We start from the raw sequence: 287,028 nt of genomic DNA, 5'->3' as shown, positions 1-287,028 counted from the left end.
GGTGGATTAATTGCCCATCAAGATAAATCAGTTATATGAATGCATGGTATCTGATCTTTCAGATATGTACAAATAAACAGACACCACGCATTCAGATTAAAACAGAAACACACCACACTATAATCTTGATCTTAATTTTTGTCTAATTGTAACATCACATAGGCTTCACCCCTCCACCACCATCCCAATATAGATCAGAGCTCCTGGGATGAATGGATAGTTATGTCTTACAATTTTCCTAGACCATGTGTAGACTGGATGTAAAACAAGAGAAATCGAGAGAGGTCTGTGAGGATTGGTCCAGTGACTGTGTAACCTTGTTAGCAGTTGCATCTGTTGACATAGCTGGTGGCTGAAGGGATTTGTCTGGTGACAGTGGAAGCAGGTTGGCCACTGGATGATGTGACATAAGCATCAGGTGACAATAATGGAATCAAATTGCAACATCATTCACCTGGAGCAGATAGGCTGGCTTGAAACATAGAACAGAAAGCTTGGTATGTTTGACATTAACCAATATCATCACTATGTGAGCAACACGTTTCAGTACCAGGTGCAAATCATATAATGCCTTTGCAAAGAGGACCAGTTGTAGTCCATATGTTGCATGACATCAGAGCACGTACAGAGTGAATGAAAATGGGGGATGAAAATGGGGGGGGGGGGGGTGGAGGATCTGCATGTTGGATTGTTGGGAAGGATGGAAACAGGAAATACATTTCTTGGTTTGTCATATTAAGAAGGGAGGATCTCAAATTAGGTAGCCCAACTGTTGTTGCAATGGACCCAAAGAAAGCCTGATGGTCTCAGCATACACAAATTTTGCCACTGATGTTCCAATATCAGGTTTGTATGCTGCACATAACCAAGCAACATGAGAGGTAAGGCCAACAACCAAAAAGAACCATGACATATCAGGGCTGACTTATAAGCTGATTACCAATATTTCACCATACCATTACTGAACAAATGGTAGCTGGTGGTACAATGATGAGCAAAACCACATAAATCCACCAATTCATGAAATAAGGTGGACTCAAACTGGTGATCCTGGTCCATTGTAACATCCATTGAAGATCAGAACTGTAAGTCCCATATGGTGAGAAAGGTTTGTGGAGCTGTTTCTGCCGAAATGTCCATTATGGATTCTGCTTCCATCCAGCAGTGCAGAGGGCTGGGAGATCTAACCAGATTGATATGGACACGACAATAAAAGTTCTGTCATGGGTGCTTCATTTTGTTTACAACCCCAGCAATTTTCTGGTAAAGAACCAAAATACCACTTACTTGTTGTTGTAGGTCTACTCCTATCACTTTTCTTGAATACCTCAAGATGTGACAGGGTATTTCCCTCTTGATCTATAGCTGGACAGCACAGCAGTGAGGGGTACTCATAAGGTCATGGTGTGGAGAATATTGTGCATGTAGAAGTTTTCCATATCCAAAAAATGGCATAACTCTTGGAAGTTCTCCAGCAGAGGCACAGGCTGAATCAAATTACATTTATTTTGTAAAGGCCAAATGACAGAGGAGATAACCACAATGTCTCACACAGTCCACCTCTTTCTGCCTAAGCATATATTTGTCTTTGTTGATTTGCAGCCTGCAATGTTAAAGTCCATCAAAAATAATCTGTAGATGTTAGTCATGTTCCACGCAACATTTGGGAAAACCAAAAGCACTTCATCAACAAAATTCTGCCATGTTTGGCTGTGTATTAAGACCAAATGGCAATCTGACATACATGAAGAGGCTTAAAGGCAGTGTATTTGACGGTGCCACAGGAATCTGATGATACTCTTTTTGGAAGTCGATAATGCTGAAAAGCTGAGCATCTGCTAAAACAGCTGTAAAATCCTGAAGAGGTGGAATAGGATAACAGTCAGGAGTCATATGTGCATTCAAAGCAAAACAGTTCCCACAAGGACACCAGAAACCATCTTTCTTTAAAAATGGAGGGCTGAAGCCCAGAGACTCTCTGAAGATTGAATAATCCCTCCAGCCAAAGAATCTTCAAATTCTTTCTTTGCTTTCAGGCACCAACCTGTGGGCTTTGGAAGCAAACAGTGGTCTCAGAGTAGTAGGAATGTGATAGATAGTGTTGTATAGCATCCTGTGGAGGGCTGCAGGCAGCTGTTTCATATTGGCCAAGGTCGCCTGGGGAGTGATGTCATCTTGTAACATAAGTAATTTAGTCTTAGCTGTCCTGAGAATTAATTCAAGCATGTATCACAGGATTGTATGTAAAAATGCATGTTTTCTCTTCTTTCAAGGTCGCTAGTTTCCCATGTAATCCACTAACAGTGTACACTATGATAAGAAGTTCTTCTAATAACAAGGCCTCTGTGTTGACAGGTGAGTACGCAGGCTTCCCCTTGGACACTGTTGCACCTTAAATTCCATATTGTTCAGTTTGCGAGCAATTCATAAACAGCTAGTGTGTCTGTAAATTGTCTCACTGCTCATATGGAGTTGCCTGAAAGTAGGTATCTTTGAGTTATTCGCAGGAGGCAATGGAAAGTTGGTCTTCGAGTTTTGCCAGTAGAATGCTAATATTTGATCCCAACTCAGTTAAATAATTTTGTGCAGGTGTCCTGGACATAGAAGTGGTGTCATATAATAAAACTGTTAACAGTGGAATATCAGCTAGACATGCCTGTTAGGATCACAATTCCAATACTAAGGAGAAATTCGGCTTCTTGCAACTCAGTGTTCACAGCTGACATCAGCCCACATGAAATGGAAATTCTTGTAGTGGTGGGGTATAGGCACTTTGTATAAGGGGTTAGTCATGCCTACACTCAACTGCTATCCTTGTTTGGGCAGTTGCAAGGAAGGGTGTATTTTCTAGCCAGGCATCCGAAGTGCAAAGTGGGCTACTGAAACTTGCAGGAGCTTGTCAAAATTGCCACTGGAGAGCACTGAAGTCATGCTTTAGTGAGCAAACCAGTTCTGCTAGTGGAACCTGTACCCCTCTAGTAGAGTCCCCTGTAACTACACTTGAAATGACATTTCCAGTTTGTCAGGCCCCACCTGCATTATCATGTAACAACATATCATGTATTTGGCCAGCACTGACTAACTGTGGATTCAGATTTGACATGTTACTTGAAACCATAGTCCTTTTGACCACAAAAGGCATCTAATTAATGCACACATCTTATATAGTTGCCTCAGACACTTCAGATTGAGACACTAGTGACCAGACATGATGCTAGAATACAGAAGGCAATTTGTCGCCAGTAACTTCACTTCTCAAGAAACTGTTGGTTTGCGAACTCAGAAAAAAACATCGTCCTATTTATTGTATTTTTATACTTGAATTGCACACCTGTGGTGTGTTACCCATCATATCAGACAATAAGAACCAGGTTTGAGAGTTTAACACTCCATGAGCACAAACTGAAAGTTGTCATCAGTGACACCAGAAGCAGTAAAGAAAAGTTCTAGGAGACAGAACTTAGATCCAATTGCTGTCGCATTTATGGCAGAGCAACACATTTTTTTCACAGCATAGAAGATGTGATGCACCTTATTGTCAAGCTGAAAGTCACATAAAGTGCCTAGCAATTGCCTGAAATTTATCACCACTGGCAGAATGGTAGTTATTTCCTCTGAGGTACACAACAACTGTCCTGATGAGGTGGTGTCCACAGTGGCCACTTGAGTATCCTCACTTTTCACGTGTCTGTCATCTGCCATGGCACTTGTTAGGACCATCACTTCTGGGAATGATGATCCACAATTAAGTGTAAACAGTATTAGTGACACAAAGTTCATTAATTTACCAAAAGAGTATGTCTAACACATAATGTGATATACACATTGAGGCATAAAACAAGATTACAGCAACAGAAATAACAGAATAAACCATTGAATTCATCAATAAGGAAAACCAAGATATTCCACAGTTTTGTCTTGGTCTTAATGTTCAACTAATAGCTTTGCCATAGATTTACTAAGTTTGGAGAAAGTTCAGTATATCCATTCAATGTCACCACAGTCTAAGAATTCCTGTATTGAGTATAGTAGGAGGTCAAACATATTAACATAATAAATTGAACATCATTGGAAAGCTGTCTCTTGTTTTCAACAGTCGAAAACCTGGTAAACTGGTTAGAGCAGGAATTCCTCCCTTGCTGCTTGGCTGAACATTTTCATACTTATGAATGAAAAACTTCACTAAGTATTTAAAGTTCTTTCCTTTTCATCCCTGAACAAAAGAAATGCTTTTGGGAGGTTAGGGAGAACAGCAGCAGAAATATTGCTACATTATTGTGAATACAGAGCCACTAGAATTTTAAATTGAACATAAGACTTCGATACCTCTCCTCAGTGCAGCACTCCTTGAAGAATGGGCTGCCGTTCCCCAAGAAACCTTCCAGCACCTGACTGAATGTATGCCTCCTAGAGTGGAAGCTGTCATCAAGGATAAGGGTGGGCCAACACCATATTGAATTTCAGCATTACTGATAGAGGGCGTAACAAACTTGTAAGTCAATTTCAGCCAGGTGTCTGGATACTTTTGATCACATAGTGTATATTCTTATATTCACAACATAAGAATTATCTTACATTTAACGTGAAACTTGAGTAGATGTTCTGACAAGAATGTCCTTTATATTTGGTGTATAACTTGTTACATTCAGTCGAATATAGGAGTCCATGTAATCATCAGTCAACTTTGTTCTGTGCTGATTATTAATATAATTAATATTTGAAAACGATTCCCAAAGGAAAGCAGAAGCAAACAAGGCCTTTATACTAAGTGATATAGGGATTTTCTCCTGGGGAATTAGAAGCCAGCACTTTTCGGGTTCTACATCACTCCTAAGATACGAATCATTTTTAAATACATTATTTCAGTTCAACTGCTGCCATATCTACGTAAAAAAAAAAAAAAAAAAAAAAAAAAAAAATCAGAGGAGGATGATATATTCAGTAGTTCAACATTAGCAAAAGGGAAAGACACAAACTGAAATCTTTTTGAAATCTGAAAACCAGTCACTGAAATCATCCCTAACATTGGATATCACTGCTGCATGACATTCATTATCATAAGTATCTAACTTTCTCTTATTTTGGTCTTCTGAGTTGGGAAGTGTCTTAACCCATTTCTTTAAAGGCATCACTCCCAGAAGCACAACTTACTACTAAAAGAATTTACTTCAGCTGTCATATCAGCAATCTTGAAATTTCAAATTTATTTCATTAAGTTTTTCTGTTAGCTCAGTTAAAAAAGTAACATTCATAACCCAGAGAATATCTTCAGTACAGGCTAACCGACTATTCACTTCAAGTTCTTGAAAACAGTTTGACAGCCAGAAGAGATTGTGATATTGAAATACTTTTCCCTCCCTAAACAACACACTTCAGTGTGCAGAAGTAAATTTCCATATTGCAGTTCCAGTTATCAACCATTCTTTGAAAAGTCTTACTTGAAGAGAGTAGCACCTCATTCTGTTCACTATATTCACAACAGTTTTCATTGTTTCCTTTAAATTTCAAAAAAGACTGCTGGTGTAAAATACAGTGAGATGTTACAAACTGTGGAAAACTTTCATCATTTTGACACTGAGCAAGAAAACCATTTTAGACCCTCTTAAGGCTGGAGCTCAACTTGTGATAATGCTTCCAAGATCATGGATCGGTATTTTCTCAGACCTTGACAAAGAGGAAACAGAAAATACAAATAAAACATGAACTAAGGAAAATACTAGGATATGTTTCTCAGATCTGTAAAAGAAAAAAAAAGAAAAAAAGAGCCCCACATACAGACTGCTGGTGTAAAATACAGCGACATGTTACAAACTGTGGAAAACTTTCATCATTTTGGCACTGAGCAAGAAAACCATTTGAGACCCTCTTAAGGCTGGAGCTCAACTTGTGATAATGCTTCCAAGATCATGGATCGGTATTTTCTCAGACCTTGACAAAGAGGAAACAGAAAATACAAATAAAACATGAACTAAGGAAAATACTAGGATATGTTTCTCAGAGCTGTAAAAGAAAAAAAAAACAAGAAAAAAAGAGCCCCTCAGTGATCCATTCTTGGGCCAATCCTCTTTCTCCTGCATATAAATGTTATAGACACAAACAATGAGTCACAAACAAATACTTTTTTATTCAGATGGCAGAAGCAGCCTTGTTGTTGTTGTTGTTGCGGTCTTCAGTCCTGAGACAGGTTTGATGCAGCTCTCCATGCTACCCTATCCTGTGCAAGTTTCTTCATCTCCAACTACCTACTGCACCCTACATCCTTCTGAATCTGCTTAGTGTATTCACCTCTTGGTCTCCCTCTACGATTTTTACCCTCCACGCTGCCCTCCAATGCTAAACTTGTGATCCCTTGATGCCTCAGAACATGTCCTACCAACCAGTCACTCCTTCTCGTCAAGTTGAGCCACAAACTCCTCTTCTCCCCAATTCTATTCAATACCTCCTCATTAGTTATGTGATATACCCATCTAATCTTCAGCATTCTTCTGTAGCACCAGATTTCAAAAGCTTCTATTCTCTTCTTGTCCAAACTATTTATCGACCATGTTTCACTTCCATACATGGCTACACTCCATACAAATGCTTTCAGAAATGACTTCCTGACACTTAAATCTATACTCAATGTTAACAAATTTCTCTTCTTCAGAAATGCATCACTTGATGTAAATCAACTACATTCCATTATCCTCGTTTTGCTTTTGTTGATGTTCATCTTGTATCCTCCTTTCAAGACACTGTCCATTCCGTTCAACTGCTCTTCCAAGTCCTTTGCTGTCTCTGACAGAATTACAATGTCATCAGCAAACCTCAACGTTTTTATTTCTTCTCCGTGGACTTTAATACCTACTCTGAATTTTTCTTTTGTTTCCTTTACTGCTTGTTCAATATACAGATTGAATAACATTGGGGAGAGGCTACAACCCTGTCTCACTCCCTTCCCAACCACTGTTTCCCTTTCATGTGCCTCGACTCTTATAACTGCCATCTGGTTTCTGTACAAATTGTAAATAGCTTTTCACTCCCTGTATTTCACCCCTGCCACCTTTAGAATTTGAAAGAGAGTATTCCAGTCAACATTCTCAAAAGCTTTCTCTAAGTCTACAAATGCTAGAAACGTAGGTTTGCCTTTCCTTAATCTTTCTTCTAAGATAAGTCTTAAGGTCAGTATTGCCTATGTGTTCAATTATTTCTACAGAATCCAAACTGATCTTCCCCGAGGTTGCCTTCTACCAGTTTTCCCATTCGTCTGTAAAGAATTTGTGTTAGTATTTTGCCGCTGTGACTTATTACACTGATAGTTCTGTAATTTTCTCATCTCTCAACACCTGCTTTCTTTGGGATTGGAATTATTAAATTCTTCTTGAAGTCTGAGGGTATTTCGCCTGTCTCATACATCTTGCTCACTAGATGGTAGAGTTTTGTCAGGTCTGGCTCTCCCAAGCCATCAGTAGTTCTAATGGAATGTTGTCTACTCCGGGGGGGGGGGGGGGGGGGGGGGGGGTGCTCTGTCAAACTCTTCACGCAGCATCATATCTCCCATTTCATCTTCATCTACATTCTCTTCCATTTCCATAATATTGTCCTCAAGTACATCATCCTTGTATAGACCCTCTGTATACTCCTTCCACCTTTCTGCTTTCCCTTCTTTGCTTAGAACTGGGTTTCCATCTGAGCTCTTGATATTCATACAAGTGGTTCTCCTTTCTCCAAAGGTCTCTTTAATTTTCCTGTAGGCAGTATCTGTCTCTACCCCTAGTGAGACAAGCCTCCACATCCTTACATTTGTCCTCTAGCCATCCCTGCTGAGCCATTTTGGACTTCCTGTTGTTCTCATTTTTGAGACGTTTGTATTCCTTTTTGCCTGCTTCACTTACTGCATTTTTGTATTTTCTCCTTTCATCAATTAAATTCAATATTTCTTCTGTTACCCAAGGTTTTCTACTAGCCCTTGTCTTTTTACCTACTTGCTCCTCTGCTGCCTTCACTATTTCATCCCTCAGAGCTACCCATTCTTCTTCTACTGTATTTCTTTCCCCCTTTGCTGTCAATTGTTCCCTTATGCTCTCCCTGAAACTCTGTACAACCTGTGGTTTAGTCAGTTTATCCAGGTCCCATCTCCTTAAATTCCCACCTTTTTGCAGTTTCTTCAGTTTTAATCTATAGTTCATAACCAATAGATTGTGGTCAGAGTCCACATCTGCCCCTGGAAATGTCTTACAATTTAAAACCTGGTTCCTAAATCTCTGTCTTACCATTATATAATCTAGCTGATACCTTTTAGTATCTCCAGGATTCTTCCATGTATATAACCTTCTTTTATGATTCTTGAACCAAATCTTAGCTATGATTAAGTTATGCTCTGTGCAAAATTCTACCAGGCAGCTTCTTCTTTCATTTCTTACCCCCCATCCATATTCATTTCCTTCTCTCCCTTTTCTTACCCTCGAATTCCAGTCACCCATAACTATTAAATTTTCGTCCCCCTTCACTACCTGAATAATTTCTTTTATCTCATCATACATTTCATCTATTTCTTCATCACCTGTAGAGCTAGTTGGCATATAAACTTGTACTACTGTACTACTGTAAACTGAAGTGATATCAGGTGTTCCCCAGGGAAGCGTCCTGGGACCTCTACTGTTCCTGATCTATATAAATGACCTGGGTGACAATCTGAGCAGTTCTCTTAGACTGTTCGCAGATGATGCTGTAATTTACCGTCTAGTAAGGTCATCCAAAGACCAGTATCAGCTGCAAAGCGATTTAGAAAAGATTGCTGTATGGTGTGTCAGGTGGCAGTTGACGCTAAATAACGAAAAGTGTGAGATGATCCACATGAGTTCCAAAAGAAATCCGTTGGAATTCGATTACTCGATAAATAGTACAATTCTCAAGGCTGTCAATTCAACTAAGTAGCTGGGTGTTAAAATTACGAACAACTTCAGTTGGAAGGACCACATAGATAATATTGTCGGGAAGGTGAGCCAAAGGTTGCGTTTCATTTTCAGGACACTTAGAAGATGCAACAAGTCCACTAAAAAGACAGCTTACGCTACACTCGTTCGTCCTCTGTTAGAATATTGCTGCGTGGTGTGGGATCCTTACCAGGTGGGATTGACGGAGGATATCGAAAGGGTGCAAAAAAGGGCAGCTCGTTTTGTATTATCGCGTTATAGGGGAGAGAGTGTGGCAGATATGATACACGAGTTGGGATGGAAGTCATTACAGCATAGACGTTTTTTGTCGCGGCGAGACCTTTTTACGAAATTTCAGTCACCAACTTTCTCTTCCGAATGCGAAAATATTTTGTTGAGCCCAACCTACATAGGTAGGAATGATCATCAAAATAAAATAAGAGAAATCAGAGCTCGAACAGAAAGGTTTAGGTGTTCGTTTTTCCCACTCGCTGTTCGGGAGTGGAATAGTTGAGAGATAGTATGATTGTGGTTCGATGAACCCTCTGCCAAGCACTTAAATGTGAATTGCAGAGTAGTCATGTAGATGAGTAGGCGTGGGCTTTGTGTCTATCTTGGTCACAATAATCCAATCGCTATGCTGTTTGTAGTAGCTTACCCTCCTATTTTTTATTCATTATTCAAACTACTCCTGCATTACTCCTATTTGATTTTGTATTTATAACCCTGTATTCACCTGACCATTATATTATTATTATAGGCAATACCCAAAGGCAGCTACAAGTAGGAGTAAATAAAACTACAGAACAGCTAAATAAATGGTTTGAGGATAATAAACTACTGATAAACACAAAACAACAACATTCCTAAAATTCTGTTTAGAAGGTTATGAATACACCACCAATGTGACAATAGACTCCAACAAAGTTACATCTTCTCTGGAAACAAAGCTTTTAAAAAATCTTCAAATGGCATACACATATAAACAAAACAAATGGAACACTAAATAAAATATAATATAGGCTACAATTACTCTATGTTAAAGCAATTTTTAACACTGTCTGAATTGCCTACTGCATTCAGTTCCATTGCATCCTACAGTATGGAATTATGTTCTGTGGTAATATGCCATTTACTTCAGTCAGTTTCCTAACCCACAAAAAAAACTGTAAGAGCAATGCATCATGCTCAACAAACAAATTTTTCCTTACTCACAAAAGAACTGTAAGGCAATTCAACATGCTCAACTAACAGATTCTTGCAAACATCTCTTTCAAAAGTTGTCAATCCTCCCACTTCCCTATATATACATAATAAAAATATTTAAGTATGTTACAAGGAATTTAAAAGACATAAATGAAAATTTTAATATTTGTGAGCATGACACAAGATAAAAGGAAAAGCTTCATATCCGATCAGTAAGGACATCAGCCTACAAAACTTTCACAATAAAAAGTGGCATACAAACTTACAACAGTCTTCCACATAAGGTAAAAGTCATATCATAATTTACATTCTTTTTTAAAACCCTAAGGGCATTCTTATTAGATGACTGCTTCTATTCAGTAACAGAATTTTCAGCACTTTTGAGATAAAAGAGACATTAAACAAGGCAGTGCAGCCATTGCAAGTAGTGCAAGCTCTTTTGTAGATAAAGCTAAAATTTAAGTGTCTACTGAAAAAAAACTGTATTTTTACTGTTTTGTGTTGTTTTACTGTTTTGTTTTGTGTTTTTGTGTGTTCCACAACTCGGAAATTTTTTTGGATTAATAAATAAATAAAAACAAAGCACCACCCTTCCAGAAGAAGAAATGACAGCCATACACAGCCTCAAAACAGATCCTCACCTAATCATGCTACCTGCAGACATAGGTTCCACCACTGTTGTTATGAATCACAGTGACTATCTAGCAGGAGGCCTCTGCCAATTGTCTGACTCCCCTATCTATAAACTGTACCAGAGTGATCCCATCCCAGGAGCCTGACAAAACTTTAAATCCTTTGCATAAAGTGGAGGGCCCATCCCAGCACCTCTCCACTTAATCCATTTCCATCCTCGCCCTTATGACGCTCTGCATATCCACCTTCTACACACTCCGCACAACCCAACATCCCTCAACTCCCCACTGTAGCTGGTTATAGTACTCCCACGGCCAGAATTTTAGCCCTCATTCATCAACACCTCCAATCAACTGCCCAAAATCTAGCCTGCCACATCAAAGATCTAACTACTTCCTTCACCAACTCTCAACCATACCCCACTACTTTACCTCCTGCGTCTCTACTCATCACAGTTGATGTCACTTCCCTGTACACCAGTGGTAGTCAACCTTTCACCTACCACCCATTTCTGTATCTCTGTCAGTAGTAAAATTCTCAGACCACCCACCAGTTCCAAAATAATGGTAATTTACAAAGTAGGGAAGTAACTTAACTTTAAAAAAATTTATAAAACAGAGTTACAGCACATGAAAGTATATAATAATAACTACTTACCAAATACAAGAGTGGTGCATAAGATCACAGCAGTTTTGTTTTGCAGGTTGGTATTCTGGTTGCTATGGGTGTATTTATTGATTGTCATTTTTTTATTTGTACTTCACTGTTGCTATTTGAGTTTACATATCATCATTTTGTCATTTGGAGATAGTGAGTGGAGCTGTGGACGCTAAAAAATGAAGTGCCAAGTGGTAAAATCGGAACATTTCCGACATATTGTTCTATTTCAGTTTAATACAGGGGAGACAGCAGTGGGGGCAGCCAGAAACATTTGTGCCATATATGGGGATAATGTCAATGGACAGAGTATGACAAGAAAATGGTTTTCTCATTTTAAGAAGGTTCATTTTGACATTAGTGGCTCTCCAGATTCAGGAAGACCTTAGGAGTCTGATGAAGATCGTGTAAATGCATTAATCCACATCAGTGTACACAAGATTTGACTAATGTGATGAACTGTGATCATTCCACCACTGTGCAACATTTACATGCAATGGGGAAAGTTCAAAAATTGGGTGTATGGGTCCCATATGCTCTAAGCTAAAATCATAAACATCAGCAGGTGGCCCTATGGGCATCTCCACTTGCTCGTCATCAGTTGGCTCATGAAACACGTCAACCATTCCTATCCAGTATCATTTGAGGATGAGAAATGGTACCGTTATGCTAACGTAAGAAAAATAAAGGAATAGCAGAGCTGAAGTAAAGCAGCAACTCCCCACACAAAGACCTGAATGCACCCTTAAAAGATCATGTTATGCATCTGGTGGAACAGCAATGGTGTGGTGTACTATGAATTACTTCCTCAATGTGTAACAATCACTGCCAACAACTGAGATGTCTTGCAGACACAATCCAACAAAAACGGCCAGGAAGATTGTGGTTCGTGATGCTACTCCACGATAATGCCCATCCGCATTCTGCTAGATTAACAGTAAAAACTATACAGAAGTTAGGTTGGGGAGTCATTCTGCACCCATCTCATTCACCTGATCTTGTGGACTCAGATTTTCACCTTTTCTGATCTCTTTCAAACAAAGGACTTCCTTTCTGTATGAAGGCGAGCTCCAAACATAGCTCAACAAGTTCTATGCCCCAAAACCAAGTGATTTCTAGTCATGGGATCAAAAAGTTGTTCCAATTTTGACAGACAGTCATGTATAGTAAAGGATAATATATTATTGGTTATGTTTATTTGTTGTGTTTACTGAACTTACGGGAAAATGCTATGAACTTATGTGCCAACTTAATACTTTTATGTCAAAATTTTACAGAAACCTAAAGAAGAAGTTTTTACAATCATACTTCCCACCATAAAAGCTATAATGCCCACTAGTGGGTAACAGGAACCAGGTAAACTACCACTGCTATACACTGACACCCCATGTGCCCATGCTCTTGCTGCTACTGAGCTCTACCTCTCTCGCTCAACATCTTTCAGACTCCAGAGCCACTACCTGATTGCCCATACACCTTGCTAACTTTATCCTAACACACTACTACTTCTCCATAGAAGGGAAGGCATAAAAAGAAATATATGGCATTGCCGCAGACATCCACATGGCACCCTCCTATGCCAACCTGTTTATGGACCACTTAGAGAAAACCTTCCTAGCCTCCCAAATTCCCAAACTCCTGGTCTGATTCAGGTCCACAATGAAATATTCATGATCTGGGCTCAGGGCCAAGACATCCTAACCTCATTCCTTCACAACCACAACACCTTCTCTCCTGCCTGCTTCACCTGGTCTTCATCTACATCTTCGTCTATATTCTGCAAACGAACATGAAGTGCACAGCAGAAGGTACACACCATTGTACTAGTTATAAGGTTTTCTTCTCAGTTCACACACGGAGCATGAGAAGAATGATTGCTTGAATGAATTTATAGGCATGCTGTAATTATTCTAATCTTATCCTCACATCCCTTTGTGAGCAATACATAGAGATTCTACTACATTCCCAGAGTTGTTATTTAAATCTGGTTCTCAAAACTTTGCTAGCAGACTTTCTTGGAACAGTTTATGTCTATCTTCAAGAGTCTTCCAGTTCAATTTCTTCAGTATCTCTGTGACACTTTCCCATGGATCAACCATGATGACCATTTGTGCAGCCCTTCTCTGTATACACTCGATATCCCCTGTTAGTCCTGCCTAGTACAGGTTCCATACACTTGAGCAGTATTCAGATTCAGTTTCACAAGAGACTTGTAAGCAATCTCCATCATAGACTGACGGCACTTCCCCAGTATTCTACCAATAAACAGAAGTCCACCATCTGTTTGCCTCGCAACTGAGCCTATGCGATCATTCCGTTTCACATCCCAACAAAGTGTTACACCCAGGTATTTGTATGGGTTGGCCAATTCCAACAGTGATCAGCAGGTTTGATTTAGAGTTATTTGTTCACTCCCTTGTAGTACATTTCACCACGCCACTGTGAATACTGTTCTCAAACATGAGATGAGATGGCTGACATTCGTAAGCAGCTGTAAATCACTCTGACTACCATCAAACAATTGGCAGCTGTTGTGAATCAATGTGCTGGAAGAGCTCCCAAGAGTCATGTACCTGTGATACCTGTACCAGAGGTACCTCAAGTTCTATCCTCTCCCTAGGACGCTGTCTCCTCTGCAGAAAGTACAGTATCTGCCATTACCTGTCCCCTTGACTGTGAGTGGTGTGTCAGTGGTAGATCTAGGCATGCTGCACAGGGTGGATGGCGACCATGGAGAACTCAGGCTGTTGTACTAATCCCTATACCCAAAAAGTTAGAGATGCTGTCTTTCATTGAAACTGAAACTAAACCAGTGGGACTCACTTCACCTGTTTTGGGGAAACATGTTTTGTTGAGTGTTAGGTGGAGACAAACACCAAAGTGTTGGGGGTCTATTAATCATAGGCTTTTCGAACATACGACAAATGATGGTAAGCCTCAGGGAAACAGCATTAAGGGCTACGACAGGACACCAGGTGCACTCACTGTGTATATCTGGGGGACCAACTCAATATGTTGAAGAGGCTATTCCAGCAGCCATTGAGGAAACAGGGTGTAACCATCTGCAGATTGTGGCACATGTTGGAACACATGATGCCTGTCGTCTGCTCTCTGTGGTCATTCTTGGATCATTCCAGCGACTGGAAGACATGGTTCAGAAGATCAACCTGGAATGTGGAGTTTCAAAGAAGCTCACAATTTACATCATTGTCCCCAGAACTGATTGCAGCCCTTTGGATCTGAGTTGAATGGAAGGACTGAACAATGGACTTTGAAGATTTGGTGACAAGCTAGGCTGCAACTTCCAGGACTTGCATCATAGGGTTGAGAACTCTAGGGTCCCTCTAAATAGGTCAGGTGTGCACTACTCATCAAAGGATAGCTGACTGTGTGGTGTGCACACAAGGGTTTCTTAGGTTAGGTGACTTTCCATCCAATCCAGATAACAATAGCTGTAGTAAACCCAGAAGTTTAGTATAAGATCAAAAGAAATGCCTCCCATTGGTGAGAGTATTAAAATCCTAATGGTAAACTGCCAAAGCATTCACAACAAAGTGTCAGAGTTTGAAGTGCTCATGAAAAGTAGTGAAGCTCACATAATACTAGGTACAGGAGGAGGCTGGTTGAAACCTAAAAATGATAGCTGATGGCTTTTTTCACCCAGAGTTCATTATGCCAGACAAAACTGCAAAGAAGATCGCTCTTGTGTGTGAGGATGTACTTATTTTCTCCAGTTCACAGCTGATATTCTGTTTTCTATTTTTGGACAGGCGACTGCCTTCTCCCCAACTATAAACACTTGAACCTCTTTACTAAAATCCATAGTCAGTGCGTCAATATCCCCTATTATCAAGCCAAGGCTAACAATAGGTTTGGCAATATTTGTGACCTGCCACCCAGATTTTTGTTTTTTCTGCAGCTGTTGACGTATCCCCTTCCCAAAAGTAGTTTCCAACCTGCCTCTTGCATTTTTACTAATGTTTGCTGTGCTTTACTTTCTCCTTCACCTGAATGGGACTCCTTCCCTTCAGTAGGTAACAGGCTACATATGTTCTTTAACTCTAAGGTAACAAGGCAATCCAAACTATACCCTTTTCTTCCTCTTATTGTTATCTTTTCACACATATCACTTCCTTCCCACCCCCTCAAGGGCTGTAATTTAATTAAAGCATATTCAGACCCTGCCTAAAGGGCACAAACGTTCACCTCTTGCTCTGTGACCGCCCAGCCCTTCAAATGCACAAAAAATATCCATGGGAGAACCTCAGTAGTAATACTTTCTCTGTCCCACTGCATTCGCCCCTGTGAAACTACAAGATGACATTTGCTTCCACTCTTCCTAACGCACGATACTAGTAAATAGTTTCTGCCCAGATTTCAAGGAAAAGAAGGCTGGCATTCTATGAATTCATTCCAAAAATGTTTCAGACAAAGGTAACATGAACGCAAGCGTCTGGAAAATCGTTTCAAACTACAGGGCTCTGTACTTCTCACACATTTTTAAGTTAGTGGTTTGAAACAATATCCCATAGAGATTACTAAGACAGAACACCTGCGCACAAAGCATTAACCATTTCTTCATAGTTCCAAGGCAATGAGATGGATTTCTAGTTCATTTTAACATTTTTGGTGTGAGTTCCTGGAAAGTCAGATAGATTCGCCTCAAAACCGGTCAACAACTAATTACCGGTCTCTTGCTTTAGGAAGAATGGTAACAATTTCCTTCCTCATTATACCAGAACGCAAGCATTCTGAGACAGTTAAATGATGTGACAGTACTAAAATAAAATCGCAGACATTATACATTTCACGCTATTGAGGGACCCTAATCTGATATAACTTAAGAACAGAGCCATCTATTTAATATATCTGTGTATTTTAACATTGTCCAAAATTTTATGTAAATACTAAATTTTACGATCATAAAGTTTGATTAATCAAAAAATATTCAAACATTTGAGGCTATGCTCATCTCAGTTGGCGCATTTTCGGCTAGTTTTCGTGAATTCAATACAACAATAAAATACGAGTTCGCTATTTTTACATGACTTATGTTTTAAATGTCACTTTTTCGCATTGTATCAGAAGTGAATGTGTTACAATAACACAAGTTAAATATGGACGATACACTAACCGCACGGATAAATGCAACACACCGGTACCTGGTTTGTGTATGATATATAATCTCTTTGTATGGCGTTTCTCCACCGATCGAGACAGTAGCAGCTGTAGTCACTACTGTCACTATCCAGTAACACAGCATCAGCGGATAAAAATTTCGGATTGAAGATGCAATCTGTAAGGTAAGCTGCGTATATATTGCAACTCTGCTTAAGGTCCTAATAGTATTATTTCAGGTTTAGATGGTAGTGAAAGGGGATACATTTTCTATTAACGTTAGTAGCAGTTAACATTTGTTAAAAATTTTACTCATCAAGAGTACAGTTACAATTTTTAGTGATACAATGAAAGGCCATCTTCATATCGCATTGCAATGTAGGGTATGTCCTCCAGCTGTACGGAGAGGCTCCATGTGCTGCAACATTTGACGTGAAACAGACTGTAGTCAATTACCGAAGTTAGTCATCCAGCGACAAAAAACTGTGATTGTTGCTGCCATGGCACCTCTCCGAAATGACAGTTATCTCGTATTTTAGTAAACAAGCCCATGCCAGACATTTACATTGAATCCTAATTGTTCATTAGAGCAGGCGCTTTCCAAGCTTCTACACATGGTTGTACAATATGTACACCATTACATATTAGCATACTGAAGACCTGCTTTCATAACAGATAAACCTCTCCAATAATCACACTAGAAGCAGGAAAGTCGGATATGAGGCAGGATCTTACCGAGGTAATGGCGAGATGCGTCCCCTCCAAGGGCACAGTTACATAGGGAGCGCAAAACCTGATCAGTCAAAAAATGCGGTTTAAAAATTAACCTGGAGATGTTTGTGAGTCCTTCTACTCCTTGTGTTGCATCTTATTTCGTCCTCTCGAGCCCCACATGGGCGGTGGGAGTAGGGGGGGGGGGGGGGGGGGAGAGAGAAGATGATCTGTCAGTGGTCCAGGCAACCCGCTCTTCAGGCAGTTGGCAATAAAAATTAAATAAGATGAAAATGAAAAAGAAACAAAACCGAAAGATTTTTTTTCTGCCATTCATTAAGTATACATTACCAACAAATAAAAATGATGACAAAACACATTTATTTAAACGTAAGGTTGCAAAGATAAGGTTATTATAGTATAACTGGTTTCTTACAGCAAAAATATTAGTTTAAGAAAAGAAATCACTTCCTCTACCACATCAAATAAGTATTAGTACAAATTAACGAAAATGAAATTAAAGTTTCTCGACTTCACGTAACTCAGTTCTAGTCGTCGTCGGCTGATACCCGTATCCGAGTTTTCATTTCTCTCCTGAGATTTCCTTTGTCACGGTTCAGGCGTGGAAGTGTCGTCCATTGGCTTAGCAATCCAATCCTAGCGCGGAACAGGCGGCCACAGACATTACAGCTGACGGAAGGTGGAGGACGTGGCTGAGCCTGCAGGAGTTTACGTCTCCGGCGTTTGTCATTCTCCATTCTTCGACGTTCCAACTCAAAGTTTTGAAGAGCATCTGAGGTAACTGAGCGCCAGCGACTTCGATCTTCTGCTATTGTGGACCAGTTACTCGGATCGATGTTCAAGTTTTTCAGATTTTTCTTGTACTGATCCTTATAACGTTTGAGAGGGGCATCTCGTGGCCTTTTACCTGTGCTCACTTCGCTTTACAGCATTTGGAGTGGAAGTCTGTCATTTTTCATCCGCTGGACATGTCCGACCCATCTGAGTTGATGCTCAATGATAATAGCTTTCATACTATACATTTTTGGTTTCTCAAAAACAGCCGTGTTGGATATGAAGTCATCCCGTTTCACAGCAATATAACGTCCAGCTTTCGCAACCATATAGCAGGGTGGAAATGACTACATCTTTGTACACCATCAGTTTGGTGTACAGTGTTAGGTCCTTATTCAGGAACACACGCTTTGTAAGACGTCCAAATGCTACATGGGCAGCACGTAGTCTATTCTCCACATCTTTTCCAGATGAGCAGTTAGATGACAATATGCTCCCTAGGTAGAGGAAATGGTCCACTTGTTCCAAGGGTGTATCATAAATGGATATGCTGAAATCAGGAACGGAGGAGCCAGGAGTTGGCTGCGCCATCACCTTTGTCTTTGGAATATTGATGGAGAGACCAAATCGTTTGTACACCCTGCTCAAGGACTCAACTGACAGCTGCAACTCTGCAGGTGAATGAGCTGCAGATGCATTGTCATCAGCGTACTGCAGCTCTGTCACACGAGTGGTACTGGTGAACCTTTTTGAATGGAGTCTGGACTGGTTGAATAATCCTCCATCGAACCTGTACTTTAGTTCTATTCCTGCAATGTTTACGGATGTCTCGTAAAGCATAGCTGACAGATACAATGCAAATAATGTTGGTGCAAGAACACATCCTTGTTTAAGCCCACTTGTTATTGGGAATTCACCAGTTGTTTCATTCTGGCAGAGGACCTGTCCAGTCATATCATCGTGGAGAGCTCCAATCAAGTCAACAAAATGTTCAGGACAGCCAAAGAATTTTAAGACCATCCACATGGCTTCTCTGGGAACTATATCAAAGGCCTTGTAGAAAACAAGTAGTAAAGGCTTTTGCTGTTCTCTGCACTTCTCCTGTAGTTGTCGTGCACAGAAAATCATGTCAATTGTCCCTCTTGAAGGTCGAAACCCGTATTGACACTCAGGTAGTATAGTCTCTGAAAGTGTCTGGAGGCGATTTAAAAGGATTCTTGTAAAACTGTTGCCAGTGACAGAGAGTGGAGATATTCCCCAGAAGTTACCACAGATGCTTCTGTCGCCCTTCTTGAAGATGGTGACAATTGTGGAGTTCTTCAAGTCAGCTGGTACCTTGCGGGTTTCCCACATTAATAGAATGAGCGAGAAGAGTCTAGTTTTTAGAGGCTAGCCGCCACCCTCAATTAGCTCCATCGGGATGCTGTCAGGTCCAGGAGCCTTCCCAGGTTTCACACTCTTGAGTGCCTTGCAAAATTCTTGAAAAGTTGGAGGATCAGCCATCCAGGGTTGTGGAGGGTGCGTGGGACATTTTTGAGAAAATCTCCAGCGGCAGTAGAAGGGCGGTTTAACAGTGAGCTGAAGTGCTCTTTCCAACGATTTAAGATGTCCTGACTTTCAGTAAGAATGGCGGGGTTGTCAGTAGCTTTCAGTGTTCCTGATGAGGAGCGGATAGGTCCATACAGCTCTTTAATACCAACGTAAAAGCCACGCAGGTTCCTTGCGTGGGAAAGATTTTGGAGTTCTGTGGCTTTCTGTTGCCACCATTTGTTCTTGATTGCTCGTATTTCACTTTGACATTTCTACTTGAGTTCTTGAAAGTGTACTTTCTTTTCTGCACAGGACGGATCTTGAGCAAGGGATAGATAAGCATCTCGCTTTGCATTGATGATGGCTTGGATTTGTCCATGGTTGTCATCAAACCAGTCACTTTTTTTTCCGTGCACTAAAACCAACAACATTCTCAGCAGTTTCTTTGATGATGTTCTTTAATGTGATCCATTCTTGTTCGACATCATCTGTCGTTGCTGGAGCTTTGTGAAGTTGTTCAGACAGTATGTCTTGGAAGTGTGAGCGAACGTTTTTGTTGTTCAACTTGCTTATGTTGAATATTCTGCGTGGTGGGTTTGAAAAGTGGGATAGTGGCTTGCAATACTTTGGTACTCTCAAACGGCTGACTAAAAGTCTATGGTCAGTGCAGCACTCATCGATGTTTAGTTCTGCTTTTGTGATGAGAAAGTCTTTCTTGTCACGCTGTCGAGTAATAACGTAGTCTATAAGATGCCAATGTTTGGAGCATGGGTGCATCCATGTGGTCTTACAGCGGTTAGGCAAGCGGATTTGCCTATTGGAGATGAAAAGCTCGTGCTCTGCACATAAACCAAGAAGTAGAAACCCATTTGCATTCCAATTTCCGACCCCTTCTTTACCCATGACGTCTCTCCAAAAACGGTTGTCCCTTCCCATTCTGGCATTGAAATCACCAAATAAAATTAATTTACCTTTAATGGATATCTTAGAGTACTGTTCAGTTGGTGGTAGAACTGATTCTTTGTGTTTTCATCACTGTCTAAAGTAGGGGCACATGCGGAGACGAAGGTGATGAAACTGTCTGGACCAATGGGTATTCTAAGAGTCATCAGTCTTTCATTAATTGAGACAGGTGTAAGTCGAAGATCTTTCACTATTTTCGTTTTTACGGCAAATCCTGCACCGTGGATGCGTGGGTCTCCTGCATCCTTTCCCTTCCAGAAGATGGTGTACTGTACTCACGCCTTATAAAATTCACATCAGTCTTTCCATTGTGTGCCAGCCTAGTCCGCTGTAACTAGCTCTGACGTCATAAATATTGAGAATGTTGAGAAGGGCAAACAGCATAAATACAAAACATTTATTCTATTATTCCACCCGCCGCCCCACAGTACCCTGAAAGTACCTCACTAATGTGTCCTTCACCTGAGAGTCTTGTCTCACTCAAGGCACTAGCTGGGCTAGTTCTTGGGTGATAAGAGCGGTTCTTCTCTCTGGCCTGTAATTGTTCACGTCTAGGAGAGTCCTGACATTCCATGTCCCTATTGTCATAATCATTTCAGTCTCCTTTTGTTTACGTCCGCAGTATAAGGACGTGCTGGGTACGGATTCCCAGCCCGGTTCAAGTGTGACTTCCGATGTTTAGCCCACATTTTCTAGGGCCTTCCCCATTCAGGGTGGGTAGCGGTCATCCTAAATAGGCCTGCCCAGTCGCAGATGCAGGACCGGATTCCCGAGTAGTCACACGAGTTCTCAGGAAGGCGACCATCACACACCTACCGCCAATGTGCTGGTCCATACTAGTAGCTTCCAGCCTCGCTTGGAGCCTGCTACCATCGTCCTTATCCCATCGCCATTGGTCTTTAGAGAAAATGACAGGAGAAATTGCCATTTGCGTGAATTTGTTTAAGGTGGATTACAGCTTGTGAGGAAGTGACCCACACACTATGATTCTGGAACAATTCATCACGGCACATGTGTTTGTGAGATGTGACTTCAGGTACTAGGACTGCAACGAACTGCCGCGAGCTCAATGATGGCTGAGCGGCGCCTTTACAGCCAGTTCGTCTGGCATGACCTCTTCCGCCTCCACGATCGTTGAGAACCTGAGATATAAGATTCTTCTTTTGCTCGCTTCGCCGTTGGGTCGAAGGGTAGATAATAGATACTAGAGAGGAAAGTAAAAGACACCCTTGGGCCTTGGAAACCTAATACCGTTGGGATCAAAGAAACCAAGAGTTGGCCAAGGGAGGCCGGATAGGAAAGCAAACAAGAGAAGCCTGAAGTGGAAGTAATGCCAGGCTTAGCTAAGGGCCCGCGTGGTTGCCACCCACATAATCCCAAGACGAGAGCCCCCTGCGGATTCAGTTCTAGTAGCCTGTATATATACCGTTAGCACTGATGACAGCTTGCAAACGTCGTGACATGGAGTGAAGCAAATTGCGAATAATAACTGGTGAGATCATCGACCAGTTCTCCAACACCACTGTCTGAAACTCACTAACTTTTGTATCCAAGTGTGCCCAAAGATGCACTATCGGCTTAAGATTAGGGCTCTATGGTGGAGTGAAAACTGTTCTTGGGGCGTTATGTAATAATCACTCCTGAGTTCTCAAAGCCGTATGTTTAGGGTCGTTGTCTTGTTGAAAGTAAATGACGCCATAAGACCTAGTTCCTTTGCAATGCTACGTAAATGGTCTCGCAACATCGATTTATTTACGATGATACATGATATCTTCAATAACCGCTAAGTCACCAACATCAGAAGCTGCAATGCATCCCCAAACCATTATGTTTCTGACCACAAGTTTTACTGTAGGTAGAACATGTTGTGGTTGAAACTCTGTATTTGGTTTGAATCTCTCCTTTCCTTTCTGTCAGATCCAAACCTGTTAAACTTGGATTCGGCAGAAAATTGCACAGTATCTGCCAAAATTCAATCGATTTATTGACATAATCTTCGCCGAATTGCAAGCGTTTTCTTTGGTTAACTTCCGAAATAAATGGCTTCCTTCTGGGATATCTGCCATGAACATCGGCTGTGTTCAACACATTCCTAAAAGTTTGAGCACAGACTTGTTTGTTTGCCGTTGACTGGACGCCATTAAGCGACTCTTTTAAAGGGCTGTCCTTCGACACACTATAAATGTAAGAACTCTTGGACATCAGATCAGGATGTGCTTTTATGGTCTGTTGTACCAGTCTGATGAAACTTCTCGGTGATTGCCCTCGCTGTTGTGTAGTTAACAGAATGTTCTTTACCAATCTCATAACTTTTACCCTGAGAGTGTTGTAAAACCGCCTTGTTGTGGAGCGTCACGCAATACTCCTTCCCCTTCGGGCTCATCATTGGAAGTGAATTCCCCGTAAGACGACGGTAACAGTGGCACCGATATCGGTACATTCCGCCGACGACCGACATCGCCCGAAAACAGCCGGCCTTTTCAAATCAGTACGCGACTACAAGCGCGGTCACAATGTAGCTGGTACAGATTTCGGCCGACAGTCAGTGAAATTCAAATCACTTTGCTCTGTTCGAACATATTGGCCGACACGACACGAAACATAGACTATGGAAAACTGAAAAGTTTAGTCAAAGGAGTAGTTTCTGGCATCCTGAGGATGGAAAATATCATAATCGGGATACAGCTCGGAATCTAAGGGCTGAAATCGCAGTTCATTGAAAACTAGAAGTAGGCAAAATCCCCATCTGAAATTTTCGGTATACATTATAACCTCGAAAAATAAATTGTTCAAGTGACAAGGACAATATACCTTATGGTTAAAGTTTCTGCAGGGAATCTTTTTGGGTTGTCGTAAGTGGACGTTTGATATCCACAAATTATTGTTACTGCTTACTGGCATGTCTCTGTTACATGAAGTGGTTTGCAAACGTGTTGTATGTATGTGTTTCCACTTTACAGTGCTTTAGGCGTTCAGAGTATCTTACTCTAACCTTTGTGTTTATCAGAAAATGTGTTTGAAATCTTTTGGGACTTAATTGCTAAGGTCATCAGTCCCTAAGCTTACACACTACTTAAGCTAAATTATCCTAAGGCCAACACACACATCCATGCCCTAGGGAGGACTCGAACCTCCGCCGGGACCAGCCGCACAGTCCATAACTGCAGCCCCTTAAATCGCGTTTTTTTTAAATTGTTCGTTGTGTCTGGTCTGGGCGGACGTCACAAGACATCCGTTCCAGTTGATCGTTGATTCTTTGAATCAGATTTTTTAAAATTTTTATTACAGAGAGCACGCAGCCCTCTGACCGAACACGCTGACCTACCATGCCGGCTTCCGCTCGGCTAATCCCGCGCGGATGTGTTTATCTTTCACACGTATACTGAATGACAGTCATTGAAGGTTTAACTGACATATATCTGTACAACTTCAAACAAATTCGGCGAAACAGATTTCTAGTGCTTGTCTAGAGGTATGGTTTTAGCTCTATTAAGAAATCCGATACTCGCATTAAAGATGCAGTTCTGGCTCATGTAAAACTAGAAGTAACACTTTGATATTTGACATCTGGCGATTTCATTTTTCCAATGATTAGGTCTATCCGCGTTCTGAAAAGCACAGTTTCAAAGCTTTTGTGTGATGCGTTGGATGTTATTTACCAAGCCGAAATACTAATTTAAAAGCTAGTATTTTTACTCTTGCACCCCTAATGCTATGAAATTTTAATTTATTCTATATCGAATTTTGGACTTATGCTTCGTGCAACTGCCCTAAAACACATTGTAATATAGTTGATTTTCTTAATTAAAAGTTACACTGAATGTGAACTAATAGCCTACTGCCACCAGAAATCTTATTATGTCCTTTCTCAGATCTACTGGTCAATTGTTCAAAAGGCAGTGAAGTTTCCTGTACTAGAATCTGATTATCTGGATGTATCTACTGCCAGTATTGCGTTAATACACACCATTTTTAGAATAAAGTGAGCTGTTGTGGAACCGCAAAACTACTTTTCATTAATTAAATAATACCTGCGTACTCGCACACAAATTTTATTCATTCGCCAGAGAAACTCGTTTAGGCAAGCTTGTTCAAATACAGAGGTATGTAAACAGGCAGAATATGGCGCTGCGGTCGGTAACGCCTATAGAAGACAAGTGTCTGGCGCATTTGTTAGATCGGTTACTGCTGCTACAATTACAGGTTATTAAGTTTTACGTGCGTCTGAACGTGGTGTTGTAGTTAGCGCACGAGCGATGGGACACCGCATCTTCGAGTTAGCGATGAAGTGGGGATTTTGCGATACGACCATTTCACGAGTGACCGTGAATATCAGAAAGCAGGTAAAACAACAAATCTCCGACATCGATGCGGCCGGAAAAAAATCCTGCAAGAACGGGACCAGCAACGACTGAAGAGAATCGTTCAATGCGACAGAGGTGCAACCCTTCCGCAAATTGCTGCCGATTTTAACGCTGGGCCATCAACAAGTGTCAGCGTACGAACAATTCAACGAAACGCCATCGATTTGGGCTTTCGGAGCCGAAGGCCCACTCGTGTACCCTTGATGACTGCACTACACAAAGCTTTACGCCTCGCCTGGGCTCGTCAACACCGAGATTGGACTTCCGATGACTGGAAACATGTTGCCTGGTCCGACGAGTCTCGTTTCCAATTGTATCGAGCGCTTGGACATGTACGGATATGGAGTCAACCTCATGAATCAATGGACTCTGCATGTCAGCAGGGGACTGTCCAAGCTGGTGGAGGCTCTGTAACTGAGTTGTGCGTGTGCAGTTGGAGTTATATGGGACCCCCGATACGTCTAGATACGACTCTGACAGGTGACACGAACATAAGCATCCTGTCTGATCATCTGCATCCATTCATGTCCATTGTGTATTCAGAAAGACTTGGGCAATTCCAGCGGGACAGTGCAACACCCCACACATCCAGAATTACTACGGAGTGGCTCTAGCAACACTCTTCTGAGTTTAACCACTTCCGCTGGTCTCCAAACTCTCTTGACATGAACATTATTGAGCATATGTGGGTGGCCTTGCAACATGCTGTTCAGAAGACATCTCTACCCCCTCGCACTCTTACGGATTTATGGACAGTCCTGAAGGATTCTTGTGTCAGTTCCCTCTAGCACTACTTCAGACATTAGTCGAGTCCATGCCACGTCGTGTTGCGGCACTTCTGTGTGCTCAAGGGGTTTCTACACGATGTTACGTAGGTGTACCGGTTCCTTTGACTCTTCAGCGTATAACAGAAACATCTACTTTCACCACGTAAATGAACTATTATATCGTATCCTCATTGGAAAAACGTTTATACGTGGAAGTCACCATTGTAGCGTAATAAACCATAATCTGAACAACGTGTTTTGGAGAGATCCTTAGTGCGGTGTATCACTGAAACTACACATTTTTGTAATACATGGGTATTTCGTAAAATTGTCTGCTAATCCCAATAACTGAAGACTGAGTGTACAGCACTCGAAACGTTCTTTTTGAGACAGATATAACTCATTCGGCACCTTTTTAATAGCAAACGCTGCATTGCAACAATCGTCTCCGAGCACCGTGGTATCCATTTCACCCATGTAAGTTGAAATCTAACCTACGTCATATATGGACTAGATTGTAATCTAACCTAACCTGCTCGCCAAAACTGACGAATGAAATCGGACGTACCGTGACCAAGCTGGCGTTCGATGTTATCGGGCGACCTCTGGCAACTACAGGACTACGCTTTTACGTCTTCTCACCAGGACATGAGAAGAACGAAAGGTCGCTATTACTAAAACGAATAAACGAAAATTGTAAATCTTCTTCTGTCCGTCAGTGTTAAATACTTTTCAAATTAATCTTTGGTATGAGAGTCGAATAATTACCTATACATTTATTAATAAGAAAAAATTATTAAGTTCCTTTATAGATTCTTATATAGATGCTTATAGATTCTTTATTACACATCATACTAAAAGCAAACTACTAAGCAATATGATATCGTTATACTTTATTTTTTTAGAAATTTATACTAGGTGTGATTCATTTACTATCTTCGCAGTTCGTAGTAATAGACGGCAAATCATCGAGTAAAACTGAAGTGATATCAGGTGTTCCCCAGGGAAGCGTCCTGGGACCTCTACTGTTCCTGATCTATATAAATGACCTGGGTGACAATCTGAGCAGTTCTCTTAGACTGTTCGCAGATGATGCTGTAATTTACCGTCTAGTAAGGTCATCCGAAGACCAGTATCAGCTGCAAAGCGATTTAGAAAAGATTGCTGTATGGTGCGTCAGGTGGCAGTTGACGCTAAATAACGAAAAGTGTGAGATGATCCACATGAGTTCCAAAAGAAATCCGTTGGAATTCGATTACTCGATAAATAGTACAATTCTCAAGGCTGTCAATTCAACTAAGTACCTGGGTGGTAAAATTACGAACAACTTCAGTTGGAAGGACCACATAGATAATATTGTCGGGAAGGCGAGCCAAAGGTTGCGTTTCATTGGCAGGACACTTAGCAGATGCAACAAGTCCACTAAAGAGACAGCTTACACTACACTCGTTCGTCCTCTGTTAGAATATTGCTGCGCGGTGTGAGATCCTTACCAGGTGGGATTGACGGAGGACATCGAAAGGGTGCAAAAAAGGGCAGCTCGTTTTGTATTATCGCGTTATAGGGGAGAGAGTGTGGCAGATATGATACACGAGATGGGATGGAAGTCATTACAGCATAGACGTTTTTCGTCGCGGCGAGACCTTTTTACGAAATTTCAGTCACCAACTTTCTCTTCCGAATGCGAAAATATTTTGTTGAGCCCATAGGTAGGAATGATCATCAAAATAAAATAAGAGAAATCAGAGCTCGAACAGAAAGGTTTAGGTGTTCGTTTTTCCCGCTCGCTGTTAGGGAGTGGAATAGTAGAGAGATAGTATGATTGTGGTTCGATGAACCCTCTGCCAAGCACTTAAATGTGAATTGCAGAGTAGTCATGTAGATGTAGATGTAGATACATTTAATTTGTTACGTGCAATAATTTACACAAATGTGGTACAATTAAACAATATTCTTAATTACAAAAATAACTAAAGTTACCACAGTAGAGTGTTTGTTACCCCTCCAGACAAATATACTAGCACTATGGCCTAGGTGTAAATGAAGAGGAAACAAATTTCCTGTAAAGGTTATTACCAAATGATACTTTAAAAGCAATGTCATGAGATAACATGCGCAAAGTAGCGTATTTCTTATACTACATCTTGTAATGAAAACAGTTTGTTAAAAAATAATCAGATTCCGTGACACTGTTGTAAAATAAACAGGATCTGTGAGTGCGGTCCTTAACACCGATTATACATAGAAATATAAAACGACGTCATATTACAGTAATAGCTCTACTTTGCTGTTACATTGGTTTTACTCCCTACATTTTATCCCATAATAAGCGATCATGACAAATTTTTAGACTTGTTTCCAATTATTGTAAAAAAATATTTCATACGAAAATACATCTTATTTTAAAAAGAAAACGCATTTGTTTATTTGACGTTTTGAATTTTGAACTGAAACGCTCACAGTGGCCACATGGCGTCACAAGTCAGCGAGTAGACCATCTGTCAGGCGCTGTGGATTTTTAATGCATTTTGTACGTTCCCCACGTATGGTGCACGGAAAGGATGTTTAAATATCTCTATGCATGCTGTAATTAATCTAATGTTGTCCCCACGATCCGTAAGGGAACGACGTGTAGGGGTTTTTTGGTAGTGCCACGATTTAAAGCCGCTTCTTGAAACTTTGTAACTGGGCTATCTCGTGATAGTTTACGTATATCTACAATCATCTGCTAGTTCAGCTCTTCCAACATCTCTGTGACACTTTCCCGGGGTTCAAGCAACCTGTGACCATCCTCTGTAGACTGTCGGGTCGAGGATATAAGCTTCCCGTGGTCAGGAAGGAACACAGTCCTTGCCGGCCGGAGTGGCCGTGCGGTTCTAGGCGCTACAATCTGGAACCGAGCGACCGCTACGGTTCAAGTCCTGCTCGGGCATGGATGTGTGTGATGTCCTTATGTTAGTTAGGTTTAATTAGTTCTAAGTTCTAGGCGACTGATGAACTCAGAAGTTAAGTCGCATAGTGCTCAGAGCCATTTTGAACACAGTCCTCCCGTTCAATGCAGTTACTAACAGACACACTTCTAGTCGAAGCTGTAAAACCTTTTTCCGTCGTAAGTAATATGCATAAATGACCCTGAAAATGCTGCTATTGCTTAAATATGAATTAGTTATTTTAGCACCAGTTCGTTTACCATTACTCAGGGTCTACCACAAGGAGGCGAACTCTTTCTGGTTTTACTTTATAGGAAACTAATTTCACATATTACATACCTGTGATTTTTCCATCTTTGATTCTGCACCTCTTGCTTCACGAATTTTAGATCCTGATAAGACCTTAGCTTCTTTTCTTTTTTTTGAGAACTTGACTGCAATTTTGAAGTCGAGTTGAATTTACTTCAGTACTTCAAGAAATCAAGAGTGCAGGAGTAGAACTCATTATTGTGCTTGATGTGGAAACTTTCGCAAGTATTGGCGGTTGCTGTCTACTGCAACTTAGATCAGCCCACTTAGATGGAGGAAAGAGCGTATGTTTGCCTATATAAACATGTACCGTGTAGTCGCAAAAAGTTTATACTTTTTCACACACGGGCATCACTGAAGCTAAGTCTTGATCCAATCAATCACCAAACATATTAGCATTGGCAAAGCAGATATACACGATGGACATTAAGAAAACCGTCAATCTGTAGAGACGGATCGCTTACTTGAAATGGAGGAAAAAAGGTCCTATGAACATGTGTCCAGATATGAACCGTTGCTATAGTAGATGGCGATGTGTTGTGTGTTGCAGGTGATAGGAATAGTAGCGGTTGTCATGCTGGATACGCATAATTGTACTTCGGCTTATACCACGTTGGCGGGCCACTTGCCTGGCACTAGGGTTCGTCACAGTATCCTGTAGAACCCGGTCCTCCAAATCTGCGCCGTGCGGGGTAGCCGTGCGCTCCAGGGCGCCTTGCACGGTTCGCGCGGCTCCGCTTGTCGGAGGTTCGAGTCCTCCTTCGGGCATGGGTGTGTGTGTTGTCCTTAGCGTAAGTTAGTTTAAGTTAGATTAAGTAGTGGGTAAGCGTAGGGTCTGATGACCTCAACTGTTTGGTACCATAGAACTTACCACAAATTTCCAAATCTGGTGTACCCTCAGTCCGCCGCCTCCCTACACGTTTTTCTCTCTGAAAGAGCGCATGATCAAACAAACGCCCAAAAAGAACTCGTAATGTTGTTTGATATGGTTGGTATCTGTGAGGGTACTTGTTTCGATGTAGTCGTCCTGCCTCTCGACTATTTCCATCTGCTTGGCCGTACACAAACACGATTTCGGCTTGTTCCCAGCTTATAGTATGCTGCATCAATCAAAATGCCTGCAACTCACAAGGAACTCACGGTACGTGGTCAAAGCAACTGTCAATCGTCAGCGCCATCTGCTGTGGCAACGATGCATTTCCGGGCACGTGTTCATAGAATCTTTCTTTCTCCATTTCCAGTCAGTAATCAGTCCCTGCAGTTTGTCGGTTTTATTAATGTGCACCCTGTATAAGGCAGAAACTTCCCGACTTCAAGTTAAGGAATAGTAGTTATGTGGAACTTGGGAAGGCAGGGGAACCAGATCTGTCATTGACTATATGATAACAGATCAGGAATTCAGGAACTCTGTGAGGGACACACGTGTATTCAGGGGATTCTTTGATGATAATGATCATTATTTAATCTGCAGTGAAATTGGGATTGTGAGGCCGAAAGTGCAGGAGGTCAGGTCTATATGTAGGAGGATAAGAGTGGAGAAACTTCAGGATAAGGAAATCAGGCACAAGTACATAACAGCGATCTCAGAAAGGTACCAGTTAGTTGAATGTAGTCAATTACAGTCATTGGAAAAGGAATGGACAAGGTACAGGGACACAGTACTAGAAGTGGCTAAAGAATGTCTTGGAACAGTAGTGTGTAAAAGTAGGATGAAGCAAACAGTCTGGTGGAATGACACAGTCAAGGCAGCCTGTAAAAGGAAAAAGAAGGCGTATCAAAATTGGCTACATACTAGAACTCAGGTAGACAGAGAAAGTAATGTTGAAGAAAAAAACAAAGCCAAACAGATAATTGCAGCACCCAAGAAGAAATCTTGGGAAGACTTTGGAAACAGGTTGGAGACTATGGATCAAGGTGCTGGAAAACCATTCTGGAGTGTAATTATCAGTCTTCGAAAGGGAGGTAAGAAGGAAACGACAAGTATTTTGGACAGGTCAGGAAAACTGCTGGTGAATCCTGTGGATGCCTTGGGCAGCTGGAGGGAATATTTTGAAGAGTTGCTCAATGTAGGTGAAAATACCATCAGCAATGTTTCAGATTTCGAGGTAGAATGGAATAGGAATGATGATAGAAATAGGATCACATTTGAGGAAGTGGAGAAAATGGTCAATAGATTGCAGTGCAATAAAGCAACTAGGGTGGATGAAATTAAGGCGGAACTCATCAAATATAGTGGAACGTCAGGTCTTAAATGGCTACACAGGATAACTAAAATGGCCTGGGAGCCGGGACAGGTTCCATCAGACTGGACAGAAGCAGTAATCACACCAATCTTTACACATGGAAACAGAGAAGATTGTAACAACTACAGAAGTATCTCTTTAATCAGCGTTGTGGGTAAAATGTTCTCGGGTATTGTTGAAAGGAAAGTGCGAGTATTAGTTGAGGACCAATTGGATGAAAATCAGTGTGGGTTTAGGCCTCTTAGAGGTTGTCAGGAGCAGGTCTTTAGCTCAAAATGGTTCAAATGGCTCTGAGCACTATGGGACTTAACATCTGTGGTCATCAGTCCCCTAGAACTTAAAACTACTTAAACCTAACTAATCTCTAACGACATCACACATCCATGCCCGAGGCAGGATTCGAGCCTGCGACTGTAGCGGTCACGCGGTTCCAGACTGAAGCGCCTAGAACCGCAAGGCCACACCGGCCGGCGATCTTTAGCTTACGGCAAATAATGGAGAAGTGTTATGAGTGGAACAGGGAATTGTATCTATGGTTTATAGATCCAGAAAAGGCATATGATCGGGTTCCTAGGAGGAAGTTATTGTCTGTTCTAAGAGATTATGGAATAGGAGGCAAACTTTTGCAAGCAATTAAAGGTCTTTACATGGATAGTCAGGCAGCAGTTAGAGTTGACGGTAAATTGAGTTCATGGTTCAGAGTAGTTTCAGGGGTAAGACAAGGCTGCAATCTGTCTCCACTTTTGCTCATATTATTTATGGATCATATGTTGAAAACAATAGATTGGCTGGGTGAGATCAAGATATGTGAACACAAAATAAGCAGTCTTGCATATGCGGACGACTTAGTTGTGATGGCAGTTTCGATTGAAAGCTTGCAAAGTAATATTTCAGTGCCAGATCAGAAATGTAAGGTTTATGGTATGAAGATTAGCATCCCCAAAACGAAAGTAATGTCAGTGGGAAAGAAATATAAGCGGATTGAGTGCCAAATAGGAGGAACAAAGTTAGAACAGGTGGACGGTTTCAAGTACTTAGGATGCATATTCTCACAGGATGGCAACATAGTGAAAGAAATGGAAGCGAGGTGTAGCAAAGCTAATGCAGTGAGCGCTCAGCTACGATCTACTCTCTTCTGCAAGAAGGAAGTCAGTACCAAGACTAAGTTATCTGTGCACCGTTCAATCTTTCGACCAACTTTGTTGTATGGGAACGAAAGCTGGGTGGATTCAGGTTACCTTATCAACAACGTTGAGGTTACGGATATGAAAGTAGCTAGGATGATTGCAGGTACTAGTAGATGGGAACATTAACATCAGAAAAGGCACCAATGTTAGCACTGAATAGGGGATCACGGAGGAATTTTATAAGGGGGCTATGCTCCAGACTGAACGCTGAAAGGCATAATCAGTCTTAAATGATGATGATGATGATGATGTCGTAATGTGGAACTTCCAACGTATGTATGCTTTTTCACGAGCTCTGTGTTACATGAAATTTGCAACCTTATTCCAAACATCACTTCCAGCTTTCGTTACGCTTCCTTAAAAGTCTGAAAACTTCATTGACGGAGATAATTTTAGACATAGATTATCACATTTATCAACAACTGTTGAAAAGACATGGTGATAACGTGAAGTTTTCGTATCGTTCAAGAAAGAAAAGTCTATTGGAGTATAATGTCTATTAACTAGAACATAGACTGTAAATAGCTGACAAAAAACTGTGCAATACTTGAAAGTTCTGTCAACATATAAATATTGTGTTACACTGTCTAAGTTGGTTGGTTGGTTGATTTCGGAGAGGGGGACAAATAGCGAGGTCATCGGTCCCATCGGATTAGGGAAGGAAATCGGCCGTGCCTTTTTAAAAGTAACCATCCCAGCATTTCCCTGAAGCGATTTAGGGAAATCAAAGAACACCTAAATCAGGAGAACCAGACGCAGGGTTGAACCGTCAACCTCCCGAATTTGAGTCCAGTGTGCTAGCCACTGCGCCATCTCGCTTGGCACTGACTTAAGTGTTTTCTAATTTTCAGCGTCGCAAAGTGTTATGTCGTTCTTGAGCTCCATTATGTGACAACCAATGAGCCCCGTCTGTAGTTTTCACAATGAGTTCAGAAAAACATGAACCTCCTGAATACTTTTAGAAAATTTCGGTAGAGTTTTCCACCTAGCTTTGTAAATGTGTCCATAATTAAAGTTCCAGTTTCAAAGCGCTTTAGATAGAGAAACGCTCCTCCAGAATGACGCCCTCAGGGGCTCAGTATTTGTTTGCTGAGTACGAGCTTAGTGACGCCGAGGTTCCTGAGCTGGGGCAGGTTGGCACCGCCAGTCCCCTGCCACCGTAAGCTCTGGGCATATTCCAGCGACCAACGTGCGGCGCAGCGGTGGAACGTTGTGTGTCACAGAGAATGGGAATCTTGGCTTGAACACCAAGATCACGAGGATGGAATAAACCTCTAAAAAAAAAACCCTCAAGCTCAAGGTGTGCTGCACGCTGATGAGATGCAAGGCTGTTGAGGTGGAGCAGTAGTTAGCAGGCAACCTCTGGAGAATTTGCCACACCTCAGTTATAAGGCTTCCTCAGGCACGTGGGGATCTGTCTGAGTGGACCATTATTTTCCTAACTGCTCGTGGGACCGAGATGGAACCCTCGAAATCTTCTTCGCTAATATGCTGCCGATATGGTTGCACTACCGGTCGGAGGATGACATTCACGTATTGTACAGCCGTTACGGCGCCTTCCGTGACTACCAGCTACGTACGTCGGCCCCACATAATACCACGCCAAAACATCTGGGAACCTCCTCCACCTTGCTGCACTCGCTGGACAGTGTGCCTAAGGCGTTCAGCCCGACCTGGTTGCCTCCATACACGTCTCCGACGATTGCCTCGTTGAAGGCATATGCGACACTCAGCGGTGAAGAGAACGTGACGCCAATCCTGAGCGGTCCATTCGGCATGTTGCTGGGCCTATCTGTACCGCTTTGCATGGTGTCGTGGTTGCAAAGATGGACCTTGCCATGGACCTCGGGAGAGAAGTTGCGTATCATGGAGCCTATTGCGCACAGTTTCAGTCATAACGCGATGTCCTGTGGCTGCACGAAAAGCATTATTCAACATGGTGGCGTTGCTGTCAGGGTTCCTCCGAGCCATAATCCTTAGGTAGCCGTCATCCACTGCAGTAGTAGCCCTTGGACCTGAGCGAGGCATGTCATCGACAGTTCCTGTTTCTCTGTATCTCCTCCACGTCCGAACAACATCGCTTTCGTTTACTCCGAGAGGCCTGGACGGCTCCCTATTTGGGAGCCCTTCCTGGCACAGAGTAACAATGCGGATGCGATCGAACAGCAGTATTGACCGTCTAGGCGTGGCTGAACTACAGACAAGACGTGCCGTGTACCCCCTTCCTGGTGGAATGACTGGAACTGATCGGCAATCGGACCCCCTGCGTCTAATAGACGCTGCTCATGCATGGCTGTTTACATCTTTGGGCGGGTTTAGTGACATCTCTGAACAGTCCAAGGGACTGTGTCTGTGATATAGTATCCACAGTCAACGTCTGTCGTCAGGAGTTCAGGGAACCGAGGTGATGCAAAACGTTTTTTGATGTGTGTGTTTACATATGCTGTACCTGAAAACTATGTGGTCACTGTGGGCAACAATCTTTAATTCCCTTTTTTGTCTTAGTTCTGTAAAAATAGTTTCTGCACCCTGTAATATATCTATATACTCTCAGCTGGACCATTGGTAAGGTGTTTTCAAAAAATCAAGTAAACTGATGAAGTACTCGAAGATGAGCCCTGAGGACTCGATATCTATCGTGTATTGAAATAAAAATCAAAGTTAGTGCCTGAAAACGAGTTGTTTTCATTTTTACGAAATTACACTGCCTGACAAAAAACTGAAGCACCCAGAAGAGTAGGAGGAACTGAATGGGACTTCACAGGTCGGGAGAGTATGTAATACCACACTGATTACAAAATCGAGTCAAATTTACAAAGACTTCGGCAGTATGAGCCCAGTTACCAGTATGACGTTGCACCCTCTCTGGCCTGGAAGCATGCTCTGATTCGTCTGGGAGGAGTGTCATAAATCTGTTGTATCCTCCCTTGAAGCAAGTTTATCCACAACTGTTGTGACTGGTCCTTGGTATCCTCGGTGCTGGTACCTGGACAGAGTTGAAGTCCAAGCTGCTCCCAAGCATGTTCTATTGGGGCAGATAGCCAGCTGATCACAGGGATACCTCAGCATCACTCAGACTGTTGACAGAGATACATGTCGTGTGTGGACAAACAATGTGCTGTTGGAAAATGGCACCAAGATACTAGCCGACCGGGGTGGCCGAGCGGTTCTAGGCGCTACAGTCTGGAACCGCGCGACCGCTACGGTTGCAGGTTCGAATCCTGCCTCGGGCATGGGTGTGTGTGATGCCCTTAGGTTAGTTAGGACATCACACACATCCATGCCCGAGGCAGGATTCGAACCTGCGACCCGAGCTGAAGTCATAACTGATGTTTACCCGCACCATGACACCAGGAGTAACGCCACTGTGCCTCTCCAAAACATTGGAAAAATGAAACGTCTCCCAAGGTCTCTGCTATTCTCACCAGCAATGGTCATCCAGGTTAGTACAGAACTGTGAACATCGCCGAATGCAATGCGATACCGATCACCAGTAGTCATGCTTCATAGTCACAGCTCCAATCAAAATGCATACGTTTGTGATGTGGTGATAATGGCATGGTAATTCCATTGTCTGTCTACTGCTAGTCCAAGACTAATGATGCAGATCCGATAGAATATAGCAGGGAGTCCATTACTTGTTTTCAGATGGCAGGGGAGATGTGAAGGGTCTATGATGTGCTTGTGGGACAGTATGTAAATTCCGCTTGTGGTGGTGATACCAGAACCTTAATGTTCCAACATCAGGCCAGTGTCACATCTGAGTGGCCCCACAGACCTGAATTTTGCACAATTTGAACACTGTTTGTCAGTTGAGACCCATATCAAGACAGAGGAAATACAGATGATCCAAAGAAGAGCAGCACTTTTAGTTACAGTTTCATTTAGTAAGCACACAAGAGAATCATAAAGATGTTCAGCCAACTGCAGTGGCAGAACCTCCAAGAGAGGCATTCTGCACCACATTATGGTCTGCTGTTAAAGTTCAAAGCCTTATGTTCCTAGAGGGGTCAGCCAATATAATGCTTCCTCATGCATATACCTCGGAAAAAGGCTTTGAACATACACCACTGGCCATTAAAATTGCTACACCACGAAGATGACGTGCTACAGACGCGAAATTAAACCGACAGAAAGAAGATGCTGTGATGTGCAAATGATTAGCTTTTCAGAGCATTCACACAGGGTTGGCGCCGGTGGCGACACATACAACGCGCTGACATGAGGAAAGTTTCCAACCAATTTCTCATACACAAACAGTAGTAGACCGGTGTTGCCTGGTGAAACGTTGTTGTTATGCCTCCTGTAAGGAGGAGAAATGCGTACCATCACGTTTCCGACTTTGATAAAGGTCGAATTCTAGCATATAGTGATTGCGGTTTACCATATCGCGACATTGCTGCTCGCGTTGGTCGAGATCCAATGACTGTTAGCAGAATATGAAATCGGTGGGTTCAGGAGGGTAATACGGAACGCCGTGCTGGATCCCAACGGCCTCGTATCACTAGCAGTCGGGATGACAGGCATCTTATCCGCTGTAACGGATCGTGGAGCCACGTCTTGATCCCTGAGCCAACAGATGGGGACGTTTGCAAGACAACAACCATCTGCACGAACAGTTCGACGACGTTTGCAGCAGCTTGGACTATCAGCTCGGAGACCATGGCTGCGGTTACCCTTGACGCTGCATCACAGACAGGAGCGCCTGCGATGGTGTACTCAACGACGAACCTGGGTGCACGAATGGCAAAACGTCATTGTTTCGGATGAATCCAGGTTCTGTTTACAGCATCATGATGGTCACATCCGTGTTTGGCGACATCGCGGTGAACGCACACTGGAAGCGTGTATTCGTCATCGCCATATTGGCGTATCACCCGGCGTTATGGTATGGGGTGCTATTGGTTACACGTCTCGGTCACCTCTTGTTCGCATTGACGGCACTTTGAAAAGAAGACGTTACATTTAAGATGTGTTACGAGCCGTGGCTGTACCCTTCATTCGATCCCTGTGAAACCCTACATTTCAGCAGGATAATGCACGACCGCATGCTACAGGTCCTGTACGGGCCTTTCTGGATATAGAAAATGTTCGACTGCTGCCGTGGCCACCACATTCTCCAGATCTCTCACCAACTGAAAACGTCTGGTCAATGGTGGCCGAGCAACTGGCTCGTCACAATACGCCAGTCACTACTGTTGTTGAACTGTGCTATCGTGTTGAAGTTGGATGGGCAGCTGTACCTGTACACGCCATCCAAGCTCTGTTTGACTCAATGCCCAGGCGTATCAGGGCCATTATTACGGTGACAGGTGGTTGTTCTGGGTACTGATTTCTCAGGATGTATGCACGCAAATTGCGTGAAAAATGTAATAACATGTCTGTTCTAGTATAATATATTTGTCCAATTAATACCCGTTTATCACCTGCATTTCTTCTTAGTGTAGCAATTTTAATGGTCAGTAGTGTAAAATTAGAGATACTCAACCCACACAAAGGTTTATGAGCAATCATTATCTCTGTGAACCATTCGTGAATGAAACAGGAAAGGAAGGAATTTACACTGGTACACAAAATACCCTCTGCCACACACAAAGTGACTTGCGGAGTACAGATGTGTATGCACATGAATAATGGACCACCTGCCCAAATGGAGAGCCACAATGAGGCCCCTTTCAAATTTTGTCAGATCGTGGGTATGCTACATCTCCGTGTCCCTGACAGGACATATACGGTACCAGACGTGGTAACAATAATAAACGCGAACAACACTATGCACTCACATCAGGTCTCCTCACTTTCATACCCACCGATGATGTGTACAAATCTGCATTAACATTCGACCTGCATTAACATGTGATCTGGGTGATTCGCTCTTTCTGATAGGCAGTGTAATAGGCTGCCGATATGGTGACAACACTGACGACAGTGGACAAAATTATGTAAATTTTTCACTGGAGCCCTCCGTGACTCTCTGCCTGAACCTGCACCTGTGCGAATGTAACGCACAAAGAGCCTGCTAAGACGTCAGGTGGTGTTTGGCAGTGGGATAGTGCGGAAGGCGAGCGCCGCGCCAGAGCAGGAGGACTCAGCGGGTGGCCAGCAGTCGACGGAGAGGAGCGAGCTGCAGCTGCGGCTGATGCGGCAGGCACCGCCCCTCGACTACTCGTATGCCCGCCTGCGAGAACTGGACCACCTCGAGGACATGGGGCTGGAACCCAGGACCGACCGCGTGCGCCGTGCGCCGCAGCGCTCCAAAAAGTCCGGGTAAGGGAGGTGCTCGTCACTCTGGCTCCTCTCTAGTTCATCCCTTCGTTAAACGTAGTTGCTGTAGTCTTCACCCCGAAAGTTGTTTGATTCAACTCTCCACACTACTCCATTATGAGCAACACTTTTCATCTGGCAAGGGGAGTGTGTGACAACTAACGCCCAGAAGCATACGAAAATGTGCTTAGAACATAAATCCCTAATTCCAAAAAAAGTTGTGTGAGCGATCTGCATGCACAACTACACACCACGAGATACATTTGAATGATCGTTTGCTAATGCAAAGAAACAAAAACCGATATAGTAGGACAAAATATACACCTACAGGGAGTGGACAAAAATATGGGAGCAACAAAAATACATGGTCGTGCGGTAGTGTTCTCGCTTCCCACGCCCGGGTTCCCGGGTTCGATTCCCGGCGGGGTCAGGGATTTTCTCTGCCTCGTGATGGCTGGGTGTTGTGTGATGTCCTTAGGTTAGTTAGGTTTAAGTAGTTCTAAGTTCTAGGGGACTGATGACCATAGATGTTAAGTCCCATAGTGCACAGAGCCATTTGAACCATTTGAACATACAGGGTTGAAGACATGGAGAAAGAAAGGTATCATCACAATTTGAATTTAGAGTAATATAACTTCCGTACCTTTATTGGTCGTTGTTGCACGCTCGTGGTCCACTGATGAGTCTCGCCATCCGCTGTTTGTTAAATCAATTTGAGGTCCAGGGTGTGTATTCTGCTGCGTAAGAACTGACTCATATTTAAACTTCCAACTTTTATTTTATAATTGCTGATCGTCACGATATTCAATAATTTTCAATGTAACAGCTTTTCCAATACACCATTTCGTTCCCTCTAGCCTTGACCTTCTCAAAGCAAGCGTATTACAAGACGTCTCAACACCAACTGCCCATTGTCTCTACACCCGCCTACAACCGGCTCCTGTTCACAGAGCTTACAAACTGTGCAGTACTGCCAACCTTGGTTGTATATCGATATTTTAAACATCGCACGTATACATATACAGGGTGTTACAAAAAAGTACGGCCAAACTTTCAGGAAACATTCCTCACACACAAATAAAGAAAAGATGTTACGTGGACATGTGGACGGAAACGCTTAATTTTCATGTTAGAGCTCATTTTAGTTTCGTCAGAATGTACTGAACTTCCTCGATTCACCGCCAGTTGGCCCAATTGAAGGAAGGTAATGTTGACTTCGGTGCTTGGGTTGACATGCGACTCATTGCTCTACAGTACAAGCATCAAGCACATCAGCACGTAGCATCAACAGGTTAGTGTTCATCACGAAAGTGGTTTTGCAGTCATTGCAATGTTTACAAATGCGGAGTTGGCAGATGCCCATTTAATGTATGGATTAGCACGGGGCAATAGCCGTGGCGCGGTACGTTTGTATCGAGACAGATTTCCAGAACGAAGGTGTCCCGACAGGTAGACGTTCGAAGCAATTGATCGGCGTCTTAAGGAGCAAGGAACATTCCAGTCTATGACTCGCGACTGGGGAAGACCTAGAACGACGAGGACACATGCAATGGACGAGGCAATTCTTCGTGCAGTTGACGATAACCTAATGTTAGCGTCAGAGAAGTTGCTGCTGCACAAGGTAACGTTGACCATGTCACTGTATGGAGAGTGCTACGGGAGAACCAGTTGTTTCCGTACCAAGAACAGCGTGTGCAGGCACTATCAGCAGCTGATTGGCCTCCACAAGTACACTTCTGCGAATGGTTCATCCAACAATGTGTCAATCTTCATTTCAGTGGAAATGTTCTCTTTACGGATGAGGCTTCATTCCAGCGTGATCAAATTGTAAATTTTCACAATCAACATGTGTGGGCTGACGTGAATCCGCACGCAATTGTGCAATCACGTCATCAACACATATTTTCTGTGAACTTTTGGGCAAGCATTGTTGGTGATGTCTTGATATGGCCCCATGTTCTTCCATCTACGCTTAATGGAGCACGTTATCATGATTTCATACGGGATACTCTACCTGTCCTGCTAGAACATGTGCCTTTACAAGTATGACACGACATGTGGTTCATGCACGATGGTGCTCCTGCACATTTCAGTCGAAGTGTTCGTACGCTTCTCAGCAACACATTCGGTGACCGATGGATTGGTAGAGGCGGACCAATTCCAAGGCCTCCACGCTCTCCTGACCTCAACTCTCTTGACTTTCATTTATGGGGGCATTTGAAAGCTCTTGTCTACGCAATCCCGGTACCAAATTAAAGACTCTTCGTGCTCGTATTGTGGACGGCTGTGATACAATACGCCATTCTCCAGGGCTACATCAGCGCATCAGGGATTCCATGCGACGGAGGGTGGATGTATGCATCCTCGCTAACGGAGGACATTTTGAACATTTCCTGTAACAAAGTGTTTGAAGTCACGCTGGTACGTTCTGTTGCTGTGTGTTTCCATTCCATGATTAATGTGATTTGAAGAGAAGTAATAAAATGACCTCTAACATGGAAAGTAAGCGTTTCCGGACACATGTCCACATAACTTATTTTCTTTCTTTGTGTGTGAGGAATGTTTCCTGAAAGTTTGGCCGTACCTTTTTGTAACACCCCGTATAAAAAACATAGTATGAAAAATAAAAAGTGTTTGTAATATAGTTCTGTGACAATATACCTCATGATTGTCCTCATATTAACAGTTTTGTAACAAAATAATAATACTTCAGTTTGTGTTTACGTAGTAACGTTCACATGCTCCTTCAAGTTGATTGACGGTACCGCACACCTCGCCAGCCGGTGGCAAGCAAAAGATTATTTGACGCAAGTGCACTTTAAATAAATATATTTTACCCTACTTGTTGCTCAAGAACTGCTGTACTATTGACAACTTGTGGCATCCACGACCAGCTGTAAGCAGAGGTGCAACATGGACATGCATCTATGCCGACTGCTCAATGTAATGTTCAACACCAATGTAATCTTCAGCACCAATTTCCAAGCAACTTTACGACGATGTCGTGTTCCCAGCGCCACCGACCGCTGTATGACCTAAAAACTGCGTCATTAGTTTCATACATTGCCTGAGTGGGCGGAGTAGGTTCTGGCCGCCATGGTGGGCGCAGCAGCTGGACCTAGGTGCAATGGCGCCATCCATGAAGCAGCTACACCATTGTGAGGTTGGGTGTGGAAGGACAACAAGAAGAGCAGCAAAGCTTGATCCCGCACGTGTTGTATCCATCTGCTGTTTAAAGGTGTGAAAGAAGTATTCCTCTTCGCCGTTGGTCTGTGAATGAAAAAATACGCTGGTGATATGACGGATCCCCCTGGCTATACAGATGCGTCGAATTCTTCAGACACAGACTGCGGTCTGTTGTCAGTCACAAGCAACTCTGGTAAACCCTCATCACAAGCAACTTTGCTAAACCCTCAAGGTAAGGTAAAATATGGATTGCAAGGCTTGAAGGGTGCAACATGTCATCGTAGAGGGCGTGGGAACCACAGTAAGAAACTTGCTATATGTGTCATGACAATCAGCCAACGAGTGTTCCAATAGGGTCTTGCAAAATCCAAATGCATGCACTGCCAAGTCGCTTTACGCATCGGCCGGTCTTAAAGATCTTTTGATGGGGAGGGGGGGGGGGGGGGGGAGGGGGGAAGGGAAGGTGCCTGGTGCTCCGTACAAGCGTGGCACTGTACCATCATCTACTACTCTATTTGTGAGACCATACCAAACTATGTGCAATGTCAGCGAGTTAATTGTTTGGTGCAGACCACACCCTAATGACCCTGATGAAGCAAACTAAAAACATTTCTCGGGAGAACCTTTGGAATCGCCACACGAGATTGTTGAGAGTCAGTGCGGGACAGTAGGACACCTTGTAGCACAGACAAGTCATGCTGACGTGCAGAGTATTGGCGAAGCATCGGGCTGACAATTATCTTCACAGTGCGAGGGCAACCAGTGCAGGCGTCATGCAACAGAATCTACAAGTCCAGGTCTGCTGCCGTTGCCTGGACAATCTTCCGGTGATCTAATGGATACTGATCCAGTACGTTGATGTCTTCTGCTTCAGTTTGGTAACGAGATGCTTCTGACGCATCAAATTCTACATCCAGTCCCAAGGGAAGACACAAAAGCGTGTCTGCACTGGTACACTTTGATGACTGTACATTATCTAGTGTTGGTAGTGCAATAAGAAGAGAGCCCATACTGCAATTTCTGCAGTGCGATTCGGAATGAACTGGCTGAGTTGAAAAGGCACTGCTGAGGCTTGTGGTTGGTGACCAAGCAGAATTTTCTTACATAGAAATAATTATGAAATTCAGTGATTCTATACATGATGGAAAGAGCATCCTTCTGTGTTTCCAAATAGTTGCTCTAAGCTTCATTAAGCAGTCTGGGGGAGAATACTATTGGTCTGTCAGCAGAACCAAATTCTGCGCGAGAGTACAGAACCAATATCATACGAAGAGGTATGTACGGCCATAACTACAGGTTTGGTAGGATCAAAATGAACTAGGCAGTAATCACTGCTCAAAGTGTGTCTGAGTCGTCGAAAACAGTGTTACATTCCTGGTACTACGAAAAGATACATTCTTGTAGAGAAGCCTGTGCAATAGTGCCTCAATCTGAACTGTTTACGGAATGAAGCGGATGTAAAACATATGATTCCCTAGCACTGACCGCAATTCAGTAACATTCCTTGGAAGTTGAGGTCACGAATGGCCTGCAAGTGTGACTGCGTTGGATGAACACCCTGAGAATTAATTTCTTGCCCCAAGTACTCAATCTCAGTATGGAAGAAAACACTTCTCTCTGTTGCATTTAAGGTTTGGCTCTGATAACACTTGGAATAGGGAGGGCAAATTACTAAAGTGCTCGTCTGCTACGTGACCTGATACCACTATATCATATAAATAATTTAAACATGAAGACACAGAGGCAGTTAATGGTTCTAAATAGAGCAGGAAAATTGCTGGTGCGGATGCCCTACCGGAAGGCAAACGAAGAAATTTAAAGAGACCCATGTGCATATTAACGACAAACACTTGCTGTGACTGTTCGTCTAAAGGGATCTGAAGGTAGGCGTCGCGAAAATTAATCTTAGGGAAGTAACGGCCAGCTCCCAAACGGTCAATAAGTCCATGAGATCGAGGAAAGGAAGTGAATCAGTCACTGCTGGTGTATTAACTGTTGCTTTGAAGTCTGCACAAATACCCAGTTTTCCTGAAGGCTCCTTGACTAACGGAGATGCACTCTGACTGGTTGTGATGGCTGCAATAACGCCACTGTTTTGCCACTAAGAAAGTTCCTAAACAATCCGTTCACGGAGTAGGTGTAGTACGGTACAAGCCTTGAAGAAATGAGGCTGTGCATTATCTTTTATGGCCACATGCGCAACAAATTAGAAGTTTTGTCTGAACCATCAGCAAACAAGTCTTTTAATTCAGCACACAACTGAACAACACTGTACTTCGAATCCAAGGGAGTAACTAAGGGAGTAACAGGCAACACATTGTCTACCACACGTAGCGCAAACGAATCAAACAAATCAAGGCCAATTATACATGCACTATTATGTGAACGCACAACCTGTAATGTCGTAGTTTTTGCATACTCTAGTAAACGACGGAAAGTCTGTAAGAGCCTAGCACTGGAATGTCTTGTCCGTTATATGCTGTAATCGCAGTGTGTAATTTCTGCAGCTACGGCTTGCCAAGAAGATCATAAGTATTGCGCTTGAGCAAAGAAACTGAGGAACCCGTAGCTAATTGCAAGTGAATAGTTTGGGCAGCTGCCACAAGTTCCACAAAGAGTTTGTTAGAGCGGTGTTGCACCGAAGAAGAGACTACTGATTTCTTGAAACGCGAACTGCCACACTTCTGTTGCACACTAGGAGCTCTGTTTGGTTCAGAATACACAACATGTACAGCAAAGTTAGATTTCTTTGAGCGTATATTAGGACAGGAAGCCTTCTTTTCCTGTAAGCATACTGCTTGGACTGTAAAGCGGCTTTACAGTACGATTCCGGACAGGACCAATGGGAAGAAAAGTGATCCTTCAAGTTATTGAAATGAGCCGTGAGGTTAGAACAGCTCTCATGAAGCCACAAAAGTTACAGCTTGGGTTTCGTTCGGTAGTAGTGATGCGGTGAGTCCAGTGCCAAGACATTGGTCATTTGGTAGAACATTGTGATAAATAGGTAGTAATTTATGGACATAATGGGGAAGAAGGCCATATCAGAAAAGACTGTAACAAAATCAAACAAGCGGTAGTGTGTGTTCCATATAAATATAGGGGTAAAAAGTACACAGGGAACAGAGACGAATGTCACACGTATCAAGCCCGCCTAACAAGGCAGATTTTAAGAACGGATTATGAGAGTGCGTATCATAACGCTAGAAAGCAATGAGGATTCTAATGACACCATCGAAAGCTGTCTACGTAAGAAACATAAATCACCATCGAGGGAAAGAAGGGACACCAAAAGAGCGAGGAATTTGTGGCAAAAATTGAGCTATAAGTACCATAGAAAAGAACAATCGACACAAAGCATTCCACACAGAGAACCATGCACCTACGAAAAAGCAGGAAGGAAGTTCTTGGCGAAAATTCTGAACTGTGTGGTGTAGCAGAGAAGAAATATCAGAGGCGGATATAGAAGTGATATATCATACAGACGATCAGGATTTGGTGGCACAAACCAGGCAGTTGTGCGTAGAACGCGACAGCACAAATCCTGAACTGCCTGCAGAAGAAAAAACGAAGATTCGCGAATACTGGACGTGAATACACAACAAACGAGATTCAGAGCCAGTTCGCAACAGGAAACAAACACCTACTACAAGGAATTAAACAATAAAATACAGATCGAAACAGATTCGCGACAGATTTATGAAAGCTCAGAAAACGTTGTGCTAGAGTGGAAGAGCCGAGAACGCTTTCTGGAGCGTTGAGACTCTAGTAAGGAATAAGCATCCAAACGTGGTTCAAATGGCTCTGAGCACTATGCGACTTAACTTCTGAGGTTATCAGTTGCCTAGAACTTAGAACTAATTAAACCTAATTAACCTAAGGACAGCACACACATCCATGCCCGAGGCAGGATTCGAACCTGCGACCGTAGCGGTCGCTCGGTTCCGGGCTGCAGCGCCTAGAACCGCACGGCCACTCCGGCCGGTGAATAAGCATCCAGAAGGGGAGTACATTACTTTTCCTGTACCACATTTAGTAGATAGAGTCCATCTTAAAGGGAACAATCTGCGGACGGAAATGGAAATATCGGAGAAGTTATTGAAGAAGGTTTCTGCCAGAAGAAATGAATCAATTTCCTTAGATACGCTGTGCAAGCACTTTGTGATGACACTCTGTCTTATAGCATGGGATTACAGGAGAGAAGGACATGATTGTCGAACATATACCCATCATAACTAATCACGCTTTAGAAGACAAATGTATTGTGGCGCTTCATGAACTTGAGGTCTGGAGTCGAAGTGTTAAATTGCCATTAGCACCTCCTGTTGGAAGGAGCCTAATAAGAAACCCTAAAACAAAATTAAATGATATAACGACTGGGAGAAGCGAAATAACTTCGCACACCATGTAGAGGAAGCAGGCAGGAAAGGTACCAACGTAATTAATAAAATTATAGCCATTGATAATAGGAAATTTCGGCTGCCCTTGAAAACAGTCAGAGTATACCACCCATCTGTATTAGCATGAGTCGTAGGATATGGTGCGTGCGTTTTTGAGCAGGCCGGGGTGGCCGAGCGGTTCTAGGCGCTACAGTCTGGAACCGCGCGACCGCTACGGACGCAGGTTCGAATCCTGCCTCGGGCATGGATGTGTGTGATGTCCTTAGGTTAGTTAGGTTTAAGTAGTCCTAAGTTGAAGGGGACTGATGACCTCAGAAGTTAAGTCCCATAGTGCTCAGAGCCATATGAAGCGGTTTTTTTTGGGTTTTTTTTATTTTTGCGTTTGGGCTCATAGACTGCAGCTAGTGAAGCCAGCCTCATTAGTGAGAAAAGTTCAACAAGAAGTGCTACTAAGACTAACGGGTGCCTTCTGCACTGCCCCGAATGATGCATTGTTAGTAATTCCAGGAATGTCCCCACTGGACTTGGAAATTAGGAAAAGGAGAGTCTCTTACTGGTTAAAGAAAGGCAATCAAATGGAAGTACTAATGGTGCTTGGAACTGACGGCAATTCGAAAAAGATAATAAAAGACCGCATATTACAACTGTGGCAGTATGAATGGGACACTCCATGCACAGGCAGGAGAACATACGAGTTTCTCCCCAACATCAGGGAGGAATTAAATTTCTTAACCCGTAGAGTGGATTGATACATTATTGACTGGCCATGGGCCGTATGCTACGTATCTACACAAAATCAAAAAATACGTGAATGATAGCTTCGCCTGCGGCAGTGTGGGTACCCCAGTACATACGCTGGGGTAATAGAGGTCAGGTATTAATGGCGCTGGAGCCCAAAGCAGCACTAAAGAGCGAGTCGACCTAATGCATCTTGAACGATACTGCAGCCGCAGTATTCAGGAAGGCCAAGGAAGACTATAAGTCAGCTTGCTGCCATCCAGGCTAGACAACATACTATGTAGCTGGAGAGAAGATAACTGAGGTAGGCGACCATCGAATCTACATTGCGATGGTGTAACATCTCAAGGAGAGATAGACTTCAAGACGTAGCGGTGATGGGTGGAGTTGCTCGCTACAATGGAAACGCTGCTGACGTGCTGCCCGACGCCCTGGAACCCAGAAAACAATGGCGCTTGCCCGGGATAGTACGAGGGCGAATCCAGTAGCGGAAACAACCACCTACAAATTAAATGCACCAACATTAATGAAAAAGGCGAGAACAGATTCTGTAATGCTTAGTAGTTGGGTAACTGGTTAAGGGTTTTATTCCAATTTAATATTAGTAGAAGTAGTTACAATACTAAAAAAATGGAGTATCGAAAATAAATAGTTAATGCATAAAGTAGAAGTAGCTGTAGTATTAAAAAAATTAACTATCAGAAATAAATAATCAATACATAAATTTATTGCTATCCAAAGAAATATATTTTGTGTGGGCTATTTTAGATATTCAGACAATAGGCTGTAATTATGGTTCAAATGGCTCTAAGCACTATGGGACTTAACATCTGTGGCCATCAGTCCCCTAGAACTTAGAACTACTTGAACCTAACTAACCTAAGGACATCACACACATCCATGCCCGAGGCAGGATTCGAACCTGCGACCGTAGCAGTCGCGCGGCTCCGGACTGAGCGCCTAGAACCGCTAGACCACCGCGGCAGGCATGTAATTATGAAGAATAAGTGAATAAATAAATGTGCTGAACCAGAGAGGGCCACTGTGCGCTCGTTTTAGAAGCAGCCAGTTTAAGCGACAGTGCAATGCTATTGCTAGACGCAACAGCACAAATGTTCACTGATTGAAAACCATTTACGGTACTGTCACAATAATCTTGATACTCAATAATTTGCAAAACTTTCTACAAGGAAGGATCGGGATACTTGAGAATCTGTTCCTTATTCTACACACATCAAAAACATGTTTTGTATCACCCCGGTTCCCAGAACTCTTGAAGATAGACGTTGACTGTGGATATTGTATCACAGACACAGTCCCTTGAACTGTTGAGAGATGTCACTAAACCCGCCCAAAGATGTAAATAGCCATGCGTGAGCAGCGTCTATTAGACGGAGAGGGTCCGATAGCCGATCAGTTTCAGTCATTCCACCAGGAAGGAGGTACACGGCTCGTGTTGTCTGTAGTTCAACCACGCCTAGACGGTCAATACCGCAGTTCGATCGCGTCCGCATTGTTAATTTGTGCCAGGAAGGGCTCTCAACTAGGGAAGTGTCCAGGCGTCTCGGGGTGAACGAAAGCGATGTTGTTCGGACATGCGGGAGATACAGAGAGTCAAGAACTGTCGATGACATGCCTCGCTCAGGCCGCCCAAGGGTTACTACTGCAGTGGATGACCGCTATCTATGGATTATGGCTCGGAGAAACCCTGACAGCAATGCCACCATGTTGAATAATGCTTTTCGTGCAGTCACATTATGTCGGGATACGACTCACACTGTGCGCAATATGCTGCATGATGCGCAACTTCACTCCCAACGTCCATGGCGAGGTCCATCTTTGCGACCGCAACCCCGTGCAGCGCGGTACATATGGGCCCAACAACATGAATGGACCGCTCAGGATTGGTATCACGTTCTCTTCACCGATGAGTGTCGTATATGCCTTCAACCAGTCAATCGTCAGAGACATGTTTGGAGGCAACCCGGTCAGGCTGAACGCCTTAGAGACATTGTCCACCGAGTACAGCAAGGTGGAGGTTCACAGCTTTTTTGTAGGGGGGAGGGGGGGAGCATTATGTGTGGCCGACGTACGAAGGTGGTAGCTGGTTGTCATGGAATGTGCCGAATTGGCTGTACGGTACGTGAATGCCATTCTGCAACTGATAGTGCATCCGTATCAGCAGAATAGTGGCGAGGAATTCGCCTTCATGGACGACAATTTGGACCCCTATCGTGCACATCTTGTGAACGACTTCCTTCAGGATAACGACATCGCTCAACTAGAGTGGCCAGCATGTTCTCCAGACACGAACCGTATCTAGCTTAGCTGGAATGGATTAAAAAGGGCTGTTTATGGACGACGAGACCTATCAACCACTCTGAGGGATCTATGCCGAACTACCATTGAGGTGTGAAATAATCTGGACCAACAATGCCTTGATGAACTTGTGGATAGTATGCCACGGCGAATACAGGCATGCATCAGTACAAGAAGACATGCTACTGGGTTTAGAGTTACCGGTGTGTACAGCAGTCTGGACCACCACCTCTGAAGGTTTCGCTGCATGGAGGTACAACTGCAATGCGTGGTTTTCATGAGCAATAAAAAGGGCGAAAATGATGTTTGTGTTGATCTATGTTCCAATTTTCTGTACAGGTTTCGGAACTGTCGGAACCGAGGTGATACAATTATTTTTTTTATGTGTGTATAACGACGGAGGCAGAAGAATGACAAAAATGATTTTTTGTGGAACATTTTCATGCAAAATACTGTCTGCGTGACGAACAGGATGAAACAAACACCATATCGTTTCGCAAATTTCTAAAAGTAAATCGTGGTTTTTATCGTCAGTAAGAGCAACGGCCATTTCACGGCTGCTTCTCTATCTGTTTGTCAGGAAATACAGTTTGTGCTGTGGCTGAGTGACAAACTGTTCAGGTCAGTATGTTATGTTGTGCAGGTTCTATGTGACGTGGTGGCTGAGGATGAATAACAACGCCCTGTTGAGGTCAGTACGCTATTTGTTTGCATATTGTATGTGACGTGGTCATTGTGGCCGAGCAACGACCTGTTCAGGTCAGAATAATACATTGTGCTGGTTTTGTATGACAGTCACTGTGGTTGAGCAAAAGTCTGCCGTAATCCATATGCAATGTTGTGTGGCTTCTATGTGAAGTGGTCACTGTGAGTGAGCAACTCCCTGCTGAAGTCAGTATGCTACATTGTGCAACGTTGTTTATGCATATGGTAAGTGTGGCTGAGCAGTAATCTGCTGAAGTCAGTATGCTTAGTTATGCAGATTGTATGTGACTTGGTTGGTGCAGTTGAGCAACAACATGCTGAGGTGAATATGGAACGCCTTACGGGATGTACGTGACGTCGTAATTGTGGCGGAGCAATAAGCTGCTGAGGTCAGTATGCTGCGTTATACATGTAGTATATGACGTGGTCGCTGTGGTTGTGTAACAACCTGACTAGATCAATTTTCGACGTTCTGCAGGTTGTATGTGACATGGTTGCTGCGGCTCAGCAGTAAACTTCTGAGGTCAGCATGTCTCGTTATGCATGTAGTGCATAAGGTGCTTTCTGTAGGTGAACAACTACTTGTTCAGGTCAGTATGCAACACTGAGCGGGTTGAATGTGATTTGGTCGCTGTGGTTGAATAACAACCTGCTGAGATCGATATGCAACGTCGTGCAGGTAGTATGTGGCGACGTTACAATCCTTGAGCAACAAACTGCTGAGATTCGTACCTACGTCTACATCATACTCCGCAAACCATCTAATAGTGTATGACGGAGGGTATTTCTGGTACCACTAACCATCTCCATTCCCTGTTACACTCAAGAATGGCACGTGGGATGAATGATTGCCGGTAAGCCTCTGTATTGGCTCTAATTTCTCAATTTTTCTCATCGTGGTCATTACGCGGGACGAATGTGGGAGGAAGTAATATGTTGTTCGACTCTTCCCGGAAAGTGCTCTCTCGAAATTTCAATAGTAAATCTTTCTGTGATGCACAACGCCTCTCTTGTAGCGTCTGCAAATGTAGTTTGTTCAGCACCTTCGAAGCGCTCTCGTGGTGGCCAAACGATTTCGTGACGAAAACGTCATAATTCTTGAACATAAAACATGTTCCATAATTCTAAAACAGTCTGACGTCAACTGTATAGGTCTAGAATTGTCTACATCTGTCCTACAGCCCTTCTTAGAAACGGGAATGACCTGCGCTTTCTTCCAGTCGTTAGTACAATTCGTTGCTTAATCGATCTACGATAAATTACTGCTAGAAGGGGAGCAAGTTCTTTCGCATAATCTTTGTATAATCCTCATCTGGTCCTGACGCCTTCCCACTACTAGGTGATTGTAGTTGTTTTTCTGCATTTTCACGTTCGTGCGGCGATTGAAAGGAGGGTCCCTGTTACGCGATCTTCGGCAGTGAAACAATTTTGGAAGACCGAATTCAGTATTTTCGCCTTCCCTCTGTTATCTTCCATTTCGGTGCTAGTATGGTCACTGAGCGAATGACTAGATGATTTTGTCCAACTTACTGATTTTACGTACGACGAAAACCTCATAGGGTTTTTACTCAGATCAACTGAAAAAGTTTTACTTTCAAAGTCATTGAACGCTTCTCTCATTGCTCTCCTTACGCTCAATTTCGTTTCGTTCAGCCTTTTTTTGTCAAGTAGGTTTTTTTAGTTCTCTTGAATCTGAGATGGCGTTCTCTTTGTTTACGTAGTAGTTTTCTAATACGGCTATTAAACCGTGGTGTATCTTTCCCATCCCTTAAGATCTTAGCCGGGACGTATAATGCACGATGCCTTTGAATTTTTACCATTTGCTCTCCACATCTTCGTCCTCGCCACCGGATATTTGACGCTGAGTGTTCAGATTCTCTGTAATTTGGTATCCTGTCACTCTTGCTAAGAAAAAATACCTTCTACATTTCTTAAAATTCTTTGCAAGACCCGTTGTCACAGATGCTGTCAAAACCTTATGATCACCCACATTAACTAATCCGGTAAGTTCACGTCTTTTTGTTGCCACGAGGTCTAAGCCATTACCCTCACGAGCTGGTTCTCTTACTATTGCCTCAAAGTAATTTTCGGACAAGACATCCAGAACAATTTCACACGAATCCCTCGTAAGTTGAAGTCACGCTCTATCACAATTGCTGACGATATTCTGCAAGTTCTGTCTGAAGCGCTCCGCAACTAGAGTTCCTGACCCACACGGTCTATAAAAGCGTCCGATTACCATCTGACCGATCTTTGGTACTTAACTTCACTCAGATTAATTCACAATCGAAATCGGTAGCGTATTATGCATGTTGTATATGATGTGGTTGCTGTGGTTTGCAACAGCCTTGTGTGAACATTTTTCAACATTGAGTGGGATGTATGAGGCATGATCGCTGTGGCTGAGCAACAAACTGCTGAGGTCTGTATGCTGCGTTACGCGTATTGTACACTGAAGAGCCAAAGAAACTGGTACACCTGTCTAATATCGTGTAGGACCTCCGCGAGCACGCAGAAGTTCAAAATGGTTCAAATGGCTCTGAGCACTATGGGACTTAACTGCTGTGGTCATCAGTCCTCTAGAACTTAGAACTACTTAAACCTAACTAACCTAAGGACATCACACACATCCATGCCCGAGGCACGATTCGAAACTGCGACCGTAGCGGTCGCGCGGTTCCAGATTGTAGCGCCTAGAACCGCTCGGCCACTTCGGCCGGCCACGCAGAAGTGCCGCAACACGACGTGGTATGGACTCGACTAATGAATGAAGTAGTGCTGGAGGGAACTAATACCATGATTCACGCAGGGCTGCCCATAAATCCGTAAGAGTAGGAGCGGGTGGAGTCACTTGTGAACAGCACGTTGGAAGACAGCCCAGATATGCTCAATAACGTTCATGTCTCGGGCGTCTGGTTGCTAGCAGATGTGTTTAAACTCAGAAGAATGTTCCTGGAGCCACTCTAGCAACTCTGACGTGTAGGGTGTCGCATTGTCCTGCTGGAATTGCGCAAGTCCGTCGGAATGCACAATGGACATGAAGCGATGAAGGTGATCCGACAGGATGTTTACATACGTGTCACCTGTCAGAGTCGTCTCAGGGATCCCATATCACTTTAACTGCATAGGCCCCACACCATACAGAGCCTCTGCCAGCTTGAAGAGTCCCCTGGTGAAATGCAGGATCTGTGAATTTATGAGGTTGTCTCCATACCCGTACACGTCCAACCGCTCAATACAATTTGAAATGAGGCTCGACCGACCAGGCAACATGTTTCCAGTCATCAACAGTCCGAAGTTGGTACTGACGGGCCCAGGCGAGGCGTAAAGCTTTGTGTCGTGCAGTCTTCAAGAGTACACGAGTGGGCCTTCGGCTCCGAAAGCCCATATCGGTGATGTCTCGTCGAATGGTTCGTACGCTGGCACTTGTTGATGGCTCAGCATTGAAATCTGCAGCAGTTTGCGAAGGATTGCACTTCTGTCACGTTGAACGCTTCTCTTCAGTCGTTGTTGGTCCCGTTCTTGCAGCATCTTTTTCCGGCCGCAGCGATGTCGGAGATTTGACTTTTACTGGATTCCTGATATTCACGGTACACTCGTGAAATGGTCATAAGGGAAAATCCCAACTTCATCACTATCTCGGAGGTGCTGTGCCCCATCGTTCGTGCGCCAACACTACGTCCAGACTGACTTAAATCTTTATAACCTGCCACTGCAGCAGCTGTAACCGATCTAACAATTGCGCCAGACACTTGTTGTCTTATGTAGGGATTGCCGACGCAGCGCTGTTTACATATCTCTGTATTTGACTACCCATGCCTATTCCAGTTTCTTTAGCGCTTCAGTGTATAAAACAAGGTGGCTGTGGCTGAGCAACGAATTGATGAGGTCTGTGTGCTGCATTATGCATGTTGTTTATGACACTGTCGCTGTGGTTGGGCAACATTCTCCTGAGGTCTGCACGCTACGCTGTGCAGACTGTACATAACGCGTTCGCTGTGGCTGAGCAACAACCTGCTGAAGTCGGTGCGCGGCCTGCAAGCGCTGACGCGGCGTCTGCTGTGGCAGCCGGAAGCGCTCGCCTGGCTCAACCTGTCGCATAACTTCCTGGTGGAGCTGGGCACCGAGCTGGCCGACTTCCACAACCTGACCATCCTCTACTTGCACTGCAACCGCGTCCACACTCTCAGCGGGATCGCTGTGCTGCGACACCTGCCGCTCATCGCCCACCTCACTCTGCACGGCAACCCGCTCGCCCAAGTTCCCTTCTACAGGTATCCAAAAGAGCTAGACACAATGACACGTCTAATTAAATCATGGAATTCTTTTAGATAAGCTAAATCACTATGGTTTGAGTGGGGCTTTGCACAAATGGTATAATTCATACTTAACTGGAAGAATGCAGAAAGTTGAAATAAGTGATTCATGTAACGTTAAAACAACAGCTGATTCCTCAAACTGGGGGCCTATCAAGTACGGGGTCCCACAGGGTTCGGCCTTAGGTCCTTTACTGTTCTTAATATACATTAATGACTTACCATTCTACATTGATGTAGATGCAAAGTTAGTTCTTTTTGCTGGTGATACAAGTATAGTAATAACATCCAAAAACCAAGAACTAAGTGATGTAATTGTAAATGATGTTTTTCACAAAATTATTAAGTGGTTCTCAGCAAACGAACACTCTTTAAATTTTGATAAAACACAGTGTATACAGTTCCGTACAGTAAATGGCACAAACAAGTAATAAATATAGACTTTGACCAGAAGTCTGGAGCTAAGGTAGAATTTTCAAAATTCTTATGTGTGTCCATTGATGAGAGGTTAAACCGGAAGCAACACATTGATGGTCTGCTGAAATGTCTGAGTTCAGCTACGTATGCTATTAGGGTTATTGCAAATTTTGGTGATAAGAATCTCAGTAAATTAGCTTACTATGCCTACTTTCATTGACTGCTTTCGTATGGCATTATATTCTGGGGTAATTCATCGTTGAGTAGAAAAGAATTCATTGTTCAAAAACGTGTAATCAGAATAGTTGCTGGAGCCCACCCACGGTCATCCTGCAGACATCTATTTAAGGATCTAAGGGATCCTCACAGTATGTACATTCACTTATGAAATTTGTTGTTAATAATCCAACCCAGTTCAAAAGTAATAGCAGTGTGCATAGCTATAACACCAGGAGAAAGGATGAACTTCTCTATGCAGGGTTAAATCTGACTTTGGCACAGAAAGAGGTAAATTATGCTGCCACAAAAGTCTTTGGTCACCTATCAAACAGCATCAAAACCCTGACAGATTGCCAACTAACATTTAAAAATAAATTAAAAGAATTTCTAGATGACAACTCCTTCTACTCATTGGCTGAATTTTTAGATATAAAATAAGGAAAAAACACTTAAACATTAGTGTCATGCAATATTTTGTGTAATGTAATATCTTGTACAGACATCTTTTATTAACCTGACGCGTTCCACATCATTACGAAGTGTCGTATACATTTTTATTGTATGAAGGTAGTATATGTTCCCGAAAGAATAGATACCATTGATGACTGTGCAGCTTCTATAGAATGAAATGATAATTAAATGGACACCCTAGCTGCAAACAGACTTTGATATACATCACTGGGGACATGTTGAAAATGTGTGCCACGACCGGGACTCGAAATCGGGATCTCCTGCTTAATCAACAGACGCTCTATCCAGCTGAACTGCCGGCCGCGGTGGTCTCGCGGTTCTAGGCGCGCAGTCCGGAACCGTGCGACTGCTACGGTCGCATGTTCGAATCCTGCCTCGGGCATGGATGTGTGTGATGTCCTTAGGTTAGTTAGGTTTAAGTAGTTCTAAGTTCTAGGGGACTGATGACCACAGCTGTTGAGTCCCATAGTGCTCAGAGCCATTTGAACCAACTGAACCACAGAGGGCACAGAGAATAGTGTGCCTGCAGTTAGTTATCCCTTCCACGTTCCCAGTGAGACCCACATTCCCAACATGTCCACACCACTACTTTCGTAGTGCGCCTAATAGAAGTCCCATCACACTCATTACTCGTGGCAGATTATGTATAGCTAAAATATGGCTACCCGGCCATTGACCTTCTTGTGCGGACGCACGCGCTATGCCCCAACTCGTACAGTTCTTGGTAGATTAATCTGCCACGAGTAATGAGTGTGATGGGCAAACATCTATTAGGCGCCTTACGAATGTAGTGGTGTGGATATATTGGGAATGTGGGTCTCATGGGGAGCGTGGAAGGGATAATTCCCTGTAGTCGCATTATCCTCTGTGCCCTCGGTCGCTCAGATGGATAGTGTGTCTCTCTCCTCTGTGCCCTCGGTCGCTCAGATGGATAGTGTGTCTCTCATGTAAGCTGAAGATGGCGGGTTCGAGTCCTGGTCGGGGCACACATTTTCAACATGTCCCTAAATAATGTATATCAATGCCTGTTTGCAGCTAGGGTGTCGATTTAATTATCATGACATTTTTATTGCATCCGCCTATACGAAGGGTGTTTTCGTAAGTGCAACAGGGCATAGAAAAAGCTCCACTAAACAATTTGAAGTAGGGGACCTGGAATCGGAGAAGCCAGCTTCAGGAGATAAATAAACAAACTTGTCAACCGCTTTGTTTAACATTACAGACAACTGACATGCGTACATTCTTTATTTCCTGCGAGGAAACAAGGGGGATGAGCCTGATTTCAAGGAAATCATAATACAGGTTTTGTTTACTTTACTTGTCCATAAGGTGGCTCTGTTGTATCGTGTTTACATTTCCCCATGACAGAGCGTGCTATGAATCAACAACAGACCCAATCATAACCCAGTGGTGCCCCGTGCGGTCTTAGGCGCCTTGCCACGGTTCGCGCCGCTCCCCCCGTCGGAGGTTCGAGTCCTCTCTCGGGCATGGGTGTGTGTGTACTGTCCTTAGCTAAGTTAGTTTAAGTTAGATTAAGTAGTATGTAAGCCTAGCGACCGATGACCTCAGCAGTTTGGTCCCATAGGAACTTACCACAGAAAAAAGAAAACAGTTCACAGTGGTATTCAGAGACGTACAGTGCAATACGATGTAGCAGTACCGGTACAGTATATCCTGGTCGCTGGATTGGAAGAGGAAGTCTGCTTCCATGGCCTGCGAGTTCACCTCACGTGAATCTTCTTGATTATTTCCTATGGGGATATCTAAAGTCAGTTGTGTATGAGACCCCAGTGGATACGGAGATCGAATTAGTTGCCATAATTGTAGCTGCCTGTGATGGGATTCTAAACACATCAGGGATATTTGTCGGGGTGAGTCAGCATCTTGTTCGCCAATGTCATCCTTGCGTTGAGGTTGATGGCCGGCAGTATCAGCACATTTTGGAAGATACAGTACAGATGGTACGTTCATTGTATAAATGATGGTACAGTATTTGCAGTTAACTGTAACTAATGTAAATAAAAAATTACACTGTAATGTGTTTCATTCCTATTACTTCCGTAATTTGGCTTCCCGTACACCAGGTATCCTACCTCATATTTTTCAGTGGAGCATCATGTATGTCGTGTTAAATTTTTGCACACTCTTACGAAAACATCCTGCACTTATGATTTTACAGTTAAATAAATACTTGAAAAATAGCATTTTATTGAGAAATGCAGAGGCTTATCTCACTAGGAATAAGATAGATATTGCCTACAGGAAAATTAAAGAGACCTTTGCAGAAAAGAGAACCACTTGCATGAATATCAAGAGCTCCGATGGAAACCCAGTTCTAAGCAAAGAAGGGAAAGCAGTTTATGGAGGGTCTATACAATGGCGATGTACTTGAGGACAATATTATGGAAATCGAAGAGGATGTAGATGAAGATGAAATGGGAGATACGATATTGCGTGAAGTGTTTGACAGAGCACTGAAAGATCTGAGTCGAAACAAGGCCCCGGGAGTAGAGAACATTCCATTAGAACTACTGACGGCCTTGGGAGAGCCAGTCCTGACAAAACTCTACCATCTGGTGAGCAAGATCTATGAGACAGGCGAAATACTCTCAGACTTCAAGAAGAATACAATAATTCCAATCCCAAAGAAAGCAGGTGTTGACAGATGTGAAAATCACCGAACTATCACTTTAATAAGTCACAGCTGCTAAATACTAACGCGAATTCTTTACAGAGGAATGGAAAAAATGGTGGAAGCCGACCTCGGGGAAGATCAGTTTGCATTCCGTAGAAATTGGAACACATGAGGCAATACTGACCCTACGTCTTTCTTAGAAGAAAGATTAAGGAAAGGCAAAACTACGTTTCTAGCATTTGTAGACTTAGAGAAAGCTTTTGACAATTTTGACTGGAATACTCTCTTTCAAATTCTAAAGGTGACAGGGGTAAAATACAGGGAGCGAAAGGCTATTTACAATTTGTACAGAAACCAGATGGCAGTTATAAGAGTCGAGGGACATGAAAGGGAAGCAGTGGTTGGGAAGAGAGTGAGACAGGGTAGTAGTCTCTCCCCGATGTTATTCAATCTGTATATTGAGCAAGCACTAAAGGAAACAAAAGAAAAATTCGGAGTAGGTATTAAAATCCATGGAGAAGAAATTAAAACTTTAAGGTTCGCCGATGACATTGTAAATCTGTCAGAGACAGCAAAGGACTTCGAAGAGCAGTTGAACGGAATGGACAGTGTCTTGATAGGAGGATATAAGATGAGCCTCAACAAAGCAAAACAAGAATAATGGAATTTATTCGAATTAAATCAAGTGATGCTGAGGGAATTAAATTAGGAAATGAGGCACTTAAAGTAGTAAAGGAGTTTTGCTATTTGGGGAGCAAAGTAATTGATGATGGGTGAAGTAGAGAGTATATAAAATGTAGACTGGCAATGACAAGGAAATCGTTACTGAAGAAGAGAAATTTGTTAACATCGAGTATAGATTTAAGTGTCAGAAAGCCATTTCTGAAAGTATTTGTATGGAGTGTAGCAATGTATGGAAGTGAAACATGGACGATAAATAGTTTGGACAAGAAGAGAATAGAAGCTTTCCAAATGTGGTGCTACAGAAGAATGCTCAAGATTAGATGGGCAGATTACATAACTAATGACGAGGTATTGAATAGAATTGGGGAGAAGAGGAGTTTGTGGCACAACTTGACTAGAAGAAGGGATCGGTTGGTAGGACATTTTCTGAGGCATCAAGAGACCAAGAGATGAATACACTAAGCAGATTCAAAAGAATGTAGGCGGCAGCATGTACTGGGAGACGAAGAAGCTTGCACAGGATAAAGTAGCATGGAGAGCTGCATCAAACCACTCTCAAGACTGAAGACCACAACAACAACTTTGAGAAATTAGGAGGATTTAAGTTATGATTATTTTATTAGGAAGAGAGATAGAAATGATAAGATCCCACCAGCACCGCCAATCGAAATGCGAGGATTTCAGTGGTACACTCGAAGCCATTCGCCTGTGCGTGGCATACTTATTTGTAATGCTATCCATTGTCTGACTGCAGGGAAGCATCTCCAAATGAATGTGTAGTTGCTGCCTTGCTATTCTGCTTCTGTGATATTCTATTATAATTGCTATTCTATTCTAATTTAATCTAAGTCCTTGTATCTGTGTGTGTGGTTAGCGTGTTTCATTTACAAACAGGGTGACAATTATTGAACTAAATGAAAATAAACGTAAAATAGTTACAAAATACGGCGTGCACACACGTTATTCAACATGTAAACGTCGCTACAGGCATTCGGATTCAGATTATGACATGTTCGACATGCCTGCCATCATTGGCGATGGTGTGGCGGAGGCGAATAGCGAAATTTTGCGTGGCCCGCTGAAGTGTCGGGACATCGATGCTGTCGATGTCCTCTTGAATGGCTGTTTTCAGCTCAGCAGTGGTTTTTGGGTTACTGATGTGCGCCTTGTTCTTAATATAGCCCACCAAAGAGGAGTCGCATGTGTTCAGATTCGGGGAATATGACGGCCAATAGAGGCCCACACCAGTGAAATCGTCTTGCAAAACCTTCACGTACCGTTCGGTAGTCACCGTGCCATCAAGAAATATCGCACCGATTATTCCGTGACTTTACATTGCACATCGCACAGTCACCCGTTGAGGGTGAAGCGACTTCTCGATCGCGAAATACGGATTCTCAGTCCCCCAAATGCGCCAGTTTTCTTATTGAAGAACCCACCCAAATGAAAGTAGGCAACAACAACAAGGAGCGTGCGCATGCATATACTAATTCCCATCATGCCCCTCGGCCAACCGTGCAGTTTGAACGTCCTAACGCAAACCGTTCAGAAGTTATGACGATTTTATTTCGTATAGTTCAATAATTGTCACCCTGTAGAATCTAGTGCTTTAGTGGTACTGCTTCTACACTGAAGTTACTAGAGGTGTCTATTTAGGGTACATGCAGACGTTGTTGTAGCTATAGTCTTTTCATCTTAAACATTACACTCCGTATTCTTCCACGTTTGCTATTACGTCATTGGATTTTATGTCCTGTGGAGTTTCAGCTGTGTATAGATAGTTACAATAATTAAAATATCTCGCCCTTGTGCTTCCACGGAGCCATATACCCAGTGTGTTAGTAGTTGGTGGCTGAAAAACAGGATTTTCGCTGCTTGGAAAAAGCGCAAGCGCAGTCTCTCTTCTTCTGATGTATCGAAGTGGTATTTGACTGTTTCCTCTATAGATCGCATTGATTGGACCTTTCACGTTCTTCTTGAGTTCAGCATTGAGAGTTAGGTAGCCTCGTGTATATTGTACTGTTATTGGTGGAATCTTCGCCGGTGACTTCTCTGTCGGTTGAATTTGTGTGGTGCGATGACGGAAGCAAAAAAAAAAAAAAAAAAAAAAAAAAAAAAAAAAAAAAAAAAAAAAAAAAAAAAAAAAAAAAAGGTTGAAATGGCTCTGAGCACCATGGGACTTAACATCTTAGGTCATCAGTCCCCTAGAACTTAGAACTACTTAAACCTAAGGACATCACACACATCCATGCCCGAGTTAGGATTCGAACCTGCGATCGTAGCAGTCCCGCGGTTCCGGACTGCAGCGCCTAGAACCGCACGGTCACCGCGGCCGGCTGACAGAAGTCGTTCTCACCACATCTGGCGGCGACGTCACACCCATTTGTTCGCTCTCAGGTTGCAGAGGGGAGAATTTGTTGTCAGCCGGGACAGGAATCTGTCTTTTCGATGCGCCAGCTGCCGCCTGTGAGATTTTCCGCTTCCTACTTGCGCGCTTTCAGTCCAGTAGTTGGAAACTATCGGTGGCACCTTCATTGTTTCGGCATTGTCCGCCTCCATCTGAATGACCAGAGTCGGATGCATAGTCCTGCAGTGGTGCACCTTCCTCTTCAGACGAACTGTCGCTCCCTTTTTGAACTGAAGTTGACTTTCTGTTGTCTCTGGCACGCTGATTCCTCTGACATCTGTCCTGCTCGCTGGTGGGTCGTTTTTCGGTGTTGTAATGGTGGTAGGAAGTGGAGAGTAAGTTGACAACAATCCTTCCCACGCTATCCTGCCTTGTTTCTGATCTATATCGTTGTCGTGGAGGGCGCGGGCTTACCAGCTGCAGGGCGGGCCCACTATTGTCCCCCACCCTTGTGATGGCTGATCATGCCATGTAAAGGAAGGCTGGGTCGTCATAATCGATTGCCTGTCTGCCATAGCCAAGGTATTGTAAACAGAGCGGTAGACCCCGCCGAACTGCAACCGTCCAGTTTCTCCGCCTCTGCCGCACGCTCACTGCGGTCGGCTTCCTCTGTTTCGGCGCTCTCGACTGCTCACGCCTCCGGTGGTCTGCAGGGGTCGCGTGCTGTCGTTGGTGCCCCAGCTGCGCTCGCTGGACGGCAGCTGCGTGCTGCCCGGGGAGCGCGAGATGCCGCTGCCGGTGTTCGCGCCGCCCTTCCTGGTGGCCGAGCAGCCGCCCACGCCGCCCGCGCGCGAGGTGGAGCTCCAGGAGGCGGACACCTCCAGCTGGCTAGACCTGCTGTGCGCCGAGATTCAGCTGCGGCGCCAGCAGCGCGCCGACCGCATCCGCGCAATGCTCGAGGCCGAGCAGGCGTCCGACGAGTTCGGCTTCTAGAGCCGGCGGCCGCTGCCGCTACCCGTAGAGCCAGCCCGGTCTTCGCGTCCCTCACCATGACTGTTACCTGTAGCGTCCTTTCCTGGCCAGTGTTATTCACCAGAACGAGATGTAAGAGTCGCATGTACTGTGAGGTGGCGGTTGTGACCTTAAAATATTTGAATGGGTGTTAACTGAGGCAAATAAATGTCGTGACTTGGCAAGAATGTTAATATATCACGTCGTTGTATTTCTCGGCGAGTTTAAATAATATAAAGCTTATCCTAGAAGAAAGATTAAGGAAAGGCAAACTACGTTTCTAGCAATTGTAGACGTAGAGAAAGCTTTTGACAACGTTGACTGGAATACTCTCTTTCAAATTCTGACGGTGGCAGGGGTAAAATACAGGGAGCGAAATGCTATTTACAATTTGTACAGAAACCAGGTGGCAGTTATAAGAGTCGAGGGCATTGAATAGGAAGGAGTAGTTGGGAAGGGAGTGAGACAGGGTTGCAGCCTCTCCCCGATGTTATTCAATCTGTATATTGAGCAAGCAGTCAAGGAAACAAAAGAAAAATTCGGAGTAGGTATTAAAATCCATGGAGAAGAGATAAAAACTTCGAGGTTCGCCGATGACATTGTAATTCTGTCAGAGACGGAATGGACAGAGTCTTGAAGGGAGGATATAAGATGAACAGCAACAAATACAAAACGAGGGTAATGGAATGTAGTCGAATTAAGTCGGGTGGTGCTGAGGGAATTAGATTAGGAAATGAGGCACTTAAAATGGTAAAGGAGGTTTGCCATTTGGGGAGCAAAATAACTGATGATGGTCGAAGTAGAGAGCATATAAAATGTAGATTGACAACGGCAAGGAAAGCGTTTCTGAAGAAGAGAAATTTGTTAACATCGAGTATTGATTTAAGTGTCAGGAAGTCGTTTCTGAAAGCATTTGTATGGAGTGTAGCCATGTATGGATATGAAACATGGACGATAAATCTTTAGAACAAGAAGAGAATAGAAGCTTTCGGAATGTGGTGCTACAGAAGAATGCTGAAGATTAGATGGGTAGATCACATAACTAATGAGGAAGTATTGAATAGGGTTGGGGAGAAGAGAAGTATGTGGCATAACTTGACTAGAGGAAGGGATCGGTTGGTAGGACACGTTCTGAGGCATCAAGGGATCACCAATTTGGTACTGGAAGGCAGCGTGGAGGGTAAAAACCGTAGAGGGAGACCAAGAGATGAATACACTAAGCAGATTCAGAAGGATGTAGGTTGCAGTAGACACTGGGAGATGAAGAAGCTTGCAGAGGATAGAGTAGCATGGAGAGCTGCATCAAACCAGTCTCAGGACTAAAGACCACAACAACAACAACAACAACAACAGGACCCTTTAAGCAAACAGAGTAATTCAATGCGTTTTAACTCGCTCAGTTCCTCGCGGCAGCGGAGCGATGGAGTTGTAGCGTTCAGATTCCAATGACACCTGATGCCGCGACGGCTCGTTTTGCAGAGGTGGGCCAGCGGTGTATTCTTCCATTCAATACCGTACCCGTGACTCACTGCGGCGGTGGCGGCGCTGTCATCTCCTTGTGAATTCGCTCGTTGCGTTATTAACAAGCGGCTACCGCGTGGCGCGGAGTGCTCCATCCCGGAATCGAATTAGCGACCCTCAGGTACTGCGTCTTCTGGCGGAGTTCATCAACTTCTAGGTTCACATGTGATCCATTTGGCGAGGCCGCACTCCCTTCGTCCTGACCACCCACCTAGGTAAGTACCACATGGACTTCTTTCTGGTAACATCTGGGATGGTATGTTCTGTGTTGACCTATTGGGGCGGTACCGACATCTTCTTCTGTCGAGCAGCGTGGCGGCTAAATCGTTGTAGCGAAGTATTACCAGGGGTCCGTCTGTCCAGGTGACGTTTCGTTGTGTCTTCTTTCTCCCCTCGATGGACATCTTCAAAGGACTATCTCAAGCCGGTTTTTCGGAGGTATTTATTCTGTGGTTTTGCCAACGTCGCGAAGTTTCTATGGCGGCGACTGACTCTTCGGTCGTTGAGCTATGCTTCTCACCTTCGGCAGAAACATGACCAATGTCAAACACGCGCCGGCTTTCCTTATTCGACTGTCGTTAACGTGCCAATGTCTGTAAAATTTTCACTTAACCTATAAAAAGTCTTTACGTATTTTTCTGCTTTGAACAGACATAAATAACATATAATTTTATACGTAATTATTATACACTCTACAAAATGGCGCGACCTTTCGATGAGTTTCACTCCGATCATCAGGCGAAGTTGATTTCTATAATACAGCCAACCGATTGCAACAAAATTTAACTCGACATGGTTTCGACACCTACTGTGGAAGTCTTCATCAGAAAACCCAAAACAGTTGCCCAAAGAGATTTTTGAGATGACTATGTTCACATGTAATGACAGATCAACAGGTTTACGAGCAGAATGCTCTCTTCATATAAAACGACTTATTAAAATTATACTTAAACCATATAAAAGTTACAGGTATTGAAACGACATAACAATGGCACTTACCAGTAAAAATTATAGTTACGTGACGTAGCACACTGTACGCCGCTAAGGGCTGTAAGGCACTGGTAGACTGGAAGTGGGATTAGACTAAAAGGATCACAAGCCGAAGTTGCCACAACGGGAGCACAAAACAAGTCACACTATCTGCCAGCAGTCCAAGAAATCTGCTGCTTACACGAACAAAAATATTTCACATATTCTATACATTACAATGTAATAAATAAAAAAGCGGGAGGAAGACTAAGACGATATTGTAGAGTCTTCTTGGAAGAAAAAAAGGATTCAGCATTTGCCACTTCTAAGCAATTTTTATTACGTAACTGCAACTGTTCGTTCAGAATAGCTGTATATATTTGCACCTTTCTCTCCTCAGAAATGTTCTGTAAATCTAACAGCTGTCTGTCCTTTGTAATAGGCCGGACATGTATCATAGCTAATTTTATAGACACCTGAGTTCCGTAAGAGAGAATGTACTGGTTTCAGATTATGAATAACGCTATTTTCCAAATTATTATTACGACAAGGCAAAGTGTCTTCCTTGTCTTTACACACTATCTGATCAAAGCAATCCAGACATCCCTGTATAATGAGGTATTGACCAGTAGATGTCACGAGAGGCAGACCCGCCACTATAAAAAGAAGCCAGGGGTGCTGAGAACCAGTAGCAGCAGAAAGGCGCTTCTAAAGCTGTCCAAGTCGACGGTTGGTGATGTAACTGTGAAGTGGAAACGTGAAAAAACAACCACAGCTAAAACAAAAACCAGCCAGACCTCATGTATTGATAGATACTGAATGTCGAGCGTCGAGGATGGCGGGTTGTGGAGAATTGTATGAAATCAACCGAGAATTTCAAGAGGCTACCACCTGTCCAGTGAATCGAAGCCCTAACAACCTTCAAACAGATAACGTCGGAGAGTTTCGGAATAGATACCTCAAGACTGTGATGGAGCGGTATGGAATACATCACTACTCGACGCTCACCCACCTGAAGCTGAGTATCGTGCAACGTCTGAGCAGAACAGTGAAAACCCATATGTGGATGCGATTCAATCTTCGTGTCTCGCACAAATGGATCGATATTCTCCCGCAAATAATTCCACAGTATAATCGAATCAAACACTGCACAACAAAAATGAGACCATCAATGTTCGTGATAATAGACTTATAAATACAGTATACAACCGTATTAAAATGTTAGATCTGCGCAAACAGAAATTTAACGTAGATGATTTAGTACGTATTTCAAAAGACAAGACAGCATTTGAGAAGTCACACATGCCAAACTTACAACCCTTCCACTACCGTGATAATTTTGTATGGTTTTACCTAAATAACAAAACCCCTGTCTCTATGTTGCCACGTACAACCCTCTTACTACAACTCAGTTTAGTTTCCAAATAAAGTACACTATGGAAGGATAGTCCCGTTAATAGTACAAGCTAATCAATAGAGTTATTCTTTCTACAGGATTTGACTGTGTGTTGTGTCTAATGCTCAAGTAAATCAGATTATGCAACTCTTTTCCTAAGAACTTACCCAGCGGATAGAAAAAAAACGCAGTATGAATTGTATTATATTGAAGCTAGGACAACTCAGTTCCAAGTTCATTTAGTGGTTTAAAACATGTACTAACGGTCGCAAGCCTATCCAGGCAATGAAACAGTGAAGTATTTGAAAAGCAGAAGTATGAGTTTGCCTACTTTCTTGCTACCGTTTAAGTTTCTTCTTCAAATAAATATTACTCCACATAAACAATGTTGGACTACACTCTTATACATTACGTTTTTAAAAGAGAAAAAGCCCAGTAGGTAACTTCAAGGAAGCTAAAAAACAACTGGCCAGAGGGCCCTTTAGAAAAGCACTTTCCATACTCAACAAACTTAAATACTAGAATACGAGTACTTAGATATTAAAGAACCAACTTTTTATAATGAAAATTTCACGTCAGTAAAACCTCTTTATTGCTGTAATTCACTTTCAAAAGCTATTACTCTTTGAACTAACTCTGTATATTCATTTAGTAGATTTTAGTAATTTTGCTTCATTCTGACTGAATTTTATGTAAACAAACTTTTGCTATAACACTTTAGACTAGATAAGAAAACTTTCTCATTATTTACACAAAAACAATTTTAATGGTGCCTCTTTATATTAACTTGGCACTTCATAAGTCTGTAAAACAGGATACTCGGATTAATCAAACACCAGGAATGAACCCTATATAGACCTATGATTATGATGCATTAACAGGCTGAACAAGTTTCTTTAACGTTCAAGACTGGTAATATACTAATAAAACACAATTTAAATTAATGGTTCACGCTGTACAAAAGTAAAATAACAAACAAAAATATCTTATCTAGTGGCTGTAGGCTTGAGTGTGGCGGACAATTACGATGGCTACAGTACCCACAGTACGGCCTTCAAGTACCTTGCTGTTTGGGCTCAGTTTCTCTTCTTGGCGTCGTTCAATTTTACGTTCAGTAACCGAACAACTCGCAGCTATGCTGTAAGACGTTTGCAGTCCTCATCCGAGGCAATTTTGTGCAAATTTGTAGGCAAAGATTCTCCTGTTCCACAAGGGTGTTGCCTCAATCACTGCTGCCTACAGACTGTGTAACTTACTTCCTCTGCCTGCTCTAGATAGCGCGCCAATTCTACCTTGCCACCTTTTCCACTCCCCAGAGCCAGTTTCGTTTCAAACAAAAGCATACTAGCTTTTACGTAACACCTATTTCTTACATTGCTCATAAGCGTGATCTTTTCTTACAGTTGTCAAATTTACATCAACATGAACAATTTATACACACTAATATTTTAAATACAAAATGTCATCAGAAAATTCTTTAACGTAATAAACAACTTTACATAGTATATTACAGACATTACTCAAATACAATGCAAAGGACTACATCTTCCAGTATAGGACATTTTACTTTACATGCACAGATAATATGGTACCAATATGCGAAAATATTAAAGCAAAAAATTGAAAAAAAATTAGATGAACCATATACAAGTAGTGTTATAATCGGTCCCATCCGATTAGGGAAGGATGAGAAAGGAAGTCGACCGTGCCCTCTCAAAGGAACCATCCTGAAATTTGCCAGAAGCGATGTAGGGAAATCACGGAAAACCTCATTCAAGATGGCTGGACGCGGGTTTGAAGTTTCATCCTCCCAAATGCGAGTCCAGTGTGCTAACCACTGCGCCGCCTCGAAAGCTCAGTGGGTGAGAAGGGAATCAGACAGAGTTGTAGCCTATCCTTGATGTTATATCATTTGCATATTGAGCAATCTGCAAAGAAAACCAAAGAAATATTTGGAGCAGGAATTAAATTTCAGGGAGAAGAAATAGAAACTTTGAGCTTTGTTGATGACATTGTAATTCCGTCAAAGACAGCAAAGGGCTTGGAAGAGCAGTTAAATGGGATGGCCAGGGTCTTGAAAGGAGGATATAAGATGAACATCAACAAAAGCAAAACAAAGATAATGGAATGTAGTCTAATTAAATAAGTTGATACTGAGGGTATTAATTAGGAAATGAGACACTTAAAGTTGCAGATGAGTTTTGTTATTTGGGGAACAAAATAACTGATGATCGCTGAAGTAAAGAGGACAATGGCAAAGAAAGAAATTTACGTGTTAGGAAGTCTTTACTAAAGGCATTTGTCTCGAGTTTAGCCATGTATGGAAGTAAAACATAAGCAGTAAACAGTTTAGACAAGAAGGGAATAGAAGCTTTTGAAATGTGGGCGAATACTGAAGGTATCACGTAACTAAAGAGGAGGTACTGAATAGAAATGGGGAGAAAAGAAATATGTGGTACAGCCTGACTAGATGAAGTTATTGGTTGACAGGACACATTCTGAGACATCTAGGGATGACCGGTTAATACAGGAAGGAAATGTGGGATTAAAAATCGTAAAGGGGGACCAAGAAATGAATACAGCAAACAGATTCAGAAGGATGTCAGTTGCAGTAGTTATTCAGAATTGAAGAGGCTTGCACTGGACAGACTAGCTTGGAGAGCTGCATCAAGCCTGTCTTCAGACTGATGACCGCAATAACAACATTAGTTTATGATATCTTAGATTAAGAATGAACAAAAGTGGACACTTAGGGTCTTCAAAATCCCTAGCTAGTATAGTTGATTCAGTGTTGTTAGCAAATGGCTGAAAGTGGCAAAACGTACCAACAATGAAGGTTACATATTTTTTTTGTATTTCAAACAGCATTGTTGATGTGAGGAAAAAAATGATGTCATACATTATTAGGTAACCTCAGTATTTTTATTGAAATCTTACAATTTTTCATTATAACCTAAGTAAATAAGAAATCATGAAGATTGTAGAAGGTGAAGGAAAAACTATTGTTGTTGGAACAGGTTGACAAGATTCTCCTATAGATGTGCGGTAATGCTGATGTCGACAATGAGATATATTTTTCACCTGAATGATGATGAATACTTGCCCTGAGATAGAGAAGAGGATGATAGCAGTGACATAAGGGAATAGAAAAAGGAAGATAATGAAGATGACGTCATTCATAATAATTGTGGTGCAATATTAAATGATTACAACACTAAGAAATATCATTCCACTGGAAAAATTGAATAACTGGGTGCAAAGAGCGCTCAGTGCCGGATTTCATCCTACAATATAATCTGAGATAAACGTGGTCCTAAAGCAACACCCTCTATTTCAAAAAGAGAAGCCCTAAAGCTCCAATTTTCCCCAGGCATTATATCTGTAGTAGTATGGGAAGCTAACAGAGGATAGGTGAGCGTACAACAAGTGGAATGGAGATTTCCCTAACAGTGTACCGAAGGTATAGAAGGAAATAGATGGGGAAGAATTAGAGGCCTGCAATAGTTACAGATCAGGGCAGGAGGACTTGGGTGAACAGTGGAATGAGGAAAATGCTAGGCTTATTTTCAGGGCAACAGTGCACCTAAAAATATTTCGAGTTACCACACATTTCTTCAGATCTGACAGTAGAGAAATTAGGCCAGATCGTAGGATTCATGATAAATTAACTGAACTTATAAACACTTCAAGGCTTCCTTCAATACACAATTCAGGCTTTGGCATGACTGTTGATGAACAGCTTATTACCTTTAAGAGAGAAACGTGCATTTCGACAATTCATGAAGCGCAAGCCTGCTAAATATACTAAAAAATTATGGTGGGCTTGCAATTGTAGAAATTCTTTTCCATTCAGTGAACATATTTACTTAGGAAAGTAACACCGCCAACAGAGAGAAGTAAATCAAAGTTCCACAGTCATAAAGTACCTAACAACAAAATGGGTCTGAGGCGGCGCGTTTACTTTCGTCCATTACCTGCACCTACTCGAGAACTCGTTGCAGCGCATCGCCGGTAGGAAATCCGAGCAAAAACCTGTAGTACTGCAACTCTCACCAGGCTGCATACAACGTAACTATTCTAAGAATCGGGAAAATGTATTAATTTTAAATGAAAGGTGGCAATACTGACAAAACTCGGGTATATTCTGAATCCTGAGATGTACACGTTCACTGCCAGGCCCGTGCTAATCTCAACAGTCATGCACAAACCCTTTCATTCACGTTAGCAAGTCCATGTTTACGTATTTCCCGAAATCTGAACAGCTACCAAGCACGGATTGTTCTTGAATGAAAATGCTCGCCATACTATTAAGTTTCCGGTGTCTAATGCACTCAAGTTTTTAGTCACCGATCTGTTCAATATGCCACGCGGAATTACATACGCAAAATTACTTAAAAAATCCGTACTTTCTAAAAAACACACAGGACTAAATATGCCTTCTCTTTAAAACGCTTTTGAAACATGTAGCACAACTAAAACGGGCAAATTATAACTTCCTTCGGAATTCATACTACACACGACCGTACCATTGAACGGCTGGGCTCCGATTCTTAGAATGCTGTAAGCATTCTGTAAGCATTTTCTATCTCCAAGAGAAAAGACGCGCGAAGAACGTTCTGATTGGTCAGTTTTCTTTAAGGCCAATAGAAAAACATTATTCTCCCGCGTTAGTCCCCGCTTTTCATGACTAACCAATCAACAAATAACACACTTTCGAACTGTACTTTTCCCGAAATAAATATTTTACATTCTGATATTTTGTTTATACTTTACGTTATTAACTATTTTCACTTGCACTCGAACTAGCTTTCATTTTACCACAAACTTACTTAACGTATTATGATACATAATTCCCCGCCGTCTGCATTCACGCTGTCTTAAAACTTCCATCACTAGTTCGTACCGCGTTCATCAGTAGAACAATGATCTACTCATTTGCTTTAGACCACATTCACGCACCATTCACACTACTAAAAGCAAAACTGTACAAACATAAATAAACAAAAAAAGCCCTCTAGAAATAAACAGGACAGTTCACAAAAACATTCTCTTGACCTGTTTCTTGAATGTCTCAGAGCACTACTGGACTCTGGTGTTCAAAATTCTTAACTACATTATAGTTCTTTCTCTTTAGTCCTATCCACTACTGTTTCCTAGCAGATGAAAATTAGAACTACGTACTCGACTGAACCCGCTTCAGACCATCTGTCACTGTGCACGCATGAGTCATTCTCCCGATACCCAGGCTCTAGAAGGGAGCTATTACAGCGCCATCTATCACAAAGCGAAAAAAGTGGTCCAACTAAAACATTCATATTTCTTTACGTACTACAGGAATAGGTAATAAAAAATGGGGTTCCTATGTGAAAAAAACGCAATTTATATCCGTTTGACCTATGGCAGCGCGATCTAGCGGGCCAACCATAGCGCCATCTGGTTTCCCCCTTCAAGCTAGACGAGTTTCGTTCTTTGTGGTTTCTGCGTTGGATGCTTATTTCGTGAGATATTTGGCCCGGTCACTATCAATGGACCACCCTGTATGATGCTGCATTTTCTTCCATACAAAATAGAAAACACAAATTTTAACTTGGTGTATATTATCTACTAATAATAAAACCAGTTGTGGATCATAACATTGTGATGTTACAACAGAGAAATTGCTACAAAACCAAACAATAAATAAAGTTATATAAATCCTTCCAACTTGATGGTCGTGGTGCAGCAAGTGTGATAGACTTTCGGGAGGAAAATACAAACTGAGTTGCAAAAACTGCATAAGCTTTATTGACGCATTTCACCTTTCTGAGGCATCTTCAGAATTCGTATAGCAACTGGGTCACCATGACTGCAATGCATTATATATTTTAGGAACATCACATAACACACAACAAGCATCTGTAACTGCTGTCGGGATTAGCACAATTTGGACTAACCGGCCTTGGCGTATCATGAACAGAACAGTCTGATGGTTTCAACTGAACAAAATTCTTTGTCGCGTTAACAGCATCTGCTGAACAGATTGGACAAGCGGTTGTTGTCAAGTACGAATCCGAACGTTTAACTCACAGGTGGGACGTTCTGAAGGAAGAAACCAGTCATAAAACCAGTCGTTGACCCTGTATCCTTGAGTGATAAAAGCAATCATAGAAAACAAAAACATAAAATATACAGAATCATACAAAAATTCACATACCCAACAATAAAAAATACACGAGAAATTAAAAACATATGATGAAACACTGCGTCCCTGGTAGTTTGCGCGGAAGCAGTTTGCCAGTTGTGACTCGTTTGTTATCACAGACTATACACATAACACTGCACCAGTAAATAGAATTACATGGCCGGCTGGCGCGAACTTTGTGGTAGGTACTGTATCATCACCATAACGGAAGCGGAGCGCCGACGCAGAATCGGGGCGGGAAATGCAGCTTTTGGCCAGAAGGATTGTGCGCTCTTGTCGTCGGTCGACGGTGCTTGGTTGTTCTTTCTGTAGTAGGGATTGTGGCGCCGTTACTGAAGGCTGCTGTAGTATCAGTGCTGCGGTGGCACTTCTTTGAACACGTATGCAGGTTTGACACAGTTAACGACAACAGTCGTAGGCTTGCCATGAACAACAACGTCTAAAGTCTGTGTTTGTCATCGTAGGACACGGTACGGACCAGTGTACAGCAGGCGCAACGGTGTTAACACTGTTAGAAGCATCACAAGCGTGCAGCTTTCCATTTTGCAGGGCATGTAAGTGGTTGACGATCCATGTCTGGAGGCAGTGCTGGGGTCAATGCATGCGACGTGTCTCTTAATTGTTAAAGGAATTACGATTGATTTTGAGTTGGTAACTGAACTGAGCTGGCCTCAAGAAATTTCCTGGGAAGACGCAGGGGTTCACCATAAACTAATTCCACAAGCTGAATATTTTTTCCAAGTACCATTATGACTACCAGGGCCTGCCATTTATGCTGAAGAGCCAAAGAAACTGGTACATCTGCCTAATATCGTGTAGAGCTCCCGCGGGCACTCAGACGTTCCGCAACACGACTTGCATTGGACTCGACTAATGTCTGAAGTAGTGCTGGAGGGAACCGACACCATGAATCCTGCAGGGCTATCCATAAATCCTTAAGAGTACTATGGGGTGGAGACCTTTTCTGAACAACACGTTGCAAGGCATTCCAGGTATGCTCAATAATGTTCATGTCTGGGGAGTTTGGAGGCCAGCGGAAGTGTTTAAACTCAGAAGAGTGTTCCTGGAACCACTCTGTAGCAGTTCTGGACGTGTGGGGTGTCGCATTGTCGTGCTGGAATTACCCCAGTCTGTCAGAATGCACAATGGACGTGAGCGGATGCAGGTGATCAGACAGGATGCTTACGTACTTGTCACCTGCCTGAGTCGTGTCTAGATGTAAGCAGGTGTCCCATATCACTCCAACTGCACATGGTCCACACCATTACAGAGCCTCCACCAGCTTGATCTGTTCCCTGCTGACATGCAGGGTCCATGGTTTCATGAGGTTGTCTCCATATCCGTACACGTCCATCCGCTCGATTCAATTTGAAACGAGATTCATCCGACCATCCAGTCATCAACAGTTCAATGTCGGTGTTCAAATGGTTCAAATGGCTCTGAGCACTATGGGACTTAACATCTCAGTTCATCAGTCCCCTAGACCTAGAACTACTTAAACCTAACTAACCTAAGGACATCACACACATCCATACCCGAGGCAGGATTCGAACCTGCGACCGTAGCGGTCGCGCAGTTCCAGACTGAACATTGGGTGACTTGTGCGTCGGGGATGGGGATGAAATGATGATGAGGACAACACTCAGTCCGTGAGCGGAGAACATCTCCTGCCCTAGCCGGGAATAGAACCCGGCGGGGGGTGGACGCCATGGCACATGAGTGCAGGCTTCGCGGAACGGTTCCATTTCTTGGCAGGCCGTTACTAGCAGGGTGATAGCTAGTAGTTTCATGACATACATACCCACAGAGTCTAGCTACCTGGTCGAGCAGATCAGATTCAAATTCCTGCCTCGATTGGTAGTTATGTGGAGCTCGCAGTCAAACCTAGCTGGCCAAGTTGACTTGAAGTCACATGCTAAGGTTTCTGCAGTGATGTTATCCACGGGTGTTGCCTCCAGGTAGCATATAAATAGCTCTATCATTGTAAGGAGCTGGCGTTTTACAGAGGAAGTGGTCCCACAACATCAATGTGTGCTTGAGTAAAGCGAGAGGTTGCATCTAGAAAATTACACACTGGCACATGCAAATTATGGGAAACTACACTAGTAGCCATTAAAATTGCTACACCACGAAGATGACGTGCTACAGACGCGAAATTTAACCGATAGGAAGAAGATGCTGTGATATGCAAATGACTAGCTTTTCAGAGCATTCACACAACGCTGGCGCCGCTGGCGACACCTACAACGTGCTGACATGGGGAAAGTTTCCAACCGATTTCTCATACACAAACAGCAGTTGACCGGCGTTGCCTGGTGAAACGTTGTTATGATGCCTCGTGTAAGGAGGAGAAATACGTATCATCACGTTTCCGACTTTGATAAAGATTTGATTGTAGCCTATCGCGATTGCGGTTTATCGTATCGCGACATTGCTGCTCGCGTTCGTCGAAATCCAATGACTGTTAGAAGAATATGGAATCGGTGGGTTCAGGAGGGTAATACGGAACGCCGTACTGGATCCCAACGACCTCGTATCACTAGCAGTCGAGATGACAGGCATCTTATCCGCATGGCTGTAAGGGATTGTGCAGCCACGTCTCGATCCCTGAGTCAACAGATGGGGACGTTTGCAAGACAACAACCATCTGCACGAACAGTTCGACGACGTCTGCAGCAGCATGCACTATCAGCTCGGAGATCAGGGCTGCGGTACCCTAGACGCTGCATCACGGACAGGATCGCCTGCGATGGTGTACTCAACGACGAACCTGGGTGCACGAATGGCAAAACGTCATTTTTTCGGATGAATCCAGGTTCTGTTTACAGCATCATGATGGTCGCATCCGTGTTTGGCGACATCGCGGTGAACACACATTGGAAGCGTGTATTCGTCATTGCCATACTGGCATATCACCCGGCATGATGGTATGGGGTGCCATTGGTTACACGTCTCGGTCACCTCTTGTTCGCATTGATGGCAATTTGAACAGTGGACGTTACATTTCAGATGTGTTACGACCCGTGGCTCTACCCTCCTTTCGATCCCTGCGAAACCCTACATATCAGCAGGATAATGCACGACCGCATGTTGCAGGTCCTGTACGGGCCTTTCTGGATACAGAAAATGTTTGACTGCTGCCCTGGCCAGCACATTCTCCAGATCTCTCACCAATTGAAAACGTCTGGTCAATGGTGCCCGAGCAACTGGCTCGTCACAATACGCCAGTCACTACTCTTGATGAACTGTGATATCGTGTTGATGCTGCATGGGCAGCTGTACCTGTACACGCCATCCAAGCCCAGGCGTATCAAGGCCGTTATTAGGGCCAGAGGTGGTCGTTCTGGGTACTGATTTCTCAGGATCTATACACTCAAATTGCGTGAAAATGTAATCACATGTCAGTTCATATGTGTTCAATGAATAACCGTTTATCATCTGCATTTCTTCTTGGTGTAGCAATTTTAATGGCCAGTAGTGTACAATGCTGGAATTAAAGGCATGCCCACGTCCACACTCTTCATACCTGGGCAAACTAAATATTGTGGCATGAAGCAAAAGGATGGACGGGCTCCAGGGTGACTTAGATTATGGACATTGTCAAAGGCTTGTCGCTGGAAAGGTGATGGGAGAAAAGGTCGAAGTCTTCCTCAGGAACTTCACAATATAGGCTGGCATCTTCTCGATGAGTTGCAATGCTGACGTGACATTGTCGACAAATATTTAGAGCTTTTGGTTGTCCTGTTAAGTATGTGCAAACTCCGAAAAGTCAAAAGGGCCCACTACATTGCTGACATGCGGGAGATGTCAGCCACTACGTTATAAAATCCATAAATGTGCCTTAAGTCCACACTAAACTGGTTTATAAATTCTATATGATTTTATTGACAGGAAAAACAGATCATACTATCACTTTTGCATGTGAAGATCAGTGGTTTGTGATCCATGTAGATTGTGAACGTCCTCGATTCTATTTGTGGATGGAAATATTTGACTGCCTCGTCTATGGCTAGGAGTTCGTGGTGATATGCACTCACTTGCACTGAGACGACGACAGTCTGCAGCAGAAATAAGTGAGAAGATGCCACGAATTTTCTGACCATTGTTGGAGTATCGCACCAACAGCATTTTGACTTGTGTCCAGGACTAATGCTAAAGGTGCGTCCAGCTGAGGGTGCGCAAGCAGTGATGCGTTTCCTATGCTGTTTGATGCGGCTTCGAAAGAAGATCACATAGTTTTATTCCACTATTCTAGAGCGCAGCCTCGAACCTTGCGGTCGGAAACTGTTCCATTCAAAGGCTCCTGCAGTTCCGCTGCGCGGGGTATGTGTCGGCAGTAAAACTTCAGCATGACAAAAACCTGGCGTTAACTCCTTGAGTGACATCGGCCGTGGTATTTTTATGATCGCTTCGACCTTTTCCATCAGTGGAAGGGAACCTGTAGATGAAATTAGGTGGGCTAGGAACATTACCTTACGCTGTCCAAACACACACTTGACCACATTCAACACCACGCTGAGTTGTTCTAGATGCTTAAATACTCCTTGTAGATGTTGGTGATATTTCTCCCTGGTGGCAAAAAAACACAAGCGTGCCGTCCAGGTAAATGAAATTTCGTGTGGCTACGGCCTCCCATCGGGTAGACCAGTCGCCTGGTGCAAGTTTTCTTAGATGACGCCACTTCGGTGACTTGCGCGTCGATGGGGATGATAAGATGATAACGACACAACACCCAGTCCCTGAGCCCCTTTGCATGGCATTCCGTCGCGCTGACCATTCAGCTACCGACAGTCGTCCAGGTAAGCGAAGCAAACTAGTGGTCCTTACAAGATGTAGTCGATAAATCTCTGTCAGGTTTTTGCCATGTTCCGTAACCCAAACATCATAAATTTGCTGTCAAAGAGTCCATGGGGTGACCATCCCTGTCTTTGAATGTCCTCTTCTGCCAAAGGTAGGCCTATCTGCAGATACGCTTTGGAGCAGTCCAATGCGCTGAATACCGTCGCACCATCTGGCATGTCACTGCAATCGCGTAGCAATGGTACGAGATAGTGATCAGGCACTGTTCTTGGATTGAGCAAGTGATAGACACGACAGGGGCGTCAGGTTCCTCCATTCTTCGGGACAAGGTGCAGCGTGGACGACCACGAGCTACACGATGACCTAATTATGCCTTATTTAATCGTCACCAGGAATTCCACATTAGCAATAGCCAAATAATCATGTGCCAATCTCTTGGGTCTACAACACATTGGTGGGCCATCTGTGGTTTCCATATGGCGTACTGTGTCGAGTGCCACAGGTGTACGTGCGCCAGGTGGTATGGTCAAGGTCTGATATTGCCCCAGCAATGCAGCATGCTCCTCACGATACACCTGTATTAGTTTGGCACTATGCGCTAACGTGATGTGGTGAGAGCCTGTTGCCCTCAGTCCAGTAATGCTGTCGACCAGTTTATCATATAAAATATCTGGAAAAGACGTTAACGTACCAGAAGACCAGCTCTTATTATCAGCCTCATAACATTGGTAATGGTTAAGTCCCATATAAAGGGATGACGTAGCCCCAACATAACTCTGTCCTCTGCATTACACGCATAAAGATGGATGAGATGTTTGTGGCACATAAACAGAATGTAGTCGGTGGTCTGCAGTGCTGGCCTGAAGTTCTTGGCAGGATGCTTAAGTCTGAACTGACGTCTACTAAACACTTCTGACAGGATCTCCTGTCACTAACTAACAGACACCATGACTTTGTTGCGCCTACTCCCAGCTGCCACTGGCACTTGGGTACGAACACCGTGTTGTACATGCAATCAAGCATCAAAAGAAACTGATGTAGCCATGCGTATTCAAATATAGAGATATGTAAACAGGCAGGGATATGGCGCTGCGGTCGGCAACTCCTATATAAGGCAACAAGTGCCTGGTGCAGTTGGTGTATCGGTTACTGCTGCTACAATGGCAGGTTATCAAGATTTAAGCGAGTTTGGACGTGGCGTTATAATCGGTGCACGAGCGATGGGACACAGCATCGCCAAGGTAGCGATGAAGTGGGGATTTTCCCGCATCACCATTTCACGAGTGTATCGTGAATATCAGGAATCCGGTAAAGCATCAAATCTCCGACATCGCTGCGGCCGGAAGAAGATCCTGCAAGAACGAGAGCAACGACAACTGAACAGAATCGTTCAAATGACACAAGAGCAACCATTCCGCAGATTGCTGCAGATTTCAATGCTGAGCCATCAACAAGTGACAGCGTGCGAACCGTTCATCGAAACATCATCGGTATGGGCTTTCAGAGCTGAAGCCCCAATCGTGTACGCTTGATGACTGCACAACACAAAGCTTTGCGCCTCGCCTGGGCATGTCAACTCCACCATTCGACTGTTGATGACTGAAAACATGTTACATTGCCAGACAAGTCTCGTTTCAAATTGAATCAAGCGATGGACTTGTACAGGTATGGAGGAAACGTCATGAACCCATGGACCCTGCATGTCAGTAGGGGACTGTTCAAGCTGATGGAGGCTCTGTAATGGTATGACCCATGTGCAGCTGGAGCAATATGGGACCCCTGACATGTCTAGATACAACTCTGGCAGGTGACACATACGTAAGCATCACCCGCATCCATTCATGTCCATTGTGCATTCCAACGGACTTGGGCAATTCCAGCAGGACAATGCGATACCACACACGTCCAGAATAGCTGCAGAGTGGCGTCAGAAACACTCTTCTGAGTTTAAACACTTCTTCTGAACTCCAACTTCCCCTGACATGAGTAGTGGGACAAAGTTCATGTCACCCCAAAGTACCATTATCCAAGATAGCGCCGATTACGTCATCCAAGTTGGCGGCCTGTAGACTTGGCAACAGTGCATGATGTCATCCAAGATGATGGTCGTGAAGTCAGCTGAAGATGCAAGTACCACTACCCAAGATTGTGGATTTGGCGGGAAGTTTGAATTTTGGTGTGAAGGCAGGTCAACTGGGCTACCTCCACTAACCTAACTCCCTCCCCACGCCCAAAAAATGGCGGTACGTTCAAATTCCATCACGACAATGCAATGCACCATGGCTACCTCTACTAACCTAAGAAAATGGTGGGAAAATAAGTCACTTGGGCCACTTCCACTAACCTTGAGTCATCCAACCGCCACCTCTTCCTAGGAATTGGTGGGAAAAGGACTCAGCCTGTGCTGGACATAAGTCTTTATTTTCCGTCTTTATATAAACAGTTAGAGGCAGTACCACCATCAAGTGTGTTTGCCATAGGGTCTGGAGTCCAACTGACCTAGTACACAGTATTGCCACCAGAGGGCACTGTCATCAGTTCCATGAAGTAATCCAAGATGGCGGTCTGGGGGTAAAATGGCGTGAAAATGAGTCAGCCTGTGCTGGGCTGCTGGAGAGAGGAAGGAGTGTACTTTATTTATTTTTGAGCAATTTATTTAGGGACAGATTTCAGACAGTTTATTTATTACACTGATAGAAGACACACGCTTTGACATGCTTGAAGTCATGCCACACAGCCTACAGACCTGCAAACTACTCGTAAATTACCGAAATAACGCATGTTAAACGTTCTGCTGACATGCAAACAACTCCTAATTTACCGAAATAATAGTCGAGTCCATGCCATGTCACGTTGTGCCACTTCTGCATGCTCGCGGGGGGTCCTAAAAGATATTAGGCAGGTGTGCCAGTTTCTTTGGCTCTTCTGTGTGTATGCGCATGTTAGCAGAGTCTACAATGGTACAAGTAGTAGGATGATCTGTGTTCGATGATGCAGCACTGGTTGATGATCGGGTTCTGGAACTCCAGCGATTACATCCTCCACCTTCCGAGCTCCACCCTGAGATATTAGCTCGCCAATCTGTGTGCATAGCACGTCTACTTCAGCCACCATTGGGTCGAATTTCATGTGCATGGCCGTCAGTGCCACTTCCGTTCTACTGCGTGGCACTGTCACTGCACTAACCAGTGCAGATATGATGGCCTCTTGAATCTGATCCACGAACTCTGCCAGCGCGTCCAACGACATTTCAATCTGCAATGCCATGATCGCTTTGACTTGCGGTGGTAGTTAGCTGTTTGACAGAGTGCGTAGTAGGTTGTCGGGGACGGTAACTGTGTCTTGTTTGCTCCACAAATGACGCAGATATTGAGGTAGCTGACAATCACTGATATCTTGTTACTACTGTACGTGTCTTATTCGTTCTTCGTGTGACGCAGCAACTATCTGGATCAATTCTGATTTAAGCTTTTCATATGAACTTTCGTGTGGTGGTGCAGTGGTCATGTCTTGTAGCTCTGTAACGTAGCAATGGTTAAGCTGGCTAATGACAAAGGCAGATTTTGTTGAATCTGCCATGATTCTTGCATAGCTAAAACTGGCTTCTAATTGAGCAAACCATAGGATCGGATCAGGTTTTATGACGAGATCAGAGGTAAAGAGACTGCTAGTCTAGACACAGTTGCTGCGCCTGTATCTTTCACACAATCTTCTTCTTCAGCCCAGGTCATGTAGGAAGCACCACTTGTTGGGATTAGCGGGATTTGGGCTAACCAGCCTTCTCTTAGTGTGTTCAAAACTGAGTCTTAAGGTTTCAATGGGACAAAATTCTTTATTGTGGTAACAGTGTCCACTGAATGGATTGGGACAACTCACAGTTGAAACTTTCTGTGCATGTGTATATCTAAGGAAGAAGGGCATTTGAAAGGTACTACTATCCTTTACACTAAATACTTTGAGGCCATTAGAGATGTTGGCTAGACCTATAATTTCTATAGATATATTTGAATTTTCATTCTGTTCACTATGCTTTTGTATCTCTCAATAACCATGTTTACATTGGGCTCCCAAAACCAGATTTCGTAAACAGATTTCCTGATAGTGGGTGGTCAGGTAAACCAGTGAGCACAAATATTATCTGGAAGTAGTACTGTGTATTATGAAGTCATGAGACTTGAGTTCTTTGCCCACAAAATTGGCTTTGCTCTCCAAATTGGTGAACTTACATCTATTTCTCTCTCTTAACCAACTATCATAATACAGCCAATTACCAAATAGACTAATAAATTTGACTTTGCCGATGTCATAGGCATAGTGTATCACCTTTTGTGGTAAATATGTATTTTTGACATGCCTAATAGCTCTATCAAATAGTTATTTTAAGATAAAATTTCCATACAAAATAAAGTGCTACTCTGTTCACATGGTCCTTCACATTAGCTGAAAAACTGTTAAGTTAAATTTCCTGTAATCTTTATAAGACATCAAATTTCAAGTTAGAATATCTTCACTCGAAATAAAATGTATTACATGCTCATAAAAAATTTAACATTCTGCAAATTCTAATCGTCTGTTCTAGTTGTTTTTGTGGAAATGGATAGATATTCTGAAAGTAAACAATATTCAATTCAACATTCATTTTTATTTATTATTTTTTCTAAACTTTTGAAAACAAAATGGTTTTTGTCAGCTTGTGTTCCACAGAACAGTTTTTTCCCTGGACTTTGTTAGTTATGGATTCTGCATTAGCTCTTAATCGAAGTCAAAAATATATTGATGCAATCTCTTTAATGAGTTTTGTTTTGTGCATATCATCCAAGTTGAATGTGGAATTTATTGCATGCATTTTAAAACATTTTTTTTTTTCTTTACTGCAAAGGTGGAGACACGCTGAATTCAGGAAATGAGCATAAATCTTGCCAAAATCTGCCACATTTGCAACACAACGAAATTTCTTCTCACAGTGAACTACAATTTTGTAAACAGCTTCACTAGCAAATTTAAGTTCTCCCCTATTAACCTGCTGAGCAAGTGCAGTTGGTTTACATAAACGCTTTCTGCAATATGTGTGGTCATTTTCTTGGACATTCTCAAAAATTAGTAAGCTGGCACACAACATTTTAAATTTTTCGGCATTTTTAACAACAAATCCTGCTAAGTTAAACAAAATATTATTAACATAGATAATGAGATTAGTATCATTCAGAGCACTGCAATTATTTAAACACTGTCGCACAGAAGCGGCATTTAAATCAATTATCCCAGTCTGAACATGGTGGTACCTAAAGTGGGCATGGGATAAAACATAATTTGATTCAAAATCAAGAACATTTGTCTTGCGTTCAGATGATAAAGCTTTGAAAGCTGACTGGACAGTTCCAGTTCGTGTTTCAATTGCTATTCCACCCTCCCTTAGCTCTTGGTCTTGAGACACTTTATATGTTAAAAAATATTGAAATAGGTCTGTCTCTCCGAAACGAAATTCTGTAGCTAACATTTCTATGTTTTTAATTGACAGCGAGAAACACAGAGAAAATGTTTTGTGAGGATGCTGTAGAATGGGGACACCTTCAGTGGAGATGGGTTTTAAAAAAATATGTCACCTCTTCAGAATAGTTTTGACAGAAACTGATGTTTAATAGCTTCATTGATTGTTTATATCGTTTACCATAAACATTTCTACAGCTCAATATGTCAAAACGTTTGTATACTTTTCTAATGAAAGCGACAGTTGCAGCTGATCCTTGAAAATCTCTATGCTGATTTTATTCGAGGAATTCAATAGCATCTGCTGCACTATATCACCATCTGCGATTTGTAAAATTTTTTTATCAGCCAAAGTATTTCGTGCAAACTTTAGCATGTGCAAAGGTCAAAATGGCATAAACATTGCGTTCAGCCGACAGGTGCTCAAAATATGAGATAATATTCTCAAGCTCATAGTCACAGTCTAAGTTTGTCAGAACTTGCAGGTTCACAAGTTCGCCATCACAAGTAATAGATCGTACAACAACAACCATTTCTGGAGGCATATATGGAGTAATTCGGCTAAAAGCTCAGCTTGAATGCTATTCACACTAAAAATGCAACTCGGCATTTAAACTTTTTTCTGTATGAAACTTTTTTCTGGAGGACTAATGCCTCTCTTGCTAGTTCATTTGAATCTACTGGCCTATTACCGCCAAATCTGACACGACCATTATTCACTTTTCTATAACTATCCCATAAAAATTGCTTTTCAGTCATCATTCTGTAAAAATTAATGCACATTCTTTGAAACAGGGTTCTTTCTCTACATTTTCTTTCAAGTAACGAAAACTTCACTTATGACTCCGTGCTCACTGTTGACAGAAGTGCTGCAAGAGCTGATGCATTTTGAATGGGGCAAACAAAATAATGATCTGACATATCTGTAAGCTTTAGGGCAAATAAAAATGTGATGTGAGAGTAAACTGTTTTGTGATATGAGAGTACCTCCTGGCCTGTTTGTCGCACACAGAGTTTTTCAACTGGTTAACAATGAAATTTAGTGGAAAACAAGTGAAATTATATTTCAAATAATTCTCCACATCACTTTTAAGGTGCCCTTTTTTTTATTAATTTCATCATTCAGCTGGTTCATCATTGAGATCTTTTTGTTTCTTCGGTTTACAGTCATTTGTAACCTTCTTACCTTCTTCCTCAAATTTTAGTTTGTTGGCTAATTTTAGATTTGTCTGTGTTTCTTTGTTTTCACAATGCATTTAAGGAGACCTTACGAAATATATATCTGTCAGATTTACATCCTGCAAGAAAAAAGATCATTGTAATTTTGCATACACAATTATAATAGCTTTTAAGCACACTAAGAAACAGTACTTTAATGACAAATGTTGTTAACTATTATCTTGATGTTACAATTATAAATTAAATGCTTTTAATATATTTAACTTACTTGAGTACTAACAGGATCTTTTCAAACCAATTGTCTCTTGCAACCAAGTCATAGACAGACAGGATGTCGTCATGTTTTAACCGTCTTACTAATGCTCCTGATCTCGTTTGGAAGCAATTTTCTTCGAAGTTTCGGCTGCATATTGTATTGTAGGCAGTGGGCGACCAGTGCTCCCTGAAAATTGCTTGTACCCATAATGTTAGAATTTCAGCCAAGAAAATCGAAATCTGCACAAACAAGATGCAAATATGGAATTGAATATGAAATGTATCATCTACAGTATTGCAATTTATACATTAAATACAACGTGGTAGAAACACTAGTTCTTACTAAGAACATAATTTGCCTGTGAAACTGAACTCCACTGTCTTTCATTTGGAGTTCTCTAGAGCCATAAGCTACTCAATACTGCACCATCATACATTTGTAAAGGTAATCTATCGTTCACAACTTATTTAAAAACGACGCAAAGCAAGAAACAACAACACGACCTATTCTGCTTGGCCATGATAACTTGACGACTGCGCTAGTGCTGCCATAAGCGGAAAATCGGCACCACTTGAAAGATTTTCATTTATCTATGAGTGCTGCCAAAGTCACGCTACCCCTATGCGCGAAGTATTACGAAAGTCTTGTGTACACTAACAAATATCTTCTGTAAACACATGCTGGGGTGTTTACTGTAAAACAGAATCTTATTCAAGTCACTGGGGCAAGTGTACTTCAGGAAGTTTCTGCAAGTATTTGTTGCTGAAGTGCTGTTATCCTTAAAATCAAAGCCGTTTTCGCTATTGCTGCATTATTATTAATGAATAAAAATCGTGGTGAAACATAAAAATTAAAAAAATAGAAAAAAGGATTAGAGGAGCACATATTTAAGTTACCAAGAGACATTATTCAATTAAAATCGGAGCATTTCACTTAGATTGATTACTTTGAGGACGCCATATGCAAATTTCGAACATCTATTTTCTACTGTATAATTAAATATTCGAGACAGGAAACAAAAATGCGGCGCCGTATCTCACCAAGAGACTGTCTCCAATCTCACCAAGATTTTTTCAAGCAGTGCTAACTACTTTTGTCATAAATGTAATGCATTTATGTTTCTGGTAACATTAAAGAATCAGCTAAATTTTAAAGATGTGTATACTGCCATTCTGCTTTCCCTTCTGGTGAAGCAAATTGATTGGTAAACTCATTTCACATTTCATTGACTAGTGGTGCCAGTTATATGTGTTTAAGTGTTACATTTGTTTCAGCCCATCTGTCTTTGTGCCACTCTCATTTTCAACACTGACATTTTCGCATCGGTACTGAATACACACAACTTCTGTAAGTTTGAGAAAAACTTTCACAAAATGGCAAATCCGGCAAGTACTTTCAGCAAGATGCTAGGAATTGGAGTGTGCACTGACTTGAAACTTCCTCAAAAATTAAAAATGTATGCCAAACCAAGGCTCGAACGTGGGAACCTAGTGTGGCACACAGTTTTAGTTTATTAGGAAGTTTCATGCAAGAAATTGATTTCACTAACTTGCGAATTTCTCGAAGTTGAAGAAACTACCGGATGTCAAGGGAGGGGGCGGGGGCCTTGCAGATATGGGGGTTTCTATATTCCGCCCAGTTCTGTGATTGTGTGGATAATGCGCAATACCATAGCAGGAAGTTCCACAGAATGGCTAATAAACATTATTTCAGAATTACGATGTTAGATTGGTTGCGAGACAGGCAAATAAACTGCAACGACTCAATAAGGAAGACTGAACTGTTGTCTAAAAAGGAAAACAGACCAGCGTGAAAGTGTGTACTTCGTGGATGAAATCGCAGAGAGCAGATGCCATAAAATTTTCCGTTAACCACCCTACAACTGCGATCTGAATCCGACAGAATTGGCATGGGGCAAAATAAAACACATTTTCAGGGAAGACAATGCCACTGGTGACATGTCCAAGGAAAGATTGCAGAATATTGTTAATGCTGCTTTCCTTTCAGTTAGGCCTATTGCACAGGACTCGCAAGGTTACTGCAGGTAAGAGCACCAGCTGGAGCAAGAATGTTGGACACGAGATGGAATATTGGAAATGGCCATCGATTAAGATATCATCAATACCACACCCTCAAGCTATGATGACGATGATCTTGAATCAAACGCAAATGACAGTGATCTTTAGTGAAGCTACGGTGGCTAGCAGATTCCAAAAATCAGTTTTTGACATCCGATTCGTAGTCATTCATCTACTCTCATTTTCGGTTATTGCGATAAATAAATAATACATACGTTGTAGATAAAACTGTCAAGCAAGAATATGTCAACAAATTAGGTGACTTCCGATCAGACGGAAGTGTCACTTAAACAGGCAGTATTTACGCCACTGCTGCTTCTGATTTCTGATTTCGTGTTAAGCACAAACCGTGGACGGTGGTGCCAGCACTGCTCCAAGCACCGACGCCGCCTTCCCCCTCCCCCCCCCCTTTCCCCCACCACCGCACCACCACCACCACCACCACTATATAAATTCTGAAGTATCGATATTTTATAAGATAGTGTTGAAGATTGCTGAAGCTAAGAAGACATTACATAATATAATTTTTGGGAGAAAAATCAAATACTCTTTATTTGAATACGCCCAATTTTTTGTAGGACTGATGTCTCACACGAGCCAGTGTTATGAGCTTTGTAGAAACATGGAAAACAATAATTTTCACTGCGTCGACCAAACTGTACAAATGCTGCATTTTTACAGTTGTCGCAGTACCACTGCTATGTGAACCCAGAGCCAAGTAAGGACTTCGCCGCGAGAAATAACAAGATATTTAAGCCGCCAAATGTACTGGAACTAATGCACGAAGCTTTGTGATACGTCACTGCCGAACGGTGGCGAAATGTTGAACAGCTCGTCATAAAAGAGGAGGAGGAAATATAGACTTTTTGGTGGCTTGGGATTCTGTTGCTCATCGGCTCGTTATCAGCGTAGCAGCATTCAAATGTATTCCTCGGAGTCCGATATGAAAAGAGTTCAGAGATTATCAACGACTTACTGTAATACCTCCAGTGTCTTCAATATTTAACTACATAGGAAAACACCAGTACTCTCTTACGCCAAGCATTACTCATGCAGAAAAACTACCCTTGTTAAAGTCAGGAATGTTCATCACTGTTGTTTTCAATTACAGTACTATGTTAGCTTAGATGGAGGGTATGTTATGTTTTCCATCAGGTCACATAAAAGGCGTATCGCCTGAGTTTTGCCATCTATAATTTCCTTGTGTTAAAAATTAAATGACATTCAAAGCTATAATTGTTCTCTGATTGTCTCCTTTTACGTCTTTGCTGCAACCGTTCACATCACAGCAATTTAGTTGGATCACTTGCCTGGCCAGTGCTATCCAAGTTAAACGCGCTGGTAAAGATGTTGCCCTGTACCATCGCTGGCTCGACGTACGCCTAACACACAAGATAAAACGTATCCTCATTATCGTATTTGAGAGTAATGAGACAGCTTGGCTTCCACTCCACGTGAAACGAAATCCAATGACGTCCAGCAAACACGGAAGAATACATAGCGTAATATTTACACGAGGTTTATTCTCATGACGACTGGAGTACAGCAAATCCGCTTCAGACCTCAATTCAAAGGTGCGTTGACTAAGGTGCGACAGCGTCTTGCGGCAGAGATAGGAATCGTCGCGACGAAAGGGGATGCCTTCTTGCGCATGCGCAGTTTGAGTTTGGGCTGCGACGAGCGGCTGGTATGGACGCCTCACAGCACTGCACCAGTGAGCCGTGCGACTGGTATGTTCTACCTAGTTTTGTCGCATGATGTCTACGCAAATAAAACTACTATTAGACACTTACAGAACGTAATAATGTAAGCTAGTCTCTCAGCATCAGTGTCTTTACATTTAAAGCATCATAAGTACAAGGGCCCTTTGTTCCAGCACCATCACAGTTGGAAAACTGCTATTTGGTCAAAAATTCCTTTGCTTGTTCCAAAAGCATTTTTGTTCAAGGAACTGGGAATAAATAGTAGAAAGTTTGTAAACTTATGCGGACAGAACTTCTTCCACAGTTCCGGTGATGTATTCCGTGGATATTTGGAAGGAAAGATTCTCCTGTTGCTAAAAACCTAAAAAAAGACAATTAAGCTAGTATGCTTTTATTTTTAATGAGTCTGTATTCTGTATTTCATGGCATTTAAGTCATATTTTCGAGAACACATTGAGAAATGTAAGGGACTCGTGTTATAAAAATGGAAGACACGGTATGCTTGGAACAGGATCGAATGTCTCACTGAACCCAAAGAAACAGGTTCTGTATAATCACTAGGTTTTCCTGGGTACAGTTCAATAAGGAGGACAATAATACGTTTCTTAATTTTAAGCATACCACATTCCTCTGCTAGTAGTTTCCACTTAATTGTCTTCGGGAAAAGTAAATTATAGCTGTTAAAATGCTTGCAGGAAATTTAAGAACGGGCCTAAATTTGGTTGAATTCGCACGTTCCTCTTAAGTTACAGTATTTAAGTCAGTGTTTTACAAGATGTTATTAGACATCTTAAGTACGGGTTTTCAGTTAAATTACATTGCTTCAGCTCTATTAATGGAATATTTTACTGTTATGTAAACAGGGCTAAAATCGTGTTTTTCTAACTAAAACGTTTCCTTTCTCAAAACCTGCTACACCTACAGCTTTGTTACAGCATAGGAACCATACAAATACTAACTACTCATTTCGTTGCATCTCAAACAAAATTTCTCCCTGATAAATTCGGTGGCAGAATCATTCGGTTTCATTCTGCGATAACTACCAATTGGCAACAGATCCATTTGGGCTGCTGATCCATTACAAACAAGACATGCAGAAAACAAATGCATGTTCAGTATTTGTCTAAGTGTTACTAACTGGTAGTTATCGTCAAACGAAACTGACCAATTTGGCCACTAAATTCAGTAAGAAAGAATAATCTTATTATTTTATCCATTTTGGTTGGAGAGCACCGCAGCCGTATTCGTAAATTACACTATAGGAAATACTGCAACCAGCCACAAGTTTTCTTGAAATGATTTTACTATACATTTACCAGTTTCGGCCCTGAGCCCATCGTCAGATGCTAGCGTCGACTTCTTTGACATTTCTGTTACTCTGAAAAGCCCTCCTTTACAGTGTTTAAAGATGGCTGCAGAGTGAGATCACAGGTATTTTCTTCGTCCGCTAAAAGAACTTTTAAGCAGAAATAGCGTCAAATTTAAATTTTCTTTGTTTTGTATACTTGCTGTAATGTCCGTTCTTGTCACACAGCTGAATATTAGCGTCCCAGCAGAGCTTTTTCTTGAAAAAAGTTGTTCTTTAGCTGAAGTCCCCATAATCGTGACATAACCCGAAATTTTGAGTGACATAAACACAAAAAATTCTATTCAAGTTTTCTTGGTAGTGCAAAATTCGTTTAAAAAGAAAGCTACTAGTTCCATCAGTGTCTATTGTCCCACTAAAAGTATGATTAAACGTTTCTAAATCGTATTTAACTTAGACATTTCGTATTGTTTACTAGTTAGATAGATGCGATCTAGGCCTAAATTTTCCGAGCTATAAACGTTTAAAAACCTGACCAAACACACCTGATAACGTAAATTGTCTAAAAGCAAAGTAATTACAAAGTCATTCTTCTGCCATTGTATCTTTAAATCAGTGCAAAATTAACAACCACCGCTCATTAGACCTTTGTGTCGTTTTTGTTTACACACTGGCAAACTCGCGTCCTTGACAAATTCAAAACATTGTTTAAACTTAATTATTCTTTCGAAACTGACCCTGAGTGAGAAATGTGGGAGCTGTTATAGGGTAGTGAGTAGTGGGATTTGTTGCCAATCTTGTAGTAAATATTTTCACTGAGGGGGGGGGGGGGGGGATGCTGTGAGGAGAACGTTGGGACAACAGCAGAGGCTCACTCCTGGAACTGCAGAGTATGCAGCAGGAATATTTTGATTGGGGAACAGGGAAGGAAAATCCGTGTCCTTCCGGCACAGTTGGATGAAGCAAGGAAGGAACTCATAAGGGTCAAGGGAGATAGGGGGGAGGAGGGTGGTTGGGAATTGGCAGCTGGTAGGAGGATAGGAAGAAAGAGAACGCAATCTGACAGGTTTATTATCAACGCCCAAAACAGGTATCTACCACTGCCAGAGTTAAGCGGAGAAGAGCCTCAGGCGCAACAAGGAGCAGGAAATGTGCAGTACACTCCTATTGAGGCCAAGAAGCCTAGGAATGTACAAAGTCTTAGGAAAAAGAAAGTGCTGCTGCTAGGTAGTAGCCATGGCCGAGGGCCTGTAGGCCCTCAGTTACAGGAAAGTTTAGGGGCAACGTACCAGGCCACTAGTTTCTTCAAGCCAAATGCAGGGCTAAGTCATGTGATAGAGGACCTAAGGTCTTCGTGTAAGGACTTTACAAAAGAGGACCATGTAGTGATAGTGGGTGGGGAGGGAAACAGTTTGGACAGGGATGGGGCTTATGACATAGATGGACAAGATAGCTTCCCTGACTCATGGCGCCAACGTACACTTTGTTGAGCTGTTCCGTCGTCATGATCGACCACATATTGATGGAGATGTGAGGTGAATCAATGTGGGGTTAGGGATGGCTCTGAGGACAGCCCACTTTGCTCATGTTTCTCTGGGGTTTCACTAGGCATGGCCTACACTTAAACAGGGCTGGGAAGATTGGTACTGCTGATTCATGAAAGTATAGGAGGTGGATCTAAGGCCACACATGGTCAAATATCTGTTGTCATAGGCAGGAAAAGTAGGTCTTTCTTATGATAAATCCAGAAAACAGGTTTGCCTGCCTGAAGAGTATCTCCAGCAGTTAAAAAAATACTGAAATAAACACTCACAAAACTGATTTTAACACTTCAAATATCACATACACCAGATGTCACAAAGCAAAACCAACCACTGGAAAGAGTAACATGGGGAATTTCACAGACTTAACAGTCCTCCATCAAAACATGCAAGCAATAAAAAATAAAATACAACTATTACAAGTTGAGCTCTAATATTTGAGCTGCACAATACTTTGTATTACTGAGCACTGTTGAAGAGACACAGAAATCCATCACATGGTTTTATCATTGTATGAAAAGGCATACTGTTACTGCAGAACTACTTCAAGGGGCGAAGGATCACGCATTTATATCAGAAAAGGAACAAAGTTCAAATCAAGACATGACCTCAGTACAGAAAGTGAAGACAAACACTTTGAAATATCAGCTGTTGAATTAACAGGGCTTGATATCACCAAGAAATTCATCATTTTGTGTGTGTATGGATCTCCCAGTGATAGTGTGGATACTTTTTTCAATAAATTAACAGAAGTTCTAGAAAAACTCTCAAGTATAAAGGTCAACATAATTCTGTGTGTGGACATTAACAGCAACACTAATACCAAAAATGAATCCAGCAGCACCTTCATAAACATCCTTCAAAGTTTTGGCATGTCCCTATTGGTAAATAGTGAAACAAGGGTTACAACAACGACTGCACCAGTAATTGAACATGTGGCCACAAATATGGACATGGAAAAATGTGATGCAGCTGTAAAAGATCTCGGACTGTCAGACCATCTCCGTCAAATAACAACAGTAAAATCAGGTATCAAATCATTCCCTAAGCTACAAGCCTACAAATGACATCTATCAGAAATCAAAATAAAAGATATTTCAAAAGAGCTAGAAAAACAACGCTAGGATGAAGTGTATAAGGAAACTAATGTGATTATGACATTTTCTAAATTCTCCACATTGTTTAAATTGAACTTTGAAAAGGCATTTTCAAAAGTATGCATGTCAGTTCCATGAAAAAGATTCCCAGTGATCCAAATTCTTAAATTTCTAACATAGATACAGAAAGATCTGTAGGAAGGTGCTGGTTGCTACAAAAAAGTTATTTAATGGCATAACAATATATAATGCAGAGAATAAGAGCAAAGCAGTCTGGGATGTTATAAAAATGGAAATGGGGAGCGGCAAACAAATGCAGAATAACAAACTCTAATGGAGGGGGATAAGGTAATAAATGAGCCACAACACTTAGCAAACTATGTAAACGAGCATTTTTCAAGTATTACAGAGAAGTTGCACCAATAATTCCCCAAAAACAATGTGACACCACTAAATAATGTATCATTAAATACAATGATGTTACTTCCAAGCACAGAGAATGAAGTCAATCAAACTGTTCAAAACATAAAATAAAAAGTCACTAGGCTTAGATGAAGTATCAATGTGTGTACTGAAACAATGCATAGGGATTATAGAAAGCCCCTTAACAAATATAATAAAGGAATCCTTCATATCAGGGACATTTCCAGAGCAGTTAAAACAGACAAAAGTCGTACCTTTGCTTAAGAAAGGTAATGCAGAAGACATAGAAAATTACTGGCCCACTTCCATGCTGTCAGCATTCTCAAAAATAATACAAGCAATTATGAAAGACAGATTAATGAATCACCTGAATAAATACAATCTTTTAAGCGAAGCACAGTTTGGTTTCTGAAGTGACAATAATACGGAGTCAGATATAGTAGAATTCACAAAAGTTGTACTTGATGCTCTTGATAAAGATGAGAGTGTCACAGAGATATTTTTTAATCTTTCTAAGACGTTTGATACAGTCGACCACAAGATTCTATTAAATAAATTAGAAGCATTAGGAATAAGAGGATTAGATTAGATTAATACTTGTTCCATAGATCATGAATATGACACTTCGTAATGATGTGGAATGTGTCAGATTAATAAAAGATGTCTGTACAAGATATTACATTACACAAAATATTGAATGAGACTAATGGTTAAGTTAGTATTTTTTAATTTATTTTTTTTCCTTTCCCTCCCTAAATTTATATCTAAAAATTCAGCCAATGAGTAGAAGGAGTTGTCACATAGAAATTCCTTTAATTTATTTTTAAATGTTGGTTGACTATCGGTCAGGCTTTTCATGCTGTTTGGTAGGTGACCAAAGACTTTTGTGGCAGCATAATTTACCCCTTTCTGTGCCAAAGTCATATTTAACCCTTCAAAGTGAAGATCATCCTTTCTCCTAGTTTTATAGCTATGCATACTGCTATGACTTTTGAAATGGGTGGGATTATTAACAACAAATTTCATAAGTGAATATATATACTGTGAGGTTACTGTGAGGATCCCTAGCTCCTTAAATAGATATTTGCAGGATGACCGTGGGTGGGCTCCAGCAATTATTCTGATTACACGTTTTTGGGCAATGAATATTTTTCTACTCAACGACGAATTACCCCAGAATATGATGCGATACGAAAGCAGTGAATAAAAGTAGGCATAGTAAGCTAATTTACTGAGATTCTTATCACTAAATTTGCAATAACCCTAATAGCATACGTAGCTGAACTCAGACATTTCAGCAGACCATCAATGTGTTGCTTCCGGTTTAACCTCTCATCAATGGACACACCTAAGAATTGAAAATTCTACCTTAGCTCCAAACTTCTGGTCAAAGTCTATATTTATTACTGGTTTGTGCCATTTACTGTACGGAACTGTATATACTGTGTTTTATCAAAATTTAAAGAGTGTTCGTTTGCTGAGAACCACTTAATAATTTTGTGAAAAACATCATTTACAATTACATCACTTAGTTCTTGGTTTTTGGATGTTATTACTATACTTGTATAGCCAGCAAAAAGAACTAACTTTGCATCTTCATCAATGTAGAATGGTAAGTCATTAATGTATATTAAGAACAGTAAAGGACCTAAGACCGAACCCTGTGGGACCCCGTACTTGATAGCCCCCCCCCCAGTTTGAGGAATCAGCTGTTGTTTTAACATTACATGAACCACTTATTTCAACTTTCTGCATTCTTCCAGTTAAGTATGAATTAAACCATTTGTGCACTGCCCCCCTCAAACCATAATGATTTAGCTTATCTAAAAAGAATTCCATGATTTACACAATCAAAGGCCTTTGAGAGATCATAAAAAATACCAATGGGTGATGTCCAGTTATTCAGAGTATAAAGCCTTTCTGAAAACCAAACTGACATTTTGTTAGTACTTAATTTTTACAAATATGGGAGCCTACTCAAAAATTTTTGATAGAGCTGTCAGAAGAGAGATTGGGGGATAGTTGTTGACATCTGACGTATCCCCCTTTTTATGCAATGGTTTTACAATGGCATATTTCAGTCTATCAGGGAAAACACCCTACTCCAAAGAGCTATTACATATCTGACTGAGAATCCTACTTATCTGTGGGGAACAAGCTTTAAGTATCTTGCTGGAAATGCCACCAATTCCGTAAGAGCTTTTACTTTTCAGTGAGTTTATTATTTTAATGATTTCAGAGGGAGAGGTTGGTGGAAAAACAGTTGTTTCAAACTGCACAGGTATGGCCTCTTCTATTAGAAGCCTTGCCTCTTCTAGTGAAGATCTAGATCCTATTTTCTCCACAACATTTAAAAATGGTGATTGAAAATATTTTCAATTTCTGATTGTTTGTTATTACACTTGTCATTCAGTTTTATGGCACTAAAGTCTTCCTGTGCTCTTGGTTGCCCTGTTTCCCTTTCTATAATATTCCAAATTGCTTTAATTTTATTATCAGAGTTACTGATCTCAGACATGATACACATGCTTCCGGACTTTTTAATAACTTTTCTTAGTACCGCACAATAGTTTTTATAATATTGAACAATTTCAGGGTCAGTACTCCCTCTTGCTGTTAGATACAGTTCTCTTTTACGGTTGCAAGATATTCTTATTCCTTTCTTCAGAAAACAATTTTCAAATACCCTTAAAAATGTATCGTGAAATAAGTTATATTTCAAGTTTGCATCGGGTTCCATATACACTTCATCGCAGTCTAGCTGCTTTAGGCTTTCCCTAAAGTTTGCAATATTTATATTGTTAATTGAACGCACTGCTTTGAAATTCTGATTTGATATACTGCATGGAGCTGTGTCATGTACTGTAACTAGCTGTGCACCATGATCTGAAAGACCATTCTGAACAGGATGAACATTTATGTCCTTAAACTTATCTTGGTCTATAAAAAAGTTATCTATCACTGTCCTGCTGTTCTTTGTTATCTGAGTAGGAAAATCAATGACGGAGCTCAAATTGAAAGAACTGAATAATACTACAGGGTCATTCTTCCTATTACACTCTTTCAGGGAATCAACATTGAAATCCCCACAAATGATAATTATCTTCCCCCTGTCTGGCAGATAGCAAAACAAAGCATCCAAGTTTTCTGGAAATAGCTGGAAATTCCCGGAGGGGGACCTATACACTGTTACAATTATGGAAGTGCCATCATTTAGTTTCAGTTCAGTGGCACATGCTTCCATATGTTGCTCTACACAAAATTTTTCAGTTTCTAAATGTTTTACACTGTGGAAGCTTTTGACATATATGGCAACTCGTCCTCTCATCATATTATCTTTACTTACATGTGCAGCCAATTTGTACCCATTGATGCTAACCTTTTGCATATCAGTGACAATGTGATTCTCAGATAGGCATAGTACATCTATTACATTCTCAGTTTCTATATCTTCTAAACAAAGCAGAAGCTCATGAATTTTATTCTTCAATCTCCCAATATTTTAATGAAACATAATAACAGTATTTTTCACTTTACTTTTGTGAGTATCTTGTACTTTTTTAACATCTTTAGTACTTGCCTGGCTGAGTTTCCCACTGGACACTCATCTTACACTAAAAAAGAGTTTCCACCATGAGATGTAGTTCCTCCCCCCTTTAAATTTCCTGCTATCAGCCCAGCCAGTTTACCCTTCCCTTTCCTGTTGAGGTGTAGGCCATGTCTAGTATAGTCCCACCTACAGAGTGAATCAACAGGAACCACACCAATGTGTGACCCTGCACCAGATCCAAGTAGCCGTTCCAACTCCAAATTAACTATCCTGACAGAAGAGGTCAAATGAGGTCGGTCGTGGCGCTCCAGAACCGACACAAACCCAACACTGGTATGATTCGATGCCGATGCAATCTTTGCCAGGTCACACTTTATGCTGTACCCCGGATCTCTGTCAATACTGTTGCCCGGCACACCCACAATAACCACGGTATCTTCCTTAGTAAAGCCTCTACATAGTGAACCTAAATCCTCTGCAACCTGCCCCAGTCCAGCACTAGTTTTGAAAAAACTTGTGACCTGGTATTCTGACCCTAATTCATCCTGCAGAAGTTGGTCCACACCCCTAGCATGCGAACTACCTAGCAACAAGACTTTCTTTCTCTTTGCGGACTTCCCTACCTTCTTATTAATTTGCTGCTGAAAGCTTGTTGAGCCCTATCTACATCTACTTCTGTGAGAGGCTCATCAGTTTCTGACTGAGGCAACAGGTCAAACCTATTTTGTACATTAATAACAAAGCTGTCAGAATTTCGTCTCCTGTTCCTTATGCCTGTTGCCACTTCCCACCCCTGTTTAACCTTCTCCCCCATCAACCTGCCCAGTTTCGCCTAGCCTCATTTGGGGGACTGATGACCTTCGCTGTTTAGTCCCCCTTAAACATCCCAACAACCACCACCACCACCTAGCCTCATCTAACTCAGCCTGAAGGGCAGCAATTTAACCCCCCTGTTCCACAATCTTTCTATCTCTACTGCATAGCCTACAGAACCACTGATGAGTCTCTCTCATTTTCCCAATTCCCACGCCACTACAATCGCCCCAATGAAAAAAGTTACTACATCCATCACACCAGACCCCAGAGCTAACAATTCTATGGCACGTCAGGCACTTTACACTCATGGTACAAATCGATTTTAGTGACAGAAAGACAATTAAGTTACCGGAAAACAATGAAAATACGTGTACGAAAAATTGGGCCTACTCGCGACCATGTTAACAATGGTTCAGAAGTTTATTACTTAAGAGATGACGATACTCTACCGATATAAAGGGACAGCAAACGTATTTAGCACACTTAACTATCAGTAAATGCTCTTAAAATTGCGGTATGAAGTTTAATCTGAAAGCTCAAAAGTTCGGCCTGGCCGCGATATGCAAACAAAACGAACTTTACGTGATTACTGTGAAACTTTTAATGGTACGCTTGAAGACCACTATAATTAAAGTAATAAATTAGTTTAGAGTGTTAGAAACAGTTTATTACTACTTAAATTACTTATCTTGTACGGGAGCTGTGACTCAAACGCTCGTATAGCAGGCGCAGGGCTACCAATGACTGGTTTCGATCATACCTAACTATAGGGTAAAAAGAGTAGAGATAACACATACTTCAAATAGATTTAACATTTAGTAAAACATTTATCAGAATCAAAATAAATAAATATAGGGGTTCCACAAGGTAGCATATTAGGACGAATACTGATCCTGATATACACCAATGACTGTCCCAGTAGTGTTACTTACAGTGAAAAAAATCTCTTCACTGATGACAGCAATATTATAGTCACTGAGAAAACAAGAGAACTCCTTTCTGAGAAAGCAAATGAAACTCTCAGGGAAGTTTATGATTGGTCAATGAACAATAAAGTGATACTGAACATAAAGAAAACTAATGCCATGAATTTCAGTTTGAAGAGAAAAAATTACAATATGACCGATGGATTGGTAGAGGCGGACCAATTCCATGGCCTCCACACTCTCCTGACCTGAACCCTCTTGACTTTCATTCATGGGGGCATTTGAAATTCTTGTTTACGGAACCCCGATACCAAATGGCTTGGTGTTAAAAGGGCCAATGTCCAAAATAATGTTTTACAGTTATTTCATCAACGTTTTTCAGTTATTGGCTGTATGACACTGTCCATAAGGTCATTGTTTTGGTGTGAAAAAGGCCAATGTCCAGCTCCTTTCTTAACAGAGATACAGATTCATTTAGGGCATAAGTCCAAACGGAATGTCAGAATAGCTTTAATGGGAAGAAAGGCCAATATACACTTAAGCCCATTTGAAATATATTTCTGTATAAATAAAAGAACCAAAGTGCACATTGGCTCCTTTAACCCATATGTGTTTGTGATAGCGGCCCCCCGTCAAGCAACGTGTATTGGAATTGTTGTATAATTGTATGTATTCAAATCGCTTGTCGAGATTGTTTTGTAGTGTTTGTTTAAACGCCACCCTTTTTACAAAGGTTACAAGATGGCAACAAGAGGGAAAAAGCTGCTACAAATGGGTTTGAGAGAAACTCCAAGCCAAGGTAATGAAAACTCATATTATTCCTTTTACTTTATTACACTTGACTCTTAAGCTTTACTTTTGTTTGCTTTGCGCTATAATAATCAGTATAAAATGAGCAATTTTTAGTACATTTGTGTTTTAAACAAATTATTGGCATACATGTTCTCTTCAGGTCTGTCTCGGGAGCCCCAGCAACAGGCACTGTTTCGTGCACTGACGAAGAATTTTCACAACTTAGTAATGAGATTGATGTCACCAGCTCACCACCTGATTGTGGCGATCTAAATTACTTTTCCTGTGATGAGTATTTTCCCTCAGAAGGTAATTCAAGTGATACAGGCAGTGATGCAAATGGACAGAATGAAGCGAATGAACTGAATGTCATGAACACTCCAAATGAAATGAATGCTTTGAGTGAATTGAATAATGACAAGAACGAACAGGACAATTTATTTCAGGAACAAAATGCTTCGACAACGAAAAAACGTGGAAGAAAGAAGGATGAAGGAAATATTACCAGAAAAAGAATGAGGAACCCAAATTCTTGGGCAAGAGAAATAAGGAAGAAAAGAAGAAATGCAGGGTTAGAATATAAAAATGGTACAGGAAAAACGGTTAAGGCCAAAGGTCTTAAGGCAGCCTGTACATGTAGGCTGAAGTGTTTCGAAAAATTCAGTGAAATTGAAAGACAAACTATATTTGGAGACTATTACTCATAAATTAAGGAAGCAAAAAACCAACTCATAGCAGGATTGGTTTGTGAAAAAGATAAAGCTCGCCAAAGATTACGAGATGGTAGGGAATTGGAGAGTAGGCGAATATTCACCCGCCTCTATTCACTCCCTAAATCTGGTGAGCATATTGCATGCTGTCAAAAAATGTTTCTAAATACACTTGACGTCACCTTAAGTTGACGTTGTAACGGAGAGAAAAAGGAAATCGACCTCAGGTATGTGTGCTGAAGATCTGTGGGGGAAAGCATGGGAACCAGCCAAAAGTGTCTCAAGAGGCACGGAAGATTATTCTCGATAATATATAGATGTTTCCTGCCATTGAATCTCATTACTCTCGTTCACTTACCGTAATAAAGTACCTTTCACCTAATCTGTCAATTTGTAAAATGTACAAATTATATGTGGACTTTTGTACAGAGAAAATCATCATACCTCAGAGTAGGACTTTCTACTGACCAAGAAGAAGAGCGAATAAATGCTAAAAATTTCAAAAATGAGCACCTTGACTTTGCCAAAGCTGAGTATAAACGAAGGGATACAGACAAGGAGTTGTCTTTTAAGGATAAAAAGCTAGCTGTCGTTTCCTTCGATTTGCAAAAGTGCCTTGCAAACGCCGGTTTTAGTGAACAGAGTATCTTGTTACAAGAGGCAGCTATGGACCTATAATCTCACACTACATGAGACAAGGTGTAATCAAGCTAATCCAAAACGAAAAATGTGTTTCATTTGGGATGAAACCATTGCCAAATGTGGTAGCTAAGAAATAGCTTCGTGTCTGATGAAGTACCTGAACAATGTATTAGACAAAGCAGTATCAGAAGTAAGATTCTACAGCGACTGTTGTCCAGGTCAAACAAGAAACATCTTTGTTAGTGCAATGTTCCTTTATGTCGTGCAAAAACGTCACGAAGAAGGGCATCCACTTGTAATCCACACAAATTCTTAGAGCCAGGTCATACTCATGTGTAAGCTGACACAATTCATGCCCTTATTGAGAGAGCAAAGAAAAAAATCTCTAGACCCCATTGAAATTCTAAGGGATTGGGTGACCTTCGCCAGGTACATACAGTGTGATCCAAATCTTACTGTAGTCGAAATGGAGCAAAGGGAGTTCTTTGATTTCGAGTCCCTCATGAAAAAATCTTCATCCACAGGACTGAAAATACCGAAGAGGAAACTGTGTATTGGAACAACCACTTCCTCTGTAAAAAGAAAAATTAAATGACCTGAAATCTTTGATGCTATTGACAAACAGCAGTGGCAGGATGTACTAAGCCACTTTCGTCAATAATTTGGCATGCACCTCCGATGGGGATGATGACACTGATTGCGAGTTCGAAGACGAGAAAAATTAGTGTGTGTTTTAACTGACCTAGTATCATTCTTTTTCTCATAAAGTTCTAATTTCTACTTTGTTTATAACTTCTAATGTATGTGTACAAACAAGTTGTAATCAATGACACTATTACTTAAAACTAGTAACAACTAAACCGTTTTTACATGTTGTATCTACATTGTTTCTTGAACAGTTTGAAAGTATCATCTGCATGTTGTACATGAAATATTACTACAAAATTTAAAAAAATTGAGACATACAGCATTCTAATTTTGTTCATTCCTCTTACATAATGCTCTAATACTTTCTAAATATTGTTATTAGCGCGCATTTGTGAGTTTTGTGACAAATAAATGTGGTATTTCAGTAATAATAATTTGTAACAACGTAAAAAGCAGTCATATATTAATAACATAAAGGCCAATGTCCTATATTAAAACATGAAGAAAATACTTAAAAAGGCCAATGTCCTTGATAAAATTAGAAATAGGTATTTTTTTTTAAAATAAGTATATATGGGCCAAAATGTACATAAAATAATAAAATGAAAGAAAAAAATGTCAGTACTCCAATTTGTTGCAGTTTAATTCCATTGAGAAATACGCAGCAAAACTTCAATCAGCCGTAGCTGAAAATGGAAATTTTGGACATTGGCCTTTTTAGCACCAAGCCAGAGATATATGGCTCACAATTTTAGATGAACAGTTGGTAACAGGTAGGTTTCTTAAATTAAAATACAGAACGTAGGTACGTTTGAAAATTTTAGTTTGGTTGTTCCAATGTGATACATGTACCTTTGTGAACTTATCATTTCTGAGAAAGCATGCTGTTACAGCGTGATTACCTGTAAATACCACATTCATGCAATAAACGCTCAAAATGATGTCTGTCAACCTCAAAGCATTTGGCAATATGTGACGACATTCCTCTCAACAGCGAGTACTTCGCCTTCTGTAATGTTAGCACATGTATTGACAATGTGCTGACGCATGTTGTCAGGTGTTGTAAGTGAATCATGATAGCAAATATCCGTCAACTTTCCACACAGAAAGAAATCTGGGGACGTCACATCCGGTGAACGTGTGGTCCATGGTTGGTGCTTCGACGACCAATCCACCTGTCATGAAATATGCTATTCAGTACCACTTCAACCGCATGCGACCTATGTGCCAGACATCCATCATGTTGGAAGTCCATCGCCATTCTGCCATGCAGTGGAGTATCTTGTAGTAACATTGATAGAACATTACGTATGAAATCAGCATACATTGCACTATTTAGATTGCCATCGATAAAATGGGAGCCAATTATCCTTTCTCCCATAATGCCGCACCATACATTAACCTGCCAAGGTCGCTGATGTTCCACTTGTTGCAGCTATGGTGGATTTTCATTTGCCCAATAGTGCATATTGTGCTGGTTTACTTTACCGCTGTTGGTGAATGACGCTTTGTCGCTAAATAGAACATGTGCAAAAAATCTGTCATCGTCCCATAATTTCTCTTGTGCCCAGTGACAGAACTGTAAACGACGTTCAAAGTCGTCGCCATGCAATTCCTGGTGCTTATAAATATGGCACTGGTGCAGTCGATGATGATGTAGCATTCTCAACACCGACGTCTTTGAGATTCCCGATTCTCGCTCAATTTGTCTGCTACTAAAAGCAGCTAAAACACCTACTTAGGCATCATCATTTGATGCAGGGCGTGGTTGACGTTTCACATGTGGCTGAACACTTCCTGTTTCCTTATATAACATAACTATCTGGCGAACAGTCCGGACACTTGGATGATGTCGTCCAGGATACCGAGCAGCATACATAGCACACGCCCGTTGGGCAATTTGATCACAACAGCAATCATCAACACGATATCGACCTTTTCCACAATTGATAAACGGTCCATTTTAACACGGGTAATGTATCACGATGCAAATACCGACCGCACTGGCGGAATGTTACGTGATACCACGTTTGTGACTATTATAGCGCCATCTATCATCTATCACAAAGCGAAAAAAGTGGTCCAACTAAAACATTCATATTTCTTTACGTACTACACGAATATGTAATAAAAATGGGGGTTCCTATTTTTTTAAAAACGCAGTTGATATCCGTTTGACCTATGGCAGCGCTATCTAGCAGCCCAACCATAGTGCCATCTGGTTTCCCCCTTCAGGCTAGACAAGTTTCGTTCTTTGTAGTTTTTTCGTTTTGCGCTTATTTCGTGAGATATTTGGCCTGGTCACGATCAATGGACCACCCTGTATATGTAATGTAGAGAAAACTTCTGTTAAACAAGCCTGTTCCACATCATTACGGAATGTTATATTCATGGTCTATGGAACAAGAATTAATATAATGTAATGTGACAGCGTGTAGCAGGAACAGGTTCAGTTATGACCTGAAAACATTCGTTCTTAATAATAAATGAGGAATTACTTAATGTTCCATGATGTGTTAAAACGTTACGAGTTGTTAACAAAGACAAAGAGAAAACCTATTTAATAATTTTCGCCAAATATGTATGTATTATAAAAGAAAATAGCGCCACCCGGAGTTATTTAGCTAAACTGGTAGGTTTCTTGAACAGGCTGCACTTTTTATGTAAGGTGCAAAATATGTGCAAACTAACCTAAAATGAAGTCTGAATTTGGTGTCGTCGTTTTTGAGGTGTCTGCTATTCAAAATGTTATAAGAACCTCCACCGTCTTGCGCCGCAAGAATATTGTTAATCTTCTTCTTCATTATCAAATTGAAGAGCCGCGTTAACATTACCGTGTCATTTTATTCTTGTAGTAAAATACATAAGTAGGTCAAAGTCAGATTCAGTTCAGCCGCGCTTCTCTCCATCCCGTTGCCGCTGGCGTCGCAGCTGCTCCTGAGCTGCGCCTTGCGAAAACAACGGCGACTGCGGACGAAATTCTGTCGCGTCGCTGTATACCTGACCGAGAAGGTAGCCCATTTCGACACAGGGGTCTGTCGCTGCCGTAAGCCGCTGTCGCGACTTGGACAACGCACCGACATATACATACGACAGTGAAAAACGGTTTCCGAAGTTCGGTGTTTGTCTTACAGAAGATGTGTCCATTTGTAAACGTAGCGAATGAACAAAAAGTAAGTAAACTACATTCATGCACCACTGCTCAATTATAACTCTTTATTGATTATGAAAATCTTGACAGAGAATTTCGCTCATCGCCGACTAAACTTTCACATGCTATTGATCAGGTGACTTGTGTTACATCTCACTATTGAGACGTTCATATTCAAGTATAGTGCTTATTTGCAGTAGTGATTATGAAGTTCATTAAATTAAAAGTTTATACAACACTTATTCAATGAGCGCTACCCTCCGTTAGATCACATAGGTTGGTAGCAATTCCAACGGCAACGATTTCCTACTTACTGCCAAGTACCGATCAGCGGCCACAGTGTACGAATAAACACTACTGCATCAAATGAAAATAAATACAACACAACATGCTACATCATATTGACGCCTGATAGTGTTAAACATTATTTGAATTTTTGAAGGAGGACACTGTTGTCAGGTGTGTTTTGTCATGCTGGTGTTTTGTTACACCAATAGCTACTTGATGTTTTTCAAGATATGGGAAATGGGAGAGTGACTTTTTCATTCCCTAGAAAGGCAACATTTTTGAGAAGGAAATCTCACCATGGATATCCTTCTTAATGGAACAACATACACATGCAGCAGTTTCGTGACTCAGTTGATCGCCAGTTTCATTTCATTGCATTATAGCTTATTAGTGACACCCAGAGTTTGTTGACATGTAGTCGTGCTTTTCTTGTGGGCTACACACTGTTCATAAGTATTAAAATTTCGAATATTCAGGCTAAAAAAATGGAATTGAAATTTTGAAGTTTTGAGTATTGAATTTTTGCTTTTGATGATTGATGTAATTTTTTGTTTTGAGTATTGAATTTTTGCTTTTGATGATTGATGTAATTTTTAAGATTTTATGTCATATATTTCATGTTTAACATCCGTTTGTGACAAACTCGAAACTCGCGCGATTGTTCAAGTCATCACACTATCACTGTGTGAAATGTTGTCTCCACCTAGATGCACTGTGCTGGTTCAGTTTGCTCTGAACTCTACACCTGATGGTACAGACTGCAACAACATAAACTTTCGTAGTGAAGGCTATAGTGAAGCGTCGTCTCATAGTATTGATGTGTAGACCGCAGCAATGCGGAACTTGCACACTTTTGCGTACTACTGCACACTTCTTCCCTAACGTCACCCTAGTTCCCCAAACTATGGTTCAAATGGTTCTGAGCACTATGGGACTTAACATCTGAGGTCATCAGTCCCCTAGAACTGAGGACTACTTAAACCTAACTAACCTAAGGACAACACACACATCCATGCCCAAGGCAGGATTCGAACCTGCGACCGTAGCAGCAGCGCGGCTCCAGACGGAAGCGCCTAGAACCGCTCGGTCACAGCGGCCGGCCCTGAAACTATAATTCAGAGGACTCCTTACTAATCATCATCAGATCCCAGACAGACCCCCATTTGCGACCTACCACCCCAATTTGTGAACCATCACCTGAATGCACCCGTATATGTGCCCAGATTTGTATAAATGTTTGCAGCTCTCTCAGTCTAGAGACCAATCATGCACCGGTGCAAAACATTTTCTATTTTCCAAAATAAAGTTGTTGCAAGATAATAGGTGTTGTGGTGACCCTGCTTTTAGTTGCACAAGGTGTACCTGCAATACATGTTTTCATACAAAGGATCCACAAAACCTGGTGCAGGTCACTGAATCGCCACTGCCAACCCTCCTAGTGGCGAATGAACCACGTATTGGTCTCGCTGCAGGCTTCCAGTACTCAACCACACACTACTGATATCGTCAAAGTCCACGGGCCTGAAGATGGCGTTGAAGCAACGGCGAAACTAGTAGCCAAATAAATATGAAATCTTAAGTACAGTGGGGAGTTTCACTTTTAATAAAAATTTCTCAGATTCGTTGTAATCAGGCAAAAATGGTCAGCGACGGACTGAGACAACCCAGGAAACATTACTGATACATACACTATGCAGCTCTGCCATTACCTACCTTAAAGTCAAGTATGGGATTTGACAGTGATGTGGTAAAGGCTAACAGTCTTGCTTGCAAGATGAAAGCAGAGCTGACCATTTGCAGCATAGTCGACAGGCCCGATTGCGTACCTCTGGTACAGAGCCGAGTGGAGGGTCTGAATGAGAGGCTCAGACGGTTCTGCGACCGTGTAGGCTGCAGATTCTTCGACGTGCGCCATAGGGTGGTTGGGTTTCAGGTTCTGCTGAATAGGTCAGCAGTCCGCTACACGCAGGATGCGGCTACACGGGTAGCAGAGGCTGTGTGGCCTGGACTGGGCGGTTTTTTAGGTTAGAGGGTCTTGGGGAAGCACAATACGGGAGTCAGTCAAAAAGGGTGCAGGTCGAACACAGAAAGAACATAGATACAGGTATGACAATTGTAAATTGTCCTACTCATGTGCCAGCCGGAGTGGCCGTGCTGTTCTAGGCGCTACAGACTGGAACCGGGTGACCTCTACGGTTGCAGGTTCGAATCCTGCCTCGGGCATGGATGTGTGTGATGTCCTTAGGTTAGTTATATTTAATTAGTTCTAAGTTCTAGGCGACTGATGACCTCAGAAGTTAAGTCGCATAGTGCTCAGAGCCATCCTATTCGTGTTGGGAAAGTACCAGAGCTCAAGCGCTAATAGAAAGCATTGATGTTCAAGTCTTTATAGGCACTGAAAGTGGACTATTGCCAGAGATAAGTTAGCCGAAATTTTTGCGAAGAACCTAACGGTGTTCTGAAAGGATAGGCTAAACACAGTGGGCGGTGGCGTCTTTGTTGCTATTAGAAGTAGTTTATCTTGTAGAGAAATTAGTATGGGTGGAGGTCAATCTTGGCAACGGGAATAAAACAATAATTGTATACTTTTACAGACCTCCCAACTAAGATGATACAATTGCTGAAAGGTTCGAAGAAAATTCGAGTTTAATTTCAAATACATACCAGACTCATACAACTATAGTCGGTGGTAATGTTAATTTACCCTCCATAATTTGGCGAAAATACACGTTTAAATCCGGAAGTACGCATGAAACATCATCCGAAATGGTGCTTAACGCAATCTCTGAAAATTATTTCGAGCAGTTAGTTCATGAGCCACGACGCGAATAGTAAACAGTTGTGAAAACACACTTGATCTCTTGGCAACAAAAAATCCTGAGCTCATAACAAGCATCGAAATGGATACACGGATTAGTGAACACAGGGTTGTCGTAGCGAGACTGAATATTGTAACTCCCAAATCCACCAAAAATAAACGGAAAATATTCCTATATAAAAAAGCAGATAAAAATTCACTGAAGCCTTCTTGAGAGACAACCTGCACTTCTTCCAAATTAACAATATAAGTATGAACCAGATGTGGCTTGAATTTAAAGAAATAGTTTCGAAAGGAATTGAGAGATTTATACCAAAAAAATTAACAAATGATGGAGATGATCTTCTTGGCACAAAAAAGGTTCAGAGCACTTGCAGAAACAATAGAAAAAGCTTGCCAAATTTAAACGAACGCAAAATCTCCAAGACGCGATCTTTTACAGAAGCACGAAATTTAGTGCGAACATCAATGCGAGATGCTTACAATAGTTTCTACAAAGAAACTTTGTCCCGAAACCTGATATAAAATCCAGGGAGATTATGGTCGTATGTAAAACATGCTAGCAGCAAGACACAATCAATGCCTTCTTTGCGCAGCAGCAATGGGAATACGAGAGTTGACTGCAAAGTAATGCCTCCACCTTCGTAACTCTTCAACAGTTGGCAGCATTGGTGCGCGGCATGTACTGGCTTGTTCCGTTGCCTTTTCTCTACAGCTCCAGTTGCCGGGAAGCCTTAGCATAGAACGGTTGTGTAGTTACGGTGTAAAGTATGCAACCCTGCGTAGACGGTCGGTCAGTGCGATTTAAGCAACGTACGTCATTGAATTCTTCGACAGCAGAAGGTGTCACCCCAAAGGATATTCATCGGGGAATGGTTCAAATGGCTCTGAGCACTATGGGTCTTAACTGCTGGAGTCATCAGTCCCCTAGAGTTTAGAACTACTTAAACCTAACTAACCTAAGGACATCACACACATCCATGCCCGAGGCAGGATTGGAACCTGCAACCATAGCGGTCGCGCAGTTCCAGATTGTAGCGTCTGGAACCGCTCGGCCACTACGGCCGGCATCAGGGAATGAAAGCAGTTTATGGTGACTGTGTTAATGTGATCGCTGTGCGTCGTTGGGGGAGTAAGTTAAAAGATGTTGAGACGGAACATCTGACCTGAGTGACAAAGAGTTGGACATCCTGTGACCGCAACCACCCAGTTTCACAAGAAAAATGTTGACGGATTGATTCAGGACGATCGTCGTGTAACTCAGAGAGAAAGTGCAAGCACAATCGGCATTGCACAAAAACGTATGGGTCACATTATCGCTTTGCTTGGTTATCGGAAGATCTGTGCACGATGGGTACCCCGGATTCTGACTCCTGAAATGAAAGCATACAGATTTGAAATTTGCCAGGTACTAATCCCGCGTTACGAGAATAAAGGTGACGCCTTTCTCCATGCAATTGTGAAAGGAGACGATACGTGGGTACACCATTATGACACAGAGATGAAAAGTCAGTCTATGGAATGTCGATACAAAGACTCGCCCCAGAAGAAGAAATTCAAGACGCAACCCTCAGCTTTAAAAAATCATGGCCACAGTGTTCTGGGACACAGATGGTGTTATCCATGTTGATTTCCTTGATTATGGAACAACAATAAATTCAGAGCATTACATCACAACACTGCGAACTCTGAAATGACAGCTAACAAGGGCCTGAAAGGAAAGGGGAAATGTTTTCCTGCAGCATGACAATGCCAAACAACACACTTCACGTGCCACCACAGCAGAACTTCAGAGACTTAATCTCACCATCACATGGCATCCGCCATACAGTGCAGATTTAGCACCATCTAAATTCCACATGTTCCCGATAATAAAACACAGTCTCAGGGGACATCATTATGCTTCTGATGAAGACGTTGAGAGAACTGTGAAACTGTGGTTGCGGAAACCGAGTGTCGATTTCTTCCGTGACAGCTTCAGAAAACTTGCCCATCGTTGTCAGAAATATATACAAATGGGTGGTGATTATGTGGAAAAGTGAATAATGGTAATTAAAGCTCACATTATAAGGATTATTTCTTCATTTGATTTTTTTTAAATATTCACATCCAAACCCAATTAACGAAGGTGGAGGCATTTCTTTTCCTTCGACCGTATCAACGACGGTGCTTCCAAAACAGTGTTACTTAACACAGTCTTCCAAAATTCCTTCATCAATGAAGACGAAATAAATATCACAGAATTCGTCTCATGAACAGCTGCCAATGTGAGTAACTTAGAAGAGGATATCCTGAGAGTAGTAAACCAACTTAAATCACTTAATAAATGCAAGTCTTCTGGGCCATACTGTATACCAATTAGCTTCCTGTCAGAGTATGCTGATGCAATAACTCCATACTTAAACTCGACAAATGATCTGTACCCAAAAACTGGAAAGTTGTACAAGTCACACCAATTTCTAAGAAAGATAGCAGGAGTAATCCACTAAATTAGAGACCCATATCAATAACATCGATATGCAGCAGAATTTTGAAGCATATATTGTGTTCGAGCGTTATGAATTACATCCAAGACAACAGTCTATTGACACATAGTCAAAATAGATTCAGAAAACACCATTCTTGTGAAACACAACTAGCTCTTTACACACACGAAGTTTTGAGTGCAATTCCCAAGGGATTTCAAATTGATTCCGTATTCCTAGATTTCCAGAAGGCTTTCGACACTGTACCAAGCAAGCAGCTTCTAGAGAAATTTCGTGTGCCTGATATATCGTCTCGGTTATATGACTGGATTCGTCATGACCTCTCAGAGGGGTCACAGTTCATAGTAACTGACAGAAACTCAACAAGTAAAACAGAAGAAAAGATTTCTGGTGTTTCCCAAGATAGTGTCATAGGGCTTCTGCTGTACCTTGTGGTGTGGGATCTTTACCAGACAGAATTGAGACAGTACATCGAGAAAGTTCAAAGAAGAGAATCACATTTTGTATTATCGCGAAGTAGAAGAGAGAGCATAACTGACATAACACAGGATGTGAGGTAGACATCATTAAAACAAAGGCGTTTTTCGTTGTGGTGGAATCTTCTCATGACATTTCAATCACCAACTTTCTCCTCCCAATGCGAAAATGTGTTGTTGACACCGACCTACATAGGAAGAAACGACCATCATAATAAAATAAGTTAAATCAGAGCTCACACAGCAAGACATAGGTGTTCGTTTTTTTTCCACACTCTGTTCGAAATTAGATTAATAGAAGGTGGTGTGATGAACCCTCTGCCAGGCACTTAAGTGTGGTTTGCGGAGTATCCGTCTAGATGTAGATGTAGATCGTCAGATTTACTTTATATCCGTTTCTGGACATGACTTACTGCTGAAAACTTTATCCACTAAGTCCCCTCTGGCACCCCTAGGAGTCTGTAATAGGAATTGTGAAAAATCCTGTGTAATTATCTATGTAAATAATAATTAAAGGTTGATGGAGATGAAAATGGTCAAAGTGAGGTAATGTAACCATTCACTTTAAAAGTCAATAATTTTTTTAACTACAAAAACTCTGATGTGATAACAATTATGTTTAATCAATAACTCTAGCTGGCAACCAGTTTCACCAACGCTACTCAAATACCCCACACAATATGTAAAGAAAATTTTAATATCACAGTCTGCAATGATTTATCTTCACCCATCCCTCAAAATTTTAATATTTACAAATGTGGCATCACATGCAAAGAAAGAAACTTTACACTACGGTCATTAAAATTTGTAAGTCCATAATGCTTCTGCACTAAGCAGCTGAAAGCAATCCAATAAAACTGAATTACAGCTCTTTACAAACAGACGTTTTGGTACCAGTTATTATTATGAACCTAATTACAAGGTCTCCATTGTCCACAACAACCTCATTAGAGTCTTCAACACTTAGGTTCACCTAAACCACTGTTAGCTTGTTTAGTACTGAGGCAATTTTCCAGGAGTTCAGGAACATAGTATATCTATGTATGTCTCTCGGTTTATTAACTGAGGTTTACGCTTTGGAAAGATGGTTGCTAGAACTACTAAATTGGAAATTAATACACTGACCAACCGAAAAACTGTATCAATATTGTGAGTTAAACAGATCAGGTATTTTGTCATAGGCCTACCTTGGCTAATACCCTGGTAATTATTTGTGAGCACAGACACGAAAGGAATAGGGAGTGAAATAATAGAGGCAGGGAAAGTAGTACGAATTAGTAGAGCAATAGAAAGAGGTTTACTGGAGGTAAAGGAAAGGAGAAGTCGCTAGGAAAAAGAGTATAACAGGAATGTAGACAGCAATATAAGACAGACAAAAGGCCACTGTGCAATATGTTGATAAAAGAGGACAGCCAAGACAGCATCAGAAGCAACATTATCTCACCTAGAGACCAGTGAACAATAGACCTTGCCATTGGTGGGGACGCTTGCGTGCATTAGTGATGGAGACAGCCATACCGTAGGTATTACCACAGTGGGGTGATACCTGTTGAGAGGTCAACCAAACATATGGTTCCTGAAGAGAGTCAACACCTTTCCAGATTGTTGCAGGGGATGTATGGTTCAATGTTGAAGATACCCTCTTGTGTAAAATATTTCATAGGCAAAATGGTCCTCCATTGCCATCTCTGGGCAGGGCCTACAAGGGAGGATGTCGTCATCAGAATTACCAAACTGGCATTCTACAGATCAGAGTGTGGTATGTTAGATTCCTTAATTGGACGAGTAGGTTAAAAAACCTAAAAATGGGAATGTGTAGATTAAAGTTAGTAATAGTGGAAATTAGTAAAGTTTGGTGGTAGGTAGACAGGACTTGTGGTCAAGTGAATACAGGTTTATAAATATAAAATTAAATAGGAGTAATGCATAAGTATGTTCGATAATGAATAAGCAAATAGGAACGTTATTAAGATACTATGAACGTCATAGTGAATGCATTATTGTAGCCAAGATAGATATGAAGCCCACACCTACCACTGCACTACAGGTTTATATGCCAACTAGCTCCACAAATGATGAAGAGATTAACGAAATGTATGACGAGATAAAAGAAATTATTCAGATAGTTAAGGGAGACGAAAATTTTATAGTGGTTGGGGACTGCAATTTGATAGTAGGAAGAGGAAAATAAGGACAAACAGTAGGTGAATATGGACTGGGGGGAAGGAATGAAGAGGAAGTCGCCTGGTAGAGTTTTGCACAAAATATAATTCATTCATCACTAATATTTAATTTATATCTACATCTGCATCTACATGGATACTCTGCACATCACATTTAGGTGCCTGGCAGATGGTTCATCGAACCACATTCACAATTATTCTCTATTTTTCTAACCTCTAACAGCGCTCAGAAAAAACCAATGCATGTACCTTTCCCTGCGGTCTCTGATTTCCCTTATTTTGTACTGATGAACGTTTCTCCCTGTGTAGTTCAGCGTCAGCAAAATACTTTCGCATTCAGAGGAGAAAGTTGATGATTGAAATATCTTGAGAAGATTCCGCTCCAACTCTTTTGTTTCAATAGTGTAAGCAGTGTGTGTGGCAGATCTGTTACATTTTCTACATGTCCTGCCAATGACGCAATCTTTGATTTGCCCTCTGCACAACATTTTCTATCCGTTCTTTCAATTTCAGTAGTTTGTAATTGTAATTCCTAGGTATTTCGTTGAATTTATGGCTTTCAAAATTGATTGATTTATCGTGTAACCGATGTTTAATGGGTTCCTTTTAGTATTCATGTGAATAACCTCACAGTTTTCATTACTTAGGGCCAGTTGCCAACAATTGCACCATACAGATATCTTTTCGAAATCGTTTTGCAATTTGTTTTGATCTTCTGATGCTTTACTAGACGATAAACGACAGTATCATCTGCAAACAGTTTAAGATGTCTGCTCAGATTGTCTCCTAAATCGTTTATGTAGATAAGGAACAGCAGAGGGGCTATAACACTGCATTGGGAAGCATCAGAAACCACTTCTGCTTTACTCGCTGACTTTTCGTCACTTACTATGAACTGTGACCTCACTGACAAGAAGTCACTAATCTATTCACATAACTGAGAAGATATTCCACAAGCACACAATTTCACTATAAGTCACTTGTGTGGTACAGTGCTGAAAGGCTTCTGAAAATCTATAAATACATAATCAATTTGAAATCCCTTGTCAACTGCACTCAACACTTCGTATTTATAAAGAGCTAGTTGTATTTCACAAGAATTATTTTTCTAAATCCATGTTGACTATATGTCAATAGACCTTAATTTTTGATGTAATTCATAATGTTCAAACACAATATATTCCAAAATCTTGCTGCATATCGACCATAATGTTATGGGCCTGTAATTTAGTGGACTACTCCTACTACCTTTCTTGAATATTGGTGTGACCTGTGCAACAAACTGTTGTATGATAGTTAAGTATGGAGCTATTGTATCAGCATACTCTGAAGGAACCTAATTGGTATACAGTATAAACCGGAAGACTTGCTTTTATTATGTAATTTAAGTTGCATCACTACTCCCAGGGTATCTTCTTCTAAGTTACTCATGTTGGCAGCTGTTCTTGATCCAAATTCTGGGATATTTACTTCATCGTCTTTGATGAAGGAGTTTCGGAAGGCTGTGTTTAGTAATACTGCTTTGGCAGCATTGTCTTTGATTGTATTTCCATTGCTATAGTGCACAGAATACATCGATTGTGTCTTGTTTGTTTGGTTGACTTGGGAAAGCCGCTAGCATACTTTACAGAAGATCAAAATATCTTTGGATTTTCTTCCAGGTTCCTAGACAAAGTTTCAAAAATGGCTCTGAGTACTATGGGACTTAACATCTGAGGTCATCAGTCCCCTAGAACTTAGAACTACTTAAACCTAACTAACCTAAGGTCATCAAACACATCCATGCCCAAGACAAGATTCGAACATGCGACCATAGCGGTCGCGCGGTTCCAGACTGAAGCGCCTAGACAAAGTTTCGTTGTGAAAATTATTATAAGCATCTCGCATTGATGTCGGCACAAAATTTCGAGCTCCTGTTAAAGATCACCAGTTTTGGAGATCTTGCATTCGTTTGAATTTACCACGGTTTTTTTCGTTGTTTCTGCAAGTGTTCTGGCCACTTTTGTGTGTCAAGGAGGCTCAGCTCCATCGTTTGTTAATTTATTTGTTATAAATCTCTCAACTGATGTCGATACGATTTCTTTGAATTCAAGTCACATCTGGTTTATTTGTCTGCTTTTTGAATATGTATATTTTTCGTTTATTTTTGGACGATTTGGGGTTTACAATATTCAGTCTCGCTACAGCAACCCTGTCTTCACTAATCCCTGTTTCCGTTTTGATGCTCGTTATTAGGTCAGAATTATTTGTTACTAATAGGTCAGGTGTGTTTTTACAACCATTTACTATTCGTGTGGACTCATGAACTAACTAACTCAGATGGAAAACCAATCCCAACCAAAGAAGGCAAAGCTGGAAGGTGGGAGGAGTATTAGAGGATCTATTCAAGGGAGATTACTTGAGAGCAATGTTATAACATGGAAGAGGTCGTGGATTAAGATGAGGTGGGAGATATGATACTGCAACAAGGATTTGACAGAGCACTGAGAGACCTAAGTTCAAACAATACCCTGAGAGTAGAAGACATTTTATCAGAACTACTGATAGCCTTGGCAGTGACAGCCATGACAAACCTCTTCCAACTGCTGCAAGATGTATGAGACAGACGAAATACCCACAGACTTCAAGAACCGTGTAATAATTCAAGTTCCAAAGAAAGCATGTGCTGACAGGTGTGAATATTACCAAACTATGGTTGCAAAGTACTGACATGAATTCCTTGCAGAGGAATGGAAAATCACATAAGCCAATCTTGGGTAAGATGAGTTTGGATTCCAGAGAAAAGTAGGAGCACATGAGGATGTACTGACCCTACAACTCATCTTAGAAGATAGGTTAAGGAAAGGCAAACCTTTGTTTATGGCATTTGCAGACTTCAAGAAAGCTTTGTCAATGCTGATTGGAATACATTCTTTGAAATTTTTAAAGTAGCAAGAGTAAAATTCAGGGAGCAAAAAGCTGTTTACAACTTGTACACGTACCAGATGGCAGTTTCCAAGGTCAAGGAGCACAAATGGGAAGCAGTCTTTAATAATTGAGTGACACAGGGTTGTAAACTACCCCTGATGTTACTCAGTCTGTACAGTGAGCATGCAATAAAGAAAACCAAAGACAAATTTGGAGTTGGAATTAAATTCCAGGAAGAAGGAATAAAAACTTTGAGGTTTGCTGATGACTTTATAATTATGTCAGAGAGAGAAAAGGACTTGGAAGAGCGGTTGAATGGACTGGACAAGGTCTTGAAAGGAGGATGTAATATGCATATCAACAAAGGCAAATCAATGATAATGGAATCAACTGATTCTGAGGGAACCAGATTAGAAAATGTGACACTTAAAATAGTAGAAGAGCCTTGCTATTTAGGCAGCAAAGTAACTGATGATGGATGAACGAAGTAGAATATAAAATGTAGACTGACAATGACCAGAAATGTGTTTCTGAATAAAACAAGTTTTTTAACAACGAATATATATTTAAATGTTAGGAAGTTTTTTCTGAAAGTATTTGTATGGAACGTAGCCATGTATGGTAGTGAAACATGGATGATAAACAGTTTAGACAAGAAGAGAGTAGAAACTTTTGAAATGTGGTGCTACAGAAGAATTCTGAAGGTTAGATGGGTAGATAATGTAACTCAAAAGGAGGTGCTGAACATAACTGGGGGTGAAGAGAGATTTGTGGCACAACCCAACTTGATGAAGAGATTGGTCGACAGGGCACATTCTGAAACATCAATGGATATCAGTTTAGTACCAGGGACAACTGTAGGGGGAGGGGTAGGAATCGTAGAGGGAGACCAGAAGATAAATACAGTAAGCAAATTAAGTTGGGTATAGGCTGCAGTAGTTATTCATAGATGAAGAGGCTTGCAGATGATAGAGTAGCTTGGAGAGAGGCACCAAATCAGTCTTCAGACTGAAGACAACAACAGGGGCCCCAAATGTGATAAAGTAGTCTGGTTTAAATATACCAAGGGAAATATAACAGCGAAATTTGGAACCATCCAACTGTTCTTATACCATTTATGAGGATAACAATTATTTCATCGTTTGATCTAGTTGCACATCCACTACTGTGGTACAGATTATCTATTTCCTTAATTGAGCAGGAAACTTTAAAGTCTTGTTGTTCACAACATAATTTCCAGATTCTACAGATAACCTAATTAATCTACTCAAAAATAATTTTATGAGTAAATATCCTTAACAGCGAAATTTGGAACCATCCAACTGTTCTTATACCATTTATGAGGATAACAATTATTTCATCGTTTGATCTAGTTGCACATCCACTACTGTGGTACAGATTATCTATTTCCTTAATTGAGCAGGAAACTTTAAAGTCTTGTTGTTCACAACATAATTTCCAGATTCTACAGATAACCTAATTAATCTACTCAAAAATAATTTTATGAGTAAATATCCTTAACAGCGAAATTTAGAACCATCCAACTGTTCTTATACCATTTATGAGGATAACAATTATTTCATCGTTTGATCTAGTTGCACATCCACTACTGTGGTACAGATTATCTATTTCCTTAATTGAGCAGGAAACTTTAAAGTCTTGTTGTTCACAACATAATTTCCAGATTCTACAGATAACCTAATTAATCTACTCAAAAATAATTTTATGAGTAAATATCCTTAATTTGGGGATTGGCATAAACATGTGGAGGTAGTCTAATACATAAATCTGAAGGGAGCAATATAACTCATTTGAAAGCTTTTAAGTTCCTCCTCTCAGTAAATATTCTGCTTTTTCAAAAAATATGTTATTTTAAAAGTTATTCGTAATCAAAGCTTTTCATCTTCCTTAACTGCCCATTTTTAACTAGTGCTTCATGTTTCCAAAATTCAATTACCAGTACCTACTTTTGTACCCCCAATTTTTTTATTACACAAATGGCCATTTGCACTAGAGATACAAGTAGCTAATTATTTGATCTGGAAAATTACGTATTTTAATCATTTTTGTGGGAACTGGTAATCCCATATATTCAGTATAGCTCCTACAACTTTATCCACTAAGCAAGGTGCTGCAGTGGTTAGCACACTGGACTCGTGTTTGGGAGGACAACAGTTCGCTCCTGCATCTGGCCATCCTGATTTAGGTTTTCTGTGATTTCCCTGAATCGCTTCAGACAATTGTTGGTATGGTTTCTTTGAAAGAGCACAGCCGACTTCCTTCCCAAATCTGATGGGACTGATGACCTCACTGTTTGGTCCCCCCCCCCCCCAACCAACCAACAGCTCCTAAAGTTTTCCAGCTATCCAATCCATAGTTAAGCTAAGTTACTTCCTGGCTTACAGTCATTCTATATCCATTCATTTTGCTAAATCCCTTGTTATAATGTAAAACATAATAAAAATTTTGAACTATTATTCATATCCTCTTCAAAAGTAGAGGCACTGAACAGTCCTTCGGTCTATCCCCTTTAAGTCATCAAAACGTAAACAGCTAAGTGCCAAAATAGTCAACTTGCTTATAACTGTATACAAATATCTTTGTGAAACTTCTTTGAAACAGACCTGGGTTAGTTTCCTACATGCAAGCTTCTAAGTGTAAATATTCTTTGTGAAATTTTTGTGACTCTCTCTGTGAATAATTAGAAATTGACAGATATTATACAAATTGTGATCTGTGGATTTCTGAGACTTGTGGTGAAATATGTACGAAATTTGAATATCAAAGTGTACTGAAATATATGGCCCCTGTTACTGACTTTTTGAGTGTAGTGTCTGGCCTATAATATGTAAACTTTATTAATTCATTAATAACAGCTGATATTTTAATGTTTTGATAACAATAAATTTGAGAAGATTTCAAGTTAACCTCTACAGTGTAGTGTGGTCCACTTCAAGCTTGTTATTAATCCAAATTACAGTATGACAGTAAACGCAACAAAGGGAGGTACCAAGGCCCAGTAAACAGGTCATTAAACTTACAGATGGAATTATAATTATAAAATAAGGAATTTTATAACAGCAGCAAGCTGCAGTAAGAAAGACTGGTTTTTAAAATGCATGGAATCATTTCTGGAGAGACTGGATTGAACGTAATGAGAAAAGAACAATGAATCAAATGCGAAATAACACAAGAGCAAGAACACTGTTGTAATTATTTCTGCATCTACATCTGTACTCTGCAAATCATCTCATGGTGTGTGATGGCTGGTATTCTGAGTATCACTGTCACTTTCCCCTTTCCTGTTCCAGTCTGAACGGCATATGGGAGATGCAGTAGTTGTAAATCTTTCACATAAGACTGAATCTTTTAACTTTAACCTTCATGGTCCTTCCCACTATACATTATGTAGAAGGTTGCAGTACAATGTCAGAAGCTTCCAGAAACATATGTTCTCAGAATTTTAACAATAAAGCACACTGTAATGCACAACACCTCTGTTGTAGCAGCTGACACTGAAGGTGGATCAGCGTCTGTTTGTTGCTTTTGTGGTTACTGAATAAACTCGTGATAAAACGTGTCATACTTCTTTGGATCTTCCCTATTTCCTCTAACAGTCCCTTCTAGTAAGAACTTCAGATTGAGGAGCAATACTAAGGTAAATGTTGAACAGAGATTTGTGATTTATGTGGATTATATTTCATGTGGAACATTTCCATGACCTCGACCTAGCATCCGCCTTTCCTATGATCGGTGTTACACAGTCGTTCCATTCTAAATCATTCTTTATGCTTACTTGCAGACATTTGATGGATGTGTCTGTTGCCAGTTATAGTTTGGCAGTCGTGTAATCACTCAGTAATGGGTCTTTTGCCCTAATTATGCTATGACTTTCAGCTTCGACTTTCACAGATGAAGACTGCATGCCTGCGACCTCTGGCTTTGAATTGCACTTATGAAGACTACTTAGGTACGATTTCAATGACTTTTGACTATACAAGCACTGATAGTTGTGGTGGTGGTGGTCGTTGGATCCTGCTCAAAGATAGAAAACATTTATTGCAAATGAAAATTTAATGTATGACTTTCAGTCAGGTCAATATGAAAGTCTGGTTCAGAATTTCAATTCAGAGTTTACACATTCCAAATTTCAGCTTTACAAAATTATAAGTGTTACGAGTATTACAAAGAAAGATATCTAGTTCTGAAATAACTTGGAAATACCATTGTCGCCCAATATAAAATTAAATTTTCGCCTGGTAACTACAAGAATTAGAGTATGATTCACAACACAAGGGAGTTGTAAGAGTCAAACAGTTTATTGATGAGGTAGTCTCACTCATTCACACTCTAAAAGTCAGAGCAACATCAAAATATTAGACTATGTTATCCTTCTTGTGCTTTTTCAGTGAATAAAAAAATTCAGCAGAATCTGGAAACAATCTTTAGATACTTATTACAAGTTTTCTGCAGGTATTATGAAAAATCTCTTCCATTGTCACTCTACTGAGTCAAAATGCTCCAGACGATATTTTTAATTATGTTATGTTGACATAATCTACTTCTCTTAATGTAGTGAATTTTTGGTATGTTGCTTTGTACACCATCTTATTTACATCGAGTTTTGTTGTGAAAGTATTGAAATTCATATGATTTGTAAAACTTAAATGTTTATCTTTCATCTGGAAAATACAGACTGAATGATCTGTTGAGTTCCATTTATTTTAATGATTAAATATCTACATTCTCTTTAGTGTAACTCTTTCTTTCGCCGAATTATTATTCACTTAGTTCTGAAACAACAAAGTTTTCCAAGTTTTTGTTTTAGAAACCATAGTCGATATCAAATTAAGAAGTTGGTTACAATAGTGTGTTTGTATGTACAAGATGTGTACATAGATAAATTAAAATTTCTTCTTCATTTGTAAGAAATTTTCCATTCCCCTGTAAAATTTAGGAAAGCAGAGTTACGATATTTTTTTGCAATCATTAATTCAATTTAACTTTAGCTTTATCTACCATGCCATTAATAGGTCACTCATTCTATAAAGCCAAGAAACCTTCTGTGTTATACTTGTCATCCCCTGAAAACCTTTTTGTGACCAGAAGTTGCACCATTGGCCAACTTATATTATTATTATTATTCGATGTTTCCTAATTGCAAACTATTTAATATAGTGTTTACTTTACTGAGTTCTTCACTTCTTACAGTCTTAGTACTGAGATGGCCAAAGACACTGAGGTAGGTTTATTTTATTTTATTTTACTTTATTTTATCAATCTTTCGCTATCTTTTCATATTATTTGGCTTGCTGTATAAAGTTTTTGGTACATTGCCCTGTATGATCATCAATAAGAATTTTTGGGTTATTCTTAAAATTTGAAAAGTACATTTCTCACACAAAAGAATTTTTGTCAAGTAAATGATGAACCATTAGTATTTTCTATGACCTTACATCTGTGTATTGTAAATTTTTGATGGAGGACAACAGTGCTGATTTATCAATATCATCTTATTAAATTTTTCAAATTTTGTCTAAAAGGTATAAATAAAGTGCAAACTGGACATACATCAAATGTTATATACTTCGGCCCAGAGTGACACATTGAAGCTAAGTTGGCACTAAGGTGTTGGCTGAATCTGCAGATCAATGAACGAGCATTGGAACCAACGTTGGCCCCAAAGCTGGTGCAAATCCATCACTTTTCAGTATTTCGAGCAAATATCAGAGGACGTTGGGCCTGTATCCATACGCCATACACACACTGGCGTGAACTGTGATTGCTTCCCACCATTGTAGCTTCAGAGTAAAGTTTCTTTGTTCGCTCATTATTTTCGAAATAGTGCAATAACAGTGGACCAATAGTCAGGTGCTAGAGTTCTTGGAACTGTATCAGCAAGAAATTAATTTGTGGAATCCAGAAAAAGAAAAACAGAAACAAAAACCACTTTGCAAATGCAGATGCTTGGCAGTGGATACAGCGGGATTTTAGTCTGAATTGTACCATTACCGACTATATCAAAAGAAAACCAAAGAATTGCATGGTTCAGGGGCGTCATCAGATGAGATACAAAGACACACATGGTTTCCTTACGATTAATGTGTAGTTTTTTTGTCAGATTTTTATATGAGACCTTTTTATTGTCACGTAAGCTCTTGTACATACTGTATTTTCATATATAAGATCTGGATTAGTAAAAGGAAGGAGCAAAATCTTCAATTGTTTCTAAATCTGCATCGATATTTCCCTCAAATCTGGCGTTGGCTGCCTTGGGGCATTAGTTAGTGGCAGTAGTGAAGGCTGATTTTCCTGTAAGACGCATTACATTCAGGCATGTAAATACTGTGTGAAATTCCTCTTTTCTTTAAAATTTGTGCAATATTACAGATGTGAACGTTATAAGTATTGCATTTTCTGGTGCTAACAACATTGACTTCTGAAAAACTCTGGAAACAGGTGTCATTATACCAAATGTAGACTCAATTACAACTCTGTTATTCCAGGGTACGGATAATGTAAAGGTGGCATCTGCTACGAAAACATAAGGAACTGGCAGATTCCAGCCAGGAAGGGAAGCTAGTTGGGGAAATGTATCAGTGTCCTGAAGTTTGCAGTAAAGCAAGCTGTCATGCAAAAGCTGGTTTGTTTACATAACATTGAATCTGATAATGTAATAGATATACTATGCCTGTCTGAGCATCACATTATGTCTGATATGGAAAAGGTAAATATCAGTGGTTATAAACTAGGTGCACATATGAGTAGAGAGAATAAGGTGAGAGGAGGAGTTGCCTTATATGTCAAAAGTTATCACCGTGTAAAAAGCTTAGATACAAAAAAGTTTTGTCTAGAGCAACATATAGAAACATGTGCCTGTCAACTTAAACTGAAGGAGGGCTCTTTTATAATTGTAACAGTATATAGCTCCCCTTCAGGAAACTTTCACTTATTCCTGGAAAACGTGGATGCCTTGTTGTGATGTCTGTCAGATAGGAGAAAGCAAATTACTATTTGTGTGGACTTCAATGTTGATTCACTGAAAGGGTGTAATACGAAGAATGACATGGGAGTCTTGCTTGGTTCTTTCAATCTGACATCTGTCCTTAATTTTCCTACTCAGGGAGTAAAGAACAACAGCACATTGATAGATAACACTTCTATAGACCAAGATAGGTTTAAAAACATAAATTCTTCTCCTGTTGAGAATGGCCTTTCTGTTGCTCAGATAGTTACAGAATATGACAAAGCTCCATTCAGTAATTCAAAACTACCCTCCAAAGTCATGCGTTCAATTAATGACTCAACAATTAGAAATTTCAGAGAAAATCTTCAGCAGTTCGACTGGGATGAGGTGTATAAGGAACCTGATGCTAATTTAAAATATAACTTATTTCATGATACGCCTGTAGAAGAATTTGAAAACTGTTTCCCCAAGAAAGTAGTTAAATCTAATTATAAAACACCATGCAAAAAACCTTGGCTAACTAAAGGAATAAAAATGTCTTGTAACCACAAAAGGGAACTGTATCTAACATCAAGAAAGAGTAATGACCCAGAAACAGCCAAATACTATAAAAACTACTGTGTTACATTAAGAAAGGTTATTAAAAAGTCCAGAAGCATATGCATCATGTCTGAGATTAATACCTCTGATAACAAAATCAAAACAATTTGGAATATTATTACAAGGGAGTCAGGGCATCACCATGAAATTGAATGGAAACTTAATAAACAACAAGCTGGAAGTCAAAAACATTTTGCATAATCATTGTTTAAATGTTGTAGAGAAAATAGGATCTAAATGTTCATTAGAAGAAGCAAGGCAGTTAATGGAAGAGGCCTTACTCACACCATTTAATACAATTCAAATTCCACCCACCTCTCCTTCTGAAATTAGGAAGATAATAAACTCTCTCAAAATAAAAGCTCACATGGAATTGATGGTATTTCCAGCAGGATAATAAAAGCTTGTTCCCAAGAAATAAGTGGGATTCTTAGCCACATATGTAATAGCTCTCTGAAGCGGGGTATTTTCCCAGATAGACTGAAGTATGCTATTGTTAAGCCACTGCACAAAACAGTGGATATGTCTGATGTCAACAAGTACTGCCTGTTCTCTCTTGTGACTGCCTTAACCAAAAATTTTGAAAAAGTAATGTATTGTAGAGTAGCTTCACACCTTTGTAAAATGTCAGTTTGATTTTCAGAAGAGCTTTCCAACGGAAAATGCTATATATACTTTCACTAATGAAATATTAAATGCTCTGAGTAACCGGAAGTCACCCGTTGGGATTTTTTGTGATCTATCAAAGACTTTTGATTGTGTAAATCATGGAATACTTCTAGATAAGCTCATGTACTGTGATATGAATGGGACAGTGCTCAAATTGTTTAAATCATAACTGAAAGAGTGCAGAAAGTTGAAATAAGCAGTTCTCATAATATGCAAAAAAAACTGGTGATTTCTCAGACTGGGGAATGATCAAGACTGGGGTGCCACAAGGTTCGATCTTGGGTCCTCTGCTGTTCTTAATATATATTAATGACTTGCCATTCTATATTCACGAAGATGCAAAGCTGGTACTTTTTGCCGATGATACAAGTATAGCTATCACACCCAACAGACAAGAATTAACTGGTGAAATTGTAAACGATGTGTTTCAGAAAACCATTAAGTGGTTCTTGGAAAATGGGCTGTCATTAAACTTTGACATAACATATTATATACAGTTCCACACAGTAAATGGAATGACACCATTAATAAATATAGACTTCGATCAGAAATCGGTAGCTAAGGTAGAATATTCAAAATTTCTAGGTGTATGCATTGATGGCGGGTTGAACTGGAAAAAATACACTGAGGATCTGCCGTTTGAGTTCAGCTACTTATGCTATTAGGGTCAATGCAAATTTTGGCGATATTCATCTGAGTAAATTAGCTTACCACACCTATTTTCATTTTCTGCTTTCATATGGCATCATATTCTGGGGTAACTCATCATCAAGTAAAAATGTTCTTTGCACAAAAGCATGTAATCAGAATAATTGCTGGAGCTCATTCAATATCATCCTGCAGACACTTATTTAAAGAGCTAGAGATCTTCACTGTAGCCTCACAATATATATATTCACTAATGAAATTTGTTATTAACAATCTGAACGAATTCAAAAGTAATAGCAGTGTACATGGCTACAACACTAGGGGAAAGGATGATCTTCACTACTCAAGGTGAAATCTAAGTTTGGCTCAGAAGGGCGTAAATTATGCTGCCACAAAAGTCTTTGGTCACTTACATAATAGCATCAAAAGTCTGACAGATAGCCATATAGCATTTAAAAGGAAATTAAAAGAATTTCTTAGTGGCAACTACTTCTACTCATTAGATGAATTTTTGGATATAGTAAGTAGTTAATTTCCCCAACCCCCACAAAAAATTAAGTGTCATGTAATATTTTGTGTAATGTAATATCTTGCATAGACACCTTTTATTAACCTGTCACATTCCACATCATTACGAAGTGTCGTATTCATGATCTATGGAACAAGGACTAATCTAATCCAATCTAATCTAATCACCACCATCACTCATCCAGGCATGGGTACCGATATCTGCAAATACGATATTCGCTCTCGGGTAGACCTAATGGTATTATACTGAAACTACTTTTTTAACTAAAATCTAGAATTCGCTATTGACAGGCGTCTGTGCTTTGATGTGTTTGCCAGCCGAAGCCCCCAAATAGTGTGGGTATTGTCAAGTGTTTTCAAATGTCTGTGCTACAAGAAACCCTTCTACATTACTTACAGGCAACTGAAACAGAAATAACAAAAACAAATTAGTACTTTCACTATAATAGTATAAAACGACGGTGGTTCACATAATAAATTACAGGATACATTTTCCAAAAACTATCTCCGGTATGGATGACATAGTAATAAGCACATCTGGCATAGAACGACAACTGAAAGATTTTAAAGCAAATAAATCACTGGGTCCAGATGGAATCCCAGTTCGATTTCACGAAGAGTACTCTGTGGCATTAGCCCTTATCTAGCTTGCATTTATTGTGAATCTCTCGTTCTTCACAAAGTCCCAAGCGACTGGAAAGTAGCGCAGATGACTCCAGTATATAAAAAAATTTAAAAGAATGGGCCTGCAAAATTACAAGGCCAATATCCCTAACTTCCATTTGCTGCAGAATCCTTGAACATTTTCTCAGTTCGAATATAATAAACTTTCCTGAAACAGAGAAGCTTTTGTGCACTAATCAGTATGGTTTTAGAAAGTATCGCTCCTGCAAAACTCAGCTTGCCCTTTTCTCACATGATTTACTGAGAACTATGGATGAAGGGCAATAGGCATATTTCTAGATTTCCAGAAAGCATTTGACACAGTGCCCCATAATAGGCTGTGAAAGAAGGTACGAGCATACAGAGTAAGTTCACAGATGTGTGAATAGCTCGAAGACTTCTTAAATAATAGAACCCAGTACATTGTCCTTGGTGGCAAGCGTTCATCAAAGACAAGGGTATCGTCAGAAGTACCCCAGGGAAGTATGATAAGACCACTGTTGTTCTCTATATACATAAATTATTTGCATGACAGTGTGGGCAGCAATACGCAGTTGTTTGCTGATGATGCTGTGCTGACTGGTAAGGTGTCGAAGTTGGACAACTGTAGGAAGATATAAGACAACTCTTTCCAATTGGTGTGATGAATGGCAGCTAACCTGAAATGTGTAAAAATGTAAGTTAATACAAATGATTCTTGATGCCTCAGAATAAGTCCTACCAAACGATCCCTTCTTCTGGTCAAGTTGTGCCACAAATTTCTCTTCTCCCCAATTCTATTCAGTACACCTTCATTAGTTATGTGATCTACACATCTAATCTTCAGTATCCTTCTGTAGCACCACATTTCAAAAGCTTCTATTCTCTTCTTGTCGAAACTATTTATCGTCCATGTTTCACTTCCATACATGGCTACACTCCATACAAATACTTTCAGAAATGACTTCCTCACACTTAAATCTATTCTCGATGCTAACAAATTTCTCTTCTTCAGAAACACTTTGCTTGCCATTCCCAGTCTACATTTTATATCCTCTCTACTTCGAGCATCATTAGTTATTTTGCTCCCCAAATAGCAAAACTCCTTTACTACTTTAAGCGTCTCACTTCCTAATCTAATACCCTCAGCATCGCCCGATTTAATTCGACTACATTTCATTATCCTCGTTTTGCTTTTGTTGATGTTCATCTTATATCCTCTTTACAAGACACTGTCCATTCCGTTCAACTGCTCTTCCAGGTCCTTTGCTGTCTCTGACAGAATTACAATGTCATCGGTGAACCTCAAAGTTTTAATTTCTTCTCCATGGATTTTAATTCCTACTCCGAATTTTTCTTTTGTTTCCTTTACTGCTTGCTCAATATACAGATTGAATAACCCTGAATCACTCCCTTCCCAACCACTGCTTCCCTTTCATGTCCCTCGACTCTTATAACTGCCATCTGGTTTCTGTACAAATTGTAAATGGCCTTTTGTTCCCTGTATTTTACCCCTGCCACTTTCAGAACTTGAAAGAGAGTATTCCAGTCAACATTGTCAAAAGCTTTCTCTAAGTCTACAAATGCCAGAAAGGTAGGTTTGCCATTCCTTAATCGTAGGATCCTTATGCCTCACGTGTTCCAACATTTTTACGGAATGCAAACTGATCTTCCCCGAGGTCATCTGTCAGCCCCTGCTTTCTTTGGGATTGGAATTATTAAATTCTTCTTGAAGTCTGAGGATATTTCGCCTGTCTCATACATCTTGCTCACCAGATGGTAGAGTTTTGTTAGGCCTGGCTCTCTCAAGGCTGTCAGTAGTTCTAATGGAATGTTGTCTACTCCCAGGGCCTTGTTGCGATTTAAGTCTTTCAGTGCTCTGTCAAACTCTTCATTCAGTATCATATCTCCCATTTAATCTTCATCTACATCCTCTTCCATTTCCATAATATTGTCTACATCTACATCCATACTCCGCAAGCCACCTGATGATGTGTGGCGGAGGGTACTTTGGGTACCTGTATCGGTTTTCCCTTCCATTCCAGTCTTGTATTGTTTGTGGAAAGAAAGATTGTCGGTATGCCTCTGTGTGGGCTCTAATCTCTCTGATTTTATCCACATGTTATCTTCGTGAGGTGTATGTAGGAGGGAGCAATATACTGCTTGACTCTTTGGTGAAGGTATGTTCTCGAAACTTCAACAAAAGCCCGTACCAAGCTACTCAGCATCTCTTCTGCAAAGTCTTCCACTGGAGTTCATCTGTCATATCGGTAAAGCTTTCGTGATTACTAAATGATCCTCTAACGAAGCACGCTGCTTTCCGTTGGATCTTCTCTATCTCTTCTATCAACCCTGTCTGGTATGGATCCCACACTGGTGAGCAATATTCAAGCAGTGGGCGAACGAGTGTACTGTAACCTACTTCCTTTGTTTTCGGATTGCATTTCCTTAGGATTCTTCCAATGAATCTCAATCTGACGATCAACTTTATATGCTCATTCCATTTTAAATCACTCCTAATGCCTACTCCAAGATAATTTACGGAATTAACTGCTTCCAGTTGCTGACCTGCTATATTGTAGGTAAATGATAAAGGATCTTTCTTTCTATGTATCCGCAGCACATTATACTTGTCTACATTGAGATTCAATAACCATTCCCTGCACCATGTGTCAATTCGTTGCAGATCCTCCTGCATTTCAGTACAATTTTCCATTCTTACAACCTCTCGATATACCACAGCATCACACGCAAAAAGCCTCAGTGAACTTCCAATGTTACCCACAAGGTCATTTATGTATATTGTAAATAGCAATGGTCCTAGCAACACTTCCCTGTGGCACACCTGAAATCACTATTACTTCATAAGACTTCTCTCTATTGAGAATAGCATGCTGCGTTCTGTTATCTAGGAACTTTTCAATCCAATCATACAATTGGTCTGATAGTCCATATGCTCTTACTTTGTTCGTTAAACGACTGTGGGGAACTGTATCGAACGCCTTGCGAAAGTCAAGAAACACAGCATCTATCTGGGAACCCATGTCTATGGCCGTCTGAGATCTGTAGAAGAATAGCGCGAGCTGGGTTTCACACGACCGTCTTTTTCGAAACCCATGGTGGTTCCTACAGAGTAGATTTCTAGTCTCCAGAAAAGTCATAACACTCGAACATAATACGTGTTCCAAAATTCTACAACTGATCGACGTTAGAGATATAGGTCTATAGTTCTGCTCATCTGTTCGACGTCCCTTTTTGAAAACGGGGATGACTTGTGCCCTTTTCCAATCCTTTGGAATGGTACGCTCTTCTAGAGACCTATGGTACACTGCTGCAAAAAGGGGTGCAAGTTCCTTCGCGTACTCTGGTGTAAAATGTAACTGGTACCCCGTCAGGTCCAGCGGCCTTTCCTCTTTTGAGCTATTTGAATTGTTTCTTTATCCCTCTGTCGTCTATTTCGATATCTACCATTTTGTCATCTGTCCGACAATCTAGAGAGGGAACTACAGTCCAGTCTTCCTCTGTGAAACAGCTTTGGAAAATGACATTTAGTATTTAGGCCTTTAGTCTATCATCCTCTGTTTCAGTACAATTTTGGTCGCAGAGTGTCTGGACTTTTTTTTTTTTTTTTTGAACCACCTACCGCTTTGACATAAGACCAAAATTTCTTAGGATTTTCTGCCAAGTCAGTACATATAACTTTACCTTCGAATTCATTGAACGCCTCTCGCATAGCCCTCCGTACATTACATTTTGCTTCGCATAATGTTTGTTTGTCTGCAAGGCTTTGGCTATGTTTATGTTTGCTACGAAGTTCCCTTTGCTTCCGCAGCCGTTTTCTAACTCAGTTGTTGTACCACGGTGGCTCTTTTCCATCTCTTACGATCTTGCTTGGCACATACTCATCTAATGCATATTGTATTGTGGTTTTGAACTTTGTCCACTGATCCTCAACACTATCTGTACTTGAGACAAAACTTTTGTGTTGAGCCGTCAGATACTCTGAAATCTGCTTTTTGTCACTTTTGCTAAACAGGAAAGTCTTCCTACCTTTTTTAACATTTCTATTTATGGCTGAAATCATCAATGCAGTAACCGCTTTATGATCGCTGATTCCCTGTTCTGCATTATCTGGTTCAAATAGTTCAGGTCTGTTTGTCACCAGTCGCCAGGAGTCGGTTCTCTGTTTAACTACTCACGGTAGTTTTCAGATAATGCACTTAAAAAAATTTCACTGGATTCTTTGTCCCTGCCACCCGTCATAAATGTTTGAGTCTTCCAGTCTATATCTGGCAAATTAAAATCTCCACCTAGAACTATAACATGGTCGTGAAATCTTCTCGAAATATTTTCCAAATTTTCCTTCAGGTGCTCTGCCACAACAGCTGCTGACCCAGGGGGCCTATAGAGACATCCAGTTACGATGTCTGAGTCCGTTCCGGTAGCTGAGTGGTCAGCGTGACTGACTGTCAATCCTAAGGGCCCGGGTTCGATTCCCGGCTGGGTTGAAGATTTTCTCTGGTCAGGGTCTGGGTGTTGTGTTGTCCTAATCATCATCATTTCATCCCCATCGACGTGCAGGTCGCCAAAGTGGCGTAAAATCGAAAGACCTGCACCAGGCGAACGGTCTACCCGACAGGAGGCCCTAGCCACACGACATTTCCTATTTTACCATGTCTGAGCCTGCTTTAACCGTGACCTTCACCCAAATTATTTCACATTTCGGATCTCCGTCAATTTCCTTCGCTACTATTGTACTTTTTATCGCTATAAACACGCCTCCCCCTTCACTGTCCAGCCTGTCTCTGTGGTATACATTCCAATCTCAGCTCAGAATTTCATTACTGTTACATCTGGTTTCGGTCCCTCGTACTATGGTGGACGTTGTGGCCGTTTATTAATGAGAGAAGTTCTGGGACCTGTCTATAGACGTTCCTGCAGTTTACTATTAGCACATTAATACTATTATTCCCTGTTGCGTTTTGCCTGCTACTACCTTGTCGCGTATCAGGAGGCGTCTTGTCGGGCCCAGGGAGGGAATTCTCTAATCTAAAAATCCACATGTGCACTCCACACATGCTCCGCTACCCTTGTAGACGCTTCCTGCATGTTGTGCACATCTGACTTATTCAGGGTGTAATGGTTCTTTATTTACATGACCATTACGGCACTCCAACCCCACTTCTCGATACCAGTAATATCATACTACTCTTCTGTGAAGTAACAGCCATATTTCTGTGACAATATTCATATTTGGTTTTATTAATGTATAGGTACTCCGATATATCGGTGTATTACAGTGATATGGATCTTTTGTGTGTTCATTTCTGTGAGAATGTCATAATCTTTGACTTAATTGTAACCATTGTGGCGCGAATGCGAACAGAGCAGTCTTTGTTTCACTTTGCAGAAGTTAAGTTGTTATTTCGCTTTGTAGAAGAACAGTCGAGTCTTGTGTTTGGTTAAAGTGGAAATTAAATATATGAATATAGACACAAAACTGTTTTCTTGATGATGTGACAATTAAGAAGAAGTATATGTGAATTTACAAGAAGTTTAGTAAAAATGTGGATCGTGAACACCAAGTCAAAAATTATTTCTACCGTACCATTGTTCTGATCTGGGATTGTTTGATCATTAAGAATTGTCTGAAAAACGCATTTGTTAGATCTTCAAATATTGTTAACATACAGATCTGGACCTTCTAGCAGTCAAAGTGTAATCACCATAGAATCAGTAAGATGAGCCATAAAAACTACGACGAAATCTACATGGGAATCCATTCAAGATAAGTGCCAAAATTAATGACTTCTTTACAGTCACTTCATTATTTCCATTCTGACGATAAAATCCACAGTCAACAACTTTGTTGTTGCCCGATAAAGCGAACATATGCTGCGTGAGCAACATTATTAATCTGATTTCTAACCTACTTTGCAAGTGGAGGTTTTCTTAGAAGGGAGACCCTACATTTCTCCACCCGATAATGGAGGTAAAGAAATTTGCACCCCAGATCTCTGCAGAATCATCTGAGCCTCTGGTTTAAGCCTTCCGCTCGGCACCAAACCAGAGGACCGCGATTGGTTCTGGGAACGATACTACAAATAGTTAGCTCAGATTCCACCACGCAAGCGACGCTATCCGCCTTCACAAACTCAGCTAACCACCTATATGAACTGAGGACGACCTCTGAACCCAGACGGCAGGGGACATTGGTGCCAACATGAGCAACAATTTGCAGTCGAGTGCACCCAGTGCTCTCTATCGCCGCCAGCAGGGCCTCCTCCACATCTTGGATGAGACCCCCCAACAAGCAGACAGAGTGAACACTGGCCTTCTTCCCTGACCTTTCCACTATATCCCTAAGGGCCTCCATCACCTGCCTAACGTTGGAGCTCCCAATCACTAATAAACCCCTCTCCCCGTGTGCCTGCTCGGACCTTGCTGAAGGAGTGGCCACATCTCCACTCACAGGCAGAGCAGGTGATGCCACACGGCCAGCCTCCACATTAGCCCTCCTCCTCATGTGCCGCGAACGCCGCTGAACCCGCCACTCCCCTTGGGGGGAGGGTGACCCAACCGCACCAGGTACCCGCAAAGATATCTCGACAGCAGGGACCGTGGGCGAAGCATGTAACACTTGGGGTGTACCATGCGACGCACCAGACTCCCCACTGCCGCTACACTCTGAGGCAGCAGCCTGAAGACGGCTGACCGCGGCCATCACCATGTTCAGTTGTTTGCAAACAATGGCCAGCTCCTCCATACACAGCAGTCACACATCCTATCCATCCTAAGAAATCAATTTACTGTAGAGAGTTAATCAACTTTTATCTAGACTGTTAATTCACTAAAGATGGCTGATAGCTGACTAATCTGTGGTTACTAGACCCTTGTTGTTGAAAACAATGAAAATAAGCATTACCTGTCTCTGGACTGTATTCAAAACAAACGCTAGCACTACTGGCACTACAGCTGACTAATGGGACTCTCTCTGACTGTATTCAAAACAAACACGAAATCAATGGAACATTATTAGTAGTACTCGAAAATTAAAGTTTCCTAATAGCAAACACACATGGAAGCAGAAGTGACAAGTAAGAAAAATACAGTTAATACTTAAATTAACGCAGCTCGCTGCACAGCAGGTGTGAAGCAGACGACCGTTATGACGACGCTGCCCTCAAGAACATCGCCCTTGTATAGACCCTCTATATACTCCTTTGACCTTTCTGCTTTCCCTTCAAAACATTATGAGAAATAAAACAACAAGACCCTGGTAAGATAGATTTATACTACCAACTGAATCCAAAGAAAATTAAATTATTTGATGAATGAGGAAGAAAGGACATTATACATGCAATAGACAATTTCTTATATGAAAAACAAGCACTGAATAATCGATACATAACAATGCACCAAAGTTCGGGTGACAACCAATATGTACAGTGTGTGCAACAGCCACAGAGCTCTAAGACATAACAGAAAGAGCATTATTAATGAACAACACCAGTGAATGACTTTTAAATTTTTTTTGTAATAAAGTATCCTTTGCCAATTAATAAATATTTTTCCATATACCTACAGCCTGCACATTACATTTTCCTAAAATTGGTGGAATTTTATAGTGCTAGAAACATTAACTTTGCAACCTTATTGCATTATCAGTAAAATTACTTGAGTGGGTATTTGAAACGGATAGGTAGGATTTTCAAACTTAATGGTGCCTTTCACACGCACTATTGCTCAAAGTAATTTTAAAATTAGCCATTGCCTTAACATTGTACTGCTTTCTAAACTTCAGTCACTATCAGTGATACCACCTGAGTGGATATTTTAAACTGGAAATGTAGGCTTTTGAAACTGTCTCTTATATAGGAAGTAATTTGGAGGGAATATATAAACAATGAAGTAACGTACCTATCATTAACTAAATGTGTAAAACTGTATAATTAAGTCTTGAATGTAAACTGTATAATGATGGTTACTGAAGTGTTGTGATTAGTAACTATTTTACGTATTTATATGTACTTCTGCATATGTATAATGATGATGTGTGTAAAACGTTACAAATACTAACTACTAAAAAGTTATATATATATATATATATATATATATATATATATATATATATATATATATATATATAATGTAAAAATTGGTAACAACTATTATGAATATGTAAGACGTATTTTGACGAAATCAATTTCATGGTAAACATGCTGAACAGCTAATAAATAAACATATGAAACATATGAAGGAGTAGCTCAAAATCTGTTGTTGACATATGACAAAAGTTACCAAACTGCCCTGAGGGTTCATGCATCCAGTGGCTTAATAGTTGGCATCCATCATTCCTGCAACGGTAATTGTAAATAAAATCATGTTGGTAGCATTTCAATTATGGTAACTGAGAGCTTACACCCAATTTAAAACTTAGTGATTCCGATGTGTGTGAAATGATATAGTCCACTACCTTCTTTTACATGGTTTCCTTCTTTATTTTGCAATGACAAAATAAAATTATTCACGTTAATAGCAACTCTTCTCATAGTTAATGTGTTTGCTTACAACAAGTTACAGATAATATGTTTGTACTTACAAATGATTACTGTATCTAGATTGACAGAAGGAGGAATTAAAAAAGCTAGTTCATATAGACTGTATGTACTTAGTTCATACTCAGCACAAAATTCTAGATTTCCTTGTGCATTGTGTTTTCATATACAGGTAGTCAAGCATATTTAAGAAATGTTCAAGGACTGAACATTCCTCAATTTTCTGTTGTTGCGTAATACAAAAAAATGTATCTATAAGCAATATAATTATTTTGCAGTGCCAATGAGGCACATTGGTGTTAATGTAATATGTTTACGAACTCCACCGCTGGTGGTGAATGTTTACTATCAGCCGCTCGATTTTGTATCAAATTAATACATCAGCTTTGTGAGTAAATAAAATTGCATTTTAGAATACAGTGTAGCTGTAAACTAATAAACAGAGGTCAGAGACTAATGAAATAAAATAGTATGGTGGTACCTGCACTATCATTATTAAATAGAATGGCTCTAGCAGATGGTTGTGATGCCTAGTATCTACTCAAGAACCTTATGGCAAATCTTGCGAGATGCAATTGGCGTGGCGGTAATCTGCTTGCTTCCATACGAAACGTCTGTGAACCCACTCGACTGGAGGTTCTTTAGTAGCAGATGGGACCCATGTTTTTAATTTGAGTTTTCTGTCATACCACCTGATATGCAAATGCCAATTTTCAATGCTGTTGGACATGTGGCTGAAGGAGAGTCCAAAGATGCGACTGGGATCTCTTCAATGTTATTAGTTGTATCTTTGAACAGACGCAACGCGCAAAGTTGACATGTACAAAAACACGTGTGTAATATGTAAACAGTTGTTGAGGACAAAGTTATTTGAGTTGGTGTTGTGTGTTCCGTAGGAGTACGTGTTGAGAAACAGTGTTTACCACACAACGAAAATGAGTTTCGCACGCTTCAAAGAAGTGATAGAAGAAGACGATACCGTTATACTTTATGTAAACGTTAACAGTATGCATGCTTTGAAAGTGACACCACAAATAAAAAATAAAAATGGGGCTCTTGTGTCAAATGTTTTCCAAACTGTTTATGGCGCATTAAAAGTAGATTCTCTAATTGGTAAAAAATTTGGAAGCAAAGTTAAATTAACTAAAGGATGGGTATACGTACTTCACCCAACACCGGAATTGTGGACTTTAACTTTACTTCATAGGACACAAATCATATACACACCGGATATTAGCATGATAATTTTTCAGTTGGAGCTAAAGCCGGGAAGCATAGTTATTGAAGCAGGAACTGGAAGTGGCTCGCTTTCTCACGCCTTGATCCGAACAATAAAACCATCAGGACATTTGTTTACATATGATTTTCATGCTGCGAGAGTCGACGTAGTTCGGGAAGAGTTTAAGGAACATGGTTTGTCAGAGTATGTATCTGTTGAACACCGTGATGTCTGTGAGGATGGTTTCGGAGCGGCTGTTACAAATCGTGCAGACGCAGTATTCCTTGACTTGCCAAAGCCTTGGGATGCAGTACCTTATGCAGTTGCGGCTTTTAAAAAAATCGGCGGCAGATTTGTATCGTTTTCACCGTGTATAGAGCAAGTGCAAAACACTTGCAAGGCTTTGAGTGAGAATGGATTTTTCGAGATAGTGACAATGGAATGTTTGCTTAAAGAACTGAATGTGCAAGTACGCGCCATGCCCATTTTGAATATAGGAGTAAAAGAAACAACCTCGCAAAAAACTTACAATACTGCTTCACCTGGACTTTCAGTGTGTGGACATTCTGGCTACATTACAGCAGCGACACTACCACCTCGCCAAGACTGAGTTGTTTACTGCACTGTAGTGAACGTCATAAGTGGTGAGACGTTTACATTTTTCAGGGGAACAGTGGTTGTTTCAACCACAGTCAGTGGTAGGAAATGGATTAGTATTTTCTCTCAACAAAAATTTTTTAAATGGCTGACAACCCAATCGACTAAAGTTGTTAAAATGTAAAAACTGTAATAAGTCTTCGAACTTGTTTAATAGTCATTTGATTTCCTATACTGATAGTTATCTAAGCGCCAGAGAACAGTTATGAAATAAGTTAAAAGTCATGAGCATTGTACGAAGTAGTAGAAATATAAGATTGTGAAAGGAATAAAGCAGTGTTTCCTTAACCTTCTGTATAAAATATACAGACTGAACTGAGTTCAGTAACAAACTAGAACAAGCTAGTGCGAATAAGAATAAAAACTTACTTTTATAAATGAAAATGCATTTCAGTCATAATAAATTAAAATGATTTCATGGAAATCATTGTTTATCATGAATAGCCCCATTTTCATTTACTCTTCTTCCATTAATATTACTTTGGTCTTTCAAATGTTGTGCAAAGTCTTGAATAGATGTGATGTATCAGTTAATGGCTACATTTCTACTGTGTACATATCAAGCTGGCGTATAATTTTGTAGATGCTGCTGCTGTTCCAACTCATTCATGCGTTGATTGCTTTGCTGCATCAGTAGGATTGATATGTCAACACTGGCATTTTAAGTGGAGGCCACATGGATCATAAAGATGTGAGCCCACCTTGCACTTAGACCACCATGGAGTGAGAAGTGGTTTGAAGAAAACAAGTGTAGGCATTAGATAACTTACCTTTATTTTGGGCACCTGTGGAAGCTGATGTAACACTTGGAGCAGATGAACCCTTAGATGTTTCATATAGTCCAAAAAGAAACTCGAATCATCTTGTATCAAGACATGTTCAGTAATGGCACTTCAATGGAAGTGTGTTAAATATGGAGCAAATGTAGACCTTCGACACACTACAAATCAGTTTAGTCACAGGGAGGGGGATTCACTGAACTTCAGCAGCCCTCCACAACCAATGGCCATGCCATACAATACAGTCTTGCAAATTTATCTTTGCTTCAAGTTACCACCCCACTCATGCAATGTAAGTCCATAATAGGTTAGTTAACAAAGCAATACCTTGCTGTTAGACTGATGACACACTCATCATGGCAAACATATAACGAATTTATGAAGTAATTAAAAAAAAAAAAAAAAAGAGTAAAAACTGACAATATAGGGTTCTGTGTGGGCATGCTGTTGTTATGAACTTGAAAATATCAAACCACAGGGTGGGATTAGGGATCTTCATGAAGGACATAAATGTAACTTTCGAATGCACTACATGTATTTAGAAAAGAAGAAAGATTGTCATGACACGTTCATCTCATAAACAAACTGTCACACTCCAGTCTAACATACACTATGTTATCAAAAGTATCCAGACACATGCCTGGAAATGACTTACAAGTTCATGGCGCCCTCCATCGGTAATGCTGGACTTCACTATGGTGTTGACCCACCCTGAGCCTTGATGGGAGCTTCCACTTTCACAGGCATACGTTCTCGGAGTGCTGCACTGAGGAAAGGTATCAATGTTGGTCAATGATTCATGGCACGAAGTCGTCATTCCAAAGTATCCCAAGGGTGTTCTATACAATTCGGGTCAGGACTCTGTGCAGGCCAGTCCCTTACAGGGATGTTATTGTCATGTAATCACACCGACACAGGCCTTACATTGTGAACAGGTGCTCAATCTTGTTGAAAGATGTAATCGCCATCCCTGAATTTCTCTTCAACAGTGGGAAGCAAGAAAGTGCTTAAAACATCACTGCAGGACTGTGCTGTGACAGTGTCACACAAAACGACAAGGGGTGCAAGCCTCCTCTATGAAAAACGACAACACCTTAAAATCACCACCTCCGAATTTTACTGTTGGCACTACACAAGCTGGCAGATGATTTTCACTGGGCATTTGCCATACCCATATCCTGCCATCAGATCACAACATTGCATACTGTGATTCATCACTCCACACAGCATTTTTCCACTGTTCAGTCATACAATGTTTGTGCTCCTTACACCAAGCGAGGTGGTGCTTGGCATTTACTGGCGTGATATGTGACTTATGAGCAGCCGCTCGACCATGAAATCCAAGTTTTCTCACCTCCCACCTAACTTTAATAGTACTCGCAGCGGATCGTGATGCAGTTTACAATTCCTGCATGATGGTCTGGATAAATGTGTGACTATTACACATTACGACCCTTTCCAACTGGTGGCGGTCTCTGTCAGTCAACAGACGAGGTCAGCCTGTATGCTTTTGTGCTGTACATGTCCCTTTACATTCCCACTTCACTATCACATCAGCAACAGTGGACCTAGGGATGTTAGGAGTGTGAAAATCTCACATACAAATGTATGACTTAAGTGACACCCAGTCACTTGACCACGTTCAAAGTCCATGAGTTCTGCACAGCACCCTATTCTGCTTTCTCATTTTGTCTAATGACTACCGAGGTCGCTGATATGGAGTACCTGGCAGTATGTGGCTGCACAATGCACCTTATATGAAAAACACAGGTTTTTGGGCAAGTCCGGATACTTTTGATTACATAGTGTAGGTCTCAGGACATACATCTGCATATACTGTCACCACAACCTTTGTTTAATAAAAACAGCTTCATTTTGTGACAGTTTCATTGGCTTTGTAAACTCACAACCATTCTAACCTACACCTACACTACATTTTGGTCATCTTATCCTCATCAAAAAAATCTGTGAAGTTCTAAAATAGTATTTCCCTTGAAGGAATTGTAATTGCCACTAGATCAATGTAGGTATAGTAGACAACACAATCTAAGACACCATTCACAAAAACTATGGAAACAATATGTTAAAAACAAAAACAGAGAGCAACTTCTACAACTAAAATGTACAAACAGAAACATCGTATACATCATCTACGCAACATGTAACACCATACTTCAAAGAAAATACTAATTGCTCATACTGTTGTTTCATTTACACAGTCTCTCGTGAGTAAAATTTCAGTTTGACTTACAGCTTGGGTATTGTCCTCTACCTCTAGGAAAGACAAAGCAAACACAGAATGAAATTATTTAAATGATTTCATTGTGTACCATGTGATCTATTTACGAGTGTGTACTATATGCTTAGATTAACAATATCCACGAAAGAATTGTTTCTCTGATATCATCTACCATTTTCATGATGGATATAAGTACTCTACTGTTGTATTTAATCTGTGACTGGTAAGGTGTAACATTTCTTCGTATATTTTACTATGCAGCACCCTGCTCGTCACTGTTTATACAACCTCCATTCACACTAATATCCATAATGCCCATTGCATTGCTGCTATTGTGCACTGCCTTTCCAAATGCCCAGCTGACTCCAAACCCACAACCTCCTTCCTGGTCATAATGACCAAGCATATCCTCACCGACAGTTGCTTTAAAGACATCATCTATGAACAGTTCTGTCATACAGCAATGGGCACGTGCATGGCACCATCCTATGCCAACCTATTCATGGTCGATCTAGAGGAATCCTTCCTAACCATACAGAATCCGAAACCCCTCACCTGGTTCAGATTCGTTGATGACATATTGATGAGTCTTACCAGTAGATCAGGTTTCACTAGGTATGGCCTGCACTTCAATATGTTTGGGAAGTGGAGGCTGGCAAAGCTTATAGGTGACTGTGTAGTGGCTCGTGGTGGGATCACTCATGGAAAAATTCGTGTAGTAGATGGTGCTAGAGCTGCACCTTTTTTAGATTCAAGTCAGCTGATTGGTATACCTGCTTAAAGGAAGTCCCTCTAAGGGCTCTCCTTCAGAGGATGTCATGTTTCCAAGTAGAGAAGAAATTAGCATATTTCATCAGAATATAAGAGGTATTACAGATAAAGTTAGTGAACTGCTTATAGATGTTGACTCTGAAATTATTAATATATTGGAGCACCTCTTAAATAATTTGACAACTCAGAGGCTTCCTTTACGAGGATACAGATTAGCTGGCAGTTTTTCATGGAGTATTCCATTTGAGTCCATAGATGTATCACGTCACTGCACTGAACATATATTTGAATGTTATGCAGGGCAGTTGAATTTAGTGAAACTAAACTTCTAATTGTTGTTGTTTATACGTCCCCTAACTTTGACTTCAGAGCATTTCTGCTCAAGCTGGAGAGGGTTCTTGATTCACATTATAGGAAGTACCAGAAATTAGTTATATTGGTGACTTCAATATAAATTTTGTACATGATGGTGCAAGAAAAAGGATGTTGGTAGATCTCCAAAATTCATATAATCTGATGCAGACTGTGTTTTCTCCAACTAGGTTGCAGGGGAACAATAGCATAGCCATAGACTACATTTTTACTCGTTCTTCATTACTAGATGGGCATTCTGTTAGTAAAAGGGTAAATGGCCTTTCAGACCATGATGCACAAATTTTAACACTAAAATGCTTTAGTACTCAAGCAAATGTCACATATAATTACAAACTATGTAGGAAAGTTAATCCAACAGCAATAGAGAGTTTTTTAAACTTCGCAAAGGAACAAGAGTGGCAGGATGTTAACATAGATGATAAATGTAATGCTTTTCTTAACACATTTCTCATACTCTTTGAGAGTTGCTTTCCATTAGAACATTTTAGATGTGGTACTAGCAGCAAAAGGCAGCCCAGGTGGCTGACGTGTGAGATAAGGATATCATGTAGAACAAAGTGGGAATTATATCAAAATATTAGAAGTAGTCACAATCAAGCTACAGTAGCCCATTACAAACAGTACTGTAAACTGCTTAAAATGTTATAGGAAGGCAAAGAGTATGTGGTATGCAAATAGAATAGCTAATTCACAGGATGAAATTAAAACCATATGGTCAGTTGTGAAGGAAGTGTCTGGTCAGCAGCTCAAGGTCGACGATATAAAGTCAGATCGTAGGAAAAATATTTCTGTTGCTGATAAATCAGATATAGTCTATGTACAGTATTTAACAATCATTTTCTGAGCATTGCTAGTGAATTAAATAAAAATTTAGATTCTATACGGAATCATATAACTCTCTTGGCAAATGCCCTTTGGAGATTGATGTTTGAAATACTCTTCTGCAATACAGACAAGGGGGAGATTGAGTCATTAAATAAATCATTGTAGACTAAGGACTCTCATGGATATGGTGGAGTGCCTAGCAGGATATTAAAATACTGTGCTGCATATGTTAGCCCTGTATTTAGCCATATTTGTAATTTTTCCTTTAGGAATGGTCAGTTTCCTGAACAATTAAAGTACTCAAAAGTAAAACCGCTTTGTAAAAAGTGAGAAAGGGATAGACAATTTTAGACCTATTTCTATGCCATCAGTGTTTGCTAAAGTTATTGTAAAGGCTGTGTATAATAGAACACAAAATTTGCTATCAAATCTACAGTTCGGCTTTAGAAGTCATTTAACAACTGAAAATGCTATATTCTCTTTCCTCTGTGAGGTACTGGATGGGTTAAATGAAAGGTTTAGAATGCTAGGTATATTTTTCTTTTCTTATTTAACTAAGGAGTTTGTGTTGATCACAAAATATTGCTCCAGGAGTTGGACCATTACGGAATACGGGGATTAGCTCACAAAACAATGCCTACAGCAGCAGTAGCTATCACACTTCACCAGTAAGATTCAACAGCAGCAGAAGAAGGAGCATTCACCTTATCTCCTGTCACCAGATGCCACAACAGTGCCTTCACACACCATAACAGCAGTTCCATCAATTCCTGTGGTAGCAGCCTCATCTACAATATCATCACAAGGAGGGAAGAGTAGGCATACAACAGTAGATGTGCTACCACTCCGAGTGAACAATTTTTTAATAAAAGGCAACAAGAGGCAGAAATCCAAAAGATAAGCCCTGAAAAAGGTTCTTAAAATATGTTACCTTGACGTTCAAGGACTGAAAGATAAAGAACTTATCATAAATGAGTTTGGTCTTGATAAACAGTTTGATATTTTTTGTTTGAGTGAACACTGGGCTAATGAGAATGAACTTGCAGTTGCCAAATTTGACAATTTTGGTATAGTAAATAGCTACTGTAGGAAAGAGTACATTAGAAACATTAGAGGTGGTGTGGCAATTTATTCCAACCAGTCACTCAATTGTACAGTAACCAAACTAGACCTAAATTCCTTGTGTGATGAACAGCACTTTGAAGTTACGGGAATAATCATTAATAGTCATAAGCTAATAGTAGTATCCATGTACAGATCACCAAAGGGAAGCATTAACATATTTTTAGAAAAAATGAACATTCTATTGAGTGAATTAAGTAATATTAAATGGCTACACTATGATATTGCAATAGGAGGTGATTTGAATGCTGATTTTGATGTTACTAAATGTAAGGGTAGTGTTGCAGATCTGGAAAACTTACTAAGACAATACAATTTACATCATGTTAATAACAGGCCCACAAGAAACAAAGCATGTTTAGATAACAGCTTTGTAAACTTCAAGACCACTGAAAAAACATGTGAAGTTGCAGTGTTCCCATTCTCTGACCATGACTCCGTATCTCTAAACTATGCAAGTAAAATTCCCCTCAATAGGAGCAATGCAAACAGACCTATCCCAGCAGTTGTGATTACCAGACCCATAACTGAGGATAAAATTAACACATTTCGTAATTTCCTTGCTGACAGAGACTGGTTTGGCCATTGTAGTGTCGATGGACATTACACATCAAGTAATGACCTGCCAGCCAAAATAATATTTGATAGATTTTTTAATGCATTCTTGATCCTATTTAACTATAGTATTCCCATAAAGAAAATCAAAATAATGGACAGCAGCCACAAATCCAGATCTCAAAACAGACAAAATATATGGTACACTAAACAGCTGACAGATCTAAAGAAACAAGTTTTGTTACTGTACAACATATACAATAGTATGAAGTCTGACTGTGCCAAATCAGCCTATGTGGAATGCAGGAATGAATACAAAAAAGCCATCCTGCAAGCCAAAAAAACCTACAATGCCAACAGCATACATAATTCCACGAAAAAATGCAAAACCGCTTGGAAAGTAATTAACAGTGCTGCCACAGATACTAAAAAAAGACAAAATTAATATCCCACCACAAACACTCAATGAGTTTTTTATTAATTCAGTGAAAGAAATAGGAGACACAATTATCAAACCAGACATTAGTCCATCAGAGTTACTCTCCCGAAATTGGGGTAGACAGTCACTAAATACAAGCATGCTAACCTTCTCCGAAGTAACGCCTAGATATGTACAAGGGGTCATAAAACAACTGAGATCATCTGATAGCTTAGATATATATATAGCATATCATGCAACCTGCTAAAAAAAGTGTGTGATTGCATTCTGTACCCTTTAACCCATTGTATAAACAAGTGCTTACTTGAGGGATATTTTCCTGATGAGTTAAAACTGTCTAGGGTCGTCCCAGTATACAAAAAGGGAGATACAGACTCTCCATCTAGTTACAGGCCTATTTCAATAGTACCCGCATTCTCCAAGGTTATAGAATGCATCATGTACCAACAATTATCATCTCACTTTGAGAATCTAGGAATAATTAATGCGACACAATACGGGTTTAGGAAGAATCTGTCAACCATTGATGCAATCAACACGGTAGTCAGTTACATCCTCAAAGTTTTTGAGAACAAAGGCTTTGCTCAGGTCTCATTCTGTGATCTAAGCAAGGCCTTCGACTGTGTTGAGCACACACCACTACTAGAGAAACTAGAATTCTATGGCATCAAAGGAAACAGTCTCAGACTATTAAAAGCTTATCTCAACAACCGTAAACAGGTAGTTTGTGTTGGTAAGAAAATATCAAACATAGAAAATGTTAAAGTAGGTGTGCCTAAGGGATCTGTAATGGGGCCCTTCCTGTTTCTGATAATGATCAATGACCTCCCCTCGTTTATTAGATCCACCACTGTATTGTATGCAGATGATACGACTTTTCTTCATAGCAGTAACAATCTTAAAACCTGTGCTGAAAATACACGCACTCATGCAGCATATTGGTTCAGAGCAAATGGTTTCCTGCTAAATGAAAATAAAACTCAGCAGATAATCTTCGCTCTAAGAGACAGCCACTATCTGATGACCCTAGTTCTGTTAAATTCCTGGGAGTTTATTTAGACGAAAAGGTATCCTGGGGCCAACATGTAAACTATATTAGTAGTAAGCTATCTAGAGTAATTTATTTATTAAGACAACTCAGAAATTGTGTACCTGAAACATACATCAGATCATCTTATTTTGCATTTTTCCAAAGTATAATATGCTATGGCATTATCTTGTGGGGTAACTGTAGTCATATACATGACATCCTATTATTGTAGAAGAAAGCCATTAGGATAATTACAAATTCTTCTCATAAGCCTCACTGCAAACCCTTATTTACTAAACAAAAGATTATGGCTGTAATAAACCTCTATATATACAATGTATTAATCTTTACGAAGAAGAACCTACAAGATGTGATACGTAGAGAAAATGTACATTGTTACAACACAAGAAGCATCAAACAAATATACACGGCTTACCACAGACTATCAAAATCAATAAATAGCTATGAAGTCACAGGGCACAAACTATTTAATAAGCTGCCACATGCCATACAGGACCTTCCTGAACATACATTCAAAGAAAGACTGCATGAATGGTTTATTGCCCACCCGTTCTATGATATCAATGAATTCTTCAACTGTAAAATGCAGTAATCCAACAGATGACCCACTGTACATTTATTGTAATATAAGCTAAAATATTTCAGTAGTCAATACCTTATCACGTTGTTGTTGTGGTCTTCAGTCCTGAGACTGGTTTGATGCAGCTCTCCATGCTACTCTATCCTGTGCAAGCCTCTTCATCTCCCAGTACCCACTGCAACCTACATCCTTCTGAATCTGCGTAGTGTAGTCCTCTCTTGGTCTCCCTCTACGATTTTTACCCTCCATGCTGCCCTCCAATGCTAAAATGGTGATTCCTTGATGCCTCAGAACATGTCCTACCAACCGATCCCTTCTTCTGGTCAAGTTGTGCCACAAACTTCTCTTCTCCCCAATCCTATTCAATACCTCCTCATTAGTTACATGATATACCGACCTAATCTTCAACATTCTTCTGTAGCACCACATTTCGAAAGCTTCTATTCTCTTCTTGTCCAAACTATTTATTGTCCATGTTTCACTTCCATTCATGGCTACATTCCATACAAATACTTTCAGAAACGAGTTCCTGACCCTTAATCTATATTCGATGTTAACAAATTTCTCTTCTTCAGAAACGCTTTCCTTGCCATTGCCAGTCTACATTTTATATCCTCTCTACTTCGACCATCATCAGTTATTTTGCTCCCCAAATAGCAAAACTCCTTTACTACTTTAAGTGTCTCATTTCCTAATCTAATTCCCTCAGCATCATCGGATTTAATTTGACTACATTCCATTATCCTCGTTTTGCTTTTGTTGAAGTTCATCTTATATCCTCCTTTCAAGACAGGCTGTTCATTCCGTTCAACTGCTCTTCCAAGTCCTTTGCTGTCTCTGACAGAATTACAATGTCATCTGCGAACCTCAAAGTTTTTATTTCTTCTCCCTGGATTTTAATACCTACTCCAAATTTTTCTTTTGTTTCCTTTACTGCTCGCTCAATATACAGATTGAATAACATCAGGGAGAGACTACAACCCTGTCTCACTCCCTTCCCAACCACTGCTTCGATTTCATGCCCCTCGACTCTTATAACTGCCATCTGGGTTCTGTACAAATTGTAAATAGCCTTTCGCTCCCTGTATTTTACCCCTGCCACCTTTAGAATTTGAAAGAGAGTATTCCAGTCAACATTGTCAATGGCTTTCTCTAAGTCTACAAACGCTAGAAACATAGGTTTGCCTTTCCTTAATCTTTCTTCTAAGATAAGTCGTAAGGTCAGTATTGCCTTACGAGTTCCAACATTTCTAAGGAATCCAAACTGATCTTCCCCGAGGTCGGCTTCTACCAGTTTTTCCATTTGTCTGTAAAGAATTCGCATTAGTATTTTGCAGCTGTGACTTATTAAACTGATAGTTCTGTAATTTTCTCATCTGTCAACACCTGCTTTCTTTGGGATTGGAATTATTATATTCTTCTTGAAGTCTGAGGGTATTTCACCTGTCTCATACATCTTGCTCACCAGATGGTAGAGTTTTGTCAGGACTGGCTCTCCCAAGGCCGTCAGAAGTTCTAATGGAATGGTGTCTACTCCCGGGGCCTTGTTTCGACTCAGGTCTTTCAGTGCTCTGTCAAACTCCACATGCAATATCGTATTTCCCATTTCATCTACATCCTCTTCCATTTCCATTGTTCTCAAGTACATCGCCCTTTTATAGACCCTCTATATACTCCTTCCACCTTTCTGCTTTCCCCTCTTTGCTTAGAACTGGGTTTCCATCTGAGCTTTTGATATTCATACAAGTGGCTCTCTTTTCTCCAAAGGTCTCTTTAATTTTCCTGTAGGCTGTATCTATCTTACCCCTAGTGAGATAAGCCTCTACATCCTTACATTTGTCCTCCAGCCATGCCTGCTTAGCCATTTTGCACTTCCTGTCGATCTCATTTTTGAGACGTTTGTATTCCTTTTAGCCTGCTTCATTTACTGCATTTTTATATTTTCTCCTTTCATCAATTAAATTCAATATTTCTTCTGTTATCCAAGGATTTCTATTAGCCCTCGTCTTTTTACCTACTTGGTCCTCTGCTGCCTTCACTACTTCATCCCTCAAAGCTACCCATTCTTCTTCTAATGTATTTCTTTCCCCCATTCCTGTCAATTGTTACCTTATGCTCTCCCTGAAACTCTGTACAACCTCTGGTTCTTTCAGTTTATCCAGGTCCCATCTCCTTAAATTCCCACCTTTTTGCAATTTCTTCAGTTTTAATCTACAGTTCATAACAAATAGATTGTGGTCAGAGTCTACATCTGCCCCTGGAAATGTCCTACAATTTAAAACCTGGTTCCTAAATCTCTGTCTTACCATTATATAATCTATCTGATACCTTTTAGTATCTCCATAATTCTACCATGTATACAACCTTCTTTTATGATTCTTGAACCAAGTGTTAGCTATGATTAAGTTATACTCTGTGCAAAATTCTAACAGACGGCTTCCTCTTTCATTTCTTAGCCCCAATCCATATTCACCTACTATGTTTCCTTCTCTCCCTTTTTCTGCTGTAGAATTCCAGTCACCCATGACTCTTAAATTTTCGTCTCTCTTCACTACCTTAATAATTTCTTTTATCTCATCATACATTTCTTCGTCATCTGCAGAGCTAGTCGGCATATAAACTTGTACTACTGTAGTAGGCATAATGGTATGGAGAGTACCCTGTGTCAAGCATTCCTCAGCTTTATTGCAGAGTATGGAGTTAGAATAGATTATCTATAATGATACAATGGTGCTATGTCACAATATCAGAAATGACACTGTTGTCCTTTCTCTCATATGAAGCTGTTAGTTTTGACAGGTTGACTGCACATCTAGAAGTGAATTCTTGGAATAAAATTGAAATATGTCTGTTTTACAATTCTGTAAATTTACCCAGTACAGCCATGCCTGATATCTGGAAGCATGTTCCTGGAGGAAGATTTGGTATGTGTAGACATCAAATGTTTTTTTTAGCTATGTCTGAACCATATTCATTATGCAATTCTATGAAAGTACAGCCTCTTCCTAAACACAGTTTTATCTACATGAGCACAGTATATGTGCTAATCCTGTTTTTGAAGATGAAGGGTCATCGCATTTCTATTATTACTCATGGCACGGGAAAGGCCTTGCTTTAGGTAAACTGCGTGTAGCATGATACTGCAGGTTGCATCCTCTGATGGATAGCACCCTATTTGGAACTGGATTAAATTTTAGCAAAGTAGCTGATGGAGATTCACTGGTCTTGCACTATTGGAGTGTGTCATTTATACCACAAATGTCACCTGTGCTAGTAACGTGCATGACTAAGTGAAATGGGATAGAGATTTACTACTGAAGTATGTAGTGTTGAAAGCAAAGATGCCAGTCACGCACTGCACCAAGAAAGAAGATGGGTGTTCGAAATATGCTTTCTGCCATAAATCCATATAATATATCTCAATGAACAAGTTGAACAAAAAAGAGAAACAAGACAGTGATAAAGTGGTCAGGACTGAACAACAAACAAAACACCTGAATTATTGTGTGGAGGTTACATGTGTTATTATTATTATTAAATTATTTCAATATGTATGTGTAGTATCTGGCTATAGCTGAAATACAGTTTCCATAATTTGAATGGAGCACAAGCAGCTTGACATAATTGAAATTAGACAGACACGTTTGTTGTAAGGTACGCAGACATCTAAGCAGGCAGCTGTGTGTTGTAAGGCACGCAGACATCTAAGCAGGCAGCTGTGTGTTGTAAGGCATGCAGACTCTTCCCTGTGTTTCTTTTTAATTTATATTTTCATTTGGGTGTTTGTGGCCCATGTTTAACTTATCCTTTTCTGCTTCCTACAGTTTCCATATTCTTATTCCTAGCTCCCTCTTTTGTCAGTGGGTCTTCTGCTGTTTCTTTATGGCCACATTGTCAACAGGACAGTAAATTCTGTTCTTCCTTCCTTTTTGCTGTTTCTTGTGTTTCCTGAATTCTTCATGAGTTGTCATTCCTCGTTTGTAAACATTTGTGCCCAACATGACTTGTATTCTAAGTCTTCTGAAATTTCTTTCATCCATGTCATAGTGGTCTTGCATTTCTTGGTATTCACCCATATCGTTCTGCGCAATATTCTGTCCCTCATAATACAGATATGCTTAGCAAACTTAAGCTGTCTTTTGCTCATTCGATTTGTCAACTCATTGGTCAGTGCATACAGCTCCTGATTCCTGCTTGTCTTCCAGATGTCACCTTCTTTTCCATAGCCCAATATCCTCCTTAATAATTTCCTCTCTATTTTTAAAATCTCCTCAGTTTCTGATTCTGTGTTGTGTGTTAGACACTTGGATGTGTACTGTGCTTCTGGCTTTGTCACTGTGCTGTAGTCCCTCAGTTTAGTGTTAATGGCTATTAAGTTTATATTGTAAATGTATTGTGTGAGCTTGTAAGCTAATTCTATTTTTTTATCCTCTTTTTGTCAGGTTCTTTATATTGCCCATTTGGCTGTAGCCACTCCCACAATTATTTGATTTCTCCCCCATCTTAATTATTCCATGTGATGTTTTCCAGACTGTCACCATATTCATCACATGTCTTTTTATACGAAATTTTCAGGCCTGTATTTTGGTTGTCTTCATGTCGCTTTTACATCCTCCTCTTAGCCCAATCTTCTCTTTCACTTGGGTTCACCATATCATCAGTGAAAAATAAGCAGTCTATGTTCAGATTGTGCTTCTTGTAATCCAGCCTTTTGCCTGTTGTTACACTTTCTTTCTGTCATTGTTCTCTCCATTTACATACTTTTTCTTCTTCTTCAAAACTAACTTAAATAGCACTGGTGAGAGTCCATTACCACGTCTCACTCCTGTGTTGATCTCAAAAGGTTCCAACAGCTCTTTCTGGAATCAAACTTTAAGCTGTGTGTTTGTCTCCCCTTGAGCAGTTCTCTGGTCTTAGGTGCCACACCAAATTTCTCTAAGAGGTAAAAAAAAAAATGTACTGTAATTTTATATTGTAAATGTATTGTGTGAGCTTGTAAGCTAATTCTATTTTTTAATCCTCTTTTTATCAGGTTCACCATCTCTTTTTTGCTGCATATCTTCTTGAAATTCAAGATCTTCAAGATTGTTTGCTTTTTTCGTAGCTTCCTGATTTATGAGATCAATCTCAGGTTATACATATGTCCCAACAATTGACCTTCCTATTCTAAGTCTTGCTTGGTATAGCTTCCTGCATGTTTTCTCATCCTATTTAGAAGGAACCGTGAGAGAATATTGTATGTGACTGATTGCTGGGATAATTCTCTGTAGCTACATGCATCTTTATGGTGTAATGTGTGTGATTGCTGTCTTCCAATTCTCTGGTATTTTCTCCTTCTCCTTTTCCCAAATATCTTTCACGGGTCTATTGTGGAATTAAATGTTTTATTGTTATGGCAAGGTTGGAATTTAGGATTTGGAAATTCATGTCACCATCTGTTTTGTTTCATTCAACAAAACCACTACTATGTGATGCTAAGAAATAACAAGATAATGGAAGAATGAGTAGTGCCATCTGGCAGTTGTGGGGTGACAGAACTCTTTCAGGAAACAGAGGTGAAGTAGACCAGTGGCCACAGTGGCACATCAGCCCAGGTCTGGCACATGCGCATGTCAGGCACTTGACATTCATCACCTGTTTAATTTTGCAGGAATTGAGTCACAATTTTTTTTAAAGCTATGGTTCTATGAGACAGCTGCCAAATTACAGTAGACTTTTTTTTTAAAGTGAAAATGTCCCACCTTTTGGTCAGTCATTTTATATTTCGTACTACCCTCTTCAGATCTTCCTGAATCTGATCCAGCCATGTTTTTCTGGCTTGTCTTATTGGTCTTTTCCCCTGCATATTTCTATCGAAGTATTGTTTTGGCAAGTGGTTATCCCTCACCCCTTCACGTGTTCAGACTACTTGAACCATGCAGTACTCAGTCTCTGAGTCACTGACAGATCCACTTGCACATCTCCTCTGATGTCTTCATTCCTAATTTTATCTCTGCTAGTCTTCTGCAGGGCTGATGACAGAAACTTTATTTCACCTGCCTGTAACTTGCTCAAATCTCCATTGTTAATTACACAGCACTCCAGGCTGTATATCGTTATCTGCTGGAGATACAAGACCTGAGATTCTCATGGCATATGCAGTGTTCAAGTAACTTATGGGAGTGCACCTGGATAACATTGTCGACAACTGCTGATATTCAACGGGAGCACAAAAGGGTGCGCTCCTTTCGAAATACCAGTGGCTTTCGGTGATGTCATCTGGCTTCATTCCTGTAAGTTATTTGGGCAGGAGATACATTTCAAACATGGTCCATTTGCCTCTCATAGTAACTACCTCGCCCCCCACAAGGTTCCAAAGTTCATGAAAAAATTTAGATCCCTATCTTACTCCGTTCTGTACTTCTAGTGTGTCTGTTCCATTTCTTGATATTGTACTTCCCGGCTAACTGAGAGCTACCACACATTCAATTTTCTCTCCACATAGTGTCAGGTTGCACTAGGCAAGTGTCCTACTCATACTCATTGCTACAGTTTTGCCTCTTGTTGCTTACTGTCAACTGCTACTCTTTAAATTTGGTGTTCCATTCATCTAATCCTCCCTGTACCTATTCCTTGACTGTCATTATAATCACATCCACAAGTGCAATAACAAGTAATGGGCAAAGTGAATTGCCCTGTTGCACTCCTCTCTCTAACCTGGACCAGTCCAATCTGCCATTACCCATTTGTACACAACTTTTCAGCCTCCATATAGCATTTGCATCTTCATTATTTGGATGTTTGGAACCATTACTTCTTATGACAACTCCCAGGTCTTATACCTAGGCACACTGCCATACATTTTATTACCCTATTTTATGTAATTGAGTTATTCTGTAATAAAATAGCTTGAATGTTAATCATCGGTAAAGGAGTATTAGGAGTCACAGACATATAAATGACTTGGGATGAATGTAAACACTTGTTTGATTGAAGAAGGGCACTGTATTTATCTTTGTAATAATTAGACATAATTGAATGTATGACAAAAGCATTCTTCTAGTGTTTTAAGTAATAATGTGTCATGGTGATTGACTTTTCCTTAAGAGTGGAGTCTGTTGATAGTGTGTTAAGGTTTTGTTCATATTTAGGGAGTAGTAGCTTTGAATCAATTCTATTCAATAAAACATTTTATCTGCAATGTAAGGAAAAGATTGATTGTAAGGAAAAGATTGATTGCTGCTTACTGTAAAAATGACATGTTAAGTTGCAGACAGACACAACTAACAGACACTTATACATTAGCTTTTGGCCACAGCCTTCATCAGAAAAGGAAACACACACATATACATCCGCACATATTAATTCACACAAGCAAGCACACCTCATGCACATGTTAACTGACATCTTTGGCAGCTCAAATTGGAATGCAACTGTCACATACAATGGAAGCAGGAATCTAGAGAGAACAGGGAAGAGGCAGTGGTGTATGGGTGAGGGAAGAGAAAAATGCTGTCTGGCGGAGTGTGCAGAGACTAGATTGCCAACAGGTGCAGTGCTAGGAGGCTGTGGGGTAGAGAGGGGGGGGGGGAGGTGGAACAGGGAGCAAAAAAGGACAGGAGCAGGGAAAGATGGGCAGGTGCATTGGGTGGAGGGTATGGGGATGGTATGTTACCGTAGGTTGAGGCGGGGATAATTTCGAGAACGGAGAATGCGTTGTAAGGATAACTCCCATATGCGCAGCTCAGAAAAGCAGGTGGTGGAAGGGGATCCAGATGGGCTTGGGTAGTGAAGCAGCGGTTGAAGTCAAGCTTGTTATGTTGAGCTGCATGTGGTGCCACTGGGCAGTCTACTTTGCCCTTCGCGACAGTTGGCAGTGGCCATTCATCCTGGTGTTCAGCTGGTTGGTAGTCATACCAATATGACATGTCATACCTATATGACATGGCTACTTTCACATATAGCCCAGCCTCTGGTGGGGTAGGATAAGCCTATGACAAAATTGAAATAAGAGGTGCTGGGTGAGTGGATTGGACAGGTCTTGCACGATCCCTGTGACAGGGTGTTGGGATAAGGAAGGACTGGGATGTGGAGTTGGGTCGGCAACAGAATACCACTTTAGAAGAGTGGTGTGGAGGATCTTGGGTAGAATGCCTTTCATTCCAGGGCGTGATGATAGGTAATCAAAGCCCTGGCAACGAATCTGATTCAGTTGTTCCAGCCCAAGTTAGTATTGGGTAATGAAGGAGGCATTCCTTTGTGTTTGGTTCCTCAGGGTGGTGGAAGGATTTGGGGTATGAGGGGAAGTGGCATAGGAGACCTGTTAGTGAACTGGATCCGGGGTAGTCCCTATCTGTGAAGGCGTTGGTGAGACCCTCAGCGTACTGGGCAAGGGATTTTTTGTCACAGCAGATACACCCTCCTCAGGTGGCCAGATTGTGCGGGAGGGATTTTTTTGGTGTGGAAGGAATGACAGCTGTTGAAATGGAGATACTGTTGGTGGTTGGTGGGTTTTATGTGGACAGATGTGTGGATGGGGCCGTCAGAGAGGAAGAGGTCAATATTCAGGAAGGTTGCATGCAGCTTTGAGGAGGAGCAAGTGAAGCAGATGAGAGAGAAAGAGTTGAGACTGTGAAGGAGTGAAGGTAGGGTGTCTTGGCCCTGAGTCCACATCATGAAGATATCACCTGTGAGCCTGAACCAGACTAGAAGTCACACATTTTGGGAGGCTAGGAAGGTCTCCTCTAGTTGGCATAGGAAGGTGCCACGCAATGCCCATGACTGTGCTGCACATTTGTTTGTATAACTTCCCCTCAAAGGAGAAATAGTTGTGAGTTAGGATAAAGTTAGTATGGTGTGAGGAATGAGGTAGTGGGTATGGAGTCTGAAGGACATTGGGAAAGGTAGTGTTCAGTAGTGGTAGAACCATGGGCAAGAGGGATGTTGGTGTATAGGGAGGTAGTGTCAACAGTGATGAGTAGGGATCCAAGGAGGTCAAAGAGTGGTTGGCATCTTTGAGACAGGAGGCTAGATTACAGGCCGTTGGTTGGAGGTGTTGATCAATGATGGCCAAAAGTATTTCAGTGGGGGCAGAATAACCTATCATAGTGGGGTGTCCAGAATTGTTCGCTTTGTGGGTTTTGGGTAGCATGTAGAGGGCAGATGTGCAGAGTGTCATAGAGGTGTGGAGGGAAGTGGATTTAGGGGAGAGGTTCTAGGAAGGGCCTAAGGTGCTAAGCAGGCATTGGGGGTTATGTTGGACTTTTGGGGTGGATCACTGGCAGAGTTTGTAAGTGGAGGAGTCACATAATTGGCAGAGGCCTTTTGCCAGGTAGTCACTATGATTCATAACAACAGTGGTGGAACATTTGTCTGCACAAAGGATGATAAGGTCAGGATTTGTTTTGAGGTTGTGTATGGCTGTCCTCTCTTCTATTGAAAGGTTGGTGTTATGAGGAAGGATCTGGAGGAGGATAGTGGTGTCAAGGAATTCCTGGAAGGTGACCAGCAGGGGGTGAGGTGGAGGAGATAACAGTTGGATTGTGGTCTGAAGTGGGAGAGGTGGGGTTCAGTGTTGGGATAGGTTGGCTTTGATTGGAGGAATTTGTGGCAAAGAAGTGTCTCCACTGCAGGGATTGGAAGAAGGAGAGTAGGTCTTTGACAAGTCAAACATGGTTAAATTTGGCTGTAGGGCTAAAGGTGAGGCTTTTGGATAGGACTGAAACTTCTTTGAGGCTCAGGGTTTTGGTGGAAAGGTTAACAACAGTTTTATGGGAATGTTTCAACTCTGGATTTGTAGAGTTTCATTAGAGTTTTTTGAGAGATGTGGCAAGTTTGAAAGGTCAGCTAGGCAGGCTTTGTGTGATTGAAGGGTTGACAAGGAGGAATGCTGTGGGTAAGATAGGGATTGGATAGTGGTGCCCTGAGGCGACAGTGGGATGGCAGCAGGTTGGATAACTTATGGAGAGGGTGTCTGGAACGCTCCTCCAGGTGCTGGAGAGCACGGGATTCAATTTCAGATATATGATGTATGTGGTAGGGATTGCACAGTAGCAGTAGTACCTTGCACAGGGAGCAGAGGTGGTTCTGAGATGCCTACACATGGAGATGCTTTTTTGGAGTACCAGGTTTTTCAATCTGAAAAGGTGACGACAACTGTGAAAGGAGAGGTGGGATTCAGAGTAGAGATGACATAGGGGAAACAGTAACGTCACAGAAATGGGCAAAATAAAATGTTAGATGGTTGTGAGGGGAGCTGGATAAGAGGAAAGGCACACAAAAACAGGCACAGATATGCAAAATTGTGTGAAACAACATAAAATATGCACAATTACATTAAAAACATACAGAAACATGGGAGAAAAGGAACGGATGAGGTATATGAGTATGTATGTGTTGGGATAAAGGAAGAGAGGGGGAGGGGAGATCAGTTAAGTTGAGGATCAGTGGTCTGTGTGGAAAATAAAATGCTAAAGTGTGTGATGGTGAGGGAGGAAGTGGATCAATAGGAATGAATACCATTATTGGTGGAAAGAATTTGGGGGATCCAATGCTGCATCAACATTGTATCTCATCACATTCTTCATTCTCCCACCTTAAAACTGCTGCCTTTTGATATTTCATTGACAGTATTCAAAAATGTATATTCTCTGCTTGATGAGTAAATATAATATTTTCGGTGGTGTAACTGAAAATGACTTATACACGAGCCAAACTGAGCCTTCTACGTGGAAGGTATCTGTTCTGGTTGAACATATCAGTAATGGCCTGAGGAACTAGTTTCCCATGACAAGCAATCTATTTATTTTTAGAAGGGACAATTTTTTTGTGTGTCAAGAAACCATGTTATTATACATACATGCTTGTGATAAAACTCTTTCCAGATTGCAGAATAGCTTGTCATCATTTATTACTTAGTTGCCAGATATTGTGTGCTTGGATGTTTCTTGGCAAGACAGATCGCCTGCATACTTTCCTATAATCTTATTACTTATTTTTGTGTGTGTAGGGGGCGCGGGAAAGCAGTGCTTTCTTACCAAAAAAATTGTTCAGCAGAAATCATATTTACCTCATTTTTAATTCTTTTTGTTGACAATAATTAAATTTGTAAAAACTGTCCTAGTTTCATGATCTTATTCGCTTGAGAAAATGGCAGTATAAAGTAAACTGAGAACATAATTATTTCAAGTGATTATCAATGATGGTTGCTTGCTTATATTGCATATCAGTGTCTTCCAGTGTAAAATATTTTGCACATATAGGTTTCAGTCTAATGAAAAGGTTTTGTTCTCAGGCATAGTGTGACACATTAGCAGAGTTTGGTTACTTGTCACTGTTCCTTTCTCTCCCTCAGTTAAGATGTGATGCCATGTGACACACCCGTGGAGGTGCCAATGATGAAAGTTACCAAGGAAGAACAGCAGAGTGTGGTACACTTCCTTTGTGGGGAAGGTGTCCATCCAATGGTCATAAACAGAAAAATGGAGGTGTATTTGGTGCAAAGTGTGTTTCAGACAAAACGGTGCATAAGTGGTGTTGGAATTTGTGTGTGTGTGTGTGTGTGTGTGTGTGTGTGTGTGTGTGTGTGTGTGTGTTTGTCAGAAAGACACTGATGGATAATGCACGACCCAGGCAGGTGACAAATCGTATTCGTGATGAGATAGTTGCTGCTATTGACAGTTGCGTTCAGACTGGTAGATGGGTTGCATTGGACACTATTAGTGGTCAAGTAAATGTGTCCCATCACAGTATGCACGTCATTGTGCACAATACACTTGGTTAATGGAAGGTTTGTGCTCAATGGGTCCCCAAATGTTTGTCCGAGGAACAACAACGCAACAGAATGGTAATGTCACTGAACCATTTGGTGCAATATCAGGAGGAGAATGATTATTTCTTTCCAAGGTCATTGCCGGAGATGTATCCATATACCCACTGTTTCAGCCAGAATACAAATGTGAGTGTGTGCAGTGAAAGCAAGCAGATTCACCTAAACCAAAGAAAATATGTTTAATAGCTTCAGCAGCTAAGGTCACATTGACTATGTTCTTCGATGAGCAGGGGCCTCTGATGTGGAGTTCCTCCACAAACGACAACCAATAAATGCCAACAAATACTGTGATCTTCTTCATCAGCTGTAATTATCAATCAAGAATAAATGCCAGGTAACCTCTCGAAGTGTGTTATCTTCTTGCATTACAATTCACATCCTCTTTGTTGCCAAACATACATAGGATCTTTTCACGTTATGTAATTGGGAAGTGCTAGACCACCACGCATAAAGTCCTGACTTGCGTCCCTGTGATTTTCATGGTTTTGGCCCACTCAAGAAACATCTCAGGTGGGACCACCATGGATCGGATGAAGAACTGCAGCAAGCTGTGACAGAGTGAATCCGTGCTCAACCTCAGAAGTTCTTCTTCCAGGATATTCATAATCTTGTGCCAAGGTGGGATAAGTGCCTCAACAGCCAGGAATAATGCCTGTACATGGATATTACCTTTCCATTTGACTGCACCTTGTAGAACGGTCAATAAACTCTAAGACACATGTTTTGGCCACATATATCCTTATTTTCCTACTTTGAGGCAAAGCCTGACCCATCAGAATGTTGAGTATGACAAATTGGTTATAGTTCTAGTTTCTGCATGTGTTAACATTGTTAGTTACAAGACATTTTTGTCATGAAAAAAGAAAAAAACCAGCCAGTTTGTCATTTTAAGTTGATATTTTAGGCTAATTTTCTCTCTGCACATTCTGATAGTGTCTGTAGAAAATACACCTTCTGTACTCATATGTTCTTTGCAGAAACACTGTATATAAATGAATATAAAGTAATAAAAATAATCTAATATATTTAATTCTTGTATCAACTTGTACAGTGGTGCAGTGCTAGATTAAGTCATACAAAGAGTGTGAATTCTGTTTTAATGTAGTTGCAATGTCCTTTATTACTGCAGTAATAACTTGTCTAAATTAAAGACTGTGTCTGCGTTGGCTTTGATGTTTCTGGACACGTTTGGACTTCCTCCTGGCTCCAGATGTGCTGGTGGGCAGAGGGAACAGCCGGTCCCAAAGTTGCATGCGTTCCTGGTAGTACAAGCCTTGCTTGTACAGTGGTGCAGTGCTAGATTAAGTCATACAAAGAGTGTGAATTCTGTTTTAATGTAGTTGCAATGTCCTTTATTACTGCAGTAATAACTTGTCTAAATTAAAGACTGTGTCTGCGTTGGCTTTGATGTTTCTGGACACGTTTGGACTTCCTCCTGGCTCCAGATGTGCTGGTGGGCAGAGGGAACAGCCGGTCCCAAAGTTGCATGCGTTCCTGGTAGTACAAGCCTTGCTTCATCGTCAGGTCTGAGCCAATCTCCAGGTATGCTGGATTTGAAAGATCAAGTGTTTTCCAATCGACATTAACGAGGTCCGTTTTCTCTGATGTGGGATTCCTTTAACAATAAACACAAGAAGTTTTATGTAATTGTAGTTACATTATACTATCAATACTACAAGGAACAAAAATGTTACAATATGTTTTTAAAAAGTTATTTTAACAGTCAATAAAAATGTTGCATAAATGTAAACCAATTAGCATATTGAACAGTGGCCATACGTCATTTCCTTCTTCATACCAACTGCCAATGTACATCTACATCTATAATTTAGAGTATAGTATGCTCTAGAATATGCTATACACTGTGTGGCACCAAATACTTTTTATTGTAATATTCATTAAAGTTTCTTCCTGTTACAGTCACAGTCCATACATGTGAACAATTATCTCTGTGTAAGCTGCTAGTCCCCTAATTTCATTTTTACCATCTCGGTGGGAGTTGAATGTGAGAGGAAGGAAGATTATTGTTAAATGTCTAACATATCATTAAGAGACGAAGTACAAGCTCAGATTTTGGAAGGTCGGGCAAATAAATTGACTATGCCCTTTCAGAGGAATCATCCCAGCATTTGCTTTAAGCAATTTGCGGAAATCACAGGAAACCTAAATCTGGATGGCCAGATCGTGGCTGGAAACGTTGTCCTCCCAAGTATATGCCATGCCTTACTGCTTTGCCACCTTGCTCAGTAGGTGTGGAGTGTGAATGATGTAAAATGGTAGTACCATGGATCAGCTTTTCCGTCTTGTTTTGTACATTGCTGTGACATGTGTAGTCTTCAAAATGCTGTGACACCTGTGCTCTTCTAAATACTGTAAAGAGTTATTTGGTCAATGGACAGCCAATACTCCTGAAAAATCTGCAGAGATCCTAATAGAGACTTCACTTGGTCCTGGGGCTTTGCTCAGTTTTAGCTACTCTATTAACTCTCGAGTGGACGCGCCATTTTTCGTAACATGAGCAGCTGCACAGTGTACTTTATACAAATGTAAAGAATAACTGTCTTTATATTAGCAAGGTGAACATGTATGTGAAAAATCACAGTTTAATAAAACAGCAATAAAATGAAATTACATTATATGAGCTAAAGCACTGTTCAAGTAAATAACAAAATAAACTTTCGTTATATCACTCTATTGCCGCTTACAAGTGTTACCCCACAATAATGACCCTCTTGAAGCATTGAAGCATAAAACAGCACAACTGCATCAGATCCCATCTAAATGCTTATTCTTTTACTAATTATCTCATTGAGAACTGCTTCATTGTGAGACTGTATTGCTACCTTGTAATCTGGGTCATTTTCTTGTATGAATTGTACATTTTTTTCTCACCTAGCTCGCTGTTTTACACTAAGAAGCCAAAGAAACTGGTACACCTGTTGAATATCTTGCAGGGCCCCTGCTAGCACACAGAAGTGCTGCAACATGACATGGTATGGACTCGACTAATGTCTGAAGTAGTGCTGGAGGGAATTGACACCATGAATCCTGCAGGGCTGTCCATAAATCCGTAAGAGCACGGAGGTGTGGAGATCTCTTCTAAACAGCATGTTGAAAGGCATCCCAGATATGCTCAATAATGTTCATATCTAGGGAGTTTGGTGGCCAGTGAAAGTGTTTAAGCTCTGAAGAATAGTGTTCCTGGAGCCACTATGTAGCAATTCTGGACATGTGGGCTGCTCAGCATTGCAATCTGCAGCAATTTGCAGAAGGGTTTCACTTCCATCATGATCCATTTCAGTCGTTGTTGGTCCCGTTCTTGCAGGATCTTTTTTCTAGCCCTTGCAGGATCTTTTTTCCAGCCACACTGATGTCAAAGATTTTATGTTTTACCAGATTGCTTACCTTCGTGGTATGCTTGTGAAATGGTCGTATGGGAAAATCCCACTTCATCGCTGCCTCGGAGATGCTGTGCCCCATCACACGTGTGGTGACTATAACACCACATTCAAACTCACTTAAACCTTTATAACTTGCCATTGTAGCAGCAGTAACCGATCTAATAACTGCTCCAGACACTTGTTGTCTTATATAGGCACTAACGAACACAGTGCCGTATTCTGCCTTTGAACACACATGTCTGTACCAGTTTCTTTGGTTCTTCAGCGTATATTACTGATGCTCCCTGGGACATAAGACAGCTTATCACTGTGTTAGCTGAAGCAATACTGAAGGAATAGATGTGGTCTCGCAATGGAACAGTACAAGACAATGTTGTTTATAGTTGGCGCACTTTGTACATAGGTGCACCTGCTGGAGGGTTAAAGTGCAACATGTTGTCATACAATCTGAACTATGATGTAACTTGAATTTTCTCATTTATTTACTGGACCATAAAGAGTGAAGATACATCAAATGAAAAAAGAGAGAAAGAGAGTACTATGTGCTTCTGGCAGTCAAATACCATTTTTCACGTAACTAATCTCGCAACTAACAATGTTCTTTTAACATCTCATCTCAGATTCAGGCCTTTCCTTCCTTCCTTCACGATTGATGCCTTGGTTTCCTGTCATTTGATTTCTCTGCTTCAGTCTGTTCATACGGAATGTCTTTCTTTTCTGGAAACCCAGTGTGACATGTCATGTTATTTTTCCATACAAACTGTACTAATCTTTTAACTTTATACTAGATAACATTGTAGCAAGCAGCTCATTAGATTCCAATTTCAATAAAAGTTTTCCATTTAAGTGGGCAGTGTTATCATGTTGAAATATACCATTGTTTTCTTAACGTGCACCTTCACACGGCAAGGTAATTACCTGACACCTCTAGGACATGATTAATCAACAGCTATACTGTTTAATACTATTTGTGCCTACACCAGAATGACCTAAAAACATTGCAGATAGGCTTTTAAATCGTTGAAAGTAGCTTTTGAAGTAATAGAAAGTGACGATAAATTTATCAGAAACATAGACAGGATGTCAAAAAAATATATAACATCCTAATAAAAACAGCTGAAAATTGTTACTCTTTGTCCATAGAAAAAGAATAAACCAATAAATTATTCTGTAAGTGAAAGTTAAACTTGTAGAAGCACTTCAAAGGTAGATCAAGAATACTGACTTTGTAACATACATACATGTGTTAAAATTAACGAACTATCAGTTTAATAAGCCACGGCTGAAAATACTAACACGGATTTTTTACAGATGAATGGAAAAACTGGTAGAAGCCGACCTCAGGAAGGATCAGTTTGAATTCCATAGAAATGTTGGAACACGTGCAGCAATACTGACCCTACGACTTATCTTAGAAGATAGATTAAGGAAAGGCAAATCTACATTTTCTAGCATTTGTAGACTTAGAGAAAGCTTTTGACAATGTTGACTGGAATACTCTCTTTCAAATTCTGAAGGTGGCAGGGATCAAATACAGGGAGCAAAACACTATTTACAATTTGTACAGATACCAGACAGCAGTTATAAGAGTCCGGGACAGTAAAAGGAAAGCAATGGTTGGGAAGGGAGTGAGACAGGGTTGTAGTCTCTCCCTGATGTTATTCAATCTGTATATTGAGCGAGCAGTAAAGGAAACAAAACAAAATTTGGAGTAGGTATTAAAATCCAAGGAGAAGAAATAAAAACTTCGAGGTTTGCCGATGAGGTTGGCAGAGACAGCAAAGGACCTGGAAGAGCAGTTGAACAGAATGGACAGTGTCTTTAAATGAGTATATAAGATGAACATCAACAAAAGCAAAACGAGGATAATGGAATGTAGTCAAATTAAATCAAGTGATGCTGAGGGATTTAGATTAGGAAATGAGACACTTAAAGTAGTAAATGAGTTTTTCTATTTGGGGAGCAAAATAACTGATGATGGTCGAAGTAGAGAGGATAAAAAATGTTGCCTGGCAATGGCAAGGAAAGCATTTATGAAGAAGAGAAATCTGTTAACATCGAGTATAGAAAGTGTCAGGAAGTCTTTTCTGAAAGTATTTGTATGATGTGTAGCCATGTATGGAAGTGAAACCTGGACAATAAATAGTTTAGACAAGAAGAGAAAAGAAGCTTTCTAAATGTGGTGCTATAGAAGAATGCTAAAGATTAGATGGGTAAATCACATAACAAATGAGGAGGTATTGAATAGAATTGGGAAGAAGAGGAATTTATGGCACAACTTGACTAGAAGAAGGGATCGGTTGGTAGGACACATCCTGAGGCATCAAGGGATCACCAATTTAGTATTGGAGGGAAACATGGAGGGTAAACATCATAGAGGGAGAGACCAAGGGATGAATACACTAAGCAGATTCAGAAGGATGAAAGTTGCAGTAGTTACTTGGAGATAAAGGAGCTTGCACAGGATAGAGTAGCATGGAGAGCTGCATCAAACCAGTCTGTGAACTGAAGACCACAATGACAACAACATATATATATTTGTTCCAAGTTATAAGAAGTCATAATAAATACTTTCCACCATAATCCAGCTAATTATAAAACTGCACATTTTCTTCAGATGAACTATGTACAAAATATCAGCTTCTGCATCTATGAATTGAGCAACTCACCCATGTTTGATGAAGTTTGCCCACATTTTTGTCATTCTTTTAACTGTTGTGTATTCAGGATCAGTTTTAACAAATTCTGGGAACATTGCTGAGATGTAGAACAAATAAATGAGGTCATCATGATGTGAAACACCTGTCAGAGGAAGAAAGGAAATCATTAATTAGAAATTGATTGTAAATAGAATATGAAGAATGTTCTATAATATTGTTGTCATAGCTGTTATATGCATTTTACTTCTAACAAAACCGAAAAGCTTCTGTCCTGCTATTGACTGAATGTAAAATGAATAAAATACTATAGATAAACAGGAAAAGTACAATAGTTAACTTGAAAATGTTAGAGTAATTCAGTTACTTTACTGTTGTAATCCTACCGACTTAAAGTGAACAACATCCCTATAGTAAACAAAATTGAACTTTAAAGATAACATTAAGCAGACATTTTATAGAAGTTCAAGAAACAGAATTGAACAATGAAAAATCCAGGACGGAATGTAACAATATTATGCCTTGGGTTCACTCTCATTGATCATCCTACATACAGCCCTGACTTGGTGCCTTACGACTTTTATCTGTTTCCAAAAATTAAATAACACCTTTGAGGACTGCACTTTGATAGCGATAAAATGGAGCAAGCAGAGGTACGGTTGTCGCTCCATCAACAAAGTCAAACCTTCTCTATTTACAATATCTACAAGAACACAGGATATAAGGGATAGGAAAATTCCTGGATCGAACTTAGAATTCAACCCTTGATGTTTGTGTGTAGAGAATAAGAGGGCTTATTGAAGATTTGTGTGACATCAGTTCCTTCTGTAAAGTTATGTGTGACCTCTCTTCTCCGTATGTGCCCTCTTTTTTACATATGTGTGCCATGCTTCTGAGATTAGACACAAGGGACTCATTCATATCATCCTGAGTTCTGCCATAAAGAGCATTTAAGATTTCAGTTTTTCTGTAGCTAAAAAATTTGAAGTAGATACTTCCAAGATAGAGTTTTTCTGATAATGTGTGAAATGATGTGCTCCACATTCTGTATCTTCTGCTTTATGTTCTGCTTTGCAGAAAATGATGACTGAGTAAATGGCCATTGTGATACACTATTGATGAAGTTTAGAGAACTGCCCTTTGTCACTAGCAGCAGAGTGATTCTACTACCATCAACTTACATCTCACTAACTTAGATTTCATGAAGGACCTTGAAGACAAGGTAAGAGAAATTAGAGCTCATATGAAGGCATGTAGATACTCATTTATCCCTCACACCATTTACAATAGCGGAACAGGAAATGGAATAATTGGCAATAGTGCAAGGTATCCTCCACTATGCAATGTATGATAGATGTAGATGTATCCTATAACATTACAAGTTGACAGAATGGTTGGCTAGGATTTACCTCCAGCAAGTAAAACTGGCAATGACTGAAGACAGACAAAAATAATAATAAAAGAAAATCCTAGCTTCCGGAACTATTAGTTTCTTAATCAGGAAAGAAAGAGGGCTAAATTGGAGAAGTTCACCCTCACTCCAGGATGAGAAGGGCCCACCAGTTGCGAGGACAATAGGTCCTCACAACAGTGTGTTCATGGCAGGTGGGTCCCTCTGACCCTGTGATCCAAATGAAATGTCCTGCTTTTCTAGTGTTCCTGACGTATCCCTCTTTCTTCTTTGAGAAAGGAACTAATAGTTCCAAAAGCTACATAGCCTTTTGCATGTCTATATGTATTATCTGTCGTCAGAGGAAGCAAACTATCTTTTGGAACTTAATTCTTTCCTCTGGTGACAGATGCACACATGCATGAGCATGTGCTCGCTCACACACACACACACACACACACACACACACACACACACACACACACACACACACACAAAGCGACTGTGGGAGTATTTAAAATTTTGCATCCTGAAGGTTAGTTGTAATTTTTGTCTAGTGAATTTTCAAATGACAGATTAGTAAGTTGACACTGTGTGGCAGAGCAGGACACAAACCAAGGACCTTTGCCTCTTGCAGGCAAGTGCTCTACCAACTGAGTTACAAAAGTACAGCTCATGGCCCACACTCACAGCTTTACTTCTGCCATTATCTCCTACATTCCAAACTTCACATAAGTTCTCATCCGTACCTTACGAGACTACCGCTCCTCAGAGACATGGCTTAGCCATAGCCTGGCAGATTGTTTCCAGAATGAATTTTCACTTTGCAGTAGTGGGCGCACTGATTTGAAGCTTCCTGGCTGATTAGACTGCGTGCCAGGCTGGGTATCAAATCTGAGATGAGTCCCATTCCAGTACAGAGTTTTAATCTTCCAGGAAGTTACAGATCAGTGCACACTCCAATGCAGAGTAAAAATTCAGTCTGGAAACAATCCCCCAGTCTGTGGCTAAGTCATGTCTCCACAATACACCTTCTATCAGGAGTGCTCATCTCGCAAGGTATGCAGGAGAATTTCTTGGAAGGTATGAAATGAGGTACTTACAGAAGTAAAGCTGTGAGAGAAGGTCATGAGTCATGCTTGGGTAGCTCAGTTGATAAGCACTTGCCCATGATAGGTCACAGGTTTGAGTCCTGGTCCAGAACACAGTTTTAATGTGCTAGGAAGTTTCAAATCTACAAACACTTGACTGCAGAGTGAAAATTCGTTCAGGAAATTAGTAGGTTGTATAGTTTCTTACTGTGTGTAAAGTGTTCTGGAAATCTTCACTGATGAATGTATCCTGAACATTGAGCATTTTGTAATTATTATGTGTACGTTTTGCAATAATTCTATTGGGAGCAGAATATATGATACATGAGATTAATTTTTGAACAATGAAAACTCCAGATTGGAATAGCAACAAAATTAAGAACAGGATAGATTGCTACTATAAATATGACCGACTGAGTTGCAGACAAGCACTCCAAAAAGCCTGTTACACATTAGAGCATGCATGGTTTGGAAGGCAATGGAAAAAAAGTAAGGAAAAAAGAAGAAGAAAAACTGAAGGAAGAGAAAAAACAGACACTGAGGAGAGTAATGCTTTAGAGATAGTAACAAAAGTAAATAACACAAAGTTATGGAATGTAAAAAAAACCTGTTAGTCAAAATCAAACAATGGAAATTTTGCAGACTTTTGAAAAAAAAGTTATAAATACATGCAAAGTCTTCAAGTACTTGGTAAATTGTCTATTGACAGAAATTTGTCATAGATATTCATTATCGCTACCTATATATCATTGAAGGGAGGTGTTTACCATATGGTGTTTCTGTTCCTGGTGTATACACCCAGCTGTATCTCCCTGCATACATGAAGTGGTAATAATACACAGGTGCTGAACTCTTCTGAGCAACTATCTTGGCAGCGCGATCGACTGGGAATATGACAAGTGAGTCAGAGTATGCCTGTAAAAGTGAAGCAGAAATAAGAATAGACCACAAGAATTATAATTCTATCACAACTAAAGAAGTATAAACAAAGTACAGTTTATTTGACTACAAGCTGACAAGATTGGAGTTACACTGAAAAAGTTTCATCTGGGAGTAGAACTACATTACAATAAAACATAACATGTGATTGTTTAGCTACTAAATCAGATCACTGATAAAGTCTACCTAAAATAATGGACAAAATTTAAAACTATGTTTTATATCTTGCTGCATTTTAGAAGAATTTAATGAAAACTTCATCAGATACAATTACAGCTGTTCCAGTGCAGTTGTATACCTGTCTCTCCAAACCTGCCTAATTTTCTGTATCACAAATGTCATATTATGTTAGAACATTCTCAATTTAAGTTTGATCCTCAGTATTATCATCTGTTTGAATCGAAGTTCATAAATATTTTGATTTTCCTCATGATTTTTTTCACATTGATAGAGAGCATACAGGGGAGGATAACAGCAGGAACATTGGTACCTGACTCACGAATGAGTAGTTCAGATCCAGCCACTCAACACCAGAGTTTGAAATCAGGAAAGCAGTTCACCAACTCTAAATGGCTCTCTGTTGTTCTCCATCCTCTTTCACAGCACCCTCCCATTTTCTGTTACTATTCTGAGTTATCTATTTATTAAAATCTATCTCCCATTTTGCAGTTTTAATTCCATTAAAAGTATGGTGACTGTTTCCTCATTTACTGTTGACCTATCTCCCCCCATCCCCCATCAATAGTCTGTTCTTGTTCAGTTTATCTCACATTTATTCAATCAGCATCCCAGCTCTGAATGTTATAAGACTTTATTGTTTTTTTCTTATTTTTCAATTATGTTTTATCAGTTTCTGGTAGTAAGTTACTAATATTCAAAAATCGTATTTGATTATTGGTTCATTTTTATCACAGTCTCTTTTCCTTCATCATGTATCTCTTTTCATGAAGTGCTTCACCTGCTTTACAATTGCGTCTAGCATCTATAGTCCTCAATGCATATTTTTCCTCCTGTTTTGATAGATACTGATGAAGGACTTGAAAAACACTTTTATTAATCACCAAAAATCTGCTGCAAGGACATATTCTTCAATGTAAAGAATAGTTTAGATCAGAAGATTATCTTTTGTCAACTTATTTACAGGATGTAGCAGAAAGGTATGTTCAAGCTTTCAGGGAACATTCCTCACACATAGAGGAAGAAAATGTGTTACATGGATGTGGGTCCAGAAAAACTTTATTTCCATGTTTGAGTTCATTTTCCACAGCATGGATAAGTTTCTCTGTTGAGCCTGGGTTGAGGCTCTAACTGTCACCAACAATGCCAGCCCAAAAGTTGTTGATAATGCAGTTGCACAATTTCACAAGGATTCTTGATAGCCCACACATGCTGATTGTGAGAATTGCATTGAGATCAAGATGAAGTGAAGCCTCATCCATGATTAGCACATTTGTAATAAGGTGAGGGTTGATCCATTGTTGAATTAACATTCACGAAAGTGTAGCCATGGAACAAAAACAACTGCTGATAGTGCCTGCACACATTGTATGTGGTATACATACAGCAGGTTCCCATGTCAATCATCTGGCTAGCAATACTCATTGGAGCTAATTGTCTTATGGTGACATTAGTGTTGTTGTCAACTGCACGGAGAAGGTCCTCTCCAGTTGAATGTCCCAATCCTTGTAGGCCTCCCCCAGTTGCAAATAGTATGCTTAAGTATCCCTAACACAACAATCAGTTGCTTCAAATGTCCTCCTCTTGGAGCACCATCATTCTGGAAATATATTGTGATACAAACATTGAGCACCATGGATATTAGCCAGTCAGTTAGTAGTTGATGTGGAGACACAGCATCGTTGTTACAGATAGTTTGTAAAAATCAGTTTATAGATGTTGGCCACTGATGAATCGTGTGTACGATTGGAGTTAACCCCCTCGGCATCAGTTAAGGCCTGAGGATGGTGTACACAAGCACTGAAACTGTTAGCCATATAATAAATAACATCACAAGGATGACTGTAGGTGTCCCATTTTATTAAATACGGCTATTACCATCTAATAATCTGCTCAGAAAATGAGAAGCTGCCAGTCCTGCATTAGAATACACTTTCATTGCACTGTACTGGAAACCAAGTCATGATAAACACTAAAAAGTTCATGCTGCATGCTTGATGCTGCTAGAACAGTGAAATTAGTCGCATGCCAACAGAAGCAATGAAGTAAGTCGCAAGTGAAGATTACCTTTGTTAAATTGGAACAACAACATGGTGGTGAACCTAAGAATTACAGCGTACTGTATATTCTAACTAAATGTAACCAACATGGTATTTTAAACATTTTGTGTAAGAAAATGTTTCATGTAATGAGGGAACATTCTGTTTCTGTGTGTTTCACGTGATTATTTGATTATGAAGAGAAGTAGAAAATGAGCTCTAATATGTAAATAAAGTGTTTCTGGGCCCATGTCCATATAACACATTTTATTCTTCTATGTGTAAGGAATGTGTCCTGATAGTTTGGCTATACCATTTTGTTACACGCTGTATGTATGTAAACTTATTAGTTGCATTATCTGCGAGATTGTGCAAATAAGTTGTTGTTGTAACTAATGTTTTTGAGGAAGGTTCCGTGGAGGGGAAAAAATCCATACTGTTGTAAACATAAAACCCTGTATTCATGTCACCTTACATGTTTCATTTGCTTGATGATTAATCATGTCATGTCATCCTCAAAAAAGTAGAAGCTGTGGAACACTGCATGCAAATAATTCGAAAGAAGATAGTTGAGAAATTTTGAAATCTATACAATTAGTTTTGCTGTCGAATACATGACTGAACAACCCAAAAATTTCAATGCATTCTGTTTCAGTATCCGGCAAACAGTCACTTCTCTTCTGTCATAAATATTGTTAATATTATGAGTAATTTCCTTTTTATTTTAATTTTGTACAATTATGCACAGGCTAGCTTCAACAGATCGGTATTGCCATCATTCTCATACATCATAGTATTTAAAATTTTCTAAATATTTTTATATTCTGCTCAAGAGCTGAAGCAGAATAATTCATTTAAAAAAGAGGTTATTTACTAATCTCTTCTTCTGGGATTAGTTTCAATTCTGTGTTACAGTTTATTGTGGAAGCCACCCTATTTCCTATTATGAAGGTACAAATTCTGTACAGCACTTATATTTGCTGAGTCTCAGATTCAGACACATCTGATGACCATTCCACAAACATAAAAGGCTGATTCATCAGTAAAGGCCATCTTCTCTAAGAAAATCTCTTTCTAATCCCAAAACAAAATAACCTCTTTGGCAAACTGCATACTTTATAGCTTTTCGAGATGCTTCATAACACTGTAAGGCTGCAATAAATGAATTCATGTCTTAGGAAGTACAGTTTAATTTGGTCACAGCTGTTTAACTGTTTTGTGTTTAATATTTTTTTTGGGCAATCTCTTGGAGTTTGCAGAAAGGTCTTAAAGAATTTACAGTACTACCTGTTCCGTGTTTTAAGTTCAATGTTACAACTAACTTTAAATATATAAAAAAAGTTTTCTTATACTGGCTCAATATATCATTATATATTTCTGTTTTTGGAACATTACATTATTTCTTGTCTTTCTCCAAATGAAACAGCATTCAAACTGCCACTGACGTATATGTACAAAGAAAGTAATTCCTCAAAAACAGCATCTGCTTGATAAAGATATTCCTATTCATCCTGTAAATTACCACTCCATACATGAATATAACCTCTACTTATGCCTAATATCAACCGCTTACTACTGTACCCAAGCTTTATGGCATACCCTCACTCACGGACAACTCTGCAAAACGAACAATGCAAAGCACACTCCAAAAAGTGTGAATGCTGATAGTGGTACTGTGTTGGTGAAAATCTGCATAGTTATACTTCTCTGGACATTATTTGACATTAACCGCTCTACTATTTTCTTTGTGTCAGAATTATATCCTGAAGTCTACTTGTTTTATACACATAAATACTGTTGCTCAAATTTTATTGTTGTTTAGTCATTCATTCCTGTAAATGAAGAAAATAATAAAAATGGTTGCAGTGTAAGTCTCTTATCAGAATGTTGAGTTGGTGAAACAGTTGTAAACTGGACATCACAAAACCCTTGTGCGATTTTTATATAAGTTGTGCCATATACTTACAAATACAGTGAATGTAGCTAGTTTCTTACTTACTTGTCCAAGCCCAGTTTCAGAGTCATTTGTTATTGGTTTGTCTTGAAGATAAAACTTCCTCAGCTCTCTGCTGACTTCTAGTGAGTGTGGTGTATCTCGCTCATAAATAAATGAAATTGGGAATACTGTCTCATAATTTTCTGTCATATTTTCTGCCAGACCATTGTAGAGAATCTCTGAAATATTAAATAATTGTAGTTTAAGGTAAAGCATATTAGCAAACATTAAGTCTGCATTAACTGCCATTTTTTTCTTAAACACAAGTTGAAAATTAAAAAAACAAAAATGAATGCCCTAAAAGAATGGTTCTGAAACAGTAAACTGTTAATTGCAAATTTTGAACACCATACTGTACAGACTCATAATCGCTGGATAATACACCTGTGGACACATTGTAGTGGACATCGGTTTTAGTACCACTGTAGCCTCCTTTAACTAAACACCTGACCTGACATCTTGCATGAGGATTTCTACTGAAATGATGAATACCATCTTGGAATACACAGTGAAATGGAGCTCAGTTCCCAATTGAGAACTGGTTAAAAAGATTCCACATAACAACACTCAACTATGATGTGTCATTGCAGTATCTGATATACCCCACACTTTCCATGTGAAGACAAACAGCCATCCATGAGCTCAAACTACAACTACCAATTTTGCTATATTATATGGAGTGTTGCATGTGATGAAATTTAAGTAGTAGTCTGATGAACAGAACTCTTTCTTGCATTCTATCTACCAGCTCCAAGCAGTCTTTGTTGACACTCAAGATGCAACATTGTTCTTACTCTTGCCCATGTCACCTAAATTTACATCTATACTCTATGAATTACTGTGAATTGTGTGTCAGAATTTACTTTTTGTTATATTCTGAATTAACATTACTTCTTGTTCCATTTACTTACTGTGTGTGGGAAGAATGATTGCTAGTACGCATTTGTGTGAGATGTAATTTCATTAAATTTTTCTACATGATCTCTATGTTTATTCAGTAATTAATTTTAATTATTATTTTTTTAGAAATATCAGGTAATCCTTAGTGCAGATTACTTACCCAAAGCTTTCCAGGAGAATTCGTCTTTGGTGGTTCCTGTTATCAATGGAACTTGAGCAAAATCTCCAGAGAGTAGTTGTTCAGTGGGATCTACAGTTATGAATCTGTCAGCCCCATCTCCAAAATCTTTTTCAACAATGACACCAAATACAACCATAGGATCCCAACCCCATTCCTATAAAAGTAATAGAAAACAAGGAGTTAACTACACTGCATTGTCTTAGGCTTACACTGTTTTTAAGCAATGCACATTGTAATTATTTGTGAGACATTCCTTTAAAAAAAGCCATCACTTTTCTGAGTATATGAAACAGAATAGAAGAACCAGGAATATCTTTGAAACTGAGCAAACCAACTGTAGTCTGATTGAAATTATTTGATAGTTGTCATCTGTCGCTTGCCATTCAGTGTTGCCAGCTACCACTCAGTTATATGCAACACAGAAACACAGAGGGCACTTCACAAATGCTGTTAATTTGTAAGGTAGAGCAAAGTTGGAAGCAGCCATGGCAATGGAAATGCAAGATGCTCTGTCAACTGCTGATTTTAAGTGGCCACTGACTGAACTGTGACAACAACCTCACGATTTGTGGTCAACATTCTGTGGCAGAACTATCACTTTATTCATGCCAATTAAAGCTAATTTCTATGAGCAAACTCAAGACAGAAAAATTTCAGTTTCAGCACTAAACAACGAACTGTAATTTCTCGCGGTCATCCATTAGTTACCTGAAACTATCCTTACATTGGCTACACAAACTGCCACTTAACCAACCAATGAACATTCCTGTTTGGGACTTGGTTGTAGATTATAGGTGTTACTGGCAAATTCCAAATGAAAAAAGAATGATAGGAAGAAAAATAAGGGCAAATAAAATTGTCAATACATTAATTAAAATAATGTGGCAAAGTATTAGAAAATAAAAAAAATACATCTAAATCAATTAACTGCAAAAGTAATAATTACAATATTTTGCTTAGATTTAGAAATAAAAAGTTCGCTGTCCTTCATGTGTTTGAAAGCCACAACTTTCCACACAACAAGTTCATGTGCTTACCACTACACTACAACACTCCCATGCTCAATGCTGTTCATTTGTGACTCCTATTCCAGTAGCAACGATGAACTGCAACCTTCAAAAATTTGGCTTCACGTAATGTTGTGCAACCTCCCCCCATGAACCATGGACCCTGCCGTTGGTGGAGAGGCTTGCGTGCCTCAGCGATACAGATAGCCATACCGTAGGTGCAACCACAACGGAGGGGTATCTGTTGAGAAGCCAGACAAACATGTGGTTCCTGAACAGGGGCAGCAGCCTTTTCAGTAGTTGCAGGGGCAACAGTCTGGATGATTGACTGATCTGGCCTTGTAACACTAACCAAAACGGCCTTGCTGTGCTGGTACTGCAAACGGCTGAAAGCAAGGGGACACTACGGCTGTAATTTTTCCCGAGGGCATGCAGCTTTACTGTATGATTAAACGATGATGGCGTCCCCTTGGGTAAAATATTCTGGAGGTAAAATAGTCCCCCATTTGGATCTCCGGGCGGGGACTACTCAAGAGGATGTCGTTATCAGGAGAAAGAAAACTGGCGTTCTACGGATCGGAGCGTGGAATGTCAGATCCCTTAACCGGGCAGGTAGGTTAGAAAATTTAAAAAGGGAAATGGCTAGGTTAAAGTTAGATATAGTGGGAATTGGTGAAGTTCGGTGGCAGGAGGAACAAGACTTCTGGTCAGGTGATTACAAAGTTATAAACACAAAATCAACTAGGGGTAATGCAGGAATAGGTTTAATAATGAATAAGAAAATAGGAATGCGGGTAAGCTACTACAAACAGCATAATGAACGCATTATTGTGGCCAAGATAGATATGAAGCCCACACCTACTACAGTAGTACAAGTTTATATGCCAACTAGCTCTGCAGATGATGAAGAAATTGAAGAAATGTACGATGAAATAAAAGAAATTATTCAGATAGTGAAGGGAGACGAAAAAATTTAATAGTCATGGGTGACTGGAATTCGGTAGTAGGAAAAGGGAGAGAAGGAAACGTAGTAGGTGAATATGGACTGGGGCAAAGAAATGAAAGAGGAAGCCGCCTGGTAGAATTTTGCACAGAGCACAACTTAATCATAGGTAACACTTGGTTCAAGAATCACAAAAGAAGGCTGTATACATGGAAGAAGCCTGCAGATACTAAAAGGTATCAGATAGATTATATAATGCTAAGACAGAGATTTAGGAACCAGGTTTTAAATTGTAAGACATTTCCAGGGGCAGATGTGGACTCTGACCACAATCTATTGGTTATGACCTGTAGATTAAAACTGAAGAAACTGCAAAAAGATGGGAATTTAAGAAGATGGGACATGGATAAACTAAAAGAACCAGAGGTTGTTCAGAGATTCAGGGAGAGCATAAGAGAGCAATTGACAGGAATTGGGGAAAGAAATACAGTAGAAGAAGAATGGGTAGCTTTGAGGGATGAAGTAGTGAAGGCAGCAGAGGATCAAGTAAGTAAAAATACGAGGGCTAGTAGAAAACCTTGGGTAACAGAAGAAATATTGAATTTAATTGATGAAAGGAGAAAATATAAAAATGCAGTAAATGAAGCAGGCAAAAAGGAATACAGACGTGTCAAAAATGAGATCGACAGGAAGTGCAAAATGGCTAAGCACTGATGGCTAGAGGACAAATGTAAGGATGTGGAGGCTTATCTCACTAGGGGTAATATAGATACTGCCTACAGGAAAATTAAAGAGACCTTTGGAGATAAGAGAACCACTTGTATGAACATCAAGAGCTCAGATTGAAACCCAGTTCTAAGCAAAGAGGGGAAAGCAGAAAGGTGGATGGAGTAAATAGAGGGTCTATACAAGGGCGATGTACTTGAGGACAATATTATGGAAATGGAAGAGGATGTAGATGAAGATGAAATGGGAGTTATGATACTGCATGTAGAGTTTGACAGAGCACTGAAAGACCTGAGTCGAAACAAGGCCCCCGGAGTATACAACATTCCATTGGAACTACTGACGGCCTTGGAAGAGCCAGTCCTGACAAAACTCTACCATCTGGTGAGCAAGATGTATGAGACAGGCGAAATACCCTCAGATTCAAGAAGAATATAATAATTCCAATCCCAAAGAAAGCAGGTGTTGACAGATGTGAAAATTACCGAACTATCAGTTCAATAAGTCACAGCTGCAAAATAGTAACGCGAACTCTTTACAGACGAATGGAAAAACTAGTCGAAGCCGACCTCGGGGAAGATCAGTTTGGATTCCGTAGAAATGTTGGAACACATGAGGCAATACTGACCCTACGGCTTATCTTAGAAGCTAGATTAAGGAAGGGCAAACCTATGTTTCTAGCATTTGTAGACTTAGAGAAAGCTTTTGACAATGTTGATTGGAATACTCTCTTTCAAATTCTGAAGGTGGCAGGGGTAAAATACAGGGAGCGAGAGGCTATTTACAATTTGTACAGAAACCAGATGGCAGTTATAAGAGTCGAGGGACATGAAAGGGAAGCAGTGGTTGGGAAGAGAGTGAGACAGGGTTATAGTCTCTCCCTGATGTTATCCAATCTGTAAATTGAGCAAGCACTAAAGGAAACAAAAGAAAAATTTGGAGTAGGTATTAAAATCCATGGAGAGGAAATAAAAAAGTTGAGGTTCGCCGATGACATCGTAATTCTGTCAGAGACAGCAAAGGACTTGGAAGAGCAGTTGAGTGGCATGGATAGTGTCTTGAAAAGAGGATACAAGATGAACATCAATAAAAGCAAAATGAGGATAATGGAATGTAGTCGAATTAAGTCGGGTGATGGTGAGGGAATTAGATTAGGAAATGAGATACTTAAAGTAGTAAAGGAGTTTTGCTATTTGGGGAGCAAAATAACTGATGATTGTCGAAGTAGAGAGGATATAAAATGTAGACTGGCAATGCCAAGGAAAGCGTTTCTGATTAAGAGAAATTTGTTAACATCGAGTATAGATTTAAGTGTCAGGAAGTCATTTCTGAAAGTATTTGTATGGAGTGTAGCCATGTATGGAAGTGAAACATGGACGATAAATAGTTTGGACAAGAAGAAAATAGAAGCTTTCAAAATGTGGCGCTACAGAAGAATGCTGAAGATTAGATGGGTAGATCACATAACTAATGAGGAAGTATTGAATAGGATTGGGGAGAAGAGAAGTTTGTGGCACAACTTGACCAGAAGAAGGGATCGGTTGGTAGGACATGTTCTGAGGCATCAAGGAATCACCATTTTAGTATTGGAGGGCAGCGTAGAGGGAAAAAATCGTAGAGGGAGCCCAAGAGATGACTACACTAAGCAGATTCAGAAGGATGTGGGTTACAGTGGGTACTGGGATATGAAGAAGCTTGCACAGGATAGAGCAGCATACAGAGCTGCATCAAACCAGTCTCAGGACTGAAGACCACAACAACAACAACAACAATGTTGTGCAAAACTTTTAATGTACCAATCTCTGTGATTATAATATATGTAACACTGAACCCCGTCTTGTGCAGAAAGCTCTAGTGCCATGTATGAAACACATGCATCTCGTATGTGTGTGTGTGGGGGGGGGGGGGGGGGGGGGGTTGAACTGACCAATTGTTGAGGCAGTTTGGCAACAGGAAATGGTTCGGGGGTGGTGATGAGTGCTCAGATTGGAGAATCAGCCCGTGAAGAGTCATCTGTCAAGTTATTTTAATCAGACTATAGAATTTGCGTTGAGGAAACTAAGTGTTCGGTGAAAGATGAAGGCAGAGAATATGAATGTTTTATATTGAATATGGGTGTGAAGTATAGACTGCAGCTTCCCTAGCCTATTTAATCTGATACTGGAGAAGACACTAAAAAAGGCATCATTGATTTGCAGAGATTTCAGCATAGATGATAAAGTGAAATTATTAGCTTTTGTCAAAAGTACTATTCTTGTATCAGAGGAGGATGATGGACTATAAAAGACAGCTACAATGTTAGTTGAGGAGGCATAAAAAGTGGGTTTGAAATCTATGGAAGAGGAATGTTATGTATGATAACAAAAAAGGCAGATAAATAAGAAGAGGAAATAGTAGAGATGGGAAGAATTTTGTTTATGAAGACTGGATCCTTTGAATACCTAGGAAATACTGTTAAGTGGAGTAAATAATGCAGAGAAGAAAATAATGAACCATATAAGATCTACAAGAATTGCACATTTGCAATGAATAAACTATTCACTAGTCAAAAGCTAAAAAAGACATCAAAACCAAGTATTTTCAAGGCAACTGTCTTAACATACATGACCGAGATGTGAATACTGACAGGGAAGATAGAGAGGAAAATTATCATCTTCAAAAACAAAGTTTTGAAAAGTTTTGAACCAATTTTTAGGCATATAATTTCAGCAGAAGAAAGAACACAGAAACCTATGCATTGTACAATGAGCAAGATGTGACGGTAGGAACAAGAAACAGATAGATTGAATGGATGGGACATGTACTGAGAAGGGATGGTAAAAAAAAAGTGCTAGAAGGGAAGCCACAAGGAAGGAGATGCCTTGGTGGGTCAAAGTTGAGATGGCAGGATGGAGTCAGAAAAGCTATAGCCAGAATGGGAACTCACAGTAGCATGGATGAAAACCAAAAATGATAGAAGAGGCAAAAGACTGAGGCGATAACTCAACTTTGGTTCATGTGGCCATGTAGATAGGGTACAATAGGAAACATTCTTAAAATAGAAGTGACGAACATTGGCATTATACACAATTAAGATAACTGGACAAATTAGCAGAAAGATTTAAAATTGTCAGTTCCCTTTCAAACTATATTAATAAATTAATCTCTCTTTCCTAATATTTATCTTGTTATATGGGGTGCCCTGTTTTCATGCCTTATCAGATTTATTTTTATTATTTTAACTTATTTGCTGGATGCCCTTCCCATCTCAACAGTCTTCAATTAACCTATGGGAGGAAAACCATGTCTGTGATTCATGTAAACATTGTTCTGTATTTTATCATATGTTAGCTGTTTGTCTATGGTATTTCTGGAGGTGGAGATTGGGAACCAGCCTAGAATTCACCTAAGCAAGTGTGAGAAACTACACTTAGGCAGGCTGGTGTACCAGACCAACAGTCGTTAATCCACTGTGCAGCTTCTATCTGGGCCAGGTGCACTTCCCTGTTTCACAAGATAGTGCACTGCATGTTAAGCTATACAAGCACATCATTATCTGTACACTTAATAAAAAACATTCAATTCACCTTGCAGTATATCAAAATAGTTAAATCAGTTACACTCTTTTTGCCTACAAACAATATTTTGTAGATATGAATGAAACATACTAGTTCATGACTTTGTTAAGTATATAACAAAAATAGCTGACAGTAAATGTTTAAAATAAACAACTAGTTATGAGAGATGCATGATGCTTCTCACTGCCATTCCCCAGTATTGACAATTTTCTGGTCTATTAGCATGTGTGACAATATAAAATCTTTTGTTTGATTTTATTATGTTCTTAATAAGAACATAACACTTACAAAAAACTGTGGTAGTGTTTCTGCAATCTCTATGGCATCTTTTCCTTTCAGACAATTAACAATCTGCTCTGATGATGTGTCAGGGCAGTTTAGCATTCTTGCTTGCTTCTTGGCTTGTTGCAATGGGTCCTTTATAACAATTGATTGAACAGCTGCACTCATTGCAATTCCTTTGTGAAACAAGCCTGTAAAAGCGATTTGATGATTATATAGCAACTTTAAATATTTTTGTAGCACTGAAAAAAAAACAGAGATGTTATCTAGAAACGGATCACCTTCTAATTAATAGTAATATTTGCCATGGTGGCACAGAGAAAAGCAAGTGCCGGAATATAGTTCACTGTATTTAGTCTCAGTTGCACATTACAATGTTTTGATGACTGGTTTCAGATGAAAAGCATCCATTATCAAGTATCAGAAGCTTTTGTTTTAGGTTGCAAAAACAGCTAAGGTCATACACGCCCATGTCAAAACCTTATAACACGAAGGAGAACAAGGAGTTAAAAGCAATTACACATTAAGCCCAATCAACAGAAGGAAAGACAACTAAAAACAGGGACTTGCTCTGGGAAAAAGCGCCATAAAATGAGCCTTAAGGACAATGGAGGTCCTGAACTAAAGATTAAATGTCCTTCACCATATTGCTACAATGGATAAAAAGTAAAAGTGGTTGACAGTCTGTGCATCATTCGCTAAAACTGCCAATAGTTCTGACGGCAAACATAAATTAGAACATAAGTACTTAAAAGAATGGCATTCTGTCAGGAAATGATACACCATCAAAGGTTGAGGACAATGAGCACAAAGTGGTGGGGAACGAATGGCGATGGCCAAAAAGGCAGTGCCCAAAATGCAACCTAGCTAAAATGATCTGGTGACGAGAGGGCCGAGAGGTGTTCAGCCAAGCTGTTAGGAGGTTTAATTCCCTGGAGCTTATTCCCATGAAGGGAAGACCACTAGTCATGCCAAAGTGATACCACCTGCCGACAGATGGCAACACACAGATCATTGGATGGAATGGAAGAACTAGTGGGCTGAGATACAAGGACTGCAACATTGGCAGCAGTGTCAGTGGCCTCGTCCCCTGTAGGACCGACATGATCAGGAACCCACATGAACATCACAGTGACTCCATCAAGAGTGAGCAAGTGAAAGTTCTCCTGGACACATTGCACTAAGGGATGGACGGTGTACAGCACACACAGGTCCCGAAGTGCTGAGAGAGTTGGAGCAGATGACACAATTGAAAAGCCTGCTCACCAGATGTACTGCTTGGTCTGATACAGGACGAAGAGCTCTTTTGTAAATACTGAGCAGTGCTCCAGAAGCTTATACCGAAAATCATCGGTGCCAATGACGAAGGCACACTCGACACCATGGTCAGTCCAAGAGCCATCAGTGTACACAAAGGTACTACCACAAAGTTCTGTGTGAAGGTCAAGAAACATATGGCAACAGAGCAAGTTTCAAGTGGTGTCCTTAGGAAGTGAATGAAATCCAAGGTGAACAGGAGCCACCACACAAAGTCAAAGTGATGAAGGGGTCACACCCACTGGAAAAATGGCAGATAGCGTGAAATTAAGCTGCCAAAGCAATAGCTGAAAGCAAACTCCAGAAGGTAACAGAGAAAAGGGACGTGCCCCATACTGGCGATCAAAGGAGTCATCGAGGAAAGAGGCAGACAGACGGCCTGCGTATCTGTTGCAGAGAAAGTCACAGCAGTATGACAGCAGGAGTTTGACAGCTTCTGCATACAGACTCTCAACCAGGCCAGTGTAAAAGGTGCCAGTGGCCAAACGGATTCCATGATGATGGATTGTATTGAGACAGCATAAAATGGATGAACATGCAGATGCATAAATGAAACACCCATAGTCTATTTTCAAATAAACAAGGGACCAGTACAATCGGAGGAGGCTGGTTCGATCTGCTCCCCAGAGAGTATCGCTGAGAACACACAGGACACTGAGGGACCGTTTATAGCAGTGGCCAGGTAAGACACATGGGAGGATCATGAAAGTTTCCTATTGATCATGAGCCCCAGGATTTTTGTAGTTTCAACAAACAGAAGAGCAACAGGCCCAAGATGTAAAGACAGTGGAAGAAACCAATTGCACTGCCAGAAATTCATACAAACTGTTTTGTCAGTGGAAAAATGAAAGCCATTGTCAATGATTCACGAGTAAAGATGCATTGCTGAGGACACCGCTCAATGAGACAAGTCTGTGGAGAACTGCAATAGATGACAAAATTGTCAACGAAAAGAGAGCCGGAGATGCCTGGTGGGAGACAGGCCATAACACTGTTAATGGTGACAGCAAAGAGGACGACACTCAGGATGGAACCTGAGGCACACCATTTTCATTGCTAAAGGTTTCTGAGAAGGCAGAACCCACATGTACCTTGAAAACTCTGTCTTTTAAAAATTCTTGAAGGAAGCCCCATGTGTAGAGAGTACAGAGGAGATCAGTCCTCCAGCAGGTGGTGTCAGAAGATGATGAGGCCACCACTGTGTCACAGAGATATCTCTGTGATGAAATAATGGCTTCATCAGCATTTGCATCTTCATATTATCTGACTTTTTATATCAAAGTTCAGTTTAAACTGGATTTAATAACTGTTTACTTTACGTGCACTGCCCCAGAAGATAATTCTGTAAGACAATGGGGAGCGAAAATATGCAAAATAAGCTAACTTTCTTGTCTTTACGTCAACATATTGAGAGGTGCTTCATATGCTATAACAAATTGAATTGAATGTCATTAGTTTATCCATGTGTTGACTCCATTTTAAATTCCTACCTATTTAGACCCCAAGTAATTTTACAAACTGTACTTCATTCATTGTATGGCCATTAATGTCTATTCTGGTGCTAAAAGATCATTATTCTATTTTCAAAGTGCATAATATGAGTTATTGTGAGAGTAACAAACTGTTAGCTGTGAACCACTTTTAGGCCTGTTCACCTATCATTGGAGTTGTATCTGCTAAGGGAGTTTGAACCCTTAGTTAGTATGCTTGTGTCACTAATAAACATTACAGTTTTTGAAGTGTCCTTTTAAGAGTGGATGCAGTACCGATCCATGTGGTACATCACATGTTAGCATGTCCCATTGTCAGGTTATTTTCATGCCTGAGGTAGAGTCCGTTAATGAGACCCTCAGCTTTCTGCTATAGAGGGAAGATTCCAATCATGCAAGACAATTGCCATTAATGTCTTAACACTTAAGTTAGCTAGGAAGATTTTTGTGATATGCACAATAAAATACTTTGGCAAGGCAGTAGAATATACCAACAGGACAATTTTTCATGCTTAGCTCTATTAGCACTTCATTTGTGGGGTCTTGTATTGCTTTCTGTGTGGACAACCCTTTATGAAAACCAAATTGAGAGGAAGTTAACTGGTTTTTCTAAGTAAAATAAAATATCATAAGCACATTGTCACATATTGTACCATTTGTGTAGCCAGTCAGTAGAAACTGGGGTATTTCCAGATAGACTAAAACATATGATACCTCTGCCAGTCCACAAAAGTGGAGTGAGGAATGTAATTATTAACTATTAGTTCATCTCTCATTGCTTGTGTTCTCAAAGATATTTGAGAGACAAGTCTATCATAGGATTTATTCCCACGTAATTCAAAATAGCTCAGTGACATCTGCACAGTTAAACTTTCATAAAGGATTCTCCACAGAGAGAGCAATATTTAGCCAGACAGATGAAATTGTAGGTGAACTAATTTCAAAAGGTATCCAGTGGGGATCCTTGGTGAACATGCTAAGGCATTTGTCTTTGTAGACTATAACACACTGTTAAAAAGCTTCCACATTATGGCACCAGAGACTAGCCTTTAACTTGGCTAGAACATTATTTACACAAAAGGAAACAGAGAGTGTTGTTAATGGAGGCAGGTGTAACAATAAACTCAGGGGAAATCCAGTCTCCCAGGGTTTGATCCCTGGGCCACTGATTTTCTTGATCTATGTTAATGATCTACCAATTATAATTAATGACAGAGCTGATGATACAAGTATTCTGATCAAGGCGCCCAACTCCACAGTGCAGGATACATCCCTGACAGACAATAACCACGTACCCAAATGGTCGCAGCAAATACCCTAACCCTAAATTTTTCAAAAACTAGTGTGTATGGTTTCAGGCAACAAATAAAACACTTTAAGTTTCTGAAATGGATTTAACAATCAGAAAATTAATGAAACCATGCGTACAAAACTCTAACAATCGCACATACAGTCTTTTAAAATGGAAGGAACAAATCAATCAGCTGGTCAAGAAAATTAACTCAGCTTGCTTTGCAATGAGAACCATTTCTCACTTTGTTGACAGTGAAATGTGCTGTTATCAGATTTTACGTATTTCCATTTTATACTCTTCTATGGCTTAATCTTCTGGGGAAATGCTGCAAGAGCTGAAAATATCTTCAAAGTTAAAAAAAAATGAGCAGTGATCTACATTTATGGGGTCTCTGACAGAACATCCTGCAGGGGCTTTTCAAATAATTCATGATATTTGCTATTACAGGACAGTCAGTACATATACTCACAGATGATTTCTGTAGCCAACGACATGAAATTATTTCAAAAGCACTGTGACATTCATAGTCATGGCACAAGACAGGTGACAAATTTCCACTAAACCTCTGCAACTCTCACAAAAATATGCAATGGAGTTACTGAGTCAGATATAAAAGTCAACAATAAGCTCCCCATCAGTATAAAAAAGGAAATTAATTACATACAGGTATTCAAAAGGAAACTAAGGACATACCTCACAGATCAAACTTTTGTAATAAAATTAGTGAATTCTTAGAGGTACTAGGCATCCATTAGTGTAAGAACAAAGAAAACAACTTGGTAAAAAGACACTCTTAACAGAAAAAATGTGACATTTTTACTTACGTCATAAAGATATAATTTTGAATTTCATATTGAATATTGATTATAAAATGTAAATTATTTGTGTTATTAGAATAAAAATGTGTACTTTTATTTATTCTACATGCTTAAGCTTACAATTAAATTTATGCCAATAAAATTCTGGCTGTAATGTTACATGCAAACATGCAAACATGCAAAGCGAGTAAAGCAGTATATATGTGACATATAAAATGCACATACAGTTCTATATTATTTCACTTGATTTGTCCTATATTACTAGTACACCATCTGTACAATATGTAATCAACAGGACCAAATAAAAATCAAATCAAGGTTTCAGCTCAAACTATCCTATTATTACATGTTCTTCCTTCCCAAGATTCTTTCCAAGGAGGCCTAAATTAAAGGTGATCTCACTGAGCCCTGCACTTGGATCAGAAATGCTAGTTCCCAGTACCTGGTGATCACTTCCCAAGGAATTTTGAACTGGATTTGAAAAAGTTTTCAACAATTAAGTTCTAATCAATTTCAGTTCATTTAAGAATGGCATATAATGATAATATCTCATTTAAAATTTTGTTGTAACTTACATTATGGATTGAGTTTTAGAAATCTAAGTTGGATTTCTTGTTTCATGTACTGCCTAATATCAAAATAGTGTCAGCAGTGTAGCTTAAACGAGGATACTAACATCCTATAGTTTCAAATTAGGCCATTGCCTTATAAAATGGTAGGATTTTTTCCACCCCTCCTTCAGTTTTCAGTAACTTTTAATTGATTCGGTGAAACCATACATTAAATATACTTTCAAAGAGAATCAATCTATTCATTATTATCCAGTGCTAGCAAGAAAATTTGTTCCATGTTGAGAAAATAATTGAAGAGAATGCCTGTATTAGCTACCAGTATATCAGCAGTTTCAGTGTGTTCTTCACACTGCAGCTTACGTAATATCCTTTATGTGACTACAGTCTGCAGCTATTGGATGTTTTGTCATATGTTGTAGGAACAGGCAGATCAGTTAAAAACTGACAATGAAACATAACTGTATCAACATGACCAAGAAACGCAGAGGCAGTGATGCATCTCTATCTTAGTCACATTAGAAGGTATGGTGGGGAATGTCTTCGCAGACAGCCACAAGAGTCAAGGAGAAGTGCCGAATACTAGCTCTGTATGAGAGGTCATCCCACCATAACGCACTTATTCATTCACTTTTGTTCTCTTTTTAAATTGAAATAAACCACTTCTGTGCATAATTTTGAGTTCCTAGAGCAAATTGCATCTACTTTTGAAAAGTTCTGGAACAGATTACTGAAACAGAATTTTTATTATATATTTTGAACACATTAATTTTTTTAAATGACCTGTTTCAGTGTAACATTAGCCATTCTCATATCTGACTGTATTAATTATGAGAGTAAACCATCCAGCTATCAGCAAACTGTACATGCTACATCACTGTTTAAAATAATGACTATGTTATGCTTTGATGTAGCATGCAAATTTTGCTGAGAATTGCATGGATAACTCCCCGATGTAGTCAGATCTTAGAATGGTTCATGGTGAACTGAATCTGATGATTTTAAAAAATTAATGCAATCAGGACAGACCATGGATAAGCTGTTTTACAACCAGTAAATGTGGATTTTATCAAAGGACCATATCATCATTTTTGAAAATTTCTCTGAGAAGATGTATCAACACATCCTTGAGAGATATTTCTCGTGGTGAGTTCTGTACAGGCTAGAGTGAGAATGAATAGATGAATTAGTGCGACTACTTGAAAGAGGCTTCTTTCAGAAGAGGTAATCAAATATTTTTATGAAGTATTTATTACTTTCTAAAATGTTCATAATGATCCTACAGTGATACAATTTTTAGGCCACTTGATACTGTAGAATCTTTGTGAAAAGGAGTGTACAATAAAATTGGGAAATTTGGTCATAGATCAAAGCAAATCAAGAGGACTTTTCCATTATATCCTGTGAGATCTTGCACCTCTTCAGATATATCACCAACAATGAGCTACTGATTTCTGCGTTCTCACTAGCTACAAACTTGGCGTATATCTCTTTGACAACAGGCTATTTTGCATTAAAATAATAATAATGTGGCTCTCACATTGACAGCTCATTTTATCTGATGTGTCATAGTGAACTCTACTGGAACACCTTCAAAGTGTTCAACTAAATGACTATATCAAAGACAGTGTTGCATGTAAAATGACAGTTTGTAATCCTCTGTGTGAACTTGAATGTATGCAATTTTTCCATCTCTATTATTTTGTGAGATAAATATTTAGGCAGGAGTAATAGGTTGTGTGGCTCTTCTTGGAAGCTATGCTTTCATAATTTTAACACTAAAACTTTTCCATGATGCCCTCTGCCTGTCTTACAGCAGCTGCCGCTGGAGTTTAGTCAGCATCTCTATGATGCCATTGTACTTATAAAACAAATTCATGATGAAACATGGTGCCTTCCTGTGGGTCTTCTTTATCTGCTGTATTAATTCTATCCTGTAAGGACCCATTCATTTAAGTGGTATTTTGTTAAGTGACCTCCTTTACGGGTGAAATACATTACCCTACAATGTTTTCAATGAATCTCAGTGTGACACCTGCCTTTCCTGTATTTCATTTTGTGTGGTCATTCTACTTAAGTTTATTCTGGACACAAAATTCCCAGATATTTTATAGTTATTCCTTTTTCCAGTGATTCATTGCCAGTAATGTGTTCAAACATTAATGAGTCTTCCCTCTTCTTTATGTGTGGTTATCTTGAGGGCCATCTACATCTGTACCCTGCATACCACTGTGTGACGCATAGCAGAGGGTCATCTGCAGATCTTCCTGTATTTTGCTGTAGTTTTGCACCTTTGGGATATTTCTGTATACAAGAGCATCTGTGAACAGCCTCATGGATCTTCTGATGTTTTCATGTCTGATAATGTCTCCCCCATTATGATCAGTGTGCTGTGTTCTAGATGTAGTCCAATAGGGCTCATATTTTCTTTTGATGTGGCAGTGTTGGACAGTATGAAAGTCTTCTACAAGTTACGGGATACAGTATCAACTTGGGTACCATCTTCATCTCATTGATGAATAGAGTGAGATGTATTTCACAAGAGTGCTGCTTGTGGAATCGATATTAATTAGCACAGAGGGCATTCTTGGTCTCTAGCAAAAATCATGTTCCACATTTCTGCAAGCAATTGATTTAAGTGACATAAGCCTACTGTTTACATTCTTGAAAACAGGAATGATCTGTACTATATCGCAATCCCTTGGCTTTCTTTATTACTCTAGTGACCTATGAGGAACTGCTGCTAGAAGAGAAAGAAGTTCTTTCACGTAATCTACATGTAATCATATAGATATCCCATCAGGCACATTCGACATTTCTCTGTTGAGCAATGTTAGTTGATTTTCTGTTCAGCAGTCACTTACCTACATGTCTGTCATTTCAGAATCCATTCAACAATACTGAAGAGGAACAATAGTACAATCCACAGTGGAACAATTTTGATAGACCAAATTTGGTATTTTATCTCCTACTTTATATACTTTATATTAGCCTTTGTTTCAGTGCCACTGTGATTATTGGTCCTCAAAACTGCTGTCAGTAATATGAAAAATGCTGTACTTTGACCTTGTTATGTTTAAAAAAAAACAAAATTTCATTTTATTTCAATTTCCATTTTCAGATTTCTATTCAACATGGTACTCTTTTTCCCTGCATTTAATAAACATTTTGTTAAGTTCACGATCTGTACGAGGGTAAGTCAATTATTATCTGCAATTTAGTTATGTTTTTGTTTATTTTGGTAACACAGTCATTTTACATTGATGATGCATGCTTTGTTTATTTGTTACTATATCTTTGCAATTTTCAAGCTGCTGTGTTAGTTTTGTTGTTACTGCCATGTTATTAATCATGGCTACTCCGCTGTCTATTTGCACCAAAGAAGAGCAACATTCAGTGATCCGTTTTTTGTGGTCGGAAGGCATATCAGGGGCCAAAAATTATCGAAGACTTTCAGTACAGTACAGGAACAGTGTTTTGCCACAACGGATTGTCCACAAATGGATTGAAAAATTCTGAAATGGTCGCACAAGTATTACGCACGTTGAAGGAGTTGGACGACTGTTTACCCCCATAAATGAAGAAACCATTGACAATTCACATGAAATGATTCTCTTAGACAGACAAATAACTATTAACAAAGTGGCACATCATCATCTGCAAATTACTCTTGGTTATGCCTATGAAATCATCCTCAACAGACTTGGGTTTCATAAAGTTTGTGCAAGATGGGTACCAAAATAACTCACACAGTTGCATAAACAAACACACTTGGACACTGCTGAAATGCTCCAGAAACTCATGTTTGAAGTACTGGATCATTCTCCATATAGTCCCGATCTTGCCCCTTCTGACTATCACTAGTTTGGTCCACTCAAAAAGGCATTAAGGGGCCGTCGATTTGCCTCAGACGAAACAGTGAAAGAAGCGGTGCATTCCTGGCTCGCAGATCAACCAAGAACCTTCTTCTATGAGGGCATCAGGAAGCTTGTACAACAATGGACCAAGTGCATTGAAATGCCGGGAGACTATGTTAAAAATGATGTTCTTGTAAGTTTCCTATTTGATTTCAATAAAATTTTATAACTACTTTGTGGATAATAATTGACTTACCCTTGTACTTACTACCTTATAATATCAGTATTATGATAATTGCTATATACCTCTAGACATTGGAGACAGCATGTGCAGATATACACTGATGGACCCTGCACTGTAACCACTGACTGTCACATTGTCTGGGTCACCTCCAAACGAAGCAATATTCTGCTGTACCCATTTGAGAGCCATCACCTGATCCTTAAATCCATTGTTCCCAGGAAGAACTGAATCTCCAGTGCTTAAGAAACCTGTAATATGATTACTTGTAGTCCCAATTTTTATAATCAACAATATTTTATGTCTATTTAAACATTATTTAGAGAGTCATACTACTTCAACATGCAAAGAAAGAAATTATTCACCAGCCACTGAATGATCAAAGAGCAATAAAGAAGCAATTTTTATTATAAACTTATCAACAGCAACACACAGTGGCATTACTCACTATCTTTCATATAAGTCTCTATTTGCAAAATCCTACAGTTGTGGTATCCATCCTAAAATATTGCTAGTTCACGATAATGAATGTATAAAAATAACAGCAGCAGGAATGGTTAAAGGTTTGTCTGACCAATGGGAGAGCATCATAGAGATACTGAAAACCCTGAACTGTCTGATCCTCAAGACAGATGCCAACTATCTAATGAAAACTTATTTACCAAGTTTCAATAACCAGCTTTAAGCAAGGAAACTAGGAATATGCTGCAAACACCTCTCTTGCTCCAATAGGAACCCTGAAGACAAGATTAGACTAATTACTGTGCACTTACAGGCTTTTTCTCTGCAAACCACAATGAAATGCATGGCAGATGGTATGTCCTACTGTACCAGTTATTAGGGTTTCTTCCTGTTCCATTCACGTACGTAGTGCAAGAAGAATGATTGTTTGATGCCTCTGTGCATGTTGTAATTATTCTAATCTACTTCTCATGATGCGTGTGTGAGTGCTACATAGGGGGTTGTAGCATATTCCTAGAGTCATCATTCAGAGCCAGTTCTTGAAACCTCATTTGTAGACTTTCGCGAGGTAGTTTATGTCTATCTTCAACAGTTTGCCAGTTTAGTTTCTTCAGCTTGACTGTAACATTCTCCATTGGCTCAGACACAACTGTGACCACTCATGCTGCCCTTCTCTGTATATGTTTAATATCACCCGTCAGTCCTATTTGGTATGGGTCCCACATATTTGAGCAGTATTCAAGAATGGGTCACACGAATTATTCATAAGTGATCTCCTTTGTAGACTTGATTGCACTTTCCCAGTATTCTATCAATAAGCTGAAGTGTACCACCTGCTTTACCCACAACAGAGCCTATGTGATCATTCCATTTCATATCCCTACAAAGTGTTACAACCAGGTATTTGTATGAACTGGCTGATTTGAACTGTGGCTCAGTGATATTATGGTGATATTACATATTTTTCATTTTGTGAAGTGCACAGTTTTACATTTCCGAATAATGAAAGTAAGTTGTCAGTCTTTGCATCCCTTTGAAATCTTGTCACAATCTGACTGCTGAATATTCATGCAGCTTCTTTCAGACAGTACTTCATTATAAATAACTGCATCATTTGCAAAAAATCTGAGATTACTATTAATATTGTCCACAAGGTCATTAATATGAACAGCAATGGTACCGGCTCACTTCTCTGGGGAACACCAAAAGTTATTTCTACATCTGATGATGACTTCACATCCAAGATAACACACTGTGTCCTCCCTGACATAAAATCCTTAACCCAGTCACAAATTTCACTTGTTACTGCATATGATCAAACTTCTGACAATGATGGTATGTGTTATACTGAGTCAAATGCTTTTTGGCAATCAAGAAATACTACACTTTCATCCAAAGCTTTCAGTTTCTCATGTGAGAAAGTGCGAGTTGGATTTCACATGATCGATGTTCTCGGAATCCATGCTGGTTGTCATGGAAGAGATCATTCTGTTTGAGATACTTCATCATGTTTGAACTCGGAATATTTTCTAAAATTCTACCGCAAATCAGTGTCAAAGATACTGGATGGCAGTTTTGTGGGTCACTCCTACAAACCTTCTTGTAGACAGGTGTTATGTGTGCTTTCTTCCAACTTCTGTGGACAATTTTTTGTTCAAGCAATCTATGATAGATTATAGTTAGAAGAGGGGGTAACTCGGCCAAGAATTCAATGTAGACTCTGATAGGAATTCCATTGGGCCATGGAGGTTTGTTCAATTTCAACAATTTCAGTTGTTTCTCAATATCACTGGCATTAGTAGTGCTTTCACTCATCTTTTCATTGGTACAAGGGTTAAATTGGGGCACTTGTTTTTGCAGATATAGATATAGGGGTAGAATGCTTAACATAGTTAACGCTCATAATTTTGCTTAACATTTCTCTAGTATTTCAGAGCATGTATTTGATATACTTTTTGATACAAAACATGTTTATCCACCTTGCACTGTAGCAATAAGGTTATAAAAATGAGAGTAAATTATATTAAGCACTGATGTGAGATTTTGCACATGAAAACTAAAATGCAAGTTAGTGAGACTGTGTAACATAAAGCCACTGTTTACATAATATTGTGATTGTAACATGGAAAATCTAGGACGGAACGTAATAATATTGTGAAAAGCATAGTTGCTGCTCACCGTGTAGAGGAAATACTGAGTTGCAGATAGGCACAATAAAAAGACTCTGGGAAAGTGAGTTGTCAAAAAACGGCCTGCATTGAAAATAGACAAAACACACACACACACACACACACACACACACACAAGATCACTGTCTCTGGCAGTTAAAGCCCTTATTATACAGTAAGTAGCAACTGTTCTTTTCATAGTATTGTTACAGCTGGGATTCTGCATGACCTGGATTGGTAGTTTTCAGGAGATGTGGAACCAGATATCTACACACAAATCACTTCTGTAAATTAAGGGCTGCTGGTTTGTGGGCATGGAGCTGTTGCCCAATAATGTCCTGGATATGTTCCAATGGGTTCATAACTGACAAACTTGGTGTCCAAGACATCAATGTGATACAATATTGCAGTGCCTGTGAGTACAGGTTGTAGACACATGGCTGACAACATATGGAAGTTTGGGTCTGCCCCTGAATAGTGCTCAGATTGCCCCATTGGTGTGGCGACCTTCCAATATGTGGGAAATCTGGGTTTAAGTCCCAGTCCAGCACAAAATTTCATTGTGTCATTCCATTATACAGCTGATGATATTCACAACTGTGCATACGTTTCATGTATGTCAATGTGAGTTTACTGTCATGCTCCTCAAATCACTGGAGCATGATTCTAGTCTTGTGACATGATCAGTTATCCTGCTTTAAGATGCTCACACTCATGGAGGACATCAAGCATGAAGGGATGCTGCAGGTGGCGCACAATAATGTTCAGGCAGTCCACAGCTGTCATGGTGCCTTTTTATTACTACCACAGGTCCTGTGGAAGCGCAAGTGAATGGTATCCAAAACATAACAGTGCCCCCACAGGCCTGCAACCATGACGTGGTGCACGTTTCAGGCAGCTGTCCTCTTGGATGACAGTGTAATCCAGAAAAGCCCACTTACCTAATGAACAAGGTAGTGCAGTGGTTAGCACACTGGACTTGCATTCGGGAGGATAACAGTTCAAACCCGCGACAGCCATAATGATTTAGGTTTTTCATGATTTCCCTAAATCACTTCAGGCAAATGCCGGGATGGTTCCTTTGAAACTCTCTCTCTCTCTCTCTCTCTCTCTCTCTCTCTCTCTCTCTCTCTCTCTCTCTCTCTCTCTCTCTCTCTCCCTCTCCCCCCTCCCTCCCTCCCTCCCCCCTCCCTCCCCCCTCCCTCCCCCCTCCCCCCCTGTGTGTGTGTGTGTGTGTGTGTGTGTGTGTGTGTGTGTGTGCGCGCGCGCTGGTTTTTACACTTAGTTAAAGGGGAAAGGAGAATATGCTGTTCCTGGGGACAGCTTACCTAAAGCCCCAAGCCTGTAGTTGAGAGTCACAAGAACTATATCCTCATCCAAGAGGTACTGAGGGCCAAAAAGGTCACTTGTTCCTCTAAATAGATAGAAGGCACCAGGATGCAGGAAGATCATTACTGGTCTCTTTGGGTTTCCAGTACTGTCTGGCAACTGGAATTATAAAAAGGTGTATACATTAATGAATGTCATTTCTAGGTGTCTACAGTAATTATCATGAAATTCAAACAGACTGTACAGTTATAACCATTTCCTTCATTTGACATAAGATCTGCTAAACTGATCATACTTTCATTTTCATTATAACCATGAAGAATATTTTCTTGGAATATGTAACAATGATCAAAAGATTATGCAGTCTGCAAAACATGCTTACAAGTAAGCATATTGTAGAAGCATTATTAAAGACTGTGTGACTATGACTTATACCTGTACATTGCGCAAAATTCATATGTGAGTCAGCTGCTTTCGACTACAGTTGTGATTATGCCGATTAAATCTCTTAGCATCATAATTAAATCAGTCTTAAGAAGTGCTGCATTATTTACTTCCATCTGAATGAAAATACAACCAACTATCACTGCAGTTTGGAAAGTAAAAGACTCAGTGATGGAAGTACAATCAGCTGTCATTCCATACAAGAAAAATCTTACCCCTCAAATAACAGCTAAAAGCAATATAATTTGCATACGACATTTAGTATGAAAATACTAAATGTTTGCTCAAAACTGGAGATATAAGTTACTTGAGAAACTAGTTATGTGAGTAATTATATCAGGGCCCACATAACCCAACAGGAAACTACAGGATGATCAGAATCAAGCTGAAAAGCTTTTAAGGGTATTACAGGGGAGGTTTTTCTGAGAAATAATTGTTAAGAAAAATATCAACACATTGTAACATTTCTGAGTTATTTAGCATTCAGGTTAGCAAATCAGGTCACTGTGTGCACAAATTGAAGCAGCCTGCCCCATACTATTAGTGTCAGTTGTTCTTGTAGCATAGATGACAGTGCACAAGGCTGTTCAGTCTTTGGCTCAGGTTTGATCATTATTATGTCCAATTCTTGTATCACTCTTTTCTTCAGTTTTAGGAACTAAACAAAGAACATGTTTGGCGACACTGTCTCTGGCAGGCCACTTGAATTTGCGCATGTAATGGTGTGATTGGCTAATTTCGATGCTAAATAACTCTAAAATGCCACAAGTATCAAATTTTTTTCTTAACAATTTTTTCTCAGCACAGCCTCGTGTGAAACACCCTACAAGATATTCAGGCTGTTTCTGACCAGCCTATCTATCACACCCATTAATACTCCTTTGACTGACACAAAAGATGGATGAAATAGTCCTTGACAATAAATACAGTGAGTTTATGGTATGAAATGGCATTCAAATTGCTGGATTAGGAGTAATATGAGATGTGGTAAAGGTGTTTGAAGTTCATTTTTCATCAGCCCCCTTAACCTAAGGCTTCAGTAAGTTTTTGATTTATGCATCTCATACACCTCTTTCTTTTTTGCTTTCTTTTTCTTACGGAATGCCTTTCTGAGGTTATGAAAAACCTTCTAGCTCCAAATGCTGAATGTTTTTGTGTCAAGCTTCACTGGTCCTATGTAAGCAATTGGTGATATCTCACTATATATAGACCAACATTTATCAGAACATATCCTATAACAGAGACAGATATCGATCACTATGGAATTAGTGTTTCAATGTTTGCATCTGAGTTAATGAAACATGTTGCAACAAAAACTTTCTTTAACATTTTAGCATTACATATTTTCTGCAGCAGTTAGCAATGTTCTATCACAGATATAGTTTTACTTACCTTTGTAGTGTATACATTGAGAAACAGACAGTCTTCAGAGGTTTCATTGGTGTTCTCTCTCTCAGGACATCTTGCTCCATCCTTTGTGGCATCTGCTACACCATCCCATGGGTTCAGTGGCACTGGAGGCTAAAAATTCAGATAAATTTGAGAATTATCCTCGACCTTTATTTTGCTTGTCTATGTTTTATATGTTTAGTGTTATTAGTTTCTAAAGAGGACCAAATGATACAATAAGTCATGTATGAATTCAAATATCCAAATGATACAATAAGTGATGTATGAATTCAAATATGATTATGTTTACAAATGAAAATTATTTTTAACAAATGTAGCAATCATGGCTGTCATAAAACAACAACAAAAAATCTTGGTTGTTTTAGTTTTTAGTGTGAGAGTTAAATGAACAAAACTATCTCTGACTTGTTGAAGATATTTGATAGACATATAGAATATTAGATATTGATGCCTAAAAATGAAAGAATGAGACAGAGAGTGGGAGAGATCTGAAGGTTTGTTTGACCACCACACTGCTTTACTAGAGCACGGTCCTGTTTGAGGTGGTATGTTTTGCCTTCCTCCAACCTTTGACTGATATATACACCCAGATATAAGGGGATCAACAGTTTAATGTGAACTCCAAGGAATGGCACAACTTGGTGTCTTTCATATTAACAAATGATAACCAGAGATGAAAGAAGTGAAAAGTTACAGAATAAACTCTAAGAACCTTTTGGTTTAAATCTGACAGTCCACTGAGCTGAATTATATATAATTATAAACATGATAATAATACTAAAACTGGAAATTTTCATTAGCTTACACATTGTCTTTGAAAATCACAGTGAAATGCATCTGTTACTGTCCCAATGCTGCTGAATTTCTCTTTAGCTATATCTTACATGCTTTAATATTTGTTTAATTATACCAGTTTTGTCCTCTTGGATTTCTGTGCCAGTATGGGCTTAGTAATCCCAAACTCCTTTTTTAAACATAAGAACATTCACTGGTATACTTGGGAAGGCAGGGGAACCAGATCTGTTATTGACTATATATTAACAGATCAGGAATTCAGGAAGGCTGTGAGGGACACACGTGTATTCAGGGGATTCTTTGATTACACTGATCATTATTTAATCTGCAGTGAAATTGGGATTGTGAGGCCGAAAGTGCAGGTCAGGTCCATATGTAGGAGGATAAGAGTGGAGAAACTTCACGATAAGGAAATCAGGCACAAGTACATAACAATGATCTCAGAAAGGTACCAGGTAGTTGAATGTAGTCAGTTAGAGTCATTGGAAAAGGAATGGACAAGATACAGGGACACAGTACTAGAAGTGGCTAAAGAATGTCTTGGAACAGTAGGATGAAGCAAACAGCTTGGTGGAATAACACAGTCAAGGCAGCCTGTAAAAGGAAAAAGAAGGCATATCAAAAATGGCTACAGACTAGAACTCAGGTAGACAGAGAAAGCTATATTGAAGAAAGAAACCAAGCCAAACAGATAATTGCAGCATCCAAGAAGAAATCTTGGGAAGACTTTGGAAACAGATTGGAGACTTTGGGTCAAGCTGCTGGAAAACCATTCTGGGGTGTAATTAGCAATCTTTGAAAGGTAGGTAAGAAGGAAATGACAAGTATTTTGGACAGGTCAGGAAAACTGCTGGTGAATCCTGTGGATTCCTTGGGCAGATGGAGGGAATATTTTGAAGAGTTGCTCAATGTAGGTGAAAATACGACCAGTAATGTTTCAGATTACGAGGTACAATGGGATAGGAATGATGATGGAAATAGGATCACATTTGAGGAAGTGGAGAAAATGGTCAGTAGATTGCAGTGCTATAAAGCAGCTGGGGTGGATGAAATTAAGTCGGAACTCATCAAATACAGTGGAATGACAGGTCTTAAATGGCTACACAGGATAATTGAAATGGCCTGGGAGTCGGGACAGGTTCCATCAGACTGGACGAAAGCAGTAATCACACCAATCTTTAAACATGGAAACAGAAAAGATTGTAACAACTACAGAGGTATCGCTTTAATCAGCATTGTGGGTAAAATCTTCTCAGGTATTGTTGAAAGGAAAGTGGGAGTATTAGTTGAGGACCAATTGGATGAAAATCATTGTGGGTTTAGGCCTCTTAGAGGTTGTCAGGACCAGGTCTTTAGCTTACGGCAAATAATGGAGAAGTGTTATGAGTGGAACAGGGAATTGTATCTATGCTTTATAGATCTAGAAAAGGCATTTGACTGGGTTCCTAGGAGGAAGTTATTGTCTGTTCTACAAGATTATGGAATAGGAGGCAAACTTTTGCAAGCAATTAAAGGACTTTACATGGATAAATAATTAATGGAAAATCACATATAAAGATGTGAAACAAATACTAACAAAGAGATAGAGGGGCTGGCCAGTACTTACCTCAGCTCAGTACAGCCGATAGATACACAAAAACCAACTGAAAATTTACGTTCCTAGCTTTCGGAATAAATGTTCCTTCATCAGGGAGGAGAGAGGGGAAAGAAAGGGAAGAAGGGAAAGTGGATTTAGTTACTCACAACCCAGGTTATGAAGCAACAGGGAAAGGAAAACAGGGAGGGTAGCAAGGATGGAGGCATGGTTGTCAGAGGGAAGCCAAAGATATTCTATTGTAAGTACTGTGCCAGCTTCAAACCAAAGAGGATGGATACAGAAGTAAAGAGGATTTATAGTATAAAGATGTAGGATGAAAAGATGCATGAATGGCTAAAGAGGAAAGGGAAAGAGGAGGAGACTGAAGAGTAAATGGGAGTGAGGTTGTTTAACGTAGGTTCAGTCCAGGGGGATGGCAGGATGAAAGGATGTGTTGGAGTGCAAGTTCCCATCTCCGCAGTTCAGAGGGACTGGTGTTGGGTGGGGGAATCCAAAATGGAGGTTTAGAACTGAATTGAGGTTCTTGATATGTGGCACTTGACTGTGGTTATAGTTGAGATTTGGTCTGTGTGGGGTATGTGCTGGGATGGGGACCTTGAGTAGGAGAAAACACTCAGGAACATCATCCTAGGAACATCATCCTAGAAGCCAGCTGCAAACTTGAGTTCTAAACCTCTCATCCAGATCCCTCTCTCCTCCACAGACATCTGTTCTATCAAAAGGCTTAACCTTTAGCCCCACACCTAAATTCAAACACACTGCCCTGGTTAAAGATCTCCTCTCATTCACCCGGAACCTCACCTGGAAATATCACTTCACTACCCAAACACAGCCCAAAAATACTAGACCCAGTGTTGAACCTTGTCTAGAACAGTTCCGACCACCTTCTCAAAGGGATCCTCCTCCCCTCCCCCAAAACCATCCCTTGCAGACATTTCAGGAATTCCTTACATCCAGCATTGCCTCCCAGCCCTTCTTGAAGAACATCCCGACAACCCCCAACATCACCCCAGCTGAATCCCGTGCCATTAAGGAGCTGAAAAGAGACCGCTCTATTGTCAACCTCCCAGCGGATAAAGGCTCCACAACTGTGGTACTTGACCGTGTGGAGTATGTGGCAGAGGGACTGCGTCAACTCTCAGACACCTCAACCTACAAAGCTGTCACCCAGGATCCCATTCCCTCCATCTAGACTGAGCTGCAGAAAATCCTAAAAATCCCAGGTCCCTCACAAGGCCACACAATGGCTTCCATAGACTTACTCACTCCACCTGAGCCACGTACCCCTACCTTCTACCTATTACCCAAAATCCACAAAGAGAACCATCCTGGCCGTCCCATTGTAGCAGGCTTCAAAGCCCCAACAGAACGTATCTCAGCTCTGGTAGACCAACACCTCCAACCTATCACCCACAGAATCCCATCCTACATCAAGGACACAAACCACTTCCTAGACCGCCTCAAATCCATTCCCACTCCTCTCCCACCTGAAACCTTTCTTGTCACCATAGATGCTACATCCCTTTACACAAACATCCCACACACCCATGGTCTCTCTGCCCTTGAGCACTACCTCTCCCAACGCCCATCCGAAGATCTTCCAAAAACCTCGTTCCTTATCACACTTACCAAATTCATCCTCACCCATAATTACTTCACTTTTGAAGGCCAGATCTACAAACAAATCAGGGGAATGGCCATGGGAACCAGAATGGCTCCGTCCTATGCCAACCTCTTCATGGGCCGCATGGAGGAGGCTTTCCTGAAGACCCAACAGCTGCTTCCCCTGGCCTGGTATAGGTTTATAGATGACATCTTTGTGGTCTGGACTCATGGTGAAGAAACACTCCTTAATTTTCTCCATAACCTCAACTCCTTTTCGAATCTGAGTTTCACCTGGTCCTTCTCCAAAACCCAAGCCACCTTCCTGGATGTTGACCTTCATCTTGTTGAAGCTCACATCCACACCTCTGTCCATATCAAACCCACAAACAAACAAAAGTACCTTCACTTTGATAGCTGCCATCCATTCCACATCATATGCTCCCTTCCCTACAGCCTAGGTATTCGTGGCAAACGTATCTGCTCCAGTGACGAATCCCTCAACAATTACACCAATAACCTGACCAGTGCTTTCCTCTCCCGCAACTATCCTGCAGACCTTGTCCACAAACAGATCTCCTGAGCAATACATTCCTCCCCATTCAACAACAATGTTCCTACCCTCAGACCACACAGAAGCATCCCCCTTGTCACCCATTATTATACTGGCCTCGAATACATCAATAAATTACTCCGCCAGGGATATGACTTTCTCAAGTCAACCCCTGAAATGAGATCATCCCTTGACAAAATTCTCCCCACACCACCCAGAGTTGCCTTTCGTCGCCCCCCTAACCTCCATAACATCCTTGTTAAATCCTACAATATTCCCAGACTACCTTCTCTACCCAGTGGTTCCCACCCCTGTAACCGACCCAGCTGCAAAACCTGCCCCATGCATCCCCCCACAATCACCTACTCCAGCCCTGCTACTGGTAAATCATACACAATTCAAGGCAGGGCCACATGTGAAACTACACATGTCATTTATCAGCTGACATGACTGCACTGCAAAGCCTTTTACATTGGTACGACAACAACTAAACTGGCTGAGCGCATGAACGGACACAGACGAACTGTCCGCCTAGGAGACGTCCAATACCCAGTAGCGGAGCATGCCCTCCAGCATAATTCTAGGGACCTAGGAACCTGCTACACTGTATGTGCCATTTGGCTTCTCCCACCCAACACCAGTCCCTCTGAACTGCGGAGATGGGAACTTGCACTCCAACACATCCTTTCATCCCGCCATCCCCCTGGACTGAACCTACGTTAAACAACCTCACTCCCATTTACTCTTCAGTCTTCTCCTCTTTCCCTTTCCTCTTTAGCCATTCATGCATCTTTTCATCCTACATCTTTATACTATAAATCCTCTTTACTTCTGTATGCATCCTCTTTGGTTTGAAGCTGGCACAGTACTTACAATAGAATATCTTTGGCTTCCCTCTGACAACCATGCCTCCATCCTTGCTACCCTCCCTGTTTTCCTTTCCCTGTTGCTTCATAACCTGGGTTGTGAGTAACTAAATCCACTTTCCCTTCTTCCCTTTCTTACCCCTCTCTCCTCCCTGATGAAGGAACATTTATTCCGAAAGCTAGGAACATAAATTTTCAGTTGTTTTTTGTGTATCTATCGGCTGTACTGAGCTGAGGTAAGTACTGGCCAGCCCCTCTATCTCTTTGTTAGTATTTCTTTACATGGATAGTCAGGCAGCAGTCAGAGTTGACAGTAAATTGAGTTCATGGTTCAGAGTAGATTCAGGGGTAAGACAAGGCTGCAACCTGTCTCCACTGTTGTTCATATTATTTATGGATGATTTGTTGAAGACAATAGACTGGCGGGGTGAGATTAAGATATGTGAACACAAAATAAGCAGTCTTGCATACGCGGATGACTTAGTTGTGATGGAAGATTCGATTGAAAATTTGCAAAATAATATTTCAGAGCTAGATCAGAAATGTAAGGACTATGGTATGAAGATTAGCATCTTCAAAACGAAAGAATGTTAGTGGGAAAGAGATACAAACGGATTGAGTGCCAAATAGGAGAAACAAAGTTAGAACAGGTGGATGGTTTCAAGTACTTAGGATGCATATTCTCACAGGATGGCAACATAGTGAAAGAACTGGAAGTGAGGTGTAGCAAAGCTAATGCAGTGAGCGCCCAGCTACGATCTACTCTCTTCTGCAAAAAGGAAGTCAGTACCAAGACTAAGTTATCTGTGCACCGTTCAATCTTTCGACCAACTTTGTTGTATGGGAGCGAAAGCTGGGTGGATTCAGGTTACCTTATGAACAAGGTTGAGGTTACGGATATGATAGTAGCTAGGATGATTGCGGGTACTAGTAGATGGGAACAATGGCAGGAGAGTGTCCACAATGAGGAAATCAAAGAAAAACTGGGAATGAACTCTATAGATGTACCAGTCAGGGCGAACAGGCTTAGATGGTGGGGTCATGTTACACACATGGGAGAAGCAAGGTTACCCAAGAGACTCATGGGTTCCGCTGTAGAGGGTAGGAGGAGTCGGGGCAGACCAAGGAGAAGGAATCTGGATTCAGTTAAGAATGATTTTGAAGTAATAGGCTTAACATCAGAAGAGGCACCCATGTTAGCACTGAATAGGGGATCATGGAGGAATTTTATAAGGGGGACTATGCTCCAGACTGAATGCTGACACGCATAATCAGTCTTAAACGATGATGATGATGATGTCCTCAAGGTTATGTCAGATACTACAAACTGTTGTAACTAGTTGTTTAAAATGTATGAAACTTTATGAGGATTTAAAAGGCATAATTCTGTTAGGACCTGGTTACTAAAGCTGTCCTTTTAGTCGTCTAAACAGGCTGACCTTGAAAAGTTTATTTAGGAATTATGTTCAACTATTATTAAATGAAAAATATTAAGAGAGTATTTTCTCATACAGTTTTTGATGTAGCAAATGGATAGCGTGTTATTATTATCCCATGCATTATGCCAGATTATGAAATCGATCATGCTATTATTTAGTACACAGAAAGCTCCATGATAATGAGAGGAAAATAAAACAACAATACATTTATGTATTCTCAATTTCTTTCAGATTGATGAAAGCAAAGAATCCTGAGCAGGCAAAACTTTTATACTGTATTAATTAAAGAAACTCCATATCTGAAATTAAATATGAAAGAACTGTGCCTGGGTGAATTGGAACATGGAATACTAAAATATTACCAACTGGCATTGCAGACAGTGTGTTAGATCAATTTATGCAACCCTATGGTACTGAATTATTTACAAGTCATGCAGAGACTGGCCGACCACCAAATGGCAACATCAGCTCAAGACTTGGAGGCCTGCTGTCACACGGTTTTCACATGTACTGTTCACTAGATTCAAGGCGCTTAGGCTTACAAACACTTGAGACTGGTGTGGGAATAATTCTATAACTCTGCAAAGTTTCAAATGTTCTCCTAAAACCCTTCAAGGCCTGGCAGGCTAGTGTACCATGTACTGGGTTACCTGAAGGCCTGCAGCATTCATTCCTTCAGACATCATGTTCCATAAATCCCATCATGAGAGAGAGTCATTAGAGTTGCCAAATGAATCAAGTTATATGTTAACAGGCACCACTGTCGACTTCTGTAAAATATACTAATGATAAATTTATGACTAGTGCTAATCTACTCAAACTGATAATATGGTAATTATTTCCAGATTACTTTAAATGTGCGTTTCAGGAGGAAAACAGCCGCTTCAGAAAAAAAGCCACTGCTCCTCCTCCTCCTTCTCCTCCTATATTCCTCACTTGCTCACTGGCAAATTTCATCTGATACTGCCACTTGCTAGCTCTGGGTAGATTAATATACTGCCTCTGGTGAAACAATATTGTAAGTATTGCAACATGAAGTTGGGCAAAATGAAACAATTGCTTTGGGAACAATAAACTGCAGAACTTGAGGGTCCTCAGAAGGACCTCTTTGGGTATCTTTGGTCACTCAGAGACTACAGAGGAATCATTTTAGACAGACTTACCAAAGATTCCTCAAAAGTTGAAGACTAATGCCCCACTGCTCTCCTTAGTGTCATGTTCACACTCCTGCGAGACTCACCCATGAAATAATCTGGTCAGACATCAACAAACATGTCCCTATAGAGCTAGTTGGGCTCAGGCCAGGAAGAGGATGTGACCTACAGGTGCTAACAATAGCAGCTCATATCAAAAACAGCTTTGAGAAGCAGAAGAGAAACATGATGGTCTTCTTAGATCTAACTGCAGCCTATAATACCATCCTACATGACAGACTCCTAACAAATTCAGTGTCATTCTATGTCGGAAACTTACCACTGTAACTGGCACAATTTCCTCAGTTTCAGGTTCCTCAGAGAATTCTAAAAGTACAGTTTACAAAATAAATGATGGTATCTTACAAGGTGCTTTAGCCCAATTCCTTTTTATTTGTTTACATACAGTCTTCCATGAATGAAGTCCAGGAAATTTATTTACATTAGTGATATTGCTTTGTTGACTCAGGATCAAAGCTTTATGGAGGCTGATAGAACACTAACAACAGACCCACAGATGTTGGGAGAATACTTTTAAAATAACTCTCTCTTAACAGACTCTCCAATGGAAATGAAGAACACATTTCATACACTGCAATCACAGACTAGACACTTTTTTTCACAATAAAAGTGTCTGCATAGTGGCTGCAGCATAAGATGTGTATTGTTCATATCCACCCAAACAGATTGCCTTACACCACAGCATGAGTACCTTGCAAGACTCTACAATATTTCAACACTCCAAAATATCTAGATATGATGCTACACGTCTTTGACATACAAAATTCATCTCACAACTATGAAATCAAAACTCAGAATAATACGCTCCAGAAGTCAATAGTGAAACAGTCCTCAGATCATCAGCCTTAGATCTTTCATACTAAGTTGCAGAATACTGATGTTTCATCTGGCTAAACAGTGCTCCCAGAAAATAGTAAGACACAAGCAATGCACCACATCACAGGGTGTACTTGTCCCACAAACACACACTGGTGACCAATTCGTGGTAATATTCCACAACCATTCACCCATTCATAAGAAGACAACCATCTTTGCTGAATATGTGGATAAGAATAAAAAACAACCCAGAATTACCAGTTCATTCAGAACTTTCATTGTCAGAAACCCAACGACTGAAGTCTATAAAACCATTGTGATGCACAGCAATCAGCTTGTAGGACAGACATTTCAACTTGCAAGGTGCCTGGAATAATCAGTGGCAGAAGGAAACTTCCTTGAAGCATCACCAACATATTGAAACTCCCAGGGAGCAATCAGCAGTTTTTCATCTACCCCAATGAAACTGGTGCATAATGAATAGGATCAGAACTGCCCACAATATATATGACACATTGCTGCACCAATGGTGATTGAAATGTGACAGCAGTGAAGAGCACCAAACAATACATCACATAACATTTGAATGTTCCATCAGAGCATTCAGAGGGACAGTGTGAGACTTTCACAGTTTATTTCCAGAAGCTTCTGATTGAATTTTAAAGCTGGGATTAGGGCTATGCACCCATTACATACTTTGAGCTATGAACCCATTACAAACTTTTGATTGCATGCATCTGTGCAGAAATGTACATACCTGTTGAAACATTCTGGCAGATTAAAACTTTGTGCCAGACTGAGACTCAAACTCGAGACCTTTGACTTTTGTCAGCAAGTGCTCTACCATATATATTTGTTGTAATTAGTTGTTTAGCATTTTCTCCAGTCATCATGTGATAATAAATAATAATTTTAGAACTTAAGGATTCGAATACAGGCTAATGGAGTTGGAAGATGAGTCAATGTCAAATAGAATATAGTACATTTATCAAATTCTAACAAAGAGATAAAGGGGCCTCAGCTCAGTACAGCCAATAGATACACAAAACAGAACAGAAACTTTTATGTATCCTAGCTTTCGGAACTTTGTTCCTTCGTCAGGGAGGAGAGAGGGGGAAAAAGGGGAAGTGGAGTCAGTTACTCACAACACAGGTTATGAAGCAACAGGGGATAGGTAAACAGGGAGGGTAGCAAAGATGGAGGCATGGGTGTCAGAGGGAAGCCAATGATAGTCAACTGTAAGTACTGTGCCAGCTTCAAACCAAAGAGGATGCATACAGAAGTAGAGGTTTATAGCACAATGATAAACACAACTAGTAGGATGAAAAGATGCATGAATGGCTAAGAGGAAAGGGAAAGAGGAGAAGACTGAAGAGTAAATGGGAGTGAGGTTGGTTAACATAGGTTCAGTCCAGGGGGATGCGAGATGAAAGGATGTGTTGGAGTGCAAGTTCCTATCTCCGCAGTTCTGAGGGACTGGTGTTGGGTGGGAGAATCCAAATGGCATGTACAGTGTAGCAGGTTCCTAGGTCCCTAGAATTATGCTGGAGGGCACGCTTTGCAACTGGGTATTGGACATCTCCTAGGCGGACAGTTCGTCTGTGCCCGCTCATGTGCTCAGCCACTTTAGATGTCATCATACCAATGTAAAAGACTGTGCAATGTAGGCATGTCAGCTGATAAATGACATGTGTAGTTTCACATGTGGCACTGCCTTGAATTGTGTATGTTTTACCAGTAGCGGGGCTGGAGTAGGTGGTTGTGTGGGGATGCATGGGGCAGGTTTTGCAGCGGGGTCGGTTACAGGGGTAGGAACCGCTGGGTAGAGAAGTTGGTCTGGGAATATTGTAGGGTTTGACCTTGTCATCTGAGCTGCATGCCTTCAGCCAATGTTCCCTGGGTCCAGTACTCTGTTGTCACAGCAACCATTCCAAGGCCCACTTCCCCAACCCCAGTGCACTCCTGCCATTGAATGCCATGTCATCACCGAGATGTTAGCCAGTTGTGTAGCACAGGTTGCCACAGTTACTGCCTGCTAACAACACTTTCACTGAAGAGCAAACAAAAGCCGGGTTGTTTTCAAATGCCTCCAACAGCCACCACAGTACCCTGCAATGCCAGCCTCCCTGCCACAGGTGTAAGCACTGGTGAAAACAGTGTACTGCCATCATGGCACTACCTCGTTTCTGCGAGTTATGTTCCTCTGCTGGTATCCCTCAGCCCCCGAAGTTTTTAGCCCTCTGCCTGACTGCTCTGCAGCCAGTTCACACTCCATGCTTATGCCAGCTGCGCCTAACAGCCCACCAATCAGAGTAAATTTTGTCGAGCTAAATGAGGAGCATCTCACTGCAGCATCCACAAATTATGTCCATCCTCGAGTACCCTATGCTTACTACCTTCAAAGGTTTCAAGGACTTTGTGTCATTTTTTACGAAACACACGTAGCATCAAAGTAGGCCTAAATATCCTTCACACTTGCTCCTTCTGTGGAAAGTTTGCACTGGTGCTCCTAACAAAACTAATTGTCAGTTATACAAAAATATTTTGAGTGTGAAGAAGATTAAAACGTAAAACTATTTTAAAAATAGTAACTGTGCAAAGTTGTTCAAGTTTGCTGTGATGATTTTGGTCGTACAATGATCTCTTTATTGCGGATGTGCACCAGGCTCAAACTGTAATGGGAATTGATGAAATGCCACAAGTACTGAAGGGACGGGGCACTACATTCGTAGTGTGTGAATCTGTTAAGAATTTGTGTCTGGGGCGTGTGGGTGGTGTGCTACGGCAGTGAGTGCATTTCCCCTTACCACTGTGTCCGATGATACAGTGGTTGTGCATCTGCCTAGTAAGCAGAAGACCTTGGTCTTGGTTCGAATCCCCAGCAACCCTCCCCATTGATTTAAATCAATGCCCACTCGCAACCAGTGTCTGTAATTTCTTTGTGTCTTAATTCTTAGCACCTGCTGGCTCAAAATAGTATCCATTACAGACACTACCTATATACATTATTTTATTAACAATCTTTTATAAAAAGATTGGTAATTAAGAATTCATATTTACAATGAAAATTGGAATTTCGTGAGCTATGTGTAATTAGAAATAAGGACGCATGCATTTTTCATAAAAATGGTATGTGTTAATTATTGTATATTTGATATTTTTTATTTAAATGCCGTATTTATTCCAATGGAAAGAAAAAGAGCAAGAATAATGACCATAGCAACATTTAAGCCAGCGATTACTAGTCTCCTGTGCTACTAATAGAACCATGACGCCCACCAAAAATTGGCCTACCTTTAGTGAATAGAAGTCGGAGAAAATCGATGTCGATTTTATCGAGAATTTTTGACAGTCGCATCGAACTGCTTGAGTGATTAATATCTGAGCTTTGAATTTCACCTACAATTATATACATATAAAAAATTACAAAAAAGCGATTTCCGCGAAGTCCCCTTGTAAAACAATCAATTGTTTCTGCTTAGAACTGAATATGCCAAGTTCAAACTACAAACAACTGAATCCGCTGTTTTCATTCATTCCTCTCATACACTAGTTTTACTCGAAAGAATGACTAAATAATTTAACATCGATACGTGAAACGCAAACCGAATGAGTCGATTATTTCCCAGCAGTCAAATGTATCGATTATTGTGCAGCAACCAACTAAATCGATTATTTTTTATTCGCGTTGATACCATCACCACCTGAGCTCAGCTACTGGCGTACCTTGAAGCGTAGATCCCCAGTCGGAGGCTGCGCGTAACGCACTCCTCGGAAGGAGTGTATCGTTCGCCCGTCCAGGGACTGCAGCACGCTTCCCCTAAGGCGCCCCAGCGGCGTCTGCACCTCGGGAAATTCCGACGCTAACGTCGACGCCCCCTTTGTCCTGCCCCTGCCGGCTGCGGCGAGCGCCACGGCGCAAAACAGAACCGCCAGCACTCCTCTGCTCATGTCTGGAGAGAACTGACGCCACGAGCAGGAAGGAGCCGCTTATATAGCAGCAGCCGCAGCACGCACGCCAACTGGCTGCTTCTGGGAAGGTAATGTGCACTTGGCCAAACCTGCTCCACACACACACACAGAATGGTACTCCCCTTACCAGCCCGTAGCTTTCCGGTACCGTCATACACAGGAACACCTCTGCGACACTGGCTACTCAAGAGGTTATCTGAAAAACACCAAATACGGCTACTGATTGGTCTCTGCAATCAGTGTTGGCCTATCTATTAGATTCTCTCTCTCTCTCTCTCTCTCTCTCTCTCTCTCTCCCTCCCTCCCTCCCTCCCCCTCCCCCTCCCTCCCTCTTGCGCGCGTGCGCCCCCCACAACATTCGCAAACAAGTGTGCTTGCTCAAACGCAGAGTAGATGTAGAAGTCAGAATCCTCTACTCTAACGCGTCACATTATTTACTATTTTTTGGTATTTTATAAGCGTATTCTTTAGTTTAGTTGCATACTGAGTATCCACAGTCATGCTACAAATGCTGGATAAGCTTTATCCCGCAGTGTAAATAATCTTCGCCTACTGACAATGCTGTATGATTTTTTTAAATTTTTTTACTACTTTTAGGCGAAGCCCGTGTTACCAGTTACAGTTATTTCAGTTAATGATACATACAGAACATCGATCTTCTATTAAAAAACATAAACTATAATTCAGCGAGATAGTTTCTGTGCACGATTACGATATACATCTTTTAATATATACAATTCTACCGTACGTGTGTGTGTCACTGAACTCCTCCTAAACGGCTGGACCGATTTTAATGAATTTTTTGTATGCGTTTGGGTGGCGCCCTAGAGGGTTTAGATTCACAAATCAGCCCGGCAGATGGCGCTGCAGTCGGTATCTAGGTTATTTATCTATACTGCACCTTAACGTCTGGATCGACTTGAATGAATTTTTGTGTTTCCATTCAAGTGGGGGACTGGAAAATTTACATTCTTAAAACAGCATGGTAGGTGGCGTTGCATTTTTGTGTGCAATATTGAGATATAAGTTACGTGCACAGGATTTCGTTTATTTTTCGACATTTTAATTTTTTTGTACGGTGTCTTTTGATATTTCAGGTGTCGCATTTCAGTGAATATTAAGTGTATTATATCCACATATAAGTTACGTACATAAAACAATGCAATGTCTTCGTGGATGAGGAGGAAATATTGGTCGAAGGACTCGGAATTGAAAATTAGTCCAGAACCATCGGGTAAATAGACCGGCAGAAGATCAATTGACAGACAATGAAAATTTAAGAAACCAGGCTGCAGTCACACGTGCTTAATGAAAGTCAAGAGCAACGCAACGAACGCCTTCGAGCTAATACACTCCTGGAAATGGAAAAAAGAACACTTTGACACCGGTGTGTCAGACCCACCATACTTGCTCCGGACACTGCGAGAGGGCTGTACAAGCAATGATCACACGCACGGCACAGCGGACACACCAGGAACCGCGGTGTTGACCGTCGAATGGCGCTAGCTGCGCAGCATTTCTGGACCGCCGCCGTCAGTGTCAGCCAGTTTGCCGTGGCATACGGAGCTCCATCGCAGTCTTTAACACTGGTAGCATGCCGCGACAGCGTGGACATGAACCGTATGTGCAGTTGACGGACTTGGAGCGAGGGCGTATAGTGGGCATGCGGGAGGCCGGGTGGACGTACCGCCGAATTGCTCAATACGTGGGGCGTGAGGTCTCCACAGTACATCGATGTTGTCGCCAGTGGTCGGCGGATTGTGCACGTGCCCGTCGACCTGGGACCGGACCGCAGCGACGCACGGATGCACGCCAAGACCGTAGGATCCTACGCAGTGCCGTAGGGGACCGCACCGCCACTTCCCAGCAAATTAGGGACACTGTTGCTCCTGGGGTATCGGCGAGGACCATTCGCAACCGTCTCCATGAAGCTGGGCTACGGTCCCGCAGACCGTTAGGCCGTCTTCCGCTCACGCCACAACATCGTGCAGCCCGCCTCCAGTGGTGTCGCGACAGGCGTGAATGGAGGCACGAATGGAGACGTGTCGTCTTCAGCGATGAGAGTCGCTTCTGCCTTGGTGCCAATGATGGTCGTATGCGTGTTTGGTGCCGTGCAGGTGAGCGCCACAATCAGGACACCATACGACCGAGGCACACAGGGCCAACACCCGGCATCATGGTGTGGGGAGCGATCTCCTACACTGGCCGTACACCTCTGGTGATCGTCGAGGGGACACTGAATAGTGCACGGTACATCCAAACCGTCATCGAACCCATCGTTCTACCATTCCTAGACCGACAAGGGAACTTGCTGTTCCAACAGCACAATGCACGTCCGTATGTATCCCGTGCCACCCAACGTGGTCTAGAAGGTGTAAGTCAACTACCCTGGTCAGCAAGATCTCCGGATCTGTCCCCCATTGAGCATGTTTGGGACTGGATGAAGCGTCGTCTCACGCGGTCTGCACGTCCAGCACGAACGCTGGTCCAACTGAGGCGCCAGGTGGAAATGGCATGGCAAGCCGTTCCACAGGACAACATCCAGCATCTCTACGATCGTCTCCATGGGAGAATAGCAGCCTGCATTGCTGTGGAAGGTGGATATACACTGTACTAGTGCCGACATTGTGCATGCTCTGTTGCCTGTGTCTATGTGCCTGTGGTTCTGTCAGTGTGATCATGTGATGTATCTGAACCCAGGAATGTGTCAATAAAGTTTCCCCTTCCTGGGACAATGACTTCACGGTGTTCTTCTTTCAATTTCCAGGAGTGTACATTGAGACAAAGACTGGCCCGTCAACAAGTCACAGACACATTCAGAACACGTGAACAACAACGTTTGCAAGTGTATCGCACATTGACACGTGCATCACTTCTTCGCCTTGCGTTTGAATATGAGTCGGACATCGACTATTCGTTGCATTCACAAATTGTAATCGGTGCTATGAACAAACAATGCCAACACTGTTATGCACTCAAATGCAAAGGTGAATGGGCCGGTTTCTGCAACGCGTCTGGCAAAGTTGTATTGCCACCATTGAATTCGCCGCCAGAACCATTCAAAGCACTATTGGCTGGAGCTACATCTCAATCTAAATTGTTTTTGCGTAAAATTCTCAAGTTCAATTCGTGCTTTCAAATGGCATCATTTGGAGCAACAAAAATCGTTCAGAATGAGGATGGTCGCAATTTTCAATCAACGTTTAGGATTCAGTGCCAAGTGTATCGTCAAATTGGTTCTTTAATGCCGATGCCGATTCAAAATTTCTGCAAATCTACTTCATGGGTGATGAGGAGCAGCAGATAAACGCACACCGCCAGTAAAACCATATCGAGCAGATGGAGGAGCGAGAAATTGTGGGTATTTTAGAACCGTTTTTAACGAATCACAACCAGTTGGTCCAGTTGTTCAATACCGTTTCCAACAGACTGCAAAACAACAACTATACGACCGTCATTAAAGCAGACAAAGTACCATCTGGGCAGCACGTGGGCCGATATAATGTACCGACCATTAATGAAGTTGCAATTGTTATGGTTGGCGACAAATTTGAACGTCGAGATTACGGATCCAACGCAGAGATAACACAGTGCACACGATTGCAGTCAGTCATCGCTACTACGACGCTTTGCAATATCCATTGATATTTTGGGAAGGAGAAGATGGATATCATTTAAATATCAAACAAAGAAATCCAACAGCAGTTACAATCTAAACATGTCATTACCTACTACTTTATTTTTATGCACGATTAATTTCTTTTTGTCTTAATTATATTTTTACTTTGCAGGTGCAGAAACCAGCAAGAAAGTGAGCGATTACGATACATCAGGTATAATCAAGCGAAACTTCGAGCTGAGGAATACATTCATTTGCGTGATGCTATTGTTGGTAGCGTAGATGGAATAACTAATATCAACGACATTGGTACTTCATATATCCTTTCATCATCATATATTGGTAGCCCACGTCATATGCAAGAATATATTCAAGACGCCATGACCTTTGTGGGCGCGTACGGATGACCCGATTTGTTCGTTACATTTACGTGTAATCCAAAATGGGATGAAATTAAAATTTCGTTATTGCCAGGTCAGACTGCAATAGATCGGGACGATGTCGCTGCAAATGTCTTCAGGCAAAAGTTAAGATCGTTATTGAACTTGATTATACACATTCCTCTGTATTTGGCAATACACGTTGCTCGCTGTATTCTGCTGAATGGCAAAAACGAGGTTTGCCACACGCGCATATTTTGATTTGGTTGGTCGACAAAATACAGTCTGAAGAAATTCCGGATCGGAATATCGATCAAGGACTGTATGACCCGTGGTCCATGCGGTGCTATAAACATGACGGCGCCGTGCATGGACAATGGAAAATGTACGAAACGTTTTCCAAAAAATTGTATAAATGATACAATCACTAATATCGATGGTTAACCATTGTATCGTCGTAGAGACACTGACCATGGTGGTCAATCACATCAATTACGCATGTCAAACGGTACAACAGTTGACATTGACAATCACTGGGTGGTTCCGTATTCACCATTGCTGTGTAAAATCTACAAAGCACACATAAACATTGAGCTCTACAGTTCGGTGAAGTCCATAAAACATATATATGCAAATATGTCCATAAGGGCAGTGATATGGCTGTATTTGCTGTTCATAATGTTAACGAAAACGATGAAATAACATTGTATCAAATGGGCCGATACATCAGCAGCAATGAAGCAGTTCGGCGTGTTTTGGGTTTTCCGATACACGATAGAGACCCTGCTGTTATACATTTGGCCGTGCACCTTGAAAATGGACAGTGTGTTTATTTCACGGAAGAGACCGCTCTACAACGTGCATCAATTGCCCCAAAAACCACGTTAACTGAGTTTTTCGAACTATGCAAACGACCAGGTATACCCTGTCAATTCGCAAAGACATAAATGTATACTGATGTGCCACGATATTTCACATGGAAAAGACTCAAAAAAAGTGGGAACCACGAAAGCGAGGTGTTCGGTGAAGGATTTAACGGCATATTTATGGGAAACACATTAGGCTGATTATACACAGTCCATCCAAAGCAACGCGAATGTTTCTTCTTGCGTTTATTGTTGGTTAATGTTCCTGGACCGACGTTCTTCCAATACTTGCGTACAGTCAACTGCATTTTGTACGACACATATCGTGATGCGTGTTGCGAATTACATTTGCTGGAAGCTGACAACCATTGGGATATTACACTTGCAGATGCAGCACTGAGTTCCCCTCCTCATCAAATTCGCCAATTATTCGCCATATTATAGACGAAGAATAATTTGGAAAATATTTCGAGTAGATTTCACCACCATGTTATAGTACTGGGTGGAGATTTTAATTTGCCGGATATAGACTGGGATACTCAAATGTTCATAACGGGTGGCAGGGAAAAAGAATCCAGTGAAATTTTTTTAAGTGATTTATCTGAAAACTACCTTGAGGAGTTAAACAGAGAACCGTCTCGTGGCGATAACATATTAGACCTTCTGGTGACAAACAGACCCGAACTATTTGAATCAGTTAATGCAGAACAGGGAATCAGCGATCATAAAGTGGTCACTGCATCGATGATTTCAGCCGTAAATAAAAATATTTAAAAAGTTAGGAAGATTTTTCTGTTTAGCAAAAGTGACAAAAAGCAGATTTCAGAGTACTTGATGGCTCAACACAAAAGTTTTGTCTCGAGTACAGATAGTGTTGAGGCTCAGTGGACAACGTTCAAAACCATCGTACAATATGCGTTAGATGAGTATGTGCCAAGCAAGATCGTAAGAGATGGAAAATAGCCACCGTGGTACAACAACCGAGTTAGAAAAATGCTGCGGAAGCAAAGGGAACTTCACAGCAAACATAAACATAGCCAAAGCCTTGCAGACAAACAAAAATTACGCGAAGCGAAATGTAGTGTGAGGAAGGCTATGCGAGAGGCGTTCAATGAATTCGAAAGTAAAGTTCTATGTACTGCCTTGGCAGAAAATCCTAAGAAATTTTGGTCCTATGTCAAAGCGGTAGGTGGATCAAAACAAAATGTTCAGACACTCTGTGTCCAAATTGGTACTGAAACAGAGGATGACAGACTAAAGGCCGAAATACTAAATGTCTTCTTCCAAAGCTGTTTCACAGAGGAAGACTGCACTGTAGTTCCTTCTCTAGATTGTCCCACAGATGACAAAATGGTAGATATCGAAATAGACGACAGAGGGATAGAGAAGTAATTAAAATCGCTCAAAAGAGGAAAGGCCGCTGGACCTGATGGTATACCAGTTCGATTTTACACTGAGAAAGCGAAGGAACTTGCCCCCCTTCTTGCAGCGGTGTACCGTAGGTCTCTAGAAGAGCGAAGCGTTCCAAAGGATTGGAAAAGGGCACAGGTCATCCCCGTTTTCAAGAAGGGACGTCGAACAGATGTGCAGAACTATAGACCTATATCTCTAAAGTCGATCAGTTGTAGAATTTTGGAACATGTATTATGTTCGAGTGTAATGACTTTTCTGGAGACTAGAAATCTACTCTGTAGGAATCAGCATGGGTTTCGAAAAAGACGGTCGTGTGAAACCCAGCTCGCGCTATTCGTCCACGAGACTCAAAGGGCCATAGACACGGTTTCACCGGTAGATGCCGTTTTCTTGACTTCCGCAAGGCGTTTGACACAGTTCCACACAGTCGTTTAATGAAAAAAGTAAGAGCATACGGACTAACAGACCAATTGTGTGATTGGATTGAGGAATTCCCAGATAACAGAACGCAGCATGTCATTCTCAATGGAGAGAAGTCTTCCGAAGTAAGAGTGATTTCAGGTGTGCTGCAGGGGAGTGTCATAGGACCGTTGCTATTCACAATATACATACATGACCTGGTGGATGACATCGCAAGTTCACTGAGGCCTTTTGCAGATGATGCTGTGGTGTATCGAGAGGTTGCAACAATAGAAAATTGTACTGAAATGCAGCGAATTGACGCATGGTGTAGGGAATGGCAATTGAATCTCAATGTAGACAAGTGTAATGTGCTGCGAATACATAGAAAGATAGATCCTTTATCATTTAGCTACAAAATAGCAGGTCAGCAACTGGAGGCAGTTAATTCCATAAATTATCTGGGAGTACGCATTAGGAGTGATTTAAAATGGAATGATCACATAAAGTTGATTGTCGGTAAAGCAGATGCCAGACTGAGATTCATTGGAAGAATCCTAAGGAAATGCAATCCGACAACAAAGGAAGTAGGTACGCTTGTTCGCCCACTGCTTGAATACTGCTCAACAGTGTGGGATCCGTACCAGATAGGATTGATAGAAGAGATAGAGAAGATCCAACGGAGAGCAGCGTGCTTCGTTACACGATCATTTAGTAATCGCGAAAGCGTTACGGAGATGATAGATAAACTCCAGTGGAAGACTCAGTAGCTCAGTAGCTCGGTACGGGCTTTTGTTAAAGTTTCGAGAACATACCTTCACCGAAGAGCCAAGCAGTATGTTGCTCCCTCCTACGTATCTCTCGGGAAGAGACCATGATGATAAAATCAGAGAGATTAGAGTCCACACAGAAGCATACCGCCAATCCTTCTTTCCACGAACAATACGAGACTGGAATAGAAGGGAGAACCGATAGAGGTACTCAGGGTACCCTCCGCCACACACCGTCAGGTGGCTTGCGGAGTACGGATGTAGATGTAGATGTAGAATGTATACGATCAAATTAATTTGTCAGTTGCAGCAGAACAAGCTGGATTCTTTTTCTTTATTTTTTATTTTTTGACGCGCCAGGTGGCACTGGAAAAACGTTTCTTATCTCATTAGTACTTGGGCGCATTCGATCACAAAAGTGCGTTATAAATTGCTTCATCAAGTATTGCAGCCACTTTGCTTGATGGCGGACGAACTGCACATTCAGCACTCAAGTTGCCGTTGAACATTCACACAAATCCAGATACAGTGTGCTACATAAAAAAAGCATTCCGGTATGGCTAAAGTTTTGCAAAAATGCAAAATTATTATCTGGGATGAATGCACCATGGCCCACAAGCATTCACTTGAAGCTCTCGATAGAATGATGAAAGATCTAAGTAGTAACACCAGGCTTTTCGGTGGTGCCTTACTGCTGCTGTCCGGTGATTTTAGACAGACATTGCCGGGCATTCCACGCACTACGTATGCGGATGAAATTAACACATGTATAAAACAATCTTATCTATGGCCAAATGACAGTACATTACGTCTTAACACAAATATACGTGTTCAGCTGCAAAATGATCCATTGGCACTATCATTCTCCGAGAAATTGCTCAACATTCGAAATGGAACAATACCACTGCATGGATACATAAAATGCATCAAATTCCCAGACAATTTCTGCAGCATGGTAAATACGAAAGATGCTTTTATTGAAAGCATATTTCCAGATTTACAAGCTAATTATATTAATCATGCGTAGCTTCGTGAACGAGCTACTTTAGCCGCAAAAAATATCACTGTTTACGCTATTAACTTCAAAATACAACAGCCATTGCCCGGCTATGAGGTATTGTTCAAATCGATCGACACTGTTGCCGATCCTGACGAAGCAGTCAACTATTCTGTTGAATTTTTGAATTCGCTGGATTTACCGCGAATGCCACCACATAACTTGCGATTAAAATTGGCTCACCTAACATTTTTCTTCGAAATTTAAATGCCCCTAAGCTATGGAACGGTACAAGATTAGTCATAAAAGAAATTATGGGCAATGTCCTCGAAGCTACAATTTTTGAACGGCAAATTTGAAGACGAAGTTGGTCTCCTGCCACGAATCCCAATGATCCCTTGACTCGCCAATTCCATTCAGACGTCTGCAATCTCCAATTCGCTTGGCATTTGCCATGACTATTAATAAATCACAAGGTCAAACAACGTCGATTTGTGGGTTGGATCTAGAAAATCCGGTCTTTTCACATGGCCAATTATATGTGGCGTGTTCTGGCGTTGGAAAACCGTCAAGTTTATTCATTTATACGCCTCAGGAACTGACTAAAAATATTGTTCTTCAACTCGCATTAATATAAAATTAAACAAGCATTATTGATTATAACGAATTGTTTTTAGATAAATTGATGTTATTTCAAAAAAATAATAATGAAATTATTATATTATTTGTCTTTCATTTCATACTTTGTTTAATATCCTAATCGCTTGAAATATCATGCAGGACTACGTCTGTCGGATCCGCTAGTATGTGTATAAGGCAAGACAATGCCCTGGCTGAATGACTCATCACTATCCACCTCAAACCGCTGAGGATAAAAACTTGAAATTCGGAAAAGTTGTGTAGGCATTATTTAAGAAGGGATCTTTCGAAATTCTATCCCTAATGGGATGAAATTGGGGATGAAGGGTTATTTTGAACACTGTCGCTATTAAGGCAATTTTGAAGCTAGACCTACGAAAATTAGCATTTGGTTTCTCGGTCAGAAATAGAGCCAAACATATGTCAGCATTTTTGGAAATTTAACCCTATGGGGGTGTAATAGTGGGTGAAAGCTTCTCCTGAAAATATATAATTCTTAAAGAGCTACTAAAGCATTTTTAAAGATACATGTATGAAGACTTGTATTTCACTTCTCGATTACAAATAAAAAATGAGTGTTTCAGTGTTTTTGGAAACTGAACCCCTGAGGAGGTGAAATAGGGAATGTGACTTTTTATGAAAATATTTTATTATGAAAGCATTTTTAAAGCTAAATCTATGAATATTTAAATTTCGCTTCTCAGTTAGAAATAAAAAAAAAACATTTGTTTCACTGTTTTTGGAAATTCAACCGTATGGGGATAAATTGGGGGATGAAAATTTTTGTGGAAATATTTCACAAAGCTAAATCTATGAAAATTTACACTTGACTTCTCTGTCAGAAATAAAGCATATGCATGTCACTGTTTTTGGAAGATCAACCCCTAAGGATGTGGAATAGGAGGTCAAACGTTTTATGAAAATATTTCATTGCGGAAGCGTTTTTAAAGTTAAATCTTTGAAAATTGGTATTTGGCTTCTCGGTTACAGGTGAAACAATGCATGTTTCACTGTTTTCGTAAATTCAGCACCTGAAGGGGTAAAACAGGGCCAGATTGATTCACTGGCTCATCATTGACCTGGCCAAACCACTAAGGCTAGAAACTTTAAATCTGGTGAGGGTGTGGATCTTATACTGCAGGCATAGTTTCAGAAGGGATCGTCCGAAATTCCACTCCTAAGGGGTGAAATAGGGGATGAAATGCTTTTTGAAAGTATGTCGCTTTTAAGGAAGCTATTGAAGCTAGAACCACAAAACTAGTATTTGGTTTCTCAGACAGAAAATAAAAACTACGTCGTTCAGCATTTTTGGAAATTTAACTACTAAGGGGGTAAAATAGATGATGAAAGTATTTTTTAAAAAATAAGTAACTGCTTACTAAAGGATGTTTAAGGATGCATCTATGACAATTAGTATTTGACTTCTCGGTAATATTCGAAAAAAAACTGTGTTGCTGCTGTGGTCTTCAGTCCTGAGACTGGTTTGATGTAGCTCTACAAGCTACTCTATCCTGTGCAAGCTTCTTCATGTCCCAGTACCTACTGCAACCTACATCCTTTTGAACCTGCTTAGTGTAGTCATCTCTTGGTCTCCCTCTACGATTTTTACCCTCCACGCTGCTCTCCAATACTAAATTGGTGATCCCTTGATGCCTCAGAACATGTCCTAACAAACGATCCCTTCTTCTGGTCAAGTTGTGCCACAAACTTCTCTTCTCCCCAATCCTATTCAATACTTCCTCATTAGTTATGTGATCTACCCATCTAATCTTCAGCATTCTTCTGTAGCACCACATTTCGAAAGCTTCTATTCTCTTCTTGTCCAAACTATTTGTCGTCCATGTTTCACTTTCATACATGGCTACACTGCATACAAATACTTTCATAAATGACTTCCTGACACTTAAATCTATACTCGATGTTAACAAATTACTCTTCTTCAGAAACGCTTTCCTTGCCATTGCCAGTCTACATTTTATATCCTCTCTACTTCGACCATCATCAGTTATTTTGCTCCCCAAATAGCAAAACTCCTTTACTACTTTAAGTGTCTCATTTCCTAATCTAATTCCCTCAGCATCACCCAACTTAATTCGACTACATTCCATTATCCTCGTTTTGCTTTTGTTGATGTTCATCTTATGTCCTCCTTTCAAGACCCTATCCATTCCGTTCAACTGCTCTTCCAAGTCCTTTGCTGTCTCTGACAGAATTACGATGTCATCAGCGAACCTCAAAGTTTTTATTTCATCTCCATGGATTTTAATGCCTACTCTAAATTTTTCTTTTATTTCCTTTACTGCTTGCTCAATATACAGATTGAATAACATCGGGGAGAGACTACAACGCTGTCTCACTCCCTTCCCAACCACTGCTTCCCTTTCGTGTCCCTCGACTCTTATAACTGCCATCTGGTTTCGGTAAAATATGTAAATAGCCTTTCGCTCCCTGTATTTTACCCCTGCCACCTTCAGAATTTGAAAGAGAGTATTCCAATCAACATTGTCAAAAGCTTTCTCTAAGTCTACAAATGCTAGAAACGTAGGTTTGCCCTTCCTTAATCTTTCTTCTAAGATAAGTCGTAGGGTCAGTATTGCCTCATGTGTTCCAACATTTCTACGGAATCCAAACTGATCTTCCCCGAGGTCGGCTTCTACTAGTTTTTCCATTCGTCTGTAAAGAATTCGAGTTAGTATTTTGCAGCTGTGACTTATTGAACTGATAGTTCGGTAATTTTCACATCTGTCAACACCTACTTTCTTTGGGATTGGAATTATTATATTCTTCTTGAAGTCTGAGGGTATTTCGCCTGTCTCATACATCTTGCTCACCAGATGGTAGAGTTTAATCAGGTCTGGCTCTCCCAAGGCCGTCAGTAGTTCCAATGGAATGTTGTCTACTCCGGGGGCCTTGTTTCGACTCAGGTCTTTCAGTGCTCTGTCAAACTCTTCACGCAGTATCTTACCTCCCATTTCGTCTTCATCTACATCCTCTTCCATTTCCATAATATTGTCCTCAAGTACATCGCCCTTGTATAAACCTTCTATATACTCCTTCCATCTTTCTGCCTTCCCTTCTTTGCTTAGAACTGGGTTTCCATCTGAGCTCTTGATGTTCGTACAAGTGGTTCTCTTATCTCCAAAGGTCTCTTTAATTTTCCTGTAGGCAGTATCTATATTACCCCTAGTGAGATAAGCCTCTACATCCTTACATTTGTCCTCTAGCCATCCCTGTTTAGCCATTTTGCACTTCCTGTCGATCTCATTTTTGCGACGTCTGTATTCCTTTTTGCCTGCTTCATTTACTGCATTTTTGTATTTTCTCCTTTCATCAATTAAATTCAATATTTCTTCTGTTACCCAAGGATTCCTACTAGCCCTCGTCTTTTTACCTACTTGATCCTCTGCTGCCTACACTACTTCATCCCTCAAAGCTACCCATTCTTCTTCTACTGTATTTCATTCCCCCATTCCTGTCAATTGCTCCCTTATGCTCTCCCTGAATCTCTGTACAACCTCTGGTTCTTTTAGTTTATCCATATCCCATCTCCTTAAATTCCCACCTTTTTGCAGTTTCTTCAGTTTTAATCTACAGGTCATAACCAATAGATTGTGGTCAGAGTCCACATCTGCCCTCGGAAATGTCTTACAATTTAAAACCTGGTTCCTAAATCTCTGTCTTAGGATTATATAATCTATCTGAAACCTGTCAGTATCTCCAGGCTTCTTCCATGTATACAGCCTTCTTTTATGATTCTTGAACCAAGTGTTACCTATGATTAAGCTGTGCTCTGTGCAAAATTCTACCAGGCGGCTTCCTCTTTCATTTCGTTGCCCCAGTCCATATTCACCTACTACATCTCCTTCTCTCCCTTTTCCTACTGCCGAATTCCAGTCACCCATGACTATTAAATTTTTTCGTCTCCCTTCACTATCTGAATAATATTTTTTATTTGACCATACATTTCTTCAATTTCTTCGTCATCTGCAGAGCTAGTTGGCATATAAATTTGTACTACTGTAGTACGTGTGGGCTTCGTATCTATCTTAGCCACAATAATGCCTTCACTGTTCTATGCCAGTCCTGAAAAACTACCATCGGGTGAGAAAGATGTATGAGACAGGCGAAATACCCTCAGACTTCAAGAAGAATATAATAATTCCAATCCCAAAGAAAGCAGGTGCTGACAGATGTGAAAATTACCGAACTATCAGAGTAATAGGCCACAGCTACAAAATACTAACACGAATTCTTTACAGACGAATGGAAAAACTAGTAGAGGCCGACCTCGGGGAAGATCAGTTTGGATTCCGTAGAAATGTTGGAACACGTGAGGCAATACTGACCTTACGACTTATCTTAGAAGAAAGATTAAGGGAGGGCAAACCTACGTTTCTAGCATTTGTAGACTTAGACAAAGCTTTTGACAACGTTGACTGGAATACTCTCTTTCAAATTCTAAAGGTGGCAGGGGAAAATTACAGGGAGCGAAAGGCTATTTACAAATTGCACAGAAATCAGATGGCAGTTATAAGAGTCGAGGGACATGAAAGGAAAGCAATGGTTAGGAAGGGAGTAAGACAGGGTTGTAGCCTCTCCCCGATGTTATTCAATCTGTATATTGAGCAAGCAGTAAAGAGAACAAAAGAAAAATTCGGAGTAGGTATTAAAATCCATGGAGAAGAAATAAGAACTTTGTGGTTTGCCGATGACATTGTAATTCTGTCAGAGACAGCAAAGGACTTGGAAGAGCAGTTGAATGGAATGGACTGTGTCTTGATAGGAGGATATAAGATGAACATCAACAAAAGCAAAACGAGGATAATGGAATGTAGTCGAATTAAAACAGGCGATGCTGAGGGAATTAGACACTGAAAGTAGTAAAGGAGTTTTGCTATTTGGGGAGCAAAAAAAAAAAAAAACTGACGATGGTCGAAGTAGAGAGGATATAAAATGTAGACTGGCAATGGCAAGGAAAGCGTTTCTGAAGAAGAGAAATTTGTTAACATCGAGTATAGATTTAAGTGTCAGGAAGACATTTCTGAAAGTATTTGTATGGAGTGTAACTATGTATGGAAATGAAACATGGACGATAAATAGTTTGGACAAGAAGAGAATAGAAGCTTTCGAAATGTGGTGCTACAGAATAATGCTGAAGATCAGATGGGTAGATCACATAACTAATGAGGACGTGTTGAATAGGATTGGGGAGAAGAGAAGTTTGTGGCACAACTTGAGCAGAAGAAGGGATCGTTTGGTAGGACATATTCTGAGGCATCAAGGGATCACCAATTTAGTACTGGAGGGCAGCGTGGAGACCAAGAGATGAATACACTAAGCAGATTCATAAGGATGTAGGTTGCAGTAGGCACTGGGAGATGAAGAAGCTTGCACAGGATAGAGTAGCATGGAGAGCTGCATCAAACCAGTTTCAGGACTGAAGACCACAACAACAACAACAACATTAAAAAGGTGGTTGTAGTGGCAAACACATTTGGCAGTGGATCTATTCATGGTCCTAAGAGTTATTCTAAGAGTAAAATAATCCTTCATTTTTAAATAATTATAGTGTGTAATTTTTCTTTGGTGATTATCACATTCTATTAGTAGATGTACAATGTCTTCGCCAGTGAGCCCAAGAATCATAGCTTGGAGAGCGAATTAGTTTTAACAAATGTTTAGTTCTATTAGTCAACATGTGACCCATTCTTAGCCTGTTGATAGTAATAATTTCTTTTCTCGTAAGTGTCGGGTTGAGAAATCAAGAGTGTAGTGGAATCTGTTGCTGGATCGCCGAATACCATATGCCTTTGCTGTTATGATCCATATCCACTAACTTTGTGCGTATCGGTTTTGCTTGTTTAGCAAGTCTACTGAGAAAATCACTGTATGGCAGGGATATGGCGATGGGAAGTAGATGCTGCACCATTTTCGCCAATTGGTCAGCACGTTCGTTGCCGCTAATACCAAAATTTCCCGATATCCGTTGCAGACGAAACAGTGAACGCCGCTCCTTCGCTCGATTGAGACTGCTCAGATCAGTACAACGTGTGCCAAGGGATTTACAGTTTTCCTTTCGGCTGTTCCCGGAAGAGACTGCAGGGAACTCGTTGAATCACTACATATTAGTACAGGGTGTCACAGAAAAACGGGAATATTTCCACAATCCAATAAACCTAGAAGTGACGAAGGAAAGAAATTGCATTCATAGTAATTGAAACCTTACAACTTTGCCATTTACGAAGCATTGATGGCATTTATCATTTTTCTAAAATTACGCCCTTTAGATGGCGTCTCCTGTACGAATACATTCGTGAAATCTGCTGTCGATATTCCTCATTGACCGCTGCAACATCTGAGCTGGGATACTGTGAATTGCTTCGCGAATTCTCTGTTTTAACTCATTCAGGATTCTTAGTAGAGTGTAGACTTTGCTCTCGATGTAACCCCACAAGAAAAAATCACAAACGGATGAATCTGGCGATCTAGGGGGCCAGGGAATGTTACCGAATTGTGAGATCAAGACGTTTGCCGAACAATTCTCACATGTATGTCATTGATTGCCGTGCAGTGTGTGATGTCGCTCCGTCTTGTTGATACCAGCCTTCTTGAACGTTTGGAAAGTTATTCAATGCAGGTGTAACGAAAGTTCGTAACATTTCCACGTAACGATCGTCATTGAGAGTTATTGTGTTTCTCTGTTCATTTGCGAAAAAATACGGTCGATAATCCCATGTGATGAAACTCCACACCTTACTGTCACCTTACTAGTGTATAAAGGGCGCTCATGTACGTCATTAGAATTTGTGTTTGACCAGTAACGGTAGTTCTGTTTATTCACATAACCTGTGAGATGAAAATGTGCCTCATCTGACATCCATAACTTGTTTAGAAATTCATCGTCATTGTTTATTTTTGTTATTAATTGTTGACAGAATCGTAATCGTAACCGGTAATCGTTGTCCTTCAATTGTTGCACCATCTGTAGTTTGTACGGATGAAATTTTAAATCAAGATGAAGAATTCTGCGGGTACTCTCCCGGGACATTCCAACCACTGCTGCTTGCTTAAGAATTGGACGCGTGGGCTCTAAGTCAGACTCGCGTACAGCATCAAAGTTCGCTGAGAACGCGCAGTTCTTGGTCGTCCTGTTGGCTTCTTCTTGAGGTCAGATCCAGTCTCTTCGAAGTTATTAATGAAACATTTTATCGCGTGTTTCGATGGAACGGCATCATGACGTCCTAAATGATAAAATCGTTGAAACTTCATCCGCGACATTACCAAACTGTCATTGTTTTTATAAATCATTTTTATGGCAAACGCACGCTGTTGTCCGTTCCACTGATCCATGATTACTGAAATGGCGGACTGTTTACTCGCTAACTGTCACGAACCCGCAGTGCTGTCACCTGCTCATGGCTACCTCACTCATTTCAAACAACCCATCACTCTGTGTCACCCTGTATTTTGTCGACTTTTAAGTTGCCAGGCTAGGATGAATGGTATACACCTCTTCATTTAATATCGGCGCTTCCGTTGGCAACAAGACAGGTTGTCCAACACTGTTCGGTAATTAAAATGCGAGTTTTGTGGAGACACACATTTTGGAACCATCCGTGTACAATTGGTACCAATCATGCTGGTTACGGTTCAATTTTGGCTCTCAGTTCACTCAGGGCTACGGATTCTTTAGTTCCACTACATAACCAACATATTCAGCACAGTGAATTTCTCAAGAGCTGTCTTATGGTTGACACCACACGTTATCTGCGAAACTAATGTTAACATTGCGCTGTCAAAATAACTGAACCAATCCCCAGCTGATTGGCAGCGTTGTTGAGACACAGACACAGTGAAGTGTTTATTTCCATATAAATGGAATGAAATTTCACCTATCTCGAGATTATGTTCTGTGTAATCATTTGAGCTGCAGTTACAGTGTATGTGAAGTTTCGGTGTGAAGAAATTCATGGCTCGCAGTACTTTTCTAAATCAGAATATAGCTAAAACTGGTTTGTAGAAGGGACAATTCCGACAGTAAGTGATACATTGTGTGATTCGCCATAACTTGTTGTCAGTTAGGTCATTTATAATCTGTCTCTCAATACAATGAGGTGAGAAAAGTCATTGGATACTTCTTAATATCGTGACGGACCTTACTTCGCCCGGCGTATTGTAGCAACTCGACGGTGGTATGTTAAAACAACAGCTGATTCCTCAAACTGGGGTGCTATCAAGCACGGGGTCCCACAGGGTTCGGTCTTAGATCCTTTACTGTTCTTGATATACATTAATGACTTACCATTCCACATTGATGAAGATGCAAAGTTAGTTCTTTTTGCTGATGATACAAGTATAGTAATAACATCCAAAAACCAAGAACTAAGTGATGTAATTGTAAATGATGTTTTTCACAAAATTATTAAGTGGTTCTCAGCAAATGGACTCTCTTTAAATTTTGATAAAACACAGTATATACAGTTCCGTACAGTAAATGGCACAACTCCAGTAATAAATATAGAATTTGAACAGAAGTCTGTAGCTAAGGTAGAATTTTCAAAATTTTTAGGTGTGTCCATTGATGAGAGGTTAAACTGGAAGCAACACATTGATGGTCTGCTGAAACGTCTGAGTTCAGCTGCGTATGCTATTAGGGTTATTGCAAATTTTGGTGATAAGAATCTCAGTAAATTAGCTTACTATGCCTACTTTCATTCACTGCTTTCGTATGGCATCATATTCTGGGGTAATTCATCGTTGAGTAGAAAAGTATTCATTGCACAAAAACGTGTAATCAGAATAATTGCTGGAGCCCACCCACGGTCATCCTGCAGACATCTATTTAAGGATCTAGGGATCCTCACAGTAACCTCACAGTATATATATTCCCTTATGAAATTTGTTGATAATAATCCAACCCAATTCAAAAGTAATAGCAGTGTGCATACCTATAATACCAGGAGAAAGGATGATCTTCACTATGCAGGGTTAAATCTGACTTTGGCACAGAAAGGGGTAAATTATGCTGCCACAAAAGTCTTTGGGCACCTACCAAACAGCATCAAAAGCCTGACAGATAACCAACTAACATCTAAAAATAAATTAAAAGAATTTCTAGATGACAACTCCTTCTACTCATTGGCTGAATTTTTAGATATAAACTAAGTAAAAAAAAACAAACTTAATCATTAGTGTCATGCAATATTTTGTGTAACGTAATTTCTTGTACAGACATCTTTTATTAACCTGACACGTTCCACATCATTACGAAGTGTCGTATTCATGATCTATGGAACAAGTATTAATCTAATCTAATCTAATCTAATCTACTCAACAAATCGTTGGAAGTCCCTTGGAGATACGTTGAGCCATGCTGCTTCTTTAGCCGTCCACAACTGCGAGAGTGTTGCCGGTGCAGGAAATTGTGCACGAACTAACCTCTCGATCATGTCTCCTAAATGTTCGATGGGACCCGTGTCGGACGATCTGGGTGGTCAAATCATTCGCTCGAACTGTCCAGAATGTTCGTCAAACCAATCTGTGACCCAGTGACATGGCGCATTCAAATGGTTCAAATGGCCCTGAGCACTATGGGACTTAACATCTATGGTCATCAGTCCTCTAGAATTTAGAACTACTTAAACCTAACTAACTTAAGAACATCACACAACACCCAGTCATCACGAGGCAGAGAAAATCCCTGACCCCGGCCGGGAGTCGAACCCGGGAACCCGGGCGCGGAAAGCGAGATCGACATGGCGCATTCTCATCCGTAAAAATTCCATAGTTATTTTGGAAGAAGTAGCCGAACATAACCATTCCAGTTAACGATCGGTTAACATGGACTAGAGGACCTAGTCTATTGCATGTAAACACAGCCCACACCATTATGGCGTCACCACTGACTTGCATAGTGCCATGTTGACAACTTGGGTCCATAGCTTCGTTGGTCTGTGCCACACACGAACCCTACCATCGGCTCTTACCGAATGAAATCGGGACTCGTCTGTCCAGGCCACGGTTTTCCGGTCGTCTAGTGTTCAACCGATAAGGTCGCGAGCCCATGAGAAGCGGTGCAGGTAATGTACTGTAAGCAAAGCCACTTGTGTTGATCGTCTGCTGCCGCTCTGTCGTAAAGGACACGCTCGTCGTACGTTCCACATTGACTTCTGCGGTTATTTAACGCAGTGTTGCTTGTTAGCTCGGACTACTCAACTCAAACGGTGCTGTTCGTGGTCGTTAAGTGAAGGTCGTCGGCCACTCCGCTGTCCGTGGTGAGAGGTAATGGCTGACATTTGGTATTCTCAGTACACAGCTGCCAGAATGAATTTCGGTATACTGAATTCCCTAAAGATTTCCGAAATGGAATGCCCCATGCGTCTAGCTCCAACTATCATACCTAGTTCAAAGTCCCAATTCCCGTCGTGCGGCCATAATTATGTCGGAAACCTTTCCACATGAATCATCTAAGTACAAATGACAGCCCCGCCAGTGCATTGTCCTTTTATACCTTGTGTACGCGATATTATCGCCATCTGTGTATGTGCATATCGTTATCGCATGATTTCTGTAGCCTCAGCATTGTCCTTAGGTCTTGGTCATCTGACAAGTACCATTTCAAGAAGTAGAACAGCCAATTGTACAGTATTTTCAAGGTTTACTACATGATCCAGGGTTTCCAGAATGAAATTTTCACTCTGCAACGGAGTGTGCGCTGGTATGAAACTTCCTGGCAGATTAAAACTGTGTGCCGGACCGAGACTCGAAGTCGAAAGAATCCGTAACCCATTACAGTGACGAGTGCTGTATTGCTTGCAAATGTAAGGTAGGCACTGGGTCCTCTTTAACAGGCACGAGTTCACACTAAATTATAACATGCAATGTGCTGAAGCAGTGTCAGCTTTCGCTGTTAATTGTTTTGCACCCTGTTTACAGATTCTGTACTCTGACCTTGGCGCTCCAAGCTGCCGCTTGTGTCACTTGGATCTTAAACCAGCTCTGATTAGAAATCTGAGCTATGTTTTGTTTCTCAGAACTGGAAAGTAAACAAAACCGTACGGAAGTGGTGACAAATCTTACGACATTATTTCCGTCATGAAGAAAAGCGAATACCTGAGTAAGCTTTGTGGAAAGTTCCCACAGCCCTCCATCCTGTTGCGACAGCGGCGGAAATAAACTGACCACCAACCAACCGCGAGTCGCTGAATTCGTCACCGCACTCGCCACTTTGCAAGACAGTATGGCCTGTCAGGTGGAAAACTGTACATCTTATTTCTCCCAAAAACAGTGCAGACAGAAGGATGGAAACAAAACTGAAGACACGCCGAACTTTTATATCTAGATTAGATAGTAAACAGTGCTCCCTCCTCCCCCCCCCCCCCCTCACCACACCCCCTTCCACCCACAAATACTCGCGATTCCTTAAATAATCGAACTGCAGTGTATTAGATAGTCCAGTTGTCTGGTTAGTTTACGAATGAGTTAATGTGTTAAATATTTGACTTCGTTTGAAGAAAAGTTAGTTTTCCACGCAACTCAGTGTTTATCAGGTCATGTCTCCTGAACTGTGGGCCTTACAATGATACAGTCTTTCAGGTATATTCACTGGTTATGTGGATATTGTCTGCAAACTGTTTTGCGAATGGACTTAAGAGTAATGAAGTAATAAATTAAAACTGCATGTCCGATTCTGAAGTTTTACTGCCTGCAGAGGAAAAATGTGGCAAGTAATAAACATTCTTACTTTCATTATTTCGTGGGGTGCCAGCGAGAAAAAATTTCAAAAAGTTGTGACATTATGTGTAATGTGTGCTGGAAGCTGCTATACGCTCTCATTCTGAAATTATGGGTGAATATAGATACGGTAATTTCCGTGACTTCAACACTTATGCTAGTGTGAACGAAATTCTTGACACACGCTAAAGCATCGAAAATCAAAGTTATTTGCTAATCACTTTGGTAAAGGTTTAACCCATGTAATTCTTGTATCAAATCACACTGGAAGTGATAAAAGAATCAGATGGGTTAAACGTTCAGTTAAGTGATTAGCAAAGGACGTTAAGATTTTCGATGCATCAGCATGTGTCAGAGTTTCGCTATGCTTCATTTTCACTAACTCTTTATTTACTAGCGGACTTACGAGTCCCGGCAGTTTCTGTGCTAAATTACATAACTCAGTAACAGTTAGTCATGTAGGGACAGAAAGGTCCCATTCAATTCAGTTCTTGCTTCCTAGGCTTCATGTCAGCACAGCTTGCTTGCCAATCCGAAACCTGTGCATCAGCCTGGAATGTAAACAGATGTACTGCAAATGGCTGCTTGGTGTGTGAGAAAACGCTGCAAGGTTACATAAATAAAAGTAAAGTTTATATGTGAACTGAGGTGAGTGATAATTTTTATTTAGGTACATTTATACACACTAACGTTAATTTGGATAAAATATCAATACAGTACCCTTGTAATAGTAAAGAACCCAGAAAGATGGAACAAGGATTTAAGTGAAGGCACTGACAGTTGTACAGGATTATAATGAACACATGAGTGGCATAAATAAAGCCGACATGTTGTCTTTTATGAAACAGACAGACCCTTGTGAATGCCTGTATTTCATACCGTGACGTGCAAGGGACACTTCCATTGATAGATTTCAAACGTAGAACTACACTTGGTCTACTCACACTTGCAAATCAAATGTCCAAAAAACAGAGAAGGCTAAAAAAAATAATCAAAATTGTCCTCTTTCAACTCCAAAGTTTGGGTACCAAACAAAGTTAAATTTCGGAATATAGTATCTCACTGGCTAATATTTTCAGTTCAAGAGGCACCTGTGAATTTTGATCGTCTACAGAGGTGGAATCTAGACGCTATTCATAGTGCTCGAAGTGTAATTTTTTGTGTGTTAATGAAAAAAGAACTGTTTTATAGGTATCACCGGACACAATAACCTTAGCTGTATGATTATTTCGCGACTTTCCAGTCCCTAATATACTCCCACCTGTATAATCCTGTCGGGACATACAAGTCCTCTGAACAATGTATGTACTTTAATAACTTTGTATCATTTTTAAAATAAAGTAATTTGCTATTAATTCGTTCGTCGAGTATTGAAGTAAAAATTCTCTGATTCCTGACTTTATATTTTTTTTACGTTAAATAAAAGGTTAAACGTACTTACAAAATTAAAAATTGTATGTAGAGAATAGGAAAACAGTATGCTGCTTGATATCAACTTCATGTAAACTATTATTGCTGTCTGTAGTTGTTGACTGTAATATTATTTTTTCAACATTTTCAATTTGCTGTTCCACGCTTATTATAATATTTTTTACTATCTGAAAGCTATAGAAATTCAAGGCTGACAGCCAGTTGATCTTTGAGTAAACAACTCTTTTTAACTTTAATAAGTGATGAACTGTTATTGAATTAATAGCAGACATAAAGCGAAGATAGGTGTTTAATTCAAGTGGAGAGTGAGTTTCATCATTGCAAAGCTGACAATGTTTGTGGACTGCTGGAAACCGATTCAATAATATAACAGACAATTAAAGCTGTCGTTGTATTATGTAAAGATTTACATCAAGTCTCGTCTTGCACCCCCTTAAAATATTATAACACCCATTATTAACGTCAGCTTTCCTGTTACAACTTGGCGATTAACAATCTTGGAACAGGAGAGGCAATAGTACACGTATAGCATGAATGTCTAGGAAAAAGGGATCGGCCGATCAGGTGAAGTTGGTTCTTGCGAGTCGAAATATGAAATAGACAAGTACAACTCATTAGAGCGGGGCCAACAACATCAACTTATTGTTTGGTTTGACTGTTGTGGTGGCCAAAATAAAAACTGGAATTTTTCAGCAGTATACAGCTACTCACCACACGTACATGATACTTTTCTCAGATCGAGCAAAAATTCCGTATTTCAAGGAATAACACTTTGTCCTGATACAGAGATTTGGCTCTTACTGAAAGAAGAAAGAAGAAAAGATGAGGTAGTGATTGCATCTGATTATAAATATGTTGTATCAGAAGCTTGTGACAAAGGGCCTTTGCCCTTTTGTCACCAAAGAGTTGGTCCAAGCAAACTCTATGTCTATTTTTCACACATCGGGGCGGTCCCAAGAGAGATCCTGAATTGAAAGTTACCCAAGTTACGTGGCTAAGATTTATTTCTGATGACCCAGCTGCAGTTTTGCGAGGAACAGCTACAATGTGCTGCAGCCTTGCGTCTTTCCTCTCTTCTAAAGAAGAAAAGAGGGGAGCAACCACATCACGTGTTTCCCAAACCACTACAACAGTTCCCACTATTATACAAAGAGTTGATTCGTCTTGCACCAGAGAAAAGAAGGATTTAGTCTCAACGTTGCAGTATTTAAAGCCATGCTACAGATAATATTGCAGGTCGTTGAATTACAAGCACTGTGTCTGATGTAAGACTAAAAACATTTTTAAAGACAGTGCGAAGACTAAATTATGCACTGCTTATTGCGTTGATGAATGTGACAGCTTACACTACACTCGTTCGTCCTCTGTTAGAATATTGCTGCGCGGTGTGGGATCCTTACCAGGTGGGATTGACGGAGGACATCGAGAGGGTGCAAAGAAGGGCAGCTCGTTTTGTATTATCGCGTTATAGAGGAGAGAGTGTGGCAGATATGATACACGAGTTGGGATGGAAGTCATTACAGCATAGACGTTTTTCGTCGCGGCGAGAGCTTTTTACGAAATTTCAGTCACCAACTTTCTCTTCCGAATGCGAAAATATTTTGCTGAGCCCAACCTACATAGGTAGGAATGATCATCAAAATAAAATAAGAGAAATCAGAGCTCGAACAGAAAGGTTTAGGTGTTCGTTTTTCCCGCTCGCTGTTCGGGAGTGGAATAGTAGAGAGATAGTATGATTGTGGTTCGATGAACCCTCTGCCAAGCACTTAAATGTGAATTGCAGAGTAGTCATGTAGATGTAGATGTAGATGTGATAAAGTAATACTTTTGTTTCACAACGTATATCATTAATATGTTACTGAAGCTCTAGTATTAGTAAAAATATCTATAAAAATGCTAATTAGTGATATACAACATTTTATGACGTCGTGTGAAGTACAACTTTATTCCAGGGAAAGTAAGTGTCTTTCACTACAGTAGACCAAATATGTGCAGACGTACGTATGAATACAGATTTTTACCATGTGTAATTAATTGTTTTGGTTATTTTTATATAATATGAGCATTTTAACACAACTTACGTTAAAGATGTTTCTCGTCAGTACTGAAAAGTTGCACAAATTGATACGCAACGTTGTTTCGGGGGACCATTCAACTGCTGAGAATAGTTTTGGTGACATGGAAGCTCCCTTCCTGACTGCTCTTTCAATTCTGAAGTTTTCAGTATCCTGGAGAAGTCTAACGAAACTGTAGCATAGACATATATATTTTTCGGTCTGCTAATGTCGAGTTCCTTAAGGGTTGTTGGAACAAATTTGTCTGAAAGTCAGTCAAAAGCTTTCTTAAAAGCTATGACCACCGAACAAAGTGGTAACTCTCACTCATTATAAAGGAATATCTTAAGTATCTATTGCAATATACTATTCGAATCATTGTGAAACAAATTCGAAAAGAAGAAAGTAAATCTCCGTGAATCATATATCTAAAGCGGTTAAATTGTAATTTTACTTAGTATGATGTGATTCAGACGACAGTTGGTGTGTAAAAGTAAATTTAAAATGTTTATCCAAAGAAATTATTTGTGGATTGTTGAAGAAGCCTTATATCTGGTGATACATGAACTTAGGAAAGATCGGCGGTTTGAGATGTTGCTATAAATGCTAGACTTTAGAGATAAATGATTCTGAGTCTAAGAATTCCGTCGCGCAGTTTACACATTATCAGAAAGGTAGCAACTTCGACAGCAAGCAAAGGGTGTTCAAATCAGGAAAGATATGAGAAATAATTGGCACGCCCAAAGAAAGCTTTTTTCAACGAAGGATTATAAATAATAAAATAATAATATCACACTCTTTCGCTTACAAGAGTATTACAGGAAATTATACCAAGTTAAATGAAACGTTAGAAATATACACGAAAGCGGCAATTACTTAACAAATATGCTTACTGAAGCAGCAGAAAATGTTGCAGGTACAAAGAATGCAAAAGAAAAGAAAATCTTAAGGGGAACGAAGCAGTTATTGAATAAAAGACGAGACTTTCACAAAAATGATAACAGGAACATGATAACATTTGCTGAATTAAACCAAACTGTGTGTTAGAGGAGAACGCCGTAGATTAGACTGGTATTGAGTCTTGCTAGGGATAGAGTGCGTGGAGAGTTGTATCAAACCAGTCTTCAGAATTAAGACTGCAATAACAGCATATTCAGAAATGTCTTGGACAGGCTGTGAAGAATATTTGGCAAAGATAAGCAACTGAAACAAAAGTAATGAGGAAGGAAACAAAACAAACTTACGTTGGGTAGACAATAAAATTCGTCGTTTAAGACGACAAACGGAACAGCCACAACAAAGAAAAAAATATAGTTGAGCATTCTGAGAATTTTTTAAATGACTTCATATTTCTAGAAACACGGCCAGTAATGAAAATAATGACATTCCAACAGTAGAGATTGAAAATATCACTTCAGTTATATTTTCTTTTATTATTATTATTATTGTTTTTTAGTGCTTAGTCCACGACCGGTCTCGTGCATGCCCATCATTAGGCGTGATAATTTTGTGACACGACCCCGAGTACAGCCAGATGCTGTATACAATGTCTTTCGAGTTATAAATAAAAGAAAAGCGCCTAGAAATGATGTCTGAACAGAAGTGGCTAAAGCACTAATATAATGCAATAAAAACTCGCAAATCTGATTACATAATTTTTTGAAGAGGAAGCCAGTTCTCCAAAACTGCAACGCTCCTCTAATTACGCTACACCCGTAGCGAGTCTCTCTCTCTCTTCTCGTTATGCTACACTGGGAACAAGACGGACAAGACGCAAAAAAAAGAGAAAAAGTCGGCCTCCTGCCCTCCTCTCATTGTTTTTCGAAGTATTTACTAATATTACCAGCAGCAACTACATAGAGAAGATATTTTAATCGGACAAAGGAATAGGCTGATTTTAGAAGGACAAAGCACTATGAATGATTTCCAACACATGAACGTTATAATATATTATTGCGTTACCAGTAGGGTTTTTACAGTAACCTCTGTGTATCCATGTTATGTTTTCGTCTTGTTTACTCGTTTCAGTATACTTCTCTGTAAATGTTGCTTTTGTCGGAATCTGTCCTGTGTTAAGCCTATGTGACTTCGTACCAGATACGACTTAAACTTACGTATATCATGAATTGTCAAAACCAACTGTTACGAAACATTTCCAGTGTTGAGATGGCTGTATAAGTACGTTCGAAGGGCCTATAATTTTTTTTAAAATCTTTTGAACGAAATTATAAAGCGGAGTGACGAGTATGATTTTCAACTGTGGTATTAACAGATTTTGAGAACGCTATTGAGTCAGTTCCAACAGAACCTGTTCTGATAGAAATCAGTAGTTGCGTCAATGTATGTTAGTATGCCGAACGACAGTTGTCACTTGCTTCACGGTAGTGAGACTTCCTAAACTAAAATAGAAGCCAGGCAACGCGATTCCATATCGTCAAAATGGTTCTCAGCAGTCATTGAGGAAGTGTTCATAGCCGTAAACTGGAAAAACGAAGATGGAATACATGTCAATGGAGCGCGTCCAAACGAACGTCCGATTTGCTGATGGCATTGTGTTGTTTGCCTCTAGTGCAGCCAAACTGCATCAGCTACTGGAAGAACTTCATAGGAAAAAAATGAATATTGGCCTGAAAAGCAGTTATGATAAGATTTAAATAACGAATAACTAGTGCAAAGAAAAGTACAAATTGGCACTGAAAGCATAGGACCAGTTGATGACTTTCAGTTCAAGACAGTCGAACATAGTAAATAGAGAAACAAAATTGGCTTCAAGAGCTTTCGCTAAACAAAACAGGGCTTTAAAAACTCAGCTTGAATGTGACTGAAACAGATAGATTACTGACAGTGCATGTTATCTGTTTGGACTCAAGATAGTGATCATCTTGTAAAATTCGCCTAGAGATTACGTTCTAATCACAACGAACGTGCAAACAGATTGTAGTGTAATGCATTGGTTTTTGTTATCATTGAACCTCGCAGCTGTTCAGTTTCTATGAAAATACTGACGCTCACTTGCAGTGATAGCGCATCTCTTTTATTTGCATTTATCTATTTTCGCCATTACGAGCAACTTTTGGACGCTTTATTACGTGGAGGAACGGGAAATTCATCGGCATTCTTACTATAACAGACGCAGATGTGGCTCAGTGGTAAGGTGCCACAGTATGGATCCAAAATTCTCGGGTTCAATCTTCAATCAGTTGTAAGATTTTCACCGGTACTTATCACTTACTACTGTCAGCCCTGATGGGCAGTCGGTGTTACTGTGAAAAAAGCTGAATTCCAGCGTGCTTCGGAGAGCCCTCTGTACTTACTGGGTAGTATGCTAGTCAGTTCAAAGGTCACTGAAAGGGAACGTTACACCAACTCTAATAGGACTATTCCTAGAAGCGTACTGTGGTGTGCAAACCAACCTTCAGGCTGTCGACTGCTTTACCAACAGATCTGTTAAAACTGAAGATGAGGCCGAAGATCGTTAACTGGCGATTGTGAAGCATATTGCAAAGTATTAACTAACCAGTGCTTATCACTATCGTGTTTTAAAGACTGTAAAAAGCACATTTTTCCTCGAAAAATTGCCTCCAAAATTCAGGTGCGTCTTATACTCGAAATTAATATAAAAATATCCAGTGTCTGGTTTAAAATTTCCGCCAATCCTAAAAATGGCCATATATTCGATGCCGTGGGAAACCTATCTCTGTCTATCAACAATGGATTCAACTGGCAGCAACAGTCCACAGATGCGATGTGACGAACATGAGTTGCGGGGGCTAACGCTGCCCCTCTCCTGCCGCACCATGACAAACCCAAAGTACTGTCTAATCTATGACGTGTCATTGCTGTCTACGGAGCCAGTGAACTTGAATTGAAACTCATTTGCATTATTGGTAACAGTACAATACTTTTTTTTAGCAATTAGTTTCGTAAAGGAAAAATATAAGAAGTATTGACATGATATTGGCTATAAACTGAAAGTAATGGCATATACAGAAGAACAGCTGAGCTGCTGTTAACCCCGCCACCAATAGGAAAAACCATTCGTGATTCGTTTCATGGACTTAGCATGTCAACCAAAATCAAAATATCTCAGAAAATCCACAAGAGAATGCAGAGAAGATATTATCTTTTCATCGGTTTATTATTCAACATCGAAAGAAGACCAGTGTGGAACTAAGTCAGACACTGAATATGGGCGAAACTCCTCAGCCATTTTATGTGCCGAGTAACAGAGTTGTTGCCATGACATGCTAAAACTTTAACTATAAAAACAACTGGACATTAAAAAAATGCACTACACTGTGGTCCTACCATGTTGTGCTGACGGTACTAAGCATAATCCAATGATCATTTTGAAGCACATAAAAATGCCAAACCATATGAAATACTGCCAGGTGCGTGGTTTACGTACATAACAAGAGTTGGATGTATGAGGCTGGTATGAAATCGTTGTCCATGTACATAACACGTGCAGGTGTCGTTGTTCACGTACATAAAAAGTTTGGATGCATGAGGCTGGTACGAAATTAGGGATTAACATGTACAGCGTTTCATGTCTCCTTCGACTACTACTGTTTCCAGTTTTGTGGACAAACTTACAAGATAACAGGGGAGATGAAAAAGTTGTGTTAAACATCTTATGGTATGGAATTCTGTACTTTAAGATATTTCAAATCTGGTGCACAAGCAGTATCTAAAGAGCGACGAAACGCTTGAAAATTACTATTTATACACTACTGGGCATTAAAATTGCTACACCAAGAAGAAATGCAGATGATAAACGGGTATTCATTGGACAAATATATTATACTAGAACTGACATGTGATTACATTTTCATACAATTTGGGTGCATAGATTCTGAGAAATCAGTACCGAGAACAACCACCTCTCGCCGTAATGACGGCCTTGATACGCCTGGGCATTGAGTCAAACAGAGCTTGGATGGCGTGTACAGGTACAGCTGCCCTTGCAGCTTCAACACGATACCACAGTTCATCAAGAGCAGTGACTGGCGTATTGTGACGAGCCAGTTGCTCGGCTACCATTGACGAGACGTTTCCAATTGGTGAGAGATCTGGAGAATGTGCTGGCCAGGGCAGCAGTCGAACACTTTTTGTATCCAGGAAGGCCCGTACAGGACCTGCAACATGCGGTCGTGCATTATCCTGCTGAAATGTAGGGTTTCGCAGGGATCGAATGAAGGGTAGAGCCACGGCTCGTAACACATCTGAAATGTAACGTCCACTGTTCAAAGTGCCGTCAATGCGAACAAGAGGTGACCGAGACGTGTAACCAATGGCACGCCACACCATCACGCCAGGTGATACGCCAGTATGGCGATGACGAATACACGTTTCCAATGTGCGTTCGCCACGATGTCGCTAAACACGGATGCGACCATCATGATGCTGTAAACAGAACCTGCATTCATTCGAAATAATGACGTTTTGCCATTCGTGCACCCAGGTTTATCGTTGAGTACACCATCACAGGCGCTCCTGTCTGTGATGCAGCGTCAAGGTTAACCGCAGCCGTGGTCTCCGAGCTGATAGTCCATATTGCTGCAAACGTTGTCTTGCAAACGTCCCCATCTGTTGACTCAGGGATCGAGACGTGGCTGCACGATTCGTTACAGCCATGCGGATAAGATGCCTCTGATATCGAGTGCTAGTGATACGAGGCCGTTGGGGTCCAGCATGGCGTTCCGTATTACACTCCTGAACCCACCAATTCCATAGTCTGCTAACAGTCATTGGATCTGGACCAACGCGAGCAGCAACGTCGCAATACGATAAACCACAATCGCGATAGGCTACAATCCGACCTTTATCGAAGTCGTAAACGTGATGGTACGCATTTCCCCTCCTTACACGAGGCATCACAACGTTTCACCAGGCAACGCCGGTCAACTGCTGCTTGTTTATGAGAAATTGGTTGGAAACTTTCCTCATGTTAGCATGTTGTAGGTGTCGCCGCCGGCGTCAACCTTGTGTGAATGCTCTGAAAAGTTCATCATTTGCATATCACAGCGTCTTCTTCCTGTCTGTTAAATTTCGCGTCTGTAGCACGTCATATTCGTGGTGTAGCAACTTTAATGGCTAGTAGTGTATGAAGAACTCAGGGCGAACTGTCAGTGGTCATGAGTGGCTGGTGACGTTGACAATCTATCTATTCAAGCAGTGCTTGCTCCTGCGCTTTCGCCACTAGATCAGCTGCTCTGCCTGACAGGAAGGCAAGTGTAGGAGGGAACGTGGTCTCCCTTGAGGTCACGTCCTGCGTCGGGGGATCTACCGAGGCGTGCGGCCAAGGTCGGACAAGGCCTCTTGCGCCAGATGTCAGCAGCGCGCAGAATGTAGCCGCGTGCGTTAAAAGCTGCGTTCACACACGCAACCAAAGCGGCGCCAGTGCTCGTGCTGCATCTGCACTGAACTTGCAGGTGTGCACAACTACCGAATTTTAGGGGCTATAAGACCCACCTTTTCTTCAAAAAATTGCCTCCAAAAGTCTGGTGCGTCTTATACTCGAAATTAATATAAAAATGTCCATTGTTTGATTTAAAATTCTAGCCAGTCTTAAAAATGGCCATATAATCGATGCCGATCTCTATCTGTCAACATTGGATTCGACTAGCAGAAGTAGTGCCCGATGCGACGAACAGAGTTGCGGGGATCCACAAGCTTGCTAACACTGTCTCCCTCCCGCCTCACCAGCACAAGGTCAGAACACTGTCTAGCCTATGAGGCATCATTGCAGTCTATGGCGCCAGCGAACTTGAATTGTTATTTGTGTTATCGGTGACTGTACTATATTCTTGTTAGTAGCTAGTTTCGTACTGAAAAAAAGAAATATAAAAGATATTCATATGATGCAGGCTATAAACTGAAAGTAATAGCATATGCAGAAGAACATGGAAACAGCACAGCTGATCGGCATTTCGGCCCTCCACCAAGAGAAGAAAAAAAAAGTCCACGATTGGCGGGCTAGTAAAGAAGAACTGAAAAAAAAGAGAAAGCTGAAATGTGCAAATGGAGGACTGAATGCAAAGTGGCCAAAGCTAGAAGATGAATTATTGAAATGGATTCAAGGATACCGTCAAAATGGCATTGGAGTTAATACAAAAATAGTTCAAATACACGCTCGCTAATGCTACAGTAGAACTTAACAGACTTTAAGGGTGGAGTTTGCTGATGCTACAGGTTTCTGAAGCGCCATGGACTTTGCGCTTGAACCAAAAACAAAATATCTTAGACAACGCCAAAAGAGTATGAAAAGGAAATATTATCTTTCCATCGCCTTATTATTCAACATCGAAAGAAAAATATTGTGTAACTAAGCCAAATAGCGAAAGTGGACGAAACACCTCTGACATTTGATATGCCGAGTAACAAAAAACAGAACTGTTGCCAGGAAAACTTTAACTATAAAAACAAATGGGCATGGAAAAATGCACTGCCATGTTGTCCTTTCTTGTTGTGCTCACTGTACTAAACTTAATCCAATTATCATTCTCAAGCGCAAAACAATGCCAAAACTTCCTGAAACAGCGCCAGGTGTTGTTGTTCACGTACATGACAAGAGTTGGATGGACGAGGCTGGTACGAAATTATGGATTGTGGGAGAGAAGGATAGGTGCTTTGTTGAAGAAGAGTTCTCTTCTGGCGCTAAATCAGTTTAATAGTCATTTGCAAAATTCTGTGAAAGAGAAACGGAGACAGGGAAATACAGAGCTTGCTGTTATTCCGGAAGAAGTTACTTCACAACTGCAAACTCTTGATATCTCGAAAAATAAACCATTTACAGTGTATATGAGAGAGGAATGGAACAAATGGATGATGGATGAAACCCAGCATGAATTTACGCCAAAGGGAGCTTTAAAACGACCTGTAGTCAAACAAGTGTGGCAATGGATAAAACAGTCGTTGTCTAGAGTGAAAGAAGACATTATTATTAAATCTCTCACGAAGTGCGGCATAAGTACCGCACTCGATGGCAGCGAAAATCATCTTACAGGGTGTTTCAAAAATGACCGGTATATTTGAAGCGGCAATACAAACTAAACGAACAGCGATAGAAATACACCGTTTGTTGCAATATGCTTGGGACAACAGTACATTTTCAGGCAGACAAACTTTCGAAATTACAGTAGTTGCAATTGTCAACAACAGATGGCGCGGCGGTCTGGGAAACTCTATAGTACGATATTTTCCACATATCCACCATGCGTAGCAATAATCTGGCGTAGTCTCCAGAATCCAGAAACAATTGAACAGCTGAATCAGTACATCTCATCTGCATGTGAAGCCATTCCGCCAGACGCGTTGTCAAAGGTTTCGTTTCCCAGACCGCAGCGCCATCTGTTGTTGACAATTGTAACTACAGTAATTTCGAAAGTTTGTCTGCCTGAAAATGTACTGTTGTCCCAAGCATATTTCAACAAACGGTGTATTTCTATCGCTGCTCGTTTAGTTTGTATTGCCGTTTCAAATATACCGGTCATTTTTGAAACACCCTGTATATGTGAAGAGGATAACGATGGCGACAAAGAGGAGGAAGAAGAAGAAAGTTTGGATGAGCATTTTCAATAATTTTAAAGGTTAGTTCGGTTTTAAAAACTAAGAATTTTTTGGTCTATCCTTGCAGTCGAAGAATAAAAAATAGTAAAAGTGTTATTTCCTTAAAAATTGTTTAACAATTAAGGTGCGTCTCATAGTCCGTAGCGTCTTATAGTCCGTAAAACAAGGTGGTTTCACGTGGCGTGTCTGCATTGGCGCCACTTCCCGCCATGTAAGTAAACTTCCCTTTCCCGCTGTAACAGTATTCTGCTCCCTGCCGGTTTGACTCCGAAACACCATCACTATGTACCTGTTTTCGTGGAACAATTGCTGCTGCGGTCCGTTTGTTTGCAGTGTGTTTTGATTTTCTCATTGAAAAACAAAATGTCAAAAAAATAATCGATAGACAGAATTTCCCATTTCTGGAACCATACCAAGAGCGATCTGATAACATTTAAATATTCTGTTGTAGGGTAGCAAAACAGAATTTGCTGTTATCCCCACTTTTAAAACTCTACGATTGTAATAATGATAACAAGACAATGTTTTAATACATCCATAATCTGTTACATCAGTGCTTCTTGGTACATAACGTCTAAGAAATTGCAGTTCAGAAATATATTCGTCCAAAAATATGAAAAGTACAGGTGTCGTGAAGTTAATTTGAGTACTATAACAGGAACAAAGTCGTACAACTTTGACGTCACAATTTTAAAAATGAAAACGAGGCAGGAGGACTCATGACCTCAGATGTTAAGTCCCATATTGCTCAGAGCCATTTGAACCACTTGGGAGCGTCTGTCGTTGCCAGTGGTAGTCGGCTGACCCATTCTTGCCGAATGTGGTCAGCCTAGGCCAGTCCGAATTTTTGAAAGCGCGCTAAGCAGATACTTGTTCGTTGGCGGCAACAGTGCCGAACAAATGGTAATGACTACGTCGAAAAATGCTTAAAACTGCTCCACTTAACTGTGTTATTTTGGTGGCTGTATCCGTTGTAGTCTCCATGAAGTTAAATAGGAGGCATTAATTCAGTAACTCATATACTACTAGTTCTCTTTTGCAGTACTGATCCACCATTGCACCCAGCCCAACTGCACACTACTTACGATGTTGTGAAGACCAACACTTTTCAAATGTTTTACATTGCCTCTAATTAAGTCCAAACCACAGTATTCGACTAGAACGTTCTCTGGTTTCCACGTGCAGAAGGCGATCCACTATATATGACAGATACAATGTATTGTAATGAGAGAAAGTACAGAAAGGGCTTCAGTAACAAAGGCTGCAGGACGAACACAGAAATAGGGTAGACATAGCAACAATCAGTATTATAAATGGTCGTAGCTGTGTTGGTAAGAACCAGAGCCCCTAGCGCTAGCAGAAAGCACTGAAGCTCTAATCATTACGGGTACCGAAAGCTGGTTAAAGCCGGAGGTAAGTTCGTCCGAAACTTTTGCAAAGGACCTAACGGTGTTCACAGAGGATAGATTAAATATATTTGGTGGCGGCGTGTTTGTTGCTGTTAGACGTAGTGTACCATATAGCGAACTTGAAGTAGATAGTTCCTGTGAGTTAGTATAGGTAGAGGTTACACTTGACAATCGCAATAAATTAATAATCGCTTCCTTTTACCACCACCCGCCTCCCCCGATTTAGATGGTACATTTTCTGTACAATTAAAAGAAAACTATAGTATTATCTCAAACATATATCCCACTCATACAATTATAGTAGATGCTGACTTCAGTTTACCCTCGATAGTGCACTAAATGCTTTCTCCGAAAATTATTTTGAGTAATTACTTCAAAGGCGCAATTGAAGTGTAAATGGTTGCGAAAACACACTTGATCTCTTAGCAACAAATCCCGAGCAAATACGGAGCATCATGACGGATGCAGGGATTAGTGACCACGAGATCTTTGTAGAGCACCGCAACTTCTAAATCCACCTAAAGCAGACGCAAAATTTATGTATTTAGGAAAGCGTGTAAAAGTACGCTTGCTTTCCTAATCTGACTGAAAACCTACATTTTGACTAAAAATCTACATTTTTCTTGTTGCCATGTTAAAAGTTTCTTCCTCTGTCAAAACGCAGCAGAATTTACAGTGCCACCACACTACCATGCTAGTGTAGTTCAGTTGTGACAGAATGCTGAAATAGTGGTTTATTAAGTGAGAAACTGAGTACAAGTCAGGTCAATAGTTTATGAAAAAGCATATCCTCAGCATAAAAACAAACGTGTAATTTCTTCACTCATGTTGTTCCAAAGCCAGAAGAATGAGTATATAACCAGCTATCAATGGTTCCATAAAAAATTACATTATTCCATTGAAAAAATCTGTGGTTAATTTTATATCGTGGTAGGTGCCAGAATACTTTTCTCTTTGCGTGCTATCATTTACCAAAAAATTATTTCGATATTTCGAGCCGTTTAGGAGATAAAATTGATGTTATCAATAGTTCTCTTTCCCTCTAGTGTGATGCGCACAGATGGAACTGAGGGCGCTACATGAAATGCATTTTCTGAAGTTTGGAGATACATACGGAACTCCTCAAGTTTAAAGCATTAGTAAATATGTTAACTAAATTTCATATACAGCAATGTGTGATCTAATAATGCACGAAACGCAAAATCATAGCGACCCCTGGTATCCGTTTCAAACGATTCGAATATCACGCAGTGTGTTACTTAAGTGTAAAATATCGCAATGATTATGACCATTAATGAAATGATAGGTACTTCACCATGAAGGTGAGACGTGAAGCTACACGACGCGAAAGAATCAAACTCTTTTATCTAACAGGTTAAAAAAAATCATGTATGAAACATTACAGACAGGGCAGAGCATACACGATGTTCCACTTAGTGGCACTGCTGCACTTTGCCTAGCCGGCTAACCAGAATTGCCTGTGTGCACTCATAGGCACGTATGAAAATGAAATGATCGTATGGCGTGGACAGCGCGGCACGCAGACTGACCGGCTTATATTCCCACACTAGGCCAGCCAACAGCCAGCAACAGCGAGCTGCAGGCACAAGCGGCGGCGTGGCGAACAACAGAGGATTCTCTCCTTCTTTTCCCCCTCCCAGCACGATCCCCGGAGTGTAGCCCCAGTCACACCTGCGTCTCCAAAGCCTGCACAACGAAAGCACCCTAGTTACAGTGGCTGTTAAAGGTGCGGAAACGAATTCAGTGCGGAATAACAATGACCAGATTTGGTCCCCCCAGGAACAACTCTTCCTAGACGATAGGAAAGGGCTCTGTAAACGACCTGCAGAAGCAGAAATGTTTCAGAAAGAAGAAGAAAGGGAAGAGGAAGTTGATGATGATGATGAAGAAATAACTCTTCCAGAACAGCAATATGTCTTTATTTAATTTGTCAATTAACTCTTCCGTTGGTTCGTTGCAGAATGGTTTATTTATTATGAATGAAAAACATCGAAGACTTATGTACTATACTACAGTATTTATTATTTAACTAATTGTATTTTGGCTGTTAGGCCAGCAGCAGGTACAAAGATAAATATATATGCCGATGAATATTGTAAGAGCAAAGATTTTAAACTAGATGCATCCAAAGGGTCTCTCAATCGGATGTAATAGATGACTATTATTAACGTTCAATATAAGAATAAAGTGAGGGAATTACTTTGGTAAAATCTGAAGGAAAAACGGTTTAGCTTAGGCAGAAAATATATGACGCATTGCGTTAATAAATTACACGAGTAATTACAATAATTGTTCAGACAAGATAAGGAAATGTAGGAAAATACAATTAGCTTTGGTGACATGTTTCAAGAGCCTGAGTGAATAATAGTGTGACAAACAAGTACAATATTACAAAGAAGTTTAATATTACAGGTGAGTCATATCACGAGATTAAACTGGTAAGTAAAACAATTGTGTAAGTGAAACCACGGCGTCTGAAATAAAGAACAAAGTGGGAAATTACAGAAGGGGGTGTAATTTAGAAAGTAGTTGATGGGTTTATTTGTAATATCTGTGGTTAAAAGAGGCGAGTAAGGAAACTGTGCCCGATCTTTCAGTACTAAGTTTGTGCAAATTGCTGTATGTCTATTAATTCCATTACCTTCAGATTCATCTTCTTCCTGTTACGGATATTTTGGAAGACTTCATGTTGCACCTTGTACTGTTGTCTTCTTTAAACAAGTAGAGTCTCCTTTTCAAGACCTCCAACTTGCGTGTACATTGCCCTACCCGCTCCCTTTATATCATTTGCCGCAACTGTAAGATCTTAAGTATATTCCATTCTTTTTCAATGCTCATATGCTGTCCTTACTATTGGACAACATTTATTAGTTCACCACCAGTTTCGGGATGGAAACACCATTTTCAAGCGCTCCTACCTGAAAGGGAATACAGAAGATATTACCCCCAATAAGCATAAAGACGTAAAGTTTTGACAATACAATTATTATCCAGCAATCGACTAACAATAATCAAATCACAGGCAAAATCTATCAGTTAGTACGTAGGTTTTAGGAATGACATCATATAACATCAAAAACAGATGTTAAGAGTAACCTTCAACAAGCTACCGGTTGTGGTTAAAGTTTATTTTCCAGCACAGCTTGGTTTAATAGCAAGAATTACATTGGAAGATTGCTTTACTCGCTATACAATTTCCAGTCGACGTTTTTGCATTGTTCACCTCTTAAATGTCACTGTACTCCAATGTAACTGTTGCTGTCCAATAAAGCAGTGCTGTCTTTGACCAAAACTCACTATTTACTATAGAATGCTTTTAATAGCAGCTTACAGTGTTAAATGGTATTACCGAAGTTCATCAAAGCAGCGGGACAGAACCACAGAAAATATTTTAGTATGCCATTAATTAGGTCACGGAAAATTTTATATAGGCTAGGAGAAAATTAGGTGAAACTGGGTAAACAGGTCACAAGCGAGTCCCTCCAAATCCCTATGATTAGCGTTTCTACTGGTCTGACAAAACATGGAACTACTAGCAGCTGCCATTTCGAGGACTTGTCGATAAACGTAATTAGCTGCTGCCTGCACCTTTTCCTTACAGAATTTTTAAAAATGTTTTTGTTGAAATTTTCTACCATTTGGCCCTTTTTGGAGCAGTGTTTTGATACAAAACAGGTAAGTGATAATTTTGGTTAAGCATGTTTTCAGTGTATTTCAATCTTTGGGTGATCTACATAATCTGAAGGCTAATTTTCCTACGCCATATTTTGTTCAGTTTTACACTATGGCGCAAAATCAGATCAATCACGCGGAGCAGATCACACCAAGGGGAAGTATCAGAAACTGAGTCAGTTCAACCTAAGTTCCCTAAAGCTAATGTGGTGCGAGACAAAGTTTCTCAAGCTTCTACTACCGAAAAATTCCCTGAACCGCAAGATCAATAGACAGTTGTTCCTGGGGCTTTGGAAATGGCATCAGGCAGATTGATTGTGATTGCTGGAACTCCTGGTATGCCACTGTCATTCACTGTGTCATCTAAGCTTCTAATGCCTCCTGTCGCGTCCAGCGAACGGTCTAGATGCGCAATGACACTGGAGACTGGAGAAGGTACTTCGAGTCAGCGAACGTGGACATGGCTAACAAGAAATTGAAAGAGTTATGGAAATCTGTCAGGAAATAATTGAACAAAGATAAGACGTGAATAACTACAGTCATTAACTGCTCGTCTGAGGAGAAACTGGATAACGACTTAAATGAAAGTACACTACTCCTGATTGGAAATTCCCATGGAAGGAGGTACGCGGCTACGCATGTGCGCGAGCAGAGTCAGAGTGAATACTATACTGCTGCCCATTAAAATTGCTACACCAAGAAGAAATGCAGATGATAAATGGGTATTCATTGGAGAAATATATTATACCAGAACTGACATGTGATTACATTTTCACACAATTTGGGTGCATAAATCAGTATCCAGAACGACCACCTCTGGTCGTAATAACGGCCTTGAGAAGCCTCGGCATTGAGTCAAAGAGAGTTTGGATGGCGTGTACAGGTACAGCTGCCCATGCAACTTCAACGCGATACCACAGTTCTTCAAGAGTGGTGGTTGGCGTATTGTGACCAGCCAGTTACTCGGCCACCATTGACCAGACGTTTTCAATTGGTGAGAGATCTGGAGAATGTGCTGGCCAGAGAAGCAGTCCAAAATTTTCTGTATCCAGAAAGGCCCGTGCAGGACCTGCAACATGCGGCCGTGCATTATCCTGCTGAAATGTAGGGTTTCGCAGAGATCGAATGAAGGGTAGAGCCACGGGTCGTAACACATCTGAAATGTAACGCCCAGTGTTCAAAGTGCCGTCAATGTGAACAACAGGTGACCGAGACGTGTAACCAGTGGCACCCCATACCATCACGCCGGGTGATACGCCAGTATAGCGATGACGAATCACGCTTCCAATGTGCGTTCACCGCGATGTCGTCAAACACGGATGCGACCATCATGATGCTGTAAACAGAACCTGTATTCATCCGAAAAAATGAGGTTTTGCCATTCGTGCACCCAAGTTCGTCGTTGAGTACACCATCGCAGGCGCTTCTGTGTGCGATGCAGCGTCAAGGGGAACTGCAGCCATGGTCTCCGAGCTGATAGCCCATGCTGCTGCAAACGTCGTCGAACTGTTCGTGCAGATGGTTGTTGTCCTGCATACGTCCCCATCTGTTGACTCAGGGATCGAGACGTGGTTGCGCGATCCGTTACAGCCATGCGGATAAGATGCCTGTCATCTCGACTGCTAGTGATACGAGGCCGTTCGGATCCAACACGGCGTTCCGTATTACCCTTCTGAACCCACCGATTCCATATTTTGCTAATAGTCATTGGATCTCGACCAACGCAAGCAGCAATGTCGCGATACGATAAGCCGCAATCGCTATAGGCTACAATCCGACCTTTACCAAACTCGGAAACGTGATGGTAGGCATTTCTCCTCCTTACACGAGGCATCACAACAACGTTTCACCAGGCAACGCCGGTCAAGTGCTGTTTGTGTATGAGAAATCGGTTGGAAACGTTCCTCATGTCAGCACGTTGTAGGTGTCGCCAAACTTGTGTGAATGCTCTGAAAAGCTAATCATTTGTATATCACAGCATCTTCTTCCTGTCGGTTAAATTTCGCGCCTGTAGCACGTCATCTTCTTGGTGTAGCAGTTTTAATGGCCAGTAGTGTACAAGTCCAGGCACTTGACCTGACCTACGCAGACGTCCTTCCTGGGCCGCTCTCTGTACTGGACTCTTTTGAGGACTACACCGCCCCCGCCTTTGATCTGTGCAACAGGCTGCGTCGCCCTTTCCACGTCGGCACTTCCCGCCTCCGCCCCTCGGCTCTCATAGTTGGCCATAAATGGTCTCCTGGCGCGCTTTACATCTTCTCCATTCCATCTCAGGTGATACTTCGTGAGTTCACGTAACAATGCTGCCCAACGTCCAAGCCAAAGCCCTTCTCGTGGCGTCGCCTTTGCTCTACGAGTACTTTCTACAAAAACTTATTCTTTCTGGTTCCTGTTTGTTGGGTTTTCTAAGTGTGCGATACTCCTCCAAAGGTTGAGCTGGTAGAAAGTGCATAGAAAAGCACCAATAGAAAAAAGCACAAAACAGTAATACTGACCTCCTATCCACAGAAAAATGATCTGGAAGGTGAAGAAAAAGCCATAAAAGGGAAAGACGATAAGAGAAAATCAAAACGAAATTTTTTTATGGGGAAGAACCAATAGGGCCTATAACACTACTATCGATATTATCTTTGTTTGTCTCATCTAACTTCTTTGTCTGTTTTTACTTAATGTGACTTCTACATAATAATGCTCCTTCGTTTAACATATATGTAAATGTTTTATTTATTATTTATGCCCATTTATGTATTATAATTATTCTATGTATGTAATTTCAAAAGTAATGTGCTGTAAAAGACTCGAAACGTTAAAACTTTACGTATAATACCGATGCATGCATACTGCATGTAGGTTTGTAATCAAGTAAAACATGGAACAAAGCCGCTCTGAAACGAAACTGGCTTGGGAGGAATAGAAAAGGTGGATCTGGCAGACGAACTGCAAGACTCCTTTGTGGCAAGAGTTAGTCGGTGGCTAGCAGGCAAAGTGTTCACATCTTGTGAACTGATTGAGGCAAGGAGAACAGCAAGATTATATTATATAACCTCGGATGTGGACATAACTTCGCTTATTACTCATGGCATACTTTTGTTTGCTCTGTTCTACGAAAATATGACGCTAAGAAGAGAATTTTCAGAGCTTGTAAGACAGCAAGAGCCATCAATACATTTGACGCCTATTCTGAGTAGCACATGAGAATGACACAGCCATCATCTTCAGCTGAAATTATTAGCTGAGTACTGTATAACTGCATGGACCAGTTACGTGGTTTCTTTTTCAGTAATCAGTTTGTGTTCTGTAAACAGGTGGAACGATATTTCCGAGTACCTTATCATATTGACCGTAAAAGTCATTTTAGTAAACTTTCACTACAGTTAACAAACTTCCTGCTGTAGTAAATTTCAGAATTGTTCAGCAGGCCTAAGTTTTGAACTAACCCGTGTATTTTTCATATAAATATAGTTAAAGTTTCACCAAAATGCAATTGTCAAGAAAATTGCATTTAGCTTAAAGGTCGTTCTTATTTAAGACTCAGTTAAGTATTACTGTTACCTGTAAAAATCGTAATGATTAATAATAGCTACTGGCTAGTAGACTGTGAAGGGCCAGTATAAAACGAATTATTGTACAGGTCTGGAAGTAACAGTGTTTATAATTTCATATGTATAGGGTTAATAGTGTTTCTGATATTGTGCTGTAACTAAAATTTCCAGTCTTGATCTGAGTCTACTAACAGATTGGTTTCTGAGTCCCCATGCTAACTGTTGAGCCAGATTAAATTTCATATTACTATAACAGCGCTCAAGAAGTACAACTATCATTCTTATAACTTGTGCGTACTACAGCAAGCAAATAGCTGCCACTATTCAAACTGTACTAGATCCAAGTGTCATATGTGCCATTCATACTAAATAGTATAAGGAAGTAAATGCTCCTTGAAAATGCAGATAATAGTATAAATGATGCAATTATATGAAAACTATTACAATTCTAGTAATTTCCACCCTTATTACTCATTTACGTAAGATGATGATTAGCTTCCAAATGCCATTTACAGACAGTAAGTGTTTTGTGGAGGCAGTTGTGGTCAAAGCGTATTAACGCTCACCCTGTGTATTTCATGTCAAACCACTGCTATATTACATTATAAATTGCGCTACTACCTTGCATCTTATTAGCAAAACAGAACTTCAGTATCAAGTAAAGACCGTGTTAGTAGTTAGCTTGCTTCATTAATATTGCCGATACTTGGCACAACGTTGCCTAATTAGGCTGGCGACGATTCCTTCTACGTAATTACAGTCTATTTTATTACTGATAGAATCTTGTTCGATTCGTGTATATTTTGCTATTGTTTCAATAGAAATCTTTCGAGAAACAAAAACAGTCCGGCACTTTTCCATTACGCACACTCACAGTCAAATAAGTATCCTTTCACAGAAGTGAAACTGTGGATGTACTGCTAATTTAGTAGTAATTGTTAGTGTTATAGACCACGCTGTAAAGAAGACGAATATGCAGAAAACGACTGTTGGAGAAACTACAAAAGCTCAAAAAACATTGAGAAAATAAGATTCTTCGACTTCATCAGGTGAAGAAGACACAGACAAAGTAGGTGTACTTTTTAATAAGCTGTATCCAAACTCATTATAGAATGAGGGATGGTTCCAGCATGTATCTTGTCGTGGCTGAACTCATGAACAATGGGTCAAAGCTTGAATGAGATTCCTGAGATTTCTATTCTTAATGATGTGTTTTTTTATTAGGATGTATTATGAACTTTTTCTATATTGTATTGGTTAAATATTTTGAAAATTTGATGTTCTTTGTTAAAAACCTGTTCTGGAACCTAAAACAGATTTATGGTATCATATAGTAGTATTTCGAGGATTCCTACGTGTTTTTATACGCTTTTTTTAGTAAATTAAACTTTTTCCTGTTTCAAGTTTTTCCATGTATTTAAATGGATACCTTTTATTCCACAAGTGGGGTGGTTTATTCTTTGCTGAAACTGTGCCAGGATGATGTTGCTGAACATATAAGGTTTTGAATAACCTTAATTTGTGAACTTCTTGATAATACAAATCTAAATTAAATTAATTAAAACTGAAGGTTTTCCACTAAGGTTAACAGGGGTACGCTAAGAAGAATGTCATATCATACAAGAAATCGGGAACCAACCACCCGGAATAAAAAAAAAAAATGACCATCCATGATGATCAGGTGTGAGTGATAGCGTAACACTCGTTACATCTAATATATGTAACATGTAATAGGACACTAAGCCTTGCAACGTGTAAACCGTGACATGTCGTGAAACAGGTGTGGAATGATTCCTGATCTGAAGGTTACAGGCAGCTATGTAATTTATGAAACAAATAGGTGTACTACGTCAAAGGAATGCAACTTGAAGACAGTAAAATTTGTAAGCGTCCTCCTCTTTTTTGGAAAAAACACGTGATTACCGTAAAATTCTATGAACATGTGCTCCTTTTATACGAAATTTTGGCTCAATAAATAATTTATAATGCATCTGACCACGGCTTCATACATTTGTTAAAGAGTAGGGGATGCTTACATTGCGCAACAGAAAGAAATGGAAGTTTCATAACCTGATTGAGTGAGCGTGTAATTGATCGTCTTTGTAGGTAGACGGAATGGTATGAGGATGTGAGACTCAGTCTCAGTGGTCTAACATTTCCCCACACAAGAACATGAAGTATAATAATCACGTTGAACGTAATATGGTGAAAAGCAAATAGCCTCAGAGTCTCTACAGAAATACTTATTGTCTGAGCTGTAAAGACGTGCACAGAAAGGCGTCAGCTGGTTGCAGTATGACTTCACACTGATTCATACTGATACTGAAGGCAGCTTTCACAATAAAGTTCGTGATCAAATTAAATGCTGATCCGACAATGTATACATAAACACATGTACAAGCGAATTTTTAACACGGATTTCATTAGATGGCTGAGGGCGGGACATAAACCATAGATAGTTTAGTCAAATTTCTGATTATTGATACTTAGTTCAAAAGCCAGTAACAAGTAAGAAAGAAATTAAACTTGTCCTATGATGGACTACATAGTATACAGGACCGCGATATATAAAAAAACTGGACGGATGCAAGCAGGACCCGCGTTCTGAGGAATCCGTACAAACTTAATTCTGTCTATAGACATTTCATCCATCCCGAGAATCGAGAGTCTTGACAATTTTTCCTGTTATTGATGTTGGCAGGATATTGGTCCCAGGAATTCCAAGACTTTCAAAAATGTTTGATTTTTATTTTTGAAAACGGGTAATAAATGACAAAAAAATTTCTTGTGATATAATTACAAATCAACAATTTTCGGTTGTTTTTACTTTTCTTGTACCCTTAAACCTTTTTTCTTGCGAAATTTTATGATTCTACGTGAACGGGAAGTACCCTTTAAGTTTTGATGAGTGAGTTTGCGAGTATCAAGATATATGACATAAAAATGTTAACACCATAGCTCTAATGCTGTACAGATTTATTTTGCTTTTTGTTTTATTTAATGTTACACCGTTAAGCTTCCGTAAATGTGTTTGAATCGATAACACAAAATTGTATACTCCTTTCTTTGTTAAAACTTTGATGTCATGATTTGATTCTATGCAATATAGAGTATCTATCATTTAAATTCTTTGTCTCAGTTGGAGGGAGACAAAACTTACTGTATATAATTGTAATTTTGTTTAAATATTTTTTATAGAAATACTAATATGTGCAAATGTTCTGTTTTATTTAAAATGTTTGTTTGCTGTTATGTAAACTGCTGATCCTCACTTAGGTTTCTTAGTTATTTTGTATGTAAAACGTCTTGTGGTTCCCCTCGGGAACGGAACTTTGTAGTTCGCGCAAGTTGTGGTTGGCCTTGGTAGAAAAGGTGGAACAAGAGTCAGTCGGTGACGAGCTACTAAACTGTGCACTGCCCATGTAAAAGTTGTATATTGTGCTAGTTCCGAGAGAGGCTTTTCCTGCCGCTTACCAATGCCTCGGATGGATGGATGGATAAATAGCTGGAACTATTCTGGAATTGGTATCTATCATCGCCACCAACAAGGGAGAGAGTCCAGCAATTCTGCCTGCTAATCCACCTACCAACATGCAGTTGCCACCACATTGCTTTATCACTGTAACGGAATACTATAATAATGTACAGTGAAGGATCAGCTTATTGGATGTGTTAGTGTGCTCAAATATAAGGTAACTTATAATTGAATTCATGTACCTATATTTTTTCCCTATCACAACACCTCTCAGATTCCTCTCCATTTGAACTATGATTACCGAGTGTCCTAGTTTGTGGAAAAAATGAGGGCCTCAAAGCCAAATAGTTATTTAAATAATGTTGTTTGATCTGTGGTAAGAAGGGAGTATTCAGATTTACTGTGGATTTAGTGAAATTGTGGGAGGTAGTAAATGTAGTCTTGTGAAAGCCTCCCAGTGATGGAAACAGTCCAATTTAAAGTTTTGTTTGGAGTTTCAAAGTTACCTATTTAATAATTTACTTGAAAGTAGAAGACTGTGGTAATAAAGACAATTTGCTGTCTCTTTTAAAAATCAAAAGTTCTTAAAACTGAGGCTTATAAAGTTTTGCTTAGTTAATGATCGTAGTGCTGCCTGTAGTAAATCTTAAAAAATGAATCAGTTTATTGCAAATTTGTCAACATTGTGTCTCACTGTATTAAAAGTGGAAAACTTCAGTAGTGGAAAGTTACATACTCATGCTTGCTAAGTACTTGTTCCTTTTGGCTAATGAAAGTGCATATTAATAGTATAACAGGATCCACAGTTGTCTATTGTGTTAATGCTAGGTAACAAGTAACGGGAAGACCACTATCTATGAAAACAATAATTTCTTTATTCAAAAGACAGCGAGAAGTAACCTGTTAGCGAATTTCATTTAACTTTCATTCTAAAGAGAAAAGTATTTAACTGAGAGAGACTTAAGCTGTGGCCAGTTCATAATATTGCAATGAACTACATTTACAATTTTATGTCAGCTAGAAAAATGTTTGAAAAGTAATACTAAACCTATGTCCAATTTATGATTCTACAGTGAATATTATTAGTAATGTTATAAAGACCATTCAGTTTGAATAAGCCCTGAAAGTAATAGTGCGTTTCGTTATCTGTTATATTTTTGCAAATAGTTTGTGCTGCTCTAGCTGTTAGTTCCAACCTTAACGTTAACTTATGCAGGGTTCAGAGTTCATTGCACTCGCGTGTGGAAAAGTATAGGTTGTGTTTGTCCGTTGAAGTTACTCATACCTAATTTCTTAAACAAGGATGTTAATTATTCTCTTGCCTAATTAGGCTGGGGACCGTTTTCTTTACTCTTTAAACAGTGTAGCTAGGTAAAATTATTATTTGTTACTGTTTAAAAATTTAAGTAATTCTGACTTTCACTTCCGATAAGCCCCCTCTGTTAGGTACAACACGGCAAACGTAACAAAATTCCTCTCAGAGGGTAACACTGCTCTGTTGCGTTATACCATAACTGCTTTAACAAGATAGTTTTATTTCACAACCTGCCTCCAATTTTAAGGTTATGGCAGAGCAGTAGGAGACAGGAGTGTTATAAAAGCCGTATTTTTGATTCCACTGATTTATAAGTTTCAATTTTTTACACGACGCTAAGGTACCATAGAAGTTAATATGTGACTCAGATTTCAGTTTTATGCGTCTACTCGTTCCTGAGAGAAAGGGTTTAATAGTCGGACAGACAGACGGAGGGACGGACGATAAAGTGTTCATATAAGGGATTCATTTTTACCGGTTGAGTTACGGAACCCTATAAAAACAAAAATGATTCTAAACACATCAGCAAATCATGAACACATTTAAATTAACACGAATGTGATGAAGCCAGTACATTTACCATACAGGTGAACGAGTAAAAAAAACGATACCCTACGACGTGCATTGGCTGCGACTTCCTCTTTGGACAACGGAAATTAAGTTTGAATACGAATGAAGGCTCATTTAAGAACCTGAAAATACTCGTAAGTTACGCTCCACTGCAAGTACAAGCCACCACCTCACAGTAATTCTCGTAGCTAATCGCTTGAGAATGGCCATCAAACAGTAACCTCAGTGCAAATACTCAACATCTCTAAGGAAGCTGCCACACCAATCGTCCGTAGCAAAACGTGGGAACGGTGAGCGGTGTCAACAGACAATAACACAATTAGAAACAGTTCAGAAAGCCGAATGGCAATCAGTGGCGCTCACAAACACGCTACACAGCCTGCACAGGCCTACTACGGTCCCCTACACCCTGCTTCCAAAGTTTAGGCTTCCTTTCGAGTGGACAAAGACTGTAAAACTTTAAGCTTCTTCGGTGAAGCATCAGAAAACTAGCAAGTCACATAGCTCTTCTGTTTGTGTTCATAGTTTAATTCATAAATTCATTGCGTTTTTTTAGTCGTAATGTGTAATATCACAGTTTACTAACTGTACGTGTACATTCGCGCAGTAGTCATTTGTTTGTTTTGGACGGCCAGTGACTGTTGATCACAGCTCAGTCAGCCAACAGCCTCTGTTGCTGAAGCACCAGAAGGCTAGAAAGTCCGATATTTAGGTTTTCCTGGTCGTTTTCATAGTTTAATTTGTAAGTTAGTAGTAGTAGGACAGATAAAGTGCATGCGTCCTGCGTGCAGCTGCAGGAGGTGGCCACAGTTCGCAAAGACGCATACGGCCGCGGTCAGCCGTGTATCGGCTGCGGAAAAACCGGCGCGTCGCATGGGACACCTCAGGTTTGTTTCGGCCACGGACGCTGCAATGGAGACACCTTGCAGCGTGCATGATGCTTGGGATACAGGTTTACTGTAGTGTGAGTTGCTGTAGCCTCGCCCATTCACTCCGGAAGTAGACAGGTGGCCGCACCTTCAGCAAGATCCTTGTAGGCAAGGGTTTACTAGTTATCGGAAGCTCCAATTCCAGGCGCTCTATGGGGCCTATCAGGGAAATGGCGTTAAGGGGTGATAAGAATACTCAGTGTGTTTGCCGTGGGCCTCATCTGAGATGTGGAGGAGGACCTGCCTGCAGCTATCGAGGGTCCCGGTGCAGCAGTTTGCAAGTTGTGGCTATGTTGGCATCAATGACATACGTCGCTTGTGTTCTGACGTCATCCTGAGTTCCTACAGGCAGCTGGCGCAAGTGGTGAAGACTGCCGGCCTCGCTCGCGGTATGTAAGCGGAACTCGTAATTTGCAGCATTGTACCCAAAATCGACTGGAGCCTTTGGTTTGGAGGTGAGTGGAGGATATTAACTAGAGGATCTGTCGATTCTGTGACAGTTGTGGCTGCAGTTTTCTCGACCTGCATTGTGGGGAGGATAGTTGTAAGACTTCCCTTGATAGGGCAGAGATGCCCTACACAAAGGAAGCAGCTATTTGGGTAGCAGAGTAATTGTGGTATGCACAGGGGGTTTCTTAGGCTAGACGTTAGTTTGAGGTCCTCTGATGAACACTTGCCAGTCGATACGCAGAGAGTGAAATAAGATCGTCTACACTTAGGCTGTCAAAAATTTAATAGTAAATTGCCGAAGTATTCGTAACAAAATTCAGGAACTTACTGTCTTCCATCAAAGTTAATGCGCTTAAATTATTCTTGGAACCAGAAGATGGCTGACACCTGAAATAGAGAGCTCCGAAATATTTAGCGAGTCATGGAACGTATATAGGAAAGGCAGATAGCCCGCCATAGAAGGTGAGTGTTCACTGTCGTCGTAAAAAAATATTATATCTATCGAAGTCGGAACTGAGTCTGACTGCGAAGTTATGTGAACACGAATAGCAGGCCTAGGTGAACTTAATTATCGGATGTTTTTACTGGCCACCTGGTTCCGCCGTAACAGTTATGGAATCATTCAAAGAAGATCTACGTCCAGTAGCGCGGAAATACCCGGATCATGCAGTATTAGTTGGAGGCGACTTTAATGTACCGAGTATAGACTGGGACGTTTATGGATTCACTACAGGGGGCACTGATAGGCAGTCCTATGAAGTACTTTCGATTACGTTTACCGCAAACTGCCTCGAACAACTAGTTAGACAACAGATACGCAAGTTGTGGCTATGTTGGCAATATTTTAGACCTTGTAACTATAAACATCCTTGCCATTGTCGACGGTGTCAGTATAAAAATGGCTCTGAGCACTATGGGACTTAACATCTTAGGTCATCAGTCCCCTAGAACTTAGAACTACTTAAACCTAACTAACCTAAGGACATCACACACATGCATGCCCGAGGCAGGATTCGAACCTGCGACCGTAGCAGTCGCGCGGTTCCGGACTGAAGCGCCTAGAACCGATCGGCCACCGCGGCCAGCTGTGTCAGTATAGAGACATGAATCAGTAATCAAGATGTCATCGTGGCACTTGCTACTAAAGTTAATAATGCATCAAGAAGGCTAGATGAGTATTTACGCTATAAGAAGTAGGTAAGCAGTTGTTAGCATACCACTTAGACAATGGATGGACATCATTTAGTTCCATCGTAGGAGACGCAGAGAAATTACGGCCAAAGTTTAATCTGTTTGTAAATCGCGGGCTGGAGATGTATGTGCAAAGTAAGTGGATTAAGGATGCAAAAGACCCTTCGTGGTATAATAATCAGATTCGGAAAATACTGAAGAAACAAAGATCGTTGCCCTCTACGCAAAAAAAAGCCGAAATGTCAATAGGCAAAAGTTAGAAGAAACTTGTGCATTCGTAAAAAGATCAATGCGTGAAGCTTATTACAACTCCTACGTAATATTTTTGCGAAATATCTTGCCGAGAAACCAAGAAAATTCTGATCATGCATGGAATTACTAAGCCAGTCGAAAGCGTCTATTCACTCGCCCATCGACCAGTCTGGGGTAGCAATAGAAGACAGCAAAAGGGAAGCTAAAATTTTAAATTTCACGCTGGATGATCATGCAAACGTGCCATCGTTTGACTGTCGGACAGATTCCCGCATGGAGGACATAGAAATAGGCATCCCTGGCACAGAGAAGCGACTGAAAGAGTTCAAACGAATCAGGCGCCAGGTCCTGACGGAATCCCAATTCGGGTTTGACAGAGACTGCTCTGGGGATTTATCGCGAATCTCCTGCCCGGCGCGAAGTCCAAGCGACAAGAAAAAAGTGGAGGTGACACCTGTATACGAGAAACGTAAAGGAACGGACCCGTATAATTACACACTAGTATCCTTAACGTCGGTTTGCTGCAGAATTCTTGAACACATTCAGAGTTCGAATATAGTAAATTTCCTTGAGGCAGAAAATCTTCCGTCCACAAATCAGCACAAATTTAGAAAGCATCGCTCGTGCGAAACTCGGCACGTCTCTCAAATGAAAAACTACAAACAATGGATAGACGACATGAACCATATTCCTTATTCCTAAATTTCCGGAAGGCATTTTACACGGTGCCCCACTGCAGAGTGTTGTCAAAGGTCCAAATGTGCAGATTAGGTTCGCAGATATGTGAGTGGCTCGAAGGTTTGTAACGCTTTCAGACAAGAATTTTTTCTGGTGGAAGGAAAATTTTTCTTTATGCCGCAATGCTTTTTGGGGTTTTTTCACGATTTTAGATGCATGTTTTATAAAAATATATGTATCCATTTTCAATACATACTTTAAACATATTGCTTCTTTTTATGAACTAAAATAAACAGACTTTTGAAATATTCACTGTTGTGATAAATACATTGATAATCAATAATTACCATGCAAAATAACAATAATAATATTCAATTATGCAGTGGAGTGTAACTAACCAACAATTTTCGTGAATTCTGACGGTCACAAGCTGGTGCACGCTTCTACCTTCACTTGCTCATATTTTTACAGTGATGTCCAACAGGTGGGAGCTCTTGTACATGCTGAAAGAAATGAGCATTCACAGATGTGTACTTTAGGTTTCTATTGAGGAAAAATATTTCTTGTGCAGGTAACACACACTAAATGTTAATGTGCTCAACTGTAGCCGGTGGGTCTGAAAGGGTTAAGTATTAAAATCTGGTACGTTGTCCTCGATGGCGAGCGTACATCAGAGACAAGGGTATCGTCTGGAGTGGCCTAGGGAAGTGTGATATAGGACAGCTGTTATTGTCTATAAACATAAATGATCTGACGGACAGGGCAAGCAGCAATTTATAGCTGTTTGTTGATGACGCTGTTCTGTACGGGAAGGTCTCGTTGTTCAGTCGCTGTAGGTGGCTACAACATGCGTGGCAGCATGTGTTCGATTCCGAGCTGCCGTAAATTTTTAAACAAAAGTGCATGTTCTATGTGCATTTCCGTAATGCATAACTGCTGATCGCGTCAGATGTGAGCGACTTCGCCATAAGGGTAGTGCTGCAGCAGGAAGTGACGGGCACGCAACAACCCGTTTGTTTCTTTCCTCGCAAGCTGACAGATTCTCAACGCAAGTGGTCGACCTGTGATAGGGAACTGTTGGCATCGTTTGAAGCGGTAGTGAAAAGACGACGTTGAGTGCAGGCCTCCCGTTATGAACACCGACCACCAGTCTTTGGCAGACTCTATACAGAACCCATCGACAGACTCATGACCCCAACCGACCCACCATCTGGACTGTATAGCACAAAAAAATGTTCAAATGTGTGTGAAATATTATGGGACTTAACTGCTAAGGTCATCAGTCCCTAAGCTTACACACTACTTAACCTAAATTATCCTAAGGACAAACACACACACCCATGCCCGAGGGAGGACTCGAACCTCCGCCGGGACCAGCCGCACAGTCCATGACTGCAGCGCCCGAGACCGTTCGGCTAATCCCGCGCGGCTATATATCACAATTCACAACGGATGTCAGACACCTCCATGGAGCGGACAACGTTGTACAGATTATTTGTCAAGAATAAACGTCCTTCCCTTGCATATCGACCATGACAAATTAGCAGAGGCACAGCTGCACGACAAACAAATTACAGACCTCCTTCAAGACACTACAACTAGCTTACATATAGAACGACATTCATTCCCTTGATCCACTACGCAAGTATTGTCTGACGTTAAATCCGGATCCCACATCTTGTACCCACATGCATGAGAAATGCCATATTCGACCAAGTACACGAGCTGTCTCACCTAGTATATGCCCATCAATGTGACTCATAACTGACAGTTTCGTGCGGCCGAATATCAAAAAAGACTGCTGGATACAGATGCGTACAGCTTGTCAGCATAGTTGTTCAACACTCGCTGCCACCACTCGGTCGATACAAGATTCTGAGGAGTCGATTTCATCACATCCATCTCGATCTCATGGGAGCCTCCCAGCGCCTGAGGGTTTTCATTAGGTACCGTCCGTATCAGCCACGTGATGCACTGGGAGGAAGCCACATCCCTGAAGGACGTAGCAGTGGACACTACGGCAAGACCATTTGTTGATGAATGGATATCATGCTTCGACTGCCTGATCGCTATCACCACTGACCGAGGACATTAGTTAATGAATGTGTAACATTCACCTGCAAAGCAACGGATTGGTGCAATGGTGGCACTATATACTGAGGGCTGCACTCAAATTTCATGGTGGCCACTGGTCTCAGTCATTACCTTAGGTGCCGACAGATGTATGCTCCACTTATGAAGAAGATCTCCATGCCTCCCTAGCAGAAGTTCTATAAGGCAGCTCGTCACTCAGCCTGCAGACTTTGTGATACCTATACAGCAGGAAGAGACCTTAGAGCTCCTCGCTCTCGTAAAACGAGTTAAACAACACATCACATTGCTTAGATACAACCACTACAGGCGCACAACCCACCGAAAGCTTTTGTCCATAAAGCACTGGCGGACTGTGACTACACTATGCTACATGACGACACAATCCAACCAGCACTAGGGGCCGCCTTACTCTGAGCCACATGAAGCCGTCAAACAGGGGACCAATACTTGCGATATATTGCAACATGGCTGTCACCCACCTTAAACCTGTATGAATTCTGTATGATGTCGCTCCTACCGATGACGTGCAAGATGAGCAGACCGACACTACATGTACATCATTTCAGAACCCGATGTTCCATCCCCAACTCCAAACACCAACAAAAGGTTCGTGGTAAGATTTGACATACAGCAATTCCCGTCTGTTGCCATCCATGCAAAGCCAGTAGATAACTTACTTGGGGGTGCACCCACAAACCACCTTCACACTGGCACCAACTATCGCAGCCCACACTAACCTCTGTCCAATCGTAGCCAAAACCACCTATATTCAATGAGGTGAGGTCACTGTCATCACACATTCTTTCCTTGCTTACTGAGAATCGGTCCAGCCGTGCCCTGATTGCTAGCCAGCCATGACCCACGCTAAAAGAGGCGGACTGGTCTTAACTACCTCCTTTACCAGTGCTCCACCTCCCCATGGGGGTTGGGGGGATATCTCAGGCGACTTCACCAGCGATAGCGGCAGCAGATGAGATACGGTTCTCTGATCGGTGCGGCAGCGGCTGTTAACTGTGGTAAAGATTTTTTTATTGTGGTGTGTTTTGTGGATATGTGTTGTCACTGGGGCTGAATTTATTTAACCAAGCCAGTTAAGAATAAATTCCCCAGGTTGTGTTATCTAAGTGTTAGCTGGAACTCAGTTCAAATGTGTGCTACTTGGCCAAAGGGTCTGTGCGGTCAACCAATTTACTGGAATAGTGATATGATAAATTGATTTATGCTGTTGATTTACGAAAAGCGTGCAGCTCTGGTACCTTAGTGTGATTGTTTTAAGATGTTATGTCATGCGTGATAACATTGTTTCTTTCTAATTTAGAGGCCTTAATCTTAATTTTACGTCATACGTGTCTGAATCTGTTGGGAAGGCCTGTTGAGACCTGTCGCAAATGTAAATAACCAAGTTTTTCATGATGAGTCTTTCAATTTATCCTCGGCTATTGGCCTACCGTTTCGGTATTCTAATTAATTTCATCATCTAATAAAGCTGCGGATTGCAATTAACTCTCGTTATTGGTATCTTGCCAGATACTAGTTCTGAGTAACTGAACGGTGACGCACAGAGATCCGTTTAAGCGAAAGTATTTTGATCTTTAAAGTGTCTCATTTATTTCTTGGTGATTTTAAACTATTCAATAACTACCTAACGAGTGTTTTATTTGATAATCAAGTATACTCAGGTTAGCAGCGAGTGCCTTACGTAAAGCGAATAGTGTGAAATAAATTGTGAAATTTTGCGCCGAGTGTTGGCTTGGCGGTTTACCACTGCCAGATCCCAGCGTCATATCTGTTTCAGTGGCCATGCTGAAGAGCGTTGAAAATTTATACATACATCGACAACAGAGATATATACGTACATGTAAATTATTCTTATGTAATTTATTTCTTACAAATGCATCTCGACTGTATGGCCATTCTTATATAAAACACATCAGTAAGATACTTAACTAAGGATTAGCACTTTATTCCGCCCATCCCTTACGTTATGTGACTGACCAGTTCTTCGTTTTTAAATAAACTCTGCACTTTTTCTGCGGCCTTGGCAACAGTATTTAAATAGGAATTCAGCGACATCGCAGCCCGCAAACAGCCAGCCCCGCCGTTAGGACAAGAGTTCCCACAAACGTCAGACGTGCTGTAACAAACGTAACCAAATAACGGATGAAGTAAAACTCCTTTTACTTTGGTTCCAATACTATACAATTTCACATTTGTCATCAGGCCTTCGGAGTCTAAACTAATCTCCTGCAGTTACGTAGTCATATGTTTGAAATGGGAAATGGATAGGTTAAAGTTAGATATAGTGGGAATTAGTGAAGTTCGGTGGCAGAAGGAACAAGACTTTTGGTCAGGTTAATACAGGGTTATAAATACAAAATCAAATAGGGGTAATGGAGGAGTAGGTTTAATAATGAATAGGAAAATAGGAATGCGGGTAAGCTACTAAAACAGCATAGTGAACGCATTATTGTGGCCAAGATAGACACAAAGCCCATGCCTACTACAGTAGTACAAGTTTATATGCCAACTAGCTCTGCAGATGATGAAGAAATTGATGAAATGTATGATGAGATAAAAGAAATTATTCAGGTAGTGAAGGGAGACGAAAATTTAATAGTCATGGGTGACTGGAATTCGTCAGTAGGAGAAGGGAGAGAAGGAAACAGGTGATTATGGATTGGGGCTAAGAAATGAAAGAAGAAGCCGTCTGGTAGAATTTTGCACAGAGCATAACTTAATCATAGCTAACACTTGGTTCAAGAATCATAAAAGAAGGTTGTATACATGGAAGAATCCTGGAGATACTAAAATGTATCAGATAGATTATATAATGGTAAGACAGAGATTTAGGAATCAGGTTTTAAATTGTAGGACATTTCCAGGGGCAGATGTGGACTCTGACCACAATCTATTGGTTATGACCTGTAGGTTAAAACTGAAGAAACTGCAAAAAGGTGGGAATTGAAGGACGTGGGATATGGATAAGCTGAAAGAACCAGAGGTTGTACAGAGTTTCAAGGAGAGCATAAGGGAACAATTGGCAGCAATGGGGGAAAGAAACACAGTTGAAGAAGAATGGGTAGCTCTGAGGGATGAAGTAGTGAAGGCAGCAGAGGATAAAGTAGGTAAAAAGACGAGGGCTGCTAGAAATCCTTGGGTAACAGAAGAAATATTGAATTTAATTGATGAAAGGAGAAAATATAAAAATGCAGTAAATGAAGCAGGCAAAAGGGAATACAAACGTCTCAAAAATATCGACAGGAAGTGCAAAATGGCTAAGCAGGGATGGCTAGAGGACAAATGTAAGGATGTAGAAGCTTATCTCACTAGGGGTAAGATAGATACTGCCTACAGGAAAATTAAGAGGCCTTTGGAGAGAAGAGAATCACGTGTATGAATATCAAGAGCTCAGATGGCAACCCAGTTCTAAGCAAAGAAGGGAAGGCAGAAAGGTGGAAGGAGTATATAGAAGGTTTATACAAGGGCGATGTACTTGAGGACAATATTATGGAAATGGAAGAGGATGTAGATGAAGACGAAATGGGAGGTAAGATACTGCGTGAAGAGTTTGACAGAGCACTGAAAGACCTGAGTCGAAACAAGGCCCCCGGAGTAGACAACATTCCATTAGAACTACTGACGGCCTTGGGACAGCCAGTCATGATAAAACTCTACCAGCTGGTGAGCAAGATGTATGAGACAGGTGAAATACCCTCAGACTTCAAGAAGAATATAATAATTACAATCCCAAAGAAAGCAGGTGCTGACAGATGTGAAAATTACCGAACTATCAGTTTAATAAGTCACAGCTGCAAAATACTAACGCGAATTCTTTACAGACGAATGGAAAAACTGGTAGATTCGGACCTCGGGGAGGATCAGTTTGGATTCCGTAGGAATGTTGGAACACGTGAGGCAATACTGACCTTACGACTTATCTTAGAAGAAAGATTAAGAAAAGGCAGACCTACGTTTCTAGCATTTGTAGACTTAGAGAAAGCTTTTGACAATGTTGACTGTAATACTCTCTTTCAAATTCTGAAGGTGGCAGGGGTAAAATACAGAGAGCGAAAGGCTATTTACAATTTGTACAGAAACCAGATGGCAGTTATAAGAGTCGAGGGGCATGAAAGGGAAGCAGTGGTTGGGAAAGGAGTGAGACGGGGTTGTAGCCTCTCCCCGATGTTATTCAATCTGTATATTGAGCAAGCAGTAAAGGAAACAAAAGAAAAATTTGGAGTAGGTATTAAAATTCATGGAGAAGAAATAAAAACTTTGAGGTTCGCCGATGACATTGTAATTCTGTCAGAGACGACAAAGGACTTGGAAGAGCAGTTGAACGGAATGGACAGTGTCTTGAAAAGAGGATATAAGATGAACATCAACAAAAGCAAAACGAGGATAATGGAATGTAGTCAAATTAAATCGGGTGATGCTGAGGGAATTAGATTAGGAAATGAGACACTTAAAGTAGTAAAGGAGTTTTGCTATTTAGGAAGTAAAATAACTGATGATGGTCGAAGTAGAGAGGATATAAAATGTAGACTGGCAATGGCAAGGAAAGAGTTTCTCAAGAAGAGAAATTCGTTAACATCGAATATAGATTTATGTATCAGGAAGTCGTTTCTGAAAGTATTTGTTTGTAGTGTAGCCATGTATGGAAGTGAAACATGGACGATAACTAGTTTGGACAAGAAGAGAATAGAAGCTTTCGAAATGTGGTGCTACAGAAGAATGCTGAAGATTAGAGGGGTAGATCACGTAACTAATGAGGAGGTATTGAATAGGATTGGGGAGAAGAGAAGTTTGTGGCACAACTTGACTAGAAGAAGGGATCGGTTGGTAGGACATATTTTAAGGCATCAAGGGATCACAAATTTAGCATTGGAGGGCAGTGTGGAGGGTAAAAATCGTAGAGGGAGACCAAGAGATGAATACACTAAGCAGATTCAGAAGGATGTAGGTTGCAGTAGGTACTGGGAGATGAAGCAGCTTGCACAGGATAGAGTAGCATGGAGAGCTGCATCAAACCAGTCTCAGGACTGAAGACAACAACAACAACATGTTTGAACTGATGAGCTGTAGCGCTCTGGCGCAATTTCTCCCGTTCTGATGTGTCCTACTTACGCGTACGTGTGAAAATAGTAACACAGTTGATATTTTTCAGACTGAGAGATATTGTAATGAAATAAGATTGTTCGTGAGTTTTTTTCTTTATGGAATTTCGATTCCCCCCGAAGGGGGCGGGCTACCAGCAGCTTAGTATGCTGCTCTTCAGCCTACAGACTTTGTTTAAAAAAAGGAGAAGATAATATATAATAAAAAACAGGCGACAAAATCGGAGACAAAGGGTAACATGGCGGAAAAAATCGTGGGACTTAAAAAAGAGAACAAAAGGATGATGATGCTAATAAAATACATGTGAAGCAGACAGGTAAAATAATAGACAGACAATTAAAAAAACATGGCGACAGTCTGGTTTCTGTTCGCAAAAGACATAAAATTCACACCCAGCGACAGCATGGTTTCTGTTCGCAACATGGGAAAAGACGAAACAACACTGAACAGTCACTGGAACACTGCACTAAAATATTACATACCACAGCCGAGAGCAGGTGGGGGGAAATTGGTCAGATGATGGGAAAAGAGAAGGGGGGAAAAGAGAAGAGGGGAGGAGGGAAAGGAGCCAATGGAGGATGAGGACCCATAAGAGGGGTGGGGGGTGCTGGGCAGACGCGACAGGGAGTGGGGAGGACAGAGGACGGGAAGACAAAAGGACTCAGGAGGGGGAGAAGGGAGGTAGGGAGAGGTTAGGCGGGGAGAAACACGGGATGGAAGAGGGGATGAGGGAGCCCGGGGAAAGGACGGAAGAAAGGAGGAGGGATGAGGATCAGAGTTGATAGGACGGATAAATGGAGAGAGAGAGAGCATCATCCAGGAGGGGGAGTTGATGGAAGCCACCTTGGGAAAGGAGAAGAAGGGGGTAGAGATGGGGGTTAGGGGAGACACAACAGTGAAGACGCGGCAGGGGGCGGGGTTGGGAGAGGAGAGGAGCAACCAGGGGGTGAGGGGGATCAAGGCGGCAGGAGGTGTAGAGTATGCGGATATGTTCGAGGAATAGGAGCAGGTGGGGGAAAGGAATGAGGTCATAGAGGATCCGCATGGGGGACAGGAGGTGTATACGGAAGGCGAGGTGGAGTGCATGACACTTAAGGATCTGGAGGGACTTATAGAATTGGGGGGGGGGGGGCAGATATCCAGGCGGGACTGGCATAACAGGTGAGTTTATTTTCGGCTCCAAGTATATAAATATTAGTTTAATAAAGATTAAACTATAGCCAGAACAGAAAAAAGTAGGTTTTGGCAGGAGAGACATTTAGTACTTTATGCGAAACCTATGATGTAAACAATCTAGAATCCATAAGAATCGTATGTAAAAAAACTATTATTCAAAGGAAAAAATTCAGTTCACAGGCCTTCAATATACACTGAGGTGACAAAAGTCTTGGGTTAGCTGTATGCACATTTACAGATGGCGGTAGTATCGCGTACAAAAGTATAAAAGGGCTGTGAATTGGTGGAGCTGTCATTTGTACGCAGTTGATTCATGTGAAAAGGTTTCCGACTTGATTATGACCGCACAACGGGAATTAACAGACTTTAAATGCGGAATGATAGTTGGAGCTATACACTCGGGACAGTCCATTGCGGAAATCGCTATAGAATTCAATATTCGGAGTTCCACGCCATCAAGAATACGAAATTTCAGGCACGACCGCTTACCGTGAACGATGCATACGGCCTTCACTTAACGACCGAGAATAGCGGCGTTTGCCCAAAGTGTCAACAAGGCACTGTGCAATACGGTGGTTGCTCGATGATGGTGTGGACTGTGTTTACATAGATTGGACTGGGTCCTCTGGTGTTCGGCTACTTGGAGACCATTTGCAGCATGGCTGTTATGTTCCTAAGGGACGACGGAATTATTTTGGATGGCAACGCGCCATGTCACAGGGCCACAGTTGTTCGCGATTGGCTTGAAGAACATTCTGGACAGCTGGAGCGAGTGGTTTGGCAGCCAAAATTGCCCGACATGAATCTCATCGAGCATTTGTGGGAAATTAACGGGAGATTACTTCATGCACAAAATCCTGCACTGGCAGCACTTTCACAATTATGGACGGCTATAGAGGCAGCAAGGCTCAGTATTTCTGCAGGGAACTTCCATTGACTTGTTGAGTCCGTACCACATTGAGCTGCTGCACTACAAAATGAGGCCCGACACGATATTAGGAGGTATCCCATGACTTTTGTTACCTCATTCTGAAGGCCGTTACTCATCTGGGTAACAAATAAGTACAGCAAGCAATGCGAATACATAGGAATTTTCTACGTCATCCAGGCGCAAAGACTCATCACGAAGATGTGTTATTGTTTATGAAAAGATCAGAATTACAGGCCAGTATCCCTAATATTGTTTGTTTTGACGATACGAGAGCATATTTTTAGCCCGAACATTTTGTCTTTCCTACAAGAGAAGAACCTTTCTCGGACAATGAACATGTGTTCAGCAAATATTACTCTGAGCTCGCTGAAAAGTAATACCTCCAAATTTGGTATGTGAAAACTCTAAACGCTTTTTAAATAAAACAAACATTATTAACATTCTACGTCTTTATTCTTTATCTCTCAACGAAAGTGGCCCTGGTGACGAACTCATTTCTCCCAACCAAAGACCACTTTGAATGTAGGCCTTATCGGTGTATACTGCTGATGAAATCTTCTCGGGCTTCCATCCGGGTAGCTGCGTCGAAAATCCGTGACGTTTCGATGAGTGTAATACACATCATCTTTTTTTGGCGTCTTCTTTCCCAAGAAGATGATGAGAATGACACTCATCGAAACGTCACGGATTTTCGACGCAGCTACCCGGATGGAAGCCCGAGAAGATTTCATTAAAGACTACTTTTGATAAGAGTCACTACTGAATATTTAACTTTGTTAACGAAGCCACAACCTCATGTCTGCATGCACCGCTTCATCACTCTCAAAGTGAAATTGTCGAAGGTGTTCTTTAAGTTTTGGAAACATGACAATTGGCTAGGAACAAGTCAGGACTGTATGGAAGACGACCGATGTCAGTGAATTCAAGGCACGGGATTGCTGCAGATGTCGCAAAGCGCCCGAATGCGGTCTGGCAATGTCATGCTGAAGAAGAAGGAAGAGTGACGAACTCTTCGAATTCGGAACTCGATTACACCACGCTGTTCCTCACGTACCAACTTAGTTACGTTACACACCGCTATGTTACACGCTACATATCGAAGTCCTCTAGCAGTATGAGGCTGCAAATATGTAAGTTGGTTGATTGTTTTGGGGACCAAACAGCGAGGTCATCAGTCCCCCGGATTAGGAAAGGATAGGGAAGGAAGTCGGGCGTGCCCTTTCAAGAGAACCATCCCGACATTTCCCTGAAGTGCTTTAGGGAAATCGAGGAAAACCTAATCAGGATGGCCTGACAAGGGGTTTGAATCGTCGTCCTCACGAATCGGAGTCTAATGTGCTAACCACTGCGCCACCTCACTCAGTCAAATATGTAGGTAAGAAGAATGAACGTTTTATTAAAAAAACTTTAAGAGGTTTCACATTAAAACTGAGAGGTATTACTTGTCAGCGCGCCCTAGTATATGGCTAGCGATAGATGCAGGAGGAACGGAAGATTCTTTCTTTCTTTATTCCTGGAAGACGTTCGGCATTGTTTAACACCATCGACTGATTTGGTCTCATGGAGTATCTTCACAAATGTGAAAACTGCTTTGTAACGAATCCACAATAGTTAACCTCTAACATTACAACAAAATATATTCCCCTTTTTATTGTGTGCCTTTATAATTTTTTTCGTGGGCTATTTTATGTAAATTTTAAATTACGTGTAAGTGATAAATTGTACACTGTTTTATTTGTGGCAACAGAACTGTATAGAAATAAGTGAAGGAGATTGATATGTACAAAGTGATGCACAGGGTGTTTATAAATTAGTTGTACAAACGTAACCTTTCGTTGTGGAAAGGATAATTAACTAAAAGAGACGTTTGATGCAGCACTGAATGAAGTATATCTTCAAGTTTTATTCCCGCTTAACACTGTTAGTTCCCTACCTCCCCGATAGATGGCATGCACAATTGAATTATTCTAACGGTCATCTTGGAGTCGTAGAACAGTGCGGAGCGAGCGCAGTGCTGTTTGTGGTTTCATGAATCCAAGTCCGCTACTACAGTTCAGAGACAAAGAATCGCAAACCAAGACAACCTCAATGACAAACTGTTAATAACTGGTACAATTATTTCACCGAAACTGGCTGTTTATCACATAGGACGCTGGGTCAGGGTCGGCCAGCAGTCTATGAAGCGGTAGTTGAACAAGATCGGCAGTCTTAGATTTGTAGTCCGGGTAAATTGTAAGGTGACACATGTCGTTCGTGTGCCTGGACTACGTATGTTGGTCCCTTCAACCCCCACAAACCAACCAACCAACTACGAATGTTAGGCTGTCGATATTGTTGAATTGCTGTGTCGGGGACTGTAAGCCGACCCGGAACCTTCGTCCTATGTGATACGCAGGCAGTTTCAGTGAATCGATTGTACTTGGCTTGCCACATTTAATCCTGTATAATCCCTGAACTATAGCAGCATATTTGGCTTCATCAAACCAGAAACAACACTGTCCATGCACTCCGCCCTTATGCGAATAACTCGTTCGTGCATGCCACCTTGCAGGAATGTCGGGATTTAGCAGTGATAGGAGGGAATAAAGCTCAAAGATATCCTTCATCAGTGCTTTATGAAACATTTCTGTACGTTATTTACCTTTCCACAATTAAAGGTTGTCTTTGTATAACTAATTTATAAACACTCTGTATAATCTCATCCTGATCACTGACAGTAGCTACACACCTCTCAAGCAAGGAAGGACACATGACGATGACGTGCAGGGCGCGAAAAGTTAGTGCGCACACAAGATCGTTCAGAGAGTCACAGACACAGCCTCTACCGTGTATACAGCACTGAATACAGCATATTTTCACGTTTTATTCCCAATTAATACTGTCAGTTCCTGATGTTCCCACTAGGTGGCACGTACGATTTATTCCAACAGTCTTCGAGTCATATAACTGTGCGGAGCGTGGGCGGTGTTGTTTATGGTTTCACGAATCCAAATCCGCTACTGCGGTTCTGACACAATTCAAGTCTAAGTATCGCAAGCTAGAGAAATGTGCTCTCGTAAGAGTGTGGCTAATATACAAAGCGAGGCAAGAAGAATATTGGAGCAAATGTATTGTCGAGGTTTTCTGCTGTAAATACCAATTACCGTAGTTTCTACATCACGTACAGCAACCTTAGTATAAATGCATGTAACGACACGTAAAGGGAATAATTTGCATACAAGTACATACTATGTACTTATATTATATGGAGCCATATCTAAGAGCTGAGCACATAAATCGTCGACGGTGACCAACAAAAGGCAAGATCGAAAAAGTGTATTGTATTACTTTTATAACAGAGTGCAGATTAAAATTTTTCCTAGTTTTGAAAAAACATAGATAATAAAGAATTTAAGTGCTTATTAATGACTAAAAATTACTCTCTCAATCCTTTCGCTTTATGTAGCTTAGTGGGTGACTGCAAAGAACCGTATTTGCGTAATTAATGAAATGATCATTAGCACTGCTTCACAGTCATTGAGCTAGTGTGCATTTTCTAAATGATTACCTTTAGATGGTTCATATATCAAAGGCCTTTAGCAGTACAGAATGTCAATATTTCTGCGTAGGGTTATTAAGAGGACCAGTAAAATGTGAAAAACTAAAATATGGAAATAGCTTTCGCATGATGTGTTACTGCCAAGCAGCACAGCTAGCTAAGTATGGACAATACATAGAAAGAACTGCTTCAGTATATTTCACCAGGTAACTGAAAGAAATATGCAATGAAACAAACAGAAATTACACTTTTATTCAAAGACAATAACTACACTGGAGTCACCACGATTTATGTCCCCTGGACACTACAGAAGACGGGACATGGTTCATAAAGTATATGCGATCACCACGTTCTGCAGTGCATGCTCTGCAATGCGCTCTCATTCTGGACACGAGATCGGTGAGGAGATCTCCTTGTATAGCTTTCCATTCCTCCACTAGCGCGGCTGTGGTCGTTGATGGGCTGCAAGACGTCTCCCCAACGCATCCCATATGCGCACAACGAGACACAAGACCCAAGTGGCTAGAGAAAAGCGCAGGTGACTCCAGTATATAAGAAGGGTAAAAGAATATAAACGCAAAATTACATACCAATATCCCTAACTTCTGTTTGCTGCAGAATCCTTGAATATATTCTCAGTTTGAATGTAATAACCTTGTTGAGACTGAGAAACTTATGTCCACGAATCAGCATGGTTTTAGAAAACATCGCGCGTGTGAAACTCAGCTTGCCCATTTCTCACATGATATACTGAGAGCTATGGGTGAAGAGCAATAGGCAAGTTCCATATTTCTAGAATTCCGGAAATCCATTTGACACGGTGTTCCATTGCAGGCTGTTAACGAAGATAAGAGCATATGGAATAAATTCACAGGTATGTGCATGGCTCGAAGACTTCTTAAATAACAAGACCCAGCCTGTTGTCCTCGACGGCGAGAATTCATCAGAGACAAGAGTATCGTCGGGACTGCCCAAGGAAGTGTGTTAAGACTGCTGTTGTTCTCTTTATGATTTGGCAGACAGGGTGAGCAGGAATCTGCGGTTGTTTGCCGTGGTGTAGGGAAAGATGTCGAACTTGAATGATTGCGGGAAGCTGCAAGACGAATTAGACAAAATTTCCAGTTGGTGTGATGAATGGGAGCTAGCCCTAAATGTGGGAAAATGTAAGTTAATGCGGATGAGTAGGAAGATCAAATTCCTAATGTTCGGATAGAGTATTACTAGGTCCTAGCTGATACCGCCAAGTCGTTGAAATATCTGGGCGTAACGTGGCGAGGCGATATGAGGTGGAACGAGCATATCAGAACTGTTGTAGGGAAGGTTAATGATCGACATCTGTTTACTGGCAGAATTTTAGGAAAGGGAAGTTCACCTATAAAGGAGGCCGCATACAGGACGCTGGTGCGACCTATTCTTGAGTACTGCTCGAGTGTTTGGGATCTGTACCAGCTCGGATTAAAGGAAGACATCGAAGCAATTCAGAGACGGGCTGCTAGATTTTGTTATCGGTAAGTTCAAACAACAAGTAAGAACCACAGAGATGCTTCTAGAACTCAAATGGGTATCACTGGAGGGAAGACGACGTTTTTTTCGAGAAATACTATTGAGAAAGTATAGAGGACAGGCATCTGAAGCTCACTGCCAATTTTACTGCCGCCAACATACACTGCTTGTAAGGACCACGAAGATAAGATACGAGAAGTTCGGGCTCATACGGAGACAAATAGACAGTCGCTTTTCTCTCTCTCGTTTTGCGAGTGGAACAAGAAAGGAAATGGCTAATAGAGGTACAGGATACCCTCCGCCACTCACCTTACGGTGGCTTGCAGATTATCTATGCAGATATAGATGTAAATTGGGGAAACGGGCAGGTCAGTCCATTCGCCGCATATTCTCTCGTTCCAAGGACAACTGCGCTGTTCAATGCTGTCACGCGCTGTCATTCATAATAATGAAATCTGGGCTTAATGCAGACTTGAAAAGCCCCACAGAGAGGAGGAGTACAGTGTGACAATAGCGCTGACCTGTGAGAGTACCGTAGAGATTTGGAGGTCAGTACGCCCATGCAACATTATCCCTAACACATTACAACACCTGAGTCACCAAAACGCTCATGTTGGAGTGAGTTCCAGGGTTCATTAAGTGTTCCTACCTCTCAACACAAAAAGATTCGTCCAGATTTACAAACCACACTGAGTCTGCTCTCATCCATTCCTACTCCTCGTTGGTTCAGTTCCTATGCTCTTGACACCATCACAAATGGTGCTGCCAATGCGCAGGTATCAGTGAAACACAGTGTAGTGGTCGTCGGGCAAAGAGACAACTCCATGCAGTTTACGTGCCACCGTGGTGTGTGAGATTGGGTGCCTTGCATTCCTGTTAAATGTGGTTGCTTTTGGAGGATGCGGGGAAGAAACAACAAAATGTAAAAAAAAAGAGGTATTGGTACCACTGTGTGGTTCTCAGTCAGCTTTTTCATTGTGCTAAATAGTACAAAGGAAAACACCACACTGCCCAAGTTACAGACGGTGAAAGACATTGTATGCAAAGGAAAAAACAACAGAGTCCATCTGTATTACGATAGGAAGCAACACAATCAATTTGAGCTGCAATCAGCGCAACTCGTTGTGTGTTCTGACTCTCGATCTTGCGTCGCTGTGTTTGAGATTTAGCTTCTGACTCATTTGATTCACATAGTGTATGTATTGTGTTTCTTGGTTAATAGTTTTTAACACAACAGCTTGCATTTTTGTTGGAATTGTGATGGACTATGAATTTCAACTGCCTTTGAGTGAAGAGAGTGACGGACATGTACAAGCTAGCGATACAAATTCAACGAAAGAACACAAAACATACGGTCGTTTTAGTCGTGTCGGAAAAAAAGTTACGAGCCTCTTCATTTGAAACTGGAACTGACTGCCGATGTAGACAATATGAATCAGTGGTCGTGAAAGAGCAGCCAGCGGAGCACGGGCGGCCTCAATAAAGTATTAGTGAAGAAGAACTTTGACACAAAAAATATGTCAAAAAATTGAAAGAAGTTTCTCGACATTTAACTCTTCAGGAAGATACACTTTTTTTGTAGTCTTTTAAATTGTAATATGCTTGTCTTCCTTTTGAGGCACAAAAAACTGACTTTACTGCTTCACATGTCTACTCGGCGGGCTTATGAGGTAGATTAGTGTGATTTCCTCGTCTATCAATTGGTGACTTGCCAGTTTTTCTTAAAGTTTTTTAATTGCGTCTACATGGAAAGGTTTAATCACAAAGAGTGACCGAAATACCTTAAAACATACTGGTACCTCTGCTACTTTCTCCATCTCTGATCACGTCTACTTTGTAGCTGTTAGAGTTAGCATTTTCTGCCTTCTACCTCGGTCTGCGCCGTGCTGCAGGATGCACTTTGATAAGACCTGGTAAACAACTGTTTTGTGGATCGGAACCAACATCACGCCCAGTATCGTTGCCCTGTGTTATTAGATAATGCTGTTCGCTTCTAGTAATACTCTTGGAATTTTCATATCAGTTGTCGCCAAACATCTTCGCTCAGGAGCCAATATTGACTTTGTGGTATTGCGTAAGTACCGATCTTATCATTAATAGCTAACCTTCATAAATTCGTATGTTTTGAGCCCTCAACAGACTATCTACAGTAATGGCGTGGCGAGTCTGCCACCCGCCCCACTAGTAATCGTTAAAAGTCGACGCCGTTCGGAATACTTCGTGTAGACTGTTCTCTATTTCAAATTGCTGCAGCCTTCAAACTCCAAAGTTCTGACATTGCAGTTGCCTGACGAAGTATTGTTGTGATGTCTGTGTAAGCGGACGATTAATTCTTAATAACACTAATTGTACTTCTACTTAGATGCATTATGCAACATGAAACACGACGCAAATGTTTACTTCCTACTCATTGCGTTGTATTACAATGGCCTTTTTATGTTCCTTGCTAAAAATAAATATCGTTGAAGATTAACGGCCTCTGGAACGCGCATTCGCGAATCCATGTTCTGTGACAAAATGTGAGTAATTAATAATCACAAGAATAACTGTGGATGAAAATAATGATGAGCTGGAAATATAAATCACAACCACAACGAGTTGCAAGCACTTTTATCATTGGATTAATCAGTGCACCCCACGAGGATAAAATATTCATAAGTAACCTTTTAATTTTGTTTCTCGCAGTTCATTGCATCACAAACTCGGGAACGCCACAATACTAATTTCAACAAAAGAAATTCTTTGTACAATAAGTGTATTCAGCTCATTAGACACAAAAGAGAAATGCGTATACGTTTATTTACCTTAATTTTAATCATTCAAAAAATCCATCCGCAGTGTATTAGGCCCTACATCAGTGGTTCCCAACCTTTCTCCGACCATTGCCCCTCCGCTGCCCCCCCCCCCCCCCTAATCCCATCCATCCCTCTGCGTTACCACCACTTAATTAGCTTTAGCGCCTACCTAAACTTTAGAATGAAGAAGAATTTTCTTCGAACTCTTTAATTTTTAAAATTCAGAAAGAAGAATGGTTCAAAAATGGTTCAAATGGCTCTGAGCACTTTGGGACTTAACTTCTGAGGTCATCAACCCCATAGAACTTAGAACTATATTTAAACCTAACTAACCTAAGGACATCACACACATCCATGCCCGAGGCAGGTTCAAATGGTTCAAATGGCTCTGAGCACTATGGGACTCAACTGCTGTGGTCATCAGTCCCCTAGAACTTAGAACTAATTAAACCTAACTAACCTAAGGACATCACACACATCCATGCCCGAGGCAGGATTCGAACCTGCGACCGCAGCAGTATCACAGTTCCGGACTGCGCGCCTAGAACCGCGAGACCACCGCGGCCGGCCCCGAGGCAGGATTCGAACCTGCGATCGCAGCAGTATCACAGTTCCGGACTGCGCGCCTAGAACCGCGAGACCACCGCGGCCGGCCCCGAGGCAGGATTCGAACCTGCGACCGCAACGGTCGCGCGGTTCCAGACTGTTGCGCCTAGAACCGCTCGGCCACGCCGGCCTGCTAAAAGAAGAATGATATTTGGTTTTTGTGTTTTATTAAGGCACAAATTAGTGAGTCAGTGAGACAATTGGTAATGATAATGTGGATCATGTTGAGCCCACAGCTGACAATAACGCTAATGAGTAATGAAAAGCACCTCATTAACGTTAATGATTAATGAAAACCACCTCAGCTATATTTTTACACATTTGCTCTGTTACAACCGGTTTCATTTCTTGAAAATCTTCAGTTTGCCGAGTTGTGTTGAAATTGAGACACGGATGGTCTAGTTGTAGTATGTAATGTTATAGATAAGAGCCGAAAAAACTGACCATAAACATTTTGCCGACCGCTTGACGGCAGTATGGTGAGCCGACACGGCATGCCGCGTATTATAAACTGCCTAGACAGTGCCACTACTCGATGGAGTAAACATGTAAACAAAGTATTAGCCCAAAAGAGTGTTCTTGACTGCTTGCGTTTGTGTGTGTGTGTGTGTGTGTGTGTGTGTGTGTGTGTGTGTGTGTTGAACGCATGATAAAGCAATTCCCAGTGCATCGTTTGTGTTGTCTACAGCTCCTCCTCAGACAAGAAAGCTTACCGTCCACAGTGAGGGAAGACACTTGTTTCTTAGCATGCACCACGCCTCTCCCTAGCACCGCTCGCCTCACCTGTACTCTGTTGTACCACCATTTCAAATCAACTAAGTTAAAATATACACTATACTCTGCAACACCTCAAAATGACTGTACTCTCTGTTCGGTGATTTCCCTAAATCGCTTCAGCCAAATGCCAGGATGGTTCCTTTGGAAGACACTGCCAATTTCCTTCCCCATCCTTCCCCATGCGATGGAACCGACGATCTCGCTGTTTGATCCGCTTCCCCAGATCAACCAACCAATATATCTTTGTAAATCACTTGATTGCTGGATTCCTTATGTCTGAACTGACTGAAACTGCAAGATTTCAGACTGCCAGTGCTTCGTGTCCTACTACTCTAATAGTAACAATACTGTGTACTATAGTTACAGTTGTGTCATACTGCCAGTTAGTTCATTTATCTGTTTTAAATTGATTAATGAATGAATTTCTTGTCTATTCCAACAACTATTTGCAACTTGTAGAAGACATTGCATGCGACATTTAGTTATTGTTGTATATATACTATGTCATCAGAAGTATCCGGACACCTGGCTGAATAGTTCGTGGCGCCCTCCATCGGTAATGCTGAGATTCAATATGGTTTTGGCCCACCATTAGCCTTTATGACAGCTTCCACTCTCGCAGGCATACGTTCAGTCAGGTGCTGGAAGGCTTCTTGGGGAATGGCAGCCCATTCTTCACGGAGTGCTGCACTGAGGAGAGGTATCGATGTTGGTTGGTTAGGCTACGGTCGCAGGCTGGAATCCTGCCTCGGGCATGGATGTATGTGATGTTCTTAGGTTAGTTGGGTTTAAGTAGTTCTACGTTCTAGGGGACTGATGACCTCAGAAGTTAAGTCCAATAGTGCTCAGAGCCATTTGAACAATTTTTTGAACAAAGTCGGCGTTCTAAAACAATCCAAAGGTGTTCTATAGGATTCAGGTCAGGACACTGTGTAGGCTAGTCCATTACAAGGATGTTATTGTCGTGTGACCACTCCGCCACAGGGCGTGCATTATGAACAGGTGCTCGATCGTGTTGAAAGATGCAATCACCATCCCCGAATTGATCTTCAACAGTGGGAAGCAAGAAGGTGTTTAAAACATCAATGTAGGCCCGTGGTGTGATAGTGCCACGTAAAACAAGTGGAGCAAGACCCCTCCATGAAAAACACGACCACACAATAACACCAGTGCCTTCGAATTTTACTGATGGCACTACGCACGATGTCAGATGATGTTCACTGGGCATTCGCCATACCCATACCCTGCCATCGGATCGCCACATTGTGTACCATGATTCGTCACTCCACACAACGTTTTTCCACCATTCAATCGCCCAATGTTTACGCTCCTTACAACAAGCGAGGCGTCGTTTGGCATTTACCGACGTAATTTGTGGCTTATGAGCAGCCACTCGACCATGAAATCCAAGTTTTCTCACCTGCCGGCTGCCATAGTACTTGCAGTCGATCCTGATGCAATTTGGAATTCCTATGTGATGGTCTGAATGGATGTCTGTCTATTACACATTACGACCCCCTTCAACTGTTGGCGGTGTCTGTCAGTCAACAGACGAGGCCGGCCTGTACGCTTTTGAGCTGTGTCCCTTCACGTTTCCACCTCACTATCACTTCGGAAATAGTGGACCTAGGAATGTTTAAGAGTGTGGAAATCTCGCGTACAGATGTATGACACAAGTGACACTCAATCACCTGACCACGCGAGTTCCACGGAGCGCCCAATTCTGCTCTCTCGCGATGACCAATGACTACTGAAGTCGCTGATATGGAGAACCTGGCAGTAGGTGGCAGCACAATGCACCTAATATGAAAAACGTATGTTTTTGGGGGTGGCCGGATACTTTTAATCACATAGTGTATGTCTCACTTCTACTGTCTTCAACGGGTGGTATAAAGCAGGAAGTATGTGTGCAGTGAGTGGAAAATGTCAGGAATCCGTAGTCTCCATCGGACAGTGTCATGCAATAACACTAGTAATTGAGAAAAAAGTAATCGTTGATAACTTATATAATTAGTATCAGAGTTTCACAGCTCTCTGAAAACTAGTAATATGCTTCTAAAAATAATTTAGTTTCTTGAGTGAAACGCAATCAAATCCTTTTGGGTTTTACCTCACAGAAAATTTTATTTTACTTCTTGGGGGGTAATTATACCCAGGTTGGGAACCACTGGCCTACATGACTCTCAGCGACCCTGAACGTCGTACACCAATCCAATATACACTCCTGGAAATGGAAAAAAGAACACATTGACACCGGTGTGTCAGACCCACCATACTTGCTCCGGACACTGCGAGAGGGCTGTACAAGCAATGATCACACGCACGGCACAGCAGACACACCAGGAACCGCGGTGTTGGCCGTCGAGTGGCGCTAGCTGCGCAGCATTTGTGCACCGCCGCCGTCAGTGTCAGCCAGTTTGCCGTGGCATACGGAGCTCCATCGCAGTCTTTAACACTGGTAGCATGCCGCGACAGCGTGGACGTGAACCGTATGTGCAGTTGACGGACTTTGAGCGAGGGCGTATAGTGGGCATGCGGGAGGCCGGGTGGACGTACCGCCGAATTGCTCAACACGTGGGGCGTGAGGTCTCCACAGTACATCGATGTTGTCGCCAGTGGTCGGTGGAAGGTGCACGTGCCCGTCGACCTGGGACCGGACCGCAGCGACGCACGGAAGCACGCCAAGACCGTAGGATCCTACGCAGTGCCGTAGGGGACCGCACCGCCACTTCCCAGCAAATTAGGGACACTGTTGCTCCTGGGGTATCGGCGAGGACCATTCGCAACCGTCTCCATGAAGCTGGGCTACGGTCCCGCACACCGTTAGGCCGTCTTCCGCTCACGCCCCAACGTCGTGCAGCCCGCCTCCAGTGGTGTCGCGACAGGCGTGAATGGAGGGACGAATGGAGACGTGTCGTCTTCAGCGATGAGAGTCGCTTCTGCCTTGGTGCCAATGATGGTCGTATGCGTGTTTGGCGCCGTGCAGGTGAGCGCCACAATCAGGACTGCATACGACCGAGGCACACAGGGCCAACACCCGGCATCATGGTGTGGGGAGCGATCTCCTACACTGGCCGTACACCTCTGGTGATCGTCGAGGGGACACTGAATAGTGCACGGTACATCCAAACCGTCATCGAACCCATCGTTCTGCCATTCCTAGACCGGCAAGGGAACTTGCTGTTCCAACAGGACAATGCACGTCCGCATGTACCCCGTGCCACCCAACGTGCTAAGTCAACTACCCTGGCCAGCAAGATCTCCGGATCTGCTGGATGAAGCGTCGTCTCACGCGGTCTGCATGTCCAGCACGAACGCTGGTCCAACTGAGGCGCCAGGTGGAAATGGCATGGCAAGCCGTTCCACAGGACTACATTCAGCATCTCTACGATTGTCTCCATGGGAGAACAGCAGCCTGCATTGCTGCGAAAGGTAGATATACACTGTGCTAGTGCCGACATTGTGCATGCTCTGTTGCCTGTGTCTATGTGCCTGTGGTTCTGTCAGTGTGATCATGTGATGTATCTGACCCCAGGAATGTGTCAATAAAGTTTCCCCTTCCTGGGACAATGAATTCACGGTGTTCTTATTTCAGTTTCCAGGAGTGTACATATATGATGCGTACTTTTGGAGCGGACAGAACTGCATCATCCTCGTGCCAATGCCGATGCCGGCAAGAGTCAAGACAGACAACTAAAAATTCTGATGTCGTGATCTACAAATAATACACGAAATTCAGTCAGTGGTGTAATTTTAAAATTTCTAGCAGTTCTATGCTTCAATGATTAATTACCGAATAAAATACATTATTATTCAAGAAGATTAGTAAATTGTGCATACATGTTATACACAACAGCTGATCGGTACGAGTCATGGAACCCGTCCGTTGTCAGTACTGGATGAAACAATAAAACATTCTCGTTCCATATCCTCTGACCCACAGTAGAAGCGTTACCACTCTGCCTCTACGGGGTGAGCGGTCAACTTCACTTAGCACATGGCCGAATTCGCCAACGTCAGTTAACATAACGCACATCTTAAAATATTACTGTCTCTGTTAAGTATTTTTGTTTGTTACTAAGTAAGATACCTACACTATTAAGAAGCCCTTAACGTCAGTTGATGTTCTGGATTCGGCTGTTACTTGCTCGATGTATGTCATTACACAATACAGCTGACACCCGGGGTACTTCAGAGCATAGCTTTCTATCTACATTCTCAGTGTCCATGTTTTATGAACTGGCTCATCTACTATGTTCACCTATTATCAGACCGTGGCAAGGTAGGGCTCAAATAATGTTGCGTCAACGCTCCATCATTTTTTTCTGCAATTATCTGAATAGAGAGGTTCAAACGCTTCATGTTTCACCAACTCAGGTGGGGACAAAACAACAACTACACCATCATTCAATTCTTGCACTACGTCACTGTTTGAAAAGGTGCCCTCTATATAACCAGTGCGTGGCCATTCTTTAATGAATCAGATGAAAATGGGGCCTTGATCCCCAAGTGTGCAAAGGCTGAAACTCCCGATAACTGGAGAGAAGTTATCACAGAGGCCAGAGTCAAGCCAAGTCCATTTATTGTTGTCTCGTGTGAGCAGGACATGTTTAAAGGCCGGAGTAAATTTCATTCTTCTAAGTCATACAAGAAAATGCTTTCTTTTATTGTTAGGTCAGCAAAGCGGTTAAGATTCCTCGAAGCAAAATCTAAAGCCGTTGAACACAGAGACGCTTATAATGGACCATTCTTCATAGCGTAGATAGAAGATCTACGGAAGAAGCAGACGAAACAACAATGTCTACATACCTTCTGGTCCGTGAGGATGAGGGGTCCAGGGAGAACTATAGCCAGTTTCTCGCTCTCAATCAGCTCGGACTGCCATCTGAACAACAATATATTTCCGAGTATGAAGGTGATTTTTAAAGGGAATGTTTTTTTATTACACATTCCCTGAACTTAGATTATTTTCTGAACTTCGATTACAATAGTTCAAAATTTTTATAGGTTTAAATAACACTCGTTGTCATCACAAGACCATGTATTGTTGCAACATCGTCAAGTCATTATTTACTTCATTACTTAATTATGGCAGTAAAATAAAAAATTCACACTTTTATAATTTCAGGGAAAACAACCAAGAATTCAACGAACTTTTAAAAATATTGTTGAACAAAAAGGTACGGCTGTAGCTGAGTTTCAGCGTTTGATAGTTTATTTTACTTCTCCTGAAAAATTTCAATTTTTGGACTCTGTTGTATTTTCTCTTTTACCCTTCCGTGGCACTTGTTGCTTGACATGGGTCCCTTCTTGTCTGTTCCACAATGTAGCGATCATCTATTACTGTAGTTGACCGTGGTTGAGCTTTTTTAGGGCAGCAGTGTGTGTGGTTTGGGATGCTGCCCATACACGTGCAACAATGCTGAGAACAATACCTAACTCCTGCGCCACACTCGCCACACTTCGTCCTTCTTCCAGTGACCAGGTGATTCTCCCCCCTGTGAAATCATCCAGATGTTGCCTCCAGGACATGTCGTACCGAAGAGCACCACCACGGACCACTGTAACCGCTCGCTGATTGACTCGCGTTGTCTTTTTCCTATTGCTTCAAGTGCCACGTGTTGTGCGGCGAGTCCCATTTGTTCAAAATGGCTCTGAGCACTATGGGACTTAACGTCTGTGGTCATCAGTCCCCTAGAACTTAGAACTACTTAAACCTAACTAACCTAAGGACATCACACACATCCATGCCCGAGGCAGGATTCGAACCTGCGACCGTAGCGGTCGCGCGGTTCCAGACTGAAGCGCCTAGAATCGCACGACCACACAGGCCGGCAGTCCCATTTGTCGCACCAGTCACGCCGACCTCACGCCGTGTGACTTCCAGCTTTCTATACACGACTGGAAGACCTCTGGCAACATTCTCCCGCACTTTCGTTCATTTCCTTTGAGATGTCAATATGTTACCTTACTTGTTCTACCTCGTCCTTTAGTTCCGCGGGGCAGTGGTGTACTTTGTTGAGACTATTTGAAAACAAGTGTTTTTGTACTGAAGTTCTTTAGTAATAGTAAAAGTGGTTATATTATTGCTTATTAAAGCTCATGAAACTGCTGTTGGTTTTTATGTCTGTAAGTGTACACCACAGAAAAATAATTAAATGATTACAGTATTCAGTGAAAGTAACTGAAATATTGTTTGCTATTGTTACACTATTAGTGTACACACACATCTTGAAGTTACTGTACGACTGTTGCTTTTGCTTATACAAAACAAGTTGTAGTGATTCTCAATGAGTCATGCAGCTTAACCGATTTTCTTTTTTTGTCTAACATTCTTAACTTCGGAAGTATATACATAGCGTTAGTAGTTCGTTAAATTTATGCTGAGAGATAAATTTAAAGCCCACACAGTATTTTAATTGACTCAGTATTGGATTTAACACAGAAAACAGTAATTCAGTATTCTCATGTTTTAAGACACTGTAATAGCTTTCCAAGTCAGTCGGAGATAATGGTTGTTTACACAAGATTTGTGCTACTTTTTACAATTTATGTTAACTACTATAGTTAGATTCTGGTACAGTCAAACTTTTCAAGTTAAAGACTTTCACAATATTTTTTTGCATCATTTAACTTTCAGATGGATCTTTGAATGCAAGTACTGGCTAATGTCTCAGCTGTGTGTACTGCACTGCCACAAACTGTAGTAAAGAAGGAGGAGGACAAGCATATAGGAAGAGAGGGTGTTTATTAATGGTCAATCTGCAGTGTGTCATTGTGTCTACAGATACTGATAACCTATTGGTTATCTAGGTCATAGTCTAGGTATACTGAAACCATTACAAGAATTAAATGGCTAGCTGTTGTGTACAAGAAACAGCTCTCACGTATTTATTCTTTTTTTTAACATAAAGTAGGTAACTGCATTACTTTCCTTTTATGAAACAAAGTAGCTGTTTCAAAATTACTTTGTGAAGGCGACCGACTATGTAAATTAATTAGACTGATTAATCGGTTTACTCAACTGCACAGAAATAATTAATAAACTGAGATTTAGAGAAAAAAAAGGAAAGCGAGGTAGGTAGTTACATCTGGCTTTTTATAGTAGAGTTGGGATAGAGTGGTTAGATCACGACGAAGTTTTGTCCAATCGGATCTGGCTTTATACTGGACGGTGAATTTTCAATTGCGACGAAAGTAACAATGGAAGTGCCCCAGGGAATGTCTCGCCATACAAAACCGATTTTTCAGATGTAGTCAAAAGCGCCATCAGATATCAAACATTTTATAAGGCGGTTATTAACAGCCAATAAATGTTTTATAATGCTCGTGGTACACGGGCTGTGTCACGATCTTTATACACTACCAAATTGTTCGTTGACCATGCCGTTATCTATAGGGAAGTAGTCGCTGGATGACAATAAGGGAATGAATAACGTCTTGTGGTTCTATTTGTGGCACTGAACGTCAGCTCTCTTTACATACGGATAAATAAACGACAGTGAACTTAACGAAGAAAAGCCCTACAACAATATTAGATTTTAACATCCGAAAATCTGTGGTAATCTTCATGAAAGCTCTTCAAATACACAGCATTAATAAAATGAAGCGACCTGAGCTGGCATTAACGCATTTAAAATCAGAAGTAGGCACGGCGGATGTAGACGTGTTAGATTTGTGGGCAGCTTTCAGGAAGGTGCTGTTCGTCAGTCAACAAAAGAGAATACAATAATCTGGAGAGAAATATTCTAGAGTTTCTTTGCCAGCACTGGGAGTATTTGTCAAACAGAGATAACAGAAAATATGTGACGGAATCAAAAATTCGGTGCTGGAAACGTAAAGGATCAATAAAATTTGGTGGACTTATGGTTCAAATGGCTCTGAACACTGTGGGACTCAACTGCTGTGGTCATTAGTCCCCTAGAACTTAGAACTACTTAAACCTAACTAACCTAAGGACATCACACACATCCATGCCCGAGGCAGGATTCGAACCTGTGACCGTAGCACTCGCACGGTTCCGGACTGCGCGCCTAGAACCGCGAGACCACCACGGCCGGCGCTTGGGGAACTGAAATGAACGGTATGTGCAGAAGAATGTACAACAAATCTGTTATATCCATCACGTATTCCGGAAAGTGAAAAAGACTATGACAAGTATGGGGGCAAAGCCTGAGGCATTTTCCTTCACTTTATTCGCTAGTGTATGAAAAAGATACATGCAGAGGAATATTGCCTAATTGCACTCACTGAATTTGTCGGCGTGTAGTGAAACAATGCGACACATGAATGATCATTTGCGTATTATAGTACTACAGATTAATTACTACATACTTTATACTGAAAATTAGGAACACAAGCTATTTTAGTTTCCTGCCTTTATGAATGCAGTAATTCTCACGATATAGCGATTTGGATTAAGATTACAAATGATAATACTCCAAAGTGGCCTACAGTCACTGGAATATTTTCTTACAAGTGGTGAAAGTAGAATATTTTTATATATTATTGAACGTGTGATACATTCACCACAATTTCTTTAGGACTGTGTATAAAAACAAAGATGAAAGATTTTACAAACCCAACTTGTTGATCTTTTTAATGTCTTTAAAACTGCATCCGTTCCATCACCGGGTACAGACATAAATAACGTTAGGTTAATCTCGTCTTTAGGGGCGCTGCGCTACATAGACACCAGCCACTTTTAATTTGTACAAATCTGTTATTTTTACGAAGTGAGATTCGTGCATGTATTAAAACTAATTTGTTAGTTGAGAATAGCTTGTATTAGACGAATAGCAGAAGATACTGGGCATTATGTTCTTTGTGTTCATTGATGAATATGAGATGTTTGTTCAGTAGACTCTTCCATTCGTCGCTCAATACAGGAAAATAGACTCCAACCAAAAGCAGCGTTTAAGGAATTTGTACGCTACAACATTCCGTATGGGTTAATAAATGGACAGACGAGATACATTTTGCCACATTAAAAAAATTGTTTAGCAGACCAAATGCTACTTGTCTGTACGATAGGCTCTAACGAACGCACAGACGTACTATGATCCGAATACAAACACAGATAGAAGTTCGCTTGGTTTCCGTTGGAGTCTCTACTTACCGCTGAAGTATCACTTGTACAGCCTTTTCTTGACAAACACAGTGAGCGTTAAATTTCGGTGACTTTTTTCCATATGCAACAAATATTTTTCTCCACGATAAGCGCCTGCCAGGGTTTACTTAATCCAGAGATAAAACTCGGCAAATTGACGAACGCTTAACAGTTGAAAAAATGCGAATGTATTCGCTGAATAATAACAATAATTATGAGTCTGTCCGTATATTGAATTTGTTTATAGATTTTTTGGTGCTTCGTAGATTGGATCAGTACTTACATTCACGTGCCTTATCTTTCAGCTTTGACTGTAATGATGAACAGTTTTATGTTTCCCGATATTTTCAATGGTAAAGCTTAATTTAAACTGTGCTGCTGTCCAGTCTCTTGAAAGAGGGAACAAACTGAGCAGTAATCCACACAGGACGTACCAGCGACATACGAGAAAGTAACGCAATAATAGCTTTTCCTGTCTTTTTTCATCTGACTTTCTTCTTTTCGTAAATGTATTTTATACCTAAATGGATTTTTTCTCCCTCTCTCTCTCTCCAAAGATGTTTCCTAACCTTAAGCTTACACCTGCTCATCACTAACGTCAAGAGCCACATTGCGAGAGCAATGCTATACACAACTTTGTATCAGACAATAAAAAAGACTGGTTCTATTAAGATTACTAAGCTCAAGGATAGATATTTTCATTCATTACTTCATAATTTAATATACTTATAAATTCGTTAAAGACAAATAATTCAGCTGTACCATTTATTTCGAAATTTATCTTTTACATGACCATTGGCTACAGCAATTGGAGGAGATTTGCAGTTCCGGCATTCGCCTTACAACCAAGGAAAACCTCCAGAAAACCTCGGTCGGAACTGAGAGTTCATTGTGGAGTTGACACACCGCCTGGAGACGTGAAGCTATGATGATGACTTGCAGAGCCGCTGTGATCATCGAGATGTATTAACGTACATCCTCAGCACATGCAAGTTCTGTGTGAAGTTGATAACTGCGTGGAGTGAGGAGCAGTGTAACTGACGTGCAGAGCTGCCATCCTTGCCGCTGTGATCATCGACATTGTGTTAAGGCACACTCTCTAGACACTCACAGTTGTGATGACCCGTATAGACTCACAGGTGTGCACTCTTAGCAGGCTTGTGTGAACTGAGCAGGCATGTGCGAAATGAGCACGCAAGTGTGGATTAAGCATGCATGTGTAGACTGAGCAGGTATGTGTGAACTAAGCAGGCATGTGTAAACTAACCAGGGATATGTGATCTAAGCATGCATTTGTGGACTAAGCAGGCATGTGTGAACTAAGCAGGCATGTGTGGACTAAGCATACATGTGTGGACTAAGCAAGCTTGTGTAGACTAAGCATGCATGTGTGAACTGAGCAGGCATGTGTGGACTAAGCAGGCATGTGTAACCTAAGCTGGCATTTGTAAACTATGCAGGATGTGTGGACTAAGCAGGCATGTGTAAGCTAAGCTGGTATGTGTGGACTAAGCAGGCATGTGTGAACTATCTAGGCATGTGTGGACTAAACAAGCTTGTGTAGACTAAGCATGCATGTGTGAACTGAGCATGCATGTGTGGACTAAGCAGGCAAGTGTGGACTAAGCAGGCATGTATAACCTAAGCTGGCATATGTAAACTATGCAGGCATGTGTGGACTAAGCAGGCAATTGTGGACTAAGCAGGCATGTGTAACCTAAGCTGGCATTTGTAAACTTTGCAGGCATGTGTGGACTAAGCAGGAATGTGTGGACTAAGCAGGCATGTGTAACCTAAGCTGGCATTTGTAAACTATGCAGGCATGTGTGGACTAAGCAGGAATGTGTGGACTAAGCAGGCATGTGTACGCTAAGCTGGCATGTGTAAACTAAGCAGGCATGTGTGGACTAAGCAGGCATGTGTGGACTATGCAGGCATGTGTGGTCTAAGCAGGCGTGTGTGAACTGAGCAGGCATGTGAAAACTAAGCAGGCATGTGTAAACTAAGCAGGCATATCTGGACTAAGCAGGCATGTGTGGACTATGCAGGCATGTGTGGTCTAAGCAGGCATGTGTAAACTAACCATGGATATGTGGACTAAGCAGGCATGTGTGGACTAAGCAGGCATTTGTGGACTAAGCAGGCATGTGTGGACTAAGCAGGCATGTGTGAACTATCTAGGCATGTGTGGACTCAGCATACATGTGTGGACTAAGCAGGCATGTGTAACCTAAGCTGGCATTTGTAAACTATGCAGGCATGTGTGGACTAAGCAGGCATGTGTGAACTAAGCAGGCATGTGTAACCTAAGCTGGCATTTGTAAACTATGCAGGCATGTGTGGACTAAGCAGGCATGTGTAGACTAAGCAGGCATGTGTGGACTAAGCAGGCATGTGAAAGCTAAACTGGCATTTGTAAACTAAGCAGGCATGTGTAGACTAAGCAAGTATGTGTGGACTAAGCAGGCATGTGAAAGCTAAACTGGCATTTGTAACCTAAGCAGGCATGTGTGGACTAAGCAGGCATGTGTGGACAAAGCAGGCATGTGTATACTAAGCAGGCATGTGTAAACTAAGCAGGCATGTGTGGACTAAGCAGGCATGTGTGGATTAAGCAGGCATGTGTGGACTAAGCAGGCATGTGTGAACTATCTAGGCATGTGTGGACTAAGCAGGCATGTGTGAACTATCTAGGCATGTGTGGACTAAGCATACATGTGTGGACTAAGCAAGCTTGTGTAGACTAAGCATGCATGTGTGAACTGAGCAGGCATGTGTGGACTAAGCAGGCATATGTGGACTAAGCAGGCATGTGTCAACTGAGAAAGAGTGTGTGGACTAAGCAGGCATGTGTGGACTAAGCAGGCATGTGGGGACTAAGCAGGCATGTGGGGATTAAGCAGGCATGTGTGGACTAAGCAGGCAAGTGTGGACTAAGCAGGCATCTGTGGACTAAGCAGGCATGTGTGGACTAAGTAGGCATGTGTGAACTGAGCAGGTATGTGTAAACTCAGCAGATATGAGTCAACTAAGCAGGCATGTGTAAACTAAGAAGGCATATGTGGACTAAGCAGGCATGTGTGGACTAAGCAGGCATGTGTGGACTAAGCAGGCATGTGTGGACTAAGCAGGCATGTGTGAACTATCTAGGCATGTGTGGACTCAGCATACATGTGTGGACTAAGCAGGCATGTGTAACCTAAGCTGGCATTTGTAAACTATGCAGGCATGTGTGGACTAAGCAGGCATGTGTGAACTAAGCAGGCATGTGTAACCTAAGCTGGCATTTGTAAACTATGCAGGCATGTGTGGACTAAGCAGGCATGTTTAGACTAAGCAGGCATGTGTGGACTAAGCAGGCATGTGAAAGCTAAACTGGCATTTGTAAACTAAGCAGGCATGTGTAGACTAAGCAAGCATGTGTGGACTAAGCAGGCATGTGAAAGCTAAACTGGCATTTGTAAACTAAGCAGGCATGTGTGGACTAAGCAGGCATGTGTGGACAAAGCAGGCATGTGTATACTAAGCAGGCATGTGTAAACTAAGCAGGCATGTGTGGACTAAGCAGGCATGTGTGAACTATCTAGGCATGTGTGGACTAAGCATACATGTGTGGACTAAGCAAGCTTGTGTAGACTAAGCATGCATGTGTGAACTGAGCAGGCATGTGTGGACTAAGCAGGCATGTGTAACCTAAGCTGGCATGTGTAACCTAAGCTTGCATTTGTAAACTATGCAGGCATGTGTGGACTAAGCAAGCTTGTGTAGACTAAGCATGCATGTGTGAACTGAGCAGGCATGTGTGGACTAAGCAGGCATATGTGGACTAAGCAGGCATGTGTAAACTGAGAAAGAGTGTGTGGACTAAGCAGGCATGTGTGGACTAAGCAGGCATGTGTAAACTAAGCAGGTATGTGTGGACTAAGCAGGCATGTGTGAACTATCTAGGCATGTGTGGACTAAGCATACATGTGTGGACTAAGCAAGCTTGTGTAGACTAAGCATGCATGTGTGAACTGAGCAGGCATGTGTGGACTAAGCAGGCATGTGTAACCTAAGCTGGCAT

General features: G+C 40.8%; 3 protein-coding genes across 5 annotated transcripts; 2 read left to right on the top strand and 1 right to left on the bottom strand.

Annotated features, from left to right (window-relative positions):
* Positions 1 to 38,467: 38,467 nt before the first annotated feature.
* Positions 38,468 to 62,019, top strand: LOC126336001 (leucine-rich repeat-containing protein 51-like). Its single transcript, XM_049999479.1, has 3 exons — positions 38,468 to 38,595; positions 53,915 to 54,211; positions 61,740 to 62,019. Exons 1-3 carry the CDS (start codon positions 38,468 to 38,470, stop codon positions 62,017 to 62,019), a joined length of 705 nt encoding a protein of 234 aa, XP_049855436.1.
* A 71,795-nt stretch (positions 62,020 to 133,814) lies between these two features.
* On the top strand, positions 133,815 to 135,296 carry LOC126335188 (tRNA (adenine(58)-N(1))-methyltransferase catalytic subunit TRMT61A). Its single transcript, XM_049998187.1, has one exon. The coding sequence runs from the start codon at positions 133,915 to 133,917 to the stop codon at positions 134,806 to 134,808; it is 894 nt and encodes a 297-aa protein (XP_049854144.1). The 5' UTR covers positions 133,815 to 133,914; the 3' UTR covers positions 134,809 to 135,296.
* A 21,111-nt stretch (positions 135,297 to 156,407) lies between these two features.
* On the bottom strand, positions 156,408 to 283,112 carry LOC126335187 (esterase E4-like). 3 transcript variants are annotated; one of them, XM_049998186.1, is made up of 13 exons: positions 282,972 to 283,112; positions 205,067 to 205,135; positions 204,694 to 204,999; positions 192,068 to 192,196; positions 190,231 to 190,390; positions 186,338 to 186,523; positions 176,693 to 176,877; positions 170,151 to 170,325; positions 169,094 to 169,269; positions 164,707 to 164,854; positions 161,471 to 161,603; positions 156,909 to 157,015; positions 156,408 to 156,673 (listed from the first exon to the last, which is right to left on the bottom strand). In XM_049998186.1, the coding sequence occupies exons 3-13, from the start codon at positions 204,916 to 204,918 to the stop codon at positions 156,546 to 156,548; spliced, it is 1,752 nt and encodes a 583-aa protein (XP_049854143.1). In that variant the 5' UTR covers positions 204,919 to 204,999; positions 205,067 to 205,135; positions 282,972 to 283,112; the 3' UTR covers positions 156,408 to 156,545. The 3 variants fall into 3 exon arrangements, with proteins under 3 accessions (XP_049854143.1, XP_049854142.1, XP_049854141.1); XM_049998185.1 differs by lacking the exon at positions 282,972 to 283,112 and having other exon boundaries at positions 204,694 to 205,110; XM_049998184.1 differs by lacking the exon at positions 282,972 to 283,112 and having other exon boundaries at positions 156,408 to 157,015; positions 204,694 to 205,112.
* Positions 283,113 to 287,028: the final 3,916 nt, after the last annotated feature.

The sequence above is a fragment of the Schistocerca gregaria genome, chromosome 2 (assembly GCF_023897955.1).
Source record: "Schistocerca gregaria isolate iqSchGreg1 chromosome 2, iqSchGreg1.2, whole genome shotgun sequence".
In the NCBI taxonomy this organism is placed as follows: Eukaryota; Metazoa; Arthropoda; class Insecta; order Orthoptera; family Acrididae; genus Schistocerca; species Schistocerca gregaria.
The sequence above is the reverse complement of the archived record's forward strand: the minus strand, read 5'-3'. Positions and strand labels throughout refer to the sequence as shown.

Bases quoted from the DNA above. Each gene is read 5' to 3' on its own strand.
- LOC126336001 (XM_049999479.1), top strand. From the start codon at position 38,468: ATGCGGCAGGCACCGCCCCTCGACTACTCGTATGCCCGCCTGCGAGAA. The intron at 38,596-53,914 runs GTAAGGGAGGTG...TACGCTGTGCAG, and splicing joins CAGCGCTCCAAAAAGTCCGG to ACTGTACATAACGCGTTCGC. The intron at 54,212-61,739 runs GTATCCAAAAGA...GGTGGTCTGCAG, and splicing joins GCCCAAGTTCCCTTCTACAG to GGGTCGCGTGCTGTCGTTGG.
- LOC126335188 (XM_049998187.1), top strand. From the start codon at position 133,915: ATGAGTTTCGCACGCTTCAAAGAAGTGATAGAAGAAGACGATACCGTT.
- LOC126335187 (XM_049998186.1), bottom strand. From the start codon at position 204,918: ATGAGCAGAGGAGTGCTGGCGGTTCTGTTTTGCGCCGTGGCGCTCGCC. The intron at 176,878-186,337 runs GTATATAGCAAT...TCGCTTTTACAG, and splicing joins GCTGTCTCCAATGTCTAGAG to GCTTGTTTCACAAAGGAATT. The intron at 164,855-169,093 runs GTAAGTAAGAAA...TCACTTTTACAG, and splicing joins CTGAAACTGGGCTTGGACAA to GCATACTCTGACTCACTTGT.